Below are 288,358 nucleotides of genomic sequence, written 5' to 3' on the forward strand. Positions count from 1 at the left end.
AACAGGAAAGCAGGCGGGGAGAAGCGTGTGAGAGGACACTGTTGAAAGGGGAAATCCATGTGCAGCACAGAAACAATAGCAAAGAGGAAAGCAATTTGCCAGAGAGACTCCTTGGGAAGGCAGGCTCTGTGTGCGTCGATATAAAATCTCAGCGCAGAACTCCAAAACTTTAATAAAACAACCAGGGGGAAATCAAGAGGCCGTATCTGGAATACTCTGTCCAGTTTTGGTCACTACTTTATACAAAAGATGTTGAGGCTTTGGAAAGAGTACAGAGCAGAGGGGGTACTCGTTTACCTTCACTACCGGTTTGCAAATGTGAGTGTATGGATCACCTTCGCACATGCACAGGGCCTTCCGTGCACGCACAGAGTGTCGTGTCCCACTCCTCCGCTGACGGCCGGGTCAGGGAAATCCGAATCAGGTGTGCCTCTGCAGCTCTGCCAAAGTCCTAGCAAAGTCCTCAGGGCAGGCAGGAGACCAGAAAGTGACTTCAGCAAGATATGTTTAGACTTTGCCTGACTCAGAGAATGCCAGAAAGCAGATCCTTTATATAGGCCATGGGGTGTGGCTCCATGACTCAGCACTTATCCAGGCCTGCCCCTCCCTTCCTTCTGTTGCCTCCGCCTATCAAGTCTTCTGACGCGAGGGTCACTCCAGTCTGCAGCTATTGGTAATTGACCTTCCTCAGGCTCACATGCTGTGGAGGAGGGGGAGGGGTCTAGTTGCTCCGTTTGCCTGGGCATGGAGCCAGAGCTGGGGGCTGGAGATATTTCCTCCCCTTCAGCCTGCCTGGGCATGGAGCCAGGGCTGGGGCCGGGAGGCATATTAGAACATTCCTCCGTGTTCGGAAGCAGATAAGCAGGCCCCGGCTGTGGTGAGATTGGGCGAGACACAACACAGAGCGTCAAAAATGTGGACAAATGGGATGTGATTACATCCAGAGAGGTGGGCGGAGCCTCCCACAGCCGCCGCTGCCAGTTCGCCCGAACTGGATAAAACCGGCTGAATACCACCACTGGTGTAGAGAAGAGCAACAAAGATTATTAGGGGACTGGAGGATAAAACATACAAAGAATGGTTGCAGGAATTGGGTATGTCTAGTCTAGTGAAACGAAGGACACATAATAGCAGTGTTCAAATTACTGAGGGGCTGCCACAAACAAGTAGGGGTCAACCCAGGGGAAATGTTACTGGTTTAGACCGGTTCGGGCAAACTGAGAGTGATGGCAGCAGGTGGTTAGGAGAACCAGTAGTGACAGCAGCGAGGGAGGCTCCTTCCTCCCGCCCGGTTGTCGTTACTTCCTGGTTTTAACAGGAAGTAACCTATTTCTTACCCTCTGCGCATGGGCAGAAGGGTTTTGCGCATGTGCAGAAGGTCCACGTGCATGGTGCATGCCCTTCCAAACCGGTAGGGAAGGTAAGTAGATTTCACCCCTGGGTCAACCTATTCTCCAAAGCACCCAGAGGCAGGACAAGAAGCAATGGGTGGAAACTGATCAAGGAGAGAAGCAACCTAGAACTAAGGAGGAATTTCCTGACAGTGAGAACAACTTGCCTTCAGACGTTGTGGGTGCTCCATCACTGGAGGCTTTTAAGAAGAGATTGGGCAGCCAGTTGTCTGAAATGGTGTAGGGTCTCTTGCTTGAGCAGGGTGGTTGGGCTAGAAGATCTCCAAGGTTCTTGATAACTCTGTTATGTTGAGAGAAATTGAGATTTTTTTTAAAAAAAATGAAAATTTCCTTTTTGTTTGTGATGGTGGGAGTGTACCGTATTTTTTGGAGTATAAGACGCATCTTTTTCTCCCAAAAAAGAGGGTGAAAATCTGGGTGCGCCTTATACTCTGAATGTAGCCCCACTGTCGTGTCCCACTCCTCCGCTGACGGCTGGGTCCGGAAATCCGAATCAGGCTTGCCTCTGCAGCTCTGCCCAAAGTCCTAGCAAAGTCCTCAGAGCAGGCAGGAGACCAGTAAGTGACTTCAGCAAGATAAGTTTGACTTTTGCCTGACTCAGAGACTGCCAGAAAGTAGCTCCTTTATATAGGCCATGGGGTGTGGCTCCATGACTCAGCACTCATTAAGGCCTGCCCCTCCCTTCCTTCTGTTGCCTCCGCCTCTCCAATCTTCTGATGCGAGGGTCACTCCAATCAGCTGTTCTTGGGAGTAAACCCTCCTCAGGCTCACCTGCTGTGGAGGAGGGGGAGGGGTCTAGCTGCTCCGTTTGCCTGGGCATGGAGTCAGGGCTGGGGCAGGGAGATGCTCCTTCTTCTGCAGTTTGTGGGGGCATGGAGCCAGGACTTGGGCCGGAAGGCATACATTCCTCAGTGTTGGGGAGCAGGTAAGAAGGCCCCGGCTGCTCTGAGGGCGGGCAAGACACAACACCCACCCAGCTTCTCAAATGGAGGTTTCAGAGGCTGAAAGAAGCTTCAGAAAAGAAGCTGCGCACAGTCATCCGTGCCCCCGTTCCATCTTGCCTGGACTACTGTAACGCTCTTTACATGGGGCTCCCCTTGAAGAGCACCCGGAAGCTCCAACTGGTCCAGAATGCAGCCACGCGGGTGATAGAGGGAGCACCTCGTGGCTCCCATATAATACCTCTCCTGCGTGGGCTGCACTGGCTTCCGGTAGTCTTTCGGGTGCAATTCAAGGTGTTGGTTACCACCTTTAAAGCGCTCCATGGCTTAGGACCGGGCTATTTACGGGACCGCCTACTGCCATAAACAGCCTCCCATCGACCTGTGCGCTCCCACAGGGAGGGCCTCCTTGGGGTGCCGTTGGTGAAACAATGTTGACTGGCGACCCCCAGGGGTAGGGCCTTCTCTGTGGGGGCTCCTGCCCTCTGGAATGAGCTGCCTCCGGGGCTTCGCCAACTCCCCGACCTTCGGACCTTCTGCCGTGAGCTGAAGACTCTTTTTATTCCATCGAGCTAGGCTAGCCTGATTAAGTAATTTTAAATGGGGTTTTAGTTTTTGTATTAGTTAGTTTTTAATATTTTTGGCCACTATTTATATAAATTTTTAGTCTGTTTTTTAATGTGTATTTATTGTATCTTTTAAATTGGCTGTTAACCGCCCTGAGTCCTTCGGGAGAAGGGCGGTATACAAATGAAATAAATAAATAAATAAATAAATAAATAAATAAATAAATAAATAAATAAATAAATAAGCCCCCAAACAGAGCTTCAGAGGCTTTTTTTCTGAAGTTCTGTTTTGGAGGCTTTCAGAGGCAGAAAAAACAGCCAGGCACAGAGCTCACAACCAAGGTACCTGTTGCTAAAATTCAGCTCTGGGAACAGCTGATAGGGGGTATTCCGGGAAGCCAATCCACCTGCCAATCCACCTGCCAATTTTTCTTATTTTCCTCCCAAAAGTAAGGTGCGTCTTATACTGCGGTGCATCTTATACTCTGAAAAATATGGTAATTGTGGTCATTTTTGCAGCTAATGGTGTTCCCAAGGGATAAGAAGAAGGACACTATTAAGCTCAGAATGGGGATGGTGACCACTGGAGGTGGTTGATGGGATAAGAAGACTTTATCCCCATGTTGTCTGTCTCATTGGTTCTGGTTTTTGATGTAGTTTTAAATTTTTAATGTGCATTAAAATCTTCAAATCCCACTGTTAACCATACTTTTAAATTTTTAACTGCTTCTCTGTTTATCTTTTTAAGCTCTGTAAGCCACCCAAATTTGCTCTATCGAGGAAATGGGTGACGTCTGAATGAATGAATGAATGAATGAATGAATGAATGAATGAATGAATGAATGAATTAAAAAATTAATTAGTTAAAAAATATGGTTAATCCAGCTCCAAAAACCAAGAAAGACACTCTGAGTTTCTTCCTTTCGTTTATTCTTCCTCCCCTGTAGCAAAGCAAATAAGCGCATCACTTAAACATATATTTATGGGGTCCTTCATGCTCCCTGAGCTTGGTGGCTTTTTTGCAAATGTTTCATTACTGAATTGACGAAACCTCCCATCACAAATAAGGCTCCAGGACAGAGAAGATCCCATGACAATATTGCTCTTTTAGCTTCAGATTTTTCCTTAATTATTTCTTAGCAACTTCCTTTCACTCTCCTGCCCGTTTTAGGGAGATCGCTATGGAACACATTACCCTAAACCCCCATCAAAAATCCTTCCCTAACAACTCACAATCTGTTGTGACCCAGGCCCAAGTAGGTAGCAGTAAACTCAGTCAGTTTAAAAACAAACAAACTTTATTAGAATAGCTGAGAATTAAACTCATTCTCAGCATAGTCCAAACTAAATCAAAGGAAATTCTTCCAAACATAATTCTTCAGTTTTATCACCAACCTTGGTCTAATTAGGCAAACTGCCAAAGGCCTTTCTTGGCAAAAGTTCAAAAGCAGAAGACGCTGATAAGAAATAAAAGCGATCAATGTTGTTTTCTGGCAAAGAGCCCAAATGCTGTTGCTGGTCTTTTAAACCTTATGGGAGGGGCCAATCATCTCTTGGCCCTACTCCCGAGTTGTCCTTTTTGCTTTTTTTTTTAATTATTTGAATTTATATCCCGCCCTTCTCCGAAGACTCAGTGTGGCTTACATTGTGTTAAGCAATAGTCTTCATCCATTTGTATATTATATACAAAGTCAACTTTTATTGCCCCCAACAATCTGGGTCCTCATTTTACCTACCTCATTTTACCTACCTTATAAAGGATTGCTTGAGCTTCTCTTGCCTTCTGGCAGCTTTTTCATGTGTGCATTAGGAACAGGCTCCTCCTGTTCCTGTGCCTCACTTCTGTCAGCCTCTGGAGGCTCTGGAGTCTGCACATCACTCCCAGATGACTCTGGCCCCATCTCTTCCTCTGACGCAGAGCCCTCATCCGGGCCTTCCCCAGCCTCCAGGACTGGCCCATGTTCTTCTTCAGCCTCATCACTGTCTGACTCCATTGCCAGCTCCGCAGGCTGCTGTTGGACCACAATACAATCAGGTGAGGGCTACAGACTCCAGCCACTCATAATAAAGATGCTAATAATTGCCAGTAACCGTGTAGTAATTGCATGTTTTGTATGCTCCACAGGGTGACTCCTGGGCCTGCCTTGAATTAATGGAGTTCAATTAGAGGGCAGAGATTCCATGATTTCTTGTAATTGTTTGCCTTGGGACTCCCTCATCAAGTCTAAAGAGGCAGCGATGCCCCAACATGGCCCAAATTAGATGCAAAATGAGCACTGTTTTGCTCAGTTCAGTGGATTACAGCCATTTACATCATAACCGGGAAGGTAAATTCTAGAGGGAGAATAGATCACATCAACTCCCGTCGACTGTCCTCCAAGGGATCCTTACAATAAAACTGAGCATCTACAATATGTGTTTTTTCTGATCTAGTCACGTGCTCGCATTTACGAACTGGTAGGGAAGGTGAGTGAATCCCACCTCTGGACTGGAGGCTAAAACATATAAAAGCAGTTACAAGAATTGGGTATGTCTATCTGGTGAAAAAAAGGATGAGAAGTAATACGATAGCTGTGTTCCAATATCTCAGGGGCTGCCACAAAGAAGAGGGAGTCAAGCTATTCTCCAAAGCACCAGAAGGCAGGAGAAGAAGCAATGGATGGAAACTAATCAAGGAGAGAACCAGCCTAGATCTAAGGAGAAATTTCCAGACAGTTAGAAGCAGTGGTGGTATTCAGCTAATTTCGGACTGGTTCGGGCGAACCAGTAGTGGCGACCTGCAGGTGGGCCCGCCTGCCCGCCCCAGCGCTATGCCATCCTATTTAACCACATTTTCTAAGCCGCGCGCATACGGTGCAAGCTGTGCACACTCACATTTTTGGTGCACGGCGAACCGGTTATAAAATTATGTGAAACCCACCTCTGGTTAGAACAACCCATCAGTGGAACGACTTGCCTCCAGAAGTTGTGAGTGCGCCAACATTGGAGGTTTTTAAGAAGAGATTGGATAACCATTTGTCTGAAATCAGGGGTGAAATGCTCCCGGTTCAGACCAGATTGCCCGATCTGGTAGTGATGATGACAGCTGGTTCAGAGAACCGTTAGCAAAAATCCCTACCCCCCCATGCCCAGCTGAGCCACACAATCATCAAAGATTTTTTTTTTACTTTTAAAAGCATTTTTTCTTCAGCCTAAAAAATGCTTTTAAAAGTAAAAAAAAAGCCACTGATGTTCACGCGGCTCAGCTGGGATCATCAGAACCTTTTAAAAGCATTTTTTCTACAACCTCTTCGGCTGAAGAGGTTGTAAAAAAATGCTTTTAAAAGGCTCTGGTGATCCCAGCTGGGTTGCCTGATTGTCAAATGCTATTTTTTCCTTTTAAAGGCAACAAAAAATGCTTTTAAAAGAAAACAAAAGCCTCTGACGATCAGGCAACTCAGCTGGGATCGTCAGAGCCTTTTAAAAGCATTTTTAATGTAGAAAAATGCTTTTAAAAGTAAAAAAAAAAAGTTGGCCGCGCCCACCTAGTCTCATTACCCACCACCACCAAACCATGCCCACAGAACTGATAGTAACAAATTTTAAATTTCACCACTGTCTGAAATGGTTTAGAGTTTCCTACCTGAGCAAAAGGTTGGAATAGAAGACTTCCAGAGTCCCTTCCAACTCTGTTATTCTGATTTTTGTGAAAACGAAATGTAAAATACACTGAGTATTTTGCAAGAGAAGTGAGATCAGATATAGTGTATAAATACATACCAAACCAATAGATCCTGCCTTCATTTTCATCAGTATTTTTAAACCTCTTTTGTTGCAAATGGCTGTGTTAAGAGCAGGAAGAGACAGCTGCTCACTCTGGGTTCCAATCTATATCTTAAGCTGACAATCAAGGATTTATTGGAAGCTAATTGTGGGATCATAAGAACTCTAGAAGTGTTGAAGATTCGTATTGATTTATGTAAGGAGATTTAGAGTGTCTTTTTTTATTATTATTATTCCAGACGTTGATAATTTAAGCAGCAGTGACAGACATGGATGTAAATCTTGGTTTTCCAGACACTGAGTCTCAACTTCTGCACTTGGTTTACTCAGCAGAAGATCCGCAGGAGTGTCATGACAAGATCAGTCACTATTACAGACAAGGAGGAAGGCAGGGGTGAAACGCTCCCGGTTCGGACCAGATTGGCCAATCCAGTAGCGATGGCAGCAGGTGGTTCAGAGAACAGATAGCAAAAATCCCTGCACCCCTGCCCATGCCCACCCAGTGCCTGGTCGCCCACTTCCCCGCTTGCTGCTTCTTTTAAAAAATGCTTTTAAAAGATAAAAAAAGAGAGGCTGTGACGATCACAGCTGAGATGCCTGATCGCAGACCTTTTTTTTTACTTTTAAAAGCATTTTTAAAAGTCGGGACTGCTCGGTAACCACCCCCGAAGGGAAAGGGTAAGGAAAGAGGAGTAAAGAAGGAAGAAAGTAGGTAGGTAGGTGGGTAGGTAGGAAAGAAGGGAGGGAGAAGAAAGGATAGGAGGAGAAGAAGAAGGAGAAGATAGAGGGTTAGAAAGGATGGTAGTGAGAAGTGGGAAAGAGGTGGGGAAGTAGGAAAGCGAGGAGAAGATGGTGGGGAAAGTTGAAGAAGGATGAGAAGGGAAGAAAGGATTAAGGGAGGGAGTGGCGGTCAAGCAGCCCTGATTGAGTATAATTTGAGTATAGGATTGATTGTTGGATAAGTGATTGTATTGTACACTGATCAAATTGTGGGAATTATTATGGAAAATAAAAATTTTGATTTAAAAAAAATAAATAAATAAAAGCATTTTTTTTACAATCTATTCAGCCAAATAGGTTGTAAGAAAATGCTTTTAAAAGTGGGGGGAAAAGGCTGTGACGATCACAGCTGAGCTGCCCGATCGCAGAAACATTTTTTTACCTTTTAAAAGCATTTTTTTACAATCTATTCAGCCGAATAGGTTGTAAAAAAAATGCTTTTAAAAGGTTAAAAAAAGGCTCTGAGGATCACAGCTCAGCCGCACGATCGTCAGAGCCTTTTTTTTTTTTTTACCTCAGTCATCCAGGTCGTAGTTGTCTCAAAGAGTCTTTTTCAAAAGGTAACTGGACTCTTTTTTTTTTCTTCCCCTGAGGAAGAAGAAAACATTTCGCTTCTCATTCCAGAAGCAATTTGTCATTTCAAATCATTACAGATTTTTACTTTATTCAAATCTGTTCATTTATTTATTCAAAAAAACCAAACAAACCCGATCAAATAATTTATTCAAATTATTACAAATTTGTAATTACAAATGTGTGATTTGCGATTTTGAACAGTCCTTAAATGAATGGTTGTAATTCAAGGACTATCTGTAGAGATTGAACCAATAAGAGGATTGTATGCAAGTACTCCTGGACTCACAATAGTTCATTTAGCGACCATTCGAAGTTACGACGGCACTGAGAAAAAGTGACTTACGACTGTTTTTCACACTGACGACCAATAAGGGCATCTTGATGGTCACGTGACCCAAATTCAGATGCTTTGACAACTGGCTCACATTTATGAAGGTTGCAGTGTCCTGGGGTCATGCGATCTCCTTTTTTGCGAACTTCCGATAAGCAAAGTCACCGGGGAAGCCAAATTCACTTTAACACTGTCTTACTAATTTAACAACCGCAGTGATTCATTTAACAACTAAGGCAAAAAATGTCATCAAATGAGACAGAGTTCCCTGGACCACTGTCTTGCTTAGCCACAGAAATTTTGGGCTCTATTGTGATCATACACAATAGACTAGCTGCCTGATATTTTGCAAATGTCTTGGCCAGTTTACTCCTCATGCTCCATCTATACCAGGGGTCTCCAACTTTGGCAACTTTAAGCCTGGTGGACTTCAATTTTGGGAGTTGAAGTCCTCCAGGCTTAAAGTTGCCAAGGTTGGAGACCCCTGGTCTATACCAATAGTGATATTGAGCCGGTTCTATCCAGTTCGGGCGGCGGCGGCGGCGGGAGGCTATGCCCACTCACCCAGACGTCATCACATCCCATTTTTGATGCTCTGCGCATGCGCAGAAGGTCCTATGAGTGCATGGAGGTGGCACGAGCAAGCACAATGGGCGCGCGCATGCACAATGCTCACATTTGCGAACCGCTAGTGAAGGTAAGCGAATACCACTCCTGGTCTGCACTGTGACCTAATCAAAATATTCACACCAGTAACCAATCTTTTCTGTAGGCCATTTCCCCTCTATTTATTAATTTAGCCTTCTTTCTCCCTCTACTTCTGAAAGTCAAAGAATAAAGACAGAAATGTGCAGGCCTGACTTATTAAAGGTGCTTTTAATAAAGGTGTATCCCCCCTACCCCTTTCTTAAATGTTTCGGGAAAATTCATTCTGAGCTAAAAGTTTTCATCGGTGAATGAGAATTACAGCAGCTTAATCGATTCTGATATAATCACATTTCTTTTGAGGCCTTCCTCCCCTCACCCTTTTTCTTTCTTTCTTTCTAATCCTTCCAGGCTTCTGTTTTGGGAGAATAGATGTGGGGGGGGGGAACCCTTTTTTCAGTGCTGAAAGCAGAAGGTATCTTGTGGTGACTATAGCAGCAAATGAGAAACTTTATCTTGAAAACTCCCATTGTCTACAAACCTCTTGAGGGAAGCGGGAGTCATTGGTGGTGGCAGCTGGGGAAAAATATATATTGTTCCCAGATGAATATTTCCTTCACCTTCACATTTATCAGCCTAGGAAATGCCACATTTCACAAACAGGGAAATAATAAGGCCACACTTGGAATACTGCATTCAGTTTTGGTCGCCACGATGTAAAAAGGATGTTGAGACTCTAGAAAGAGTGCAGAGAAGAGCAACGAAGATGATTAGGGGACTGGAGGCTAGAACATATGAAGAACTGTTGCAGGAACTCGGTATGCCTAGTTTAATGAAAAGAAGGACTGGGGGAGACATGATAGCAGTCTTCCAATATCTCAGGGGTTGCCACAAAGAAGAGGGAGTCAAACTATTCTCCAAAGCACCTGAAGGTAGAACAAGAAGCAATGGGTGGAAGCTAATCAAGGAGAGAAGCAACTTAGAACTAAGGAGAAATTTCCTGACAGTTAGAACAATCAATAAGTGGAACAACTTGCCTGCAGAAGTTGTGAATGCTCCAACACTGGAATTTTTAAAGAAAATGTTGGATAGCCATTTGTCTGAAATGGTGTAGGGTTTCCTTCCTGGGCAGTGGGTTGGACTACGAGACCTCCAAGGTCTCTTCCAACTCTGTTATTATGTTTGTGGTCCCACATACGATAGTTTGTGACCCCATGGTCACATGATCAGATTTCTAGACAGTTGGCCACTGACTCAGATTTAACATAACATAACATAACATCAGAGTTGGAAGGGACCTTGGAGGCCTTCTAGTCCAACCCCCTGCCCAGGCAGGAAACCCTACACCATCTCAGTCAGATGGTTATCCAACATTTTCTTAAAAATTTCCAGTGTTGGAGCATTCACAACTTCTGAAGGCAAGTCGTTCCACTTATTGATTGTTCTAACTGTCAGGAAATTTCTCCTTAGTTCTAAGTTGCTTCTTTCTTTGCTCAGTTTCCACCCATTGCTTCTTGTTCTACCCTCAGGTGCTCTGGAGAACAGCCCGACTCCCTCTTCTTTGTGGCAGCCCCTGAGATATTGGAACACAGCTATCATGTCTCCCCTAGTCCTTCTTTTTGTTAAACTAGACATACCCAGTTCCTGCAACCGTTCTTCATATGTTTTATCCTCCAGTCCCCTAATCATCTTGGTTGCTCTTCTCTGCACTCTTTCTAGAGTCTCAACATCTTTTTTACATCGTGGCGACCAAAACTGGATGCAATATTCCAAGTGTGGCCTTACCAAGGCATTATAAAGTGGCACTAACACTTCACGTGATCTTGATTCTATCCCTCTGTTTATGCAGCCCAGAACTGTGTTGGCTTTTTTAACAGCTGCTGCACACTGCTGGCTCATATCTAGATGGTTATCCACTAGGACTCCAAGATCCCTCTCACAGGTACTACTATGTAGTATGTAGTATTTATGACGGTTACAGTGCTCCAGGGGTCATACTGATCGCTTTTTGCAACCGTCTGACGAGCGAAGTCAATGGGGAAGCTAAATTCACTTAATGGCCCTGTAACTAACTTAACCGCTGCAGTGATTCGCTTAACAACTGTGGCAAGCAAGATCGTAAAATGCGGTGAAACTCACTTAACAAATGTCTCACTTAGCAACATAAATTTGGAACTCCATTGTGGTCGTAAGTCAACCGTTCTCTGTAAATATTTTTCCCAGTATAACAGACAATTTTTAGTAATTTTTGGGAAGATGAAGCTGGCTTCCAAAGATAGGGAAAACTGTCTTAATTTAAACCTCTTTTTTATTTTAAGCACACTTTAGGTAAAGATAAAGGTTCCCCTCGCATGTATGTGCTAGTCGTTCCCGACTCTAGGGGGCTGTGCTCATCTCCGTTTCAAAGCCGAAGAGCCAGCGCTGTCCGAAGACGTCTCTGTGGTCATGTGGCCGGCATGACTCAATGCCAGAGGCTCACGGAACGCTGTTCCCTTCCCACCAAAGGTGGTCCCTATTTTTCTACTTGCATTTTTTACATGCTTTCGAACTGCTAGGTTGGCAGAAGCTAGGACAAGTTACGGGAGCTCACCCCGTTATGTGGCACTAGGGATTCAAACCGCTGAACTGCCGACCTTTCGATCAACAAGCTCAGCGTCTTACCCACTAAGCCACCACACTTTAATAGGTCATAAATAACCATATTCCCATTGCTGCTCACTCCAACGAGATATTTAGATTCTGGCTTTTACCTATTTACCGAACGGATAAAGCAAAAACGTTTTCCATTCACAAATCGAAGATGAATGGACGTGACCATTGAACATTTTGTGGATTATATACAAAATGAGCAATAAATTGGTAAGACTCTTGGATGAAAGGAAGTAGCTCTTTTGAGTACCGTAGATCATGAGATCTATTGATAATTAGTAGTGCCAAGTCCACTTGCTTTCAGCCATTTCTGACCCTATAGAGCAGTGGTGGTACTCAGTTGGTTCTATCCGGTTCGGGTGAACCAGTAGCGGTGGCTGCAGGAGACTCCACCCACTTGGCCAGACGTTATCGCATCTTGTTTTTGATGCTCTGCACATGCATGGAAGGCCCTGTGCACATGCTCACATTTGTGAACCGGTAGCGAAGGTACGTGAATACCACCCCCGCTACAGAGTTACTTCCTATATCTCGGGGCTCCATAGCTCTCCCTCAGGACAACATATTATAAGGTAATTTGAAGGATCTTTTCTACCTACAGGCCATCATAAAAGACATCTCACTGAGCGTTGTTCTGAGGACTGAGTCAAATATGATATTGAGAGCCAGTTTGGTCTAGTGACTAAGGCACCAAGCTAGAAATGAGGAGACTGTGAGTTCTAGTCCCACCTTAGGCATGGAAAGTGGATGAGGGACCTTGGGCCAATCACCAGGAGATTTTGAGTTCTAGTCTCACCTTAGGAATGAAACCCAACTGGTTAACCTTGACCAGGAAACTTTGAGTTCTAGTCCCACCTTAGGCATGAAAAACTGAATGGATAACTCTGGACCAATTACCAGAAGACTGAGTTCTAGACATGGAAAGAGTGATGGGCCAATCATCAGGAGTTCTAGTTTTGCCTTAGGAATGAAAGCCAGCTGATTGACCCTGGGCCAGTCACCAGAAGACTTAGAGTTCTAGTCCTGCCTCAGGCATGAAAAGCTGGATGGATGACTCTGGAACAAACACCAGAAGACCAGAAGTGAGTTCTAGTCACATCTCAGGCATGAAAGCTGGCTGGGTGACTCTGGACCAGTCTCTTTTGTTCAGCCCAACCCACCTCACAGGGTTGCTGTTACGGGGGGAAATAGGAAAAGGAAGGACTATTGGATACGTTTGTCTCCTTGAGTTATTTATAAAAATAATAATAAAGACAGGAAATAAATAAATGAATAATCTAGCCAGTCTAATAATGATGTTCTTATCGCCATGAAAAAGGGAAATGGAAGGAAACAGAGAGTGGGGATGAAACAAGATTAACAAATTATTTTTCCATCCATCATAACTTCTCCCAAACTCAGGCTGGCCTTTCTAGTTTTCACTGCAAGAAAATGAAAAAGTTATCTGGAACTGAAGTGTTCCAATTCTCTAACTGTCATCAAAGAGATGCATTATGTACTTATTTATTCATTTATTCATTTATTATTTAAATTTGTTAGAGCGCCCAATTCCAAGGCGGTGACTTTCCCATCATCCTTACTGTACTAAGAGGAAAACATATTTAAAATTTTCTCCTTTGTGGCTAAGCCGCCCCCCTTCCCTCCCCACCCCCCACCCCCAATTTCAGGCCAAATTGGACATGGTTTAAGTATTCGAGTTTAGATTGGATTCACTACATTGGATATAGTTTAAGTATTTGAGATTATATGTTTACAGCTTCTCCCCAGGTTGAATCCCCTATGGAAAGAAAAGGTTCACCAATCACATAAATGTCTCAGGATATAAGCAGTCATGCTGGTTATCTACCACTCAGAAATTTGGAGCCAATGGACCATGAGGTTAATTCAGACAAGTAAATCTTTATGCTTTTATCCTGGGCAGCCAGAAACTGGCAGGACGCAGGACTATATATATATATATTTGTTTGTTTTCTGAGGTTTTCGCAGGTGTTTGTATGTAGGTCTTTGGTTATTCGGGTTTTCTCCCGCGTAAAATTGGAAGTGTCTTGGCGACGTTTCGACGAAGTCTCATTCATCATCTTCAGGCTTCAGCTTCGTGCTTCTGGGAGCAATGTGTGATCGCAGCTGTTTCTTCCTTTTAACTGCTAGTGGGGGTTTGAACTGATTGGGTGGGAGCCCAACCCCCCATCCAATCAGAGCACAATCAGAGCACAGCCAAGCTCCCACCCAATCGCCAAGACACTTCCAATTTTACGCGGGAGAAAACCCGAATAACCAAAGACCTACATAGATAGATAGATAGATAGATAGATAGATAGATAGATAGATAGATAGATAGATAGATAGATAGATGAAATGTCAAATGCTTCCCTTCCCACACAGCTACAATAGTGGCCAAAATTGTGGAAACTTTTTGGGAAAAGTGTATTTTCTAAAACTAGTTAATTACACCACTTTTTTTGGGAGTAGTACCATAAAATTATATATATCAATGGAAAGATAATTGAATCAAGAATGTAATGCAATAACTTTTATGAAGGATTTGCTATTAGAATAGCAGCTACAGTAGAAAAAAAGAAAAGTGAAACACGTAGAAAAAACGACATATTCAAAAATGATCACCATAGAAAAAACAAGATATACAAAAATGATCACCATAGAAAAAACAAGATATACAAAAATGATCACCGTGTCAGTTAATACTTAGTTGGGTCACCTTTAGCATGAATTACGGCCTTAACCACGTCTTCCCATGAAGTGAACCAAGCCCTTTAGTTCTGTAGCTGTTACAATGTCAAACCAAGATGGAAGGATTGCTTCTATTAACTGGGTTTTATTGCTGGGTCACTTCTGACTAACAAGTTTCTTTAGTCGGCTCCATAGATTTTCAATTGGGTTAAGGTCTGGGCTATTCCCAGGCCATTCCAGCAGTGGGATGTGATTATCTTGAAACTCCCCCCCAAAAAGTTGTGCTATTAGCCATCAAACCTCAAAAATACATTTTTCCCAAAAGATTTCCACAATTTTGGCCACTATTATAAGTCACACATCATCTTGATAGGATCTGTAGAAAGGAACCTCTGGGGCCATGTAATCAGTGTGGTCCTTCTGACACGTGTGTGCTCAGTGACACGGTCATGGGATAGACCAGGAGTCTCCAACCTTAGCAACTTTAAGACTTGTGGACTTCAACTCCCAGAGTTCCTCAGCTAGCAAAGCTGGCTGAGGAATTCTGGGAGTTGAAGTCCACAAGTCTTAAAGTTGTTAAGGTTGGAGACCCCTGGGATAGACTATCTGTACTTAAGGGTCTCTCCTAACTAGACATCTGGGCCATAGGAAGTTGGAAGACGTAAAATATAAGCATAAATGAGTTCTTGGACAAATATTTCTATATATTTAAAACATGAGAGTAGAAATACAGATAGTGCTTGATTTACAAGCATAATGGGGCTTGCCTATTACACTTGTAAGTGGTGATGGCCATTAAGTGGGACAGCCTCACTGAACGAATCTCCATCCCCTGCTCTCTGTGGTGCAGCTGCTAAATGAATGTGTGGGTCATTAAGTGGAACACTGGGTGCCACATAGGTGGGGGAGACCCTAGTGGAGTGTAATAGGGGGAGAGCAGGGGTGAAATGCTTCCGGTTCAGACCGGATTGCCTGATTCAGTAGCGATGGCGGCGGATGGTTTGGAGAACCGGTAGCAAAAATTCCTTCCCCCATCCACCATGCCCAGCCAAGCCACCCGATCATCAGAGGTTTTTTTTTTTTTACTTTTAAAAGCATTTTTTTCTTCGGCCGAAAAAATGCTTTTAAAAGTAAAAAAAAAGAAAGCCTCTGATGATCGCATGACTCAGCTGGGATCATCAGAGGCTTTTAAAAGCATTTTTTTACAACCTCTTCGACCGAAGGCAAAAAAAATGCTTTTCAAAGAAAAGAAAAGCCTCTGACGATCAGGCAACTCAGCTGGGATCGTCAGAGGAGGCTTTTTACAAGCATTTTTTTACGACCTCTTCGACGGAAGAGGTTGTAGAAAAAATCCTTTTAAAAGTAAAAAAAAAAAAGTTGGCCACACCCACCCAGTCACATTACCCCCCTCGACCAAGCCACAGAACCAGTAGTAACAAATTTTACATTTTACCCCTGGGGAAAGGTGGGCGCCCACTGTAGCATGCCTGAGGTCAGCCATAAGGGTGAATGATCATGGGGGCACTTCAGTGGCTGTAACTTCAAAACAGAGTTGTAAGTAAGCTTGGGAACTCTATCATAATTTTGAATGGTTGCTAAGTGACCAATCATTAAGTGAAGACTAGCGATAGGTATATTTTGTCTATGTATACTGAAGAGATATAGATACAGGTAGTCTTCGACTTACAACCACAATTAGGCCCCAATTCACTCCTGCGGCTAAGTGGAACATTTGTTAAATCAGTTTTGCTCCCTTTTACGAATTTGTCGTTAAGTGAATCTCTGCAGTTCTTAACTTAGTAGCAGGCTGTTAAATGAATCTGGCTTCCCCATTGACTTTGTTTGTCAGAAGGTCACAAAAGGTGATCGCATGACCCCGGGACACTACAACCCGTCATAAATATGAGTCAGTCTGGATTTTGATCATGTGACCATGGGGATGTTGCAACGGTCGTAAGTGTGAAAAACCATCCTGAGTCATGTTTTTTGGTGCAGTTGTAACTTCGAACAGCCCTTAAATGAACTGCTGTGTCTTGGCCGCTCTCACAGCAGCCGGGGCCTTCTTATCTGCTCCCGAACACGGAGGAATGCATGCCTCCCGGCCCCAGTCCTGGCTCCAGGCCCAGACAAGCTGAAGAGGAGGGGGCACCTCCCGGTCCCAGCCCTGGCTCCATGCCCAAGCAGGCTGCAGAGGAGGGAGCATCCCCCGGCCCCAGCCCTGGCTCCATGCCCAGGCAAACGGAGCAGCTAGACCCCTCCCCCTCCTCCACAGCATGTGAGCCTGAGGAAAGTTTATTTCCAACAGCTGCTGATTGGAGTGACCCTCGCATCAGAAGACTGGATAGGCAGAGGCAACAGAAGGAAAGGAGAGGCAGGCCTTAATGAGTGCTGAGTCATGGAGCCACGCCCCATGGCCTATATAAAGGATCTGCTTTCTGGCAGTCTCTGAGTCAGGCAAAGTCGAACTTATCTTGCTGAAGTCACTTTCTGGTCTCCTGCCTGCTCTGAGGACTTTGCTAGGACTTTGGGCAGAGCTGCGACACCCATGTTGCAAGAGGTAAGCAGATATGGCATAAGTAGATATGGTAGATACCTTCCACAAATCTTCCCCAGATTTGTAATCTAGGGCAGGGGTCTCCAACCTTGGCAACTTTAAGCCTGGCGGACTTCAACTCCCAGAACCCTCCAGCCAGCAAAGCTGGCTGGGAAATTCTGGGAGTTGAAGTCCTCCAGGCTTAAAGTTGCCAAGGTTGGAGACTACTGATCTGGGGTATGGATTTTTTTAAAAAAAATGTCTGCAGACTATTCACCACACTGATTAAGGATTTGGGGGGAGAAATAATGCAAGGATTAATACAAAGGATTTCTTCCAATGTTGTTAAACCCTTTAAAAGCTTAGCATGCTTAGAGGGATGTAGAAATTCTTTGAAGAATAGCATTTCCAACCCAACGTTGAATCCAAGCAAGAGGCTTGATTTTTATTCATGTGTTTATTATTAACTTTATTTGTCACCTGTCAGATCTGCAAATAACACCACTTCAGCTATGATTTATTTTGATGGCCGTGTGCCAAAAAGTATGGGGAGGGGGAGAAATTGAGGGATATAGAGAGGGGGGATGACAGGAACCAGAGAGACAACAGTTGAATGATCCAAGGAAAGAGGCGTTGGAATGGAATACGAATGCTCATCAAGGAGGTGCCAAACTTTGGGAACTGTTACCAAAACAACTAATTTGAACTTGATTGGACACTAACAAGATGACTCGGTAGGAGGATCTGGGAAAAGGGAAAATTAGCAGGTTTATGTGGGAATCCCTAGATCTGGCTTTGCTTATGCTGTAAGCACTTGGCTTTTAGTAAAAGCAGAGGTGGGCAGTATATGAATTAACAGCCAGTTTGCCCCAGCACCGAAAATGTGAGAGTACACGCGCGTCCTTCTGCGTATGTACTTTGCTCACGCTGTGTGCGGCTTAAAAAACACAGCTAAATAGAAAGGCATAGTGTCAGGGTGGGTGGACGGGCCCACTTGCAAGTCACAACTACCAGTTCACCCAAACCTGTTGTGACTCCGGCCCCCGAGCCTGTCCTCATGGAGGAGGATGACTCGGTGAGTGAGAGAGAGGAGCCGACAAGGCCTCCCTCTCCAGGTCCCTCCTTTCTGGCAACACCTCAAGTGCCGGCGGAAGGCCAGGAAGAAGGCATGTCAGACCGCCACAGATAGAGGATGAGGAGGATCAATCCTGGATTGACCCTAGACAGCGTCGGAAAGAGAGGCGTGTGCAGCAGAGGAAGAGGTGTGGCAGGCCCAGGGAGTGCTATATCACTGAGCCACACCCCACAGGGGATAAAAGCGGGTGGGGTTGCCATCAGGCCCTTGTGACGGACAAAAGCTACTAAGTGTGAACTGCATCCTGTGAGCTTCAGACAGTTTTTGGATTTAAGGCTTGGATTTTCGTGAGTAACTCTAACCATTCTTTAGACTCCTGGTTGCTCCGGCAATGGACTGTAAACACGCTGACACTTGATAAGAAACTTGGCTGGCACTTGGAGAGCAGCTGCCAGAACTTTCCTCTGCCAAAGGAAACCAGGCCAACTTGTAAATAAATTGCTGGCAGATATCCTTTGGTGCTTGTGTTTTCTTAGGTGAGGTGGGGGGGACAGAACAAAACCGGTCAGAACTGGCTGAATCCCACCCCTGAGTAAAAGTATATCTTTCACTACAAATGGAGTCGAGGGTTTTTCTTTCCTAAATGCCCAAGCTGGGACAGGCCTGACACCATCCATCTCACGGTTCGAGGCAGCTCTGAGCGGCTTACAATAAGACTTTTAATAAGATTCATGAGAAGTCGGGCAAAGCATAAAGATATGGAAGATATTTGCTACAGATTTCTTTGGCAAACAATTTGAGTGATCCGTTTACTGGATCCTTCTCACTACCGGGAAGAGATCCACCTTTTTTTTATTATTGATTGTAGATTTTCTTCGAATTAAGTAGGGTAGCTAAGACAACATTTTTCAAGATTTCCCACATACCCAGAGGAACTGCTGAGAGCCCACAGCATTAACCCGGTGGAATAGGGGGATATTAAAGACTTTAAATAAAGATTTGCACATTTAAATTGAACTGTGCATATATAGCCGTGTTTCATTCATAATTTGATTTAAAAAAATAATGAATGTCTATGTACAAACAGCCTCCTCCATCAACTCGGCAGTGCTGACCAATGCAAAATGTGACATGCTGAAGCCATTTACAGCAATCAATGCTTAATGGATATATATTCCTTCTTGACCTGCCTTTTTATATATACTATATATACAAATTTTCCTACATTGAATGTTGGAAGCTCAATTCGTCCCCACTGTTGTCAGCTAAACTGTCAGCTATTTATTCTTGTTATAAAAAAAAAAATTGAGGCAAAACCAAAATGAAAGCCCCATCAAGCTTTCTATTATACCAAATGGTGTTGGTTTAATCTTATCAGAAATCAAATTGCTAGGTTTACAGTAGTGGCCAAAATTGTGGAAACCTTTTGGGAAAAGTGTATTTTTGAGATTTGATGGCTAATAACACCACTTTTTTTTTTTTTTTTGGAGTTTCAGGATAATCCTATTCCACTGCTGGAATGGCCTGGGAATAGCCCAGACTTGAACCCAATTGAAAATCTATGGAGCCGACTAAAGAAACTTGTTAGTCAGAAACGATCCAGCAATAAAACCCAGTTAATAGAAGCCATCCTTCAATCTTGGTTTGACATTATAACAGCTACAGAACTAAAGGGCTTGGTTCACTTCATGGGAAGACGTGGTTAAGAGGTCCACACAGGATGTCACCACCACACATCCACCCAGAAAGCAGACCCAAACCCACACTGATCATGAAGCACGACCAAGGACCAGAAGCCAGACCGCAGCTGCAACATTAGCCATTTCAAACCCCTCCAATCTATACATGCAGCAGACTGACACCCACCATGAAGATGTAGCACGACCATGAACACGAAGCCAAACAAAAGCAATGCAGCTCACCAATTCAAATCCCCCTGCATCTCAGTCCAACCTGAGCACAACCAAGCCCCCCCCAACAGAACACACCCCCAGCCAATCAGAGCACAGCCAAACCCCCAACCAATCAAAACACACCTCCACCCAATCATACATTTCTCCTAGAAATACGAAATTGTAAGCACCTAGCCTAATGATGACGAATGGGATTTCGTCAAAACGTTGCCGAGACACTTCCAATTTTACACGGGAGAAAACCCGAATAACCGAAGACCTACATACAAACACCCGCAAAAACCTCAGAAAACAAATATATATATATATATAACCAAAGACCTACATATGTGTGTGTGTGTGTGTGTGTGTGTGTGTGTGTAGGTCTTTGGTTATTCGGGTTTCTCCCGCATAAAATTGGAAGTGTCTTGGCAACGTTTCGACGAAGTCTCATTCGTCATTTTCAGGCTTCAGCTTCGTGCTTCTGGGAGCAATGTGTGATTGCAGCTGTTTCTTCCTTTTTAACTGCTAGTGGGGGTTTGAACTGATTGGGTGGGAGCTTGGCTGTGCTCTGATTGGATGGGGGTTTTTTTGTGTTCTGATTGGCTGGGTGTGTGTCCTGTTTGGGTGGGGGCTTGGTTGTGCTCAGATTAGTCTGAGTTGCAGGGGGATTTGAGCTGGTGAGCTGCATTGCTGTTGTTTGGCTTCGTGTTCATGGTCGTGCTACATCTTCATGGTGGGTGTCAGTCTGCTGCATGTATGGATTGGAGGGGTTTGAAATGGCTAATGTTGCAGCTGCGGTCTGGCTTCTGGTCCTTGGTCGTGCTTCATGATCAGTGTGGGTTTGGGTCTGCTTTCTGGGTGGATGTGTGGTGGTGACATCCTGTGTGGACCTCATATATGCAGTCATATATATATTCATTTGTCAAATGAATCATGTGGTTGATAAATGAGCCCACCTTCTCCCACTTATGACCACAACTGAGCCCCAAATTTATCTTGTTAAGTGAGACCTTTAAGTGAGTTTTGGCCCATGTACGACCTTTCTTGCCTCAATTATTAAGCGAATCACTGCAATTGATAAGTTAGTCTTTTGGTTGTTAAGTGAATCTGGCTTCCACATGGACTTTGCTCATTGGAAGGTCCCAAAAGGGGATCGCATGACCTTGGGACACAACAACGGTCGTAAGTGTGTGAACCACTTGCCAAGCCTCTGAATTTTGAGCATGTGAGCATGGGGATGCTACAAAGGTTGGGAAAAATGATCATAAGTCATTTTTTTCGCCCCCGCCGTTGTAACTTTGAATGAACTGTTGTAAATCCAGGACTATCTGGGCCTGGATCAGGGCCTCTGGTGGCTCAGACTGCTAAGACAGTCTGTTATTAACAGCAGCTGCTTGCAATTACTGCAGGTTCAAGTCCCACCAGGCCCAAGGTTGACTCAGCCTTCCATCCTTTATAAGGTAGGTAAAATGAGGATCCAGATTGTTGGGGGCAATAAAAGCTGACTTTGTATATAATATACAAATGGATGAAGACTATTGCTTGACATAGTGTAAGCCGCCCTGAGTCTTCGGAGAAGGGCGGGATATAAATTCAAATTAAAAAAAAACCTATCTGTATCCTATTTCTCGTCACCAACTTGACACCAACTATTTCTCATCAACCAGCTGTCCTCAACCATGTGAACAATAAAGCAGGTCAAAAACAGTTGCAGAAAAATTTGGATGCTTGGCAACTGGCTTGTACTTAGGATTGTTGCAGTGTCCTGAGGTCACGTCATCAGCTTCTGTGACCTTCTGCTGAGCAAAGTCAACAGGGAAGCGAGATTCACTTAACAACCGTGTTACTAATTCAACAACGGCAGAGATTCCCTTAACAAATGTGGCAGGAAACTTCATAAAATGGGGCAAAACAACCCATTTTTTCACTTAGCCACATAAATTCTGGGCTCAAATAGGGCTGTAAATTGAGGACCACTTTGTGCAAATGTGAGCATGCACGTGCTCCTTTCGCTCGCCTGTTCCACTATCATGCATGCACAGGGCCTTCTACACATGTGTAGAGCAGGGGTCTCCAACTTTGGCAACTTTAAGACTTGTGGACTTCAACTCCCAGAGTTCCTCAGTCAGCTTTGTTGGCTGAGGAATTCTGGGAGTTGAAGTCCACAATTCTTAAAGTTGCCAAGGTTGGAGACCCCTGGTGTAGAGTGTCAAAAATGGGGCGTGATCATGTCCAGGTGGGTGGGAGGAGCCTCCTGCAGCCGCCACTACTGGTTCACCCGAATCAGAGAGAACTACCTAAATACCACCACCGTACCTGTACTTATCTCAGTAATTTGGTTATTTTTTAAAAAAATGCAAATGCTGGCACCCTTCTATATTACAGCTCTGCTGGTTTATTCTTGAACGTAATGTGCTGTTTATTGAACAGCACCAACAGCTAGTGAAACGCTCGCTGATAAATCAATCTTGAGTTGTACCTAGGTCTAAAAAAATGCTTCCGGTTTTTAATTGCAAAGGTTTTGATTTGTATCTCACCTTGCTCCCTAGAAGGCATTTCCCCCACCTCCCCATCAAAAGTTACTGGGTAACTACTCCGCCTCGCTCCTGTTCTTAAAAAAAAATCCTCTGTAGTGATCATACCTGAAACTTATAATAGAGAACTGAGATATTTGATTGTGAACGTAGTAACAGAAGCTAGAATTGTGTTTGCAAAAAATTGGAAAAATGAGAAAATACCAATGCAAGGTGAAATTATCAAGAAAATAATGGAATGTGCAGAAATGAGTAAACTGGCATTTGAAATCAGAGAACAGGAAGATAAACAATATTATAAGATATGGGATTTGTTTTATCCATGGCTAGATAAAAAAATATGTTAATGAAGTTTGATAGAGACACTTATAATGTAAGAATTGTTGAAATATACAAAATATAACGTAATATTATTGGTTTGAATTAAGATGAGGAAATGAATGGTGTAAATATAATTAACGTAAAATCTAGAACATTTTATATGAAGTTAGGGAAGAAATATTTATAGTTAAACAAAAGATTAATTGATTAAAATGTATGGATATATATTAGATTGGTAAAATGCAAAATAAGATAAATTACACATTATGTCTATGGTGAAATTGCACAAAAGTTTTGTAATCAACCAACCGACACGCTGTTTGTATTTGTATTGAAGATGCTTTTATGTATATTTGTTTAGAAAAATAAAAACATTTTCAAAAAAAAATCGCCTATAGTAAGGAAAGAAGTAGAGGGAGAAGGAACAGCAATCGCAAAAGGCTCAAAACTTACGCAGAATCTTATGAGACATGTTTAAAAGTTCGAATCGACATCTGTGCCGTCGTTTGAAATGTAATTGATTTCCTTGTTCCTTTTTCGTGCATAAACATAAAACATATTGGACACCAAATAGTGGAAGAAGCAATGTTGGAGACATTGGCTTTGTCGTGTCCCACTCCTCCGCTGATGGCCGGGTCAGGGAAATCTGAATCAGGCATGCCTCCGCAGCTCTGCCAAAGTCCTAGCAAAGTCCTCAGGGCAGGCAGGAAACCAGAAAGTGACTTCAGCAAGATATGTTTAGACTTTGCCTGACTCAGAGAATGCCAGAAAGCAGATCCTTTATATAGGCCATGGGGTGTGGCTCCATGACTCAGCACTTATCCAGGCCTGCCCCTCTCTTCCTTCTGTTGCCTCCGTCTATCAAGTCTTCTGACGCGTGGGTCACTCCAGTCTGCAGCTGTTGGCAATTGACCTCCCTCAGGCTCACATGCTGTGGAGGAGGGGGAGGGGTCTAGTTGCTCCGTTTGCCTGGGCATGGAGCCAGAGCTGGGGGCTGGAGATACTTCCTCCTCTTCAGCCTGTCTGGGCATGGAGCCAGGGCTGGGGCCGGGAGGCATATCAGGACATTCCTCCATGTTCGGAAGCAGATAAGAAGGCCCCGGCTGTGGTGAGATCGGACGAGACACAACAGGCTTTGAGGATTTGACCTAGCTTGGATTGTTCAACTAAGAACCTCTTTAATCCACGCTAGCTCACTACAAGAATCTGAACTACTAATGGTAAAGGCAAATTGGTGGTCGATAAGAGTCACATGGAACATAGAATAACAGAGTTGGAAGGGACCTTGGAGATCATCTAGTCCAACTCCCTGCTTCAGCAGGGAGTGAGTTACGTTGAGTTGGCAGGCATGACTGGGTGGGAATGAGTTACGTTGAGTTGGCCACACCCATCCAGGTTTTGTGGCTCCCGTTTTTTTCTTTTTCTGTGGGAAATGGGTCCAAATTTGAGTAATGATTCACACTATCCAAATAAATGCTGAGGTTATGATTAAAATTGAATTCTGCTCATTTTAATGGCTCTACTTCAAGGGTGGCCTTATCTAAATCCGGTCTAATACTATTAATTCTGGAAAGATCTGGTAATGTATTTTTAGGGCACAGAAGAAGCGAATGAGAGATCTGAGGGACATAGGAGGACATTAGAAAGAATAGAGCGACATGCGATCTTTAATCTGGGTTGCTGAATTTCACAGGAAAGACTTTCACAGCACTCATTAAGGAATTGCATTGCTTACATAATAATATTGGTGGACTGAAAAAGTAATTGCTTCTTCTAGAATATAGTACTTTAGCTGGGCTTCCGTGCATCAGCTGCAGACACAGATTAGACAGTAATGCAGTCACTTTTAATGCTCCCCAATTGATGCACAACATCTTCCATTTGCTAAATGGTTCATACATTCAGAACCAATCTCTGGAAACTATTAAACTTCCCAACGATGCAGCAGTTCAAACTCTCCTAATACTACCAGTAGTATATTTGAATATTAACACTTCATCTTGATAACATTTGATGGTTTTAATCATAGTTTTAAAAGGAGGAGGAGGAGGGAGAGGAAGGGAGAAGAAGGAGAAGGAGAAGGAGAGGGAGAGGGAGAAGGAGAAGGAGAAGATCCTTTTCAATGAAGCTATAATTGCAAATGGTCACTAAATGAATGGTTCTAAGTCAAGGACTATTTGCATTAGCCACCCCTCCCAGATTTGTTTCAAAAGTAGAAAGAAGAAGAAAGAAGAAGAAAGGGGAAGAAGAAAGAAGGGGCAGATGAAGAAGATGAAGAAGAAAGGAGGAGAAGGAGCAGGAGAAGGGGAAGAAAAGGAAAGAACAAAAGAAGGAAGAGGGAAAGGGGAAGGGGAAGAAAAAGAAGAGGAGGAGGAGGAAATTATTATTATTGGGAGAAATTATTTTATTTTGGAACAGAATAGCAATAGCACTTATATACCGCTTCACAGTGCTTCACAGCCCTCTCTAAGCGGTTTTACAGAGTCAGTATCTTTCCCCCAACAATCTGGGTCCTCATTTTACCCACCTCAGAAGGATGGAAGGAAGGATGAATCAACCTTGAGCCTGGTGGGATTTGAACTGCCAAATTGCAGGCAGCCGGCAGTCAGCAGAAGTAGCCTCTAACCATTACACCACCGAGAAGGAGGATTGTAACTGATCAGATGTTGAGCTATACAGTCGAGCTATGCCAAAAAGCATATCTAAACTCAACATTTACTCTCAGCAAATGGTTTTCACCCACATTGCTGGATTGATTGACTGACTGACTATGTGATATCATTTTCACTTCTAGTGATTCCATAATTTCCCCCCTTGATGTTGTATCCCTAACTTGCTCTTTCTGGTTTTCCAAAGACTCACTCATCAACCCTGTCACTTTGTCCCTCTCCTTTATTCCTGCCATCCTCTTCTTCTTTTTCCTTCCACCCTTTCTAGCCGTAGACTTTTTCCTAGGGACTCCACTTCAAACAACTCGACTTTTTCTTACACACAGAATATTGAACTAACCGCTGGAGCTTCTTGCAGTATCAGACCTGAAAGCAAGAAGGGTGTGAGGGAAACTGACATCTCTCTGATGAAAGAACCAAGGACACAAAAATGAAGGTTTGAGGAAAGGAGGCTGCTGCGACTAACAAGAAAGAAGATATTCAAGACTGCATCATTATTTTTACAACATCATTTCTGTTATTCAGCAGGTTATAATCAGCCTTCCACAGAAGGAGCCCAGTGGCAGGATCAATAAATAAATGAGAGATACTCCTTGATATTTTTTATGGAATTCAAGCCAATAAATGCACACACACACACACATATCATATATAACTCAGATTTACTGACAGAGGGGGGGGGGAAACGGAACAGACAAAATAACAGAGTTGGAAGAGACCTGGGAGCTCATCTAGTCCAACCCGCTGCACAAGCAAGAGACCCTGTAGCATTTCAGACAAGTGGCTGTCCGGTCTCTTCTTAAAAGACTCCAATGATGGAGCATTCACAATTTCAAAGGGTTAATTGTCCTCACTGTTAGGAAATTTATCCTGAGTTCTAGGTTGCCTCTCTCTTTGATTAGTTTCCATCCATTGTTTCTTATCTTGCCTTCTGGTACTTTGGAAAAATAGGTTGACCCCCCCCCCTTCTTCTTCATGGCAGCCCCTCAAATATTGGAACACTGTTATCATCTCACCCTTAGTCCTTCTCTTCATTAAATGTTGTAAATGTAAAAGTCCTTCTCTTCATTAAATGTTCAGTAAATGTTGTACCTTGATGAAGGTATCTTTTCTTTTATGTACACTGAGAGCATATGCACCAAGACAAAATCCTTGTGTGTCCAATCACACTTGGCCAATAAACAATTCTATTCTATTCTATTCTATTCTATTCTATTCTATTCTATTCTATTTATTCTAACTAGACATACCCAATTCCTGCAACTGTTCTTTATATGTTTTAGTCTCCCGCTCCTTGTTCTTTTCTGTACTCTTTCCAGAGTCTCACCATCTTTTTTTTTATAATATGGTGATCAAAACGAAAAGAGTACTTCAGTCCTCTACTTCTCTACTCCACTCCTCTACTCACAATAGAATTCCCTATGCCACCAGACTTGAAATTTTGGGCTTGGACAATCTGGAACTGCACTGCCTGAGGTCCAATCTAAGCACAGTACCCAAAATTGTCTGCTACAAATTTTTTCTGTCAATAACTTCTTCAGCTTCAACCACAATAAAACATGGGCAAGCAAGCAATACAAATTCAAGGTAAACCGCTCCACACTCGATTGCAGAAAATATGACTTCAGCAACCGAGTGGTCAACGCCTGGAATGCTCTACCTGACTCCGTTGTTACAGCCTCAAACCTTCACAGCTTCAACCTCAAACTGTCTACCGTGGACCTCACCCCATTCCTAAGAAGTCCATAAAGGGGGCGTGCATAAGCGCACCAGCGTGCCTACCGTCCAGTGGTGGATTCTAACCAACCAGTTTTACCACCGGTTTGCATCACACACACGCTTTGCACATGATCGCCGCGCACATGGTAGCTTCGGTCACACGTGCGTCAAACTTCCGTTTCGCGCAAGCGCATTGAGTAAAAAAAACAGCTGAGCAATCCATTCTGACGCACCTTACAGCTGAGCTAAAAACAGAGGAATAAAGGTAGGTATAGCGCGGGGGCAGGCGGGAGGGCCCAGATGATGTTAGAAGCGAACCGATTCGCTCTCATATCAAGATTTGCGCTACAGGCTCTGTTGTGACTCCAGCCCCCGAACCTGGCCCCATGCCCAAAAGTGACTCAGGAAGTGAGGGGGAAGGGCCAGTAAGGTTTACCTCGGGAGCACCGATTCCTGTGGCTCAGCTCCAGGAGCCAGAACCAGACCAGTCGGAGGACGTAATGAGGCCGTCATCCTCTGATTCTTCCCTTCCCCAGACTACACCTTCAGATCCAGCTGATAATAATAATCAAGTTTTGCTTGACCCTCTTCAGAAGATTAGCGAGGTGACGTCATCAAAAGAAAGGGTGGGGTAGGAGCCGCATCCCACAGGATATATAAGGAGCTTTGGGACTGCTCTCACTCCACGGGAAGCAAAAGTTTAGCTGAACCATTTCAAAAAGAGCTGAAAGTCTTGCTACATGAGTCATTTGTTTGAACTTTGGCAGGCAGCTGTGATTTCTCTGCCAGGACTGATAAGAGCTGTGAATCCGCTGGCTCAAGGCCAGCACATGGATCTGAAGTGGGGAAGGAGACAGAACAGGCTCTCCCGAACTGGGGAGAACCAGTTGCAACCCACCACTGCCATCGTTCCTGTCTTACTGTCCCCATTTATCTGTACTTACTTCCTTGGTGTATGTTTATGTTCATACTTGTTGTCTTGTACATGTTTGACAAACAAACAAAAACAAACAAATAAATAAATAACTGGATGCCAACCAAAAAGTTTTGGATTTGGGGATCCAAAACTAGATTCCAGCCAAAAAATTGGAAACTTTTCAATGAGATAAACCTAGTCTATCAAAACCAGTTAAGATACTGGAGAAGAAGGCGATGTGGCATCCATTTTAGAAATTGGGTAGCAAATTCAGCAGTTTTGCTTTAGGTTTCCTTTCAATCGGCTTAAAGAAAAGGAGATCAAAGCAATTGGGTTGTGACTGCTCCCTTCGCCACTCTGAACTGGCCTAAAAATAACTCTAGAACATGAAATATTGGATGGGCTGTCCAATTCAAGCCTGATTTTAGGATCAATAAATACCCTTAGCGTCCATCATTACATGCTCTAAAGAGGGCTGATTAGGGAAAAATGGGTGTTCATTTATTGAAAGGTAAGCTAAGCTGCAATTGATAGCTGTTGTTAAATTTACAATGCTGCAAATTCCATTTGTATGTATGAATATATGTAGAATAAATGTGTTCTCCAGACTTTTCTATTAATAAAAGGAATAAAAGAAGAGAGAAAGAAAAATCCCACCATAAAATGCTCGTACGGACCAGAAACCAGCAATCCTCAGGTGTTCATTTTCTAATGATTTTTGCACAGCATACTCTACGACATAGCAATACTATTTGGAGATATAAATTGCACAACTCTCCCTTTCTCTACCTTGCTTCACACGTACAGAGAGACACATAGAGACACACCAAAGTATGTGCAACAATTTGGGGTATTCAAGAGTGCGCTAGGAGTATCTGTCAATCGCTACTTAATTTCTTTGCCAGGGCCATACAGATTTCCCCCAGAGTTGCAATTCATTGCCAGAAAAATTGGATGTCAACAGGGACACTACATCAAAAGAGACGGTTATCTCATTAGGAGCCATATTTAAGCCTTGTAGTTTAGTCAAAAATCAAGCTGTAGACCAGGGGTGTTCAACAACACGGTTTAACCTAAAAATAAGGAATATTTTCTGACAGTGAGAACAATCAATGGAACAGCTTGCTTTCAGAAGTTGTCGGTGCTTCATCACTGGAGGTTTTTAAGAAGTGATTGGACAGCCACTTGTCAGAAATGGTAGAGGGTCCCCTGCTTGAAAGGGGATTGGACTAGAAGACCTCCGAGGTCTCTTCTGACCCTGTTATTCAGTTCTATTTTATGGACTTCAGCTCCCAGAATTCCCATGCCAGCATGAAAAACAGCCAGACATACATTAGTTTTCAAATTGGCCAGGCTTGATAATCTGAAATAAAGTCCTCTCAAAATTGCATTGCATTGTTTCTAAACAGGAATGCCTGGAATCAGGTCTCAACTCAGCACCCTATGGGATCTCAGCCCACACACTTGGAATACTGCATCCAATTTTGGTCTCCACAATGTAAAAAAATGATGCTGAGATTCTAGAAAGAGCGCAAGAAAAGCAACAAAAATGATCACGGGATTGGAGGCTAAAACATATGAAGAACGGTTGCAGGAATTGGGCATGTCTAGTTTAATAAAAAGAAGGACCAGGGGAGACATGATAGCAGTCTTCCAATATCCAATCTTCCAATATCAGGGGCTGCCACAGAGAAGAGGGAGTCAGGCTATTCTCCAAGGCACCTGAAGGTAGGACAAGAAGCAATGGATGGAAACTAATCAAGGAGAGAAGCAACTTAGAACTGAGGAGAAATTTCCTGACAGTGAGAACAATTAATCAGTGGAACAACTTACCTCCAGAAGTTGTGGATGCTCCAACACTGGAAGTTTTTAAGAAGAGATTGGACAACCATTTGTCTAAAATGGTACAGGGTTAGGGTTAGGGTTAGGGTTTGGGAATCAGATTTAGGAGAAATAAATGATAATGATTGGAAAAATATTTGGACTAGAAGAGTATATAAGAATATGCCAGTTAGCGTTAAGGAAAATGGATATAAAGTGATATGGAGGTGGTATTTAACACCGCGTAAACTAAAGGCTTAGAAAATTTGGAACTCCGTCGCCTTCGACAAGACCTAAGCTTAACTCACAGAATCATCTATTGTAATGTCCTTCCTGTTAAAGACTACTTCAGCTTTAATTGCAATAAAACTAGAGCAACTAATAGATTTAAACTCAATGTCAACCGCTTTAATCTAGATTGCAGAAAATATGACTTCTGTAACAGAATCATCAGTGCTTGGAATACTTTACCTGACTCTGTTGTCTCTTCCCACAATCCTAAAAGTTTTATCCAAAAACTTTCTACTATTGACCTCACCCCATTCCTAAGAGGACCATAAGGGGCGTGCATAAGCGCACAAACGTGCCTACCGTTCCTGTCCTATTGTTTTTCTTTTCTTCTTTCTATATATATGCTTATACCTCCTTATATTTACTCATATATGTTTATATACTATATAATCTTTTGTATGATTCCTAATATATTGTTGTGACAAAATAAAATAAATAAAAAAATAAAATAAATCAAATAGATGGTAAATATACAAATATTTGTTGGAGGTGCAAGGAAGAGGTCCGAACATATAAACAGATGTGGTGGGATTGTGATACTACACAAAAAATATGGGACGTTTAGAGAAATTAGAGCACTTTTGAATGTAAATTTAGATATGTCACTGATAATTTGCATTATTGTTGCTGGTGGAACAACGGGATATAAATGAAACCAAAAAAAAAAGGAAATGATTGTAAATTTGATAATGGCAGCTAGATTAGTGATGGCTAAATATTGGGGACAAAATTGGAATATTCAAAGAAATGAATGGTATAATGGAATTTCGAATATGGCAACAAATGATAAATTAACAACAGAAATTAAATTTTAAAAAGGGATGATTAAAGCAAACAGTTATAATGAAGTATGGTGGGTTTTTTTTATATATATATATATAAAATCAGTGTTGGTAGAAAGCAAAGGGAATAAACCTGCTCAAGAATATATGTTGTTTTGGAAGGGATAAGGGCACAATTAGAATATATTGTGTATCTTTTAGCTGTTATAGAAGATATATAAGGGGGTTGGGATGCACTGTATTATTTGTATTTTTTTTCTTTTTTCTTTTTTTGTATTTAGATGTGTATATAGTGGTGGGATTCAAATAATTTAACAACCAGTTCTCTGCCATAATGATTTCTTCCAACAACCAATTTGCCAAACTGCTCAGAAAGTTAACAACCGGTTCTTCCGAAGTGGTGCGAACTGGCTGAATCCCACCACTGTGTGTATGTATATGTGTGTATTGCTTGCATTACTTGTATTTAAAATAAATTAATATTTTAAATAAAAAATAGTGCAGGGTTTGCTGCCTGCCTGAGCAGGAGGTTGGACTAGAAGACCTCCAAGGTCCCTTTGAACTCTGTTATTCTGCTGCTATCGTAATCTCAAATGGTCCATCACCATCCTTTCAAACGAAGAAGATTAAAAGATCTGCTGCATTTTCCTATGCTGTGTTGGAAGAAATGTCCATCTGGGTTCAGTTCCAAGTGGGGAAAAAGACACTGGAAACATGGAGACTGCTTGGAAAGATGGTTTAATGGTGGACAGGTTCACATGGCTTGAGTTTCTGAACAGAAAAAAGGGATGAGATACTGAGCGTGCCTTGGTTTTATTCTTTCTCTGAGCTTTGAACTTCCTGGGGCACAGGAAGAGTATCCTGATTGGTTGTCAGACTCCCAGGGGGTGGGGGTCTTAGCTAGCCTTGCTGGCTGATGTAATCTTCCCAGGTGCCATGCGGTGAGTTTCTGTTGCTAGATGGGTCCTATTGTGTTCCAGATGATGGTCCATTGACAAAGGTTGGGGAGACAGGAAGCTGCAGGGAACTGCTTTGTCCTTAAAACATGTTTCTCCATTTCTCATCCGGGGAAATATAATATTCTGCCCTTTTTAATATTTTCTAAACTATTTCATTCTTCCAGGAGAGGGGTGGGTGCTAACTTCCTACAGCTGCCAACCCTGAACTTCAAGGCCCGAAGCAATTACCCCCTCCTCACCAGATATGCTCAATTATATTACCTTCGATATGTCCCTTTACTCACTGGGGCAAATGCAATTAGCTTTACCTTCCAGTAATTAACCAGAAAATGGTTATGGGGCAGCTTTAAGAGAGGAGTCTCAAGATTCTCTCGAGTCCAATTGAGACCCGTGATAACAATCTCTGCACCAGCAGCATAAAGTAATTAATGACAAGCTATATCTAAACAAGGCACGTTGAGGCAGGTACCTGACTAAAGAGTCAAAAATGAAATTTGGGAGAGGGGACAAACAGTAAACCGGTCTCCTTAACTGCTTCCTGAGTTGGGACTAGAATTAGAGATTTGGCCCTGAGCGCTGCATCTTCTATGTCTTCAAAGGGAGCTTGGAGATGAGTAGACGTTTCCTTATAAGAGAAAGCTCAGTTTTTTCCCCTATAATATTTATCTAGAGGTGGACTTTAAAGTTCATTTAAAGAAAGGTATGTAAATGCAGAACCACCTTGATGTATTAGGATGTGGTCTAATATATCCTAGACCTGGGTTTACTAATTTTTGAGTTCCTATGGTAGGTTCTTTAACAGATACAGTAGAAAAGGAGGAGGAGGAAGGGGAGGAAGGAGGAGGAAGAGGAGGAGAAAGAGGGGGAGGGGGAGGAGGAGGAGGAGGAGGAGAGGAGGAAGACAGGGAGGAGGGGGAGGAGAAGGAGGAGGAGGAGGAGAAGAAGAAGAAGGAGGACAAGGAGGAGGAAGAGGACGAGGATGAGGAGGAGGAGGAGGAATCTTAGTCAAAATTGCAGAAAATATATTTAAATTCCCCAATATCACTGCGGGTTCTTTTTTTCCTGTGATTAGTAAATTATGCCGAGTCCTTTAAAAAAAAAACTTATGCAAAATAATGTTATGCACATGAAAGGGTTGTGTTTAATTAGAATAATTTCTAAGGCTAGTTGTTTAGAAAATAAAATTCGGTTCCCTGCAGATTAACAACGCCACCAGAGAGCCATTAAAGCAGCAGTCGCATAAAGCAAAAGAGCGCCGAGTGTTTCGTTGACAAAATGACTCTTTCTCTGCCTTCCTTCATTTTTACTGCCTGAAACGCTGGGCTGCTTGGCCTGCTGTCTCGAGAAGCATCGCCTCGATTAGGCGCCAGACATTCACTATATTAATCATAATCCAGAACACCTTTCAGAGAGCAACCAACGTATTTTAGAGGATCAGATTCGGTTTTAAACGACATTTTTTCTCATTTGAGCAACTCGGTGCAGAGGGAAGTGGAGGGAAATCAAGAGGGGAGGGTTGTGGTTGTGTTGAGGGGAGAAGGCATCTGTCCTTCCCTGAGTTCCCTCGCAGGGAAGAGGGACCGAACGGCCTCCTTGATGGGCAAATGGAAAGTAGTGGAGCCCAGCTTCCTGGTTATTGGCCTGTGGGTACTAAAAAATACAAGAAGCGTGGGGTTCTTTTTTTACCCACTTCTGATAAAGGCTGCCAAATGGGTAGTATTTCAAACTGAATTGCAAGCAGTGGTGTGCGTGTGTTTGTCACTGTGTCTTGTGTTTGTGATATAGCTTTTTTTTTCCCCCATGCTGTATTTTCTGGCTGTTGCCCAACCAGCATCAAAGGAATCGAGAGAAAATCCATTGAGGAGGTACTAGTCTGTCTGTCTGTCGATCGATCTCTCTATCTCTATCTCAGTCCATCCATCTCTATCTCTGTTTATCTCTCTTTCTCTCTCTCTTTCTCCATCCATCCATCCATCCATCCATCCATCCATCCATCCATCCCTCTATCTCTATCTCTATCTCTATCTCCATCCATCCCTCTATCTTTGTCTATCTGTGTCTGTTCATCCATCCATCTCTCTACTTCTCTATCTCAGTCCATCCATCCATCCATCCATCCATCCATCCATCCATCCATCCATCCATCCATCCATATCTATCATCTCTCTCTTATCTATCCTCTCTCTCTCATCTATATCCTATCTATCTATCTATCTATCTATCTATCTATCTATCTATCTATCTATCTATCTATCTATCTATCTATCTATCTATCTATCTATCTATCTATCTATCTATCTCTATCTCAATCCATCCATCTCTATCTCTGTTTCTCTCTCTCTCTCTCTTTTTCCATCCATCCGTCCCTCTATCTCTGTCTCTATCTCTATCCATCCTCTATCTTTGTCTATCTGTATCGGTTCATCCATCCATCTCTCTTCTACTCTATCCCAGTCCATCCATCTATCCATCCATATCTCTCTCTCTCTTCTCTCTCTCTCTCTATCTCTCGTATCTATCTATCTATCTATCTATCTATCTATCTATCATCTATCTATCTATCTATCTATCTATCTATCATCTATCTCTAGTCCCTGACTTACGACCACAACTGAACCCAAATTTTTTGTTGCTAAGTGGACAGTTGTTAAGTGAGTTTTGCCCCATTTTACAACCTTACTTGCAACAGTTGTTCAGTTAGCTTAGAGAGGGCTGTAGAGCACCGTGAAGCGAAATATAAGTCTAAGTGCTGTTGTTATTCTCCAGCTGGACTCAACCCATTCCAGAAGATGCTTTGGGTGATTTTCAGTGTGAGGATTGCTGATGACTGGTGACGTTCTTTTCTCTGACTTTGTTGGATACTGTCCCATTTGAACATAGATGTACTCCATCTTTTATAACTTTCTGGAACTCAGTGAAGATAGTCTTGTCCTGGAAGACTTTTGATGTTAATTAGATGATGTTCTCTGTCTTTGGAATGAAGCTTTGGAATTGTATATGTGGTTCAGTAGTGAATTCTACTTATCTTCGCTACCAGTTCGGAACTGGGAGTGCGTGCGTGCGCAGACCGTCCATGATGACGTCTGGGCGGCGGGTGGAGCCTCCCGCTGCCATCACTATCAGTTCGGCAGAACTGGGGCAAACCAGTAGAAACCCACTGCTGATATGTTTCTGTTGTGACCTAGAGGCAAGTAGGTAGTAATAAACTTAGTCCGTGGAAAAACAAACTTTATTCAAACAAACGTCGTTCAACTCAAAGTAAAACAAATACCTCCCAACACAAATTCCTCAGTTATCTCACAAACCTTAGTCCAATTAGGCAAACTGCCAAAGGCCCTTCCTGGCAAACGTCCAGAAGCCACAAAAACAAAGACGTACACGAAACAGAAGATGGAACAGAAGACGTAGCTACAATGTTGTTTTCCGGCAAAACTGAAACACTGGTGCTGGTCTGGTTTAAGCCTTATGGGAGAGTCCAATCATCTCTTGGCCCTACTCCCGAGTTGTCCTCTTTGCTTGAGCTGCTCTTGCCTTCTGGCAGCTCTTCTCATGTGTGCACTAAGAACAGGCTCCTCCTGTTCCTCTGCCTTACTACTATCAGTCTCTGGAGGCTCTGGAGTCCACACCTCACTTTCCAATGGCCTTGGCCTCACCTCAGCCTCATCGCTGTCCAACTTCGTTGCCAGCTCTGTAGGCTGCTGATGGACCACAACAGTTTCCACATCCTCCTCCTCCTCCTCCTCCTCCTCCTCCTCCTCCTCCTCCTCTATAGCCCCCAGACTTCGTAACTCTTCATGCAGAGATCCTTAAATATCCTTCCTTCGTGATTCTTAGAAGATCTTGAAAGTTTTATCTCATCAGGCTTCCAATTCTAATTAAAGTTCAGCCACATCCAGCTTGCAAGAAGGCTGATTTCTTATTAGGGTTGCTTTTTTTCAGAATTTGGATTGATTTCTATTGTTGCTTTTACCATTTTAACTTGTTGGATTTCTCACAGAATCTTTTTGGCCTACAAAAACAGTAAAATCCATCTATCAATTGTTTTTGTTACCGTTGCTGGGAAGGTTTTAATTTAATTTGATTTCTTTCTTTCTTTAAATAATTGCTTACTTTGGTTTACCCTGGATATATTTTATGTGCATTTGTTTTGTTAACTATTGGAGAAGTAGTGGAACACGGCATCAGAAACCAAGAAGGAAAATAAATACGCTGGCATTTTCCCTGTTGTCCGTGTTTTACAACTAGCCAATTGATTGTGGTATAGGGTAGTGTGATGTGATTGCTTTGTGTGAATAGACGTGTGAGGAAGCTTATTCGTTTAAAGGCTACATCAAGATGAAATGCACTCTGGAATGTACAGGAAGTAAATGAAAACTTCATTTGGCAAGGAATGATCTGCCCCACCTCCCCTTTTAATACCAAACAATAAAAAAGAAAAACACCCTAATTGAAATATAAATATGAACTTTTCAGGCAAATCAGTAAGAGAGCCAACAACCAACAATGACAATTAATTAGTCTGCCTTTTTACTACTTACTCCTTCTCCTTCTCTTTTACCTCTTCAGGTGTTGAGGAAGATACAAAATTGTGTCTCAACACCCAAATTGGTAAGAGAGGAAATAAAGAAGAAGAAAAAGTAGACTAATCTTGGCCATGGATATGGTGTCAATCAGCCATCAATCCATGTTAATGGCATAGCAAATCAAAAACATTACAAATTTCAACCAGTCACTCAATCACTCAATCAATCACCCAGCAGCTTCCCCTAGAACAGCGGTTCTCAACCTGTGGGTCAGGACCCCGTTGGGGGTCGAATGACGATTTGCCAGGGGTCGCCTAAGAACATCAGAAATATGGGAAGTATACTTGCGAGTCGAAGAATCTCGCTCCAATGGTTGACTCCACAAGCCAGCTGCAGGCTCTTCAAATCGCTAGCCGAATTTGGCTTCAGGTGCGATGAATTAAAAAAGAGAGAAATCTTTGCTCTGATGTCTCCCTCTCAAGCCAGCTGCAATCACTCCCAATCGCTAGCCTAATCTGGCTTCAGGCGTGATAAACTTAATAGGGGAGGAGTCTCCGCTTTAATGCCTCCGTCCTCAAGGCAATCGCAAGCAGTTCAGATCGCTAGTTAATACGGCTTCAGGCGCAATAAATTCAAAACCAAAATAATTTTATGGTTGGGGTTGCCACATCGTGGGGAATTGTATTAAAGGGGTTGCAGCACTATAAAGGTTGAGAACCACTGCCCTAGAAACATATTCTCCTATTTTAGAATTTTAGGCAGAATAAGACCCCAAGATTTTTTTCTTTGCTACAAATGTTATTAAAAATAAATAAAAAATAAAAAAAAGAACCCCAAAGGGAAACAGTTCGTTTAGATAAGGGAAATCATTTTCACTATTTAAATGTTTGCTTGACTTCTTAAAAAGAGTTAATTGTAGGGATTTTGTTTCCCCCGGGAAAATGGCAACTTCATCTTAGAGAGAAAGGAAAGGATTCAAGTTGGGGTCCCTAAGTCCCGTCTCATCTCCTCAAGGCTTTCGAGCATGAGATGGAGGAAGACTTAAGACTCTCCAATTCTCATCCATCTTTTCAAGGGGATGATGTGCTTTGGCAAAACCAGGTCAGAATCAGAGTAAAAATAGAAGCTATGAGTAAGCAGGCAGATGTCAGTGACAATAATGTGACAAGTCTCCTTTTGTCCATTTCTATGATAAGCTGGCTGTCACCAACTGAAGCTCCAGATAGGCTGCAAAGCTTCAGAAGGGGACAGACGTTCAGAAAGGGACAGTCGAATAACAGAGTTGGAAGGGACCTTGGGGGTCTTCTAGTTCGACCCCTGGCTCAAGCAGGAGAACCTATACCAGTGTTGGTGAACCTTTTCGGCATCGAGTGCCAAAACAGGAGGGCATACGCGCACGGGGGGGGTGGAGAGCGCCGGAAACTGGAAGAGCAGTTCCCTGGCGCGCATGTGTCACCCGGTTTTCCGGTTTCTCCCGCGTGCGCTAAGACCAGCTGACTGGCATGCATGTGTGTGCCATTGGAAGAGCAACGGAGGATGGCTGGCATGCCCAGAGAGATGGCTCTATGTGCCATTTCCGGCACGCCTGCCCTAGGTTTGCCATCACAGCCCTCTACCATTCCAGACAATTGATTCTCCAATTGCTTCTTAAAAATCTCCAGTGATGGTTCGTGGGAGTGTGGACTAAGAAAACTTTTTTGAAACAGCTTTGTCACCTCGTTTCCACATTTATAGAATTTTTATTGGCCAAGTGTGATTGGACACACAAGGAATTTGTCTTGATGCATATGCTTTCAGTGTACATAAAAGAAAAGATACGTTCATCAAGGTACAACACTTACAACACTTAATGATAGTCATAGGCTACAATTAAGCAATCAGGAAACAATATCAGTATAAATCGTAAGCAACATCAGTATAAATACAAGCAACATAGTTACAGTCATGAGTGGAAGGAGATGGATGATGGGAATGATGAGAAGATTAATAGTAGTGCAGATTTAGTCAATAGTTCGACTGTGTTGAGGGAATTATTTGTTTAGCAGAGTGATGGCATTTGGGAAAAAACTGTTCTTGTATCTAGTTGTTCTGGTGTGCAGTGCTCTGTAGCATCGTTTTGAGGGTAGGAGTTGAAGCAGTTTATGTCCAGGATGTGAGGAGTCTATAAATATTTTCACAGCCCTGTTTTTGGCTCGTGCAGGATACAGGTCCTCAGTGGAAGGCATTAGCCATTGTTTTTTCTGCAGTTCTAATGATCCTCTGAAGTCTGTGTCTGCCTTGTTGAGTTGCAGAACCAAACCAGACAGTTGTAGAGGTGCAGATGACAGATTCAATAATTCCTCTGTAGAACTGGATCAGCAGCTCCTTGGGCAGTTTGAGCTTTCTGAGTAAATTGCAAAACCAGGTTTGCATTGAAAATAAACCCAGTCCTACTATTAATTTTATTTATTAATTTTATGGGCAGTCCTTGGAATTCCATCACTGAATGGTGCATTTGTAAGCTGGGGCAGCACACGACTTGGTATCGCTTAGTAACGCCAGCTCCAGTTCTGGTAGTTAGCCGTGATGTCACGTGATTGCAATTTGCGTTTTCCTGCTGGCTTCCCCATTGATTTTTGCTTTTTGGGAGTTGGCTGTGAAGGTTACAGATTACAATCTTGGTACCACTAGGATGCTGGGATAGTCTCAGTTTCATATATCTTGCAGTCATTGAAAGAGAGGCCAGTAAGCGAGGGCTACCTATAAAAATATTTATTTAGCTGATAGTATTTGGGGAAAAAATAGGGGATGCTTGATGTTTTTCTCTTACAGACACAAACATTTTATTCTCTTTTCCTTTTAATTGTTTTTAATTCCCATATGAAAGCTCATCTTTGGAATCCACCTTTCAAAAGAAATAATGTTAATTTAAAAAAGGTAAAAGGCCAGTGACAACATATATAAATTGGGGATTAGATTGCCATGTATGCAATTATATTATCCGTATTCTATTTCTTCCCCTCTCTGCGTTCAGTTTTTATGATTGTTTTTTTTTTCTTAATGAATAAAAATAAAATTGTACCAAAAGAGAGAGAAAGAAAGATGGAGAAAGTGGGATCCTTTAGACTTCCCTTAGTTTTTAAACTAAAGGAAGAGAAACTTCTGTTTTTCTATATTGTCCTGCAAAATGCTCGGGGATTTTTCTAAGTATTTTGGAGTTTTTTCAATGATAGTGGCTGGATGGAAAGGACTGTTTTCTGCACCTATACAGGTTGACCTCAAGAGGTCTTCTAGTGACCGAAGTTACAAGGAGCACTGAAAAAAAGTGACTTATGACCGCTTTTCACACTTACAACAATTGCAGCATCCCCCAAGGTCACGTGATCAAAATTTGGACGCTTGGCAATGGGCTCATATTTATGATGATTGCAGCGTCCCAAGAGTTTTGTGACCTTCTGACAAGCAAAGTCCATTGGGAACCCAGATTCACTTAACAACCGTGTTACTAACTTAACAGTTTCAGGGATTTGCTTAACAACCATAGCAAGAAAGGTTGTAGAACGGGGTGAAAACTCACTTAAGAAATGTCTTACTTAGCAATAGGAATGTTGGGGCTCAACTGTAGTCATAACTTGAGGACTAGCTGTATATCTCTATCTCTATCTATCACTATTTATTTATTTATTTATTTATTTATTTATTTATTTATTTATTTATTTATTTATTTATTTATTTATTTATTTATAATTTAATTTTTATACCGCCCTTCTCCCGAAGGACTCAGGGCGGTGTACAGCCATCTTAAAATACAGTGAATAAATAACAAATTTAAAAAGAATTTAAAACAAATATTTAACAAGGCAATAAACTAAAACGGTCTAAGACCGACTTAAAACCCCTTAAAATTACAATTAAAATACACTTAAAATACACTTAAGCTAGTCCTGCCCGGTGAAATAATAAAGTCTTCAATTCCCGCTTGAAGGTCCGGAGGTCGGGAAGTTGGCGTAAACCTGGAGGCAACTCATTCCAAAGGGCCGGTGCTGCCACAGAGAAGGCTCTCCCCCTGGGGGCCGCCGACCGACATTGTTTGGTCGATGGCACCCTGAGAAGGCCCACTCTGTGGGAGTGCACAGATAGTTGGGAGGCTATAGGTGGCAGAAGGCGGTCTCGTAAATATCCCGGTCCTAAGCCATGGAGCACTTTAAAGGTGGTCACTAACACCTTGAAGTGCATCCGGAAGGCTACCGGCAGCCAGTGCAGGCCACGCAGGATAGGTGTTATATGGGAGCAACACAAAACTCCATCACCCACGCAGCCGCATTCTGGACTAGCTGGAGCCTCCTGGTGCTCTTCAAGGGGAGCCCCATGTAGAGAGCATTGCAATAGTCCAGGCTGGAAGTGACAAGGGTGTGAGTGACCGTGCGTAAGGAGTCCCGGTCAAGGAAAGAGCGCAACTGGTGAATCAGGCGAACCTGAAAAAATGCTCCCCTAGCGACGACCGTCAAATGTTCTTCTAAAGACAGCCAGTCATCCAGGAGAACACCCAAGTTGCGCACCCTGCCCCTGGGGGCCAATACTTCACCCCCAACAGTCAGCGAAGGCGTAAGCTGACTGTACCAGGACGCCGGAACCCACAGCCACTCTGTCTTGGAGGGGTTGAGCTGGAGCCTGTTCCTCCCCATCCAGACCCGCACGGCCTCAAGACACCGGACCATCATCTTGACGGCTTCATTGGGGTGGTTCGGAGTGGAAATGTACAGCTGAGTATCATCAGCGTACAGATGATATTCCACTCCGAAACCACGGATAACCTCATCCAGCGGCTTCATATAGATGTTGAACAGGAGAGGCGAGAGAACCGACCCCTGAGGCACCCCACTATCTCTAACTCAGTGGTGGGTTTCAAAAAAATTTAGTACTGGTTCTGTGGGTGTGACTTGGTGGGCATGGCATGGCTTGGTGGGTGTGGCTTGGTGGGCAGGGCAGGGAAAGGATACTGTAAAATCTTCATTCCCTCCCCACTCCAGGGGAAGGATACTGCAAAATCCCCATTTCCTTCTGATCAGCTGGGACTCAGGAGGCAGAGAATAGATGGGGGCAGGGTCAGTCAGGGGTGGTATTTACCGGTTCTCCGAACTACTCAAAATTTCCACTACCGGTTCTCCAGAACTGGTCAGAACCTGCTGAAACCCATCTCTGATAGATAGATATATTATTGCACTGAAGAAAGTCGGAAGTCACCACTCTTTATTTTCTCTTTGCACTTTTGTCTTTTTTTCTCCTTAGTTGCCTAACTCTTGTTTTTTCCTCTGCTTTTTATTTGATAAGGAAGCTTAATTTAAAAAAGAAAGGAAAGAAATGAATCTTTGTATTTATTAGTCTCCAGATTACAGGAGGGAACAGTTTATAGCTCTGTTATTCCCAAGGCTTGTTTCAGAAATCTAGCAAATGAAAAAAAATGAAAGTTCTGGAGGGATTCAAAATGGGGATTATGGACCACCCCAAACACCCCCAGATTTCATCAATAATCTCCTAATCCCCAGATTTCAAGCACAGTTTGTTCAGCTCTTTGTTTGTTTTGGATTAAAAAAATATAATCAAACTGGAACTGGTTATCCTTGCATCCGTTTTGATAACAGCTCAATAGATTAGTTTTTATATCCTGGCATTGATTTTATTGATTTTACTATTTTAATTTAGTTTAATTTATTTTTCGCATTTAATGGTTTGTGTGTATTTGATCCCACCTCTTTATCTAACATCTGAGGGTGTGTCCCTAGTTTAACAACTTTCTGTGCTTTCTGCACCAGTAGCATTCTTGAATAACACACCTACACATTCCTGGCCTCCTCTGACTTCTTTGAGATTAGAATACATATTAAAGCAAATATTACCTTTTGTTAATGCTAATTATATCTCAGCTAAGACATTTTGCTTCTTTCTGTAAATTAAATATGTCCCTCCAGTTAGAAAGGCAGCATATAAGGGGACAAACTTTCTTACTTAGTCCTTGCAGGAGTCTTTTTAATAGAATAGAATTTTTTTATTGGCCAAGTGTGATTGGACACACAAGGAATTTGTCTTGGTGCATATGCTCTCAGTGTACATAAAAGAAAAGATACGTTCATCAAGGTACGACATTTACAACACAATTGATGATCAATATATCAATATAAATCATAAGGATTGCCAGCAACAAGTTATAGTCATACAGTCATAAGTGGAAAGAGATTGGTGATGGGAACTATGAGACGATTAATAGTAGTGCAGATTCAGTAAATAGTCTGACAGTGTTGAGGGAATTATTTGTTTAGCAGAGTGATGGCCTTCGGGAAAAAACTGTTCTTATGTCTAGTTGTTCTGGTGTGCAGTGCTCTATAGCGTCGTTTTGAGGGTAGGAGTTGAAACATTAATATTATATCCCTTCTCAGTAACCTTAAATGGTACTTCTATCTGCATGTGTAGGTACCTCTATAGCAGGGGTAAAATGGATCGGACCAGATAGCATTACCGGTAGCGATCGTGACCGTTAGTTCGGTGATCCGGTAGCGATGGCGGAGCGAAGCTCTGCCCACCCACCCAGGTGTCATTACTTTCTGGTTTTAACCAGGAAGTAATGTGCTTTTTACCTTCTGGGCATGCGCAGAAGGTTTTGCACATGCGCAGAAGGTCTGTGCGTGTATGTGACGTGGCGCATGCACTTCCAAGCCGGTAAGGAAGGTAAGTAGATTTCACCGCTGCTCTATAAATCTAGGACAGTAGGTTATTCTTTTAAAATGTGCATCACTGTTTTGAAATGTGACTTTGGAAGCTGACCTAGCAAAGATTTCTTGACTGTAGAATTTCATGCCAGAATGAATCCGTTCTTGCTGTTTGAAGTCATTAACATCAGATTTCCTGGGTTTCTTTTACACGATCCCCCCTATGCACTCCCAACCCTCCGAATCTCATTTGATGGAACCATTTCCTACCAGGGCTAAGCAAACGGTGCTTGCTACAAACTGGAGCATAAGGTAAAGGTAAAGGTTCCCCTCGCACATATGTGCTAGTCGTTCCCAACTCTAGGGGGCGGTGCTCATCTCAGTTTCAAAGCCGAAGAGCCAGCGCTGTCCAAAGACGTCTCCATGGTCATTTGGCTGGCATGACTCAATGCCAAAGGCGCATGGAACTCTTTTACCTTCCCACCAAAGGTGTTCCCTATTTTGCTACTTGCATTTTTTACGTGCTTTTGAACTGCTAGGTTGGCAGAAGCTGGAACAAGTAACGAGAGCTCACCCCACTACACGGCACAAGGGATTCGAACCGCTGAACTGCCGACCTTTCGATTGACAAGCTCAGTGTCTTACCCACTAAGCCACCGTGTCCCTTCAACTGGAGCATACCAGGCAGGAAAAGATCCTTGCCAATCGTGGGCAGCTAGCTTTCTAATTGCAGAAGCCTTCTTACGCATTTATGACCAATTGTTTCTGCACTTTAACATAAAATAGGCCAGAATTCCCTTCAAAGATCTCTGCGGTTCAATGATTTAAAAAGGAAGGTTCTACATTTAGGCAAGAAAAACCAAATGCACAGATACAGATGTTGTGACCGAGGGCCAAGTAGCGATTGCCAAACACAATTAGTCCTGAACAAACCTATTTTATTAAAACAGCTGAGAATTAATTCATTCTCAGCTTAGTCCAAAACAAATTCTTCATAAACAGTCCTTCGGCCTTATCACCAACCTTTGTTGTCTTTGGCAACCTGCCAAAGGCTTTTCTTGGCAAAAACCCCACACCGTTCAAGAGATACTGAGAAGAAGCACTGGAATTCAATGTTGCTTTTCTACAAAGAACCCAACGGCTTGTTGCTGCTCTTTTAAGCCTTATGGGAGTGGCCAATCATCTTCTGGCCTTACTTCCGAGTGGTACTTTTTGCTTCAGCTGTTCTTGCCTTCTGGCAGCTCTTCTCATGCATGCATTAGGAACAGGCTCCCCCTGTTCCTTTGCCTCTCTGCAGTCTGCCTCTGGAGGCTACGGAGTCCACGCATCGCTCCCAGATGGCCCTGGCCCCATCTCTGCCTCTGATGCAGAGCCTTCATCCGGGCCTTCCCCTAAGTCCAGGACTGGCCCATGGTCATCCCCAGTCTCCTTACTGTCCGACTCTGCTGCCAGGTCCATAGGCTGCTGGCCAGTGGTGGGTTTTAAATATTTTTACTACTGTTTCTGTGGGTGTGGCTTGGTGGGCATGGCATGGCTTGGTGGGCGTGGCAGGGGAAGGTTACTGCAAAATACCCATTTCCTCCCGATCAGCTGGGACTTGGGAGGCAGAGAATAGATGGGGGCAGGGCCAATCAAAATTTTTACTACGGTTCTACAAACTACTCAAAATTTCCGCTACTGATTCTCCAGAACTGCTCAGAACCTGCTGGAACCCACCTCTGCTTCTGGTGGATCATAACAACAGAATAGGTGGGGTTTGGTTCAATAGTAGTACCTGTGAGAGGGAACTTGGAGTCCTAGTGGATAACCATTTAGATATGAGCCAGCAGTGTGCAGCAGCTGCTAAAAAAGCCAAGACAGTTCTGGGCTGCCTTAACAGAGGGATCGAATCAAGATCACATGTAGTGTTAATACCACGTTTTAGTGCCTTGGTAAGACCACACTTGGAATATTGCATCCAGTTTTGGTTACCACGATATATATATATATATAAATGTGGAGACTCCAGAAAGAGTGCAGAGAAGAGCAACAAAGATAATTAGGGGGCTGGAGGCTAAAACATGTGAAGAACGGTTGCAGGAATTGTGTATGTCTAGTTTAATAGGGGATTTCTAAATTTCTAGTTTAATTTTATAGGGACACGGTGGCTCAGGGGCTAGGACGTTGAGCTTGTCGATTGAAAGGTCGGCAGCTCAGCGGTTCGAATCCCTGGTGCTGCCATGTAATGGGGTGAGCTCCCATTACTTGTCCCAGCTTCTGCCAACCTAGCAGTTTCGAAAGCACATAAAAATGCAAGTAGAAAAAATAGGGACCACCTTTGGTGGGAAGGTAACAGCGTTCCGTGCACCTTTGGCATTGAGTCATGCCGGCCACATGACCACGGAGACGTCTTCGGACAGCGCTGGCTCTTCGGCTTTGAAACGGAGATGAGCACCGCCCCCTAGAGTCGGCAACGACTAGCACGTGTGTGCGAGGGGAACCTTTACCCTTACCTTTAGTTTAATAGAAAAAGAATGACTAGTGATGGAGAACCGTTTTGGCACCAAGTGCCAAAAAGGTTGCGTGGAAGCGTCGCGTGCTCGCACTCACCGGGATTGCGCTCTGGAAAAGCCAAACTTCTGGGTTCTAGCGCACATGCACACCCGCCAATCAGCTGGCTGGCACGCATGCACATACCGGTTTTCAGCACTGCAGCGCGAGAAGGACAGCTGATCATCACGCACACATGTGCACCAGAAACCTGGGAGACAAACAGGCAAAGCCGTGCATGCTGGGTAACATGGCTTCACTTGCCACTTTGGGTACACATGCCATAGGTTCGCCATCACGGATCTAAGGGGTCGCCACAAAGAAGAAGGGGTCAACCTATTCTCCAAAGCACCAGAAGGTAAGATAAGAAACAGCGGATGGAAACTAATCAAGGAGAGAACCAATCTAAAATTAAGGAGAAATTTCATGCCACCGAGGATTTTTGGATAAAAATTTGGTGGATTTTACAAAATGTTTTGAAAAAGAAGATAAAGTTCCTGCCGCAATTTTTTTTGTTGGGAATTATTACGGACTGTACAGTAATTGAGACTAAATTGATTTTAAATCTAATAACAGCAGCAAGATTATTAATAGGACAATACTGGAAGAAAAAAGAAGTACCTACAATAGAAGAATGGATATTGAAAGTTGCCAATTGGGCTGAGATGGCGAAGATATCAGCCTTTTTGAAAGAGAATACGCAAGAAAGATATTTAAAGGAATGGAAAAAATGGATTGACTATATTCAAAGTAGATATCAGACTAAGAGTTATCAGACTGTTTTTGAATGATTATGATGTATTATTTTTGTTTGTTTTCGGGGGAAGTTAGGAATTGATGATTGTAGGGGTATAATTAAGTTGGGACGAAATTTTTTTAGCATATGTTTGTTTTATTTTTAACTATACCTTGTGTTCGTTCCGGGAAGTCAGGGGGGAGGGGGGTTGTGAAGGGAGGGGGGAGGGGAGGTGGGGGGAAAGGGGAAAAAAATTTTCTGTAAAACTTTTTGAATAAAAAAAAAAAGAAACAGCGGATGGAAACTAATCAAGGAGAGAACCAATCTAAAATTAAGGAGAAATTTCATGCCACCGAGGACAATCAACAGGTGGAACAACTTGGCTCCAGAAGTTGTGGGTGCTCCAACACTTGTGGGGGTTTTTGAGAAGAGATTGGACAACCATTTGTCTGAAATGGTATAGGGCAGGGGTCTCCAGTCTTGGCAACAGCAGCAAAGCTGGCTGGGGAATTCTGGGAGTTGAAGTCCACCAGGCTTAAAGTTGCCAAGGTTGGAGACCCCTGGTATAGGATCTCCTGTCTGAACAGGGGGTTGGACTAGAAGACCTCCAAGGTCCCTTCCAACTCTGTTATTCTGTTAGCTTGTAAAACCCTTTTCCTGGAAGGACTTAAAAGCAGCTGAAAAGGGTGGGGGAAAAAACTCAAAGGAGAGAATTCTTTCATTTGTCTGAAAAAGGCAAGATCTGATCCAGGCCTCTCCAGAACCTTCAGCAAAGGAATATATTCTCTTCGAGAGTAAATTAAGTCAGCCCCCTCTTTTTTTTAATTGCTCAGAAAGAAAAAAGTACTTTGGGAGAAGAGATGCTTTGAAGTTACCATGGGGGGAAAAATAAAAGAAGAAGAAGAAGCCGATTGAAAGTAATTTGACTCTTCCGGCCATCAAAACATCAGCTGATTTGCCCTGAATTCAGTTCTCAAGCATCCATTAAATAATGTTTTATTATATTACGAACCGGAGAAGGGGGGGGGGAGAAGGGGCAGACCGCATCTTAGTTACCTTCCTACCATTAGCGGTTTCTCCACCTTCCTGCTTTCAATCTCTTTGCTTTTATAAGGAATTAAAAGCTCTTTGCCCAACCTAAAGGGGAAAAAAAATACGTTTAACCTTCTGTCATAATTGTCTTCTGTTGATACCGCTTGCAAATGTAGGCAGGAGGGGGGGGGGAAAGGGTTTAAATCTTCCCTTTTATCAAAAGCAGAATCCTTTTGCCCTACTCGAGCTTGAAGGAAGGAAGGAGTGACAGTCAGTTTGTATTTATTAATTTGTTGGGCTTATTTCTTTCAGGCCAGGAAGGATGATAGCCCCACCGTGGTTCTATTTATTTAATTTTATTTATTTAAAATTGTGCGGGTCAGAAAGAGGGCTGAGAAAATATCTGCAGACCCCTCACATCCTGGACATAAACTGATTCAATTCCTCCCTTCAGGACAACCATCGTATAACTAGATACAGAGGCAGTTTTTTCCCCCTCATGTCATCACTCTGCCGAACATCTAATCCTCACAGTATTGCTTTATGTTTAAGTATATTTAGCCATGTGGTGTGGCTATGGTTTTATTATTATTATCTTTCTTATTATTTCCTTTACTACTCCCTCTTATTGGTATTATTAATATTATAATTATTATTACTCTCTTCCTTTGCATGTACACTGAGAGCTTCTGTACGGGGGACAAATTCCTTGTGTGTCTAATCACATTTGGCCAAATAAAGTTCTCTTCTCTTCTCTTCTCTTCTCTTCTCTTCTCTTCTCTTCTCTTCTCTTCTCTTCTCTTCTCTTCTATGCCACGCCACGCCACGCCATGCCACGCCATGCCATTCCACTCTACTCCACTCTAGGTAGTTCTCAACTTACACTCATTCGTTTAGTGACTTATGATAAATTTTTCACACTTACTATCCTTGTAGCATCCCCCATGATCAAGTGATCAAAATTTGGAGGCTTGACAACTGGCTCAGGTTTATGATGGTTGCAGTGTCCTCTTTTGTGACCTTCAGACAAGCAAAGTCAGAATTAACAGATTAACAGAGTTGGATGGGACCTTGCAGGTCATCTAGTCCAACCCCCTGCTCAAGCAGGAGACCCTGTACCATTTCTGACAAATGGCAATCCAATCTTTTCTTGAAAGTCTCCAGTGATGAAGCTCCCACAACTTCCGAAGGCAACTTCTGTTCCATGGGTTGATTGTTCTCACTGTCGGAAAGTTCCTCCTCATTTCTAGGTTGAATCTCTCCTTGGTCAGTTTCCATCCATTATTCCTTGTCTGGCCTTCGGGTTCTTTGGAAAATAGGTTGACCTCCATCCTCTCTGTGGCAGCCCCTCAAATATTGGAATACTGTTATCATGTCTCCCTTAGTCCTTCTCTTCACTAGACTAGCCATGCCCAGTTCCTGTAACTGTTCTTCATATGTTTTAGTCTCCAGTCCCCTAATCATCCTGGTTGCTCTTCTCTGCACTTTTTCTAGAGTCTCAACATCTTTTTTATAGTGTGGTGACCAAAACGGGATGCAGTACTCTAGGTGTGGTCTTACTAGGGCTTTATTATTTATTAGTCAATGGGAAAGCCAGATTCACTTACCAACCGGGTTACTAATTTAACAACTGCAGTGGTTTATTTAAGAACTGTGGCAAGAAAAGTCAAAAAATGGGTTAAAATTCACTCAAGAGCTGTCTTGCTTAGCAATGGAAATTTTGGGTACAGTTGTGGCTGTAAGTCGAGGTATACTTGTACCTTTTTATTTGAAATGTACTTTTTAAAATGCTTTGATTTCCCCCCCCCCAAAGGCAACAGTAGAAGTTGAGATTTTAAGCAAGCTTTTTCCCCCAGTGCGCCAAGCAAACCTGCATGGATACGCAGCAGGGAAGCACCAACATGGAGTAGCTGGTGAAAAACAGCATCAGTGATAATAAATGTGACAGGTTTGAATTTTTCTTTTTCTCAGTGCACAAAGACAGCCTCTGCTAAACAATTATTGTACATATTCTCCAAAGCAGGGGTCTCCAACCTTGGCAACTTTAAGATTTGTGGACTTCAACTCCCAAAGCTCTGGGAATTGAAGTCCACAAGTCTTAAAGTTGCCAAGGTTTAGAGACCCCTGCTCCAAAGTACCTGAGGGCAAGACAAGAAGTAAAGGGATAGATAGAAGATCATTATGGAGAGATCTAACTTCGAATTAAGGGGGGATTTCCTGACAGTGAGAACAATTTATCAGTGGAACAGCTTGCCTCTGGAAGATGTGGGTGCTCCATCGCTGGAGGTTTTTAAGAAGAGATTAGGCTGTCTAGTTTCTGGACTAGAAGACCTCTAAGGTCCATTCCAACTCTGTAATTCTGTACTCTATAATTACAAATGCACTCTTATGTTTGTGTTTTGGAACTTGGAAATTGAAAACTTAATAATGGAATGGAATGGAATGGACTGGACTAGACTGGAATAGAATAGAATAGAATAGAATAGAATAGAATAGAATAGAATATCGAATATAGAATAGAATATTATATTATAGAATAGAATTATATATAATTCTATATATTATATTATATTTTATAATTATAATAATTATATATTATAATTATATTATATATAATTATATTTAATTATATATAATTATATAATTATATATAATTCTATTCTATTCTATAAGGGGCGTGCATAAGAGCACAAAAGTGCCTACCGTTCCTGTCCTATTGTTCCCTTCATTATATCAAATTAATATAGCTGATGCATATTCTTTACTATATATATATATATATATATATATATATATATATATATATATATATATATATATATATATATATATATATATTCTTCATAATATGCTTTTTTTTATGACAATGTTTGTGTATACTGTTGTGACAAAATGAAATTAAAAAAAAATTCTTTATTGTCCAAGTGTGATTGCACACACAAGGAATTTGTCTTCGGTGCATAAGCTCTTAGTGTACAAAAAAAAATGCATTCATCACGAATCATAAGATACAACACTTAGTGATCGTCATAGGATAGTAAATAAGCAATCAAATCATACTAGGAAACTAAATAAAGCAATATAAATCTTAAAGATAGAAGCAACAAGGTTATAGTCATAAGTAGGGGGAGATAGGTAATAGGAAGGACGAGAAGAATAATAGTAATACAGTAAATAGTTTGACAGTCTGTGGGAATTAAAAAATGTGTTCGACATTTGCCCCAAGAGCAGTCTTCGTCTGTTTTGCATTTTGGGGATCAGCTGGCCAGAATAGCCTCTGAATGGAAACAGGACAACCAGTCTCATCCAATCAAATCAGTTATATAAGTAATCCCAAAGATGCTTTTTCAAGAGGCAACTGGAATTCCTGGGTTTTTTTTTCTTCTTCTTATCCAAGAAGCTTCTTCACAGGTGAAGAACACAGGCCAGCTAGGTGGTTGTGCTTTGTATGCTGTTACTCACATTTTATATTCACACACATACACACACACTCTCTCTCACTCACTCACACACACACACACACACACACCCACACACCTATCCCCATGCATTTTCAGAAATCTGCCCTGGTTTGAAGATCTTTCTTCCTGGATATCTTCCCTCTGCCTTCCTCCCAGCCCCTTCCCCAGCTATTTGCCTCCCCTAGAAGGACCACACCCTCAGTCACTTTATCCCATCTGAGCCTTCCTTGCAGTCCACCCAATAACTCCCATCTAACACAGTTCCCCTTAGACCAGTATTTCTCAGCCCTTGGCAGCTTGAAGACGCGTGGACTTCAACTCCCAGAATTCCCCAGTCAGCTATGAATTCTGGGAGTTGAAGTCCACGCATCTTCAAGCGACTAAGGTTGCAAAACTCTGCTGTAGGCCATCTGAAAAGTCAGTGGTGCTCCAGATAAAAGGCTTTTGGGAAGAGAGAGGACTAGGCCCATTGGATAAATTTGTCTATTTATTCACTTTATTTTTAAAAAAAGATTTACCTCTTTGCCTCGGGTCCTCTTGTGATTCCATATATACCTATGGAGCCACAGGGAGACTGAAGGCAAATAGGTCAACCGTTAAAATAGATCGTATATGTGTATGAATATTTGGAGGAATGTATATTTTTTTCTGGATTTTGAAACTGCAGGCCTCCACATTGCCAAGAGGCCTTTCTCAATGGCCTGACTAATTCCAGTTAGGAGGGGGCGTGGCCTTCTTTTGCAGGAAGAGTTCAAAGACCCTCCACCTCAGTGGCTCCGCCCCTTTTTTCCCTCCTGCTCTTCCTGGAGGAACAAAAATAGCTGGACATCTGCTAGCTGGCCAAGGCGGTTGGTCATCCTTCTCCATCCAGCCTTGGGTCATCCTTTCGGGATTACTGAAGTACTTTTGGGGATTCAGGCTGCACCATGAGCATACCATCCAAAGTTTTCTGGTCCGGCCTGGCTTTCTTCCTGGTGCTGCTCTGCTTTGGGGCCTGTCTGCTGGTTTACCTCAAACCTACCCAACTTTGGTTTTACCTCAAACAAAGCCAGGATGATTCTGCATCAATGCCAGATGTGTCCTTCAGTCAGGATGAACTTCAAATTTACAAAGGCAACGTCACTCTCGTTCTGCTCTGGCTGCGTCCTTTTGGGGGCAGATTTCGGCCGTTAAATTGTCTGGACTTAAACATCTCCAACTGCCACATCACCATAGATCGGAGCATGTACAATCAGTCCCACGCGGTCGTCTTTCACCACCGAGACATTTGGTGGGATCTCAGAAACCTCCCTAAGCAGCCCAGGCCTTTGTTTCAGAAGTGGATCTGGATGAACATGGAGTCACCCAGCCATTCGCCCCCCAAATCTAGATTGAATCACATCTTCAACCTAACTCTCAATTACCGCCGAGATGCAGATATTCACGTACCTTACGGCTTGCTCACCTTTAGCCCAAAGGCCTCTCGGGCAGAAGTGCCCCCAAAAGACAAACTCGTATGTTGGGTAGTCAGTAACCGGTATCCCCAGGGGAGAATTAGATATTACAACGAATTAAAGAAATATATTAAAATTCATACTTATGGGAGATTGTTTGGGCGCCGTCTGAGCTGGAAAGAATTCATCTCCATCATTTCCTCTTGCAAGTTTTATCTGGCCTTTGAAAATTCCATCTTTAAAGATTATATTACCGAGAAAATTTACCACACGTTTTTGGCTCGATCTGTCCCTGTGGTTCTGGGTCCTCCCAGAGAAAATTATGAGGATTACGTCCTACCGGAGTCTTTCATCCATGTGGACGATTTTGAGTCACCTAGGCATCTCTCAGAGTACCTTCTGATGCTCGACCAAAATGATACGCTGTACCTAAGTTACTTTAAGTGGAAGAAGGATTATTCGGTCTACTGTCCTAAATTCTGGAAATCACACTTATGTTTGGCTTGTGACTATATCAAGAAACATCCAGAATACAAGTCTGTTGGAAATCTACAAAAATGGTTTTGGGATAATAGCTGTGATGATTTTTTTGCTGAACGTTACAAAAAGAAAAATCTGTCAAGATCACCAACCTGAAATTGAGCAGGTTATATAAAGAAATACAAATTCTGAGTATGGAGTATTTGCAATCTTTTCTTTCTTCTGAATATGGGAATTTATTTTCCTTAAGGCTTGGCCATGTTAATACAGATAGTACGTGGATAACATTATCTTAGATGTTATCTTTTTTAAAAAAATGTTATTAGATAATTTCTGCAGTTTTTGCTCGAAGGAATGATCCCCAGCTCTCGACTTTGGCTTTCAAACCCATTTTGCTGTGATTTTAAACAGGAATTAAAAGCTGCTAAAATGGCTCTATGTTGTGTTCCCTCATTTGAACATTCTGCACCCCATCTTGTGCTATGGTAGCATTTTAATCACACATTTCCTCTTCAGGGTTGCAATTTTTGCAACGTGTACAGGTGGTCCTTAACTTACGACCAGAATTGCGCCCAAAATTTATGTTGCTAAGCGAGACATTTGTTAAGTGAATTTTTCTCCATTGTATGACATTTCTTGCCACAGTTGTTCAGTGAATCGCTGCAGTTGTTAGGTTAGCAACACAGTTGTTATGCAAATCTGGCTCTCCCACTGACATTACTGGTCAGAAGGTCGCAAAAGGTGACCACATGACTCTGTGACTCTGTAACCGTCAGAAATACATGCAAGTTGCAGACATCCGAATTCTGATCATGTGGCCATGAGGATGCTGTAACATTCGTAAAAATGGTTATAAGTCACTTTGTAACTTTCTGACATAATTTTGAACAGTCACTAAATGAACTGTTGTAAGTTGGGAACTACCTTTACTTCATGGACGAAATGCTCCCGGTTTGGACCGGATCACGCGATCCGGTAGCGATCTTGGTGGCGGGTTCGGTAGCGATGGTAGCCTGGTTTTAACCAGGAAGTAATGTGTTTTTATTACCTTCTGCGCATGCGCAGGTGGTTTTGCGCATGCACAGAAGGTTTCTGCGTGCATGTGACGCACTTCTGAATTGGTAAGGAAGGTAAGTAGATTTCACCCCTGCTTTACTTAGATGGAATATGAGCAGTAACTCACTCACCTGGGTGCATTTAAAAGTCACAAGCTAAACGCAACATTATTTCATCCTGCATCTCTGGCATGGCATCATTTTATGCTGCTCTTCTCTGTCAATATTCGCCATCTTACGACACCTGATTGCCTTTTCAATCTGGTTTCATCATTTTTGCAATGCATCGCGAGCCAATTACACAGCACAATTGTGTTTATATTGATTGGGGGTTTTGTCCTCCCAGAGCCACAAAAAGAAAATGAGAGGGAAACATAGGCAGCAGAGATCATGCAATGAGCTCAACGCTGTTTATGACACTTTAACCACAATTTACAAAATAGGATGTATTCAAGGGAACTTCCATGCTGTCATATAAACTGCTTTCTAGATTGTCTTCTATTGCAGGAGCTGCTGAAGGCTACGTGGGAAGAAGAACATCTATCTATGCCCTAGTTACTGGCTTCAGAATGGTATGGATACATGATCAACACTATGTCCCTTTTTATGCGCAGGCAATGCACAGCCAGTTTGGCGCAATGATAAAGGTGCTGGCTTAGAAACCAGGAGACCGTGAGTTCTAGTTCCACCTTAGGCATGAAAGTTAGCTGGGTGACGTTGGGCCAATCAACAGGAGGCCATGAGTTCTGGTCCTGCCTCAGGAATGAAGACAGCTGGGTGACTTTGGGCCAATCACCAGGAGACTGTGAGTTCTAGTCCCACCTTAGGCATAACAACTGGCTGGGTGATACTAGGTGAATCTCCAGTGGACTGTGAGTTCTAGTCCCCGTCCTTAGGCATAAAAGCTGGTTGAGTAACTTTGGGCTCTCAGCCCAACCCACCTCAGAGGGTTGTTGTTGCTGGGAAAATAGTAGGAAATACTATTAAAAATGTTCACCACCTTGAGTCACTTAGAAAGTAATAAGCGCAGGATAAAAATCAACTAAAGGCGTACAATGCACAAAGGAGGGGAGTGGGCTTTGATAGCCAAGATTGTCAAGAAACTTGTGACTGTCATTGTGGGTGCCCCAACAGGAAAAAGGCAGTTCGTTTCCCATTTTAGGTAAATTCTTGGTTTTTAATCGCTTGGACGTAAACCATTTTTAAACGGTTATCTTTCCCCTCGTTTGAACGGCTGGCGAAGTGAGTGGCAAAGTAGGACATAGTAAAAACATAGTAAAATTTCAGGGGTTGAAAAAAGGACACAATTAAACTTATATTGTGGATCAAAGTCTTTTATCGGTTTGGGACGGAGGAAATAGTCTATTTGTCTGCTTAACCTATAAATGCAGAATTTGTGCTTTCAAGCAGGAGAGTTGTTTTGGCCTTTGATGTGCTGGTTTTGTAAAAAAAAAAATGGGTCAGTCCAGGATAAAAGCTATATTTCATTGGTTTTTTTAAAAAAATTAGTCCAATTAACTAGCTATTAGAATTTCTCTGCATGCCTTTAACCATTTCCCCTTATTGCCACATTAAAAATGGTACAATAGTCGTTTGGGGACTGTTCAGTTACCACAGCACTGGACAAAAAAGTGATTTACGATGAAATGTTTCACACTTATGACCGTCGCATCCCCATGGTCACACGATTTACAGTCAGATGTTTGACAATTGGCTCATATTTATGACGGTTGCAGTGTCCCACGCTAATCTTTTGCGACCTCCTGACGAGCAAAATCAATGGGGCAGCCAGTTTCAAGTAATGACGTCATTACAAATTTAACGACTGCTGCGATTCACTTTACAAATGCGGCAAGAGAAGTCGTAAAATGGGACGAAACTCGCTTCACAGATGTCTCACTTAACAACATAAATTCGGGGGTCAACTGGGGGTCAAAAGTCGAGGACTACCTGTACTTGGATGACGCTTTTGGAAGCGCTGTCAAGTTTTTATCCAGGATTTTCAGGGGTCATCTACACCAATTTGGTGTTGTGGGGAAGGCCTCAGGCTAGAAACTGGGAGACTGTAAGTTCTAATCCGGCTTTAGACTGAAGCCCAGGTGGATCACATTAGGCCAATCACACTCTCTCAGCCCTAGGAAGAAGACAATGGCAAGCCAAAAACCTTGCCAAGTAAACTGCAGGAACCTGTCCAGCCAGGAATCAACACCAACCCAAGATACAAACATACACACACACACCTCTTAGGGTCATTGGTCCCCAACTTTGTGGCTTGGCAGCCCGGCTGGAGTGGGGGGAGAAAGCCACTGGGCCGCACAAATGGCAGCCCGTCTCTCTCACACACACAGGTCAACTCCCACAAGCAGTGTGTTGGCACGCACACACATGCACTTGACTGCAAGCCTAGTTGCACATAAATGCGCGCACACATGGGCTGTTGCTCACACGAGAATTGTGCAAGCGCACACACATGCGCCAACCCGCAGCCCCGTTGAGAATAGACCATGGCCCAGTAGTGGGACGCAGCCCGGGGGTTGGGGACCCCTGCCTTAGGTCTTAAGGGGATGCCCTCCTCACCTGCCATAGTCACACTTCTGTTCTGATTTGGTTCTTTAAGTCAGGAGTTTTCAAACTTGGCAACTCGTAAGGCTCGTGGAATTTCACTCCCTGATTTGAATTCTGGTTGAAATTGCCAAGTTTGGATACCCTTGTTCTAAGGCAAACTCAATTTCATTGAGGGCCGCATCAGGGTTGTGTTTGATCTTGGGGGGAGTGGTGGGCGTGGCCAGGATGGGCGTGGCCAGGTCAATGTCACTCATGTCAGGAGCACCTGTGGTTGCCAAGTGCTAAGGCACGTGTTGTGTCTGCGCCCCCCGAGCTGGGCCTGCTGCCAGAAAGTGACTTGGAAAGTGAGGGGGAAGGGTCGTCAGGACTTATCTCGGGAGCACCGGCTTCCCTGGCTCAGCTCCAGGAGCCAGAAGCAGGCCAGGTGGAAGAGATAACAAGGCCTCCGTCCCCTGACTCTTTCCCCCCCACCCAGGCCACGCCTTCAAACCCAGCTGATAGCAATCAGGCTTGGTTGGATCCTAGGTTTTGTAGGCAGGAGAGGAGGGAACAATAGAAGCAGGGGTGGGGCAGGCCTTGGAAGTGCTGAGTCATGGATATAAAGGCAGTGAGCACTGCTGTGTCTCTTCGAAGCCGGCAAATCAACTGATTAACTAAGAGCTGAAGTGACTCACCAGCGTCGAGGGAGATATCAAAGACCTTGGCAGACGTTCGCTATTCCGCTGCCAGAGCTGATAGTGCCGGCTAATTAAGCCATCACTCGGATAGAGGCGAAGGAGGATAGAACAGCACGACTTCCCTCAAACCCTCCTTCACTTTCATTATAATCTTCCTTTCTTCCTTCCTTCCCTTTTCCTCCCCTCTTCATTCTTTCTTCTTCCTTCCCCTTTCCTTATTTTTCCTTCCTTTCTCTCTTCCCATCTTCTTTCTTTTTCCTCTATCCCTTTCTCCTTTCCTGTCCCTTCTTGCACGCTCAAATGCAAAATGGGAAACATTTCTCCATTTTGTTTTGTCGTTAAGTTTGTTTTGCTAGCCCTCTGCCAGCAAAAACGGAGCTCGGGAGGGTTGTGCGCGGCCCGCCGAAGCTCCATTTTTGCTGGCAGAGGCACCGGGGGCCAGTTTTTTGCTGTTTCCAGGGCACTCCCGTGGGCCAGATCAAAGCATCCCATGGGCAGGATCCGGCCCGCAGGCCTTGAGTTTGACACCCCTGCTCCAAGGCAACGCTGCTACTATTGTGGAATTGCAGATAGCGGCAAGGAACAGAAGTACCGAAAGCTTAAAAAAAAAAAACAGCCTTCAAAAAAAAAAGTTATTTTTCGCGGTTCACAATTCTTTCTAAATTAAAAAACACAAACCACTTTCCCTTCTCTTGTGTTTTGAGCATGGATTCAAACGTTTCTTTCTTCTTTTTTTTTTAACCAAAACACAAAGTTGCATCCCCTAAATCAAATGAACTGCGGGTTGCTACAACTACTGACCAAACTGTTTTTCTCCTGGGGACAGAAGAGGGGAAGATGAATCTAGCTACAGACCGAGAGACCGGGTCTATTTCCCCTTCCCAATTATCTTAGCTCTCCCCGGGCTATAGACCATTTTAATTCTCTCCTAATGACATTTATTAGCGCAACACAACCATACTCAACGCCTGGCGCAGCTTTTAAATTACAGAACCACCATTGTATTCAGCATTTTAGAGCAATGGTTCTAAGGAGGAAGATGAGTATTTAAAAATACGTATCCGGGAAGCAGAACTCGTCTTTCGGTTTCCAAAGACCATTCTTTGGCTCCGCGTTTCATAGCTTAATCTTCTAAAAATATTTATTTAATATTATGTAAATATAGAGCGGGGGAGGGGGGGAAAGGAACTTCTTTTGGGCAAAGCGAGCTGCAGTATTGAAGAGGGTTTTATATAATCTTTTCTTCCATCTGGTTTTACTGCACTCAACTGAGGACATGAGAGTGCCCTTAAAGGTTTTTTTTTTTTTTTAATAATTTCTAGAATCAAACTGTCTCGTTTAAATATAGCCGAAATTTAACCTGCTATACAAACTTAAAAAGACTTAAGATCCCCCTTAGGAATACTGCTTGATGCATTTTATGGGGTGTCACTGTGAATAACGGTGCACAGTTTAAATCTGACACAAATGCAAGAAACAGACGAAATAGAAGAATGATTAGACTCAAAATGTAGAAATAGCAATCGCATTCAGACTTATATACTGCTTTACAGCGCTTTGCAGCCCTAAGTTTGTGCCAGCTTCTGCCCACAACAATCTGGGTCCTTATTTTACTTGGAAGGATGGAAGGCTGAGTCAACTTTGTGTTGATGAGGATCAAACTTCTGGCGAGTTCAGTTAGTAGTAACAATAGCAATAGCACTTAAAACTTACATATCGCTTCACAGTGCTTTACAGTTCTCTCTGAGTGGGTTTCCAGAGTCAGCGTATTGTCCACAAAAATCTGGATTTTTACCGACTTCCGAAGGATGGAAGGCTGAGTCAACCTTGAGCCAGTGAGAATCAAACTCCTGGCAGTGGGCAGAGTTAACCTGCAATACTGCTTTCTAATCACTGTGCCACACCGGCTCCTAATTTTTGTGTATATGGATTTTGTGTGTGTGTGTGTGTGTGTGTTTAAAATATGGCGTCTCCTGCACTGTCAAATCTTTGGGAAACCAGCAAGTTGGATCTTAACACAAAATACTTGTTTTTAAAATCCTTTTTCCAGCAAAAAAAAAAAAAAGTTGAAATAAATAATACAATTACTCTCTTTAATTGTTCCATCAACACTGTCAAACTAAACTTCAGTACTACAGCACTGTAGTACTAATTCTGCACTACTATTATTTTTCTCATCATTCCCATCACCCATCTCTTTCCACTTATGACTGTAACTTTGTTGCTGGCAATCCTTATGATTTATATTGATATATTGACCATCATTTGTGCTGTAAATGTTGTACCTTGATGAACGTATCTTTTCTTTTATGTACACTGAGAGCGTATGCACCAAGACAAATTCCTTGTGTGTCCAATCACACTTGGCCAATAAAAAATTCTATTCTATTCTATTCTATTCTATTCTATTCTATTCTATTCTATTCTATTCTATTCTATTCTATTCTATTCTATTCTATTCTATTAATCATATTCCACAATGACATGGAGAAAGAGGTTAAATCCGGGGGTCCCCAGTCCATTTCAGCAGTAGGCTGGACTCGGGTGTCTTACAAGACAGGGAAGAGCAGCAAAGTCTAGAACACTGGCGGCGCACTTATGGCATGCAGAGCCCTCTCTGTGGGCAAATGCGCATGTGCCTCCTGCCGGCCAGCGGGGGGGGGGACACAACAGGGTGCATGCATGGGCACGGGGTGCGGGCGCGGGGACGCATGCTCATGCGCAGGGGTGGAGTGCATGCACGGGAGGTGGAGCACATTGTATTCTGGGGATTTGCGTGCAGGCACGCTTTGGGCACTTGGAGCCGAAAAGGTTAGCAATCACTGGTCTAGCAGAAGGAACCCAAAAAATACAGATCAGGCATCTGTCTTTAGAGAAACTTCTCACCAAGTGGAAACTGTGTCCATTAGGGCAGGAGTCTCCAATCTTGGCAACTTTAAGACTTGTGGACTTCAACTCCCAATTCTGGGAGTTGAAGTCCACAAGTCTTAAAGTTGCCAAGGTTGAAGACCCCTGAATTAGGCCACAGTATGCAAGGCAGAACCCAAATATTCATTCAAGTAATACAAGATAATATTGGTAGCTCAGGGTTGAGAAATGGGGTAAAGGATGCTCTCAGAGCTAGGCTGTTTTCCTGCAGACATTTCATTACCCAGTTAGGTAACAACATCAGTGCTACAAAGAAGTGGGGCCTGGCAAAGCCTATTCCCTTCTAGCACTGATAATTCTTATCCAGTTGGGTAATGAAACATTTGCAGGGAAACAACCAAGTCCAGAGAGAATACCAAAGTCCCCACAATTCATTCAACCATATTTTTATCAGCTCCTCTGAGATGGCCAATTCAGTTCTCCATATACTTGGTTCATGTTTAATTTTCCTTTATCCCCTGACATATGAAACATATGAAGAACGATTGCTGGAACTGGGTATGTCTAGTCTTATGAAAAGCGGGACCAGGGCAGAAGGTGGGTTTCAGCAGGTTCTGACCAGTTCTGGAGAACCGGTAGCAGAAAGTTTGAGTAGTTTGGAGAACCGGTAGTAAAAATTTGACTGGCCCCACCCCCATCTCTTCTCTGCCTCCCAAGTCCCAGCTGATCGGGAAGAAATGGGGATTTTGCAATATCCTTCCCCTGGATTGGGGTGGGAATGGAGGTTTTGCAGTATCCTTTCCTTGCCATGCCCACCAAGCCACACCTGCAGAACAGGTAGTAAAAATTTTTGAAACCCACCACTGGATCAGGGGACACATGATAGCAGCGTTCCAATATCTCAGGGAATACGACAAAGAGGGAGTCAAGCTATTCTTCAAAGCCCCTGGAGGGCAGGACAAGAAGCAATGGATGGAAACTAATCAAGGAGAGAAGCAACCTAGAACTAAGGAGAAACTTCATGACTGTGAGAATAACTAATCAGTGGAATGGCTTGTCCAAAAGGAAGCTCCAGCTCTCAAATGTAGGCTATCTTAACTGCTGCTATCACCACGCAGGAAAAGAAAATCTGATGCTGCCCAGATAGAATTACCTTAGAGCAGGGGTGTCCAAACTTGGTCCCTTTAAGACTTGTGGACTTCAACTCTGGGTGTTGAAGTCCACAAGTCTTAAAGGAGCCAAGTTTGCAGACCCCAGCCTTAGAGGGATTCAGAATTTGGGACCAAGAGAATTTAACTGGTTATTTAATGGAAGGACTCTGTTCTGACCTGGCTCCCAACCCTCTGCAGTTAACTAAATGTTTCCTTTATTAGGAGTGCCAGCAGCCTCAGCAGGCTAACAAGTCTGTCTGGCAGGGAGCTGAATAGTTGTCTACCACAACTGTTCATCTCTGCCCCCTGCCTTTTATCCCCAGAGCTAGGGTGGGGCTACGCTAGCTGGGGTGACTCTTCCGTCCCAAGGACCGGCCCATATTTTTCCACAGCTCTCCTCTCCTCTGCGTCAGGCACTGGACCCAGCTGTTTCTCCTCTTTCTCATCAGCCACCTGGGAGCTGTTGACTCTCCATCTGGGGGCTGATGGACGGCCTAGGCTCCACCTCTGCCTCTATGTCAAACAGCTCCATTCCCTCTTCCCCCTCGGAGCTCTGAGATTGCCTCAATGCTGGCCTCGGCTCTCACTCCACCCTCCTCATCTGATTTGGCTGCCGGAGGGGCCGGCGGCCGACAAGCCACAATACGGAAAGCAACAGAAGATCCAATAAAGGGTCCAAGCAAACTAGGCCAACAAATATGGAGAACAACACAATGGCTGACAGAAGAGGCCAATCTACCTATCAAAACCGAAGAAAGACGACTTAAGAGAATGCATTGTACAATTCTTAATTTCACTTGCTAGCAAAATAATGCTTGGGATCATCTGATGGCAGGTTAAGAGTCCTACACGGAATGGGAGATGCCACATGTTCAGGCCAGTTTTAGAAAAGGCCAAGGAACAAGACACAACGTTGAGGATCCCTGCTGCCTGACTGAGAAAACCTGAAGAGTACCAAAGAGGAACCTGCATGATTAAAAAAATAAATCTTTATTCGTATCAATCAGGACAAGTTGTAGAAGGTCCTTAGGAAACCAGGAATTCCAGAGCACCTTATTGTCCTCTGAGGAGAAACCTTTGCAACAGGACAGAAAGTTAAAGTCCAGATGGACATGGCCAAAACAGACTGAGCTCCAGATTGGCAAAGGAGTGTGAGGAGGGTGTTTATTTCCCCCCCCCCTTTTTTTATCCTGGGTATAGTTTGTGGTAAGCCAGGTTGAAAGAAGGTGGAGGTGGTTTTGAAATTGTGATTAGACACTTTGTGCTGGCGACAGCTCAACACAAGCGAGTAGGATTTTTGCTTAACTGAATTTTTATCAACAGGATGGCATTCAAAGTTGGGTTCCCCATCCTTTCTCTCCGTGTGATTTTGTTATCTAGAAAGCCTGTTGACATTTAATCAAAGTATTTGCTGCCTCTTGTTTACTTTCTCTGATTGCACCCACCGTAGATAACCACCTTTCTACCATAGGCAAGCTTGAAAGAAACTATATCCCAAGTTACTCTTAAAGAGTCGTTGAGTTGAGTGATGTGATAATTGAAGCCATCCATCTACGAAAAAGTTTCTGAAGTAGATTCTTTTGCGCAGGACAAATTTATTATTATTATTTTTTTAAAAAAGCCTGTTTATTTACATCTCTACAAAGGTACAATAATAAGTGATGAAACACTTTGGAGTTAAAACAAAAATCCAGAAAATCTATTTTATGTTACAAAGTTTCGGGGGGGAAATGGAAGAAAAAGGGGAGAGGTAACATAAAAATCGTACTGGCGTTTTCATCTACGAACTGGCTATAGTTTTGGAGGCACGTTGGTGAAGGAAGGATTTTGAAGCTGTCCGTATCCATGACCAAAATCCCTGGAAAACAGCAGAACAAAAGACACACAGTTGTTTTTTATATATATACACACATAGAAATTAATAACGATGGTTCTCTTGGGACGTTCATGTTGCAAGGATGGAAAATAGCAATTAGAAAGAGTAATAATTTGTTTGAGGAAACTGAGAAAGAACAGCAAATTAACACGGGCTTGGCTTTACCGTTTGGCAGAAATGATCTACGACGGAAAGCTTAAAACAGCAGGCTACGCGTTAAAAGAAACCTTTTAATATTTCATGCTTCAAATGTAAACAAACGGGGATATGTCAAGAATAGGGCTGCCATTATTTTGACTGCCTGCGACTTGAACTGTATCGTAACACAGCGGTCCCCAGCCTTCTTGACTCCGTGAAGTGGCAGGAACGGCAGCAGCGGAGAGGGGAAGAGGGATGGTTTCATGGGCGGGTCTGCCACTTACACGAATGGAGCTTCGCGCATGCATGTATTTGCCCGCCACTTTTGCGGCCCAGTTCTCAATTATCCAGTACCGAGCCATGGACTGGAGACCCCTGATGTAACAAAATCAGTAACTTGATTTTGACTGGAACTTACAAAGCTGTATGTAAGCATGAGCTACCTATATGTGCAAAAATCAAATTGAAGAGGTACCTTGGTACTCATCGTTAATTGGTTCCTGGAGGCACGATGAGTACCAAACAAATTTTTCCCATAGGGAATAATGTAGTGAGTCACAAGGCAGCTGAGACTGACAAGTTTTAGCTTGTTCATTGATTACCAAACAAACAATGAGTACCGGGATAAAATGTTCACACTGAAATGGGCTGAGTACCAAATTTGTTTGGTATTGAGTTTCAAAGCAGTTCAGTACCCAAGTACCACTGTACTTCAGGTTTTATAAAAATACTTTTATTTTTATAAAAGTGGGTGAAATCCAGCAGGTTCTGACAGGTTCTGAAGAACTGGTAGTGGAAATTTTGAGTAGTTTGGAGAACCGGCAAAAACTACCTCTGGCTGGCCCCAGAGTGGGGTGTGAATGGAGATTTTGCAATATCTTTTCCCCAGGAGTGGGGATTTTGCAGTATCCTTCCCCTGCCACAACCTCCAAGCCATGCCATGCCCACCAAGCCACGCTCACAGAACCGTAGTAAAAAAAAATTGGATTTCACCACTGGTATGTATGTATGTTTTCAGAACAATTTCATTGAAGCCAATTTCTAGAAATTAAAAGCCCAATATTTTTTCAGAACAATTTCACTGAAGGCCATTTCTAGAACATTTAAAACATGATAGACCTCATGAATTGACCAATTGCTTAACTTCTTCTATGTTTTACCTTACAATTCATTTTATCACATTGTTTCGTCCAAAGTATTTGGTTCAATTGGTTAATACTTTTAAAATATATGCAAGGGAACTCGGTCAATAGGTTAGCCGATCCCCAATTTGATATTTTTCCGGCTTTAAGCTCTATATTCTGTTGCTACCATCTATTAATCAAAATAGTGAATGAACTACATCATTAATCAGAATAGTGAATGGATTTTTCCTCTTCTAGTTGTAACATTCAGACATGAAGAAATGTAAACTCTTAAATTCAAGCTAAGCCATCTATTGCTTGCAATCTGGACTGTAAACAAACGAACATTTTCAGATTCCATCCCCTGCCCCCCTTCCGTATATCAGGTGTATCCAACTTTGGCAACTTTTAAAACAGGTAGACTTCAACTCCCAGAATTCCCCAGCCAGCCATCCCTGCTCTAAGACTTCTAAATTATACTTCCTTTAAAAAAAAGAGAGAGACAGACAGATAATTTCTTCGGAAGATCATGCATTTGGAAAGAAATATTGCCTAGGCAGAGATTTAACTTTTAATGAACACAAGAAAAAAATAAAAATAAAGCTATTGTCATTATGAAACAGTATGTATAAAAAATGCATTATTTTCAAGAATCATAAAAACAGAATGCTTTTTCTCGTAAACCTAGACCAATATTGAATAGTTTGGATCTGAGCATATTAGATGTACAGATAATTGGTAAACTAAATCAATATCTCTACTTAAATGCATTAAATTAAAATGAAGAATCAATTGGTTCATTTCTAAAACACCAGTACCTCTATTCTGTACATTAGACAGCCATTTTATTCCCATCTCAAGGGGAAAAAGACCATTCTAGACTGCACAGTAATTACGAGTGCTTAATTAACTGACAGACCAAGACAGAAAATATTAACTTTGGAAAGAGAAGGACCCCAAAAAAACAACTCAACACAACCTTCTGAAACCTCATACTTAATTAACTTTTATCTATGCGAAATAATTCAGAAACCTTTGGTCTAGATAGAACAACAACAAAAAAACAGATGCAAATTCTGGAATTTTTTTTTTTTTTAAATGATGATGTTCAGCTGCCAAATTAGCACAATTATGTTGAGAGGTGGCAGCTGCCAGCAGATGATGAGGAGGTTGGGGAGGAACTTGGGCCAGTCCTGGAGTCTAGGGAAGGCTCTGATGGATGCTCTGCGTCAGGAACAGAGATAGAGCCAGGGCCGTCCGACATTTCCCAGCTGCCGTCGGAGATAAGTGGGGAAGAAGAACAGCTGCGGCCTGTTCCAGATGCGCGTATGCCAGGAGAGAACAACTGAGGAACTGAGGGGCCGACTCGGGAAGAAAGGCATACGCGGATGCTGAATGGCCCCTCCGTGGCTGGGGAATAAATAGAAGCAAAAGGGGAGTAGTGGTTGCAGGAGACAACCGTTCGTATTTCTTTCGGAAGATTTGCTTATCGTGATTTGTGCCTCACAGACTTCTTGCCAGGCATTACTTTACAGCTTTGCGACTGGAAGCTCTCAGCCTGGCAATTATCCAAGGACTGATAAGATCTGTTATTGCAATTAACCCTTGGAAGGATTATTGCCTGGACTTTTGTGTGTGTGAATGCCAGGAGCTAAATAAAGAGGGGTTTTTTTTGGGGACAAGGAGTCTGTTTCTTGGTCCTGTTAAGGCTGGGTCAGAACAAATTAACTTGTCAAATCTCCACAACTGTTTTGAGAAATATACAAAATAGCACAAAAAAATGACATTTTTTAAACCAATTTAAAATGGGCCAATCCGAATCAGTGTCTATGGAGATCTTCCATCATCCAGGTCATGGTTGTCCCAAAGGTGCTTTTTCAAGAGGCGACTGGACTTTACGTTTTTTTTTTCTTTGAAGATGTTTCCCTTCTTATCCAAGAAGCTTCTTCAGCTCTTCGGCTGAAAAAATACATTTGGGACAATCTGAATCAGTGGACCCACTCTGCTTTTATCAATTGCTTACTCATGACATTATAAGCAGTACAGGTAGCGTTCAAGTTATGATGGCAACTTCTCAAGGTCCACAGCATATAAAGAAAATCGATATAAAATGTTTTATAGATGGCATATGCCCCCTGAGAAACTGGCAAAAAGGTTTAAAGATAAATCAACTAAATGTTGGAAATGTCACCAGTTACCAGGATCTTACTATCATATGTGGAGGACATGCCCAGAAGCGAAAAACTATTGGAATAAAATTAAGATATGGTTAGAAGAAATGACACAACAACATATTGATTTAAAACCGGAGCTGTTCCTATTGGGTGTCTCCCAGAAAAAAATAGTAAAGAAAATATTTATTTGATTATACATGTTATAATAGCTGCAAGGATTGTTTTTGCGCAAAATTGAAAAGCAGAGTAAATACCTTTAGAAGAAGAAAATTTTAAAAAAATTAGAATGCGCAGAAATGAATATATTAACTTTGATAATTAAAGAGAGGATTCAGAATATTTTAAGGTATAGGATCAATTTTACCATTGGCTGGAAAAGAGATATAAACAAATTAATAGTTATGTAAGGGAATGGTATAATTAGAATAAGGTGTTTTTGGAGAAATGGTTGTAATAGATTAAACATGAATGAAGACAGAAGAAACAACAAAAAGTTGAAGATACGGAGAAAACACTGAGATGTCACATAGAAGGAATGACTGATGTGATTATGTGTTTGTGTATAAAATAAAAAATAAAAAAAAAAGTTATGATGGCAACTTCCGTTGGTAAGCAAGTCAGGTGGCGAGACACATCTGATGTCAAGGTTCCGACTGACAAACCAACCAAAAGCAAGCAATTCCGAGACAAACCGATCTCTTAATGCTTCATTCATGAGGAAATGATGTACTCAACAAAGTTTTGCATTAAGAGATTGGATCGTCTCGGAATTGCTTGCTTTTAGTTGGGTTCGTCAGTTGGAACCTTGACACTTGATTTTACTATTTGGCCCTGGTTGTTGAGTGAATCACATGGCCATTAAGCGGATCAGGCTTTCTCCACTGAGTTTACTTGTCAGAAGCACATGAACAGTCGCAAATGACAATTATGACAGCCCAGCAGGCTGCAACTCTCATAAATTACACACTGGCTGACAAGCACCTGTATTTTGATAATGCAACTATGGGGAGGCTGCGATGATTATAACTGCAAGAACTAATAAGTGACTTATTCCAGCGCTGTTTGCAACTTCCAGTGGTCATAAACAATTCGTTGTAAGTCAAGAACTACCAGATCGTTAAGGGAATTAATGAGAGTTTGAACTTTTTGTACATGAATGAGCGATCTGCTCTTTATATTTCAAGTCATGCATTCGTTCCATGCGGACTTATTAAAGAACGTTTATGAAATTTTATTAAGTACATTTATACAGGGGCCCAACTGACACACAACTGGCTCTGGGAGGCTTATAAAGCGTTCAATCAAATGAACAGATTTGTTCGTTATCTGATTCAAAGATGCATTCGGCCACAGCATTATTCCTGCTGCCTTAACCTCTAGAAAAACAGAGGCCGAAACTGTTGTTGTGTTAAAACACTTTAACTACTAGCCTGGCAGTTTTACTTTCTGAGATTTTTGTACTTTTTGGAATGACTTTTATTTCTGGAAATTCTGCAATAGGTTTCGATAAAAACAATAAAAGATTCTATGGTGCTCTTAAGGAGCAACAGTACAACAGTTCTCATAAAATGTGCAGCATTTCATACTTTGAAAACACCTGCCATTATGTGAATAGGCTTTTAATGGGGGGTGGGGAGGAGAGAGGAAGCTATTGAAGAACGAGCTATCACACTACTATGCCATGGTTAAACACCAGAGGTGGGTTTCAGCAGGTTCTGACCAGTTCTGGAGAACCAGTGACGGAAATTTTGAGTAGTTCGGAGAACTGGTAGTAAAAATCCTGACTGGCCCCACCCCCATCTATTCTCTGCCTCCCAAGTCCCAGTGTTGTGACTCGTCCTCCCTCCTCTCTTCAGCCAGGCCCCTCCCGTCTCCAACCAGGCCTTTTATCAGACTCCGAGTCTGATAATGAAGATGAACGGCCTGTCATGACTCCAGCCCCTGGCCCTGGACCTATGCCAGGAGAGGATTCAAGGAGTGAAAGGAGAAGCCCAATAAACCTCACTCATACAGCGTGTGTTCCTTTGGCTCAGCCTTCAGAGCAGGAAGCCAGCCAGGTGGTGGAATTACCTGGGCCTACTCCCTCTGACCCCTCCCTTTCCCAGATGCTGACAGCAGATCCAGCTGAAAACAATTCAGAGTGGGTGGACCCTCGCTTCCGGAGAGCTGAGAGGCGACATCAGCAGAAGGAAGGGTGGGGCAGGCCTGGATAAATGCTGAGTCATGGAGCCACACCCCACAGCCTATATAAAGAAACTGCTTTTGGCATTCCAACCTTGAGTCAAGCAAAGTCTTAGCTAGTTTGCTGATATCGGACCCTACGCTGAAGTCACAACTTGGACTCCTGCCTGCCCTGATAAACTTCGAAGGAACTTGGCAAGCTGCAGAGGCTTTGTTGCCAAGTTTGTTACGGACTTCCTTGACACGTTCGTTGGAGTGGGGGTGGGACACGACACCCAGCTGATCGGGAAGAAATGGGAATTTTGCAGTAACCTTCCCCTGGAGTGGGTGGGAATGGAGATTTTACAGTATCCTTCCCCTGCCACGCCCATGAAGCCAAGCCACACCCACAGAACTGGTAGTAAAAAAATTTTTTAAACCCACCACTGTTAAACACATAGTATTTTCCACATACTATTTTCCCAAATGGTGTAAGAGTGATATCACCAAATGCCAAGTAAACAAGCTTTAGCAGATCGAGATTGAAAAGACATAAGGAACTGATGCTCAAAGTTTTATATAATTGGCTATTATTGAAATCTCATAAATTGATTCTTTAATGTAACTTTGGAAGAGGCATGAGAGGAAGGGGAGGGAAAGGGGTTTTTTTGGGGGAGGCACAAAAATACTGATCTTTCTAAATATAGACCTTAAATTGAATGTCTATGGAGATTCTCAGTCATGGTTGTCCCAAAGGTGCTTTTTCAAGGTGCTTCTCATCCAAGAGTAGAGTAGAATAGAATAGAATAGAATCAGGAATAGAATAGAATAGAATCAGGAATAGAATAGAATCAGGAATAGAATAGAATAGAATAGAATCAGGAATAGAATAGAATAGAATAGAATAGAATAGAATAGAATAGAATAGAATCAGGAATAGAATAGAATAGAATCAGGAATAGAATAGAATAGAATCGAATAGAATAGAATCAGGAATAGAATCAGGAATAGAATAGAATAGAATAGAATAACAGAGTTGGAAGAGACCTTGGAGGCAGGGGTGAAATCCAGCAAGTTCTGGAGAACTGGTAGCGGACATTTTGAGCAGTTCGGAGAACCGGCAAATGCCACCCCTGGCTGTTCTCCAGAGTGGGGTGGGAATGGAGATTTTGCAGTATAGCCTTCCCCTGCAGTGGGGAGGGAATGGAGATTTTGCAATATATCCTTCCCCTGGAGTGGGGAGGGAATGGAGATTATGCAGTATCCTTCCCCTGGAGTGGGGTGGGAATAGAGATTTTGCAATATCCTTCCCCTGGAGTGGGGAGGGAATGGAGATTATGCAGTATCCTTCCCCTGGAGTGGGGAGGGAATGGAGATTATGCAGTATCCTTCCCCTGGAGTGGGGAGGGAATGGAGATTATGCAGTATCCTTCCCCTAGAGTGGGGAGGGAATGGAGATTTTGCAGTATATCCTTCCCCTGGAGTGGGGTGGGAATGGAGATTTTGCAGTATCCTTCCCCTGGAGTGGGGAGGGAATGGAGATTTTGCAGTATATCCTTCCCCTGGAGTGGGGTGGGAATGGAGATTTTGCAATATCCTTCCCCCAGGAGTGGGGAGGGAATGGAGATTTTGCAGTATATCCTTCCCCTGGAGTGGGGAGGGAATGGAGATTTTGCAGTATATCCTTCCCCTGGAGTGGGGTGGGAATGGAGATTTTGCAGTATCCTTCCCCTGCCACATCCATAGAACCGGTAGTAAAAAAAAAAAAGATTTAACCACTGCTTGGAGGTCTACTAGTCCAACCCCCTGCCCAGGCAGGAAACCCTACAGCATCTCAGTCAGATGGTTATCCAATATTTTCTTTAAAATTTCCAGTGTTGGAGCATTCACAACTTCTGCAGGCAAGTCGTTCCACTTATTAATTGTTCTAAGTGTCAGGAAAGTTCTCCTTAGTTCTAAGTTGCTTCTTTCCTTGATCAGTTTCCACCCATTGCTTCTTGTTCTACCCTCAGGTGCTTTGGAGAACAGCCCCGACTCCCTCTTCTTTAGGGCAGACCCTGAGATTTTGGAACACGGCTATCGTGTTTCCCCTAGTCCTTCTTTTCATCGAGGAAGCTATTCAAGACTGACTGAATGGTGGAGAATGGAAGGATTTATATTAACTGCAGTTATCTGGTTGTTAGTACTCTGAGAGACATTGAGGCCACTCGGAGGTTTATCTGTGCCCTCAGAGTCACCTGAATAGTGCAAACGGGTGTGGAACCTTCTCGGAACTGTGTTGTACACAAAGAGGCCACCTACGCTAACACTGAACAGACCCACTCTCAACAGAGGGGGACGAATACGACACCAACCTGTCTCCTGTTTACAACACAGTTGTTCCAGCAGATCCAACCTCCAAGTGGCCTCAATGCCTCTCAGGAAAAGGGCTAACGACCAGATGGCTGCAAGGAATATAAAACCTTCCATTCTCCACCGTTCAGTTAGAACCGAAGAAGCGTCTTGGAATGAGAAGCGACACGTCCTCAAGAAAATAAAAAATTCCAGTTGCCTTTTGAAAAAGCACCTTTGGGACATACCTTAAACCAGGGGTCTCCAACCTTGGTCCCCTTAAGACTTGTGGACTTCAACTCCCAGAGTTCCTCAGCCAGCTTTGCTGGCTGAGGGACTCTGGGAGTTGAAGTCCACAAGTCTTAAAGGGACCAAGGTTGGAGACCCCTACCTTAAACTGTTTCTACCTGCAGTTGCGCCAAACTCTTACGGAGCAAAAAGGGCCAGCTGAAAGGAGAGTGGCAAGGCTGTGTTTTGGGGTCAGTTGTTAAGCAACGCAATATAAATCATGCGACCATGGGGACGCTGAAAGGGTCAAGTGTGAACAATGATAAGTCACTTTTTTCAGTGCCGTTGTAACTTCGAACGGTCACTAAGCAAACTGTTATAAGTCGAGGACCTGCTGATTGCCGAATGGCCCAATTTTGGTCACGTGACCATGGGAGGCCATGACAGTTGTTAAGTCTGAGGACAGATTTTTTCAAGTCACATTTTTTGCAGTGTCATTTGTTAAGTTTAAGCAGTCACTAAAATGGTGGCAATTCGTAGGAATATTTATGATAACAGGTCACAAAAAGACTGAGTAGGTTATCTGATCAGGACAGTTACAGCCTAGCATCCCCCCTGTTCGAAGTACACCTCAAAGCCACGCGTCCATGTTAAAAGGGTGCAAAGTCACTGAAATTTGGATGGCAACACAGGATTCGCACTGGGCTCTTGAGTTTCCAGATCTACCGCAAACATAATCTCTTGCATCCTTGATTTTTTCCCCCCATCTACCCCATAAAAATACCTCCCACCACAAAAATGGAACCACACCTTGAGGTTGGACCAATGCCATAACTGCACCGACGTCAACCATTTCTGAATTCAGAAGCAGTAAGAAGCATCAACCATAGCTTCCGAGTCACCGTTAATGGTGCAATGGAACGCTCTGGAAGCGGAGAAAAATTTGGTTAGAAATCTCCCATTTCCTTCCTGGTGGGTAGGAAAACGTCAAACAGTCCGAAACACGGGTTATTTGAAAGCAATTCTCTGGTGCATTATTAACTAAAGGTTAAAATAATATATAGATAGATAGATAGATACCTACCAAATTATCAAGAGAAAAAGGTCTCTTTGGCCTCCATGCATTCCATGTGACTCCTAATAAAAAGAAGAAAATGGTTTTTGGTTTTTTTACTAATTCAAGAAACTCCACTTTTCTAAAAATCTAAAAATCAACAGAACAAATCGTAAACCATGAACATCACAATTAAGACACCAAGCCAACAAAAAAAAGGAATAAGGTTTAAGGGGCAAAAAACATCTCTTCATGTTTTGAGTTCTTAGTTACATTATTTTGTCCATAAATTCTAGGATTTACAAGTTACTAGTTATGATGTTTTACATTGGTTTAATCATGAAGACTTGGCTCCAATTAAACTGACTAAGGCTTTTTCTTTTTCTTTTCTTTTTTTTAGGTACTAGCACAAATTAAACTTTTTAAGATGAAATTTTAGGTGGTTGATCTTAAAAGCCTCTCTCTGTAATCTAAAATAAAACTGTGGTAATTGGTAACGTTTCCCTGCTTTTATGGGTTATATTAAGATAAATTAAGTGAGATTAAAATCTTATTTGATTTATTTACCTTTTGCAAATGAAGACCGTTTTAAGGGTTACATCCTCAGCCTCTGACGAAAAGCGACCGCAATTAGTCATGTCAGAAAGTCTTTAAAAGCTTTGAGTTTATTGCTTCCGGCACGGAGTGAGGTTGTCATTAAGGTATCAAAACTCTCAGAAAACAACAACAACAAAAAAATATTCCAAAGTTGCACTAAGGAAGAAATTGCTCAACAAGATGAAAAACTAAGCCACAGGTTAATTTTTTGATTCTCTGCGTTGTTTGATTTTTTTTTTTATTTATCTGATTCAGAAATACATTAGCTATTTTAAAACAAGAATATTGTTTTAAATATTGAATATGCTCAATACCGTTTGGATACTTCCTTTAACAACTCTTTAAATCTATATTGTGTGCATAAATGGAAAACAAAAGAGAGATAGCTACAGTAAATGTAAGGCACCTTTAGGTTTTTACCATTTTTTAAAAAAAAAAAACAAAAATAGCTGAAACAGATATTTTAAGAGGAACCATTTTATGCTGATCGTGATTAAAAAAAAAATCACTCCTTCCCTGTTTACAACTATTTATTAAGGTTTTTAAATAAATAATGCATACTCTCACACACACTGATTTTTCTTTCAAAAGTTTATTTAGTATCAAGCAAGAATAAACTTTGCTTAACACTACAGAACATTTCAAGACTCAAATTACAAAATACCACATTATTTGCATTTGTGATCTCTTTCCCTTTTTTTTTTACGCATGTTTGCAAGAGAAAAAACTAGCAAAATAGTTGAAAGGTAAAACTAGAGAAGAACTTAATTGTTGAAAACCTTTAAAATAAAAGGTTACGCTTAGGTTAAAATAATAGATTAACATGTTTAGTAAACCTAGCTGTTTTTAACACTAGTTAAAAGTTTTTTTTTTCCTTTTTGTATTTTTTTGATCACCTATTTTCCATTTTTCCCCCCTTCCTCCCACCCCTCTCTCCCAAATACAATCCAGAAATAAGAAAGCTCATTTCACTTGTCTTCCTTCCTGTACAGGTTTTTTTTTCGGTCAGCAAAAAATAGATTAAGCTCAGTCCGTCCATTCAGATTAAGCACTTTGATTTTAATAAAAAGGGATTGTTCATAGAAAAAAATTACTTTGAACAGTTTACAGGACTGGTGGAGATTGGGCAATTCACAACATCGGACAGAATAATCAGTATCTTGCATATGGCTGCTCTCTGTAGCTTCCTTTTGTTGACCTGGCCGAAGGAGCCTTGTGTCTTGAGTTGGTCCAGTCTTCCTGTCCTGAAATCACAAAGTTTGAAAAAAGCGGGTAAGACGTCTTCTACCAATCTTCAAGGTGAACATCTACTTTATTTTTTCAACATAGAGGAAAAATGGGGGGGGGGGACCATCCAAAAAGAAAGATTTTTCACCCTTCCATGATACCTTTGCCTCTGTCCTCGGCAGCCCCCAAAATACAAAGCACATGGAATTTCTGAACAAAAATTCACACCTGGCTGGCCCAGAATGAGGATGCAGAGCTCAACCTGAAGTCTTGGAAAAAGCTAGGCCCAAGCTTAATTCTTCAGTCGCAGCCAAGTTCTAGGCCACAGAATTACACCGGTACTCCTTTCCCTCCTTAGCAACAGATAAAAGCTGCCCTATTTCCTGCTATAGGGTTGCAAGTTACATCTGTCTAATCGCAGGAGAGCAGCATGCCTGCCAGTCCTCCTTTCCTTCCCCCGTCCCTCCCACCTTTCTTTCTTCCCCTTCCTCTCATCTTTTCTCCCCCTTCCTCTCTCTCTCCTTCCTTCCTCCTTCTCCTCCCATCTTCCTTCCTGTCCCTCTCACCTTTCTTCCCCTTCCCCTTCCTCTCATCTTTTCTTCCCCTTCCTCTCTCTCTCCTTCCTTCCCTCTTCTCCTCCCATCTTCCTTCCTGTCCCTCTCACCTTCCTCTCATCCTCCTTCCTTTCTTCCCCTCTCCTCCCTCCCTCTCTCCTCTTCCTTCCTGTCCCTCTCCCCTTACTTTCTTCCCCTTCCTCTCATCTTTTCTTCCTTCCTTCCCCTCCCATCCTTCCCTCCCTCCCTCCCTCCCAAGAAAAGAATAGGAAAAAAAACACCCCATAATGGTACCCTTCCACTCATCTAAACCACTTTTAGCAATGTAAGACATCGACAATAAAATCCTTAATGAGATGGCCCATTTTTTGCTCATCGTCCAAAAGGAAACAAAGATGGATGTAGGTGTATCCCCTACCCCCGGAGAAATCATTTCTGACGGGGGTATCCCAGCCTCAAATGATTCTTCCTGTAACTATGAGAGTGCAAAGATCTATAATGTAAGTGCATAACAGGAGTCTTGATAGCGCAGTGGTTAAACTGCAGTATTGCAAGCTAACTCTGCCCCACAGCCTGGAGTTCGAATTTTGACGGTGTTGTGTCTGCTGCACCCCCCTGAGCCCGGCCTCCTGGCTGAGGGTGATTCAGAGAGTGAGGGGGAAGAGCCGACAGGGTTTCCCTCTGCAGAATCTTCCTCTCTGGCTCCGCTCCGGATTCCAGAAGCAGGCCAAGTGGAGGAGGAGAAGCTGACACGGCCTCTTTCCCCCGACCTCTCCTCCTCCTCCCTGGCAGAGCTGCAAGAGCCAGCTGAGGAGAATCAATTGTGGTTAGACGCAAGGCAGCGACGCCGAGTGAAGCGTGCGCAGCAAAAGGAAAGGAGGGAGTGCTGAGTCACGGAGCCACACCCCACAGGGTATAAAAGTGGGCGGAGCTGCCTTTGGGCTCCGTGACGGACAAAAACAGACTTTTGGGAGCTTTGGTTGTGCTATTTTGTGATTCAGACTTTGGCTTCTGTTTATTCCTGCACTGCAATTACGCTGGTCTGAGGAAAACTTGGCAGGCAATCGCAGGTTCGTTGCCAGAACTGTTATTTGCCGTCGGAGTAAATTGCTGGCAAAGATAGTCAGCTCACGTGTCGTGTTGGTTGTGGTTGGGAGGAGACAGAACAGACGGAGCTCGAGGTTTACTTAGCTTTCCATCCTTCCGAGGTTGGCAAAATGAGGACCCAGAATGTTGGGGTCAATATGCCAACTCTGTAAACTGCTCAGAGAGGGCTGCAAAGCATTATGGACTGGTATGTAAGTCCGAATGCTATTGCAATAAATGATTACTGACTCTTTTCTTTACAGGATTCTTTGCTATTCCCCACTCAGTCCCCATACTTTAGGTGGGAGAAGAACAGAATAATTGATACTGGAGATGGTGTCAGCAAAGGTAGGGGAAGATAGCAATGACTCACTCCCTGTTTGCACCAAACACACCATGAGCTCAGGGCTAAAATCTTCTCCTGCAAGAAGCAAACAGGAGACAACCCATACTGATGTCGGAGCATGGAACAATCAAAGCTCTGAAGTCCACGGAGACCAATTTAGCATGTTGCAAGGGGGGAAAGAAGAGGAAGCTTTTCAGAGTGACTTTTCAGAGAATCATGTAGTCAGCTGCTTCCCCTCAAGGTAACTTAAGAGTCATTTAAACCTGTGAAACAGCTTGCACAGTAGAATAATTTACTGCATCACGACAAACTCCCAAGTTAAAGAAGATGGGTGCTTCAGTTGAGAAATGCTGTTTAATCCCCTTCTGCCTACAAAGAGCCCCAAGGAAACAGGAATTCAGTCTTGTTTTCCCCCAAGGTCTAGCAATTAGCAGGGAAATCTGCAGTAACTCCCTCTGACAAGCAAAATGTGTGTGCGTGTGTCTTCATGGGTGTGAAGGTGTCACGCTCAGTCCTGGTTGAAATTTCGAGTCTCAAATATCTAGCCACAATTTTAACTTTTTATCCCTTTCCCCATAACCTCTTGGAATATCCTTAATCCAATACCTCTAGTCAGGGGTGAAATGCTATGGGTTTGGGCACGTTCGGCCGAACTGGTAGTAAAAAATGTAAAAAAAAAGAGGAAGAAGAAGAAGGTTCCGACGATCAGCTGAACAAGGCGTGATCAGTGGAACTTTTTAAGCATTTTTTAACTACAGGTTCTCTGGAACCGGTAGTTAAAAATGCTTTAAAAAGTGAGAAAAAAAAAAAAAGTTCCGACGATCACGTGACATTCAGCTCATCATCGGAACTGTTTTTTGTTTTTTTTTACTTTTTAGGCATTTTTTTGCAACCTATTTGCCCGAGCTGGTAGTAAAAAAATCCTTTTAAAAGGTTAAAAAAAAAAAGGTTCCAATGATCATGTAGCACAGCTGTGATCGTCGGAGCCTTTTTTTAACTTTTTAAAAGCATTTTTTACTATCTATTCGCCCCGAGCCAGTAATAAAAAATGCTTTAAAAAGGTTTTTAAAAAGGTTCCCATGTGCACCACAGCTGATCAACCCCCCTGCGCTGTTCTACTTACCTTCCCAAGCCTCCTTTTGGCACGCACTGCGCATGCGCATATTGCTCATGCACAGTGCGTGTTTGGCGCATGGCGTGCATGCGCAGCCAACGAACCGGTAGTAAACCGGTTCAGATTTCACCACTGCCTCTAGTCCAGGAATCTGCAAACTTGGCTCCTTTAAGACTTGTGGACTTAGTTAAGCTTTGCTGGCTGAGGAACTCTGGGAGTTGAAGTCCACAAGTCTTAAAGGAGCCAAGTTTGCAGACCCCTGCTGTAGTCTATTACAGTCTTTAAAAATTCAGCGTTGGGCTTCAAACCGTTGCTTTTGTTTCATTCCATTTCATGGCTGGCTGGGGAATTCTGGGACTTGAAGCCCACACAGCTTAAAATGGCGGAGGTTGAGAAACATTGCTAGAGATGAAGAGGAGTTGTTCCGTAGTCCGTCGTGCCTACGCCATCCAATCTAGTGGAATGGGCAAAATACCTTGACCAAAGTTCCTTACATGGTCAGCCATTTTGGTATCCACCCCCCCCCCCCACTCTCCAGTTTGGCTGGTGAAATGGTAAATTTAACTTCCTAATCGCTCCACTTTGGGCCTGACCCCCCAGTCCTCTGCTGTATAAAATGGCAAATTGAAAGGATCACAAAGCAGTGTCACAGAGGCTAATCCAACCACAGCTCAATGCAGGAATTTTAAATCCAGAAAGCCTCAATTGGAGCAATCTAACCTTTACAATAACTATATAGGATAAAAATAAGTCCCACTCACTCCCATATCTGTGTTGGAAAGTAACATAGCTAACTTTAACTCAGAATCTGCCTTCGTGTAATTTCAAACTCTCGTGTGTATACCGCATTCCGGGGGGGGGGGGGAAGAGAGAGAGGGGGGGGGAGGGAGGGAGAGAGAGAATGAACATGCCTTGAATAATTTCATCTCCATGCATAATTAATTCCTATTTTCAATAATCATGACAACATGGGGCGTTATTACTCTGGGAAACATACAGTAGCCATCACCTCTTTTTCCACATCAAAGTGTATTCCAGAGTATTAAAGGTACTCACTGTAAGAATCGTACGTCTCATCGTTCAAGCCATGGGCATAGTCATAGTAATCGCCACTGTTCGAAAGAAAAAGAAAATATATTCATCTGGTTAACAAGACAGAATGAAGCTGACCTTACTTAGCAGCTAGGCTTTTTGAAAATCTTTCAAAAGCAGCAAGAAGGCATTGATGAGCATTGCATATTGACACACTGAACTCTGAGCATGCCGAAAATAAGTTCCTGTCTTAATATTTTTTTGAACCTTGAAATAAGCGCTTGGGCTTATTGCCATGTGGTCAAAAGCTTGATTGGACTTATTATCAGGGGATGTCTTATTTTGAGGAAAGTGTGTGTGTATATGTAGGTCTTGGCGTATTCAGGTCTCTTCCCGTGTAAGGTTGAGAGTATCTTGGCGACGTTTCGACAAGGTCTCACTCCTCATCTTCAGGCTGGTGTACCAGCCTGAAGATGAGGAGTGAGACCTTGTCAAAACGTCGCCAAGATACTCTCAACCTTACATGGGAAAGGACCCGAATACGCCAAGACCTACATACCTATACCCATGAAAACCTATATATATATTACACACACACACACACCTTTTGAAGGTAGACCATGATGTATAGGCAGACCTATTGCTTGAACTTGCAGTCCTCCAGATGTTTCTTCATAGTTGCTCCCAAAACTTCACTACACAGGCCAAAGGGTAGGGAAACTTGGGAGGTTTGCCCAGGTAGTATTAAAGAGCTCCAAATTCAGATAGCTAAATGTATTCATTTTAAATACATATAACAGTTCTTTGGTTTTGATTCCAAGGAGAAGCACAACACCATAAGAGAAGTCAAGTCAAGTGAAGGGGCCTCTGGTGGCTCAACAGACTAAGTCTGTCTATTAATAACAGCAGCTGCTTGCAATTACTGCAGGTTCAAGTCCCACCAGGCCCAAGGTTGACTCAGCCTTCCATCCTTTATAAGGTAGGTAAAATGAGGATCCAGATTGTTGGGGGCAATAAAAGTTGACTTTGTATATAATATACAAATGGATGAAGACTATTGCTTGACATAGTGTAAGCCGCCCTGAGTCTTTGGAGAAAGGCGGGATATAAATTCAAATTAAAAAAAAAATTATGATAAAAACATAAATAAAAATCACGTAAAAAAATGTGATGACTTGGTAATGCTTTAAAATGGCCACGGGGTTCAAATAAAGATAGAATTGCCTTCCTTTTAAAAAATAAATAAATAAAATAAAATAAAATAATAAATAAAGGAACTCTAGTCCACAGAAAGATTCCTTAGTGAGCGAGCAAGCAAGCAAGCAAGCAAGCGAATGAGCAGTTTGTTGCCTGCTTCTTCTCCAAGTAGAGAGGAAGAATGAAGAGTTTTGGCGGTTAATGTTATGGGGCTTAGTGGTTCACAAAGAGGAGTGTCAGGTTGCTGATCATCATCTCAGAGGAGGCACTAATGGCTCCTCAACTAACTGCAGGTCTACTTTAGGCCAACCTGGTCCTTGATACCCGATAGCGCTTTCCTCTACTGAATCTTTAGATTCTTTTCAGCAATTAAAAAAAAATTGAATAGGAAGCTATCAAGACTGATCTGTTGTGACTGGTCCCGTCCATCACAGCAACGGCTTTGCTAGAGTCCCCAACATTTGCTGTCCGGTCATATGTGTCCTCCGACTTAAAGAGGATGGGCCCTCCCTGCTCTACACATCTGCCTTGTTAACCGAGGCAAATGTTAATAAGTCTTGCAGATGGAAACTTTTGAAACTAAGGTATGCCTTTGATATAAGCTCCTGGATTGAAATGGTCTTGGACCCCAAGAAGAGCAAGAGGCTCATATCACACATACAAAAGGATGGGGGGAGGGGAAGGATCTTTTGGGGAGGGGAAGGATCTGGTTATAAGGGTTTCTTTGTTTTATTTATTTATTTATTTATTTATTTATTTATTTATTTATTTATTTATTTATTTATTCACATTTTTATACCGCCCTATCTCCCAAGGGACTCAGGGCGGTTTACAGCCTGATAAAAAACATACATATAGATACAGAATAAAACATCAATTAAAAAACTTAGTAAATAAGGCCAAATATTTAAAATAGCAATAAAAGTAATAAAACCCCAATTAAAACCAAATTCAAAATTTAAAATTCTAGTCCAGTCCTGCGCAAATAAACAGATGTGTTTTAAGCTCGCGGCGAAAGGTTCGAAGGTCAGGAAGTTGGCGAAGTCCTGGGGGAAGTTCGTTCCAGAGGGCGGGGCCCCCCACAGAAAAGGCCCTTCCCCTGGGTGTCGCCAGTCAGCACTGCCTGGCCGACGGCACCCTGAGGAGTCCTTCCCTGTGAGAGCGCACGGGTCGGTAAGAGGCAATCGGTGGCAGCAGATGGTCCCGTAAGTAACCCGGCCCTATGCCATGGAGCGCTTTGAAGATAGTTACCAAAACCTTGAAGCGCACCCGGAAGGCCACAGGTAGCCAGTGCAGTCTGCGCAGGAGAGGTGTCACATGGGAGCCACGAGGGGCTCCCTCTATCACCGGCGCAGCCGCATTCTGGACCAACTGGAGCCTCCGGGTGCTCCTCAAGGGGAGCCCCATGTAGAGAGCATTGCAGTAATCCAGACTACTATCTTTTACTAGATTAAGCTAATTTTAAGGGTTTTATGATGCAGCTTTCAGGTGGTTCGCCATCAGAAAACGGGAGGAAATCAAGCCACTATGCTCAGCAATTAGTTTGGGGTAGTCGTAAAGGGGCTGGCTTTGAAAGCAGGAGGTGGTGAGTTGTAATCCCGCCTTAGGTTTGAAAGCCGGGTTGGGTGACTTTGAGCCAATCGCTAGGAGAAACTGAGTTCGAGTCCTGCCTTAGGCACGAAAGCCAGTTGGGTCACTCTGAGACAATCACCAGGAGAAGCTGAGTTCTAGTCCCACTTTAGGCATGAATGCCAGCTGTGCGACTCTGAGCTAGTCACTCACTCTCAACCTAACTTGCTGTGGGGAAAATAGGAAAAAGAAGGAATATTTTGTTTGTGTGCATTATTTATAACAGAAAGGAAGGAAAGAAAGAAAGGGAAATAAAAGGAAGGAAGGAAGGAAGGAAGGAAGGAAGGAAGGAAGGAAGGAAGGAAGGAAGGAAAGAAAGAAAGAGAAAGAAAGGGTCACCTCTGCCTTAACTTTCTCTAGGAAGGAAGGAAGGGAGGGAGGAAGGAAAGAAGGAAGGGAGGGAGGGAAGGACGGAGGAAAGACTGCAGGTGGCTGGATGCTTGCAGGTTGCTAAATCCTGCCTTGGCCCATGAGCTCTAAATTAAAGGTAGGATTCCCAAATGTCACTTTGCTCCTCAGGAATGTTCCAGATATTCTCCAGCAGGCTCCTGCCAGATAAATCAGCCCTGCATATTTGGAATTTAGAATTTCTAGTCAGCAAAGTCCACCATTTTCTCTCTGCTGCAGGAGTTGTGGGTTTTTTTGAGCAGAGAAGCAACATTTATGGCCCGGGCCATGAACTGGACGCTTCATTATCTCGCTAAATGCAACCATTCCTGCTCTGCATGGTAGCCGCCCTCCCACTGGTGTGTTTTGCCCCCGGTTCGGACCGGTTCTATAGAACCGGTAGTAAAACTGGTGGGAGGCTCCGCCCACTGACCCAAACGTCATCAAAACTCTTCCGTGCATGCGCAGAAGCTTCTGCGCATGCATAGAAGAGCATGCGTGTGTGCGAGCGAAACAAGTAGTAAAGGTAACTGGTAGTAAAGATAAGTAGAACCCACTCCTGCGCTCTCCCCTATGGAAAGCACACGAGATAACTATTAGTACTACAAAAGGGTGGGAGCACAAGAGACACGGATGCCAAGATATTCCACAAAGAACTCCCAACCAGAATTATGGAACTCAGTCTGAACGGGCTTTGCAGGAGAAGAAAACGCAGCACTGTTTTTGACTCACAAAAACTTTACATACCCACCCCCCACCTCCTTCCCACCATACCAAGAGGCTCATATCTTGACGGAGACCTTTGAAATGACAGTTGCTATTCCTTCCCTACAGTATCTTGATTACTTATTTGGAAGAGCCATCAAGGCTGGCAGCGTCGAGCAGCTGAGCCCCTCTTCCACTCCTTGTCAATCCTGTCAGAATTACTTTGGCCGGGCTTCATTTCACAAACCCAAACGCCTGTTAAAGCAAACATGACTCGCCTCTCGTGGGCATGTAAACAGCAAAACCAATAATCCTTGGAAAGGAAGAAAAAATCACTTATTTACATTGAAGGTGTATGGGGAAAAAAGCCCATAAATGTTATTAGCTGACAGACCCTTCACCCACGGTAATCGTATCAAAAAAAGAAGTGGTAACGCAAAGCGATCGCTGAGACTACATTTTGGTGGGTTCACCTCGGCCTGAAGGGGAGCAGCATCTTGCTTGGGTAACCCTTAGCAGACCGAAGACAACCCGCCTTCCATTGAGGACCTGTATCCTGCACGAGTCAAAAAGAAAGCTGTGAAAATATTTACAGATCCCTCACATCCCGGACATAAACTGTTTCAACTCTTACCCTCAAAACGACGCTATAGAGCACTGCACACTAGAACAACTAGACACAAGAACAGTTTTTTCCCCGAACACCATCACTCTGCTAAACAAATAATTCCCTCAACACTGTCAAACTATTTACTAAATCTGCTCTACTATTAATCTTCTCATCGTTCCCATCACCCATCTCCTTCCACTTATGACTGTAACTTTGTTGCCTGTATCCTAAACTATTGATTGTTTCCTGATTGCTTATTTGTACAGTATGACTACAGTATCATTAAGTGTTGTAAGTGTTGTACTTTGATGAAGGTATCTTTTCTTTTATGTACACTGAGAGCATATGCACCAAGACAAATTCCTTGTGTGTCCAATCACACTTGGCTAATAAAAATTGCTATTCTATTCTATTCTATTCTATTCTATTCTATTCTATTCTATTCTATTCTATTCTATTCTATTTCTTTTATGTACACTGAGAGCGTATGCACCAAGACAAATTCCTTGTGTGTCCAATCACACTTGGCCAATAAATTTCTATTCTATTCTGTTTAAAATATAAAACCACTTTTATTAAATAGTCTGCAGAGATTCTCAGTCATCCACGTTATGGTTGTCCCCAAGGTGCTTTTTCAAGAAGCAACTGGACTTTCTGGTTTTTCTTTGAAGACATTTCACCTCTGATTCAAGAAGCTTCTTCATTTCTGACTGGATGGTGGGGGAATGGAAGGATTTCTATTCCTTGCAGACAGCTGGTCATTTGCATCCTTTTAGAGGGTTGTTGAAGCTCCTGAGTAGGAATATAAATGCAAGGAATATAAATCCTTCCATTCCCCACTATCTTGTCAGAGATGAAGAAGCTTTTTGGATGAAAAGTGAAACGCCTTCAAAAGAAAAAAACAAGAGAGTCCAGTTGCCTCCTGAAAAAGCACTTTTAGGACTCTTTTGCTAAATATTAAGTTATTTAGGAAGCTGCAACCCACATAGGAAACTATAGCTAGGTGACTGATTACTGGGATCAATCTGACCTTGGTTCAATGTCCAGGTGAGAATTCTCTTCTTACCTAACAGCAGTCTCACACAACGTATTTGTGTGTCAGAGCCCCCTGAAATCATATTTTCAAGGAAGGGCCTATTGCAGAATAAAGCTCTTTGAACCCTGCTCAGCGAAATTGTGACGTGCCCACCTGTGAGTACAAGGGCTGTTATCATCTTTCTCGATAAAATACCATATTTTCTGGTGTGTAAGATGCACCTTTTTACCCCCAAAAAGAGGGTGAAAATCTGTGTGCGTCTTATACACTGAATGTAGCCCCCCCACCTGCCGCCCCCCCCCCACTCTTCGGAGGTTTTCGGCCTCTGTGCATTGCACAGCCGCGCGTCCTCATGAAAACAGTCTTGCATCTGCCGCGGTGCTTCAAAGGGCCTCACTACAGCTGATCAGCGATGTAGGCGGCTAGTAGACCGGTGTCTCTATTTTCAAAGAAGGTAGACCGGTGTGCTCCCAAAAAAGGCAATGGGTAGACTGGTGCCTCTATTTTTAAAGAAGGTAGACCGCTGCGCTCCAAAAAAAAAAAAAAAAAAAAAAAAAGGCAAGTAGTATGGTTCTGCTAGGCAGAATTCTTTGTTTCTTGTTTTCCTCTCCCAAAATTAAGGTGCGTCTTATACTCCGGTGCATGCGTCTTATACACTGAAAAATACGGTAATTTTGGTCAGAGGGGAAAAAAAAATACTAGGAAGGTAGTTCTGCAGTTTTCGTTGGGCACTGTTGTGTCTTGTCCGCTCTCACCGCAGCCGGGGTCTGCTTATCTGCTCCCGAACACGGAGGAATGTATGCCTCCCGGCCCCAGTTCTGGCTCCATGCCCAGACAAGCTGCAGAGGAGGGGGCACCTCCCGGTCCCAGCCCTGGCTCCATGCCCAAGCAGGCTGCAGAGGAGGGAGCATCCCCCGGCCCCAGCCCTGGCTCCATGCCCAGGCAAACGGAGCAGCTAGACCCCTCCCCCTCCTCCACAGCATGTGAGCCTGAGGAGGGTTTATTCCCAACAGCTGATTGGAGTGATCCTCGCATCAGAAGATTGGATAGGCGGAGGCAACAGAAGGAAGGGAGGGGCAGGCCTTAATGAGTGCTGAGTCATGGAGCCACACCCCATGGCCTATATAAAGGATCTGCTTTCTGGCAGTCTCTGAGTCAGGCAAAGTCGAACTTATCTTGCTGAAGTCACTTACTGGTCTCCTGCCTGCTCTGAGGACTTTGCTAGGACTTTGGGCAGAGCTGCAGAGGCAAGCCTGATTCGGATTTCCCTGACCCGGCCGTCAGCGGAGGAGTGGGACACGACAGGCACGGTCGAAAGACTGACATGAGATGCCAAAAGGCGTAAGCAGAAAGGCTGTTGGAAATGGACAGAATCTGCAAATCCGGAAAGCAGCATGGTTGGAAGACGTTCCTCTTAACATGTTGTTTTAGTTTCATTTCAGAAAAAAAGAAGAAGTTAAAGTTGCTGCCACCCTCAGTGGGGAAAAAAAACTAGGACAGAGAACTTACAGAAAGACCTTGACTTATGACGATAGAGCCCAAAATGTTAAGTTGCTAAGTGGAACATTTCTTAAGCGAGTTTGCTCCGTTTTAGGACTTTGCTTGCCATGGTTGTTAAGTAAATCATTGCATTCGTTAAGTCAGTGACATGATTGTTAAGTGAATCTGAATTTGACTTTGTTTGTCAGAAGGTCGCCAAAGTTGGTCACGTGACCCCAAGACATTACAATCGTCATAAATATGAGCCAATTGGCAAGCGTGTGAATGTTGATCATTTGACCATCGGGATGGTATGTGGTGGTAAGTTGTGAAAAATGGTCACATAACTTTTTTCAGTGCTGCTATAACTTTGAATGGATAGTAAACAAATTGTTGTGAGTCAAAAATTATCTGTATTTATTTACCTGGAAGATTTTTGCAACCAGCCTGTAGACCTTTTGACTTCAAAGTTATCAAAAATCTATAAGGTGTTTATAGTGTTATCTTGGGAAGCAGTTGTGCTTATTCCTAAACAGGAGGCCCTTTTAAACTGTCATTCATGCCCCGAGTCGATTCTAAGTGCGATAAAGAAATAAATACATTTTAACCGTGTTCTTTATAGATGATCGAACGAAATGAATCCCAACCTGGCTCAAAACAGAACCACTAAATCAAAGTCATCCCTAAGTGCCAGAAATATCACAGGTGGAAACCGACCAGCAAGTGATGAATTCATTTAATTGTCCTAAAACAAGCCAGTAGACCAAACAAAAACCTGTTTTGGACCTGCACAAAAATGGAAAAATGACCGTGTGGCTCAAAGGGTTGGATAGATTTCTCCAACTGGGTTCGTAATAAAGTTGATCTGAAAGCCAGCACACGTTGGACTTTCCAGATTTCAACTGCCACAAATCAGGGGACTCTCAATGGAAGAGGGACACCTTGGTCCCTTGTCTCTATCCTCCTCTGTGTGGCTATGTAGGATGCAGGGGTGAAATCCAGCAGGTTCTGACAGGTTCTGGAGAACCGGTAGCGGAAATTTTGAGCAGTTCGGAGAACCGGCAAACTCTACCTCTGGCTGGCCCCAGAGGGAGGTGGGAATGGGGATTTTGCATTTTCCTTCCACTGGAATGGGGTGGGAATGGAGACTTTGCAATATCCTTCCCATGCCACGCCCACAGAACCGGTAGTAAAAAAAAAATGGATTTCATCACTGGTACGATGGGAATTATGGGAGTTGAGCTCTCCACATCTTTCAGCTGCCATGGTGGAGAAACGGTAACCTAAAGCAACAGCTCGCTTCCATCTTCCGGTTTATCCTATCTTTCCAATATACCAGAGGATTGTAAATCAAATTAATCGACATGCCCCACTAAGCGAGAGAAGACACGCTAAAGCACCACGGCCTCCCAGGGAGCAAAGTTTCCCAGATCAGCTCTACCATCTCTTCGCGTCTACAAGTCTGCTACTTGCTTGACCTTTTGCAGAGGCTTCAACGCCAAGTTTCTGGCATGGTTCACTTACATGGAGTAACTAGGATGCCCAAAGTGAAACCTTTCGTCTTCTGCATGAATAGCACTTCAGGTTCAAAGCCTCCGGTCAGCTGGAAAGAGACCTGCCTAATCGTGTTAGATCAACAGCCGTGGAGATCCATATCAGGTTAAACCTTGGGCAAGTCTGGCTGCTCGGTGTAGCGCTATGAATTATGAAATCCTTCTACCTTCCCCTGGCTGAGTAAAAGGTCTTCTCCTCCATCTATGCAGCAGCTCCTTAGCAAACGAAAGCTTCTTTTTCTTTTTTTTATAGTAAAGATGCTAAGATGTTTCTCGTGCAAGCTTTATGCTTTCCGAAAAGCACTGCCAGTCCTCAACTTGTAACCGTTCATTTGGGGACCGTTCAAAGTGGCTTGTGACCATTTTTCACACTTGTGAGAATCTGTTGTAACTCCAGCCCCCGAACCTGGCCCCATGCCCGGAAGTGACTTGGAGCCGGGCCTGCTGCCAGAAAGTGACTTGGACTGTGAGGGAGAAGGGCCGTCAGGACTTACCTCGGGAGCACCAGCTTCCCTGGCTCAGTTCCAGGAGCCAGAGGCAGGCCAGGTGGAGGAGATAACAAGGTCTCCGTCCCCTGACTCTTTCCCCCCCCAGGCCACGCCTCCAGACCTGGCTGATGGCAATCAGGCCTGACTGGACCCTAGGTTTCGTAAGCAGGAGAGGAGGGAACAACAGAAGCAAGGGTGGGGCAGGCCTAGGACGTGCTGAGTCATGGAGCCACACCCCACAGGATATAAAAGGCAGCGAGAGCTGGTGTGTCTCTTTGTAACAGGCAAATCCACTGATTGACTAGAGCTGAAGTTTGTGACTCACCAGTGTCGTGGAAAATAACGAGGGCTCTTGGCAGATGCTGGCTCTTTTGCCGCCAGAGCTGATAGTGCCGGCTAATTAAGCCATCATTCGGATGGAGGCGGAGGAGGACAGAACAGAATCGCAGCATCCCCATGATCATTCCAAAGGTGCTTTTCTCTCTCTCTCTCTCTCTCGTAAGACGTGACTGGACTTTCTGGTTTTTCTTTGAAGACGTTTCGGTTCTCATCCAAGAAGCTTCTTCACCCTCTGACTGGATTGTACGGTGGAGAATGGAAGGATTTATAGTCCTTGCAGACAGCTGATCATTTGCATTATTTTAGAGCAGGGGTGTCAAACTCAAGGCCCGGAGGCCAGATCCAGCCCGCAAGGTGTTTAGATCTAGCCCCTGGGGCCGGCCTGGAAACGATGAAGGACTCGCCCGCAGTGCCTCTGCCAGAGAAAACGGAGCTCGGGAGGGCCGCGCGCAGCCCTCCCGAGCTCCGTTTTCACTGGCAGAGGATTGCAGGAGGCTGACCCAGCTGAAAACGGAGTTTGGGAACCTGTTTTGGCTGGCAGAGCACTCGGGCCACCACAGGCCACCCCCAACATGAGTGACAGCGAGCTGGCCACATCCCCCTGGCCCAGTGGTGAAATCTAATTTTTTTTTTACTACCGGTTCTGTGGGGCATGGCTTGGTGGGCATGGTGTGCTTGGTGGGTATGGCAGGGGAAGGACACTGCAAAGTCTCCATTCCCACCCCACTCCAGGGGAAGGATATTGCAAGATCTCCATTCCCACCCCACTCTGGGGCCAGCCAGTGGTGGTATTTGCTGGTTCTCCAAACTACTCAAAATTTCCGCTACCGGTTCTCCAGAAAATCTCCTGCTGGATTTCACCCCTGCCCTGTCCCCCCCCCACAGGTCAAACATAACCCCGATGCGGCCCTCAATGAAAACGAGTTTGACACCCCTGTTTTAGAGAGTCACTGAGGTCACCTGGAGGTTTATCTGTGTCCTCAGGGTCACCTGAGTGGTGCAAATGGGTGTGGAGCCTTCTTGGAACTGTTGAAAGGATTGTGTTGTAGACTGGAGATAGATGATGTCGTATCCCTCCCCCTCTGTTGAGAGAGGATTGTTCAATTTTGACATAATGGCCTCTTCAGCAGTTCCAAGAAGGCTCCACAACCATTTGCAACACTCAGGTGACCCTGCCGATAAAGATAAACTTCCAGGGGGCCTCAATGACTCACTTAAAGAATGCAAATGGCCAGCTGTCTGCAAGGAGTATACATCCTTGTATTCCCTACCGTCCAGTCAGAGCTGAAGAAGCTTCGTAGACGAGAAGTGAAACGTCTTCAAAGAAAAACCAGAAAGTCCAGTTGCCTCTTGAAAAAAAAAACACCTTTGGGACAACCATGACCTGGATGACTGAGAATCCTCACAGACATCTCCTCGGTCACACGATCAAAATTCAGACCCTTGGCAAATGACTCATATTTATGACGGTTGCAGTGTCCCTGGAGTCATATGATCCCCTTTTGCGACCTTCTGACAAGCAAAGTCAATGGGGAAGCCCGACTCACCTAACAACCGTGTCACTAACTCGACAACTGCAGTGATTCATTTAACAAGTGTGGTAACGAAGGTCATAAAATGGGGCAAAACTCACTTCACCGCTATCTCCCTTAGCAAAAGAAATTCTGAGGCTCAACTGAGGTTGTAAGTTGAGGAGCACCTGTAGTTTCTAACCTCTCAAGGCCATTTCCAAGGATGACAGGTAAGGCAGCTTGGGTTTTTCTAGATCTTTCCACGTCTCTCCTGTTGTTTGAGATTAGCACGACAGTATCTAATCGATAGCAACCCCCGTTTCTTCGGCTGTGGCTTTTATGCTTTGCTCATTTGTGCATTTTTTGTGTGTGTGGTGAGGTAGCTTAACATCAGCAAGAACATCAATTCTGATTTTCATCCTTTATTCCAGTCTGGCACTTGTAGCCAGCTTTCATCCCCTACAGCTAATAGCTGCTTGGTTGTCTCCCAAGCAATTAAAACAAATATAAGCAGGATAATCTCCAGCTGTAGCATAATCTTAAAATGTCTTTTATCTCTGAGAATAGCATGTCACAGGCCTCACCATACAAAACACTCTCGGGCTCCCAAAGAATAAGCCTTCAGATGATCCCTTTTAAAGTCCTAATTTTTCCTTGGCTTTTTTCACCCCAAGCTGGGCGCGTCTCCAAACGTATTTATTTTTATTGACTGATGGTTATTTTTTAGGCCACTCATCATCTTAATCCCTGGGTGTTGTACAAAAGGCAAGGTTGGGAGTGGAGTTAATGAGCTGGCTGGAACGCTGGAAGATATTCTACACATCTTGAATTTATTTATTTATCCAATTTCTCTAGCTGCCCATCTCAATCCAATTGATCGCAGAGTAATACCACAGCAATTAAAACCACAAAAAAACAATTATATATTGTCTAAATGACCAGATTTGGCTAGAGCAAGTAAATACAGTACCCTATATCGGGGGTCTCCAACCTTGGCAACTTTAAGACTTGTGGACTTCAACTCCCAGAATTCCTCAAGCAGCTTTGCTGGCTGAGATATTCTGGGAGTTGAAGTCCACAAGTCTTAAAGTTGCCAAGGTTGGAGACCCCTGCCCTATATCCAATATTTTTAATTTTCAGGCACTTCCATGCCTAAACTGTTTGTACCTTCTACAAATTGCTGCAGATTTGCTAGATGGGGAATTCTGGGAGTTGAAGTCCAGCTTGGAAAAACTCTCTTTTATACACTCTTCTTTAGTTGTGCCATTTCTGAACATTTTCATTCCCTGCCGAAGAATGAAACTGGTTGCAGGAATTGGGTATGTCTAGTTAAATGAAAAGAAGGGCTAGGGATGACACGATAGCAGTGTTCCAATATTTGAGGGGTTCCACAAAGAAGAGGGAGTCAAGCTATTCTCCAAGGCACCTGAAGGTAGGACAAGAAGCAATGGGTGGAAACTAATCAAGGAGAGAAGCAACTTAGAACTAAGGACAAATTTCCTGACAGTTAAAACAATTAATCATTGGAACAACTTTGTTGTGTCTCGTCCAATCTCACCTCAGCCGGGGTCTTCTTATCTGCTTCCGAACACGGAAGAAGAAATACCTCCAGCCCCCAGCCCTGGCTCCATGCCCAGACAGGCTGAAGAAGAAGAAATACCTCCAGCCCCCAGCTCTGGCTCCATGCCCAGGCAAACGGAGCAACTCGACCCCTCCCCCTCCTCCACAGCATGTGAGCCTGAGGGAGGTCTATTGCCAACAGCTGGAGCCTGGAGTGACCCTTGCGTCAGAAGACTTGATAGGCGGAGGCAACAGAAGGAAGGGAGGGGCAGGCCTGGATAAGTGCTGAGTCATGGAGCCACACCCCATGGCCTATATAAAGGATCTGCTTTCTGGCATTCTCTGAGTCAGGCAAAGTCTAAACATATCTTGCTGAAGTCACTTTCTGGTCTCCTGCCTGTCTTGAGGACTTTGCTAGGACTTTGGCAGAGCTGCAGAGGCACGCCTGATTCGGATTTCCCTGACCTGGCCGTCAGCGGAGGAGTGGGACACGACAAACTTGCCTCCAGAAGTTGTGAATGCTCCAACACTGGAAGTTTTTAAGAAGAGATTGGACAACCCTTTGGTTGGACTAGAAGACCTCCAAGGTTCCTTCCAACTTTATTATTTTGTTAATCTGTTAATCCTTACAAAGCAGAGTGAAGTTGACTTGACCTCATCCTCAATGTTGCTTCTGAAACACTGGAAGTACACAGGGGACACCAAGAGTTTTATTTTTTATTTATTTATTTATTTTATTTTATTTGCATTTATATCCCGCCCTTCTCCGAAGACTCAGGGCGGCTTACACTGTGTTAAGCAATAACAATAAGTTAGTCAGGGCTGTCTCCACAAATTCCTTCCTACTCCCCCAAAAATAAATTAGCTAATTATTAGCGCCACTGCCTTCAGCTAGGATGGGAAAGTGATGATTTTTTCCCCTCCTTTTTAAAAAAGGAAACATCCTCAACTTAAGACAATTGAGGCCCCAAATTTCTACAGCTAATTATAACAACTGTGAAGTGACTTTTACCCCATTCTACCACCTTTCTTCCCCTCCCTTCTTAAGTTATCCACTACAGTTGTTAAATTAGGAACATGGCTGTTAAGTGAATCCAGCTTCCCCCATTGGACTTTCCTTGTCAGAAGGTTGCAAAAGGTGACCACGTGATCCTGGGACACCGCATCCATCATAAATACATGCCAGTGACCAATTTGAATTTTGATCATGTGAGTATGGAGATGCTGCAACAATTGTCAAGTGTGAAAAATGCAAGAACGCATGGTTTCTATAAAGAACCAACAGAACTAGACCAGACATTACTAAAGGTAAAGATAAAGGTTCCCCTCGCACATATGTGCTAGTCGTTCCCGACTCTAGGGGGCGGTGCTCATCTCTGTTTCAAAGCCAAAGAGCCAGCGCTGTCCGAAGACATCTCTGTGGTCATGTGGCCGGCATGACTCAACACCAAAGGCGCACGGAACGCTGTTACCTTCCCACCAAAGGTGGTCCCTATTTTTCTACTTGCATTTCTTACATGCTTTCGAACTGCTAGGTTGGCAGAAGCTGGGACAAGTAACGGGAGCTTATCCTGTTACGCGGCACTAAGGATTTGAAGCCCCTGTTTCAAAGTCCCTGAGCCACCACGTCTTTTATTATTACTAGGGACAGATTAATTGTGAAATTAATTAATTATAAAATTATAAAAATTAATATTCAAAATATTAAAAATTAAAAATTAATTAAAAAATTTACAGCCACTTCTTGAGTATTAAACTGGAAGAAGAGCAAGTGAAAAAAACGATCAGTTTCTTTCCCATAGTTTCTAAAACATCTTATCATAACCAAAGCTAAAAACTTTGGTTATTCAATAGAACTAGACAAATCGCAGAAATTGTGGGATAGAAATTGTAAATTAACAAAGTCAACGGCCTATAAGGAAAACCTATACAATTTTTTTTACAGATGGCATTTACCACCAGCGACGTTAGCAAAGATGTTTGAAAACTTGTCAGCTAAACGTTGGAAGTGTAACCAGACACCAGGTTCATTTTATCATATATGGTGGACATGCCCAAAGAAAAAAAAATACTAGACTAAAATACGTACTTGGTTAGAAAAAATGATAAAACAGATTTGAAACCAGAAATATTTCTGCTGGGGATACTAACAGAACAATATAATAAAGGGAATACATATTTAATTCTGCATGTAGCAACGGCAGCAAGAATAGTGTTTGCAAAACAATGGAATAATGACGACGTCCCCATAGATGAAAGTGCAATAAAAAATATTAGAATCTGCTGAGATGGATACTGTCTTTCTCCAAAAATAAGACCCTGTCTTATATTTCTTTGAACCCTGAAATAAGCGCTTGGCCTTATTGCCATGCGCTCAAAAGCCCGATTGGGCTTATTATCAGAGGATATCTTATTTTGGGGAAAACATGGTAAATTGACACTTAAAAGAAAAGGAAGAAACAGAATACTTAACATGGGAGATATCTTACCAATGATTAACTAACAAAAACAGAAGTTAGTATTTAAAAAGAATTCAAAGAGATAATAAAAATTTGTATTGAAAATGTAAGATGGACAAACTGTTTTATTTTTATGATTAATATTGGTATATTTATTAAGATTACTAGTATAATTACGGCTATTGTACTTTTACTCAAAATTAATTATGCCCAGAAAACATATTATTAATTAATTATACAAAATTAATTATGCCCAGACAACAGGTCAATAGTAGCAACTGTGAGAGGCATTTTGGAGTCCTAATGGACAACCATTTAGATATGAGCCAGCAGTGTGCAGCAGCTGCCAAAAAAGCCAACACAGTTCTGGGCTGCATAAACAGAGGGATAGAATCAAGATCACATAAAATGTTAATACCACTTTATAATGCCTTGGTAAGGCCACACTTGGAATATTGCATTCAATTTTGGTCGCCACGATTAAAAAAGATGTAGAGTCTAGAAAGAGTGCAGAGAAGAGCAACAAAGATGATTACGGGACTGGAGGCTAAAACATATGAAGAACGGCTGCAGGAACTGGGTATGTCTAGTTTAATGAAAAGAAGGACTAGGGATGACATGATAGCAGTGTTCCAATATCTCAGGGGTTGCCACAAAGAAGAGGGAGTCAAACTATTCTCCAAAGCACCTGAGGGTAGAAGAAGCAGCAATGGGTGGAAACTAATCAAGGAGAGAAGCAACCCAGAACTAAGAAGAAATTTCCTGACAGTGAGAACAATTAACCACTGGAACAGCTTGCCTCCAGAAGTTGTGAATGCTCCAACATTGGAAATTTTTAAGATGATGTTGGATAACCATTTCTCTGAAGTGGTGCAGGGTCTCCTGCCTGAGTAGGGGGTTGGACTAGAAGACCTCCAAGGTCCCTTCCAACTGTTGTTGCTGTTATTATTATTATTACACGCGGTTCGGATACACATGGCTTTTTTTTTTTTTTGTTTCTAAAGACAAAATGTACTACAGGTATCTGAAATTTCCAGAGGTTTCTTGCTTGGAACTTTTTAAAACAGCAAATTTCCTTTCTCAGTTCACACTCCACAAAAGGCTTCAATGCAGAAGACGCACAAAAGCCAAAGCTAATTAAAACTCCTTTCCTGGGGAGCCATTTCGACGGAGGCCCACAATTTCCACGTCTGAACTGAACAACTTTCTGGGAACAAAGCTCGGCTGCTTTGCACACAGAAACCTTGCAGTGCCAGAAGGGGGATGAGATCTCAGGCTCATTCTCTCCCCCCACCCCCTTTGCTTTCTCAACTAGAGCACGCAAAAACTTGGAACGTTTCCCCTGAGCCTTCTGTGATCAGGAAAACAAAGTTGCCTGCTTAAAAATTCAAACATATTTTGTAATTGATGCTGAAGAAGCCTTCCAGATTTGACGCCGTTCACAGGACATCATCTGCCATGTGGAGCTGAGAAAAAAAATAAAAATAAAAAAAAATGTGCCTCTCACTTTTAACATAACACGGCTTTATTGGGGAACAGACCTGCTTTCAAAGGAGAGAAAGCAGATGCCTCATTAAAATTCACTCTTACCTCCATCATAGTTACTTTTCCTTGTGAAAGTCAAGCAATCCCGTAGTTCCGAGCAGTAGATTTTAAAAGACGTCTTCACGTCTGTTCGCAGGCCGACAGGAATACATTTTTATGACCTCAACGTGATGGATATCCTTGAGACAGATATATTACAGCTGGAAGCAGCTTCACTTACATAGTGCAATGTTTCAAATGGGAGGCTTTCTCTTTTTTTTTTTGTTCTTTCCAAGAATAATGAATGTAGAGCTGCAGTTGGTTTTCAGTCCTTCAATGTCGTAGCTCATTCCCCGCTCCAGTGTTTCATATCAACTCCCAGAATTCCCCAGCCAGGATCCACCCACCTTAAAGGTATCAAGGTTGGGAAACACTGCTACATGCAATCTCTTCCTCCTCTTCCTTGTGTGTCTAACCACACTTGGCCAAATAAACTAGGAGGAGACTCTCTACCATTCCAGGTAAGCAGCTGTCCAAAATCTCTTCTTAAAAACCAACTGTCAGGGCTCCGACGTATGCCCTAATTAACTCATGAACCTCAAGCAAGTTTCAAAAGAAATCCTGTTGTTTATTAGGAGAAAAATGTCGGCAGCTTTCCAAGTGTAGTCAATTCTGCCTCAGGTAATTTACCGCTCAACTATGACCCTATCTCCCGCCCCCCTCAGGCTGTGTCATAAATCACATTCTCCAAGGAGGCACTTTCCCAGGCTGTAGAAACCACGCCTCACAAACTGGCTCTGGTAATTTGAGATCCAACTTTTGAGGAAGGTATGTGTGGAATGTGGCTGCTGAATTGTTCCTTCAGTTCTCTCCCCCCTCCTTCTACCCATGGCAACTTGAGAGCAGACTAAAAATGCTTTGCGAGTTGACACCAAAAACATCCCCAACTTCTGAAGGCAAGTCATCCCACTGGTTAATTGTTCTCACTGTCAGGAGATTTCTCCATAGTTCCAGGTTGCTTGTCTCCTTGGTTAGTTTTCATCCATTGTTTCTTGTCCGCCCTCAGGTGCTTTGGAGAATAGATTGACTCCCTCCCACATCTTTGTAGGAGCCCCTCAAATATCGGAAAACTGCTATCATGTCTACTCTAGTCCTTCCTTTCACTAGATGTACCCAATTCCTGAAACCATTCTTCATACATTTTATCTTCCAGTCCCTTAATTATCTTTGTTGCTCTTCTCTGCACTCTTTCTGGAGTCTCAACATCTTTTTACAATATGGTGCCCAAAACTGGATGCGGTATTCTAGGTGTGGTCTTACTAAGGTTTTATAAAGTCTTATATATAAATACTGTATACCATATATAGTATGTAACTTCTTTCTCAGATTTGTGAGTCGAAGAGATATTTCTGATGGTCAACAATAAGCAAAATTGGATTAGGACATGTTGGGATGGTCCTAAACTCAAACATGCCATGTCCAAGTCCAAATCTCTCTGTGTGTGTGTATAGAGGTGGGGGGGGGGAGAGGGAGAGCGAGTGCACACTGTGGTTGGAATGCAGTATTGCAGGCAAACTCACTGTCAGGAGTTCGATCCTGACCAACTCAAAGTTGACTCAGCCTTCCATCCATGGATAAAGCGAGGACCCAGATTGTTGGAGGTGATATGCTGACTCTGTAAATTGCTTAAAGAGGGCTGTAAAGCATTGTGAAGCTAATCCAGTTTTGCCCTCTGCTGACCTTCAGAAATATCTCTTCGACTTACAAATCTGAGAAAAAAGTTACATACTATGGCTCACCTTTAAGCACTCAATCTTCCCCTTAGCAGAAACAAGAGAAAATTGAGTAGTATTCAATTGATATAGCACTTAAGGCTGCATTGAAAAATGGCATCAAATAATTAGTTGTGAAATTTTTATTCCATTTCCTGCCGAGTTGGAAGGCTACTCCTAACTTGTAAATTCAGGATACATCCATAGAGAGAAAAGGTTGCCTTTACCAGCAACAATAGCTCGGCATACGTGAGAGTGCTTAAAACGTATTTATTTGGGTGTGACTGGCAATGTACTGCTGATTCATATAAAATTCAGAGAAACGGAAGCCCGACGGTTAATAACAGAGTACAAGTTTTTGAAATCTCAATGCTACCGTTTCAAGATGCAATGCGGGGCCTTCAGACTTCAATGATCCAATTACATCCACTTTAAAGATCCAAGAAGAATGTTGCTGCGTGCCTTCGCAACAATGCAGCATCATTTGTCCTGTGATTGATAACTGCAGAGCACCACAAGCACAGCTTGGGTGCTTTCAAGCTCTGGAAAGAGGCGCTACAGCTTTCCCTAAGCAAAAAAGAATTTCTCGGCAATACACTTTTTTAGTCGTTGCCGTTTCCTTTCTTATTGGACTCAGGAGTTCAATTCAGTCCGTGGCTTGAGAACATCGTCAGAATTCGAGCGTTTCAAGTCAAGGCACTCCTGCCAGAAAAGTCATAACAAGCCACTCAATTTTGGGAGGAAGAGGGGGAGGTAGGCTGTAACAACAGTAAAAGAGAAATGGCAACCCCACCCCCCCAAAAAAAGGACAAATGATGAAAATAATGTGTAGGAACTCTGGAGATTTGACCAATGACGTCATGCATTCCAAAAGCAAAGGGCATTCTTTGCACGTAAAATTCAGAAGTCTTACTTTAGGTGCCTTTCTTTTAATTTTGATTCACAACCACATTGGATCTGACCCCCTAAACTCCTCAAATTATCTCCGGCGGTGGGGAGGGGGAGAATGAGTCTGCCTATCAAGATCAGGTGGACCGGTTGCTTTCGTGGTGTGGAGACAATAACTTGGTCCTTAACACCAGTAAGACCAAGGAGCTTATAGTGGACTATAGAAGGAATAGCTCAGACATCGAGCCCTTGCTTATCAATGGAGACTGAGTGGAGAAAGTGGCTAGTTTTAAGTTTCTGGGTGTTATCATAAAAGAGGATCTGAGCTGGGGCGCTCACATTGCAGCCCTGGTCAGAAGGACCCAGCAGAGATTACACTACCTGAGACTTCTCAGGAAACAACAACTGAATGAAAAACTGCTGGTGACCTTCTATCGCTGCACCATAGAGAGTATTTTAACTTACTGCACCTGTGCATGGTTTGCCAATTGCACAGTGGCAGATGGGACAGCGCTCCAGAGGGTTAATGTCACTGCCCAGAGGATCATTGGTTGCCTTCTCCCCTCTTTGGAAGAGCTTTATAGTTCCCGCTGCCTTAAGAAAGTTAAAAACATTCCTAAAGATCCATCTCATCCTGGGCACCCTTTTTTTTTTGAACTATTACCATCTGGCAGACGGTACAGGATAATAAAAACAAGACCAAATAGGCTGAAAAACAGCTTCGTGCCCGGGGCAGTAACTATATTGAATTCTACGGTGTAGTGCAATATTAATGCAATGTCGGTTTTCAATTCAATTGTATAGAATGTGAACGATGTGTGTTTGTGTTTTATTTTTATAATTATAATGTACACTGAAGATGGCATTTAATTTCGTTGTACAAGGTGCAATGACAATAAAGTAAACTAAATTAAATTAGCTGGCAGCTTCATTCAAAGATGTGGTGGCAAACCTACCCATAATTAGTAAGTGCGCTACCGTGGGAACATAAAATTTCCTTGAGGTATTGATAAGAAGAGAATATTTGTAGCTCAGGGTTCTGCAAGAAACGTCTGCAAGAAACTGTGGGGGTCCTTCGTTCTCTTTCATCTTGTTTTCTTGCAGACATTTCATTACCTAACCAGTTACCGTCATCAGTGCTAGAAAGGAGTGGGGTTTGTTCTCTGTTTATATACGAGTGACTTGCCCTGACAGTGTTGGTGAACCTAGTGTGGCTGAATCACAAAAACTCCCAGACAGGGCAAGTTGCTTGTATATAAACAGAAAGCAACCCCTTCCTTTCTAACACTGATGATGTTGTGACCCAGGTTCCTGGACTCGGACTCCTGGACTCGGATGATTCAGAAAGTGAGGGAGAAGACCTGGCAAGGCCTGCTTCTCCTGGGCCCTCTCGCTCCCTGGCACCCACCCAAAGGGAGGAGGAGGGGCCGGCAAGGCCTGATTCTCCTGGGCCTTCTTCTGATTTGGCAATGCCCCAAGAACAGTTTTGGCTTGATGCAAGACTGCGCAGACGTGACCAGCGCGCGCAGCAGAGGAGGCGTTGGGACAAAGCCAATGAATGATGAGTCATGCAGTGACATCTACAGACACTATAAAAGCAGTAGGCGGAACTTCCTGGCTTTTTGTCTTGGACAAAGCAGTGAATTTGCGCGGGCAAACTGTATCAATGGAGGGAAGAATATATTTGTGAGTAACTCTGGCCTTATCTATAATTTCCTAGTTATCTCCAGAGATTTGGCAGGCCCGTGGGTAGACGTGGCCAGAACATTTATCTATGTAAATAAATTAGAAAAGAAGGCCTTTGACTGACTCTTTGTTGGGAGTATTGGGGGAGGGAAACAGAACAGATGATGTTACCTAGTTGGGTAATGAAACATCTGCAAGAAAACAACCAAGCTACTGAAACATCTCCAAAGCTCACTCAGGGAGCATCAAGGACCCTTGAGGATCACATGTTGTAGTTTTCTCAGTTTTTCTTCCCATCCTTCTCTCCTCAACCTTACGCCGAAGTGGGTCTGTCTTGATAATTCCAAAACTATAATGTTTGCTTTAGAGAGACGGATAAGAAATGGGGATAAAAGCGATCTTTCCTGGGAAACAAAATCCTTTCTCTTTCTGGTCACATCTTCTTGAGTTTTAGTAACAAACTTCATTCTCTGCCATGTTAACTCTCTCTGCAGCATCTGTCACTGCCATGAATGGCTGATCATAAGTATCTTGGTAGTGATCTGAGCGCTATTAAGCAGATGGTAGCGCTAAATCCAAATGATGTAGTATATCTCCCTGGTGGACTCTGTTTCTATACTCCGCCATTATTCCATAATTCCTCTGTGATGAATCTTATGTATGCTAGAGAACATTAAATAGTGGGCTGACATCAGCAACAGAATTATCAGCAATGGTTTGCATTTGGCCCTATTCTTGCCTCTGCAAAGGCCAGTATGGGAGATGGCAAAAAAACCCACAAGGCTCGCAGCCCAGTGGCCTAATTTTGTGCACAGCAAGGCTACACATACTAGGACTGCTTATATGTACTGTGTGACAAAAATAAATAAATAAAATAAAAAATAAATAAACTGTTTACAAAATGCATTTAAAACAGAATTTGTGAGCTATGCCTGTTACAATTCCAGTTTTCCATTTGTTTCTCTGTTCAAAAAGAGGCCTGTGAAAATATTTGCAGATCCCTCGCATCCTGGACATAAACTGTTTCAACTCCTACCCTCAAAACGACGCTGTAGAGCACTGCACACCAGAACAACTAGACACAAGAACAGTTTTTTCTCGAAGGCCATCACTCTGCCAAACAAATAATTCCCTCAACACTGTCAAACTATTTACTAAATCTGCACTACTATTAATCTTCTCATCGTTCCCATCATCAATCTCCTTCCATTTATGACTGTATAACTGTAACTTTGTTGCTTGTATCTCTACAATTTATCTTTATATTGATTGTTTCCTGATTGCTTATTTGTAGCCTATGACTATCATTAAGTGTTGTACCTTATGATTCTTGATGAACGTATCTTTTCTTTTATGTACATTGAGAGCATATACACCAAGGCAAATTCCTTGTATGTCCAATCACACTTGGCCAATAAAAAAATTCCATTCCATTCCATTCTATACACAGAAAGATTTTATAATGGAATTGTTCTGGACCAATCAAAATAACAAATTCTTCAGTCTTTGACACTAAAATTAGTGGGATGGTAGTTCAAGACGACTTATAATGGAGTTCCCACAATGCTATCTTACATCATGTGTAGCCCAAAGATTAACATTAAAGAGTTACATGGAAGAAGTGCAAAGATCAACCAGCCGGTTCCTTTAAAACAGGGGTCTCCAACCTTAACAACTTTAAGACTTGTGGACTTCAACTCCCAGAGTTCCTCAGCCAGCTTTTAAAGAATAAAAACGCAGCAAGTTACAAAGGGAAGCTTTCAAGAAATGATAGTTTAAAGCAGGGGTATCAAACTCACGTCGTCACATGATGTATCACAACTCTCCCCTCTTTGCTAAACCGGGCATGGGCGTGGCTACTGCGTGACGCATCTGCAAGATTGACAGCCCTGGTTTAAAACATCTAGCTACCTTCATTTACAAATATCCAGCCGTTTTATGTCTTTAATTTGAGGGATCAACATATATAGTTTGAGTATTAAACAGGTTCTCCCAAAACAAATTAAGTTCAGAGTTGTACAGTCTTCAACATCTACACCACTATTTTTGGGGATCTAGTTAATTGTGGCTTTCTTTTTGTGCATTGACTGGTCTCAATTAAAGTTATGCAAACTGATGTTAGTTTCCTCTGAGCACTTCTGCCCACGTCATAGTTCTCTATAGTCAGTGGAATTGAGTGAATTTTGCCAGCACAAACACCAGTAGATCTTATATCCCTGCAGTCAGTTGTCAAAAGTAATTCCTATAAATAAATAAATCCATTTATTTATCCAGCCATCTCTCTATCCTGCTACAGTATCTGTGAATTACAATGCATTGAATTCACTTCAGAAGAACAAGAAGAATGGTTAGGCAGTACCTGCTGAAATTTGCTTCCACTTTGTAAGATAATCCCCTAAATCATTTTAAGTCTTCACAATTACATTTTAGCTCAGCATTTTAAAGAAATTCCTTCAATGGCATTTAAAAGCTTACCACACCTGAAATACTGTTCTACTGCTTCAATGCATATGCGTATAAAACCTATATACTGCCTGGCACAAACTGTATGCAAAGATAGCAATAAATAAAAAATATGTAATTGTCGAGGGCATTTTGAAAGAGGGTAGCACTATTTTGTTATTAGTAAAAGTGCTTCTATGCCATTTCTCACATGAGAAAACCCCCGAAGTCATTTTCAATCACCATAAAATTATCCCAAAATAAAACCAAGGGAAGTAGAAGGAAAATAAGGTAAACGTTAAATAAAAACAAGGCACGAGGACAGCAGTAAAAATATAGAATTGAAATCGTTAATAATTAATCATTAGAGGAGCAATGAGAGGCGGGGTTATAATTAAGACATCCATGTGCTGAGTTAGCCCCACACGGAGGTGAGGTCAACCGTGAATATCGGCATTATTGCAAGAAAGCTCATATCGCTAGCAGGTCAGAGGAAAGGAGAGCAGAACCTCTTCTAAGACCACAGGCACTGTAGGCCAACATAATTGGACTTTCTGAGGGCACAAAGCCATCATACCCAGATACCTACACGCTATTTTACTCCAACGTGAACATGGCCCTTCATTTCTACAATTTAAGAGTTGACATCATGAAAAGGCAAAGGATGCCCTTTGGATAGGCACCGTGTCCTGAACTCTCCCCAAATGCTTTGGAGCAGGGGTTTCAAACTCAATTTCACTGAGGGCTGCATCAGGGTTGTGTTTAACCGTGGTGGGGGGGTCAATGTCACTCGTGTCGGGGGGGGGGGCGTGCCTGTGGTGGCCCGAGCACTTTGCCAGTGATAATGGGATCCTGAGCTCGCTTTTCGGCTGCCACGGCCTCCTGCAACCCTCTGCCAGTGAAAATGGAGCTTGGGAGGACCGCCCATGGCCCTTCCAAGCTCCATTTTTGCTGGCAGAGGCACTATGGGCCGGTTGTTCGCTCTTTACAGGGTGGTCCCGCGGGCCAGATCTAAGTCCGGATCCAGCCTCCGGGCCTTGAGTTTGACACCCCTGCTTTGGAGGGATCATGTTTTTTCCCTACCCCAAAAACACCATTAGCTCTCTTGACCTCTTCAACGGAAGAAACGATCTTTCAACCCAGCCACCTACAGCTGAAACTTCTAACCCTGTTAATTCTAGCTAAGGGCCTGAGATGCATTGTTTTCCTTACCTTTGTGCCGAAGTGTTATAGCTGTTATCATAGGAATCGTAGCTCTGTTCATCATACGAAGTGCCGTATCCATCATCATATTCCTGTAAAGAAACGCCCACATAAAGGCAGCATTACAATTCAAGAGTTATACCAGAACATCACTTTGTCTTTCTGAAAAAAATAAAAATAAATCACTCTTTCCTTGAAACCTAAATTCACAGAGAGATGCTGGCGAGACTGATTAACTACTCAGTAAAAGTCAGCCCATGTTTAATTCAGTGGTCTCAAAAGAAAGAAAATGGAACGGCTGATCCCATGGCAAGCAAAGTCTTAAGAACATCTGATAGGGGAACATGGGAAGCTATGAATCAAAGAATTACTTCATCTTTACTAATGGTCAAATTAACGGCACTGGACAAGGGAAAATAAACAAGAAGAGGGAGAAAAATTAAGCTAAACGGATGTCTATGGACATTCTCAGTCCTCCCAGTAATGGCTGCCCCAAAGGTGCTTTTTTCTAGAGACAACTGGACTTTCTGGTTTTTCCTTGAAGACGTTCCGCTTCTCATCCAAGAAGCTTCTTCAGTTCTGAACTGAAGAAGCTTCTTCAATGAGAAGTGAAACATCTCCAAGGAAAAACCAGAAAGTCCAGTTGCAACACTGCAAGATTTTAAATCCAGATCAATTCCTTTTCTTCAGGATGATAGAATGAGCAAAGAAACAACCGAGTCACCAATCAAGATCCATTTTAGCCAGCATTTTGAATGGCAAAATAGCATCCAAGCCACTAAATAAATTAAACCAGAAACCAAAGTTAAGGCTTGGAGATTCACCAAGACACTCAAAACATGCTCTAAAAATAATTGGACTGGACTTTTTCTAGAAGGACGAATCTGCGACCTGTGTAAGGGACAAATAACTTCTGTTCTGACTTTTTTACAGTGGTGGAGATCGGGGTAAAATTCTACCGGTTCGAACCAGTTCGGGCGAACCGCTAGGGATTATGGGCATCAGTTCGCCGAACCGATAGTAATTACCTCTCCTTGGCCCCACCCACGCCCAGCCGGTTGCTGCTCACCTCTTCTGGCCACTCGATATTCCACAGAATTCAGCGCTAAATGCAGCAGAGAGAATGCTAACTTTTCTCCCTCCATTCAGAACGGAGCTGCTACAGCCTGTCCCTTTAATGTAGTCCCCAAGAGGGAGCGGGATGGGGGTGGGCAGCTGGAATGGAGCCGTTTTTGTGAAAGGCGGGAAAATGGGGAAGGGGATTTTCCTGCCTGTCATCCATTCCTCAATCTCAGCACAGACTGAGGGAAGGATGGTAGGCAGGAATATTCCCCTCCCCATTTTCCTGCCATTCGCGACAAGGAGTGGCTGGGAGGGGAGGGGTCGGTGAGGAGCTCCTCAATGTGAGTGATGTCAAGTTGGCCATGCCCACCGAGTCACATGATCTCCCCCCCCAACAAGCCACGCCCACAGAACCAGTAGGGGAAATTTTTTTGCTAAAATTTGAAGCCCAACTTCAAACGTAAGCAACTCTATTGGCCAACACAATGACCTCTTCTCCAGACAAGTCAAGAATAAAATCCTGGATGTTCAGTTTGTGCTCTGCAGAAGTCATTAAAGTTTCAGCAATGCCTGCAGCTGGCCAGTCTCTTGGTAACCAGGATTGTGTGTGTTTTATCATAGTTGATGGCCAGCTTTCCCTCGCTGCAATCCAAGGCAAGGCCTTGGAGCCTCTGCCTTAAATCCATTTGTGTGCTCAAAAGGACTGCGTAAAGAAGATTGAGACACAGCTGTTGGCTGACTCTGGAAAATTCGGGTTTTGCTGAAATGATGGAAGGAATATGGAAATGAAAAGAAGGGGGTGTATTTTTGCATGGGAGAAGAATGGGAAAGGCAACATCAACAAATTGCATTGAATCTGCCTTGAGTATTTTATGTAACAGAATTAACGGAACAGTAGAGTTGGAAGGGACCTTGGAGGTCTTCTAGACTATTTCAGACAAATGACTGTCCAATCTCTTCTCAAATACTTCCAGTATTGGAGGACCCACAACTTCTGGAGGCAAGTCATTCCACTGATTAATTATTCTAACCATCAAGAAATGTATCCTTAGTTGTAGGTTGGTTCTCTCAGTTTCCATCTATTGTTTCTTGTCCTGCCCTTTGGTGCTTTGGAAAATAGTTTGACCCTCTCTTCTTTGGGGCAGCCCCTCAAATACGGGAACAACTGCTATCGTGCCAATGATTAGTTTCCATCCATTGCTTCTTGTCCTGCCTTCAGGACAAGAAGCAGTATTCAGGACAGTAGCTATTAGAGATACCCTCATTCATTCTTTCATTATATTTTGCTAAACTAGCTTTCTCTCTCCTTCCCTTCCTCCCAGTCCAAATATCCTAATCCAAACTGAGCATGCTTTTATTTTTATGAAACCATCAATGGCTCAAATGAGTGGAAGATATTTGTCTGTGATGTGTAGGTGGGCTCTGATCACGATCTATAACTGTAGAACATCAAGTTGGAAGGGACCTTGGAGGTCTTCTAGTTCAAGGATGTCAAACTCAATTTCATCAGGGTTGTGTTTGACCTCGGGGGGGGGGGGGTAGGATGGGCAGGCAGCTCGATGACACTTGTGTTGGGGGTCCCTGTGGTGGCCAACTGCTAAGGCAGGACTTCCCTCAGACTCTCCCTCCTTCTCATTATAATCTCCTTCCTTCCTTCCTTCCTTCTCCTTCCCTCTTCATACTCCTTTCTTCTTCCTTCCCCTCTTTCCTTCGTTTTCCATTTTTGCTCTCTTCTCATCTTTATCTTTCCTCTTTCCCTTTCTCCTTTCCTGTCCCTTCTTGGATGCTCAAATGCAAAAGGGGAAACATTTCTCCTTTTGTTTTGCTAGCCATCTGCCAGCAAAAACGGAGCCGGGGTGTGTGTGTGAGGGAAGGGGCATGCACGGCCCTCCTAAACTCTGTTTTCGCAGGCCGAGGGCTGCAGGAGGCCATCGCGGCTGGAAACTGGGCCTGGGAGGGCTGTGCGTGGTCTTCCCAAACAGTTATCCAATCTCTTCTTAAAAGCCTCCAATGATGGAGCACCCATAACTTCTGAAGGCAAGCCATTCCACTGGTTAATTGTCCTCACTGTCAGGAAATTTCTAAGTTGCTTCTCTCCTTGATTCTTGTTCTGCCTTTAGGTGCTTTACAATTCTATTATTTTTCTAAGGATGTAGAAAATGTTTCTATTGTTTTACCTTTTCCCTCTGTGTCCTAAAAGAGGTGCACAACTTCTACCAGACCCACAGCAAAGGGAGAAGATGGTAATTTCCGCAGGAAGCTCCCAGTTTTGCCCAAAGCTTGTTAAAGGGATGGAATTGATTGCTCCCCTTAAATCTATGACTAGTGCTAAGAGACAGCATTCTTTAAAGGAGGTTGGAACACTTTTCTATCAGGTGTTGTAAGTGATTGCCAAGTGTTGGCTGATACCTCTTGAATCCAGCTCTGCCAAAACAGCCTCCCAAGACAACCAGTTGACTAATCTCCCAAACAGATGCCTGGTTTACACTTCACTAATTGGATTTAAAGGGGTAATTGGGAAGAGGATTGCTGGATTTCTCCTTTTCCCTTTCTAATAAATTGGCATTCGAATTGATCATTCAGCGCTTGGAAATCGATTTGGAATTACAGTTTAAACCGAACTCCTTTGGCCCAGTAACCTGTATTAGTCTTGGCCACAGTTGGCCAGGGATCAACACTCCCCTAAAGAGGAATTGTACTTTTTTCAGTCGTAAAATGAGTTGCGAGGTCATAAAGAAAGACAAAGCCCCTCAAAGAAACGGAAAGGGGGAAAAAAAGAACATCTCACCAACTCTGGCTAGTACAAACAAGTAACTTTCTGGATCCTCGCTCAACAATAGAGGACAAATCTGAACAATTGATGAAACTGACAGTGATCCAAAAATTTATTTACTATCGGTTGTGAGTAACCATATCCTATAATTTGTTGAATACCTATTATATAAATGAAAAGATGCTTACTGTTGTGTCCTTCAATAAATAAGGAAAGAGGGTGCCAATCATATCCACAGTATTTTCGTGACCTAAATTTAGCATATTTACTTCTTCTCTTAACAGCCAATAAATCCTGTTCATTTTGAAAGGCTATAAATTTAAAGTTATTGTCAAAAGATATATTCTTTTAATAAAACAGTTCTAGGCTGTAGAAACAGAGGGATAGAATCAAGATCACGTGAAGTGTTAATATCACTTTATAATGGCTTGGTAAGGCCACACTTGGAATACTGCATCCAGTTTTGGTCGCCATGATGTAAAAAAAGATGTTGAGACTCTAGAAAGAGTGCAGAGAAGAGCAACCTCCAAGGTCCCTTCCAACTCTGTTATTCTATATTTTAAAACGCTACTGTACTGTAATCGTCATAACTACAAGGATCCGAATTTTAATCATAGAATCAGGGGGATGCTGCAATTGGTTTCAACTGTGCAAAATGGTCGTACGACACATTTTTTAATGCCTCTGTAACTTTCAACGGTCACTAGGATACTAACACATCAGCTTGTCTGATTTTACTGAATCCATTTTTTGGAGACTTCAAGTTAGGAATGTGGAAAGAAATGTTCTCCTGGACACTTATTGGGTTAGGGATTTTCTGTCTTCACTGCCAGTCGTTTTGTGTTGGGGTGGGGTGCAACTGAGGGAGCTCAACCAATCTCACTGTACATATGTTGTGCACTGACAATAAAGGATGGAATTGAATTTTGAATTTGACACTCTGTCTTCTGCTCAAGTGAAACTCAACAATACTTTGGGCTTTAATTAGGACCAGCAACTTCATATTAATATCACTGGGTGTTTGAAGTGGCCTCTAGACAAGATGGACAGCAAAACAAATCCAAAAACAGTGCTGCACAAATTGGGCACCTGGGACATAGAATAATAAGAGTTGGAAGGGAACCTGGAGGTCTTCTAGTCCAACCCCCAGCTTGAGCAGGAAACCTTATACCATTTCAGACAAATGGCTGTCCAGTCTCTTCTTGAAAGCCTCCAGTGATGGAGCACCCACAACTTCCAGAGGCAAGCTGTTCCATTGGTTGTCTGCTCTCACCATTAGGAAATTTCTCCTTAGTCCTAGGTTGCTTATCTCCTTGGTTGGTTTCCATCCGTTGGTTCTTCTTGTCTTGCCTTTTGGTGATTTGGAAAATAATTTGACTCCATCTTTGTAGGAACCCTTCAAATATCGGAATCTTATCTCCCCTAGTCCTTCTTTTCATTAGACTAGACCTACCCAATTCCTGTGACCGTTCTTCATATGTTTTAGCCTCCAGCCTCCTAATAATTTCTGTTGCTCTTCTCTGCACTCTTTCCAAAATCTAAACATCTTTTTTATATTGTGGTGACCAGAAGTGAATGCAATATTCAAAATGTGCTTTTACTAAGGCTTTGTAAACTGGTACTAGAACTTCATAGGATCTTGATTTTATCCCTCTATTAATGTGGCCTAGGATTGTATTGGCTTTTTTGGCTGCCGCCACATATTGTTACCTCATATTTAAGGGATTGTCTACTAGGACCCCAAGATCCCTCTCACAATTACTGGCATTAAGCCAAGTTTCCCCCTAGCCTGTACCTTTAGCGTTGGTTTTTCTTGCCTAAGTGTAAAACCTTACTTTTATCTATATTGAATTTCATTTTTTTGTTAGATAGGGCCCATTTTTCAAGTCCTTCAAGATCTTTCTGGATCTTGAGCTTGTCTTCTGGGGTGTTAGAAATGCCTGCCAGCTTAGTGTTGTCTGCAAATTTGATGAGTTCCCCTTCTAAGCCTTCATCTAAGTCATTTATGAAGATATTGAAGAGTACTGGACCCAAAACAAAACCTTGGGGTATTCCTACTGCTTACTTTCCTCCATGTAGATGTAGTTTTGTTGAGGACAACACGTTCTAGAAGGAACTCTCAACATGTATACCAGTGGATATTCTTTGAATTTTAAATAACTTTCAGGAGAGTGCATTTGAAGAAAAATGAGATTCTGCAGCAGAGTTTTTGGAAAGGCAAAATAATCTGCCACAGGAGCTCAATCTGTTCATGTTTTAGATTGGGCTTTATTTGAGTTTTCTGTCCTTGAACCTTTGATGCCTGAATTAAAGTGCCTGTGAAAAGCTAGGCGAGCCTTCAATTTTAGTGACAGCCAGTGGGAGAGTGTTTAAGATTGTGGAAAGAATTACAGAGACCCAGGTTTATCTTTAGCCTCCTTTGAAGAAACTCAGCAGGCTATTTGGTCCAATCTCTCTCTTTTTTGTTGCAGCACAACAGAGCTCAAAAAATTGTCGCTGTAGGGGGAAAAGGGATGAGAGATGCATGAAGGCTGATCTGAACTCTTGGAGGGAAGGGAGCATATAACCATCCAGCAAATAAAATGTCTGCATCACATAATCCTTTAAAATGCCACTGCAACTCTGGGTAATACCTCAAATTACAGTATATTAAAAAAAAATCCTGCTAATAAGAGCTTCTTAGGTGTTGCCTGAGAATTAAATTATTTACCCAATACAGTATTCTTAAAAACAATTTCTGGATTTATTTATTAAACAAATTTATAAAGCCACCCATCTTGTGAAAAATTAGCCAAAAAAGCTAATACAATCCTTGGTTGTATAAGAGACACAGAATCAAAATCACGTGAAATATTAGTACCACTTTATAATGCCTTAGTAAGGCAGGACCTGGAATACTGCATCTATTTTGGTCACCACATTACAAAAAAGATGTTGAGATTTTAGAAAAAGTGCAAAGAAGAGCAACTAAGACAATTAAAGGCCTGGAGACAAAAATATATGAAGAACGGTTGCAGGAATTGGGTATGGCCAGTCTAGAGGGGAAAAAAAAGGAACTAGGCGTGACATGACAGCAGTATTCCAGTATTTGAGGGGTTGCCACAAAGAGGAGGGGGTCAACTTATTTTCCAAAACATCAGAAGGCAAGACAAGAAACTATGGATGGAAATTAATGAAGGAGAGAAGCAACCTGGAATTAAGGAGAAACTTCCTAACAGTGAGGACAATTAACCAGTTAGAAGTTGTGAGCGCTTCATGCTGATTCAGTTCTATAGAGGAACTATTGAGTCTGTCATTTGCACCTCTATAACTGTCTGGTTCGGTTCTGCAACCCAACAAGAAAAACACAGACTTCAGAGGATAATTAGAACTGCAGAAAAAATAATTGCTACCAACCTGCCTTCCATTGAGGACCTGTATACTGCACGAATCAAGAAGAGGGCCGTGAAAATATTTACAGACCCCTCACATCCTGGACATAAACTGTTTCAACTCCTACCCTCAAAACGACGCTATAGAGCACTGCACATCAGAACAACTAGACACAAGAACAGTTTTCCCCCCAATGCCATCACTCTGCTAAACAAATAATTCCCTCAACACTGTCAAACTATTTACTGAATCTGCACTACTATTAATCTTCTCATAGTTCCCATCACCAATCTCTTTCCATTTATGACTGTATGACTATAACTTGTTGCTGGCAATCCTTATGATTTATATTGATATATTGACCATCAATTGTGTTGTAAATGTTGTACCTTGATGAAGGTATCTTTTCTTTTATGTACACTGAGAGCAGATGCACCAAGACAAATTCCTTGTGTGTCCAATCACACTTGGCCAATAAAAATTCTATTCTATTCTATTCTATTCTATTCTATTCTATTCTATTCTATTCTATTCTATTCTATTCTATCACTGGACACTTTTAAGGGACTAGTCAGCCACTTGTCTGAAATGATATAGAGTTTCCTGCTTAAGAAAGCTGTTGGGCTAGGGGACCTCCAAGGTCCCTTCTAGCTCCAGCTCTATTCTGATTGATATTATCCCCAAAGTCATGTGATTAAAATTTGGGTGCTTGGCAACAGGCTCACATTTACAAGTGGTTGCAGCGACCTGACCTGCGGTCACAATTCACAACCTTCCCAGCCAGTTTCTGACAACCAACATCAATTGGGGAAGCCAGATATGCTTAATGACTGTGATAAAAATTGTCATATAAATGGGTCCAGTCATGGAATGACTCGCTTAAACCAATCCATCACTTAATCCTTTAAAATGCCACTGCAACTCTGGGTAATACCTCAAATTACAGTATATTAAAAAAAAATCCTGCTAATAAGAGCTTCTTAGGTGTTGCCTGAGAATTAAATTATTTACCCAATACAGTATTCTTAAAAACAATTTCTGGATTTATTTATTAAACAAATTTATACAGCCACCCATCTTGTGAAAAATTAGCCAAAAAAGCTAATACAATCCTTGGTTGTATAAGAGACACAGAATCAAAATCACGTGAAATATTAGTACCACTTTATAATGCCTTAGTAAGGCAGGACCGGGAATACTGCATCTATTTTGGTCACCACATTACAAAAAAGATGTTGAGATTTTAGAAAAAGTGCAAAGAAGAGCAACTAAGACAATTAAAGGCCTGGAGACAAAAATATATGAAGAACGGTTGCAGGAATTGGGTATGGCCAGTCTAGAGGGGAAAAAAAAGGAACTAGGCGTGACATGACAGCAGTATTCCAGTATTTGAGGGGTTGCCACAAAGAGGAGGGGGTCAACTTATTTTCCAAAACATCAGAAGGCAAGACAAGAAACTATGGATGGAAATTAATGAAGGAGAGAAGCAACCTGGAATTAAGGAGAAACTTCCTAACAGTGAGGACAATTAACCAGTTAGAAGTTGTGAGCGCTTCATGCTGATTCAGTTCTATAGAGGAACTATTGAGTCTGTCATTTGCACCTCTATAACTGTCTGGTTCGGTTCTGCAACCCAACAAGAAAAACACAGACTTCAGAGGATAATTAGAACTGCAGAAAAAATAATTGCTACCAACCTGCCTTCCATTGAGGACCTGTATACTGCACGAATCAAGAAGAGGGCCGTGAAAATATTTACAGACCCCTCACATCCTGGACATAAACTGTTTCAACTCCTACCCTCAAAACGACGCTATAGAGCACTGCACATCAGAACAACTAGACACAAGAACAGTTTCTTCCCAAATTCCATCACTCCGCTAAACAAATAATTCCCTCAACACTGTCAAACTATTCACTAAATCTGCAGTATATTAATCTTCTCATCGTTCCCATCACCCATCTCCTTCCACTTACGACTGTATGACTGTAACTTGTTGCTGGCAATCCTTATGATTTATATTGATATATTGACCATCAATTGTGTTGTAAATGTTGTACCTTGATGAAGGTATCTTTTCTTTTATGTACACTGAGAGCAGATGCACCAAGACAAATTCCTTGTGTGTCCAATCACACTTGGCCAATAAAATTCTATTCTATTCTATTCTATTCTATTCTATTCTATTCTATTCTATTCTATTCTATTCTATTCTATCACTGGACACTTTTAAGGGACTAGTCAGCCACTTGTCTGAAATGATATAGAGTTTCCTGCTTAAGAAAGCTGTTGGGCTAGGGGACCTCCAAGGTCCCTTCTAGCTCCAGCTCTATTCTGATTGATATTATCCCCAAAGTCATGTGATTAAAATTTGGGTGCTTGGCAACAGGCTCACATTTACAAGTGGTTGCAGCGACCTGACCTGCGGTCACAATTCACAACCTTCCCAGCCAGTTTCTGACAACCAACATCAATTGGGGAAGCCAGATATGCTTAATGACTGTGATAAAAATTGTCATATAAATGGGTCCAGTCATGGAATGACTCGCTTAAACCAATCCATCACTTAGCATCCAATACTCCAGGGCTCAACTGTGGTCTCTACTTAAGAACTACCTGTACAAAAACAGGCATTTTAACATTTTAATTTATTAGAAAATCTCTGTTGCAGTGCATTTCAAACATTATCCAAGCAGAAAACCTGTGGGATAAATCTATGGGCACCCCTTTCTGATACTTATGAGGGGTTAAAATTTATCTGAAAAATATGCATCTGTTTAGAAAAAAAGCTCTTTCGTTCTGCTATGTTAGAAGTACTTCTTTCACAGAATTTGCAGGCCCCTTATTGGGTTTTTTTTTAAGTTAATTTGTACTTGCTAATTTGATTATTTTCTGGTGAAATCTTCCAAGGAAACAATGCAAGATAAATCGGTTACTTTTTTATTATTAAAGATTTTACCGTCCGCTCAAAAATAACAGTGTTAGGCCTGTAAATTCATAAACCTGCCTCTACGTTAAGTTTTCTCTTGCACATAGAAACCCACAGTCAACAAAGCTGTTAAAATTCACATGGAACTCTTAATATTTATTTACTGCGGACTTAACTTATTTTTCTCTGCTAAGAATTCAGATAGAGACTGTGCCCAAATATCTCCCCTAGAAGCTCAACTTCTAAGTTTAATGACCTCATGATTTTTTGACGTAAGCCATCCTTTAAATATAAAAGTATCTCATTGAGTTAATTTTGCTCATTTCAGACATGAGGGGAAACATGGAACTACCGGTAATATTTAGGAAAACATGATACAAATATTACCCTTTGGAGATTCAGCCAGACAGCTCAATGTATGATGCTCAATTATCTCCAGACTTGGAAAATTTCACTTACCAACTTTTAATCATTTTTAAAAGATGTTCCTGAGATTGCCTTTCTCTTTTATAAATCTAATGTTAAGATCATTTCCTTGCTTATCTAAGACATTCTTCATCTGGCTAGCAGTACAATAGGGTATAGCTCTAACGTTTTAATTCTTGCAATCTGTTTTCCAACAGATGCTGCTGTCAACAAGTCAAAATGTGCCACGAGAAGCGGCGTTCTCGCCTCCACCCTCATTGCGCCGGCAGATAACCGCCCGGCCGCCCTGTTTGGTCACCCGCTCTCTCCTACATCAGGAGGTGCGGGATGACCCTTGCAGGGACGAGCCGAGGAGTTTAGCGGTTATCTATACGATAAAATCGCTCAGCTGAGGGACGGTCTGGATCGAATTTGGGATGATCCAAGCGAGGAGAGGAGGCACGTCTTGTTGAGTCCATTTGGGATGAGTTCGACCCTGTGGCTCCGAGGGCGTGGACAGGTTGTTGGGGAGGCTTCACGGCACGACATGTTTACTGGACCCGTGCCCTTCCTGGCTGGTACTGGCCACTCAGGAGGTGACACGAGGCTGGCTCCAGAGGATTATCAACGCTTCTTTGTTGGAAGGGTTTTCCCTGCCGCCTTGAAAGAGGCGGTGGTGAGACCCCTCCTTAAGAAGCCCTCCCTGGACCCAGCTGTTTTGGGTAATTATCGTCCAGTCTCCAACCTTCCCTTTGTTGCGAAGGTTGGAGAGGGTGCCGTGGCGGGGCAGCTACCCCAATACCTGGATGAAGACGTCTATCTAGACCCGTTCCAGTCCGGCTTCCGACCCGGATACAGCACGGAGACAGCTTTGGTCGCATTGGTGGATGATCTCTGGAGGGCTCGGGACAGGGGTTATTCCTCTGCCCTGGTCCTATTAGACCTCTCAGCGGCGTTCGATACCATCGACCATGGTATCTTGCTGCGCCGGTTGGGGGGATTGGGAGTGGGAGGCACCGTATATGGGTGGTTCCCCTCCTATCTCTCTGACCGGTCGCAGACGGTGTTGACAGGGGGGCAGAGGTCGACCGCGAGGGGCCTCACTTGTGGGGTCCTCAGGGTCGATTCTCTCGCCTTCTGTTCAACATCTACATGAAACCGTTGGGTGAGATCATCAGTGGTTTCGGGGTGAGATACCAGCAGTACGCTGATGACACTCAGCTGTACTTTTCCACCCCGGACCACCCCAATGAAGTTGTTGAAGTGCTGTCCCGGTGTTTGGAAGCCGGACGGGGCTGGGTGGGGAGAAACAGGCTCAAGCTTAATCCTCCAAGACGGAGTGGCTGTGGATGCGGCACCCGATTCAGACAGCTCCAGCCGCGGCTGGCTGTTGGTGGCGAGTTATTGGCCCCAAAGGATAGGGTGCGCAACTTAGGTGTCCTCCTGGACGATCGGCTGTCGTTTGAAGATCATTTGACGGCCGTCTCCAGGGGGGCCTTCCACCAGGTTCGCCTGGTTCGCAGTTGCGCCTTCCTTGATCGGGATGCCTTATGCACGGTCACTCATGCGCCTGTTACCTCTCGCTTGGATTACTGTAATGCTCTCTACATGGGGCTCCCCTTGAAGTGCGCTCGGAGGCTTCAGTTAGTCCAGAATGCAGCCGCGCGTGTTATAGAGGAGCTACGTAGCTCCCATGTAACACCGATCCTGCGCAGGCTGCACTGGCTGCCTGTGGCTTTCGAGTGCACTTTAAGGTGTTGGTAATGACCTTTAAAGCGCTCCATGGCTTAGGACCTGGGTACTTACGGGACCGCCTGCTGCTACCACATGCCTCCCACCGACCCGTCGCTCCCATAGAGAGGGACTTCTCAGGGTGCCGTCCGCCAAACAATGCCGGCTGGCGGCCCCAGGAAGGGCCTTCTCTGTGGGGCACCCACACTCTGGAATGAGCTTCCCCGGGTTTCGTCAAATACCTGACCTCCGGACATTTCGTCATGAACTAAAACACATCTTTTATTCGCGCGGGGCTGGCTTAAATTAGTTTTAAGGGGAAATTTTATTAATTTTAAATGGGGTTTTTAGTATGGAAAATTTTAATTTCAGGCTAATTTAATAAGTTTTTAAAAGGTATTTTAATTTGTATATTGTGTTGTTTTTACTTTTGCCTGTACACCGCCCTGAGTCCTTCGGGAGAAGGGCGGTATAAAAATTAAATAAAATAATAAATAAATAAAATAAAATATTCCAGTATTTGAGGGGTTGCCACAAAGAGGAGGGGGTCAACTTATTTTCCAAAACATCAGAAGGCAAGACAAGAAACTATGGATGGAAATTAATGAAGGAGAGAAGCAACCTGGAATTAAGAAGAAATATTATCCCCAAACTCATGTGATTAAAATTTGGGTGCTTGGCAACAGGCTCACATATACAAGTGGTTGCAGCGACCTGACCTGCGGTCACAATTCACAACCTTCCCAGCCAGTTTCTGACAACCAACATCAATTGGGGAAGCTAGATATGCTTAATGACTGTGATAAAAATTGTCATATAAATGGGTCCAGTCATGGAATGGCTCGCTTAAACCAATCCATCACTCAGCCTCCAATACTCCAGGGCTCAACTGTGGTCTCTACTTAAGAACTACCTGTACAAAAACAGGCATTTTAACATTTTAATTTATTAGAAAATCTCTGTTGCAGTGCATTTCAAACATTATCCAAGCAGAAAACCTGTGGGATAAATCTATGGGCACCCCTTTCTGATACTTATGAGGGGTTAAAATTTATCTGAAAAATATGCATCTGTTTAGAAAAAAAGCTCTTTCGTTCTGCTATGTTAGAAGTACTTCTTTCACAGAATTTGCAGGCCCCTTAGTGGGTTTTTTTTTAAGTTAATTTGTACTTGCTAATTTGATTATTTTCTGGTGAAATCTTCCAAGGAAACAATGCAAGATAAATCGGTTACTTTTTTATTATTAAAGATTTTACCGTCCGCTCAAAAATAACAGTGTTAGACCTGTAAATTCATAAACCTGCCTCTACGTTAAGTTTTCTCTTGCACATAGAAACCCACAGCCAACAAAGCTGTTAAAATTCACATGGAATTCTTAATATTTATTTACTGCGGACTTAACTTATTTTTCTCTGCTAAGAATTCAGATAGAGACTGTGCCCAAATATCTCCCTTAGAAGCTCAACTTCTAAGTTTAACGACTTCATGATTTTTTGACGTAAGCCATCCTTTAAATATAGAAATATCTCATTGAGTTAATTTTGCTCATTTCAGACATGAGGGGAAACATGGAACTACCGGTAATATTTAGGAAAACATGATACAAATATTACCCTTTGGAGATTCAGCCAGACAGCTCAATGTATGATGCTCAATTATCTCCAGACTTGGAAAATTTCACTTACCAACTTTTAATCATTTTTAAAAGACGTTCCTGAGATTGCCTTTCTCTTTTATAAATCTAATGTTAAGATCATTTCCTTGCTTATCTAAGACATTCTTCATCTGGCTAGCAGTACAATAGGGTATAGCTCTAACGTTTTAATTCTTGCAATCTGTTTTCCAACAGATGCTGCTGTCAACAAGTCAAAATGTGCCACGAGACCACTTTGCAAAAACGGATCTAATGAGAAACAGTTGGTTTGAAGGTTATTAACTAACAACCGCCTGCATTTCATTCATTGATCGGTTTGATGTAGTAATTATTCAGTTTAGAGTTATGATCTGGTGGCATTTCTTGAAAATCCCTGCTGCTAGCTATATTTCAAAAAGTTTACTGGGGATTAAGCCAACGGTTTTGTAATCAGAATGGCTGGCAGTCCCTGCAAAAGGAAGAAAAGGGAGTAAGAGTCAATTCTTGGAAGTTCCTGCATGAACTGATAGTATCAGATCCGGTAGTAACAAATTTTACATTTCACCACTGGTTTTGCCATAGTTGTTAGGCGAATGGCTGCAGTTGTAAAGTTAGTAACACAGTTGTTAAGTGACTCTTTGGCTTCCCCATTGACTTTGCTCGTCAGAAGGTCTCAAAAGGTTATCGTCACCTGGCCTCAGGACACTCCAAATACCTGCCAGTTACTAAGCATCTGAATTTCGGTCATGTGACTGTGGGGAACGCTGGAATGGTTTGTTAAGTGTGAAAAATGGTCATAGGTCACATTTTCTCCGTGCTGTCGTAACTTTGAACCGTCATTAAACCCATGGTTGTTCAGTCAATGTCCACCTACATCAAGGCGGGCATGTAAAGGTGAGCCAGTTGCCGTAGGAACCCAGTCGCACATCCTGTCAGGCCTGGAAACCATACTAGGCCGTAGGTTTCCAGACGCTGCCACATTTCTCCCCTGAGGGGAAAAAGGGGGGTTGAGGGGTATGGTAACATTCTTCAAGCGGTCAAGGTCGGATTGTGTTCACATCTGCAGAAGGAGTGGCAAAAAGAGGTTTCGAATAAAGTGGAAGAACATTGGACCATGTGACCGGCAAAGGGGTTAGTGGGGTGGGACTCTTGGGGTTTGTATAACTGGGAAAAGAATCGGGAAGTTTCAGTTTTGGAATTTCACTCATTGTGTGCCAGTTTCCTTATGCTAGTAAAGAACTTTGAAAGACACATCCATCATTTTGGGAGGACAGTACTCACGTATTCCCCATAGGTATCTTGTACCGGGAGTGGCGGGAGAGGTCGGTAACCTGCCGATGGCAGAACTCCTCTTGCTCTGGGAGTGATAAGGCTACGACCACGGCTGACGGGACCTCTGCCGGAGGGGACTCCCCGGGGCGCCGGTGCCCCTCGTGGAATGCTGGAGGGTGGCGGCAGGACACCCCCACGGGCCCTACAGGGAAGGAAAGAGCGAATCACCATGAAAAGTGCACCTTCTGAGTTTTAGAACCTCCCACAAACTCTTCCAAGCTGGACAAAGATATCAGTGAGGAATTACCTAGGAATCATTTCACTTGGCCCCGTTTTTAATCCCAAGTGAGAACAATTAACCAGTGGCTTGCCTTCAGATGTTGTGAGTGCTTCATCACTTGAGGGTTTTTAAAAAGAGGCTGGCCACTTCTCTGAAATTGTATAGGGTCTCTGGACAAGGATCTCCGACGTCCCTTCTATCTCTATTCTGACTGAATTAATAAGAGCAACAAAATAACAAGTAGCAATCGCACTTAGACTTATCTACCACTTCCCAGTGCTTTTACAGCCCTCTCTAAGCGGCTTACAGAGTCAGCCTCTTGCCCCCAACAATCTGGGTCCTCATTGTAGCGATCTCAGAAGGATGAAAGCTGAGTCAACCTGGAGCCAGTCGGGATTGAACTCCCGGCAGTGAGCAGAGCCAGCCTGCAAGACTGCATTGTAACCACTGCACCCCCACAGCATGTATATACAGTATTATCACAGAAGTGAGTACACCCCTTCACATTTTGTAAATGTTTAAGTATATCTTTTCATGTGACAACAGTGAAGAAATGACACTTGGGTACAATGTAAAGTAGCGAGTATACAGCTTGCATAACAGTGTAAATGTGCTGTCCCCTCAAAATAACATAACACACAGCCATTAATGTCTAAATTGGTGGCAACAAAAGTGAGTACACCCCTAAGTGATAATGTCCAAATGGTGTGTGTGTGTATGTATTTATATGTATATGTATATGTATAGGCATAGAACATGTTCCACAACTAGGGATGAATGGATATAATGGTCAGGAGTTTATTCTCTTTGAAATTTTTTTTTCCCATAAAAAAGTTTTATTTTTACAATCATGTCAAACAACTCATTCAATGTACAGTTATATACAATTAGTCGGGCCTGCCCAGTCACCACCCCCCTTTTTAACACTCTTCCCTCTTCTACCTTCTTTTACTTTCCTAACCTTCCTCTCCTTCTCTTATCTACATCCTCTCCTCCCTCCACCCTACACCTTCCTTCTCCCTCTTCTACCCCTCTTCCTTCCTCTTCTCCTCTTTCCTACCTCCTACTCTCTTTTCTCCTCCCCACCGTTCTAAAATAGTAACTGGGCAGACCCGACCCTACATTAATTATATTTATACATCTTCAATAATCCCTGTACATTAACCATCACTCCATCTCTAGCCTCAACCCCCCAATTCCCCTCCCCCTTACCCCGACTTCCCAGAACAAAATGCAGGGTATCAAAACTAACAATCATAATCTAAAATAATTCCTAAATTATAATCTCTAGTCTCTCCACACTTAATCACACTCTCAATTCCCCTCTCCTTCAGAAATATATCTAATACAAAATATTTCCTAAATTTACTCATATGCTATTCGATATTTTTTTATCTGATACTTATTTTGAATATAATCAATCCACATTTTCCATTCTAAAATATATTTTTCTTGTGTATAGTCTTTCAAGTAAGCAGAGATTTTTGCCATTTCTGCCAGATTTGATACTTTAAGTGTCCATTCTTCAATTGTAGGTAATTCTTCTTTCTTCCAATATTGAGCAATCAAAAGTCTTGCGGCTGTTATTAAGTTCAAAATCAATTTAGTCTCTATAGCTGTACAATCCATAATTATTCCTAGTAAAAAGAACTGCGGGGTAAACTTAATCTTCTTTTTCAAAATATTCTGCATGATCCACCATACTTTAATTCAAAATGCTTTAACTTTTTTACAAGTCCATCTCTTTGAAATTTTTATATATCTCATTTTTTCTACGTGTTTCACTTTTCTTCTTTATACTGTAACTGCTATTCTAATAGCAACTCCTTCATAAAAGTTATTGCATTTACATTCTTGATTCAATTATCTTTCCATTGATATATAATTTTATGGTACTACTCCCCCCAAAAAGTGGTGTTACTAGCTAGTTTTAGAAAATACACTTTTCCCAAACGGTTTCCACAATTTTGGCCACTACTGTACATCTCATCTGCGGTGGGCTTCTACCCAAACCTGGCTGAGATGAGAGATGATGCAAACTGCCATACAAAATGCTTTAATAAAGATAGAACCTGGCCTTGTGCACTTATTAGACAAAAAGGATGAAAGGCATTAGAGAAAGATGCAATCATCTGCAACTATCCTTCGGATGAAAAAAAAAAATCCCTGCGAAAATATTTATTTCATTCGTCTCTTCAAAAGGAGTCTCAACGTACAGACATACAGTCGCACAAACATGGATATAGAGATTACGTCACTAAGAAGTGCTACTTTTCTTGCCTGCTTTTGGGAACAGAAGCATTAAAAAAACAGAAACCCTCCACAAGCTTATTTTAATGCTCCAGAAACAAAACTTCATGGATTTTAACCAAAGCAAAGGGTGGAGGGATATCTGGTTTTGAAAAAAAGAAAAATAGGAGGCTAGTAGCAGCTCTGTTCTTGAGTAGCAGGTCAAGGGCCCACAGCCTATCTAATTCAAGGAACGGGCTTAAAAGAAGAAGAAGAAGAAATACATTAAAAGGCAAACGGAAGACATAGAAGAATCTGCAGGTTTTTTCTCGTTTTTCTTTTCCTTTGCAGAAAGTAGCAACAGATAAAGAAGACAAGAGGCTTGAAGATGACTTCAGCGATCAAGGCTTCAAATCTGAACCTTTTGTTTCACGTAACCGCAGCTCAGCTTTTTGTGTTGCACAGATGGCTAGACAAGGATAGTAGTTCATAATCTATAACACGCGTATGCCCCTATCACCCCTAGATGCGATCTCTCCCAACAAATCAGAGGGAGTAGAAAAACAATCACATTTTCCCCTCCGAAAAGCTCCCGGTCTTCTTTTTCAACCAGCCATTATTTTGCCAGTCGCTACATGGCTACGTGCAAAAACTTTTGAGGTATTTGCAGGAAGATTTGTCAGCAGCACTTTGTGTGCCTAATGTCTTAATTTATTTCATCTAAAGGATTCATGCGATGGCCCAAATTGAACAATGGGACTGATGGCAGCTTGTAGGAAAACAAAAACCCAAGATAAAAAACAAGCCATCGATAAGTAACAGTGTTGGAGGTCGTCTAGTCCAACCCCCTGCTCACGCAGGAGATCTGTACTAGAGATTCGAACTGCCGACCTTTCTGATCTACAAGCTCAGTGTCTTAGCCACTGAGCCACCAACAGTGCAATGAGCCGCCTACAGTGATCAATAACAGGCCACCAGGCACACAGGTGACAGCTGAGAGAAAATTCTTAAAAAATGATGACTATTGTTGTGACTCCGGCCCCCGAGCCTGTCCTCATGAAGGAAGATGACTCTGAAAGTGATGGGGAGGAGCTGGCAAGGCCTCCCTCTCCAGGACCCTCCTTTCTGGCAACGCCTCAGGTTCCAGCTGAAAAGCTGGCAAGGCCTCCCTCTCCAGGACCCTCCTTTCTGGCAACGCCTCAGGTTCCAGCTGAAGGCCAGGAGGAAGGCGTGTTGGAGCACCCACTAATAGGGAGTGATGAGGATCAATCTTGGATTGATCCCAGGCAGCGTCGGAGGGAGAGGCGTGCGCAGCAAAGGAAGAGGTGTGGCAGGGCCAGAGATTGCTGAGTCACTGAGCCACGTCCCACAGGGGATAAAAGTGGGTGGGGTTGCTCTGCAGGCTCTGTGACGGACAAAAACTACACATTGTAAGCTTCGGATATTTCTCGGACTTAAGGCTTGAACTTCCGACTATTCTTGGAACTCTTGGTTGCCCCAGCAACGGACTGCAGCTACGCTGACTCCTGGAGGTGATAAGAAACTTGGCAGGCATTTGGAGAGTAGCTGCCAGAACTTTTATCTGCCAAAGGAAACCAGGTCGGCTTGTAAGAATAAATTACTGGCATATATCATTCATTCATGTGTTTTTCCTGGGTGAGGTGGGGGGACAGAACAACTATAAGGACTGATGCAGAGTTTCTGAGTGGGAGGCTTGAAGCGGGAGGGAGGGGGAAAGGAGGGATGATTTGGTGCATGCATGAGCATTCGTGATGATGCTCGCATGAGTAGGGCCATGAGTGCCTGCAACGGTTGCGTGAGTGGAGCCACAGGTGCCCATGATGCTCAAACCAGTGGGACTACAATCGGTGTAAGAGGGGCTGTGCATGCGGACTGGCCGCCCTCTCACGTGGCCCAGTGGTGATTAGCTCCTGTTTCAGTAGTGGGCCGTGGACCACAGATTAGGGTTATGGTCCGCCAGCAGCCTGCGGAGCTGGCAACGGAGTTGGACAGCGATGAGGCTGAGAAAGAGCATGGGCCAGTCCTGGAGGCTGGGGAAGACCCAGATGAGGGCTCTGTGTTGGAGGCTGAGGTGGGGCCAGGGGCATCGGGGAGTGAGGTGCGGACTCCAGAGCCTGACAGTAGTGAGGCACAGGAACAGGAGGAGCCTGTTCCTAATGCACACATGAGAAGAGCTGCCAGAAGGCAAGAGCAGCTCAAGCAAAGAGGACAACTTGGGAGTAGGGCCAAGAGATGATTGGCCCCTCCCATAAGGCTTAAAAGACCAGCAACAGCGTTTGGGCTCTTTGCTGGAAAAAAACGTCGATAGCTTTGTCTTGTTGCATTTGTTTCCTATCGGTGTCTTCTGAACTTTTGCCAAGAAAGGCCTTTGGCAGTTTCGTGATAGGACTGAGGAATCTGTGTTGGGAGGAATTTGCTTTAATGTAGTTGAACTATGCTGAGAATGAAGTAATTCTCAGCTGTTCGAATAAAGTTTGTTTTTACATTGACTGAGTTTCCTACTACCTACTGGGGCCTGGGTCACAACAATTAGGGACCCCTGGACTAATGTTTCTATACTCTTCACTGTTGATACTCTGTTTCCTCTCTATTTTACATTTGAACTATTTTGTCTTCTGGGTTAATAAATTATACATATAAAGATAAAACAGTGGTACCTTGGTACTCAACTGCTTTGAAATCCATCAAATATGGGACTCAGTGCAAATGTCCCGGTTCTCATTGCTTGTTTGGTACTCAATGCAAAAACTAGAACTTGTCATTGTCGGCTGCCTTGTGACTCACAATATTATTCCTTATGGGAAACATTTGTTGGGACTCATTATTTTGGGGACTCATTGTGGCTCTCGGAACTAATTAACGATGAGTACCGAGGTATCACTGTATATATTTGCCTAGCAATCTTGGAAGAGGTTTTTTGCTGCTTTGAAAAACTACACCATGGCTTCGGACGACAATATTGGCAGGATCTAATCTGGGTCGGTCAGCAGGACCAGAGGATTAGTGTTTCTGAGCTTTGGACTTGTGCTGGAGCCCACCCTCAGGCAACTTCTTAAAAATCTCCTTCCTAATTAATTCTTCTTACTTTAGACCAGGGTCTCCAACCTTGGTCCCTTTAAGACTTGTGGACTTCAACTCCCAGAGTCCCTCAGCCAGCTAAGCTGGCTGAGGAACTCTGGGAGTTGAAATCCACAAGTCTTAAAGGGACCAAGGTTGGACACCCCTACTTTAGACAGCAGAAGTATGTTAAGTAATGCTAGGATTTCTATTTATTGATTTATTTTGTCCTCATTGCCTCATTCTACGATTGCTTTGATTCTTTTCGTCATCTCTTTCTTCTGGCTAAATATCCTTTCCGAGACCAGAGCAAAATCCCTTTTCATTTTCAACTTCTTGAAAATTTTCCCCATTCCCCATTTAGAGTCCCCATCTATAGTGCTGGAGCATTTGTGAATTTAATAAATGGTTATCTCAACACCATAAGATACATCCGAGAGGAACTCTTTTATTATGAGCCACGGTGGCGCAGTGGTTAGAGTGCAGTACTGCAGGCTACTTCTGCTGACTGCCGGCTGCCTGCAGTTCGGCAGTTCGAATCTCACTGGCTCAAGGTTGACTTAGCCTTCCATTCTTCCGAGGTGGGTAAAATGAGAACTCAGATTGTTGGGGGCAATATGCTGACTCTATAGACCGCTTAGAGGGCTGTAAAGCACTGTAAAGCGGAATATAAATGTAAATGCTAATGCTGCTAAATTTTGATAGCTCGTTAGCCCACGTGATATGAAGGCAAAAGTGGTAAATAGTCTTCAAGTTACGACCATAGCTTGGAATTATTGGTGTAAACTATGGCGTCATTAAGTGGCTCACTCATTTTATGACTGCCCCCCCTTTTTGCCATGATCGTTAAACAAATATTCCTATCATTAAGCCAGCCTGTTTCACGGAATAGGCAGGGTTTTTGGGTTTTGTTTTGTTTTGTCAGAAGTAGACTGGAAACTGGAAAAGGAAGCTGAAAATTGCAGTCACGTGACCACAGGATGCTGCAAAAAAAACTGTAAAGTGAGCTTATCTCATCCTGGGCATCCTTTTTTGGAACTATTACCATCTGGCAGACGGTACAGGATAATAAAAACAAGGGCAAATAGGCTGAAAAACAGTTTCTATCCCAGGGCAATAGCCATATTGAAATCAACGGTATACTGCAATATTAGGTTTTCAATTTCAATTATACAGAATGTAAAGGATGTATGTTTGTGTTTTTATAGTTTGGTTCTGCAACCCAACAAGACAGTCACAGACCAGAGGATAATTGCAGAAAAAGCAATTGCTACCAACCTGCCTTCCATTGAGGACCTGTATACTGCATGAGTCAAAAAGAGGCCTGTGAAAATATTTACAGACCCCTCACATCCTGGACATAAACGGTTTCAACTCCTATCCACAAAACGACTCTACAGAGCACTGCACAGCAGAATAACTAGACACAAGAACAGTTTCTTCCCGAAAGCCATCAGCCATCAGTCATAAATAATTCCCTCAACACTGTCGAACTATTTACTAAATCTGCACTACTATTAATCTTCTCATCGTTCCCATCACCCATCTCCTTCCACTTATGACTGTATAACTGTAACTTTGTTGCTTGTATCCCTACAATTTATCTTTATATTGATTGTTTCCTGATTGCTTATTTGTACCCTATGACTATTATTAAGTGATGTACCTTAGGATTCTTGATGAACGTATTTTCTTTTATGTACACTGAGAGCATATGCACCAAGACAAATTCCTTGTGTGTCCAATCACACTTGGCCAATAAAAAATACTATTCTATTCTATTCATTATAATGTACACCGAAGACGGCATTTAATTTTGTTGTACCATGTGCAATAACAATAAACTAAAATAAAGTAAACTAAAACAAACTGAAACTAAAACTAAAACTAAACTAAACGTATTGCCGACAGCCCACTGCCCATCCACACTGCATACCTTGCCAAAGCAGGAGATAGGCCTCCCCGTGCCCTTAAGGGAGGCTTTCCACGGACTACCGGAACTTCGGTATTTTCTGAGCCGCCATTCAAGTAAGTTAATTCCTGCAACTGTGCTTGTCGGATTTCGTCGTTGTAGTCCTGAACAGAAAAAGAAAAAAAAAAAAAAAAAAAAGGGGGGGGGGGAAGAAAAAGACATAATGCTGTTCAAGATGCACTCGTGTCAAAGCCTTAAAAGCATTTATTTATTTTTTTTACTTCATGGTTCTATGGTTATAAGAACTGGTGGAGGCTTATTTTTATTATTTTTTTGGCAAAGGGCCGATTCAACTCTTTGATAAAACAAAAACGGTGCAAAACAAACATCTGAAAGAAAGAATTCCGTGGGATTTAAGAAATCCAAGCTTGAAAGTCTCTTTTTTTTTCCTTTAAGCTTACTTTAAGCTGGTGAGAAGGTGGGGAAAGAGGAAAAAAGTGTCTCGCTGGATCAAGCAGGCTTTGAAAATGTTTCCCCCCCCCCCACCTCCTGTTCGTCCTCCGAATCTTGTGGGAAAAGATTTAATGTTTCTGTATCTACAGACTTTATTATTTGCCATGGTCAACAGCCCTTTACAGTCAGACCAGCTTTCTTTAAACTGCCTGCTGTCAACTTGTCTGTAACTTCCACCCTGCAGAAATCCCAGAAATGCAGTCCTCAATCGAATGAAGTCTTAAGAATTGCAGTTGCCAAGGCATAGTCCAGAAGTATTTAAGCGTACCCTGAGAAGACAGGTTGCAATCATCCGGGTCGTGCATTTGCTCTGTACAGTCAAGGAGACGGACCTTCTCACAACCCAGCAAACAAGTGTGTTCTACCTTATGCATCCCACGTACAGCTTTCTTACTGAACCCTCCACATAGTACAGATAGAGAAGGTCCAGTGTAAGCAGTAGCATCCGTAAGGAGTGCTTAATGGATGCGCGATACTGTGAGGTCCTTGGTGTTCTCTGAGGTTGGTTCTGTTGTGGTCTGTCAGCAGCCTGCAGAGCTGGCAGCGGAGTTGGACAGTGAGGAGGCTGAGGAGGACGATGGGCCAGTCCTGGAGTCAGGGGAAGGCCGAACGAGGGCTCTGCATTGGAGGCAGAGATGGGGCCAGGGCCAACTGGGAGCGATGTGCGGACTCTGGAGCCTCCAGAGGTGGACAGCAGAGAGGCGGAGAAATAGGAGGAGCCTGTTCATAGTGCATGCACGCGAAGTGCTGCCAGAAGGCAAGAGCAGCTAAAGCAAAAAGGACAACACGGGAGTAAGGCCAGGAGATGATTGGCCCTTCCCATAAGGCTTAAAAGAGCAGCAACAGTGCTTGGGTTCTATGTAGGAAAGCAACGTTGCTACAATTGTTCCTTGTCTCCTGTTTCTAAACTTTGTGGATATTTGCCAAGAAAAACCTTTGGCAGGGTGCCAAAGAAGACTTTTTCTGAAGGATTTATTTTGGACTTAATTTGGACTAAACTGAGAATGAAGTAATTCTCAGCTGTTCTAATAAAATATGTTTGTTTAGGACTTTTTGTGTCACAACAGGTTCTTTTCTTGCAAACGTTTCGTTATCCAATTAAGTAGCATCATCGGCGCATTGATAACGTTACCTAGTTGGGTAACAAATTGTCAACCAAAACAGTCAAGCTCAGAGAACAATAAGGACCCTATAGTTCAATCCCGATTTACAAAATACTTTATCGAATGTCTAAGGTTTACTGAGCGTTGATTGTGGAAGACAAATGCATCAGAACCCAAGATACTCCATATCACGTAAGGTTCTACTCTCTGTGGCTTATCTCAGCCTAGTTGTTTTTTTTTTTTTTTTAATGCAGAACCGTATTTCACAACCTGAGCATCCTTAAAACAGGTGGACCTCACTTGTTGGCTGGGGAATTCTGAGAGCTGAAGTCCAGCCATCTTAAAGTTGGTCTGGTTGAGAAACATTTATGTAGAGTGAAGAAGAAAAATCTGAAGATGGGTCAAGAGCTTTTAGACTGGTCTGGTGGGAACCATCTGTTAGATAATACAAAGGCCACAAACACAAGAGTTGTTTGAAAACAAGTTTCCAAATGCAGGTAGGAGGTATAACAATAGTCCTCTATTTACAACAGTTTGCTTAGTGACCGTTTGAAGTTACAACTGCACTGAAAAAAAGTGACTTGATTACTGTTTTTCACAATGACGACCACCGCAGCATCCCGAAGGTCATGTGATTTACATTTGGATGCTTGGCGAGTGGTTTATATTTATGACGGTCAGAGCATCCGGGGGTCACATGAGCCCTTTTTGTGACTGTCTGACAAGCAAAGTCAATGGGGAAGCCAGGTTCAGTTTACAACCAGGTTGCTAATTTAACAGATGCAGAGATTCACTTAACAAACATGACAAGAAAAGTCGTACAATAGGGCAAACTTCGCTTAACAAATTTCTCACTTAGCAACATCAATTTGGGGTTCAATTGTGGTCACAAGTTGAGGACTTCCTGTACTTAATATAAGCCGTTGATGTGTAGCACAAGGCTGAATTCTTCAATTGTATTCAGACTGAGGTCTATAGTTTTGCTGACAGGTTGACTTTAAGAACCTTGAAAAACCTCCAAGCAGAAGCCGCCAGGCCACAAACAAGAGGCAAGCAATACACTTTGCCATTCTCCGTTGATGGCCTTTTCAAGAGAACTGCTGGAATTCTTTCAGTTCCCAGAATGCCTGCCTGTTCTAGAAAAAGATAGTTTAATAATCTTGCATATTAAAAGATACGTTCTTCCTCGTGCAGGATGGAGGGGGGGGGAAAACCCGAAATCAATAAATGAACTGAAGTTCGCTCTTCAGAGCTCCATTTCTCTGGCAGAATATTCTATAATTGAGTTAGAGAACGTTGCATAAAGGAGGATGAAGGAAGCCAATATGGTTTCTTTCATCTTACTCCCACAGGGACTCTAGATAGGTTTCCTTTCCCACTGAAGAAATGGTACCCTGAATGCTAAGTTCATAAATCCTGTCAGGATTGCTAAACACTTCATTAACTAAGCAACTGGAAGAACAGATTGAAAACATTTGTCTATAAAAATCCAAAAGACTATGGGGGGGAGGGGAAGGGAGGGAGAAAGAGAGGCATGTCAACTTTCATATAAAAGCTCATGCCTTTGTTGTGGGTCTGGAAATGCACAAAAAACATAGAACGAGTTGCATTTCTATTCTGTTTTTTTTATATACATTTCTCCGCTGAAAACATCAGAATTTTTAGCTGTTTTTTAGCAGAATTTTTTAATTTTTAGCAGAATTTTCACAAATTTCTAAGGCAGTGATGGAGAACCTTTTCGGCACTGAGTGCCCAAACTGGAACGCGAACGCATGTGCGCGCATGTGCTGGAGCACCACAAATATTGAAAACCAGCTCGTGTTTGGGTTTCCAGTGCTCCGGCATGCACGAAGACCAGCTGGACAACATGCTTGCATGCGCTGGAAACCCAAAGACCAGGTGGACAGCATGTGCATGTACACTGGCCAGCTGGTCTTTGGGTTTCCGGCGCTCTGGCACACGCGAAAACCAGCTGGCTGGCACATATGTGCGTGCCAGAAGCCAAGGGGCAGCTGGTGAGGGCTCACGTGCCCACAGAGAAGGCTCTGCGTGCCACTTCTGGCACATGTGCCATAGGTTCGTCATCATGGCTCTAAGGGAAGATCTTGAAGCCCGGATTTTAAGGTAATGAAAGAATACATGCATCCATAGGTTAATGATAATCTGTAGTTATGCTTCATTAGGTCTATATTTTAAGAAGAAGCAAAGCTTTTAAGTCATAGAAGAATGAATGAAACAACAGCAACAAAGAAGATTAGGCTAAAGCATATGAAGAACGGTTGCAGGAACTGGGTATATCTAGTTTGATGAAAAGAAGGACTAGGGGAGACATGATAGCAGTGTTCCAATATCTCAGGGGCTGCCACAGAGAAGAGGGAGTCGGGCTGTTCTCCAAAGCACCTGAGGGCAGGACAAGAAGCAATGGGTGGAAACTAATCAAGGAGAGAAGCAATTTAGAACTAAGGAGAAATTTCCTGACAATTATTCAGTGGAACAACTTGCCTCCAGATGTTGCAAATGCTCTGACACTGGAAGTTTTTAAGAAGAGGTTGGATAACCATTTGTCTGAAGTGGTGTAGGATTTCCTGCCTAAGCAGGGGGTTGGACTAGAAAACTTCCAAGATCTTCTATAACAGCTCTGTTTGTCTATGTCTATGTCTATGTCTATTCTATTCTATTCCCCATCCCATCCCATCCCATCCCATCCCATCCCATCTACCTATCCCGATCTGAAATTTCTGTGCTGAGTGCCTTGGTCTCTAGTTCTGATATTTATTTCACAGGAAGCGGGGAGGTGATTTTTTTGTGCTTACTGAGATTTAAAAACACACAACCTGGTTTCCAAACAAATATTGAAGATTGTTTACAAGGAGGTTTTACTACAAAACACTGAACAAGCACTGAAACACCAATGAAATATTAGTCTAGAGTAGGGGTCTCCAACCTTGGCAACTTTAAGACTTGTGGACTTCAACTCCCAGAATTCCTCAGCCAGCTTTGCTGAAGTCCACAACTCTTAAAGTTGCCAAGGTTGGGGTCCCCTGGTCTAGAGATTAGTCCATATAGATAATCCTCAATTTACAACACTTTATTCAGTGACCTTTCAAAGTTATAACAGCACTGGGGAAAAAAGTAACCAACAAACTTTTTTCTCACTTACAACCACTGCAGCATCCCCACGGTCACATCATTAAAATTCAGATGCTTGGAAACTGACTCATATTTATGATGATTGACGTTCCTGGGGTCATGTGATCATCTTTTGCAAAGTCAATGGGGAAGCCAGATTCACTTAACAACCGTGTTACTAAAGAACCACAATGATTCATTTAACAACTATGGCACGAAAAGTCATAAAATGGGGACAAAACTCACGTAACAAATGTCTCACTTAGCAACAGAAATCTGGGGCTCAATTGTGATCATAAATCACAGGCTACTTGTATTATTATCATCCTGGAAAATGTAGGTTGGTAGAAAGGATCTTCAAGCCAGCTACAGTCCTGGCACTATTTCATCTTCCTCCACAATTTTAACGTAGTAACGCACCGCCTAGCCAATGTGCTAAAAGTGTTATATAACAAGCAACTTACATATTTTCAGCCCCCAAACAGCATACTTGGGTTTCAGGCTTCGTTACAACATTGTCATTTTATTGCAAAAGTACAAGAGTTAGCTAATGTTCAGAAGATTTAGGAATGCATTCATTTCTCATGACTAAAATACATAATTTATCATGTCCTCATAAGGATAAGTTCTATTAGTGTTTAGGGAATTACAAAATGTATAGAATTTTGAAATGATTGTATAGATTTATGTATAAGCCCATCAACGGATAAGCTGACCCCCTTTTAATTTAAAAACCATGAAAAAGTGCCACCCCCAGATAACTCAACCCTCAAAATGTTCATATGTTTTAATTTTTAATAATTGGCTTATCCGTGGATAATCCATGGATTATCCATTTTTCATGGCATTGTAGTTAAAAATTGGAGGGTCAGCTTACCTCTGGATGGGCTTTTATGTGAGTATATACAGAATATATGGGTATTTTAAAAATATTATTGTGTATGCATAAGAAAGCCCATCTGTGCATAAACTGAACTCAATTTTGGGGGAAAATTCTCACCTTATTTGCAGGTATATATATGATAGATACATTGCATGCCAAATGATTTGTGACATACAACAAAACTCAATTTAACATATTCCTGGGTAGAAGGTAACAGTTAAAATTTAAATGACCATTAGATTCAATACAAATGTACACCATCTGCATAATTTATGTCATGGAAATAAATTGGCAGAATTAATGTAAAGCTCAGTGAACCATTTAAACTAATACTGATACAATGAGTGAAACCCATTATTTTAGAGAAAATGTCCAAATACGTTTATTGTCTATTGAAGCCAAAATAAATTGTGAGTCTAATCAAGGGTTTCCGGTACATGCAAATATTTCAATCCTTGAGATAAGTATAAAATGCTATTTCATTTAGTATTTCCTTCTCTTTTTTGCATGGTTAGGCAAAAACTTCTATGCTAGGCCATTAAAATATTTTAATTTTTAAGTATTTTAATGCTTCTGTTCTGTAGGCTGCTGTTGATCATCTTAATGTTTTCCACTTTTATGGTGTTTTGAAATTGGCTTTTTTAAAAAAAATTATCAGCAGTGGGAAAGTAATCAAGAAGTATTTGTCCTAATAATCTACAACATTAACATACCACACTCAACTGGATTACCTGCTGCTACAGACTCATTAATTGCAAAGAAAATTACCATGCAGGTATTTGGAGAAAACTAACTGCCTGATTAAAGTGATGGTCAGATCAGTGTCTAATAATCAAATCTACTTGTAAGTAGCAGGTTGGGAAAATTGTCCAAATCATCTGCAAAACAACAGAGTACCACTTTTGAATAATCATGACCAAAGTACATTAGAAAGTAAAGACATGGGTTAAAATCATGGACTTCATATGCCTGCATTAACTTAGATCACTGAATTATCGTATTTTTTGGAGTATAAGACACACTTTAGTTTTTGGGGAGGAAAATAGGAAAAAAAAAAATCTGCAGACCAGGTATTCACCTGGCTACCGTCCTTAGCCTGGTCAGCTTCAGCACATTAGTTCGCTTGCTGGTTTTGAGGTTGGGGCTGGTTGGGGCTAAAAAACAGCTTCTAAAGCACAGCTGATCGTCAGAGCAAGCAGCAATTAGAAAAGCAGGCAAAGCACGGAAGATTCTTTCACTCCCATTGGGGCTGAAAAACAGCTTTAAAAGCACATCTGATCATCGGAGGGAGCTCCAGTGACTAAAACAGGCGAAGCGCAGAAGGGGTATAAGACAACAGCTGTTCCGGGTAGCCATTTTGGCTACCGCAAGTCACGTTTTCAGCCTCCAAACTTGTTGTGGTTTCAGGTGGCGATATGCTTTCGCGATCCCCGCAGCCTTGAAGGGCTCTCAAATGGAGTATTTGGAGGCTGAAAACGCGATGTGCGGAACCCAAAAACACAAGCCATTGTCAGTAGTAATCTCTGCAGCCATGAAGAGAAAACACGGAGGCTAAAGGGTGGGGGCCGACGGGTGGGTGGGGTTACATTCGGAGTATAAGACACACCCAAATTTTCAGCCTCTTTTAGGAGGGATGGCTAAGGGTCATTTAGGATCACAGTGGCTCAGTGGCTAAGCTTGTCGATTGAAAGGTCAGCACTTCAGCAGTTTGAATCACTAGTGCCGCGTAACGGGGTGAGCTCCCATTACTTGTCCCAGCTTCTGTCAACCTAGCAGTTTGAAAGGACGTAAAAAATGCAAGTAGAAAAATAGGGACCAATTTTGGTGGGAAGGTAACAGTGTTCCGTGCGCCTTTGGTGTTTAGTCATGCTGGCCACATGACCACAAAGACGTGTTCGGACAGTGCTGGCTCTTCGACTTTGAAATGGAGATGAGCACTGCCCCCTAGAGTCGGAAACGACTAGCACATATGTGCGAGGGGAACCTTTACTTTATACTCCGAAAAATATGGTAATAATGCCTAACAACGTGAGGTATGAATGGTAACACTCAATTTAAGTACAAGGGACCATATTGTACTTTTTAATCTACGGCTAATTCATGCATTACAGGTAGTCCTTGATTTATTACTGTTGAGCTCCCGAAATTTCCATTGCTAAGCAAGACAGTTGTTAAGTGAGCTTTGTCCCATTTTATGACCTTCCTTGCCACAGTTGTTAAGCGAACCACTGCACTTCTTCTTTTAACGGCCACATAATCCCTTGCAGTTGCTAAGTATAATTTAGTTATTAAGTGAATCTGGTTTCCCCATTGATTTTGTTTGTCAGGAAGTGGCAAAAGATGATAACATAACCCCGGAACACTGCAACAGCACAAGTACATGCCAGTTGCCAAGCATCCAAATTTTGGTCCTGTGACCATGGGGATGCTGCAACAGTCGTAAGTGTGAAAAATGGTCATGTTACCTTTTTCAGTACCATTTTGGTCTCAAGACAGTCATTAAAGTTGTAAGTAGAGGGCTACCTGTATACAGTAGTGGCCAAAATTGTGGAAACCTTTTGGGAAAAGTGTATTTTCTAAAACTAGTTAATTACACCACTTTTTTTTGGAGTAATACCATAAAATTATATATCAATGGAAAGATAATTTAATCAAGAATGTAATGCAATAACGTTTCTGAAGGATTTGCTATTAGAATAGTAGTTACAGTATAAAGAAGAAAAGTGAAACACGTAGAAAAAATGAGATATACAAAAATGATCCCCATGTCAGTTAATATTTTGTTGGGTAACCTTTTGCATGAATTACGGCCTTCCAATGTCTTCCCATGGAGTGAACCAAGTCTTTTAGTTCTGCAGTTGTTGTCATGTGAAACCAAGATTGAAGAATTGGTTCTATTAACTGGGTTTTATTGCTGGGTCGCTTCTGACTAACAAGTTTCTTTAGTCGGCTCCATAGATTTTCCATTGGGTGAAGGCCTGGGCTATTCCCAGGCCATTCCAGCAGTGGAATATGATTATCTTGAAACCCCCTCCCCCCAAAAAAGTGGTGTTATTAGCCATCAAAACTCAAAAATACACCTTTCCCAAAAGGTTTCCACAATTTTGGCCACTACTGTATCTTCCCACATCACGGGTAGAAAATGCTGCCACGAAATGAGAACAGGTAACTATTACAATGGTTACTTAGATCCCCTTGCTATATGGAAGTCTCTCCTGGACAGTTAGTCCTTGATTCACGACCATAACTGACCCCTCTGTTATGGTCCTAAATCATGATGGTCATTTAAGCAATTCAACATGTCCCTGCACCTAATCTCACATCCTATTTTGTTTGCTATGGTTAAGCAAACAATGCAGCTATTTAGTGAACCCATTGTTTGCTATGGAGTGGGGGTTTTTTTTTGCCGGAAACTGGAACTCAACATTGGTTTCTGGCAAAAATGCTGAAAATCATGGTCACATGACTGTGGGACGCTGCAAATGTGGTTGTCAAGGTTCCAGAAAAAAAACTCAGAAGCCATTGTCTTTCAGAGTTCTTTACTGGCATGAGGAAACTGGCACACGATGAGTGAAATTCCAAAACTGAACTTCCGGATTCTTTTCCCAGTTATACAAACCCCAAGAGTCCCACCCCCCTGACCCCTTTGATGGTCACATGGTCCCACGTTCTCCCAGTTCATTCGAATATCTTCTCGCCACTCTTCCTGCAGATATGAACACCATCCAACCTTGACCGCTTGAAGAATGTTACCATACCCCTCAACCCCCCTTCTTCCCCTCAGGGGAAAAATGTGGCAGCATCTGGAACCCTAAAGTCTAGTATGGTTTCCAGGCCTGACAGTGGGCCAGTTGTTAAGCATCCAAAATAGTCATGTGACAGGGGGTGGAGTGACCTTCCGTACTTCAGATACAAGCCATACTTTTTGTCTGAGTTCCCCATGACTTGGAACGATCATTAAGTGACCGGTCATACGTCAAAGCGCTTTCTGTATAGCCTTCTTCAACAATGGTGGAATGGCCACAACCGACATTTTCTATGACGTTTCGCACAGCTGGTCTTTGCAAGACAAAAGTCATGGACAAATGGATATGCTAAAGATATATCACAGCATTCTTATGAGAAAATAAAGGTTAAGGCCTTTTGAAAAAACAAAATCCAAATGTACAAATGCTTTCAAATAAAAACCTTGGTTGTCTTAGGGCAGGGGTGTCAAATTCAAGGCCCGCGGGCCAGATCCAGCTTGCATGATGCTTAGATCTTGCCTGCGGGGCTGACCTGGAAACAGCGAAGGACCAACCTGGGATGCCTCTGCCAATGAAAAGGGGGCTTGGGAGGGGGTGGCCAGAGTGGGCGTGGCCTGCTTGGTGTCACTCATGTCAGGGGCGCTTGTGGCTGCCCGATTACTCTGCCAGCAAAAACAGGCTCCCGAGCTCCATTTCCGGCTGCGAAGGCCTCCTGCAATCCTCTGCCAGCGAAAACAGAACTTGGGAGGGCCTCCTCTTGGGCTCCATTTTTGTTGGCAGAGGGTTGCAGGAGGCAGTCGCAGCCGAAAATGGAGCTCAGGAGCCCATTTTTGCTGACAGAGCACTTGGGCCTCCACAGCACCCCCGGCCACGAGTGACGTCGAGCTGGCCACGCCCCCCCAGCCACGTCCTCCCCGGTCCCCCGAGGTCAAACACAACCCTGATGTGGCCATCAATAAAATCGAGTGTGACACCCCCGGTGTTAGGGATTTTATTTTTTCATAGCTGTTTTGCATTTTTAACTTTTGTAACATTTTGTCATTCTTCTTATTTCGTTTTAATTCTGTCTGCTGCCCAGAGTCACTTGATGAGGTGGGTGGCCATAGAAACTGAAGAATGAACGAATGAATGAATGAATGAATGAATGAATGAACGAACGAACGAACAAGAACTATGGCAGTGATCGATACTTACAGGAATGAGAAATTTCTTAATTTCTTCCAGCGCGTGTCCCATTCTGGCATAGGCTTCGGCTGGTGGGGCAAACACTTCAATGAGAACATGCAGATCATCGTTTAGATGGAAATACTTTGCTTCTCCGCTTTTCCTCAATTCTTCTTCCTGGGAAGATGGAAAAATGTCACTTGAAATCATTGCATGAAGAAACGCATGAAGTCAGACAACGATCATGTGATATTTTACACACTGCTAGGGGACGAGGGGGGTGGGGAAAGGAATAATTAACCAAAATGAATCTGGAAATAAATATACCATATGGATTCCCCATGTTATCACTCAAGTAAATAATTCCAAGATACCATGGGCCCCACTCTGCTAATCTTCTATGGTATACAGGTAGTCCTTGAAGTATGACCGCAATTGAGCCCCTTATAATCTGCAACCAAGCCAATTTTATGAGTAGAAACTAGGTCTCATGTCTTATAGATAACAAGTATCTATACCAGGAGTCTCCAACCATGGCAACTTTAAGACTTGTGGACTTCAACTCCTAGAGTTCCTCAGCCAGTAAAGCAAAGCTGGCTGAGGAACTCTGGGAGTTGAAGTCCACAAGTCTTGAAAGTTGCCAAGGTTGGAGACCCCTGATCTATACAGCAGTATTTCTCAACCTTAGGCACTAACATCTTTAGACTTCAACTCCCAGAATTCCCCAGCAAGCAATTCTGGGAGTTGGAAGTCCAGAGGTGACCGAGACTGAGAAACAATATTATGTGGTACCAGAGAGAGAATTCCGAATTATATTGAACTTTGCCAACAATGCTATTCATGGTTGCATCCCATAGCTATTCAACAAATCTACAATGGTCTGCCTCTTAATCAAAAATATGCTGGATTTTATACCACCGCTTTTGTAACCAGGGTGTAACAAGATGGAGTTACACATCTTCTAAAAAACTTCCAGCCTTATGGGAATTCTCAAAATCGTCGGAAAAAGGTATAGTTTGGATACTCCATCCATTCCTCATGGATCCACCCACCACCAAGGCCTAAATACCAGGAAAGAACTTGGAAACCTGAAGAAAAATAATAACTATCTCCAAAGCTCTCTGGAAATGAAAGCTAAACAGGTCCATTACCCTCTAGAGCAGGGGTGTCCAAACTTGGTCCCTTTAAGACTTTTGGACTTCAACTCCCAGAGTCCCTCAGCCAGCAAAGCTGGCTGAGGAACTCTGGGAGTTGAAGTCCAAAAGTCTTAAAGGGACCAAGTTTGGACACCCCTGCTCTAGAGCTATCAATCAGCTAAGTATTTTAAAGCTGGCTTTAATATAGTTAACCTCCATCCTCATTCACCCCACTTGATCACAACAAAAGAGGCACCCAACGAGTAAATGGCGTCACTTGATCATTTTTTTCCTTTCCCCAACTACAAAATCCCACCAACCTCTAGCACATAACTTAAGTCTGCTTTACGTTTTTGTCTTTGTCACAACACTTTTCCCTCACCAAGTGTTCTATTTCTGCTCTACTTCCTCTGTTTTGCCATTCTATCTTATCTCTGTTGCCTGGCAACCGAAATATTGCGATGCTGAGCAGATGCCGCTGACCCTTTCAACACATATAGGTAATCACGGATGAACCACAGAGATGGGATAAAAGAGGGGAGGTGGTAAAGGAAGGTCTGGAACAAATATGCCTTTTGGTATTTCGACCCCCATCTACTTACAACCTAGTTGATAAATCTGGATTCTTTCTACCTACATACCTACCGAGAGCATTTATTAAAATAAGGACAGTGGCCCACCCCAGGTGTAGTGGAAAATGGAATGTGTATGTGTTAGTGTGTATATCTACACACACAAATTTTCCACTGCACTTAGGTGGGCCATTGCATTTATTTCATTAAAGGCTTGGGCATATAGCATTATAGTAGATAAAAGGCTGCTTGTAAAATAAGATAAATGGGTGCTGATTGGGGAAAAACAAAACTAGAAGTACAGAGCAATATTAGTAATGATTTGAAGAGGGGCATTTAAGGACATTCCTTACCCTCAAGTACATCAGAAGCTCCTGATATCCTGAATAGTCAGAAATCCACGATGGCCTCTTTTATGTTTCTAGTCTATGTATGTTCTGAAGTGCTTCTATATTATTGTTCTAGCTAGGGTCAATGTTGGGTTTCAACCGGTGTTACCACGGGTTCACTTCATGCACACGCTTAGCTCCGCGCAAGTGCAGCGTATTAAGGAACAGCTGAGACATGGCAATCCGCTCTGCTGCGTCTTTCAGCTGGGCTAAAAACTACCGAGTATAAGGTATGTATAACGCAGAGGCGGGCGGGAGGGCCAAGCTAACTGACAGAGAACCAGTTTGCTCTCACCTCACCGTCTCCGCTATCGGCTCACCTGAACCGGGGAGAACAACCCACCACTGGGTAGGGTGTATTAAAAAATACTCTATGCTACACTGTTTTTCAAACAAGGACCTCAGATGCACATTTGACTGCTCTTGTTAAAAGTTCTTGCATCTGGTTTGTGTCATTAATTATGAGCTACTTAGGTTTGAGTCGCTCCGAAACTTACTTCTGGGTAACAATCTTTTTATTCTGAAATTTACAGCAAAAATAATGGGATCGGTTAACAGGCCTGCGTAAATCGGGGACGCTAACACATGTCAAAAGTACTGGGTAGTTTGAGACTTGTAAGAAAAAACGGGTAGAAAAAAAGTTATATAAGGTCTCTGTTCTTATTAGCCTCTCCATTTCTTTATTTGTGGCAACGAGATGAACTGTGTTCGGTCCCCTGTCTGCATTCCAGTGCTGTCTTACTTGTAACCTAACGAAGGCGGCTTTCGAAAGATGAAGAGACTTCTTTACTTTTTTAAGCAATTTAGCAAAGTCCACAAACAGAACCGAGTAGGAGCTGCAAGTAATAAATTTAATCTGGGGAAAAAAAAAAAGCTAAGCCAGCTTTCAAGAAAATCCTTTTTAACAGTGAGAGCTATTAGGCTCTAACAGTCTCCCGTGGGAAACAATGCAAGCCCCGATATCCTGAATAATTTAAGAGTGAACAAAGCAGAGAGAGAGAGAGATACACAAACAAACAAAACACCTGGTAAACAACCCTTCGCAGGCTCTAATAAGATGGTCTAAAGAGCATGCAGGATTCAAAGATAAAAGCGCATATTAAAACTGTAATAAAGATATTGTATGGTAATGACGGGGAGGGGGGATGCTGTCTAGCAAAGTGAGCAAGAGGATTACGGATGTTCCTTGCTGGTTCAGACAACAGAAAAGAGCAAAGGTTACTGAAATAGCAATAGTACTTAAGACTTATATACCACTTCACAGTGCTTTACAACACTCTCTAAGTCAGGGGCGTCAAGCTCGATTTCAAAGCAAGCAAAGCTGGCTGAGGAATTCTGGGAGTTGAAGTCCATAAGTCTTAAAGTTGCCAAGGTTGGAGACCCCTGGTTTACAGAGTTAACCTATCGCCCCCAACAATCGAAGTCCTCATTTATCGGACCCCAGAAGGATGGAATGCTGAGTCAACCTTGCAATGCATTTTAGCTGAACTGCCCAGCAACCTTAAGAGGAATAGGCAATCCTGGCCCAATTTGCTCACAATTTTTAATCTACATAATAAAAGACGTAGGAGAGCAGAGAGTATCAAGAGCTGTGCTAGACAGTTTGATTAATCGTAATTTTTCTTTTTCTTTTCTTTTCTGTACACTGAGAGCATATGCACCAAGACAAATTCCTTGTGTATCCAATCACACTTGGCCAATAAAAAATTCTATTCTATTCTATTCTAATCTAAATGGAACTCTTGACAAAGAGAGAGGCAAATGTGGGTTGTTGTTTTTTATTTCCTCGTTTTACATACAGAAGTATAAGGGAAACAAATAGAAAAACAGAAAGGGAAAAAACACATTAGAGCTCAGTTTTTAAAGACAGTATTAAGTCCTGACCTCACTGAATGTAATTGATGAGACTGCCCACTGTGTAGGCAGAATATTGATTCATTGAATGAAAACACAACACATATTATCCATTCCAGTGTTGTTGTTTTTCTACTTCAAATTTGGCAACTTTACCATGTGTGGGCCTTACTTCCCAGCAAGCTGCTTGGAGAATTCTGGGAGCTGAAGTCCAATTGCCAAGGTTAAGAAATACTGCATCAGTCCAAGACTAAGTCTGGGGCAAGCCATATTTCAACTGTCACAAAATGGGTATCTTTGTTACGCCACATGCTTCTTAAATCCTAAATTCTTTATATATTGGTTCCAAATGACAGTGGGTGACTGGTCCAAGGTCACCCAGCCAGCTGTTGTGCCTAAGGTGAGACTAGAATTCACCATCTCCTGGTTATTGGACCAAGGTCACCCAGAGGCTTTCAGGCCTACGCCAGGACTAGAACTCACCATCTCCTGGTGATTGGACCAAGCTCACTCAAAGGTTTTCAGGCATAAGATGGGACTAGAACTCACCATCTCCTGGTGATTGGACCAAGGTCACCCAGAGGCTTTCAGGCCTAAGGCAGGACTAGAACTCACCATCTCCTGGTGATTGGACCAAGGTCACCCAGAGGCTTTCAGGCCTAAGTCGGGACTAGAACTCACCATCTCCTGGTGATTGGACCAAGCTCACTCAGAGGCTTTCAGGCCTAAGGCAGGACTAGAACTCACCATCTCCTGGTGATTGGCCCAAAGTCACCCAGCTGGCTTTCATGCTTAAAATGGACTACAGCTCACTACCCCCTGGTTTCTAACCTACCTTAACCACTAAACCAAGCTGGCTCCCTAAGTGAAATAAAGATTTAAGGGCCTGTATCTTGGTGGTGTTCATGAGGAGGAATTTGGAGGCTAGTTTGGGCAGTCAACAGTCCTTTCCAACTATCCTCAAAAGGCATGCAAAAAACCCCTGAATTTTCTCCGAGGCAAGGAATGCATGGTGGGTAGCGCAAAATGCATGCAGAATGCAAATTGGGATAGGTCATTATGTACACCTTGACTTGTGTTTGTTTTAATTCTCCCCAGGCTACCCTAGGATTGGTGAGGAAAGACACACACAGCAGTACAGTGCACGCTAATGATCTTCAGCCAGCAATTTTACCTTTGTTTTATCCCTCATGGATCCTTTTCCCAATATTGACATTTTTGTCAATGTCTCCTCTTGTAAGCGCTTCAGAGAATTGCCGCGCGGGCCCAAAAGTTTCCCCACAAAGTTGAACTGAAAGACAAAATAAGCAACAATAAAAACCAATAAAGTATCTACCCACAGTGCTGAGATGCTGTAAGCTTGACTTAAGATTCGTGCCGGGAATAAAATAAAATAAAAAAAAATGCTGCTGAAAACAGCACTTGTCTATTTCTGGGAAATAAAGAAACACATTAAGCTGTAAATTTTTGCTGCTGCTGAGGACGAGTGAAAGGAGGAAGAGAGGAAAAAATTATTACCATAATGCTAGCACTTTTTGCTACTGGCAGCTTTCTCTACATTAAAAAAAAGTTCCAGAGTAACACAAAAGGGACCTAAGAAGTGAAAAAGGCACAAAATATTTTGTAGGGATCTGAAAACAAAAATCTGGAGCTACAATTCAGTCGAAGATAATAAAATGATACCCATCGGGTGAATCCATTTCAGTGAAAAACAGTTACAGGGAAACTCATCTTAGACCACAACTGAGCCCAAAGTTTAAGTCGCTAAGGAAGACAGCTGTTGAGCTTTGCCCCATTTTATGACTTTTCTTGCCACACTCGTTAAGTGAAACACTGCAGTTGTGAAGGAAATAACAATTATTAAGTAAGTCTGCCTCTTTCATTGACTTTCCTTGTCAGACGGTTCCAAAAAAGTGATCACTAGCTGGAGGCTCCAGCTAGTCCAGAATGCGGCCGCGCGGGTGATAGAGGGGGCACCGCGTTGCTCCCATATAACACCCATCCTGCGTGGCCTGCACTGGCTGCCGGTAGCCTTCCGGGTGCAATTCAAGGTGCTGGTTACCATCTTTAAAGCACTCCATGGCTTAGGAGCGGGGTATTTGCGAGACCGCCTTCTGCCACCGATTGCCTCCCAACGACCTGTGCGCTCCCACAGAGCGGGCCTCCTCAGGGTGCCGTTGACCAAACAATGTAGGTTGGTGGCCCCCAGGGGGAGGGCCTTCTCTGTGGCGGCACCAGCCCTATGGAACGAGCTACCTCCGGGGTTACGCCAACTCCCTGACCTCCGGACCTTCAGACGTGAATTGAAGACTTTATTATTTCACCGAGCGGGACTAGCCTAAGACATATTTTAGTGAAATTTTAATGGGTTTTAATCGGTCTTTGACCGTTTTAGTGATTCGGCCACTAAATATTTGTTTTTAATTGTTTTCAAATAGTGTTATTTATTGTATGTATATTGTAGTGGTGTGTGTATTTTAATATTGGCTGTACACCGCCCTGAGTCCTTCGGGAGATGGTGCGGTATAGAAATGTAATTATTAATAAATAAATAAATAAATAAAAATCACATGATCCCTGGACACTGCAACCATCATAAATGTTATGACAGTTGCTGAGCATCCAAATTTTGATCACGTGACAACAGGGATGTTGCAACGGTCATTAAGTGTGAAAAATTGTCATAAGTCACTTTTTAGTGCTGTTGTATCTACAAACGGTCATTAAACGAATGGTTGTAGGTCACGGGCTACCTGCAAAGGATTAGATTGCGTGAATGGTGAGCTCAAAGATTTTAAAAAAGCAGATTTTTTTCTATCTCTTCCGTCTCCATTCTCTAGGGTGTGTAAGGTGTTCATGAAGTGTGGCCAAAATGGTTGCGTCAACTGGAAGAAATGCTCAACCAGTAATCCTTCTAAACAAAAGTGTGGTAGTTGCCAGACATATTAAACCATTTTTTTGTAAAAAATAAAATAAAAATCCTCCACATTGGAAAGACCAATTCTAAAAGTGGAGAATAGCACAGTCCTTGAGGTAGGACCGTAATAGACTGCTGCTCATTATAGCTGTAAGCCAGGGGTAGTCAACCTTTTCATACCTACCGCCCACTTTTGTATCTCTGTTAGTAGTAAAATTTTCTAACCGCCCACCGGTTCGTGCTGACTCTCACAACTCTAACTGCGTACTGACCAGTGTGACCGTAAACAAAAGAGCCTGCGCCGTGTATCGTCATCTGCGCATGCCTCTCACGCATCATGGATTGGGTTGTGTGTGTGTGTGGGGGGGGCTGGCTACCAGCTCTTCTTGTCTGTTACAGCTGGGTGGTGTGGGGGGAGATGCGCGAGATATTCTGGGACGAGGCTCTTTTGTTTGCGGTCGCACTATAGTGCCATTTAGTTTCACTTATGTAACGTGAACTAAACTTATGCGTGGGCGATACAAATAGAATATTTTCAGAAATTTAAATTGTCACGGGGAATTTTATGAAAACCTAATGAAAATGTTTTTAAATAATGCTATGAAATTTTTTTAAAAAGTCAATTAAATTAAAAAAAAAAAAGAAAGTGCTTCAGTATCGGACAGAACCCCTAAGGCCCACCATGAAAGCTGGAACGCCCACTAGTGGGCGGTAGGGACCAGGTTGACTACCACTACTGTAAGATGTAATGCTCGTAAAATGGTCATGTGACTGAGACAGTTTTATGACGACTGTTGCAGGTGTCGGTGACTGAACTCAGGTTTTCTATGGCCACAGTACTGCCAAAATCCAGAGGTGCCGGTTTCCACCAAAACTGTTGTGAAATATGGTCACGTAACCATGGTGGCAGTCTCCCATGGTGGTGGGGGAAGAGATGGATGGAACTTTGCATCTGGATCATAAGTCCCCCCTTTTCAGAGAGACCGTAACTTTCAATGGTTGCTAAGGAACCAGTTGTGAGTCGAGGACCATTTATAAGGCCACATGGAATCAGGCCACTGCAGCTTATGAATGCTCAAGTGATGGAAATCTTCTCAAGTAAAGCTCATCTGGATTCAAATGGTCTTTGTTTTCTGGGGCAGACAAGAAGCCATGACTTAGAATAACTTCATTGTCATTTTGAATGTACAGTAACTGACATACATTAAAATGAAATTTTGTTGCATACCGCTCTCGAGGGTCACCACCTCCAATATACACTACATAAACATGAATGACTGAATAATAAATAAATACAAAATTATAAAAAGGTAAAGGTAAAGGTTCCCCTCGCACATATGTGCTAGTCATTCCCAACTCTAGAGTGCAGTGCTCATCTCCATTTCAAACCCGAAGAGGCAGTGCTATCCAAAGACGTCTCCGTGGTCATGTGGCCGGTATGACTTAACGCCAAAGGCGCACGGAACGCTGTTACCTTCCCACCAAAGGTGGTCCCTATTTTTCTACTTGCATTTTTTACGTGCTTTCAAACTGCTAGGTTGGCAGAAACTGAGACAAGTAACAGGAGCTCACTCCGTTATGCGGCACTAGGGATTTGAACCGCTGAACTGATGACTTTTTGATTGGCAAGCTCAGCATCTTAGCCACTGAGACACTGCCAATATATTTATATTATATTTTATACATACATACATACATACATACATACATACATACATACATCTGAGCCAATATATGTGGGTATATAATCATATACCCACATACAGTGGGGTAAAAAAGTATTTAGTCAGCCACCAGTTGTGCAAGTTCTCCCACTGAAAAAGATGAGAGGGGCCTGTAATTGTTATCATAGGTATACCTCAACTAGGAGAGACAACATGAGAAAACACATCCAGAAAATCACATTGTCTGATTTGTAACGAATTTATTTGCAAATTATGGTGGAAAATAAGTATTTGGTCACCAACAAACAAGCAAGATTTCTGGCTCTCACAGACCTGTAACTTCTACTTTAAGAGGCTCCTCTGTTCTCCACTCATTACCTGTATTAATGGTACCTGTTTGAACTTGTTATCAGTATAAAAGACACCTGTCCACAACCTCAAACAGTCACACTCCAAACTCCATTATGGTGAAGACCAAAGAGCTGTTAAAGGACACCAGAAACAAAATTGTAGACCTGCACCAGGCTGGGAAGACTGAATCTGCAATAGGCAAGCAGCTTGGTGTGAAGAAATCAACTGTGGGAGGAATAATTAGAAAATGGAAGACATACAAGACCACTGATAATCTCCCTCGATCTGGGGCTCCATGCAAGATCTCACCCCGTGGGGTCAAAATGATCACAAGAACGGTGAGCAAATATCCCAGAACCACACAGGGGGACCTAGTGAATGACCTGCAGAGAGCTGGGACCAACGTAACAAAGGCTACCATCAGTAACACACTACACCGCCAGGGACTCAGATCCTGCAGTGCCAGACGTGTCCCCCTGCTTAAGCCAGTACATGTCCGGGCCCATCTGAAGTTTGCTAGAGAGCATTTGGATGATGCAGAAGAGGATTGGGAGAATGTCATATGGTCAGATGAAACCAAAGTAGAACTGTTTGGTAGAAACTCAACTCGTCGTGTTTGGAGGAGAGAGTTGCATCCAAAGAACACCATACCTACTGTGAAGCATGGGGGTGGCAACATCATGCTGTGGGGCTGTTTCTCTGCAAAGGGACCAGGACGACTGATCCGTGTAAAGGAAAGAATGAATGGGGCCATGTATCGTGAGATTTTGAGTGCAAACCTCCTTCCATCAGCAAGGGCATTGAAGATGAAACGTGGCTGGGTCTTTCAGCATGACAATGATCCTAAACACACCACCCGGGCAACGAAGGAGTGGCTCCGTAAGAAGCATTTCAAGGTCCTGGAGTGGCCTAGCCAGTCACCAGATCTCAAACCCACAGAAAACCTTTGGAGGGAGTTGAAAGTCCGTGTTGCCCAGCGACAGCCCCAAAACATCACTGCTCTCGAGGAGATCTGCATGGAGGAATGGGCCAACATACCAGCAACAGTGTGTGAAAACCAACGTTTGACCTCTGTCATTGCCAACAAAGGATATATAACAAAGTATTGAGATGAACTTTTGATATTGACCAAATACTTATTTTCCACCATAATTTGCAAATAAATTCGTTACAAATCAGACAATGTGATTTTCTGGATGTGTTTTCTCATGTTGTCTCTCCTAGTTGAGGTATACCTATGATAACAATTACAGGCCCCTCTCATCTTTTTCAGTGGGAGAACTTGCACAACTGATGGCTGACTAAATACTTCTTTACCCCACTGTATATTACATGGCATGGAGCAGGGGTGTCAAACTCAAGGCCTGGGAGCGGGATCCAGTCCACGGGGTGCTTAGATCTGGCCCACAGGACCACCCTGGAAACAGCAAAGGACCGACTCACAGTGCCTCTACCAGATAAAATGGAACTCAGGAGGGCCACATGCAGCCCTCCTAACCTCCGTTTTAGCTGGCAGAGGGTTGCCAAAAGCAGTCGCAGCCAAAAATGGAGCTTGGGAGGCCATTTTTGCTGGCAGAGTGGTGCTTGGACCACCCCAGCCCCCCCCCCCCGGAAATGAGTGTTGTCGAGCTGGACACACCTATCCTGCCCCCCTGATGTCAAACACAACCCTAATGTGGCCCTCCATGAAATTGAGTTTGACACTCCTCTGACATGGAGAAACGACACCGTCTAGTTTGGGTGTATATGGTGAGTAAAACAAATCTTGCGAGTTTACCAGACGGATGGTATAGAGAACAAAGCTGTTCCAGAATCTGGTATTCCTGCTAGAAATACTTTGAAACCTCCTCCCAGAGGGGAGCAACAGAAACAGATTGTAAAGTGGATGTGTGGGGTCTCTCACAATGCTTCGAGCTCTAAGTGCATAGTGCTTATAAGCAGTATAAGCTTCCTGAATAACGGGAAGTCAGCTTCCTATGATCTTCTCATCTGTCCTTACCACTCTCTGTAGGGACTTTCTATCTGAGGCACTGCTGTCACCAAACCAAACAGTGATGCAGTTTCTTAAAATGCTCTCAATTATGCCTATGTAAAAAGTGGCCAGGACAGAAGGAGTAAGATGTGCTTTTCTCATCAGGCGCAGGAAATGCAGGTATAGTTTGCACGCTTCACTAAGGATGACGTGTGGATGACACCATAAGGCATGGATGAAATTTCCACTGATCCATTTTCTTCCTTTATCTCACAAAACATCCGATGACAAGACAGAGAAAGGCAAGGTCTAGATCAGGGTCATTCACAGGCGGTTGGGGAATTCTGGGAGTTCAAGTCCACAAGTCTTAAAAGTTGTCAAGAGTGGACATCTCTAGTTTAAACACTGAAAAAGCTCATCTCTACTGGGAACGGACAGAGATTGACAAGAGACGACACTAACATTCTAGGGCAAAGCAAGACAAGACTTGACAGAACCAGCCGAGATGGTTTCCAGCAGTGAGAAGGCAATCTGTCTCTGATCTGACCCTCAAGAGATAAAACCTAAAAATAAGCACTCTCTTGAGGAGAAAAAAATAGTCCCCTTGAGGACTTAGTGGCCTTTTGATGAATGGAAGATGGCAAAAGTACCAACGATGCAGGGATATAAGCTGTAGCATTCATGTTCTTTGGACAGATTATTTCAGCTCTTTTGGGCTGCCTCAAAAGGAGCCCCGGAGATTACTCAGAGCTGCGGAATTTATTGTTCTTTTTTGCCTTTCGAACGCCTGCAGAATTTCTATTGGATTGACTGTCACGGAGTTAGAGAAACCTGTCCAGTTAAGATTCTTCAGATGGCAATCATTGCATCCAAGTTTGCCTTACCATTTTGTAGATTTTCTGTTGTTCTTGGTCCCTTAGCCCGTAACTGGAAAGATGTTTAAATGTAGGAAACTCTGTGTTAGACTGTACCTTAGCATGAGGTACAACTGCTGTAATGCATTTGTATTTGGAAGAGCCATGGTGGCACAGTGGTTAGAATGCAGTATTGCAGGCTAATTCTGCCGACTGCCAGCAGTTTGAGTCCCATCAGGCTCAAGGTTGATTCAGCTTTCCATCCTTCCAAGGTCAGTAAAATGAGGACCCAGATTGTTAGGGGCAATATGCTGACTCTGTAAACTGCTTACAGAGGGCTGTAAAAGCACTGTGAAGCAGTATGTAAGTCTTATTGCTATTGCTATTAGATATATGTACAGGTAGTCCTCAATTTATGACAATGGAGGTCCAAATTGTTTGCCACAGTTGTTAAGTAAATCACTGCAGTTGTTAAGTGGGTACTGTGGTTAAGTGAATTGGATTTCCCCATTGATTTTGCTTATGAGGAGGTTGAGATGTCAAGCCTGAATTTGATTGGGGTGTGGGATTGTTTGTATCACTGGGTATTCTGAGATGAATTCAGTTTGAAGCTGAAGGAGGAGGGAGCCTTCAGTCAAAACATCATTCCTAGCTGATGAGCCAACCACATTCCAACAGCTGGTTGACTGAAGGAGGAGAGAAGTCGCCAAGCAATCAGGTCCCGTCTTGGTTGGACAATGTGACCGTTTGTTTTGGGAACTTGAGAAACTGAAATTTATATTGGGGTGACAAGCCTGGGAACTTCAGTAGTGGGTTTTCACCAGTGATGCCAAGATGATGTTATCTGAATAAATTTGTTCTTTGCGGAAAATCAATGCCTCGGAGTTCGATTTGTGATGGGTGCATTATTGGAGCCCGACAAGGGGAACATGTGACTCCAGGACACTGCAACTGTCATACATGAGTCAGTTGGCCAAGCGTTTGAATTTTGATCACGTGACCATGGGGTTGGCTTGCAACAGTCACAAGTGTGAAAAATGGTTGTAAGTCATTTTTTTTCAGTGTTGTTGTAACTTTGAACGGCCTCTAAATGAAGTGTTGTCAACCAAGGATTACGTGTATTTGTATGGTTTTATTGCATTAAATGCTGTAAGCCACCCAGACTCAGCTTGTGGAGAGAGAGAAAAAGAGGGAGGGAGGGAGGGAGGGAGGGAGGGAGGAAGGAAGGAAGGATTTTATAGCGTCATGGTGATCCTTCTTTCTCTGTGCTAATTAATATTATTAATTCCCCTCTGCCTCAAGATAGCCATATTTTTTTGTAGCTAGCGTAGCACAGAAACAGCAACTTTTCTCAGGAACGCTGACTAGGGAGCTATCAGGATGGAGAGACGAAGTTAAAACAATTCTGACTCAGGGAAGTTCTGCAGAAAGACATGTTAAAGCATCTCCCCCCACCCCACCCATACCGATTTTTTTTAAAAATTTGCATTTATATCCCGCCCGTCTCCGAAGACTCAGGGCGGCTTACACTATGTCAAACAATAGTCTTCATCCATTTGTATATTATATACAAAGTCAACTTATTGCCCCCAACAATCTGGGTCCTCATTTTACCTACCTTATAAAGGATGGAAGGCTGAGCCAACCTTGGGCCTGGTGGGGCTTGAACCTGCAGTAATTGCAAGCAGCTGCTGTTAATAACAGACTGTCTTACCAGTCTGAGCCACAGAGGCCTTGGCTCTGATTGGGGGATTCTCTGTTGATTGGGGGAATTCTCGACAGACCACAGTAAAAGTGGCGAAAAAATAGATTCTCTTCCCCTCAGATCAGCCTACAGTCAGCTTGCTCTTTTTTTTTATCCTGGCTTTTTTCCAATGTATTCTGCCAATTGCAGTCCAACAACTCATTTGGAGGGAACTAGGTTAGGGATGAATGAGCCGCCCAAAAAACTCAGTAGTGTCTTTGCTGTCAAAGTTGGGAAGGGAAAGCCAGAAAAGAATGAGCAGCAGTCAAGCACTTAATGAGAGGAAGTGAAATTAAAGAGTTATTCCACTTGCTTTTCCTGGGTGTTGTTTCCAACACATTCGTCCAGTCTGAAGGACTGAGTCAAAAGCTGGGAACCCCTAGCGGCAGGGGCGGGACTTAACAACTTTGACAGACTCAATTCTTCATCTGAACAGACGAGTACAACCAATGCTTGGCTGCTGTCTCCACCACTATGGAGAAGAGCTGCGGTGGCACAGTGGATAGAGTGCAGTACTGCAGGCTACTTCTGCTGACTGCCGGCTGCCTGCAGTTTGGCAGATCGAATCTCACCAGGCTCAAGGTTGACTCAGCCTTCCATCCTTCCGGAGGTGGGTAAAATGAGAATCCAGACTGTTGGGAGCAATATGCTGACTCTGTAAACCGCTTAGAGAGGGCTGTAAAGCGGGATATAAGTCTAAGTGCTATTGCTATTTTTCAGATTGTGTTGGTAGGTAGGTAGAACTCCCAACAGATACAAAAGATTATGTGAGATGCTACGACGGATTTGAATGGCTTATTTTTGAGACAGATCATTGAGAGGCCTCTGGATTTTAGAAATCCATACAGATCGTCCTCTTACTTACAAGAATTTGCTCAATGACCGTTTGAATTTACAATGGCGCTGAAAAATGTGACTTATGACTGTTTTCCACACTTTTGACCACTGCAGCCTCCCCATGGTCAGATGATCAAAATTCAGATGCATGGCAACTGACTCATATTTATGACAATTACGGTGTCCCGGGGTCATGTGATCACCTGTTGCAACCTTCTGTCAAGCCAGATTCACTTAAGAACTGCATTACTAACTTCAAGAACGGCAGTGGTTCACTTTACAAGTGTGGCAAGAAATGTTGTAAAAGGGGGCAAAACTTACTTAACTGTCTCACTTAGCAACAGAAATCTGGGGCTGAATTGTGGCCATAAGTCAAGGATTATCTCTAATGAAATATTGTTGAAGGCACTGTAGATTTTATTGTAAAAACCTATAAAGAAAGACCTCTTGCGCCGAGAGGCTCTGTCTCCTTCTCTCTATATAAAGTGACTTGCCTTATTTAGGTGTGATTCATTATTCTCTAGTACACCTTAAAATTATCTCTGCACTTCCAACCAGACGGGCTGCTGAGTTGATCTCTCCCTTCTGCTGTTATTCACAGAGGCTGAAGACTTTATCAGATGAATTTTACATTTTCAGAAAACGAGGTAGAATGCAGACTATTACATTTCCTCTATAGTGCAACTAAATATGACAATCGTATCTAAAGTTACATTGTTGTATTTGGAAATTCAAAGATGTAACTGCAAATCTGGAAATTATCTAACATTTCACCCAAGAATATTACATCCTGAGCAGAATGTGAACTCTTTTTTTCTTTCCTGTCTTCTGCCTTTCTTTTCTTGGAACTCAATCAATTCCCTTGTTTGATACAGAATTCTTAGAAACTCAAATGCTTGCAAGTATTATATAATGTTTCATACTGGTTTATAGTCATGTTTAGCTAAAGTTTCAAAGAAACCTTTGACAGTCACATAATGTAGACATTCTGAGCAGGCTTAGCTGTCACTGCAGAAGACTAATTCCTTCTTCCGGAATAAATCAGGGGATTTTTTTAAAAGACAGTGGTGATAAATGAATCAGGAACATGCATTTACAACAACACTGAAGAAATGATCCAATGACACATTTGATAGGCATGGCAATAATATACAAAAAACAAGATTATATGACAGATGTGAAAATTCCAGAAATATTCATTGTATCCTTATAGCCGTTTGCTTTACCCTTTGGTCAAATCTAAACCTAATACCTACTAATTGTTGTAAATCCATTTCTTCCAATCATCATCATCATAATTTAACGAACCCATAATCCCTTGCGGGGTGGATTCTGGGCAACTGAATGGAGCTAGCAGAGCGTTTATGGCCGGATGCCCTTTCTGTTGCCAATGTGGAGTTTTGTTCAGCAGATATATTCTCAGTGTGCCCAGAGAGAGAAATATCTGCCTCTACCTAGGATCGAGTTGCAATGTATGGCTGTGAAAGCTGGACCATAAGAAAGGCTGAGAGCCAAAGAATTGAGGCCTTTGAACTCTAGTGCTGGAGAAGACTCCTGCGAGTCCCTTGGACTGCAAGGCGATCCAACCGGTCAGTCCTAGAGGAGATCAACCCTGACTGCTCTTTAGAAGGCCAGATCCTGAAGATGAAACTCAAATCCTTTGGCCACCTAATGAGAAGGAAGGACTCCCTGGAGAAGAGCCTGATGCTGGGAAAGATTGAGGGCAAAAGAAGAAGGGGACAACAGAGAACGAGGTGGCTGGATGGCGTCCCTGAAGCAGTCGGCGTGAGCTTAAATGGACTCCAGGGGATGGTAGAGGACAGGAAGGCCTGGAAGAATGTTGTCCATGGGGTCGCGATCGGTTGGACATGACTTTGCAACTAACAACAACAACCTAGGATTGAACTCACAGCCTCCTGATTGTGAGATGAGAGCTCCACCTCTAGGCCACCGCACCACTCTAAATCCATTTCTTCCAATGTATTGTGTAGTGTGATATTTCTATGATCACCTTCTGTGACCCTCTAACAAGCCAAGTCAATGAGGAAGCTTGGTTTGCTTCACAACCATGATAATAACTTACCAACTGCAGGGATGGCCCTTAAGCACTGTGACAAGAAAGGTCATTAAAATGGGGCAAAACTCACTTAACAACTCTCTTGCTTAGCAACAGAAATGTTGAACTCAATTGTGGTCATAACTCTACCTGTTATTTGTTTATTTCAAGGGGCTACTTGAGGAGCCTTAGCAGTTCCACCTAAGACATCAATCTAGTCCACATCTAGACAGGAACAGTTATTCCAAACTGTCAAAAGGACACAGTAACTAAGCGTTATAAAGAGCAAGTTCAGAGGGATGCTTTAACTTTTCCATGAAGCATCGGTCCCAATGTTTTAGACAACCCAACAAACAATAATTTAATTAGTATTAAATTGAGACTCAGGTAAGGCAGATTGGAACTCAGCACTAGGTGTATAAATACAACATCCCTTCCCTTCTAGGAAGATTCTCAATTATCCACGTCCTGGGTGTCCCAAAGTTGCTTTTCCAAAAGGCAATTGGACTTTGTTGGTGGCTCCTTGGATGAGAAGCGAGACATTTTCAAGGGGGAAAAAAACCCCCAAGAAAATCCAGCTGCCTTTTGGAAAAGCACCTTTGGGATGAACATCTCTTCTCAATTTTCTCTCATTGGCAAGTTTAGTAAATCAGGACTGGTTAACCCTTGAGTGAAACATCCCTAGGGAATTCGAGGGGCAAGATATTCTTAGTGACTTAACAGAAGCCCAATGGGCGACAACATATTGAAGGACAATCTCCGATACATAAGAAATACTGTTTACCACAATTGTTCCTGCTGTATAATAAACGTATTGGTAAAGCGGCCACATTTTCCGGACTTATAAAAAGAGTATGGCTTAATAAGAAGCTGACAGAACATACAAAGATCCAGGTCTATAGAGACTGCATCCTCAGCACACTCTTGTACTGCAGTGGGTCTTGGACCCTTTAGGCACGGCAGGAGAGAAAGTTGAACACCTTTCTTCTGGAGGGACAGGGACAGGGGTTGTTCCTCTGCCCTGATCATATTAGACCTCTCAGCGGCTTTTGATACCATCGACCATGGTATCTTGCTGCACCAGTTAGGGAGTTTGGGAGTGGGAGGCACCGTTTACCGGTGGTTCTCCTCCTATCTCTCTGACCAGTCGCAGACGGTGTTGGCAGGAGGGCAGAGATCAACCGCGAGGCCCCTCACATGTGGGGTGCCGCAGGGGTCAATTCTCTCGCCTCTCCTGTTCAACATCTATATGAAGCCACTGGGTGAGATCATCAATGGTTTTGGGGTAAGGTACCATCTGTACGCTGACGACACGCAGCTGTACTTTTCCACCCCAGGCCATCCCAACGAAGCCATCGACGTACTGTCCCGGTGTTTGGAAGCTGTACGGGTCTGGATGGGGAGGAACAGGCTCAGACTCAATCCCTCCAAGACGGAGTGGCTGTGGATGCCGGCACCCCGGTACAGTCAGCTGCAGCTGCGGCTGACTGTTGGGGGCGAATCATTGGCCGCAGTGGAAAGGGTGCGCAACTTGGGCGTCCTCCTGGATGGATGGTTGTCTTTTGAAGATCATTTGACGACCGTCTCCAGGAGAGCTTTTTACCAGGTTCGCCTGGTTCGCCAGTTGCGCCCTTTCCTCGACCGGGATGCCTTATGCACGGTCACTCATGCTCTGGTTACCTCGCGCTTGGACTACTGTAATGCTCTCTACATGGGGCTCCCCTTGAAGAGTACCCGGAGGCTCCAGTTGGTTCAGAATACAGCTGCGCGGGTGATAATGGGAGCCACACGTTGCTCCCATGTAACACCCCTCCTGCGCAGTCTGCACTGGCTACCTGTGGTCTTTCAGGTGCACTTCAAGGTGTTGGTGACTACCTTTAAAGCGCTCCATGGCTTAGGGCGAGGGTACTTACGGGACCGCCTGCTGTTACTGAATGTCTCCCACCGACCTGTACGCTCGCAGAGAGGGACTCCTTAGGGTGCCGTCCGCCAAGCAATGTCGGCTGGCGGCCCCCAGGGGGAGGGCCTTTTCTGTGGGGGCTCCCACCCTTTGGAACGAACTTCCCCCCAGACTTCGGCAACTGCCGGACCTTCGGACTTTCCGCCGAGAGCTGAAGACCTATTTGTTTCTTCGCGCAGGACTGGCATAGGATTTTAATGGGATTTTAATTAGTTTAGTATTTTAACATTTTAAAATTTGGGATTTTATTCTAAATGTTTTAATTCGGCCATTTTATAATAAGTTTTTTAATTATGGTTTTATGTGTATATTGCTGTTGTTTTTATCATAAATAAATAAATAAATAAATAAATAAATAAATAAATAAATAAATAAATAAATAAATAAATAAATAAAGAAAGAAAGAAAGAAAGAAAGAAAGAAAGAAAGAAAGAAAGAAAGAAAGAAATTATGCACTGTCTCCAATGTATTTTTGGCATCACCTGGCAGGACAAAGCTCCAAATAGCACAGTCTTGGAACGTGCTGGAATTTCTAGCATGTATACGCTACTGAAACAGCGACGCTGTCTTGGGCATGTCGTGAGAATGGCTGATGGTCGGATTCCGAAAGATCTCCTGTATGGAGAATTAGTACAGGGAAAGCGCCTCAGAGGGAGACCACAGTTGTGATATAAGGATATCTGCAAGAGGGACCTAAAGGCCCTGGAAAAGGACATTAACAACTGGGAAACCTTGACCTCCGATCGTTCAGCTTGGAGGCTAAAGACGCAGCGTGGCCTTCTCCAATTCGAAGAGACATTTGTTCAGAAGGCTGAGGCAAAGAGGCAGTCCGGAACCAGTGAAATCTGGGGGCTGGGCAGGGGACAGAATGTTATCTGCCCTCAGTGTGGAAGGGATTGCCACTCTCAAATTGGCCATTTTAGCCACACCAGATGCTGTTTCCAGAGCACGATACCATAGTCTTTTGAGACTGAAGGATGCCAATGTGTATGCCCTACTATAAATATTGTGACCTACAGTTGTACACGCCTCTTCAAAGTTTTATAGAACCAGACGTGGCAGAGGGAAGATGCAGTCATCAACTAGCTATCTTCCCTCTGATTTGTATGCAAAGTTTCATTGCGAGAGATCAATTTCCATAAATTTGTTTATTCTGAGGCCATTTCTCCCGCTATCGTGACTAATAACTTCTTCACGGCATCATTCAGATCTCGCTAAAATGATTGCAAAGCCCCGAATTCATTGTTATTACTTCGGCGCGTTGTTATTACTTTGGTTGGATGACTTAAGACGTTACAAACTGCTATTTGGAGAAATGCATTTGCTCCTTAGACCCTGGATTTGATTTAGTTTGTTTTAACAAAAAGAGAAGATGCTTATCGACATTTAACCAGCTAAGGAACAAACAGGATGGAGACAATACGAAGAGCTCACAATGGAGGAAATAAAGCTATGGACCCTTCACCCAAAACTGGTCTATATTACTGGTCTACAAATTCTGGAAAATTATTGACCTCCGAGATAAAATGTGTTAATTGTCCATATTTTGATTAGGTGAATTAGAAAACAGGTGATGAAGGTGCTGGTTGGTTAAAATTTTCAACGTATTTCACAATAAAGATTTATACTCAAGCGGGTATATTTGCCCACGAGAGAGAGAGAGAGAGTTGTCAAATGACCACGATGCCGCGTAACTTCTCGACAAAGTACAGTAGAACAATGAAAACGGTACCACATGGAAGTGTATCAATTTATCTTCACTTTGGGGACAGCAAGGCAGATGGCTATGAAAAACACATGGAAAATTTACTTAGGTCCTATAAAGCAGGGGTCTCCAACCTTGGCAACTTTAAGCCTGAAGGACTTCAACTCCCAGAATACCCCAGCCAGCAAAGCTGGCTGGGGAATTCTGGGAGTTGAAGTCCACCAGGCTTAAAGTTGTCAAGGTTGGAGACCCCTGCTATAAAGCACCTGGTGCAAACATGCCACTGAGAATTCACACCTTACACTCGAATTTAGACTATTGCCCTTTCAACTGAAGGGACGCGGTGGCTCAGGGGCTAGGACGTTGAGCTTGTCGATCGAAAGTTCAGCAGCTCAGCGGTTCGAATCCCTAGTGCTGCCACGTAACGGGGTGAGCTCCCGTTACTTGTCCCAGCTTCTGTCATCCTAGAAGTTTCGAAAGCACGTAAAAATGCAAGTAGAAAAAATAGGGACCACCTTTGGTGGGAAGGGAACAGCGTTCCGTGCGCCTTTGGCATTGAGTCATGCCGGCCACATGACCACGGAGATGTCTTCGGACACTGCTGGCTCTTCGGCTTTGAAACGGAGATGAGCACCGTCCCCTGGAGTTGGCAACGACTAGCACATATGTGCGAGGGGAACCTTTACCTTTACCTTTGAACTGTAGGGCAGTGAGTGAGGAGCATGGGGAGAGATTCCACCAGAATATTGTAGGCATGGAGAAAAGAAAAGAAATGGAGTTGTGCATGCTTGCCGCTTACTGCTGGAATCTCCACAGGGATATTGCAGTCCGCAAGAGGAAAGCCAAAAAGCCCAGTTTAGATACCGAATAAAGATGGAACCTGGTCGTTTAATCTGATGTTAGAGCTTGCCAATTTTCATTCAAAAATCACGAAAATGTTACATGAAAAACCAGTAAATGCATGGAAAGTTATGTTATTGGAATCAATAAAAAGATACATTTATAATGATTGGTGTGGCACCATTCTCATTGCCATATTACATTTTGCAGAAAAATTATGGAGCACAATAGCACACACCCCTCATAATTTTGAATTATTTGGATGCAAGTTTGACCTGAAGCTCTTATCTTGGAAATTGGAGCCAATTAATACTCAGGACTTAAGTTTCCTTTATTAGTGACCCAATTCTGGTCAAGCTAAGCAACTTTTATTTCTGAGGCTTTCATTTCCGGTGTATTCATCAATGATTTAAACTCTGAATTTGTCACAAAAACTTAATCTGTAGCCTCCCCCAATCTGGGACTAACTAGGGTTGGCTGAGAATTGTAGTCTCAAAGACTACTCTAGCTGGGAATTATGGGAGAAAAAGCCCAAGCAAACTGAAGGAGGCCAAATTCACTGAAGTGGCCTCTTAATTGAAGATCTGGGCTGTGCTTTTCAACCTGTGGCCCATGGATCTCAGTGGGAGGGAAGGGCGTGATGTGGTCACAGGGCTCCCACAAAGGCTTGAAGAAATGTTACGATTTAAATCTTGAGTTAAGTCTTGGTTGTCGATAGCCACAAAAAATATTTGCAGATCCCTCGCATCCTGGATATAAACTGTTTCAACTCCTACCCTCAAAACGACACTATAGAGCACTGCACACCAGAACAACTAGACACAAGAACAGTTTTTTCCCGAAGGCCATCACTCTGCTAAACAAATAATTCCCTCAACACTGTCAGACTATTTACTGAATCTGCACTACTATTAATCGTTTCACAGTTCCCATCACCAATCTCTTTCCACTTATGACTGTATGACTATAACTTGTTGCTGGCAATCCTTATGATTTATATTGATATATTGACCATCAATTGTGTTGTAAATGTTGTACCTTGATGAACGTATCTTTTCTTTTCTTTTATGTACACTGAGAGCATATGCACCAAGACAAATTCCTTGTGTGTCCAATCACACTTGGCCAATAAAAATTCTATTCTATTCTATTCTATTCAAGGTGGTTTATGGTAAAGAAAATGTTGAGAACTGCTGATCTAGATATTCATAATTGGAGCTAACATGGCTTCTCCATGGGACTTGGACAATTTATAGGGGGGAAGAGCAAAAATTCAGCAGCATTTGCAAACTTTTAATCTTTGAGAAAGCCATGACGGTTACTGGGAAGGGAGTAGGGGAACTGCTATTAAACTTTATTGTATAGATTCAGCCTCATTTAGTAAGAATACTTAAAAAAAAACACAAAAAAACCTCCAGACATCCGTAATGCCTTGTCAACAATTCCCTCACTTTATTAGAAACAATCATTGCTTGAAATGTGCTCCGTAGTTAACATACATAAAGATCTAGTTTTCCGTTTAATGGAACAGTGGTCAATACCATCCAAATCCTGTCATGATTTAATGATTGCACGGCTTTCTTTTTGCAGTAACCGAAGGCTCTGAAATACTCGGCTAGATACGCTATTAAGGGAAAGCAGGATAAATAAATCTGCAGCGCATTTGTAAAACGAGGAAACACTCCTTTACAGTAAACCATGCAAGAAATCTATTTCGCGATGTCAAGCAGCTACTTTAAGATATAAATCTGAAGACTGAGCATGGCAGACCAACCCAAAGTATCAATTAGGAAATATTAAGCTCTAATTTTGTTACTTGATGCAAGCAATTTAGAAAGCCGTTTCCGCGTGCGTCCCCCCCCCCGCCCCGTATTTTGAAGTTAACACAGCAACTGATGCTGCTCCCTTGAGTCCTCCCGAAGAACAGCAGCATTGTGGCTAGTGTGTCAAGGTGCAATTAATTGTTGTGACGGAACCAGCCTTTCCTTTGCTATTGGTAAAATAAATTGTGATCGTTGGCAATTTGACTAGGGGGCTGGACTATAAGACCTTCCAAGATCCCTTCCAGCCCTATTCTGAATTGAATAGGTGTCGTGTCCCACTCCTCCGCTGACGGCCGGGTCAGGGAAATCCGAATCAGGCGTGCCTCTGCAGCTCTGCCAAAGTCCTAGCAAAGTCCTCAGGGCAGGCAGGAGACCAGAAAGTGACTTCAGCAAGATATGTTTAGACTTTGCCTGACTCAGAGAATGCCAGAAAGCAGATCCCTTATATAGGCCATGGGGTGTGGTTCCATGACTCAGCACTTATCCAGGCCTGCCCCTCCCTTCCTTCTGTTGCCTCCGCCTATCAAGTCTTCTGACGCGAGGGTCACTCCAATCGGCAGCTGTTGGCAATTGACCTCCCTCAGGCTCACATGCTGTGGAGGAGGGGGAGGGGTCTAGTTGCTCCATTTGCCTGGGCATGGAGCCAGAGCTGGGGGCTGGAGATATTTCCTCCTCTTCAGCCAGGGCTGGGGCCGGGAGGCATACTAGAACATTCCTCCGTGTTCGGAAGCAGATAAGAAGGCCCCGGCTATGGTGAGATCGGACGAGACACAACAATAGGATTCCTATTCCTACAAGGCAACAAATTCTTTAAAAAATCTCGAAGTCTTTCTTTTATTAAAAGGCATACACACAGACACACACATACACACGATTCAGCCATCTTCAGCCGTTTGGTTACATTTAAACTAGAAGAGAAAATGTAATTAAGGGCATTCTGAGGTATGGCTGGAAACATCTGTCAGAAGTGTCAAAAGCCGTGCTACTGCATACATAACCATCAGGATTAAATACCTGTCTACATGCTTAATTCAAGTCACCGTTTTAATTTATTTTCTAGCCGAGGGATGTGCAGGATCGACCATCCTATGCTGATGACAATGTTCTGAAGGATTTCTTATACAGGTAGCCTTTGATTCATAATTGTAATGCAGACCCAGATTTCTGTCAATTAAGTTATGAAGGTCGTAAATTAAAGCCCCCACGTAACCAGATCCAATGTTATGACTTTTTATTTTTGCAATGGTCATTAAGCGAATCCGTGTATTCCCATGGACCTTTTTTGGGCCAGAAACCAGCTGCAAAGAGCGGAATCCAGCAAAAAAGCGTAATAAATTACAGCAACATGACCATGGAATGCTTCGACCACCTGTAAAGTTGAGCTACTAGCCAAGCTCCCCCAAAATAGTCCTATGACCAACAGTGGGGTATGCAACTATTGGAACTTCAGAACCGGATTGTAAGTAACTTCTGGAGGCGTCCTTCATAACATCAAATGGTTGCTAAGCAACCGGTCAGAAATCAAGAACCACCTGTTGTTTTTCTGGATTTAATCCGCCAAACCAGAAGCAACCCACATTCTGAAATGGCACGGATGCTTTCTGTTTTCCAAAAATCCTGGAAATTCAGATTTCCCCAAATGGTCAGATCAGCTTTCTGCAACATTCAATTCTCAGAAGATTAAGTTTTGCACATACCTATTAATCCTGCTTCAGGTACTGTTATCACCTGTTCAAAAAAATAATAACTAATACCACAACTTTAGTTAGAAGATCTCTCTCTCTCTCTCTCCTTCTCTCTCTCTCCCCTTCTCTCTCTCGCCTCTCTCTCTCTTACTCTCCCCTCCTCTCTCTCTCTCCTTCTCACTCACTCTCTCTCCCCTCCTCTCTCTCTCTCCTTCTCACTCACTCTCTCTCCCCTTCTCTCTTTCTCTCCTTTTCTCTCTCTCTCTCCCTCTCCATTGAAATACCAATACATGTAACATCTTATGGAAGTCAAGGTACATTGAAGAGCCCAACAACTGTACTGATCAGTAAAATAAAACTGTATTTACTTTAGACGTTTCGATTGTTTTTATCATTTTAAAATGTTTCTAGTACAGGGAATCCTTGACATACGGCCACAATTGAGCCCAGAATTTATGCTGCAAAGTGAGAAATTTGCTAAACGAGTTTTGCCCATTTTCCCAACTTTTCTTGCCACGGTTGTTAAGTGAATCACCACAGTTACTAAGTTAGTTACATGGTTGTTAAGGGAATCTGGCTTCCCCATTAACTCTGCTTGTCAGAAGGTCACCAAAGAGGATCCCATAAAACTGGGACATGGCAACCGTCATAGATATGAACCACTTGTCAAAGTATCTGAATGTAAATCATGTGACCATGGAAATGCTGCAACAGTCGTAAGTGTGAAAAATAGTCGCTTTTCCCAGTGCTATTGTAACTTCAAACAGTCACTAAACGAACTGTTATACGTTGAAGACCACCTATATTTTGACTGTACTATATATTTTTCTGAATTGAGAATCCTTGACTGAGATGGACAGCCACAGAAATTGAATAAATAAATGACAAAAATTAAATCGTTTAGTTTGCTCATTACAATTACATTTGACTTACAAAAGGGAATACCAAAAACCGAAACAGAGTCTGAACAGCTCTTGGAATGACACTTAATAATGCCTTGGTAAGGCCACACTTGGAATACTGCATTCAGTTTTGGTCGCCACGATGTAAAAAAGATATTGAGACTCTAGAGAGAGTGCAGAGAAGAGCAACAAAGATGATTAGGGGACTGGAGGCTAAAACATATGAAGAACGGTTGCAGGAACTGGGTATGTCTAGTTTAATGAAAAGAAGGACTAGGGGAGACATGATAGCAGTGTTCCAATATCTCAGGGGTTGCCACAAAGAAGAGGGAGTCAAGCTATTCTCCAAAGCACTTGAAGGCAGGACAAGAAGCAATGGATGGAAACTAGTCAAGGAGAGAAGCAACTTAGAACTAAGGAGAAATTTCCTGACAGTTAGAACAATTAATGTGGAACAACTTGCCTGCAGAAGCTGTGAATGCTCCAAGTTTTGAAAAAGAGATTGGACAACCATTTGTCTGAAGTGGTGTAGGGTTTCCTGCCTAAGCTGGGGGTTGGACTAGAAGACCTCCAACGTCCCTTCCAACTCTGTTATTCTATTGTCTACTGTTCAACTATTTTAATGATTTTTAAGAATGAATTCATTTTATTGATCAAGCATTGGGACTTTGGTGAGAGAAGTTACTCATTCAGGTATATTTGTTATTTTACAAATCATCTATGCCTAAAGTAGTAAAAACTGATCTAAAAAAGGGGGAGGGATTCACAAAACACACAGATTCAAAAAACTATTCAGAATTTCACTCTTCTTATGCTGTTACAGTGCTTTTTCAACAATGTTTCCTGCAACCAGAAAAAGTGTTCATTTGCATTGGTTTGTGATGCAACCTGCAGGAGTTGTAAATGCTCCAACACTGGAAATTTTTAAGAAAATGTTGGATAGCCATTTGTCTGAAATGGTGTTGGGTTTCCTGCCTGGGCAGGGGGTTGGACTAGAAGACCTCCAAGGTCCCTTCCAACTCTGATATTATTATTATTGTAACATGAACATTTTATAACTATATAGTTAAATCAAATAATAATTGATAATTAGTACTAATTAATGAATATACCTAGGTAATAATTTATAAATAAATAAAACAATCTATCTTTCCTAACGTTGTGGAAAGATTGCATGATTCTTTCGAGGTACACTGTCAAATCTGAAAATCTGTACAGTTGCAGCGTGCTGTATCAAACACGACAAACCTGAACCAACAGCAAATCTGTTTGTGTATGCATTGAACTCACCTTAGGAAATTGCTTTACTGGAATTAATACTTTTTGTCCCAGTTTCATATTTTTGTTAATCACTACATCGATGTACTTTTCTTCTTCTTTGCCTTCTCCTTTCTGGAACTTATCGATTTCTGTAATAGGAAATGCAAAACTTGTTTTAGAATGAGCTTTCCTAAACCGCAGCAAATATATCTTCATTTAAAACAGCCTTCATTAGGGCAATTTATCTCCCACCCAAAGCTCCCACTTCCAAAACCATCAGATCCAGCCCAAGAAACATACCGTGTTTCCCCGAAAATAAGACCCTGTCTTATAGATTTTTGAACTGCGAAATAAGCGCTTGGCCTTATTTTCGGGGAGGTCTTATTATTTTGGGGTACGTAGAGCAAGACGGGACTCCTCTTGCCGTCTTACCTGATTTCCAGCTCTGTCTCCTTAACTCTAACCAGAGGAAATGGCAGGGACCAGCTGCACTTGCGTTTAAATATTTTCGGGGAGGACTTATTTTCAGGGAGGGCTTATTTTCGGTGGGGGCGGTATTTTAACGCATGCACTCAAAACCATGATTGGGCTTATTATCAGGGGATGTCTTATTTTCAGGGAAACACGGTATTGGCAACTCGAGAGCTTGGCTTGAGGCTCCTGATTTAATTAGGGCATCGGTCGGAACTCTGAGACATATTGGGTAGTGAGTCCTGCATTCTAAAGTTTATGCTGTATGACAGGGGGCCAGAGCCCCCAGGGCTGTGGCCGGGAACTGGGCCACGACCCTTTTGAAACCGAGCCGCACAAGTGCCAGGCGAGCGTGCGCATCTCCATTTGCACAAGGGGCGGACACAGCAAATGTAAGCTTCCGTCGCTCAAACAAGTAGAGCTGTACACCTGCCACTCACACAGATCGATTCCCCACCCCCGGTCTGCAAAGCTGGAAAAGTTAGGGAAAGTTTTTGCTTTGCCCAGTTCTATTTTTCCCTCCTCTTCTACTCTAGGAAATGGAGCATTTTTTAAATAGAGCATAATTAAAACTTGCCTAAAGATATACCCAGTGGGGGGAATCAAATAATTTAACAACCGGTTCGCCCACAGTCAGGTTGGCTGTCCGGGGAGGCGTGGCTCACCCCCGTCCTCAAGCTCCAACATACATGTGGGATGAGCCTCCTGTGACGGCTAACCTGGCCCTGGGTGAACCGGTTGTTACAATACTCCCTCCCACCCACGACTATCAAAGTGGATCCTCTGCACTGCACTCGAGAAACAGGCAACAGAGCGGCTGGCGTGAGGGAAGGAGGAGGAGCAGAGAGAAGAAAGAGGGAAAACGGTCTTTCTCCTTCCCTCATGCCGGCTGCTTCGTTGCTCGTTTCTCCATTGCAGCATAGCACACGATCCACTTTGATTGGGGGGGGGGATTTAACAACCAGTTCACTCGAGCCTTATTCCAGGGGTGTCAAACTCAGTTACATTGAGGCCCACATCAGGATTGTGTTTGACCTCAGGGGGCCAAGTGGGCATGGCCAGGGTGGGTGTGGCCAGCTCAACCTCACTCATGTCAGGGGCGCTTGTGGTGGCCCGAGCCTTCACGGCCCTCCTGAGCTCCGTTTTTGATGGCAAAGGCACCGTGGGCTGGTCTTTCGCTGTTTCCAGGACGGCCCCACAGGCCAAATCTAAGTACCTCACGGGCCAGATCCAGCCCGCAGGCCTTGAGTTTGACACCCCTGCCTTATTGCACTTATTCCCTATTCTTTATTGAAACTCAAAAGTCTTGTAGGATCCAATCGGGGTCGGATACCAGGACCAGAAGTTTTGTCTTCTGAGCTTTCAGACTTGTGCTGATGCCCATCTTCAAGAAACTTCTCTCTCAAGATGGGCTCCAGCACAAGTCCAAAAGCTCGGAAGACAAAATCTCTGGTCCCAGGTAACTGACCAAGATTGGATCCTGCAATATTATCCCAGGACATATATATGCACCTTCATTCTCAAACGTCTATAGCTAAGCTCTTCCTTTAATGCTACAGACTGCCATATATATTCAGCTTGGAATGATCATACAAGTTTTAAAGTGTTACGTGCTTTTATGCAAATATTTTTTTGCAAACATTCTATAAAACAGCCGGGCAGAAAAACCTTTGGAGTGGTTTAAAAATACGCAGCTAAAAAAATAATCACAGGATAAAATTTTATCAGCTACTTGTTTCAAGCTTTGAATTTGTTGGCATAACAGCCTTGTTCTCCTAAAATTAAGTCGCACACCTCTAATATATTTAATAAAGAGCCATACTTTAAAAATAGAACAGGCGTGTATACAAATAAAAATAAAGTGACAAGCCAGAAATGCAAACTCCAGCTGTTCCGACTCATTATCAAGTTAATTTTTGTGGAACTAAAAAAGAAACATGGAGAAACAAAGAGACCAGAAATCTCTTTGCCAACAATCAACACCTAGATAAGCAAGTATTAACACCAGGATTAACACCAGACAAGGAATCAAACAGTAAACAACGCCCTAATCCATGAACTAACGAGCAGGAAACAATATCCTAATCAAGCTACAGACAAGCTAAAGTTATTCCTTGAGTAGGAATTTATTGAGTATTCCTTGAGTAGTGGGAGTAAAATCTCCATTGCTTAGCAAGCAATAGCAATAGCACTTAGACTTATATACCGCTTCATAGTGCTTTACAGACCTCTCTAAATTGTTCCCAACAGTCTGGGTCCTCATTTTACCGACCTCGAAAAGATGGAAGGCTGAGCCAACCTTGAGCCTGGTAAGATTCGATCTGCCAAACTGCTGGCAGCCGGTGATCAGATGTAGCCTGTAGTATCAGTGCCACTGCGGCTCGCATAATATCAATAGCTGATATTATGCAAGTCACACCACATTTTACTTTTGTTTTGCCATGGTCGTTAAGTGAAACACTATAGGTTTTAAGTGATATTATGTGGACGTTAAGCAAGTCCTGCTTTGCCCATTGCTTGCTTACCAGAGGTTTGTGAGAAAAGTCACAAATGGTGATCGCATGGACCCAAAAAATGCTGCAATCATCATAAAGGCGTGCTTGTTGAATTTTGATCATGTGACCAGGTGGAATGCTGCAATGATTGTAAGTCCGAGGACCAATCACACATCACATATTTCAGTACCAATGTATCTTTGAGGTATCTGTCACTAACACTAACAAACACTAACACTAACAAATGGTTTTAAGTCGAGGACTACTTATAGGCCAGAAAAGGAACAATGGATGGAAAGTGGTCAAGGAGAGATTCAGCCAAGAAATAAGGAGAAATTTTCTGACAGTGAGAACAATCTACCAATGGAACAGCTCACTTTCAGAAGTTGTGCGAGCTTCATCGCTGGAAGCTTTGAAGAAGAGAGTGGACTGCGATTTGTCAGAAATGGTGTAGGGTCTCCTGCTTGGGTGGGGGGTTGGACCGGATGACTTACCAGATCCTGTCCAACTCTGTTATTCTGTTTTGTTCTAAATACAATCCCCCCCCCCCGGACTTTCCTTCATGGGAGCCCGTAGGAAGGTCACAAACAAGGATCACATGACCCCAAGATGCTTCAACCATTGTTAATTGCAGGCTAATTGGCAAGTGCCTGAATGTTTTGTTGTTTTTTAAATTTATTTTTTAATAACAAACAAACATAAAAAACTCATCAAACCAGTTACAATGTGCTGGTGGGGTGTTTACATCTCTTCTTGTGCAATCTCAAAATAGACATCTCTTTCGTACATATATCTTATATTATCTAGGTCTCTTATTTAATCTAGGTCTTTTCTAACATATCTTTCCTTCTAACCAGTAATAAAATAAATCCCATATTTTGTAATATTGCTTATCTTCTTGTTCTCTAATTTCAAATGTGAATTTACTCATCTCTGCACATTCCATCATCTTCCTAATAATTTCGTCTTGCAAAGGTTATTTCTCGTCTTTCCAATTTTTAGCAAACACAATGCTGGCTGCTGTAATGATATTCACAACCACGTATTTTATATCTCTAGTATATATTTCAGGTATAATTCCCAACAAAAAAACTTCTGGCTTAAAGTCAACATGTTTTTTGATCATTTTCTCCAACCACCTGTGTATTTTAGTCCATTCGTGCCTGAATGTTTGATCATGCGCTCATGGGGATGCTGTAATGGCCATAAGCTTAATTGTGGCATATATTTTTTTTATGCTAGCACAATTAAAAGACATGGAGTTTGGGGAGAGATTTATTAATATGATTAAGGTGATATATTACAAGCAAAGGTGATGGCAAATGGAGATATGACTGAGAAGGTCAGCTATTAAGAAAGACACAAGACAAGGATGTCCCTTGTCTTCCCTATTATTTGTATTGATACTGGAAGTATTAAATAGAAATCTTAGACAAGATACAGAGATAAAAGGTCTGGAAATAAAAAAGGAAAAGTATAAACTACAGGCATTTGCAGATGAACTTAGTTTTTCTTTTGAAAGATCCACAAGAAACGGGGCCTAAATTAATAAAAAAAAATAGGAGAATATAGAGAAGTGGCAGGACTGAAAATAAATAGAGAGAAAACTAAGATTTTAGTGAAAAATCTTACAGATAAATAGAATAAGACTACTAGGTAACTTTTATCAGTGCCATTATCATTTTGAATGGTCACTAATTGAATGGGCTACCTGTGAGCTTTTCCAAGGTTTATTTATTTTATTTATTTATTTATTTGCATTTATACCCCGCCCTTCTCCGAAGACTCAGGGCGGCTTACACTATGTCAAGCAATAGTCTTCATCCATTTGTATATTATATACAAAGTCAACTTTATTGCCCCCAACAATCTGGGTCCTCATTTTACCTACCTTATAAAGGATGGAAGGCTGAGTCAGCCTTGGGCCTGGTGGGACTTGAACCTGCAATAATTGCAGGCAGCTGTTGTTAATAACAGGCTGTTTAGCAGCCTGCGCCACTCAAGGACCCATGTTTCATCCCACGAAAACATTTGAACCGTTTTAAGTTGGCTCGTGAATCCCAAACTACACCAAGTTGCTCTAAACGGCCATAAAGAGCACCTACCGTTTTTGTTGACACAGTAGTCAACAGTTAAATCCTAAAAAAGAAGAGAATTGCAACCTGAAAGTTACGAACTACAGGTAGTCCTCGACTTAACAACAGTTCACTTAGTGACAGTTCGAAGTTACAACTGCACTGAAAAAAATGACTTCATGACCATTTTTCGCTGGTGACCGCTGCAGCATCTCCATGGTCACATGATTAAAATTTGGATGCTTGGCAACTGATTCACCTTTATGACCATTGCAGCATCCGGGTGTGTGTGTGTGTGTGTGTGTGTGTGTGTGTGTGTGTGTGTGTGTGTGTGTCATGCGAGCCCCTTCTGTGACCTTTTGACAAGCCGAGTCAATGGGAAAACCTGTTTCACTTAACAACTGAATTACTAATTTAACAACTGCAGCGATTTGCTTAACAAATGTGGCAAGAAGAGTTGTAAAATGAGGCAAGACTCATTTAACACATTTCTCTCTTAACAACCTAAATTTAGGGCTCAATTTAGGGCTCAATTTAGGGGCCGGGATAGCTCAGGCAATAGAGAAGCCTGTTATTAGAACACAAAGCCTGCAATTACTGCAGGTTCGAGCCCGGCCCAAGGTTGACTCAGCCTTCCACCCTTTATAAGGTAGGTAAAATGAGGACCCAGATTGTTGGGGGGGCAATGTTGACTTTGTAAAAAATATACAAATAGAATGAGACTATTGCCTTATACATTGTAAGCCGCCCTGAGTCTTCGGAGAAGGGTGGGGTATAAATGTAAACAAAACAAAAAAATTGTGGTCGTACGTCGAGGAAAGGACTACCTGTACTCAAGTTAAAATTGCAAAGTATAGTTGAAACGTATAGCTCATCAACGCCTCCTTTTCACTACCTGGAGAATCCAGACACACAGGTTGGCTCTTTACTATCACAAAATCAACGTAAGAACGCATTGTACCTTTCACATTCATTCCTGCTTTAAGAAAAACCGGATGATACCAATGCAACACCCCAAGTCCCCGTTGGGCTATTTTCATGTGCAGCACACCGATTGAGTTGTAGATAGAAGAGGGCTAGACCAGCGAGCGGGATCTAATCAGATTTCCAAAGTCGAATGAGTAGGATTTGCCTTCTTTAATCGCTAGATTACATCCTGCACTACTAGTAAGCTTTGTGTTCCGATGTAGTCTCCTAGCTCAGAAATAATAGAGGAGTGTGTGATTAAGGTCTTTTTATAATGCTAAAGGATTAAAATCCCATGTTCCCAGATCATGGACACGATACTTCAAAATTCAGGTCAAATAAAGGAATTACCGAATTTTACGCAGAGCACAATAGGCTAAGCCAGGATTGTTTCTTTAATAAACCCCTATTGCGGACCGCAGTATCGCCGAGCGCATTTGGATAATGGATCAAAAAAGATGACTTCTTTTGATAACCTCAAAGAATTAATCTTCTTGTGAGAGGCCCATCAACGTGAGCCTTGCTATCTTTATTAATGCTCGATGCGAGAGAGCTTTGCCCGCATTAAAGTGATGCCTTTCAAGAGATTGTTTCCATCAATAACTAAGATAAAACACGCGGAACCACTGATTTTAGTAAACATTTAAGTAGAGTAACCGCAAGCCCTTTAGTGGTTAGCTTTATCACATGGACTTGGCAAAGAACGGAAGACCAGAGCCATAATATTCAAACTATGCACAGTCCTTTCTATAGCTTCTATAGGCCCTTTCTGTTAATATAGTAAATGCAAACCCAGTGTTTCCCTTAATCTGGAAAGCATTTTACTCTAATGAAAGTTTTGCTTAAGACATTAATTTCCACATCCCAAATGATTCGTAAAGCTACTTTCCCCCCCCCTCTTGTTGCAAGGATTTGTTGTGGATAAGATAAACATCTGCTTAAAGTTCATACAAAGAGCTTTCATAGTGCATTAACCTGCCCCCAACCCTTTTCTATCTAACAAATATCTCTTGAGTCTTTAATCCAATTCAAACGCAATTACGTGTACATGGGGGGGGGAAAGATCGGTTTATATGGGGAAATCGTCTTGGGATTCTAGGTACTTTATACAAATAAATATTGAAGGAACTGAAAATATAAATGCTAAATCTGGACCATACAATCTATAATGAAGAAAAAAAAATAAGTTTGGAAGTATCTGAATTCAGCTCCAAGAAGCTACAACGATGAAACTCTTATTATGAGATATTGTTTATTGAGGACAGTTATGAAAAATCTCAATGAGTTACTCAATGAGTAACCAGAAGCTTTGAACCACTTAAGGTGAGCGAGGCTGACTCTCCGTTGTGCATAGAAACATGTTCATATAGTTTTCTCTACAGCAATACAGATTCTTCTTCTGAGATTCTTTTAATCTTTTCAGTTAACTTCTCCCACCCTATCAGATCCAATCAGGTCTTCCACCTTCATCTTATGAAGATGCTCTTCATGCTCTTTCGGTTTGTCCCAAAGGTGCTTTTTCAGGAGGCAACTGGCCTTTTTTCTTCTTCTTCTTCTTTTGAAGACATTTCGCTTCTCTTCCAAGAAGCTTCTTCATCTCTGATAGTGGGGAATGGAAGGATTTATATTTCTTGCAGACAGCTGGTCATTTGCATCCTTTTAGAGGGTCGTTGAAGCACTTGGAGGTTTATCTGTGTCCTCGGGGTCACCTGAGTGGTGTTCCTGGTTCCTGTAGTCTGCAATTTTTTTCCTCTGGAAATCCATTCCTAGTCCCACATCATTCACCCCAAATTTTATAGCTTAAAGTCTGTAGAGATTCTCAGTCATCCAGGTCATGGTTGTCCCAAAGGGGCTTTTTCATGAGGCAACTGGACTTTCTTGTTGTTGTTTTCTTTTGAAGACCTTCCACACATCCAAGAAGCTTCTTCAGTTCTGACAAGATAATAGGGAACAGAAGGATATTCCTTGCAGACAGATGGTCATTTGCATCCTTTCAAAGAGTCGTTGAAGCACTTGGAGGTTTATCTCTGTCCTCTTTCAGTTTGGTTTCCCTGCTGCCTGATCCATATCCTTTCCACAAAGTCTTCTCCAGCCGGTCAACCTTTCTATTGAGTAAGTCTCAACCTTAGCTACATTGAGTGCAAGTTGAAGAAGCTGGAAATTCACACACCAGAAAGATGATTTATGCCACTAATTAATCTTAATTACAATATATAAGCTCCCTTATTTCTCTGGGAAGCTTAAGAAATTGGTCCTATCAAGTTATTTGTAAATAGAATAACAAAGTTGGAGGGGGCCTTGGAGGTCTACTAGTCTAATCCTTGGTTCATGCAGAAGACCTATACCATTCCAGACAAATAGCTGTCCAGTCTCTTCTTTAAAAGCATCCAGGGATGGAGCACCGACAACTTCCGAAGGCAAGTCGTTCCACTGGTTCATTTTTCTGTTAGGAAATTTCTCCTTTAGGTTGTCTCTCTCCTTGATAAGTTTCTTTTTTTTTTAATTAAAAAATTTTGCAAAAAAATTCCCCCCCATATCCCCCCTCCCCCTCCCCCCCCAGAACCGAATGCAGGGTATAAAATTAACAATCATAAATTAAAATACAACATAAATCATAATCCATAGTCACTCCTTTCTCTAAAAACCTTAACTCCCCTTCCAGAAACAAGAAAGTACATTCTTCTTCCAGTCCATTATATATCAGTCCATTCCACTCCTAAAATCTTCAGAATCTTCCGATTAAATTGGTATTTCCAGTTCTTCGATAAAGTACATAATTTTTAGTATCCAATCTTCATCGATCACCGCCAAAACAACGTTCCGTCTTCCAAAATTCATCAGGAATTCTTCTGTAATATCTTTCTTCCTTAAACAGTCTCAATCTTGATTAGTTTCCATCCATTGTTTCTTGTCTTCTGGTACTTTGGAGAACAGCCTCTTCTTTGTGGTAGCCCCTCAAAGATTGGAACACTGCTATATCATGTCACTCCAGGTTTTTTTTTCACTAGACTAGACAAACCCATTACCTACAACCATTCTTCACATGTTTTAGTCTCCTATTTGTTGCTTTCTCCTTCCAGTCTCAACATCTTTGTTATAATATGGTGGCCAAAACTGGATGCAGTATTCTAAGTGTTCTTACTACACTTAAACATTATTAACTACACGTACTGCATTTAACTTACTACACTTAAAGATTACTCCCAGAAAGATTATGGTACCATTCTAGACATCTACAAACCATATTTGCTGTTCTCACCTTTATTATCCTTTACTTTTATCTGGCTTCCATTCTGTAGAAATCATCTCAGCGCTCGTTAAATGTTCTGACCGAGGAAGCTTCTAATTTAGATGGGAATATTAGGGAATGTCTCGATTCTCTGTTCCTTTCCAGTCATTGGCCAATGACATTAAAATGACTCTGGGAAGAAATTGATCTCTATTTCAACAGAAAACAACATTCAGCAGAACCTCTGGTCACGACCATAATTCATTCCATAACTTTGATCGCAACCCGATTTGGTCGTGACCTGAAATTTGGCCCTTACAAAAAAAATGGCGCGGAAGGGGAAATCAGCCGTGTTTGATCGCCACCCGAGTATGTGTTTGTGACCAGATTCAAAAATTTTGTGAATTTTATGGTTGGAACCAGATTTGGTCAGAACCAGATTTGGTCGTTGTCAGAAGCTTTGGTGACCAGAGGTTCTACTGCACAACCTTTACTCCAATTCTGACCCCGGTATCTGGTGATTTTATCAATGGACAGGGAAGAGAATAAAATAAGAGAAATTAAATTGCAATTTCTTGATTATCTGGTAAGCAAAGAGATGAAAAAGAACATGAATATTGTTCCAGATACTTGGAGAGTATTATTTTACCTATATACATCTGATGTATGAGAAAATACCTTGACAAATGTCCAAAATAAGAATATGATATCTGGAACAGAAGATATAGCTTTAATTTTACTGGTCATGAGTATTTCTCAAGTATGAGATGTGAACTTCTGTCATCAGGTTAAGAAGAGTATAAAAGGGGCCTTGTGCTGAATCCTTTTTATCTTCCAGAAATGAATGCATAATTAATTTTTTCCATAATTCATAATTCCTCCGTAATCGTATGATATTTAGTTTGACCAAGCAGTAAATGCTTTAAAAATGTAAACTAGAAAATAGTTGATAATGTGAATGCTCTCCCTTATTAATCAACCAGGTAAACATTGGATAATAATTTTGCATATTTAATCTGCAGCAGAATTGTAGCTAAATACTTAGGAAGGAGGGAGCGGGAAAGACAAAAGGACAAGACCACTGGCACACAGGTAATCCTCAATTTTATGTCCCAGATTCAAAGTTCCCATAGATGCCCCCCTCCCACGCAGTCACATGATTGCATTTCAGGTGCTATGCATTTATGGCCTTCTGCAGCGTCCTGCGGTCACAAGACCACAATTTACAATGTTTTGCTGGAAACCAGCATTTACTGCTGGTTTCCTGCAAAAGACACCCCTCATTCAGGGCAATGGGTTTGCTTCAATGACTGCCACAAAAAATTCACACGGTGACCTGCTTTATGACCAGCGCAACTTACAATTGTCACTCCGGGCTCTATGGTTGTAGAGGACTATCGCTTTCAAGCACTTGACCTTGGAATTAGGGGCAAAAATATCTCTTCTCTTGTAGGCTCATGTTATTACAAGTCAGAAAATATTGTGTGTGGGAGGGGATAGGATATTGGTTATCCTAAATATTTCATTGGAACCCCTTTATTTTTTCTTCACTTTCAATTTAAAGAAACAAGCAGAGGCCTAGAGGAAAACTAGGAAAATGTCAATTTTCCCAAAGGTCTGGTTCCCCTCCCACCAAATTTCTACATTTCCACTGAGTATTTGTAGCCTTGAATTCCCACCAGTTTTTTTTTTTAAAGGGGTGGTGGTGGATTATAATCAAATAAATTCTGTAATTCCAAACATTTCTCACTCTGACACCTCACCTTATCTCAACCTTACAAGGCACACGCAGACCTCAAAAGCCAAGCTGAGCCAAAGAAACAGGCTTTTTAAAAATCATCTTAATTTTCTACTCTTAGAGGAGACATTGCAATGTGGAGAAAGTGTGATGCGCACCATTCTGGAAGTAAGATTACCTGCCATTTCTTGGCTCTAACAATTCAGAGAAGGTAGACCAGGGGAATCAAACTCAATGCCCGTGGGCCAGATGCAGCCCGCTGGGTGTTTAGATTTGGCTTGCGGAGCTGCCCTGGAAACAACTAAGGACTGGCCCATGGTGCCTCTGCCAGCGAAAACATCCCTGGCAGAGGGATGCAGGAGGCCGTCCCAGCCGAAAACGGATCTTGCGAGCCCGTTTTCGCTGGCAGAGCGCTCGGGTCACCTCAGGTGCCTCCGACACGAGTGATGTCAAGCTGCCCATGCCCACACCCTCCCGAGATCAAACACAATCCTGATGTGGCCCACAATGCAACTGAGTTGTATTGGGGTACCCCTGTGGTAGACTACAGAACATCAAAAATATACAACACAAAGAACAGTGCAGCCAATTTCGCTACCTATCCATGCACCTAATCAACTGCTTCCCCCCCACCCACGTCTTATTTTTGCACAGTGTGCAAAATGTGGTCACAATGAAGAAAAGATCAGGAATGGAATAATTTCAGCCTCCTGCTTGTCACTGTCAGCATCATCATCATTAGGTTATCAATATTCCAGTGTGGATTCACGCAAAAAGCTACACTGCACACTTGGGAAATTTTTTAACAGTAGTTAAGCACCGTTTGTGATCTTGAATAATAACTTGCCAGATGAGACATCTTTGCTGAGCCTAAGATGGGAGTCCTTCCATTCTATGCAGTAATACTTTTCCTTTTTTGGGTCAACGGCTTAATTCAACAATGGTAATCAGCTTCTGATTGAGATGAAATGTGGAAATATGAATAACTAGCTCACACAACAGGAGAAGAAGCTGTGCATGCAGCTCTAAACAGAGAGATAATCAAGAATCACCAGTCCCTTCATCAAGGTTTTGATTTTTTTTGGGGGGGGGGTCTGTGTATGTTAGCAAATGCTATTTTTTTAAAAAAACCTGAGCTTCTACTTACAGGTAACTCTCAATTTGTTCAAAGTTGTGACTGACCTGCCCTAAAGATGACCTGTTCCAAAATTCTAAGGGACAACTCTCCTTGGACATGCAAACACATTTTGGATGCTTAGCAAGTGGTCCATATTTGTGGCCGTTTGTAGCATCCTGTGGTCACATGACTGTGATTTATTTATTAAATTTACATCCCACTATTTTTTATTTTTTTTTTGCATTTATATCCCGCCCTTCTCCGAAGACTCAGGGCGGCTTACACTATGTTAAGCAATAGTCTTCATCCATTTCTATATTATATACAAAGTCAACTTATTGCCCCCAACAATCTGGGTCCTCATTTTACCTACCTTATAAAGGATGGAAGGCTGAGTCAACCTTGGGCCTGGTGGGACTTGAACCTGCAGTAATTGCAAGCAGCTGTGTTAATAACAGACTGTCTTAGTCTGTTGAGCCACCAGAGGCCCTTGAGGCAATTCTGGGCATTTACTTCCGACTTCTGGCAAAAGCACCAGATGGTGAACAATGGGTTCATTTAACACCTGCAGATTCACGTAATGGCCATTGTGATTTATTTAACAACTGTCACAAAAAAAAAAAAAGATTTTAAAATCAGGTTGGTCATGTGATCACCCACTTTATGGCTGTCGTAACTTACAAATGTAATGGGCAGGTTCCATTAACTCAGGAACGAGTTGTACTGTAATAAAATGACTGAAACATTTCTATACCTATATCAAACATAGCATACATTGAGCAAAAAAGGAATAACAGAGTAACAGAACAATAGAGTTGGAAGAGACCATGGAGGTCTTCTAGTCCAGCCCCCTGCTCAAGCAAGACACCCTATACCAGGGGTCTCCAACATTGGCAACTTTATGACTGGCTGAGGAATTCTGGGAGTTGAAGTCCACAAGTCTTAAAGTTGCCAAGGTTGAAGACCCCTGCCCTATAACATTTCAGACAAGTGACTGTCCAGTCTCTTCTTGAAAGTCTTCAGTAATGGAGCCCCCACAAGTTCCAGAGGCAAGCCTTTCCACTGATTAATTCCACTGTCAAGAAATGTCTCTTTAATTCTAGGTTGGATCTCTCTTAGATAAACTTCTATCTGTTACATTCTTGTCATGCCCTCTGACGCATTGGAAAACATAATCATCCAATTAAACTCATCTAGGTATTCTTTTATTGCCTCTGAACAGGTAGTCCTCAACTTACAACAGTTCATTACTATGGCACTGAAAAAAGTGACTTATGATCGTTGTTCACTCTTATGACCATTATGGCAGCCCCATGGTCATGTGATCAAAATGTAGATGCTTGGCACATGGCTCATAACTGTTGCCGTGTTCCAGGGTCATGGGATCACGTTTGTGAACTTCTAACAAGGCCAATGGGGAAGCCAGATTGACTTAACAACTGCGTTGTTAACTGAACAACTGCAGTGAAATGTTGGGCTCAATTACGATTGTAACTTGAGGAGTATCTGTACTGTGGTGCTTCCTCCACAGTCCACACAATTCATTTTCAATTTTATCTTCCTTCCTTTGACTTCTGAGGAAAATCAGAAACTGACTTCAGGCCCTTCGATGCATTAACTGTATCCCATCCAATAACTAGTAAGGGAAGATCATGCCAGACAATTTGAGATCCTCGCTGAAGCTCCAAGAACCTAGCCCATAAATCTGAACCATTAAACAAAGATGCTACACAAAGACTCTTTTCAAGGTTGTTGCATCCTCTTCACTACCAGTTCACTGGTAGGCTGCTAGAAATTATATAACTGTGAACTTGGAAAGGACTACAAAGATGACTTACTCCAAGTAGTATCAAGTGCAGGACAGTCAATTCAACCATCCTCAAAAGCCATCTGCCAGCCTTTTCTTCAAAATTTTCAGAACTTTACATTTAAATAAAATATAGCTCTTGGCTTCAACACAACAGAGTAGGGGGTCAATACGGACAGCGTGTGTCTTTGATACAATTTCTCTTCTTATGATGGAGTCCCATAATGTGTTAACCCTTCCAGCAACTGTCACTCATTATTGGCTCAGGTTAGCTTGTCATGACTTCCAACTTAGGAATCTACCATCCTGTATATGTGCTCTATATCAGGGGTCTCCAACCACGGCAACTTTATGACTTGTGGACTTCAACTCCCAGAATTCCTCTGCCAGCATGCGCTGGCTGAGAAATTCTGGGAATTGAAGTCCACAAATCATAAAGTTGCCAAGGTTGGAGACCCCTGGTCTATATTTTCCCTCCTGTAAGAATTTACAATGATCCCTACTAAAGAACATCTTCTTAGACACATCTTTTAACTTGTTAAAATTAGATTACTTGTCCTGTCATATTATGGATGTTGGTCAGACTTCCCAATTGTGTCATCTATGAATCTATCAAGTAGTCCTCCAATTCCATTACGTAAGACAACAATAAAAAATTTCAGATAATACTTATCCCAGCATCAATCTCTGATAAACCCTACTGGTTAAAGGTAAAGAGGTTCCCCTGGCACATATGTGTTAGTCGTTCCTGACTCCAGGGGACGGTGCTCATCTCCGTTTCAAAGCTGAAGAGCCAGCGCTGTCTGAAGACGTCTCCATGGTCATGTGGCCAGCATGGCTAAACGTCAAAGGCGCACAGAACACTGTTACCTTCCCACCAAAAGTGGTCCCTATTTTTCTACTTGCATTTTTTATGTGCTTTCGAACTGCTAGGTTGGCAGAAGCTTGGACAAGCAACAGGAGCTCACCCCGTTACGCGACACTAGGGATTCACACCACCGAACTGCTGCCCTTTCGATCAACAAGCTCGGCGTCTTAGCCACTGAGCCACCATGTCCCTTTTCCCTACTGGCTACTGCCACCTAATTTAATGTACAAGTTATCCTCAACTTCCAAGAGTTCTGACTGTTTCAAGTTACAACGGCACTGAAAAAAATGACTTATGACCATTTTTCACATTTACAACCGCTGTAGTTTCCCCAGTCATGTGATCAAAATTCAGATGCTTGGTAACAGACTCATATTTATGACAGTTGCAGGGTCCCGGGTTCATGCGATTCCCCTTTTGCAACCTTCTGACAAGCAAAGTCAAAGCCAAATTCACTTAATAACCATGTTGCTAACTTAACAATGCAGTCATTCACTTAACAGCTGCGGCAAGGAATGTTGTAAAATGGAACAAAATTCACTTAACAAGTCTCACTCAGGAACAGAAATTGGCTCCATTGTGGTCGTAAGTCGAGAACTATCTGTAGAATAGTGTTTTTCAACCTTGGCAACTTTAAGATATGGTGTCGTGTCCCCCTCCCCCTCTGACGACCGGGTCTAGGAAGTCCGTATCAAGCGTGGCAACGAAGTCTCTGCAGCTTTGCCAAATTCCTTTCAGATTTCTCAGGGCAGGCAGGAATCCAAGCTGTGACTTCAGCAAACTAAAGGAGACTTTGCTTGACTCAAGGTTGCTTGACTCAAGCAGGTCCTTTATGTAGGCTGTGGGGTGTGGTTCCATGACTCAGCATTTATCCAGGCCTGCCCCTCCCTTCCTTCTGCTGGCGTCGCCTCTCAGATCTCCGGAAGCGAGGATCCTTCCACTTTGAATTGTCTTCTGCTGTTTGAGAAAGGGAGGGGTCAGAAGGAGTAGGCCCGAGTAATTCCAATCGGTGGCTGACTTCCTCTGATGGCTGAGCCAAAGGAACACACGCCGTATGAGCGAGGTTTGTTTGTTCATTCCTGACATCCTGTCCAGGCATGGGGCCAGGGCCGGGGGCTGGAGGCATGGCAGGCCATTCATCTTCATTATCAGGCTCGGAGTCTGATAGCAGGCCCGGGAGGAGACGGGAGGGGCCCGGCTGAGGAGAAGAGGGAGGATGAGGCACAACATATGGCTGTCCTTCACTTCCAATATACCAACTCTTAATTGACAATTATCACAAACTCAGAGTCCCAAATCAGATTACTATGACCCCCCAAACACCTTTGTGCTTTTGATCTTCACAACCCTTTGCCATGTAAATGCTGATCAGGGTAAATGTTCAAGTATTTTTTTGTTTCGAATCTCTGACTTTCATTCTAGCAATTTTTCCCCCAAACCTCAAAGCAAACTTCTGGGAACACCCAACCTTCTATATTCTGCAGAAAAGAAATATTATAGTTCATCATTTTAGGAATATATCCTCCTCTCCCCACAGCCATATCGTAAATTATTACTCAAAGGAAAGTTGATGGAATTCTTTAGTGTAGCTGCTGGGCTTTTCCCATTCATTAATGGGGAATAAAAGGCATGGATGGGTTTGACTTCAATGTGAATTCTCCCACCCTATTCTGGCTACTATGGAAACTAGCCTTCTCTGAGACATATGAAGAACTGTTGCAGTGTAGTCTACTCTAAGTCTAGTCTAGTGACAAGATAGCAGTCTTCCAATATTTGAGGGACTGCTACAAAGAAGTGGGGGGTGTCAATCCATTTATACCAAAGCATCTGAAGACAAGACAAGAAACAATGGGTGGACACTAATCAAGGAGAGAAGTAACCTGTAATTAAGGATAAATTTCCTATCGGTGAGAACAATTAACCAGCGGAACAGCTTGCCTTCAGAAGTTGTAGGTGGTCCATCACTGGGGGTGTGCAGTTTCCAAAAGATGCCTTAATTAATTCATGAGCCTCGAGCCAAGTTTCAAAAGAAATCCAGGCATTTATTAAAAGCAGGTTTAAGAAGAACTTGGAGAGGTATATTCTATGGTATAGAACAGGGGTCACCAACCTGTGGCTCGGAGCTGCATGCAGATCTTTGGGCCGTCTGCTGTGGCTCCCTGTCAGGTGATCCCACCACTGGTTGGCCCCGCCCCTCACCCTCCCCTCCCAGTCACTCCTCACCTGGCCCTGGAAGGTAATGGCGACGGTGGGGGGTGGAGAAGCGGCCAGGGCAGAGACAGAGAGAGGGAGAAAGACATAGAGAAATACAAAGGGGGGAAGAGGGGGGGAGGGGGTAGAGAGATATGTCAAAAGGATTTAGTGGTTCCCGGTGTTTTTTAACAACTGGTTCACTGCCCTAATGACTGGCTGGGTAGGCATGGCTAGGGGGTCATGTAGAAGTGAGTGACATTGAGTTGGCTATGCCCACCCAGGTTTCGTGTTTCCCAGTGTTTTCTTTTCTGTGGGAAATGGGTCCAAATGGCTTTTTGAGTATTTAAGGTTGTGGACCCCTCGTATAGATTACAGAATAGAATAATAGTGTTGGAAGGGACCTTGGAGGTCTTCTAAGTCCAACCTCCTGCTCAAACCCTAGACCACTTCAGACAAATGGTTATCCAACATCATCTTAAAAATCTCCAGTGTTGGAGCATTCACAACTTCTGGAGGCAAGTTGTTCCACTGATTAATTGTTCTAACTGTCGGGAAGTTTCTCCTTAGTTCTAGGTTGCTTCTCTTCTCAAATCGTTTCTACCCATTGCTTCTTGTCCTGCCCTCTAAGGTCTCCTTGTTTGTACAGGGGGGGTTGGACTAGAAGACCTCCGACATCTCTTCCAACTCTGTTATTGCGCAACTTGTGCATCCGTTCCGTTGCAGTTTCCGGAACTGGCAAAAAGAAGAGAAAAAAAAAACAAGAAGCAGCAGCAGCAACAAAATCAAGCAAAAAAAACAACAACAAGAAGGGGATTTTAAGCAACTCCATCCAGTGAAGAGAAGCAGCTTAGATTTCATGGGCCAGTTTGAAATACTCCTTGCCTCCTGCTGTCTTCTCTGTGCCTGCATGCATTTCATTTCCATTGCTAGGCTCTGCTTGGCCTCCCCTCCACCCCTCATGTCCTCTCGTTCACCTCTGAAAGTTTATTTGCCTTTCTCGCACTTAACAGCCTTTGGCCTTTCCAGAAACTATTTTTTTTTCTTTTTTACTGCTTCAGCAACTCAGTACAGATCAGTGCTTGCAAACTTCCTGCTCAGAAGGCTGTTGTGCTGACTTGTAAGGAGGCCGGAAGCAAATCAACTCAACGGGATTTGAGTTTAGGAATGTCAGGTTTAAAATCTACAGGTTTCCCCTATTATCTTTTCTAGCCATCTGTGTATTTTTGCCCATATTTTTTTTGTTTTGCTTTAGCACAAGTCCACTACATATGATAAAATGTGCCCGTCTTTTGATTACATTTCCAACATTTGCTAGACATATTTTTAAATGTTTTAGCTACCCTAGCAGATGGTAAATGCCATCAATAAAACATTTTATTTATTTATTTATTTTATTTATAATTTAATTTCTATACCGCCCTTCTCCCGAAGGATTTAGGGCGGTTTACAGCCATATTAAAACACAAAATACAAATAACAAACTTAAAACAGAATTAAAAACAAATATTTAGTAGGCCGAATCAATTAAAACGGTCATAGATCGACATAAAACCCCTATTAAAATTACAATTAAAAAATTACACTTTGGCTAGTCCCGCACGATGAAATAGTAAGGTCTTCAGTTCACGTTATTAAGTTTTCTTTATAAGAAGTTGCCATTGTTAATCTATAGTTCCTTTCGCATAAATTTTGCCATTTCTCTAATTCTGTTAGTTTTTTTCTCATTGTACCATTGTGTCTTTTATTTGTTCTCCTTCCATTTTTAAATTTATTTATTATTTATTTATTTATTTCGATTTTTATACCGCCCTTCTCCCGAAGGACTCAGGGCGGTGTACAGCCAAGTAAAAATACACTGTATACAAATTAAAAGAAATTTAAAAGGAAACATATTATGATGTGGCCGAAAAATTTAAAACAATTTAAAATCTTAAAATATAAATAACCCCAATAAAATTTTAATCCAGTCCCGCTTGAATAAATAGGTGCGTTTTCAGCTCACGGCGAAAAGTCCGAAGATCAGGCACTTGACGTAAACCAGGGGGAAGTTCATTCCAAAGCGTAGGAGCTCCAACAGAGAAGGCCCTTTCCCTGGGGGCCGCCAACCGACATTGCTTGGCGGATGGCACCCTGAGAAGGCCCTCTCTGTGTGAGCGTACGGGTCGGTGGGAGGCAAAAGGTAACAGCAGGCGGTCCCGTAAGTACCCGGGTCCTAAGCCATGGAGCGCTTTAAAGGTGGTAACCAAAATCTTGAAGCGCACCCGGAAGACCACAGGAAGCCAGTGCAAACTGCGCAGGAGTGGTGTTACATGGGAGCAACGAGTGGCTCCCGTTACTACCCGCGCAGCTGCATTCTGGACTAGCTGCAGCCTCCGGGTGCACTTCAAGGGCAGCCCCATGTAGAGAGCATTGCAATAATCCAAACGGGAAGTGACAAGAGCACAAAACTTTTTAGCACAAAGTTATATACCTTTGCCCATTTTACGACAGTTATTACGTGAATCGCTGCACTTGTTAAGTTAGTCACCTGGTTGTTAAGTGAATATGGCTTCCCCATTTAATTAGCTTGTCAGAAGGTCCGAAACGGGGATTGCATGACCCTTGGACAATTCAAACCGTCATAAATATTTGTCAGTTACCAAGCGTCTGAATTTTGATCATGTGACCCTGGGGATGCTGCAACGGTTGTAAGTGTGAAAAACGGTCACTAGTCACTTTTTTTCAGCACCGTTGTAACTTCGCTCACTAAATGAACTGTTGTAAGTCAAGGACTATCTGTATTCCTTGTTCTGAACAATCCCAATGCTTTCCATTTGATTGTAAGGTAATGTATGAAGAGGAAGTGTGGAAATTGTTGCCTAGGCAAAAGGAGATACAGGTAGTCCTCACTTAACAACCGTCACCGAGCCCAGAATTTTGGTCATAAGTTGTGGATGTTAAGCGGGTCAGGTGACCTGACTCAATTTTACAAAGGGAAGAGCGCAGTGATGCGCTGTGGCAAACTCGAGCTGGCGAACGTTCGGATGACATGCCGGCGGCTCAATGAGTTAAACGGAGTGTGTGGCAACAAGCCGCAGCTTTTTTGCAATTCTGCAATTCAAAAACCCCCGCAACGTAAAAAAAAACCTGTTGTGAGAATCCAAGAATGCTAGTTGACACATCTCTTCAAGGCTGAGACTGAGCCGAAACTGGGCCAGAGAGGAGGACGACAGGTGCATGGCTACAAAGTTGACAGCTCAGTCTCTGGTGGAACAGATGAGTGAACCCATTCTTGGACTCTCCTGGGAGCTCTCAGGAGAATATAAAGGAGGGTGCAGGTAGTCCTCGACTTACAACAGTTCATTTAGTGATTGTTTGAAGTTACAATGGCACTGAAAAATGTGAATTATGACCATTTTTCACAGTTACGACCTTTGTAGCATCACCATGATCACGTGATCAGAATTTGGTTGCTTGGCAACTGATTCATCTTTATGACTGTTGCTGTGTCCCAAGATCATATGATCACTTTTTGTGACCTTCTGACAAGCAGTCAACGGGGAAGCCAGATTTACAACCGTGTTACTTTTAACAAATGCAGTGATTCATTTAACAAATGTAGCAAGAAAGGTTGTAAAACTGTGCAAAACTCACTTAACAAATGTCTCACTTTAGAACAGAAATTTTGGCTCAATGGTGATCGTAAGTCAAAGACTGGTGGCTCAGGGGCCTCTGGTGGCTCAGCAGACTAAGTCTGTCTGCTATTAACACAGATGCTTGCAATTACTGCAAGTTCAAGTCCCACCAGGCCCAAGGTTGACTCAGCCTTCCATCCTTTATAAGGTAGGTAAAATGAGGACCCAGATTGTTGGGGGCAATAAAAGTTAACTTTGTATATAATATACAAATGGATGAAGACAATTGCTTAACACTGTGTAAGCCACCCTGAGTCTTCGGAGAAGGGTGGGATATAAATTCAAATTAAAAAAAAAAAGACTACCTGAAAAAAAGTGATTTATGACAATTTTTCACAACCGTGTTACTAACTTAACAACCACAGTGAATCACTTATCAAACATGGCAAGAAAAATTGCAAAATGGGCCTAAACTGACTTAATAAATGTCTCGCTTGAACAACATAAATTTGGGGGTGGTCGTAACTTGAGGACTACTTGGAAGTAAGAGTTCATCTGTGCTACTGACAACTCTTTTCCCCCTTAAAGTAACAACAACCGCAAGAAAAGTAATCTAGTCCATTGCAAAAGATACACAAAAGTGTTTTCTCCTCATGGCTGCATTTGGAAAGCCGCACTTCCCATTTCTAAAGCTATTTCTGCGTGTCAGCACATCTTGCAAAAAATTGATAAAAATGAAACCAAAGGACTTGAAAAGAAAGAGGCTTAAGGCTTAGCTAGAAAAGTTGCCAAAGAGAGGGAGAGAGAGAGAAAGAAGTATCTTGTTCCCTATAGAGAATGTACAGAAAAAGCTGCTGTCTATCAAAATAAAAAGAACCTCAGAGAGAAATCCCGACGGATGTCTAAATCTTGTTCCGTTGTTCAACTCTATATAATGCTGATTTCATATCCTTTGAATGCAATCCCACAATTACGATCTAAAGACAGATCTGCTGAGGAACAGAGAGCGGAAAGAGGCACTCGGCTCCAGTTAACGTACCCAGGATGCTACATCCATGAATATGACAAAAGAAAATGGAATCTATATTTTTATGTGCACATCATACACAATGAGGTTTTAGGATGGCTTTCCTGCACTGGTACCGCCAATTTAGGATAGCTGGAGATGATGTCAATTATGATCCAATTATGAACCGGAGGTGTTTTCCCAGAGCTTCATAGTCTGAACAAGCAAAGACAAAATTGTCCCAAATTCAAATTTCAAACCAAACAGCCCAATCTTTCCAGAAAACGCTTACTGGTACACATGGATTTTTGTATTTTAAACCTGTGCAGTTACTCCTCAATTTATGACCACAATGAGTCACAATTTCTACTGCTAAGTAAGGGGGTTAAGTGAGTTACACCCAATTTTACCTTTTTTTTTCCGTGGTTGTTTATTTAAGAAAATTTATATGGCTGTCCACTCACTCTCAGTGACTCTGGGAAGCTTAGAAAAATAAAAATCCAACATACAAACGACAGGAGCCGTGGTGGCACAGTGGTTAGAATCAGGTGAAATTCAGCCGGTTTTATCCAAATCGCGCGATCTGGTAGGGCCAACTGCGCGAAGCCACCCCCCACCTGTGCAGATGTCATGACGTCCCTTTTTTGTGATGGTGTGCACACATTTGCAAACTGGTAGGGAAGGTAAGTGAATTTCACCCCTGGTTAGAATGCAGTATTGCAATCTGACTCTGCCGACTGCCAGGGGTTCGATCCTGACGGGCTCAAGGTTGACTCAGCCTTCCATCCTTCCGAGGTAGATAAAATGAGGACCCAGATAAACTGTTTAGAGAGTCCTATTAAGCACTATGAAGCAGTATATAATTCTAAGGTCTAAGTACTATAAAAATAGTGATTCCCTACCCCCTATTGTTAAACGAATCACTGTAATTGTTAATCAAATCATGCAGTTGTTAAACAAATCAGGCTTCCCCCCTTGTGTAAGAAGGGCACAAATGACGATCACATGATCCAGGGATGCTGCAACCTTCATAAGGATATGTCAGTTGCCAAGTGACCCAATTTTGATCACGGGACTTAAGGGAATCCTATGACGGTCAGTCACTATTTTCAATACTGTTATAACTTCAAACAATTACTGAACAAATGATCTTAAGGCAAGAACACCTCGACTTTTGCCTTGCATCTTTGCCAGCTTAAGATACAGAAGGATCTTGACAGATCTGAACACTGGGCGCTATTTAACAAAATGAAATTCAATGGTGAAAAAAGTACATTTAGGCAAGGAAAAACAAAATGCACAGGTACAGTCTAGGTGGTACCTTGCTCAATAGTAGTAACTGCGTGAGGGATCTTGGAGTCCTAGTGGACAACCATTTAGATATGAGCCAGCAGTGTGCAGCAGCTGCTAAAAAAGCCAACACAGTTCTAGGCTGCATAAACAGAGGGATAGAATCAAGATCGCGTGAAATGTTAATACTATTTTATAATGCCTTGGTAAGGCCATACTTGGAATACTGAATTCAGTTTTGGTCGCCACGATGTAAAAAAGATGTTGAGACTCTAGAAAGAGTGAAGAGAAGAGCAACAAAGATGATTAAGGAACTGGAGACTAAAACATATAAAGAACGGTGGCTGGAACTGGATATGTCTAGTCTTATGAAAAGGAGGACTAGGGATGACATGATAGCAGTGTTCCAATATCTCAGGGGTTGACACAAAGAAGAGGGAGTCAAGCTATTCTCCAAAGCACCTGAGGGTAGAACAAGAAGCAATGGGTGGAAACTAATCAAGTTTCCAAGGGAGAAGCAACTTAGAACTAAAGAGAAATTTCCTGACAGTTAGAACAATTAATCAGTGGAACAACTTGCCTCCAGAAGTTGTGAATGCTCCAACACTAGAAGTTTTTAAGAGGAGGTTGAATAACCATTTGTTTGAAGTGGTGAAGGGTTTCCTGCCTGGGCAGGGGGTTGGACTAGAAGACCTCCAAGGTCCTTTCCAACTCTGTTATTCTAAATTTCTAAATGTCTTACCCATGCCATTAAACCCTATTCTTCCTGAGAAATATTTGTTCTATTGTTTGGCAGATTCAGCTTTTCATTCTAAGAAATATTTTGCCTCACTATGTTTTAGTTCATCTAAAGAATAAACCCATTACCATTTTTTCCTAGTGTTAATGTGTCATTTCCCACCAAATCACTGCTCAGTCTCTTTGCTCACTTTTGCCTGCAATCTTATTGTTTTGTTATGAAAATATTCTAACTGCAGTCACGTTCAAAAAAGGAGCAACTAGAAAGGAGTGGACTGCACACCAAAAAAGGTCCTACACAAACCCTTATTACAGTAATAGTTTCAATTGTGAAATTCAGTGATCCACATTTTCGAGTTCAAAGTGTGTTACTGTTATTGAAATGAATAGTTTCTCTTTTGGAATGTGAAGCATATATATTGATGATTTGGATCAACAAGGCTATTCAAGGCTGTTCTTCGTAGTAAGATCAGAAGTTTAACAACAACAGAGTTGGAAGGGACCTTGGAGGCCTTCTAGTCCAACCCCCTGCTCAGGCAGGAAACCCTACACCATCTCAGACAAATGGCTATCTAACATTTTCTTTAAAATTTTCATTGTTGGAGCATTTACAACTTCTGGAGGCAAGTTGTTCCACTGATTAATTGTTCTAACTGTCAGGAAATTTCTCCTTAGTTCTAAGTTGCCTCTTTCCTTGATCAGTTTCCACCCATTGCTTCTTGTTCTACCCTCAGGTGCTTTGGAGAATAGTTTGACTCCCTCTTCTTTGTGGCAGCCCCTGAGATATTGGAACACTGCTATCATGTCTCCCCTAGTCCTTCTTTTTATTAAACTAGGCATCCCCAGTTCCTGCAACCGTTCTTGGGATCCATGGGTGGAGCTTTGGGAGGCCAAAAATGGCTGTATTCGGTGTATAAGACACATCAACATTTCCACCCTCTTTTAGGAGGAGAAAAAGTGTGTCTTATACTCTGAAAAGTATGGTATGATAGACTTTACCCATCAATGCTCTGATCAAGAATTAGGTTCCTGGTCACATGGAAGAGCCACGGTGGTGCAGTGGCTAGAGTGCAATACTGCAGGCTACTTTTGCTGACTGCCGGCTCCCAGCAGTTTGGCAGATTGAATCACAGCAGGCTCAAAGTTGACTCAGCCTTCCATCCTTCCGAGGTCGATAAAATGAGGATTAGGATTGTTGGGGGCAATAGGCTGACTCTGTAAACCACTTAGAGAGGGCTGTAAAAGCACTGTGAAGTGATATAGAAGTCTATTGCTATTGTAGACCAGCCTGTCTGAAGATACTTACTAGCTTCTGTTCCTGATGAATGTGAAGGACCAGCTTACTATAAATAAAATATCCTCACCAAATGTCTTCCAAATGACAACATCTGGAAAGAACTAAGTAGAAATCTAAAGCAGTCGTCACCAACCAGTGGTCCGTGGACCACCGGTGGTCCGCGGAAAAATTTTGGTGGTCCATAGAAAAATTATATGATTTTTTTATATTGCACTAAATACTATTTATCTTTTTAAAACATTCATATCAGTGGTCCTCTGGATTTAAAATTATGAATTTAGTGGTCCCTGTGGTCCGAAAGGTTGGAGACCCCTGATCTAAAGGATATCTGAGAATAACACCACAACAGCAAATTGGACCATTCCAGTGTTCCGGGTTGTACTGAAAGATGGTCTATAAAGGAGAATATTTGTAGCTCAAGGTTGACATGAGGACTCCTTGGTGCTATCTGAGCTTGGTTGTTTTCTTGCAGGCATTTAGTTACCCAAATTAGGTAACATCATCAGTGTAACGGCTAGCACTGATAATGTTAGCTAGTTTGGATAATAAAACTCTGCTAGAAAATAAAGAGAGCATCAAGGAGCCCTCAGAGTTGGTCAACTCTCTGCGCTGGAAAACAAAGGGGCTTTTGCATGTGTTTTGACATGTGCGGCTGGCAAGGGAAGCCATTAAGAGTCAACCTTCCGCTGTTCTTCAAAAGGACATCATCCATCAATGGAGCTCTGCAACACAAGTTATACAAATCAACGCAACATGGAAGATTTATAGGCCCCACGGGGGAAGCAAGATGAAGAACCCCAAAGCAGAAATCTCGTAAGAGGAAGAAAGCATGAGCAAGTAAATTATAAAACAGCAGGTTGAGCGTTATTATTTTTCACACTATTTTAATTCTAAAATCACCTTGAGCTCCCTGAATCAATATCGGAACACAGCTAGGCGATACACAACATCGTTTTTCTTTTAATCCTGACAAAATATCTTTTTTATTCCCCTGGTATTTCGGAAACCTTTGCTTGCCAAGGTAGAAGGAACAAGCCCCAAATACAATATTTACTTTTGTTTATCATAGTGGCTTTTATACTGTGTTAAGGTAGCAATTAGAATTATCGAAAGTACTATGTTTAAACCTTTCCAGATCTGAAAAGCAACAAAAGGCCACTCGATTTGAAAAAACATTATGAAGGCAAAGATATCGCAGCCTCGGGGAGGACGGGAAATTGTTTCTACTCTTGTATTCACATTATTGTTTTTATTATTATATTGTGAATTTCATAGCTGAATATCAATCCTTATCACTGACCCACAACAAAACACAAAAACTAAAGAAAACCTCCCCTTTTCAGAAGGATTTGCCCTGCCTAAAATGGAGGCAATGTGCATGAAATTAGAAGAACGGCGATGTTCCTAATTGAAATTACAAGTTAGCAATAGCAATAGCACTTAGACTTATATACCGCTTTACAGTGCTTTACAGACCCCTCTAAGCGGTTTACAAAAGTCAGCATCTTGCTCCCAACAATCTGAGTCCACTTTTTACTTACCCACCTCAGAAGGACAGAAGGCTGAATCTGCCTTGAGACGGTCAGGATCAAACTCCAAGCTGTGGGAAGAGTATGGCCTGCAACCCTTGCTCTTTAACCACAACACCATCAAGACACAATAAATTGACTTTGCTATACAACTGGCACCAGACTGCTCCCTGTGGGTCATCTACAGAAGTGGCACCAGTTCAGTCCCTTAATAGCAATCGCACTTACTTATATACCGCTTCACAGTGCTTTACAGCCCTTTCTAAGCGGTTTACAGAGTCAGCATCTTGCTCCAATACTCTGGGTCATCAGAAGGATGGAAGACTGAGTCAATCAATTTGGAAGGCTGAGTCAACCTTTTCTTTCTATAATCTATTGCAGGGAGTTTCCAACCTTGGCAACTTTAAGACTTGTGGACTTCAACTCCCAGAGTTCCTCAGCCAGCTTTGCCAGCTCCTCAGGCAGCAATTTGGAATTTGCCAGTTCCTCAGCCAGCAATTGAGACTAGCAAAGCTGGCTGAGGAACTCTGGGAGTTGAAGTCCACAAGTCTTAATATTGCCAAGGTTGGAGACCCCTGATCTATTCTGCATAGTGATCAAAGCCATAAATAAAAAAGCTCTTTTTAAAATGTAGATAATGTATTTTCTCTAATCAAAGAAATTAATTTATACCTAGCATATAGCAATAGCACTTAGACTTATATACCGCTTCACAGTGCTTTACAGCCCTCTCTAAGCGGTTTACAGAGTTAGCCTATTGCCCCCAACAATCTGGGCTCTCATTTTACCCACCTCGGAAAAATGGAAGGCTGAATCAACCTTGGGCCTGGTGAGATTCGAACTGCCAAATTGCAGGCAGCCGGCAGTCAGCAGAAGTAGCCTGCAGTACTGCACTCTAACCACTGCGCCACCATGGCTCAAATTAGTTGACTTACGATTGCAATTGAGACCAGAATTTCTGTTATTAAGCAAGGATGGGTGTTAAGAGAGTCGCCCCCAATTTTATGAACTTTTTTTTAACCGTGGTTGTTAGGCGAATAAACTGTGGTTGTTAAGTGAACCATCTGGGCAATTAAGCAAATATGGTTTTTCCCAATGACTTTGCTTGCCAAAAGCTGGGCAGGGAACATCCTAAATGGAGACCACGTGGCCCCAGGCCGCTGGAGATGCTGCACTGGATGGAAGCCCGAGGACTGGGTTGTAAATCACAAATTTCAGTGCGGCTGTAACTTTCAACGGCCACTAAAATGAATGGTTCTAAGTCGAGGACTGTCTATACTCCAATGAAAACAGCTGAAAAATGATGACGTTCTGCCCACACGAAACCAATTGTTTCTGGGACACGAAATCCAAACTCAAGAGCTGATATCACCTCAAACTACCTTCATACCCCATATGGATCAAGAATAACAGAATAACTGTGTTAGCAACTTATCAAGTGTAGTGATTCACTTAACAACTGTGACAAGGAATGTCGTAAAAGGGAGCAAAATTCACTTAACAGATGCTTCACTTAAAAAACAGAATTTTGGAGCTCCATTGTGGTCGTAAGTCGAGGACTGCCTGTATTCCAACTGACACACTACGCTCAACATTTTTTTTCCTTCCCAACCCATCTCTTACACATTCCTCATCAAGGTTGTAACTTTTAGCTCCGACTCTCCCAGTGAACTGTATTTTTCTCCTGCCTCCTTCATCCAGAAACACCTATTTACCCCTAACTGTTAAAAGAAATGTATATTTAACCTTGTGTTGGAAGACTAATTCGCTGTCCCCATTCTGCCTTAACTAGCCACACAACATTTATGGAGCAGAAACATAGCCTCACTTTTCAAAGGCAAAAGAAACAAAAATCAACCCTGAAAGTCAAAGGGATAACGCACATTTTTTTTAATAACCTGGTTTCTTTGAGACACATTTAAAAACAAAAAATTAAAGCTGTTCTGAACACAAAGAATGGCGGTCAGGCGATTGTAAAGACTGCTATTATCTCCATTTTGTTTAGATAGATAGAATTCTTTATTGGCCAAGTGTGACTGGACACACAAGGAATTTGTCTTGGTGCATATGCTCTCAGTGTGCATAAAAGAAAAGATACATTCGTCAAGAATCATAAGGTACAACACTTAATGATAGTCATAAGCTACAAATAAACAATCAGGAAACAATCAAGATCAATATAAATCGTAAGGATACAAGAAACAAAGTTACAGTCATGCCGTCATAAGTGGAAGGAGTCCACAATAAAAGGCAAAACCTCCAGTGTTATCTTACTACAAGGCATATGGGTATGATTTCATCTTCAAGTGACTTTAATACTGAATCTGGCAACTGCACACTTTTTAGAAAGCAGTGCTTCGAAAGGAAAAAGTCAAGGCTCACTTTTCCAGTTGGGAAAATGGATGCAAAAATGAGCACCAAAGGCAGCTACTAGGAAGGAGGTCCTTTTAATTGAGTTCAGAAGCTAAGTGATATTCAGCAATTGGTTCTGGGGCAGCTAACAAAAGAGTCTGATGAGTGGATGGGTTTTTATGTGGTTTTAGCTGCCCAGGTTCCTTGTGAAATGTACAGGTAAGTCCTCAACTTACAACAATTCACTTAATGGCCATTTCAAGTCACAACGGTACTGAAAAAAGTGTCTTATGACAGTTTTCCAAACTTATGATCGTTGTAGCATCCCCATGATCAAAACTTCAGACGCCTGGCAACTGGCTCTGTTGTGGCTCCCGCCCCCGAATCTGGCCCCATGCCCGAAAGTGACTCGGGGCCGGGCCTGCTGCCAGAAAGCGACTTGGACAGTGAGGGGGGAGGGCTGTCAGGACTTACCTCGGGAGCACCGGCCTCCCTGGCTCAGCTCCAAAAGCCAGAGGCAGGAGATAGTGAGGCCTCCGTCCCCTGACTTTTCCCCCCCAGGCCACGCCTGCAGACCCAGCTGACAGCAATCAGGCTTGGCTGAATCCTAGGTTTCGTAGGCAGGAGAGAAGAGAACAACAGAAGCAAGGGAGGGGCAGGCCTAGGAAGTGCTGAGTCATGGAGCCACACCCCACAGGATATAAAAGGCAGCAAGAGCTGGTGTGTCTTTTTGTATCAGGCAAATCCACGGATAGAGCTGAAGGTTGTGACTCACCAGCGTCTTGGCAGCTATCGAGGGCTCTTGGCAGACGCTGATTCTTTTGCTGCCAGAGCTGATAAGAGCCGGCTAATTAAGCCATCGTTCGGACGGAAGCGAGGAGGACACAACAGGCTCATTCTTATGACCTCTGCAGTGTCCCAAGGTCATGTGATCCCTTTTTGCAACCTTCTGACAAGTCAATGGGGAAGCCAGATTCACTTAGCAACCAGGGTCCTAACTAATTCACTTAACAACTGTGACATGGAAGGTCATAAAAAGGGGGCAAAACTCATTTAACAAATATCTCACAACAACAGAAATTCTGGGCTCAATTGTGGTCATAAGTTGAGGACTACCTGTACTTTGACCTGTGCTTCAGTGTGCCCTTTTAATATTCTAATCGTTGCCTGACCGCCATTGTGGCTGGGAGGTCGTGCCGTGTCCTTGGAGCTGGTTGGGGGGATGTAGATTTTAGGTGGCTTTTTAAACTGATCAATGCCAGCCTTCTGTGGAGGTTGTAGCTGAAATAGTTAGTCTTAGTGAATAGGAACTACCTATTCACAGGGTGTTGTGACCTAGGCGTTGTTACGCAAACAGCAAGAAAACTGTGCCTTCTCCAGATCTTTTATTGCTTCATTCTGACAATTTCCTTCTTGAAGCTGGAAGAGCACAACTGCCTCTGAATCGCCCAGGGGTCAAGCAAGGTTTTAAACCTCATCTCAAAACAAGTCTGGGAATGCACTCCCTAAAACTGATCTTGACTCACCCTTTTACGGGGGGGATGAACCTAGGCCCCAAGTAGAGATGGATGAACTCAGGTTTAACTAAGGCCAGTACAAGGACATAAGACTGTGACGGCAAACCTATAGCACATGTGCCAGAAGTAGGACACAGAGCCATCTCTCCTGGCATGCGAGCTGTCGCCCGTTGCTCACTCAGCTGGTCTTCACCCATCTGGGAGCAGCAGAAACTGGAAAAGCAGCCACCCAGTACGCATTTATGCACCAGGAAGATGATCTTCTGGCTTCTAGGGCACACATGCGCTCCAGCCACCTGGTCTTCTGCTTTCTGGCGTGCATGCATGTGTGAAGGCGTGCGTGAAGCCCAGCTGTCTGTATGCATGCGCGTGCCAGAAACCGGAAGATCATCTTCTCAGCGTGTGCATGCATACCAGGTGGCTGCTCTTCTGGTGTCCGGTACACGCACGTACACATGCGCTCCTGTTTTGGCACTCGGTGCTGAAAAGGTTCGCCAACATTGACCTAAGAGGAAGCATATTATTTTATTTAAAGAAAACCTATAAAAGAAAAACCAAGACGAACTGTGCAATCACGATCTATTCAATTCAAACAAGATTACACAAATCGAAGCACAGGTACTCCTCGGCTTACGACCGCAATAGAGCCTAAAATTGCTGCTTTAACCCACTGCATGACCTTTCTTGCCGCAGTTGTTAAGTGAATCGCTGCAGCTGTTAGTAACAAGAGTTAAGCGAAGCTGGCTTTCCCCATTGGCTTTGCTTGTCAGAAGGAAGTGATCACATGACTCCAGGCCACTGCAACCGTCATAAATATGAGTCAGTTGCCAAGCATTTTGAATTTTGAACACGTGACTGTGGGGATGCTGCAATAGGCAGAAGTGTTAAAAACCGTCTTTTTTTTTCCAGGGCGGATATAACTTTGTCATTTTATTTATTTATTTATTTATTTATCATATTTATATACCGCCCTATCTCCCTAGGGACTCAGGGCGGTTTACAGGCAAGTAAAACATATAAATACAGACTAAAAAACAATTAAAAAACTTATTCTAATAAGCCAAATTGTTAAAAACAATGTAAATGATAAAAACCCATTACAAACCCACAAATTTAAAATCTAATCCAGTCCTGCGCAGATGAATAAGTGTGTTTTAAGCTCGCGACGAAAGGTTCGGAGGTCCGGAAGTTGACGGAGTCCTGGAGGGAGTTCGTTCCAGAGGGCGGGAGCCCCCACAGAGAAGGCCCTTCCTCTGGGTGTCGCCAGACGACACTGTCTCGCTGACGGCACCCTGAGGAGTCCCTCTCTGTGAGAGTGCACGGGTCGGTGAGAGGTATTCGGTAGCAGTAGGCGGTCCCGTAAATTAAATGAACTGTCATAAATCGAGGGCTATCGGTATTGCTACCTGAACAAGCTGTAAGCATGATGCATAGGGATGTTTGGGAGATTCCCAGTGCACACAGGGGATTATGAACCAAAGGCACCCAGACTAGGGCCCTGCATTTTACAATAAGATTTATTTAGACTGCATCCCTGTTTGGTTTGGTGGCAGCAGTGCCTCAAATAGAAAGTCCATACAGAGAGTGGTGAGGACAGTCAAGATGATTATAGGAAGCTTGCTTCCCGTCATTCGGGATACTGATTATAAGCGCTGTGTGCTTAGAGCTCAAAGCATTGTTAGAGACCCCATGAAGCTTTTTTCAGTGCTGTTGCAACTTTGAAGTCACTAAGTGTACTGTTGTAAGTTGAGGTAGTGTACTACCTGTATACCATTTCATAGATGCTTTACAGCCCTCTCTATGCAGTTTATAGAAGTCAGCCTATTGCCCCCAACAATCTGGGTCCTCATTTAACCAACCTCAGAAGGATGGAAGTCAGCCTTGAGGATCGAACTCTGGACTGTGGACAGAGTTGGCCTGCAATACTGCATTCTAAGCAGTCTCCACCAAAGTTCAAAGCATTCTGCCCAGACCGATGTATGTTAATCAGTAGACTCAGGCCTTAGGCAGGTTTTCCTCTTTCCAAGAGAAAGAACTATTGTCATATTTTGAATAACGTGTCCTACCTATTATTATTCTTGCCTAGGATCTTTTCAATTGTGAAACAGCTGTTGGATTGACCAATCTGTTTGTATCAATTACTCGTTATAAAGATGGTTGACACGGGAAGTGCTGTATGCTAACTTTGCAATAGGCAGGTAATTATTTTATGAAACATTTTCTTGATGCCAAAAGATAAGATAGAACACAAAATGCAAATTGAAAAAACCAAGAACAAAGGGTAACAAAAACTACAAACGAGACAGGAACAAAAAAAATTAACAGCCCTGTTTTAAAAAAATAAAAATAAAAAAGGTGTATATAACAAATAAAAAGGTAAAGGTTCCCCTCGCACATATATTCTAGTCGTTCCCATCTCTAGGGGGCGGTGCTCATATCCGTTTCAAAGCCGAAGAGCCAGCGCTGTCTGAAGACATCACCGTGGTCATGTGGCCGGCATAACTAAACGCCAAAGGCGCATGGAACGCTGTTACCTTCCCACCAAAGGTGGTCCCTATTTTTCTACTTGCATTTTTTACCTGCTTTCGAACTGCTAGGTTGGGAGAAGCTGAGACAAGTAACGGGAGCTCACCCCGTTATTCACTAGGGACTTGAACCACTGAGCTGCCGACCTTTTGATCGACAAGCTCAGCATCTTAGCCACTGAGCCACCGTGTCCTTTTATATATAACAAATATACAACATTATATTTGTATAATATAATGGACTTCGACAATTGTCTGACCTTAGGACCTTTCACCGCGAACTTAAAACCTATTTGTTCCGTCTCGCTGGACTGGCTTGATCTTTTAAAAAATTTTAATCTGATTAATTGGGGTTTTAAAATTTTTAATAATTTATAGGGGGTAATTGTGTTTTAGTCTTGGCCAATTGAATGAGTTTTTTAAGGGTTGTTTTAATATTGTCTGTTTTTCTGTATTTTAACTGGCTGTTCACTGCCCTGAGTCCTTCGGGAGAAGGGCGGTCTATAAATTAAATTATTATTATTATTATTATTATTATTATTATTATTATTATTATTATTATTATTATTATTATTATTATTATTATTATCATCATCATCATCATCATCATCATTATTATATGTCCAACCTGCCTGAATGTTCATAAATATAATTCGAACAAATCTAATAGATTTACTTTCTTGCTCAACAGGTCTACAAATGCAGGTAGTCCTTGACTTACAACAGTTTGTTTAGTGACCGTTCAAAATTACGTCATTCCAAGAGTGACTTATGACCGTTTTTCACATAACTATTGTGGCATCCCCCATGGTCACATGATCAAAATTCAGATGCTTGGTAACTGGTTCATATTTATGACAGTTGCAGCGTCTCTGGGTCAGGTGATCCCCTTTTGTGACCAAAGTGAATGGGGAAGTCAGATTCACTTAACAACCATGTTACTAGCATAACAAATACAATGATTCACTTAACAACTGGGGCAAAGAAAAGTCGTAAAATGGGACAAAGCTCACTTAACGAATGTTTCAGCATTTGTCAGCTGAACAGAAATTTTGGGCTGGATTGTGGTCGTAAATCGAGGACTATCTTGGCCATGGCAAATTTTCCCATCTATACTTACTAAATTAGTATTTTAAATCGCAGTCTCTTTAACAAATACCTCAAATATAAAATTCTATTGTCTAATAATCAAATCGACCCAATCTCTGCACTGTAAAAAGCTGTTAATCCAAAAAGTTGAACTAATCGTTAAAACTCTGTTAACTCTTGAATTGAACACGCAAGAACTCCACTAACAGCCTCCAATCTCTTATAAACTTGCCCAAACCACCGACTCTAAATTATGCAGGCAATTGTAACACTTATATGCAATAGGTGGCAAGCCACATTCTGCAACCATTACGAATCTCAAAGCGACAAGCTTGCATAGCCCCAAACTCCCAATTTTCACACTGCTACACACTTTTTATAGCTATTTTTTTTGGACCTCAGCAGATACAATTTCTACCTACAGGAAAGGCTCTTTGAAAACCTGTTTTGCAGATGTATCAATCATATCTTGCAAAGCCTCTGAGGTCAGAGATTGGCTTCTAGCAAATCCATGGAGGGGTTGCTCAATATCTTAAAAGAGCATTGCAGTTACTCTTCTGGGCACCATCATTCTCATGGTTTTTATAGTCTTTTTCATTTGGGAAGTCAATGAAATTCAGCAGCGGAACATGGAATGATCTCTGAATGCATGGACTACTCTTATTTATTTATTTGCACTAAGAATTTTTACATTCAGTAAAAGGCAAATCAGAAGGAAAAAAATGTAAAGTGATGAAATATGACTCCTGACCCTTTCTTCAACAGATAATTACAACCTTATCATCCTTTCCTCCTTCTTAGATGTTATAAAAATCCCTTCAGCTCTTCATTTAATCCACCTTCTTTTTTTAATCTTCAAAGCCATAAATGATTTTATCATTTAATTTTTTTGCAGAGTCTATCTAGGGTGGTGATGGCAAACCTTTTTGGCACTGAGTGCAGAAAAGCGAGTGCACGCTCGTCGGGACCACAACCCAGAAGAGGAGCTGCCCAGGGGGCATGTGCATGCCAGAAAATGAACTTCCAGTTTCCAGCGCGCGCATGTGCGCCAGCCTGCTACTATTCTGGTTACTGATGCACATTGTTGTGACCCAGGCCCAAGCAGGTAGTAATAAACTTAGTCCGTGGAAAAATAAACTTTATTCGAACAGCTGGGAATTACTTAATTCCCAGCGTCGTTCAACTCAAAGTAAAACAAATGCCTCCCAACACAAATTCCTCAGTTATCTCCCAAACCTTAGTCCAATTAGGCAAGTTGCCAAAGGCCCTTCCTGGCAAACGTCCAGAAGCCACAAAAACAAAGACATACACGAAGCAGAGGACAAAGTAGAGGACGCAGCTACAACGTTGTTTTCCAGCAAAGCTGAAACGCCGGTGCCGGTTTGTTTTAAGCCTTATGGGAGGGGCCAATCATCTCTTGGCCCTACTCCCAAGTTGTCCTTTTTGCTTGAGCTGCTCTTGCCTTCTGGCAACTCTTCTCATGTGTGCATTAGGAACAGGGTCCTCCTCTTCCTCTGCCTCACTACTATCAGTCTCTGGAGGCTCTGGGGTCCGCACCTCACTTCCTGATGGTCCTGGCCTCATCTCAGCCTCATCGCTGTCCGACTCCATTGCCAGCTCCATAGGCTGCTAACAGACCACAACACACGTGCGTGTGATGATCAGCTGACTGGCATGCATGCTCTTGCTGGAAAATGGAAGACCAGCTTCCATTTTCTGCACAAAGGGCAGCTGATCATCAAGTGCGCATGTGCGCCAGAAACCCAGAAGAGGCACCAACATGTGTGCCATTGGTTCGCCATCACGGATCTAGGGTTTTCAAGCCTTTCATTGCATAGGCTACCAACACACATTCACAGTCCTTCACTCAAGCCCAAACTTAGGCATTGTATTATAACTGCGCAAAAAATGCAAGAGAAATTTTAAAAAACTGAAAACAAGGAAATCAAGGCTATTAGTTTCTACTTTCAAAGAGGCAGCTGCTATGATGGAGCAATTCCTACTTGTTCCATCACTCTCTTTATCAAGGGAAACAGTATCTTCTTTCAAAAATGTGGTTCTAGCAGTTTGGGGTTCTGATTTATTTACAATTTCAGCCGCAGACGGATTATTGAATCAACTTTTTTCACTGTGCCATTGTTCACATATTTTCCTTTAAAAAAATTACTGGAAAAAACATGTTGGTAATTTACCAACACTTGCAGCTGTCTTAGTTCACAAGTGACATAAAATACCTCAACAAATGACAGCATAATTATAGCAGTTTCCAGCTTCTCCCCTTTAATTTTATGACTCAATAGGATGTAGGCAAACATAGAATTGGCATTATACAATTTGAAGCAGGGAATTGGGGTAAGTTGGAGAATACCTGTATTTAGATTGACTAGGAATTTTCCAGCAATTTTTTAGAGGAAAATATTTTAATGATATTAAAATGTGAATAAAGTGAAAACAGTGAAAAAAATGGATTTGATGACCTGTCTGGTGCAGAAATTTTAGTGCCCATTTATTGACCGAAGTTACAATGGCATTAAAAAAATATGACCGTTTTTCACACTTATGACTGCTACAGCAAACTCCATGGTCACGTGATTTACATTTGGAATGCCTGACAACTAGTTCATATTTATGATGGGGTCATGTGACCATTTTTTTGCAGCCTCCTGACAAGCAAAGTCAATGGGGAAGCCATTAACTTAACCACCGTGTTACTAATTTAACAAAGGCAGCGATTCACTTAACAAAGGTGGCGAGAAGAAATGTACAGTAAGACAAAACTCACTTCACAAATTTCTCACTTAGTAGATTCTGGGCTCAATTGTGGTCATAGGTCGAGGGCTATCTTCATTGCATAAAGCAACAGGTTACCCATTAGAAGAATCTAGAATACAGATTAAATTAGCGTAATACATCCACTCAAGAGTCAGATGCAAGTTCACGCTTAGTTCAACCTTCTGGATAATTTCCATTTATGGAGAACTGGGCAGAGCCCACAGCACAATGCTTCACCCATTGCGTGTTTTCATCTCTTTTCTGGTAAACATCTATATTCCCACGATGCCACGTCATTCCACGTTCTGTATTAACATCTGCTGCTCATAATAATAATAGGCATTACGAGCCTAAACTTGGGACATTGCCTGAGATGGCAAACATCAACAGCTGCCCAAAGCGACATACGTCATTCGGCCTCCAGATGAGTTACAGCTGTTAGGCACAATGAGGTTATTTTGAGCTTCAGCGTCCACCGTTTTTCACCCTGGACCTGTTGCGGTAGAAAGAAGCAGAAATCCAGAATGTAGTCCTCGATTTAAGATTGTAATGGAACCTCATAAGTCCTAATAGTTGTAGAATGGATTGGTCACGTGATCAACCCAATCTTAGGACTTTTGTGCTAAGTCATTAAGCCAACTTGGTAGGTGTAAAGGTGCAGTCTTGCCGAAAATTGAAATTGCTCCTTTTCATCAAAACTATCGTAAACACAATAGTGTGACGCTCATAACAGCTGTAAAGGCAGCCTGATTGCTGTGCGCCTGAAATTTGGTCATTGGTGGGTGCAGACTGTCATAACTTTGAGTGGTAAGTAGCTCCAAGATTGGTTTGTCTTAACTTCAAACGGTTGCTAATCAAAAGTTGAGGACTGCTAGAATGCCTGAGGATGAAGCAATCTGTTAGAAGTAGCACTATCATTTCAATTCTTTTTAACATCTATGGGAAAGCCTTACAAATCTGTTCAGCACTTCCTACTTTTTAAAAAAAAGAAAAATACATAATGCAGTGACACAATTACTTTAAGATTCACAGGTAAGGTCTTCTCACAAAAACTCAACAAAGCGGCAAATGGGAGCTATTTTTCAGGGACATCATTTTGTGTCGACTGGAGCTCCATGATCAAAGCAATCCAGCTGTCTTCGACTTACAATCCTTCATTTAGCAACCAAACTTACAACACCACCACCACAAGTGACTTAGGACCATTTTTTCACACTTTCAACCATTGCAAACCTCACCAGGGACACTTGATCAAAATTCAGACACTTGGCAACTGGCATGTACCTGTGACGGTTGCAGTGTCCTGGGGTCATGTGATCCCCCTTTTGTGATTTTCTCTCGAGCAAAGACAATGGGTAGCCAGGCTCACTTAACAACCGTGTTACTAACGGCAGTGATTCACTTAACAATTGTGGCAAGGCAGGTCGTAAAATGGAACAAAACCCTGTTTAGCAACAGAAATTTGGGGCTCAATTGTGGTCATAACTCAAGGACTATCTGTATTCTGAAAACGGCTATAGCGGCTAAGTACCAGGCTACAGAAAAACCACAGGTTGGAGCAGCCTCAAGCTTATAGGCACTGTCAAGCTGCCAACTTCCATCTGAAATAGATCATCTTAACAGCACAATGGCTTTACTCCATATAATTAAGCTTAATCCGTCCCTCCTAAGTTCTTCTTAGGCTTTGCTGATAACATATAAATTCACGACAGTCTAAAGAGAGGTTAATTCAGTGTCAAGATGAGTTAGAGCAGCCAGGCACCATATTCAGGGGTTGTTCGCTGTGCCCAGTGTGGTGGTAAGAGTCTTCTGCAGGGGACCAAAAAAATAATTGCAAAGGAGGCTCCTTCATGAGGACAGCTGGCATGCAAAAAGAATCACTACTAGTTAAGCTGAAAAAACTCATTATCCTTAAAAGGGCTGGGTTACCACCCCATATCTTTAACATGGAAATAAAAGAACCATTTTCCCCATCGTGGTTTCTTTTTGTGTGGGATTGCTTTTGTCGGTTTGCATTCTTCTTGGTTTTACATGTTTTAATAACGGTAAACTGCCCAGAATTGCTGGAAGTCGGGCGGCATATAAATTTAACATCTGAAGTGAAGATTGTATCTGTATCTCAAGAACTGTTCCCCAGAAGCTTAGTAAGACCACCTGTATTTTGTTGCTGTGTGCAACGAAATTTCATTTACACGTATGCCAATTAGTGTACATTTAAAGTGACAATAAACTCCATTCCAATTCCAATTCCATTCCTATTATTCTATTCCTATTCTATTCGGCCCAGACAATAACTACAGGAAAAAAAATATCAACTTTTATTGTTCTTCTGTAAGATGCTGGAAGGGAATGAGTATGAGATTGGATTTACAGATAGAAACAATGCAGACAAAGGTCAGATAGTGCACTCAATCAATCGGAATAGAGCTGGAAGGGATTGTGGAGCAGGGGTGAAATCTATTTACCTTCCCTACCGGTTTGGAAGTGCAGGCATCGTGCGTGCGTGGACCCCCTGCGCATGCACAAACCCTTCTGCGCATGCGCAGAGGGTAAAAAACAGGTTACTTCCTGGTTAAAACCAGAAAGTAACGACAACCGGGCGGGTGGGCGGAGCCTTGCGCTGCCATCGCTACCGGTTCTCCGAACCACCCACCGCTATCGCTAACGGTTCAGCCAAACCGGTCCAAACCGGTAGCATTTTACTTCTGCCGTAGAAGTCTTCTAGTCCAACACTCACCTATTCAAGCAGGAGACCCTATGCCAGTGACAGGTAACCTTTTCGGCAATGAGTCCCAAAACTGGAGCATGGGTGCACACGTGCGCCAGAAGAGAAGAGCTGGCTGGTGCGCATGTGCACAGCAGCCAGTCACTCTTCCGGGTTCCATCGCACACATGGCGTGCTGGACAGCTGGTCAGCTGCTCTCTTGTGGGTTCTGGAGGGCGCATAGGTTCACCATCGTCATAGTGAACCATCATGGCCCTTTCAGACAAGTGATTGTCCACTCTCTTTTTAAAAACCTCCAGTGATGAAGCGCCCACAACTTCTGACGCCAAGCTCTTCCATTCTGTTTGACCTGCAATTCCTTTTCTGGATGCTTGCTTCTAGCAGGTGTGTGTTATGTGCACACTTTTATTGTAAAGAGGCGGCTCTTCAATGCTGGTGTCTGTTCGATGTGGCAACCCCCAGATTAACAAGCGAGGGAGCTTTGGCCCTGCTCATAATTTTTCTACTTCTTGTGGTGGCAAAGGGTGTGTTGTGGTTCTCAGAACTTCACAAAATGTCCCGTATAACCATCAAGCTGCTTTACTTCTAGCTCTTCCATCCTTGGCAATGTTGTGAAATTATGACTCTGTATTCCGGGAAATGTCTTTTTAAAGCTTCTTTTTATTTTAGTTCTTCTTATGATATATTTCTCTTATGACATACCATTACAAATTTTATATCCCCCTTCAGATCCATCAAATTTATTTTTCTCCCATGATTGGCCTTTAGGAATGCAGGCAGTCCTTGACTTAGCACCCCGGCTAAGGCCAAAATTTCTGGTTGCTAAGCAAGACAGTGGTAAAGTGGGTCGCACCCCATTTTATGATTTTTTTGCCACATACATTTAAGGGAATCATGATGTGGTTAAGCAAATCTGGCTTCCCTTATTGACTTAGCCCAGGGGTCTGCAAACTTGGCTCTTTTAAGACTTGTGGACTTTAACTCCCAGAATTCCTCAGCCAGCTTTGAAGTCCACAAGTCTTAAAAGAGCCAAGTTTGCAGACCCCCGATAGCCTATCAGAGCCATCTAGGAAGGTTACAAAAGGGGATCACATGATCCCAGGTTAGTGCAATTGTCATAAATATATGCCATTTGCCAAGTGCCTGAATTTTTATCATGTGACCATGGGAATGCTGCAACGGTCATAAGTGCGAAGACCAGTCATAAGTCACTTTTTCAGTGTCATTCTAACTTTGAATGGTTACTAAATGAATGGTTGTAAACCAAGGACTATCTTTAAGAAATGGCTTCAGGTCATCCTTCTTCTAGAAGATGCTGTCACAGAACAGAGCAGAGTTGGAAGCAGCGGTGAAATCCAAATTGTTTTACTACCAGTTCTGTGGGCGTGGCTTGGTGGGTGTGGTGGGCATGGCTTGGTGGGCACGGCAGGGGAAAGATACTGCAAAATCTGCATTCCCATCCCATTCCAGGGGAAGGACACTGCAAAATCTCCATTCCCACCCCACTCCAGGGGAAGGATACTGTTGCAAAATCCCCATTCCCTCCCCACTTCTGGGGGAAGGACATTGCAAAATCTCAATTCCCACCCCGCTCTGCGGCCAGCCAGAGGTGGCATTTGCCAGTTCTCCAAACTACTCAAAATTTCCACTACCGGTTCTCCGAACTGCTCAAAATTTCCGCTACCGGTTCTCCAGAACCTGTCATAACCTGCTGGATTTCACCCCTGGTTAGAAGGGACCTTGGAAGTCTTGAAGTCCAACTGCCTGCTTAGGCACAAAACCCTATACTATCTCAGACAAATGACTGTCAAATCTCTTCTTAAAAACTCCCAGTGTTGGAGGCATTCACAACTTCTGAAGACAAGTTGTTCTATCCCTCTGTTTATGCAGCCTAGAACTGTGTTGGCTTTTTTGGCAGCTGCAGCTCATACTGAAGTGATTGTCCACCAGGACTCCAAGACCCCTCCCATAGTTACTGCTATTGAACCAAACACCAGCCATTTCGGGTGCGCTTCAAGGTGTTGGTTACCACCTTTAAAGCGCTCCATGGCTTAGGGCCCGGGTACTTATGGGACCGCCTGCTGTTACCTTATGCCTCCCACCGACCCATACGCTCACACAGAGAGGGTCTTCTCAGGGTGCCGTCCGCCAAGCAATGTCGGCTGGCGGCCCCCAGGGGAAGGTCCTTTTCTGTTGGATCACCTACCCTCTGGAACGAACTTCCCCCTGGTTTGCGTCAATTACCTGACCTTCGGACCTTTCGCCGTGAATTGAAAACGCATTTGTTTATCCAAGCGGGACTGGCTTAATTTTTAAATTTTTTGAATTTTAATAATTTTAATTGGGGTATTTTAATCATGGGTCAAATTTGACGGTTTTAAATCTCTCGGCCACTAATATAATATGTTATTTTAATTGTTGTTTTAATCTGTATATTGTATTGTTTTAAATCTGGCTGTACACCGCCCTGAGTCCTTCGGGTGGTATAAAAATCTAAATAATAAATAAATAAATAAATAAAATTCTACATCTCTGCATTATTATTATTTTTTGCCTAAATGTAAAGCCTTACTTTTTTCACCTTCAAATTTCACTTTGTTAGATAGCACCCAATATTCAAGAACACCCCTTCCCATTACTAGCCTAGCAAATCTAGGGGCAGGTATGCGTATGTGGGTGGTGCCATAATATCTTGGTACTCAACTACTCATTGAATTTGGTACTCAATGTATTTTGACGTGAATATATTGTACTGGTAGCCTTCATTTGGTTGGTATACAACGCACAAGAACATTATTGTTCCTTATGGAAAAAATCCACATCGCATTATGTGGAACCAATTAACTATGAGTACCGAGGTCCCAGTGTACAGGTAGTCCTCAGCTTACGGCCACAACTGAGCCCAAAATGTATGCTAAGTGAGAAACTTGTTAAGTTTGTCCCATTTACGTCCTTTCTCGCCACATCTGTAAAGTGAATTGCTACAGTTCTTAAAATTAGTAGAAACGGTTGTTTAAGTGAATCTGGCTTCCCCATTGACTTTGCTTGTCAAAAGGTCGATCACCTGAACCCGGGAGATGGCAATGGTCATAAATGTGAGGTACGACCATTTTTCACACTTAATGTTGCAGCGTCCCCATATAGTCACATGATTTACATTCGGATGTAAATCATGTGACTATATGGGGGACGCTGCAACATTAAGTGTGAAAAATGGTCATACCTCACCTTTTTCAGTGCCCTTGTAACTTTGAACGGTTACCAAATGAACTGTTGTAAGTCGAGGACTACCTCAGAGATGGTATTCAGCAGGTTCTGACCAGTTCTGGAGAACCGGAAGCAGAAATTTTGAGTAGTTCAGAGAACCGGTAAATACCACCTCTGACTGGCCCCGCCCCCATCTCTTTTCTGCCTCCCGAGTCCCAGCTGATCGGGAGGAAATGGGGATTTTGCAGTCACCTTCCCCTGCCACGCCCACCAAGCCACCCCGACAGAACTGGTAAGTATTCAATGGATTCCACCACTGAACTACCTGTATTAGGATGAAAAGGCTATTCCTATCAGAGTTCAAGAGTTAGGATTGCCTTGCCTGCTATTAACAGTTGGAGGCGTTCCAATCCTCCACCCCACCAGGCTGTAAACTACCGCAGCTCAACTTCCACATCTTGTATATCAGGCCTGCTCAATAATACCAAAATGACCTTTATATATATTTATATCCTTCCACCGAGATCTTTTACTCTTAAATACCACCATGCATTTTCTTTGAGAAGAAGCCGACCCAGAATCATTTAGAAGGTTACAAATTGATGGAAATCGTTCTGGTCAGCAGCCAAGGTCTGGTGTTTTTTTTTCTTCTTCTTTTTTTTTTTTCCCTTTGACGAGTCACTCTATAATTACAACAAATAAATACTCCCCGAAGACAATAATGTTGAATGTTTGCCGCATAAGCTATTAGCGTTAAGTGCCATCTTTAAAACAAAAAAAGCATTTGCCCGCCCGCTGGACATTTAAGCTGCACTCTTTGGTTCCCGTTCTTGGCTTACAGCTTAGAAAAACGCAACGCCTTTTGTTTCTCTCCTCTGGAAAGAGACTCTCATGTCACTGTTTGTTTTATTTTCAAACGCTTGCTATAATTTATAGCCAAGACCTTGAATTTGCAAAGTGCAGTAGCTAAAAAAAAATATATATCTGTATTTACTCTCCATCCTCATTACAGGTAGTCCTCAACTTACGACCGCAACTGAGCTACACAATATCTCCCTTTTACGACCTTTCATGCCACAGTTGTGACGTGAATCGCTACACTTGTTAAATTAGTAACACAGTTGTTAGGTGAATCTGGCTTCCCCGTTTAGTCTGCTTGTCGGAAGGTCGCCAAAGGGGATCACGTGACCCTCGAACACAACAACCATCATAAATATGAGGCAGTTGCCAAGCATCTGAATTTTGATCAGATGGTGCTGTAACCATGATAAGTGTAAAAAACGGTCACTTTTCTGAGTGGTGTTGTAGCTTCAAACAGTCACTAAACGAAACTGTTGCTAAGTCCTGGACTATCTGGAATTATATTTCTCATGATGATACGTAACCGTGAAGGGTCCATGAACAGCCCAAAGTAGCTCATCCTTTTCCTGCAGGTACGACAAGCTCCTTAGTTTTAATTTCACAGGTCAACGTTTCTTCCGGTTCAATCGGCTCAGTTTTAGGACATAACCTAACTTGAGTTGGTACAGGCATGCCTTTCCAAATCAGTCCCAAGTCCTTTCAAAAATACAAGCAAATAGTAAAGGTAAAGGTTCCCCTCGCACATATGTGCTAGTCGTTCCAGACTCAAGGAGGTGGTGCCCATCTCTGTTTCAAAGCCGAAGAGCCAGCGCTGTCTGAAGAAGTCTCCGTGGTCATGTGGCCAGCATGACTAAACGCCAAAGGGGCACGGAACGCTGTTCCCTTCCCACCAAAGATGGTCCCTATTTTTCTACTTGCATTTTTTATCTGCTTTCGAACTGCTAAGTTGGCAGAAGCTGGGACAAGTAACAGGAGCTCACCCTGTTACGCAGCACTAGGGATTCGAACGACTGAACTGCCCCCACCTTTTGATCAACAAGCTCAGTGGCTAAGCAAGTAGTACGATGGGTCAATTTTCTACCCCAAGTTTAAGGCAGGAGCACCAAGGTTTTGGCAGAAAACAAAAGAGCATGCTAACATAAATGTAGGACAATGACTTATTCAGAATCGATCATTGTATACCTGCTCTTTCTAAAGGATTTCAAAGTGCCCAACCTGGACTCCCTCCTCCTCTTCCCAAGAACTCGCACTGTGACAAAGCTTGAGTCCCAAGTCAGTGACTGGCCCACAACAGCCAGTGAGTTTCTGTAGTTGAACGTGAACCGCCTAAAAATAACTACAGTGCCTATCTTTAGCCACTACAGTAGTCCCTGACTTATGATCATAATTGAACCTGGAATTGCAACTGTAAGGCGTGCTGGTTGTTAAGCAGGTCACCGTGTTATGACCAGATCCCACACAATCTTTCTTCCTACAGCAATTGAAAAGCAAATGCCATGATTGTAAAGCAAATCCACTGTCCGCGATGGGCAGTTTTTATTGGAAAACAGAAATAAATGCTTGTTTCCAGCAAAAAGAAAACCTTTGTCAATTGCGGTCATGTCACTGCAGGCCAATAGAAATGTCCATAAATGCAGGCTAGTTGCTAAATGGGATAAACATCACGCCAATTAAAAACCAGGATCCACGAACACCAGTTGACAGTCCAACGCCATGATCCCAAATCCTTAATCTCTACCCACACCGACATCAAATAGCACCACTTCGATTGGAGCAACACAAAAACCATGTGCCACGCTATGCCAACCCTCAACCACACTTAGCCCACCCACCAGCAGTTCACCTCCCAATGACCCTCACCTGGTGTAATCTCCCTATCACAAGATGTCTCACAACCTCTCACCGATGACTCACACTTGATCCATCATAAGACCCTCACTTGACACACCCACACCGAAGCCCTTGTAAACCGAACAACACCAACACGGACATCCCCTAAACCAGGGGTCTCCAACCTTGGCAATTTTAAGACTTGTGGGATTTCAACTCCCAGAGTTCCTAAGCCAGCTTTGCCCTAAACTCTGCTGAAGATGTTACCTAGCCTGGTAATGAAATGTTCAGAAACCAACCCACAAGCTCTGAGAACAAATCTTCACCCTCATAGTTGAAATGGAACCACATATGATGACGTAGGAGTGTTCAGGATTTTGAATAGCCCTTGAGTGGCTGATCGTAATTTTGATAGGTCTTTAAGCAACCGGCCATAAATGAAGGGCTACCAGTATATCTCACCAATGTTCTGACCTAGGCTCCCCAAGAGCATGAATCATATTCCTTGTCCCCACAAAAATCCCTTTTTATTAAGTTACTGTGAATTCCTCTCATTCACATCCAGCAAACTATTTCAAGGGAGAATTTACAGTCATGGACCTTATCTGGCTTGGACAGCTGCCAGGCCAATACCTTCAAAACTTGGCAAGGAGTCTCTAAGAGTCACGAATCAATTAAGTGAACTAATTGCCTCCTGCAAACACCCCTCCCCTTTCACTCCTCTTTATTCCCTATGGGAGGGGGCCATTCACCATCTACCTGTGGCTTTACTCCTGAGTTGACCCTTGTTCCTTAGCTGTTCCCTTCTTCTGGCAGCTCTGCACATGCGCACACTGGGAACAGGCTCCAGCTGTTCTTCTGCCCCACTGATGTCCGACTCCGAAGGCAGCTGACAACTGTCAGACAGCCCTGGCCCCATCTCTGCCTCCAACACAGAGTACTCATCCCTACTCCAAGACTGGCCCATGTTTCTCCCCAACCTCCTCACTGAGTCTGCCGCCAAATCCACTGGCAGGCCACAACAACCACCTCTAAGTATGGGCAAAATAAGCTGAAATTAGCTTGAAATCATTTAAGATGAAACTGTTCTAATACCTTCACCCCACCAGGAAGCAGTTACCGAAAAGCATGAAAAACGGCAATTTTCTGATACTACGATCTAAGAATATAGTGTAAACATTTATGTAAGCTAAAGTCAGGGCTGTATAAGCAGAAGTAAGTGACAAACTACATTTCCTGTAAGGATCTCTTTTCAGTAAGTGCAACGCAAGCCTAACTATTAAAGAGTGTAATTCTAACACATGTTCTACAGTGAGTGTTTTTCTGGGACACCAAGAGTAAGAAGCCCGTAACTGCTGTTGTTTCTGCCTGTCTGGCAGATCGCTAACATTTGCAAAGCCAAACAGAAGCACCCTATCGGAAAACAAACTCCTTAATTTTTTGAGTCATTCAGCACATGGTCAAGGAAACTTCAATAGAACTCCATTTCCACCCAAGCCGGCTGCCCAGAAAGATTGGTGTAAAATCTTAATGAACTTAAAAACTATACGGCTCAGCATCTTTATTGGCTAGCTCAGTGATTCCCAAACTGTGAGCCGCGGCCCCCCAGGGAGCCGCGCTATCGTCATGGGGGCGCCGCGGAATATCTGCGCCCGCTGGGTCCGGCGCTGATGCGCCATTTCTGGGGCGTCTGGTGCGCATGCGCAGTTGCAGGTCGGATTTCCGGGGAGCCGCGGGCGCGTCTGGTGCGCATGCGCAGTTGCAGGTCGGATTTCCGGGGGAGCCGCGGGCGAAAAAGATTGGGAACCTCTGGGCTAGCTTCATTTACTGTATTAGCATTCTCTTCTTAAAACTTCACGCCAGCCTGTTTTTCATACTCCAGCAGGAGTCTGGCCTTATAAAGAGCCACGGATGGGTCAAATCCCAAACTTGAAGGCCATGGTGGGAGGCCCTCATCCGTAAAGGATCTTTTCTGCCATAATGAAAGGAGATTGATGGTTTTGTTCCCAGCAACCCCCTTAGGCTATTTCCAGGATCTCGGTTCTTTTCTCAACAACTTTTAAGACCCTGCATGGCTTATTTATGCAGTTTCGGAGAAGCAAAAATAATTGACACTATCTTGGGCAACTGTTGTCTGCTCAGCATATATCTAAGTGAGGTCTATTAGCTAAGGACATCCAAGGTTCAGGGCCTCTTTTGCTCTAACTGGAGAGCCATGATTAGCTTTGTCTTGAATGCCTCCTTAAATTCTCCACCTTGTACAAATACGATGGCAGTTTCTATTCTGCTCTGCCAGCAGACTAATTCATGTAGAACAGGTTTTTTTCCTGACAGTAGGATGGCTGAAAGACAATGAGGGGAGTTTAAAGCGTTTAAGTCATGCTTGGGGGTCAAATCTAACATGGGGTTGTGTTTCTGAGACTTTTTTTTAAAAAAAAGGTTCTGCAAAGGAAATGTACTTTTACTATTTATAGAAAAAACTCAATTTCCTTCATTTTTGTGCAACTATTTATACACGGTTTCCATTAAGTTTTAGTTTGAAATATTTGCTTATGAATCTATCTCCAGATAAAGTTCTTAATGGAAACAAAATGGCCCCCACCCCTGCCTGATTATTTTAAACCATGTATGAGGCAGAGATTAAAATGTCGGTTCTAGGTTTTAGGGTACGTTGTTTCAGGTTGCGAAATTAATTTGAACAAGGAATGCAATCAATACACGTGATGTACTACTTTGGAACCTCTATATCAGGGGTGTCAAATCAAGACCCGCCCGTGGGGTGCTTAGATCTTGACCTGCAGGGCTGAGCTGGAAACAGCAAAGGACGGCCCATAGCCCGCGGTGCCTCTGCCAGCGTGTGGTCCTCCCGAACTCAGTTTTCGCTGGCAGAGGATTGCAGGAGGCTGTTTTCACTGGCAGAGAGCTCGGGCCGCCATAGGTGCGCCCGACACAAGTGACATCGAGCTTGTCACGCCCACCCTGGCCCTCCAAGGTCAAACACAATCCTGATGCAGCCCGCAATGAAATAGAGTTTGACACTACGGTTCGACATCAATCTCAGAAATAATTAAAAATAAAATAGGGTGAAGGGCCTACTTCAAACAAAGAATGAAAAAAAAAGAATAACAGAGTTGGAAGGGACCTTGGAGGTCTTCTAGTCCAACCCCCTGCTTAGGCAGGAAACCCTACACCACTTCAGACAAATGGTTATCCAACATCTTCTTAAAAACTTCCAGTGTTGGAGCATTCACAACTTCTGCAGGCAAGTCATTCCACTGATTAATTGTTCTAACTGTCAGGAAATTTCTCCTTAGTTCTAAGTTGCTTCTCTCCTTGGTTAGTTTCTACCTGTTGCTTCTTGTCCTGCCCTCAGGTGCTTTGGAGAATAACTTGACTCCTTCTTTGTGGCAACCCCTGAGATATAAGAAGACTGCTATCATGTCTCCACTAGTCCTTCTTTTCATTAAATGTGATTAAGGATTCTCCAGTGCAGTTAGTTCTCAACTTACCACAATTGAGCCAAATTTCCATTGCTAAGCGAGACAGGTGTGAAGTGACTGTTGCCCCTTTCTACCTTCCTTGCCCTGGATGTTAAGGGAATCCCTGCAGTTAAGTTAGCAGCATAGTTATTGAGTGAATCTGGCTTCCCCCGTTGACTTTGCTTGTCAAAAAGTCACAAAAGGTGATCACATGACCCTGAGTCTGCAACCATCATACATACATGCCGGTTGCCAAGCATTCACATTTTGATCATGTGACCACAGTGATGCTGCAATGTTCTTAAGTCACTTTTTTTCAGTGCTGTTGTAAGGTCAACCGGTCCCTAAATCAATGGTTGTTAAGTCGATTAATTGCATTTAGAAATTCAGCACTCTGCCATCGAATAAGACCTGCGACATCTCCCCAATGAGGATTGCTGCCAGGTTACCTACCCCCATCCTCTGTTTTCCCTTCCTTACATAAAGGAATAAAGTATAGTCAGTCCTCAGCTTATGACTAGTCCATTATAGTTACAACAGACCCAACTAAAAGCTGATCACAACCCGTTTCTGAAATTACAACAGCTGCAGTCACATTATTGCATTTGGGGCACATGGCAATCGGTTCAACCCAGTGTCATGGGTTTTTTTATCAGTTTCTAGAACTAATGCTTTGTTTCCAGCAAAAAAGAAAAAATCTTATTGGGGAAAATTGATTTGCTTAACCACCATAAAAAAATTCAAAAAATCCTATTCTTTCACAGAATGCCTTGACTTACCAACACAACTTTCAACCATAATTCCAATTTGATGGAATAAGTTGGGGAATACCTATACATTAATGCAAACCTCAGCTGTAGTGCCATAAATGCTATGTGGAAAATTCTGAGAGTTGAAGTCTACGGTTTGGACTTGAAAAGTATTTTTAAGAAGAGTCTAGACAGTCACTTTTCTGAAATGGTATAGGTTCTCCTGTTTCAGCAGGGGGCTGGAGTAGAAGACCTCCAAGGTCCCTTCCTGCTCCTTCTATTCTAAGTTTGAATTTGTCAAGGTTGAACAATTCTAACATGTTTGTATGATTCTGTGCAGACAGAGACTGATAAAAAAAAATTGTTTTACCTTTTCCTTTCTGTCTATTACCCCCTAGTGGTTTTTGAATTCAGAAAGCCAGCAGTTTAACATTTCAATCATAGACATTTTTCATAAAAGTTTTATTTTTACAATCATATCAAACAGCTCATCCAATGTACAGTTATATACAATTAGTCAGGCTTGCCCAGTCACCACCCCCCTTTTTAACACTCTTCCCTCTTCTACCTTCTTCTACTTCCAGACCTTCCTCTCCTTCTCTTATCTACATCCTCTCCTCCCTCCACCCTACACCTTCCTTCTCCCTCTTCTACCCCTCTTCCTTCCTCTTCTCCTCTTTCCTACCTCCTACTCTCTCCTCTTTTCTCCCTCCCCACCGTTCTAAAATGGTAACTGGGCAGACCCGACTCTACATTAATTATATTTATACATCTTCAATAATCCCTGTACATTAACCATCACTCCATCCTCTACCCTCAACCCACCAATTCCCTCCCCTTACCCCCACCCCGACTTCCCAGAACAAAATGCAGGGTATCAAAACTAACAATCGTAATCCAAAATAATTCCTAAATTATAATCTCTAGTCACTCCACACATAATCACACTCTCAATTCCCCTCTCCTTCAGAATCAATCATAGACATTTTATCGTTTTAGGGTTGTGCTAAGCAAATGCATCTTTTGCAATGTTTACACTGTAACTAGCAAAATAAAATTGGATATTTCCTACGTATAATTGGTTCATGCTTGCTTTCTCCAATAATATTTACTGCTTAATATACTCAGTCCTACAACCAAACTCATTACAGTATTTGTGGGGATTACTAACAAAAATGATAGTAAAGCAAGTTGTATTCAATACTGTCTTCCTCCAAGAACACGTTGTAGAAAAATGAAGCTGTATTCAAGTATCAATCAATGCTTAAGAAAATATGAATGCCCTATGTCTCTCACCCATTTATGGTAATGCATACCATGTTTCCCTGAAAATAAGACCCAACTGGAAAATAAGTCCTAGCATGATTATTCCAGGATGCTCGTAATATAGAATAGAATAGAATAGAATAGAATTTTTTATTGGCAAAGTGTGATTGGACACACAAGGAATTTGTCTTGGTGCCTATGCTCTCAGTGTAAGCCCTACCCTCAAAATAAGCCCATTAAGATTGTCAGCCACACACACACATTTAGTACAGTATTTTCTCAAAAATAAGACCTAACCGGAAAATATAAGCCCTAATGAGTCTTTTGGAACAAAAACTAATATAAGACCTGGTCTTATTTCCAGGGAAACACAGTAACTATATCAGATGAAGTTCTTAAATTTACAGGGGACCTCTCGAATCACACGATAGTGTGTAGTTGATGACTAAAGTATCAAAGAACCAATTACTATCTCAATCCATCTCAATCTTGTGAGATAGATTACTAATCTATGAGAAATGCAGCCAGATAAGCGAATTCTACTTTAAGGTTACATTAACGGAATCTTCAGAGTCTGAAAGTACAATCCCCCCTCCTCCAAAACACAACTTACAGTCCAAGACAATAGAGAGGGGAGGGGGGGGGTCCCTTCCAATCTGCTTGCCCATCCACCCATATACCTGCTGCAGGCTCAGCTAACGGGTAGGTTTTGATATATTTGTTTCTTCACTTTGGCATCTTTAAAAGGTGTGGCCTTCAACTCCCAGAATTCTCCAGGCTGCCTGTCCAAGTTGAGAAACAATAGTCTTGCGGTCAGGTTATATGGAGTCCTTGGTGTCCTCAGAGCTTGGTTGCATGCCTGTTGCAGATGTTTCATTACCCAACTAGGGTAGGTCATCAGTGCCTTCAAGGGTGGGGTTTGCTCCTCATTTATATACAGTAGCCTGCCCTGCCACAGTTGATGGGAGTGTGGTTTTCTTGATGGCATCTAGATTAGAATATTATTTTCTGGCAGATTGTTTGCTTTGTGTTAATTCAGGTTTATCTGACTATTGGTTGCTGGAGATCTGTTCGGATATTTTTGTTTCCTTAACCTTAATTTCCTTAGCACTTAAATTAATTTTATTTCTATCTATTAATGGACGATTTGTCTAATCCCAAGCTTCCAGGAATTCCCTGGTACCTGGCTTGGTCCAGGAGCTCATAATTTTCTAGTTGAAACTATGGTGACGTCTATCCATATGCTGTGAGATTGAGGAGTTCTCATCATCCCTTTTGACTGCTAGTTCATAGATGTGCTCTGCTAGTCTTCTGCCCATTTGTCCTATATAGTGGCTGTTATAGTCCTTACCCTGATCAGATTCTAGCCTAACTTGCTGAAATTGGTCCATGTTTCTATAGAAGTGACTACAATGAAAACAGATGTTTTTAAGACCGGTTGCTGCATCATTTCAGACAAATCACTTGCCCAGAGGATTCACATGGAATGATTAAAATCAGAATTATTTGCTCTGCTATGGAACGTTTCTAGGAAAAGTGTATTCTTTAGGTAGTAACCTTAAATGTAAATTTCATTCCCAAAACATTAATTTTCCATATAAGTTGTCTGAACTTTTTTTTCGGATTTCCCATTTAAAAACACTTTTTTAATAGCAGGTACTTTCTATAACTTCTCAAATTTATCTAAACCAGAGGATATTTTTGCCCTGATGGAAAGCATCCACATTTCTAATACAATTTTGCTTGTCTTGAATATTGGTTTAATAAGTAAGAAGTATAATTACTTAAAACCAACCACCTATTTTAAAAATCAGTTATGTCCGTGATTTTTTTTTTAAAAAAAATGGGACAATTCAGTAAAGACAGCATAGCAGGATGATTGTACTTCATTCATGCGCATCTTTATTCTATACTTGGAATAATTTTCCTAACCTTCCAATATGCACATTATTTCTCAATTTAAAATGCATTACTCAAAATGAAGAAAACACTTTCCAAGAGCTTCACTGCTCTTCCCTCACCTGAACTTTTCATTCAGATAGCTAAATTTCACAAATTTATCAAAAGCCATCTCATAGAGGGCACAGTTTTAAAGATAATGTGCACCCCATTCTTTTTGATTCTGTATGTTAATATTAGGTTAGGGTTCTGCAGGTTAATCTTTAATATACGATTCAGGAATACTATGGAGCTGGACAGCCTTAGAAGCCTTATAATACAAAAATTGAGACTACAAGGGCTTCCTTACATTAGGCGAAACCTCAGCAATTTATCATAGCAAACCTGTTCCTGCAGACACTTAAGACAAATTAACACTGCAGAGCTTTCTATGGTTTAAGATTATCTACAGTATAAAGATACATAACCTTTGACAGCAGTTTAAATGCTGGCTATCAGCCCATTCCCAAAGAGGCCGTTCTCAATTTGAATTAATAAGCATCTCACCAAAGATGAACGTTAAGCCTCGAGATTGATGTTCAGGCATGCATCACTTAAAATCAAAGTGGTCTGGGAACTTAAGCGTGGAATGCAAATTATGAACCATAGCATACAGTGTACAGTCTTGTCCAACTCATTCAGCAATAGGATATGGCACTGCTAAAATCTGTAATTAAAAAGTGGTTTTATGGTAATGTATTTTTTAAGACAAATATTCAAACTGTACCTTCTAATGTACATCTCTTCTATCTGGAAACATTAACCTGATTATACTTATTTCATCATTCAGATTACAAAAACCAAATTTCATGGCACCAAATTCCAAAATCTGAACGCTCCCATCTGCTGCAAGACTTAAACAAAATTGAGCCAGCAAACGCCCCAACAGAAGGTAGAGACTAACCTTTTCTCATTGTTTACTTCCCAAATTAAATTACCCAGGAATCTTGCTTCTGAACATTTAAGGATTCTCTAATGATGATTGCTAGTACCCCATACTGATTTACAAAAAGTGAGGATTTCTGGCTATTTATTACTTATTCATCACTTGGAGGGGAGGTTGTTTAATATTTCCTTCTAGTATTTTTTTCACACTCTACACAAACAAGAAACTTAGCCAAAAGATCCTGGTTTGTGCTTCTTTAAATATTCTCTTGTGCAAGAAAAGCCTGTTTTATCACTGCATTCTTCAATGAGCAGAATTAAAGTTGTAGCAATCAATATTAGGCAAGCTGGGTTGTCAGAAGTAAAGTTGCAGGGCTGTGTTACCTTTTAAGAAAACAATTCAACAAGTTCTTTACCCCTAAAATATACCAATAATGTCCATTCAAAGTCCAGAGTATTTAAGCAGCAGTCTCTTAGAAAATTCACTCCGATGTTTCCTTTGCATCTAAAGCTGTGATTAAAGTACCCTAGATTGAACAGGAGGCTCCCTCTGCAGTGTCAAAATAGGACTACGAAGGCAAACAGCCTTCGGGTTTTAGCTGCCCATGGTGGTTTCTGAAGTTTAACTCTGTAAATAAGCTATTCTGAAATAAGAATACTTCCATATCACACCGTTGATCCACCTACCAAGTTCTGTTGTGATGCAAACTACATTGAACCCCCAACCCCACCAAAAAAAATGTTCAATGATTTATGGTTCCAAATATGTAGCAAGTGGCAGCCCACAGACCCAATTTCAATAATACTCAAGTATTTGCTACTAACGCTTAAGGTATCAGATTGCGTAAGAGGACTCTTGTACGTTTAAAAGCTCCTATTCAAACACCCAAAAATATACAAAAGCATTCCACTAATAGTGACACTGAATTTTGTTTAGTGCTGAACTGTTCTTAGAATTCCTCCAACTATAACTAGATTGAAAAGGAGCTGCCCCAAATAAAAATACTGGGGAGGGGGAAGCTTATAACATGGATGCCATCTCGTATTAAAGATGCCATAACAAATGTTTCTAAGATTGCTAGAGGGTAAAATTAGTATTTCTCACCTGTTAAGTCAGTAAGCCAAATTTGTTTTAATGGGACCATGGAAACAGGACACCACCTATACCAGACTCCCTGGTCTAACTGCAACCCTACCTGCAGATTATTAAAAGCACCATCTGTTGTTTTCAGTTTTCCAGATAGCAAAAGCCAGGTTAACCTGACAGTACAACCGCAGAGAGAAGATTGTCATCTTTTCTCATGATCGCTCTCAAAGAACATCAAGTTCTCCAAGAAGGAAATAAATTTTGCAGGGCAGCCAGAAATGAGAACACAAAATCCCATTGTTTGGGGGGAAATAAAACAAGCCATTTACAAGAGGAACGTTTTCAGAGAGCGGCCCTTCTAGGCTGCAGAAGATGCCACAATGATTAACTTGAAGCAGAGGAGACTGGATTCGTGGAATACAGACAACCACAAAACAAGAGCTATTAACAGGGGAGCCAGTCAATACCATAGATTCTTTACTCGTCCTTGCTGAGAACAGGAGGTCTTTTTTCCCCTCCAACTTCCTGCCCTGAAGGGAAGACAGGCTTCCTTTTAGTATTAACAATCCATAACAAAAAAGACATTCACTCAAGTTGTGTAATTACAACACCTACATTTCTACACACCTACAGCGTTAGAACTTCCACTCCACAGAAATTAGAATTGTCTCAGACATATACGGCAGCCACTAGGAAGGAAGAATTCCTGTGGAGCAGCTTTTGATTCCTTCTGGGGATCAGCTGAATTTTAAGGACAACTGCTCATTTGGCCTTTGCTTCCAGATTCACACAACACCCTTTTCTATACACATTCCAGACTCGTTTTCCAAAAGAAACCTTTGCGTGCCCCCCAATTTTCCTTCCAAGTCTCCGATTTCCATACAGCCCTCCATGCATCAAATCCCACCTACATCCCAAAAAAAAAAAAATCCATCCTCTGAGTAAACCCACAATCTGCATCTCCTTCATAGGACTATCACTTGTAGCCAGAAGGGAACTTCTCAAAAGCTGAAGGCAAAGTCCCAAATGAGGAATCCTTGGTGCTCAAATCAAATCCCACCTTTGTCAATGCACAACATGTGTACAATGAGACTGAATGAGCCTCCCTTGGTGCAGCCCACGAAACACACAATACATCTCAATAACTCAAAATAAACTCAGAAGAAAATCCCTAAACCCAAATAAGTAATAACACATTCCCATATAAATTTACTCTGTGCACTTGCTTGTTTTTCTTGTGGACATTTCATTACCCAAACTAGGCATCACAATCAGTGCTAGTCAAAGCAAGCTCAAAGTCCCCTCATGTCAAACCCTGAGCTACAAATATTCTCCTTTTATTAATAAAGTCCAGAATGTCTTTCCTTATCATCCCTCCACCTGATTTAAAGGGCTCTAAGGAACCTCATGTGATCTTCTCCCCCCCACCCATTATAGTGCAGCCTCAAATGAGAGAATAACTCTGACCCTCTTCTATGAACCACTTTTCCTTAGAATCCATTCTCCTTTAGCAGCTGGAGGTTAGCAAAGGTCACCTTTCTGAGCCCAAAGTGGCCTTGGGGTGGAGTGAAAGGGGGGCTACAATCTTCAACCCTGCAAGGCAACTTTCCAACCTGAAAGCCTTTCTTTTCTCCTAACTCCAGCATTGGAAAACAAGCAGCCCTCCCCCCCAAAAAAAGGAGGCGGCTCGGTTTAACAGAGACCCCCCCCATTCTGTTTTTTCCACCTAAGCCGGTCAAGACAAAGCCGAGAGACAGGAGGACCCCAAATTCACTCTATACCATCACCCCTCTTGTTGGAAGAAAAAAAAATACGATTAAAAGAGGGGGGGGCAACGTTGAACAGCCCCGATCCGTCTCCAGCGATTTCACCCTTAGGGTCCCCATCTGCTGTCGGGTGGATTTTGGGAAGGGGGGGAGGTCGGCTAATCCCCTAAATTTTTCAGCAAGCACCATTTAGAAAAAAACTGCCACGCCAGCCATCCCGGAGGGATCTCCAGTTTTTTTAAGCCGATCGGGGCTTCAAAGGGCGAGAGACTTGAATGCAAGCGCCCGGACCGAGCAACCGGAGACGACGCGTGTTTTGCACCCCACCCCAGCCTGCGTTCACACGCGCTAAGAAGACCCGGGCAAGGCGTGCAACCCCAGTTAATATCACCTCCCTCCCTCCCCCCCCCCCATCTGCTTTCCGCTTCCTTGGCAAGAGCTGCCGTACAAGGCAATGCAAAGCGGCGCCTCCGCCCCGCAGGACCGGCCTCGGTTTGCGCCCCCCATCCAGCTCCCCCACCCCCTCCGGGCCGGGAAGAGCCACGCGGACCGCCTCCCTCTCCCCACCCCGCACCTTGGTTGACCAGTCGCAGCGCGTGGGTGAAGGAAGGATCCAGGGAGTCCTTCTCCGCCATCAGCTCGGGCAGGTACTTTTCCTCCATGGCCCGCCGCCCGCCTGCCCTGCTGGGGGGGACCACCGGACTACTCGCTTCGACACGCCGGGAAGGGAAGAAAGCCAAAGCAGGACGGTTGCCGGCTACGGAAGGTAAATCCTCCTTTGGGGCGAGAGCCGAGTTTGCGCCCTTTCCCGGACCAAAAACACAAGCGCTCGTTTGTCCCCCGAGGCCACGGATCCAAAGGAACAGCAGCAGCGCAGCAAAGCCACCGGCGATACCACGCTACCGCCCCCTCCGGCGGCAAACCGCGACTGAGCGTGCCAACGGCGGAACTCGCCTTAAATAGTCGGCTCTCCGGCCACGCCCACCCACCCCTCCTCGCGCGCCCGCGCCACGCCCCCCTCCCTCCCTCCCTTCCAACGCCCGGCGACGAAAAGCCGAGCCGTCCCCTTCCGCCCGCCTCCCTTTGTTTGCCATTGGGTACGGAAGAGCGTTGTGACGCCAGGAGGCATAGCACCCCCCCTCCCCCGCAACCTACCCACACCCAGTGAGATTGGCAGCTTTTCTCCCCGCCTTCCTATTAGCGAATGTTAAAAAGGGGGTGGGTGTCGCGGCCCCGCCCCGCTCGCCGGAGACCAGCGCGCCAAAAAAAAGCTAGCACGCGCCCCGAAGAAGCCGTTAGGGGGCGCGTGGCCGGCAGACGGGCGCGCGCTGAACGGTTTGGACGCCCTGAGGCGGATGGCGGCACCCGCGGGGCGTTCAAACACACCCGTCGGGAGCGCGCCTGGTTGATGATCCTACAAAACCCGTCAGACAATAATAATAATAATAAAGAAGATTACAGAACGATATCATATTTCTGTCCCTAAGGGCTTCTTGGTATATGAATGAGTTCTCCCAGACTGGGGCTGTAAGACTCCAAATGGCCGCTAGGGGGCAGCAATGCTAGGTTTTGTTTTCCTTTCTGCTGCCCCCTGGTGGATGCTTCAGGTTTTGTTTTGTTTTTTGTTTTTTTACATTTATATCCCGCCCTTCTCCGAAGACTCAGGGCGGCTTACATTGTGTAAGGCTTACATTGTGTAAGGTTTTGCATTCCACACAGCTTCCCCAATGATTTGAGCTGAATCCAGAGTTTTTCAATAACAATTCCTATAATTCCCAAGGTAGACTATTGTGGTTTAGGGCCATCTTTGGGAAGAAATGATTGAGGATCTGATATCTGAAAGTTTCTTCCAGCAATTGCAGAAGGAAGTGGAGAAGGACATTAAAGGGAGCAGATGGAAATAAAGATATACAAAAACAAGTTGTGTTACATTTTTTGAAAGCAAGCATGCATTTCCCCCCCCCCCTTTCTGTAAAGGAGAAGAAGTTGAAAGCTTTTCCCCCCCACAACTTATACCTGTGGTGTCCACGTTTTCTTGAAAAAAAATAAAAGAAAAAACTTTAAAAAGAGGCAAATCTGAAAGATTTGAATATTAGAATAGAATAGAATTTTTTATTGGCCAAGTGTGATTGGACACACAAGGAATTTGTCTTGGTGCATATGCTCTCAGTGTACATAAAAGAAAAGATACCGTCATCAAGGTACAACAATTACAACACTTAATGATAGTCATAGGGTACAAATTTAATACTTAATGATACAACACAATGATAGTCGTGGGCTACAAATAAGTATAAAAGAAATGTTCAACCAGATATTTAAACTGGATTTTATAAGCTGAGTAGTAACGGTTGGTCTACTTCTATTTGCAGGTTTTTGTATTTTGTGATTTTTTTTTCCAGGATGTGTTTTTTGTTTGTTTGATTTCTGCTTCCTCCAGGTGCAACCTCCACTTTCCAGATTCTTTCTCTTTCTCATCCACAATTGTTAAGTCTGGGGTGTTGTGTGGCAATTGTTTGCTTGAATTCTAAAATCCTAGCACATCTTAGCTTCTTCATTTTCCGACACTTTGTCTATTTTCTGATACTACCAGTTCTTTCAAGGGGTATTTCTTGCAGATATGCCAACGCACATTGTTGCTACTATTGTTGTTAGTAGTCGATCTTCTTGCAGCAACTAACTAGGTGGCTTACTGTTTCTTCAGTTTATTATTTACGTATTAGAATAGAATAGAATAGAATTTTTTATTGGCCAAGTGTGATTGGACACACAGGGAATTTGTCTTGGTGCATATGCTCTCAGTGTACATAAAGGAAAAGATACGTTCATCAAGATACAACATTTACAACACAATTGATGGTCAATATATCAATATAAATCATAAGGATTGCCAGCAACAAAGTTACAGTCATACAGTCATAAGTGGAAAGAGATTGGTGATGAGAACGATGAGAAGATTAATAGTAGTGCAGATTTAGTAAATAGTTTGACAGTGTTGAGGGAATTATTTGTTTAGCAGAGTGATGGCCTTCGGGGAAAAACTGTTCTTGTGTCTAGTTGTTCTGTTGTGCAGTGCTCTATAGCGTCGTTTTGAGGGTAGGAGTTGAAACAGTTTATGTCCTTATGGATATGAGGGATCTGTAAATATTTTCATGGCCCTCTTCTTGATTCATGCAGTATACAGGTTCTCAATGGAAAGCAGGTTGGTAGCAATTATTTTTTTCTGCAGTTCTAATTATCCTCTGAAGTCTGTGTCTTTCTTGTTGGGTTGCAGAACCCAAATTACTGTTCACTATTAATAATAAATACTATTTACTATTAATAAATTGATAGTTAATAGTAATCACTAATTACTATTGTTACATTGTTTATGTTTATAATTTTAATAAAGGAAAATTTGAGAGCAAAGCCAAGAAAATAAGTAATCAACTAATTCTAAAGGCCAGCATTCTATGATAAAAGCTGTATGGTCATTAGAGGTTAAAACCTAGTTGAATGTGTCATTTAGGAACAATATAGATACCCATTTTCTTGGCAGTTATCCTGAAACTGATTTGTGTCGCCTTCTTTCAGGGTATTTGTCAAGTTCCCAAACCATTCTGTAGCCCTAGATTGCTTAGTGGTCTCCCATCCAAGCACTAGTCACCTCTGTTTAAGGGGCCAAGATCAACTAAGATTCACTAGACTCTGCCAGATGCCTCCTCTCCATTGCATGAGATGTTTAGACAGTCCTGACTTGATAAACAAAGCTAAACCTCCATTTGTAATCAAGTTATATACTTTTGTTATTTTAATGCCATACTTTTTTCAAATGTTCAGTTCCTGAAGTCGCTAATCTACAAATTAAAACCTCCGTTCTGTGTCTGTGGGTATGGTAAGTTTAATTGAACTGGTCTGTAAACCGGTTAGTTAGATTGAACTAACTTTTTCTCACTTGAGCAATTGGGCTGAACTCCAAAGAGTTTTAGGGCAATGCAGCCACAAATTTATACATACAATGCTAAGATATAATTCCTTGTCTTAATATGTTGAGTAAACAAAGTCCTTGAAGGGATCTTAATAATCATTCTCAAAAAGATGGCAGTACCTAAATTAGCTTAGTAAATAACTAAATAACTATTTTAGCTGGAAATGGCAATAGAAGAAAATATCTGTAATTCAGGGCTGAACTGTGGAGCCCTAGGTGATTTCTGAGCTTGATTGTTTGCTTGCAGACATTTCATGACCCAACTAGGTAACATCATCAAGGCCAGTGAGTGCAGGTTTGCTCCTTATTTATATACTTTGTTTCTCCTTCCAGTATTTTTTTCTCCTTAATAATTTCTTGGTTAGGATATTGTCTTCTTTTGAATGGTGTTCAACTGTGCTTTATCTCTCTGGGAGATTTGTAGCCGGAGAAAAAAAGGAAGGCCAAAGAAAAAGAAAAAAAAACAAAAAACCTGGCGCCGAACATTTCAGGAAGATCTGAAAAACATTCATCTTAAGTGGAAGGATGCGAAGGCTGTAGCTGCAGACCGAAAACTGTGGAGTACGCTTTTGTACTTGGCACTAGACATGATGAAGTTCCTTGATTAAGTTATTGCTTTCTGCTTGGTGGTTTGTCTGGTGTTAATCCTTGCTGCCGGGAAAGAGGGGTTTTGATCTCTGTTTTCTTCTTGGCTTGGTTTCCCTTTTAAGAAAGAAAAAACTAACCTAAGGAAAGCTTGAAGCTAAGTTTAGCAAAGAAGGAGTCAAACTAAGCTAAGCTAAACTGAAAAGGAAATAAAAAGACCAAAACAAATCCACATAGGCAGGCCACACCCGGATAAGCACCAATTAAAATGAAATGCGAAGTAATCAGTAGTAGGGACTTTATAGCACTTAGTGATACTCCGCATCCATAAAAATTGAGTTGAACATTATATGTTCATATATTTAGACTAAACTACGGTGATGCACACTGTAGAAGAGGCTGCCTCCAAAACCAGCCAGAAGCTTCAGTCGGTGCATATATTGCAAGCCCTATAGCACAAAGCTGGATTAATATGCCCACCAATGACATATCCTTCACTAGCTTCCTATCTGTTGTGTCTTGTCCGCTCTCACCGCAGCCGGGGTCTGCTTATCTGCTCCCGAACACGGAGGAATGTATGCCTCCTGGCCCCAGTCCTGGCTCCATGCCCAGACAAGCTGCAGAGGAGGGAGCATCCCCCGGCCCCAGCCCTGGCTCCATGCCCAGGCAAACGGAGCAGCTAGACCCCTCCCCCTCCTCCACAGCATGTGAGCCTGAGGAAAGTTTACTTCCAACAGCTGATTGGAGTGACCCTCGCATCAGAAGATTGGATAGGCGGAGGCAACAGAAGGAAGGGAGGGGCAGGCCTTAATGAGTGCTGAGTCATGGAGCCACACCCCATGGCCTATATAAAGGATCTGCTTTCTGGCAGTCTCTGAGTCAGGCAAAGTCGAACTTATCTTGCTGAAGTCACTTACTGGTCTCCTGCCTGCTCTGAGGACTTTGCTAGGACTTTGGGCAGAGCTGCAGAGGCAAGCCTGATTCGGATTTCCCTGACCCGGCCATCAGCGGAGGAGTGGGACACGACACTATCAGCTTCTGTATCAAGCACAAGAAATCAGGAAATCCAGGCAGTTCAAATGAAACTTTATCGCAGATAAAGATTTATCGCAAGCTTAAATTCTCTACAATAATCGGAACTACTAACCGTCAAAGGAAATTGGTGGTAGATAAGAGTCAACAGAAGCTGAACTTAGATCTCTTGTGGGTGCAAAGCAGGGGTGAAATGCTACCGGTTCGCTCTGGTTCGAATGAACCGGTAGTGATAAAAACTACTGGATGAACCGGTAGTAAAAAAAAAAGCTACCGGTTCTGGCAAACCAGTAGTTAGCTACCGGTTTGGGCGAATTGGTAGTTAAAAAAGGCTACTGGTTCCTCCAAACCAGTATTTCCGACGATCAGCTATGCAGCGGGGTTTAGCTTTGGTAGAAAGCAGGAAATCCTGCTTTCTAGCAAAGCTAAATTGTGCACCACAGCTGTTCCTCCCCTTGCTTCTACTTACCTTCCCAAGCCTCCTTTTGGCGCATACTGTGCATGCACATGCACAAAGTGCAGATTTGGTGTGCACTGTGCATGCGCACACAGCACACATTTGGCGCACAGCGCACATGCGCGGCTAGCGAACCGGTAGAAAACCTGTTTGGATTTCACCACTGACGCAAAGGGACTTGAGACTGATGATGCATTTGATCCCTTCCTCAGGCTCAGCCTGGTCATCTCCTACATTCTGGATGCAATTTGAACTGCTAGTCTTAACTTATTTTTATTTATTCATTAATTTACATCCCGTCTTTGTTATTTGTCACAAATAATTCCAGGTGGCAACCATATCCAACCTGCCTTCCTCTTCCTAGTTTCTGCACAACAGCCCTGCGAGGTGAGTTAGGCTGAGAGAATGTCTGGTCCAAGGTCATCCAGCTGGCTTTCATGGCTAAGGCAGGACTTGAACTCATGGGTCTTTTGATTTCTAGCCTGGTGCCTTAACCAATAAACCAAACTGGTTCTTATCACTTATTAAGCCTTTATGGTTGGTAAAGGATTACCCACAGGACAATATCTTTCTCACCAGAGCAGACCCCTGGTCTAGAATGATGAGATGAAGTGGCATCTTGCGTATTATTTGGGATATTTTACAATCTGAGTAGCTGCAAGAAGCAGTTGAATACTTTTCTTGGGAAGGGCATGGTTTCCAAGGTTTAGTTGAAAGGTTTGCCCTTTCTTGAAAAAGAGCTCAGCGGATCTGGCTGTATTTCATAACTTTTGCCTAGTTGCCAACCTTCCTTAGAGAAAACTGATTATCTGGAAATTTTTCAGTCCAGATTCAAACCTAATCAGAGAAAAGAAATTGCACAGGTTTCCTTTGGTATACGACCTACACTTGAAGCCAGATTGACAGGTGATATTCTCTTCTTAGTCCTTTGAGACCCTTCAAGGGCATTGAGGGTTAGTGACACTCATGTCCTTCTGATCCATTTAAAAAAAAACACTTCTCTGTTTGCAATATGCGCATGGTATTTTACCTTACAGGTTAAGAATGAGTTCCATTTGCTAACTGTCTTTAACCTGAATTTGTATTGAAGTCAGAATTCATGCTTACGAATAGACTGCCTGTTAGTAAAATGGCAGCCGGCATTCTCCTTCCCCCTGCTGACGAAGCACTGAAGTCGCACAATGCTTTCAGGAACTGCTATAAACAGACTGTACATTCAAAATGAAAGCACTGCGTGGCTTTGGTGCTCTGCCAGCTTAAGGAAGGACAATGTTGTCTGCCATTTTTACTAATAAGCAGTCCATGTGTATATTCTCTGTGGCAAATCTAGACAGCATACTAAAAAGCAGAGACATCACCCTGCCAACAAAAGTGCATATAGTCAAGGCTATGGTTTTCCCAGTTGCAATGTACGGCTGTGAAAGTTGGACCATAAGAAAGTCTGAGTGCCGAAGAATTGAGGCCTTTGAACTCTGGTGCTGGAGAAGACTCCCGCGAGTCCCTTGGACTGCAAGGTGATCCAACCGGTCAGTCCTAGAGGAGATCAACTCTGACTGCTCTTTAGAAGGCCAGATCCTGAAGATGAAACTCAAATCCTTTGGCCACCTCATGAGAAGGAAGGACTCACTGGAGAAGAGCCTGATGCTGGGAAAGATTGAGGGCAAAAGAAGAAGGCGATGGCAGAGAATGAGGTGGCTGGATGGAGTCACTGAAGCAGTCGGCGTGAGCTTAAATGGACTCCAGAGGATGGTAGAGGACAGTAAGGCCTGGACGAACGTTGTCCATGGGGTCACGATGGGTCGGACACGACTTTGCAACTAACAACAACATGTATCTCCTTAAGTTGGACATTCATACCTCAGGATAATCCAGTGTTTCTCAATTGTGACAACTTGAAGAGGTATGGACTTCAATTCCCAGAATTCCCCAGCCAGCACAGCTGGCTGGGGAATTCTGGGAGTTGAAGTCCATACCACTTCAAGTTGTCACAATTGAGAAACTCTGGGATAATCCAAGATAATTATTGGCCAAGTTAGACCTATAGTCCTAAAGTAGTTCATAAGAATGTGTCTAAAAGAAAGAGCATCTATGTTATTTATTTATTTAATTTGTCAAACACAACAGTATATATAAGTATAAGCATGAAATAACCACACGAATTGGATACAATCAAAGGGAACATTAGGACAGGAACGGTAGGCACACTGGTGCTCTTATGCACGCCCCTTACAGACCTCTTAGGAATGGGGTGAGGTCAATATTAGATAGTCTTTGGTTAAAGCTTTGGGGATTTTGGGAAGAGACCACAGAGTCAGGTAGCGCATTCCAGGCATTAACAACTCTGTTACTGAAGTCATATTTTCTACAGTCAAGATTGGAGCGGTTCACATTAAGTTTAAATCTATTGTGTGCTCGTGTATTGTTGCAATTGAAGCTGAGGTAGTCTTCGACAGGAAGGACATTGTAACAGATGATTTTATGAGTTATCCTCAGGTCATGCCGAAGGCGTCGGAGTTCTAAATTTTCTAAACCCAGGATTTCAAGTCTGGCGGCATAAGGTATTTTGTTGTGATCAGAGGAGTGGAGAACTCTTCTTGTGAAATATTTCTGGACACGCTCAATTGTATTAATGTCTGAAATGAGGTGTGGGTTCCAGACTGGCAAACTGTATTCGAGAATTGGTCTAGCAAATGTTTTGTATGCTCTGGTTAGTAGTGTAATCTTTCTGAAGAAGCTACGCAAGATTAAATTTACAATTCTTAAAGCCTTTTTTGCGATGTAGTTGCAGTGGGCTTCGGCACTTAGATTGTTTGATATGAAAATTCCAAGGTCTTTGACGGGATGAGGATCATCTACAAGGTCACGTCCATCAAGCTTGTATTTAGTGTTCTGATTCTTTTTTCCAATGTGTAAGACAGAGCATTTGCTGGTTGAGATTTGGAGTTGCCAAATTTTTGACCATTCCAACACAAAGTCAAGGTCTTTTTGAAGGGTAACCGCATTGTTGGTAGTGTTAAATAGTTTAACATCAAATGAACACAATTAAAATTAACAGAAAATGAGGTCCACAAATGGGATCATAGGAGTGGTATAGAAAGAATAGGATTTCCCCCCACTTTCCTTTTACTTCTCCAGAGGTGAAAAGAAATCCCAGTGGAATGTCCCTTGCAACATGCCTAGCATAAGCAAAAGAGACTGAGGACTTTATAGGTCCATAAGTGCCTGTAGGGAGTTTGCTAATGGCCATTAAGGAAAAAGCTAAGTATCTCATCCTTCTATCAACCATCTAGAAACAGTTATTTTCTTCAGAAAGCTCAGGAGACTTCCAAAAGAGCTTAGAAACATCAACCGTAACACTATCCTTGTCCTTAGGGTTATTTTTTCTGAAACATTGACCCAGATAGGAAATTATTACAGTTCTGGGACAGTTGGAATTATGGGATGGCTATGATGGTGAGAAGGTCATATCTGGCTGAGATCTCAGCAGAAGTGATGGAACAGCCTGCCTGCATCACAACTAACTGAAGTAGCTGCTAGGAGATTCTAACTTCCATTTGGAGAGTCAACTTTGACCTGAGCAGTACCGACTTGTACATTTTCTGTGAACTTCAAGAGGAAACTCCTAGTACCTCCCTGATATAAGAAAGGGGGAGGGGGATAGCATAATGTTGAGAAGAAAAATGCATGGATGAAAGCTTGAGCCTTTGCTTTTTCAGTACGATAGAATAGGAGCTAATCATCCACGTGGTGATTAGCTCCAGCAGGGAAGATGGATATTGAATATTCCATAGCAATATTGCTAATCCCCAGCTGATTTCCGTCAAAAACTTAGTAAACTGGTCACTGAAGGCAGATAACAGTGTGATTAATAGTTGATTTGCACAAACGAACACTTCATGTGAGGCACCCACAGGAAGAATGTTAATAACAGAAGAGGTTGTGGGGAATCTCCATATCACAATCCTTTGGAAATCTCTGCTACACACAAGCATTTCTTCTGTTTTTCATGAGCACATTTCTCCCACCAGCTCAACTGACATTGTTGGTCATGAGCAAAAGCAGAACAGATCAAGCTGGACGTTTGGGTTACCTTCCATGGAGCTCCCTGTAGCTTCCATGGAGATGAAAGGCCAAATGCCATGGTCTACCCTGGAGGCTGATCATCCAAGTGGAGATTTTCCTACAGATTTATCTGCTGCTTGTGTCAAAGCCTTAGTATTTATTTAAAATAATGTTCTTTCTGCGCCAACTCAGAAAGCTCAAACTGCCCAAGGAGCTGCTGATCCAGTCCTACAGAGGAATTATTGAGTCTGTCATCAGCACCTCTATAACTCTCTGGTTTGGTTCTGCAACCCAACAAGACAGACACAGACTTCAGAGGATAATTAGAACTCCAGAAAAAACAATGGCTACCAACCTGCCTTCCATTGAAGACCTGTATACTGCACAAATCAAGAAGTGGGCCGTGAAAATATTTACAGATCCCTCACATCCTGGACATAAACTGTTTCAACTCCTACACTCAAAACGATGCTATAGAGCACTGCACATCAGAACAACTAGACACAAGAACAGTTTTTCCCCAAACACCATGACTCTGCTAAACAAATAATTCCCTCAACACTGTCAAACTATTTACTAAGTCTGCACTATTAATCTTCTCATCGTTCCCATCACCCATCTCCTTCCACTTATGACTGTATGACTGTCACTTTCCTGCTTGTATCCTTACGATTTATACTGATATTGATTGTTTCCTGATTGCTTATTGGTAGCCTATGACTATCATTAAGTGTTGCATCATTAAGTGTTAAATTTGTACCCTATGACTATCATTAACTGTTGTAAGTGTTGTACCTTGATGAAGGCATCTTTTCTTTTATGTACACTGAGAGTATATGCACCAAGACAAATTCCTTGTGGGTCCAATTACACTTGGCCAATAAAACATTCTATTCTATTCTAGCTCAGTGTGGATATGTACTTAACCCAGCCTAGTAGTACAATACCCTTGCAAGTTTCCACTCATTTCCTCTTATAGTAGAGGGCTTTTGAGGAATCCCCTCCCCAAACATCAATAAGAATGCATATTTGAGTTTTACTTTATGGCCACGATCCTATGTTTCCACCACTATTAGGGCATCTGCCTCGCTGGCATGCAACTGAGGCTTTGCAGATCGCCAAAAATTGTGTAAGAGCTGGAAATCCCACTGAGCAAGAAATTGTAGGGAGGGAGTGAAGTGATAGCAAGTCATTTGACAGCTTATCACATCAACTTCAGCTCAGCCCAGGTGGGGAGAAACCTGGCGAAAAAAAATGTCTCAAAATATTCAGAGACACTCTGCCTTAATTAACTGACTCTAAATTTCTCCCTCGGGCCCTGCTGGTTCCTGCTGAGTCTTCGAGCTGCAGATTTCTCCTCCATCTGCAGCCGGATGCACTCAGTACAGCTAGAACTCGACATACAACAGTTTGTTTAGCGACCGTTAGAAGTTACAATGACAGTGGGGGGGGGGAGTGACTCGTGACCATTTTTCACACTTACGACCTGTTGCCTCATTCCCCCCATGGTCAGGTGATTTACATTCGGATGCTTTGACAACGGGTTCATTTTTATGACGGTTGCAGAGTCATAAAAAGGGGTCATGGTGATCCCCTTTTGCAATCTTCCGATTCACTTAACAACCGTGATTAGAATTTAACAACTGCAGCGATGCACTTAACGCATATGGCAAGAAACGTCGTCAAATAGGGCAAAACTCCCTTAACAAAAGTCTCGCTAAGCAATGTAAATTTTGGGCTCAATTGTGGTCGTACATCGAGGACTATCTGTGTGCAGACCTGACTGTACATTAAATATGTTGTCCTTTGAAGACCATTTGACGACCGTCTCCAGGAGAGCTTTTTATCTGGTTCGCCTGATCCGCCAGTTGCGCCCCTTCCTGGACCGGGATGCCCTATGCACGGTCACTCATGCTCTCGTTACTTCTCGCTTGGACTACTGCAATGCTCTCCACATGGGGCTCCCCTTGAAAAGTACCCGGAGACTCCAGTTAGTCCAGAATGCGGCTGCACGGGTTATTGAGGGAGCAGTTCGAAGCTCCCACGTAACACCTATCCTGCGCAGACTGCACTGGCTACCTGTCATCTTCCGGGTGCGCTTCAAGGTATTGGTTACTACCTTTAAAGCGCTCCATGGCTTAGGACCGGGATACTTACGGGACCGTCTATTGCCGTCCTCTATCTCCCAACGACCGGTGCGTTCTCACAGAGAGGGACTCCTCAGGGTGCCGTCAGCCAAACAATGTCGACTGGCGGCCCCCAGGGGGAGGGCCTTCTCTGTGGGGGCTCCTACCCTGTGGAACGAACTTCCCCTCGGACTTCGACAACTATCTGACCTTAGGACCTTTCGCCGCGAACTTAAAACCTATTTATTCCACCTTGCTGGACTGGCTTGATTTTTAAAACTTTTAATTTGATTTTATGGGTTTGAAATTTCTGTCAATTTTATAGGGCGTTATTACATTTTAAATTTGGCCATTTGAATACGTTTTTTAAGGGTTGTTTTTTAGTATTGTATGTATTGTTTCTTTTGTATTTTATTTTGGCTGTTCACCGCCCTGAGTCCTTCGGAAGAAGGGCGGTATACAAATTAAATTATTATTATTATTATTATTATTATTATTATTATTATTATTATTATTATTATTATTATTATTATTATTATTATTATTATTATTTAGGCGTAAAAGTGGAGATGTAAGACTTTATTGGCTAGTTCAGGGGTAGTCAAGCTTTTTATACCTACCGCCCACTTTTGTATCTCTGTTAGTAGTAAAATTTTCTAACCGCCCACCGGTTCCACAGTAATGCGCCGTGTATTGTTGCCTGTGCATGCTTCTTGCGCATTATGGATTGGGTTTGGGGGGGGGGGACCCAGCTACCCGCTCTGCTTGTCTGTTACAGCTGGGTGGTGTGGGGGGAGATGCACGAACTATTATGGAACGAGGCGGTTGCCCACCGGTTCTTGCTCACTCTCACAACTCTAACTGCGTACTGACCAGTGTGACCGCAAACAAAAGAGCCTGCACCGTGTATCGTCGTCTGCGCATGCTTCTCACGCATCGTAGATTGGGTTGAGGGGAGGTGCTGGCTACCAGCTCTGCTTGTCTGTTAGAGCTGGGTGGTGTGGGGAGATGCACGAACTATTATGGGCCAGTTGCCCACCGTTCTTGCTCACTCTAACAAATCTAACTGCGTACTGACCAGTGTGACCACAAACAAAAGAGCCTGCACCGTGTATCATCGTCTGCGCATGCCTCTAATGCATCATGGATTGGGTTTGGGGAGTGGGGGTGCTGGCTACCAGCTCTGCTTGTCTGTTACAGCTGGGTGGTGTGGGGGGAGATGCACGAGCTATTATGGGACAAGGCAGTTGCACTATAGCGCCATTTAGTTTCACTTATGTAACATGAACTAAACTTATGCGCATGCGATACAAATAGTATATTTTCAGAAATTTAAATTGTCATGGGGAATTTTATGAAAACCTAATGAAAATGTTTTTAAATAATGCTATGAATTTTTTTAAAAAAGTCAATTAAATTAAAAAAAAGGAAAGTGCTTCAGTATCGGACAAAACCCCTACCGCCCACCATGAAAGCTGGAACACCCACTAGTGGGTGGTAGGGTCCAGGTTGACTACCACTGGGCTAGTTCCTCCAGCTTGTATAATGTGTAGAAGGCCTCACATACCAGCCCTGTTCCCGGCATCACCCTCAATGCTCATCCTCCAGGGAGAGCAACAGAAAATTCAGACCCATCTGACAAAGCTACGTACCCACTGGGCCAAAGATGTTTACAACTGTGGTGCAAGTTGGTGCAAAAAGTTTAGAGATTTTCAACGAGCTTCACGCCCTGATCTAAATCACTTTGATTTTAAAGTAAGGTAAGCCTGCCTTTTTACAAGGGTGCCACTGAAAAAGAAACACACCACAAGCGAATCAGTACCTTGATCTGACATCACGTCTTTGAATCAGGGCAGTTCGAATAATTCCACTGAACTGGCTGTACCTGAATTTCTGCCCAAGTGACTTTTGAAAAACTGTTTTTGTTCCTTAGATTCATGTCGTGCTTTTCTTCCAGGACTTCGAGATGAAGTGGGGGGGGGGGAGAAAGAGAGAAGGAGAGAGAGAGAGAGAGAGAGAGAGAGAGAGAGAGAAAGTGGGCAAGAGACTGGTTCCAATCACTGCACATGGCCTTTGATTCCCAAATTAACCACTACGTTACCCTAGCATTTTTTCATCTGTTGTTATCTCCAAGTAGAAAGGAAGATACGTAATGATTAGGCCTATGCAGCAATTGAGATTCAAAAAGCAAAGATCTAGTTTAGTGTATGCAGTTATATAGCTTTTGACAGTAAGCACTGATGTGGGGAATAGCTTTTACCCTTTAGGATCAACTGTCAAGAGAAAAATCATGCCCTTGTCATGCCCTTGTCACTTCCCGCTTGGACTATTGCAATGCTCTCTACATGGGGCTGCCCTTGAGGTGCACCCGGAGGCTGCAGTTAGTCCAGAATGCAGCTGCGCGGGTAATAGTGGGAGCAACTCGTTGCTCCCATATAACACCAATCCTGCGCAGTTTGCACTGGCTTCCTGTGGTCTTTCGGGTGCGCTTCAAGATTCTGGTTACCACCTTTAAAGCGCTCCATGGCTTAGGACCCGGCTACTTACGGGACCGCCTGCTGTTACCTTTTGCCTCCCACCGACCCGTACGCTCACACAGAGAGGGCCTTCTCAGGGTGCCATCCGCCAAGCAATGTCGGCTGGCGGCCCCCAGGGGAAGGGCCTTCTCTGTTGGAGCTCCTACGCTTTGGAATGAACTTCCCCCTGGTTTACGTCAAGTGCCTGATCTTCGGACTTTTCGCCGTGAGCTGAAAACGCACCTATTTATTCAAGCGGGACTGGATTGAAATTTTATTGGGGTTATTTATATTTTAAGATTTTAAATTGTTTTAATATTTCGGCCACATTATAATATGTTTTTTAATTTCTTTTAATGTTTATATAGTATTTTTACTTGGCTGTACACTGCCCTGAGTCCTTCAGGAGAAGGGTGGTATAAAAATCGAAATAAATAAATAAATAAATAAATAAATAAATAAATAAATAAATAAATAAATAAATAAATAAATAAATAAATAAATAAATAAATAAAAGGAAGCAGCAGTCAGAAATGTGTTGCAGATTAGCATTCAAGGGCAGAGAGAGAGAGATGATAGATAGATAGATAGATAGATAGATAGATAGATAGATAGATAGATAGATAGATAGACAGACAGACAGACAGACAGACAGACAGACAGACAGACAGCTGATGAATAGATAGATAGATAGATAGATAGATAGATAGATAGATAGACAGACAGACAGACAGACAGACAGACAGACATCTCAGCTTGATTCAGGGAATGGTTTTCCTTGTGACACTCTATAGAAGCAAAAGTTGGACTTTGAAAAGCAGAATAGGAAGAGTATTCATGCTTTTGGAGTTTGATATTGGCGAAGACTCCAGAGAATACCTTGGACAACCAAGAAAACAAACCAATGGACCATTGAACAAATCAACACATGTTCTCACCCAAGGCGCAAGTGACCAAGCTCAAATTGTTATACTTTGGACACCTAACTCAAAAGATCTAACTCTGCTGAAAGGTGCAGAATCCTAGGAAAGATAGAAGGGAAGAGAAGAAGACAACCAACCAATAGCAAAACGAATGGATTTGATTATAGCATCAGTGGGTGTCTATTGGAAGACCAGGCTGGGGACACGCCATCCTCCAAATTGTCTATCTATATGGTCACAAAGAGTTATGTTGGTACAAAATCAATCAGTCAATCAAATACAGTATATATCACTTGTCTGCAACACCCAAAAGCAATTACATATTTTGCAAGGATCACATGACTGCTGTTTAAAATTGTAACTGGAAAAATGTGTTTGGTTTTAAGGGTCAAAGATAAGTGCTAGTTTTGTACTCTTGTATTTTCAGAAGACTTTTGTTGTTGCTGCTGAACTCCACATAATGACCTAGTCTTGGGCTAATGCATCTGGTTATGGCTTATTTATTTGTTTGCATATTTACTCTGAAAGTAACCACTGATTTCTCGTGGAAATATTTTTAAACAACTTAGCCAATAACCGTATATGAGAGTAAACATCCAAAAACAGCTTCAGACATCCAGCCTTTCAAGTTACCTCATGGAATCTCCTTGGATCAAGGGTGTAACACGTACTCCAGATCATAGCAGATAGCAAATAACCTGCAGACATCCACTAATATTAAGTCAACTTCATTTGTTTAACTTCTGCAGTCCCAAGAATTATTTTCACTGGGCACTGGTCTAAATAGCAATAGCAATAGAGTCTGCATATTTCCCCCAACAATCTGGCTCCTTATTTTACCCACCTCGGAAGGATGAAAGACTGAGTCAACCTTGAACCTGGTGAGATTTGAGCTGCCAAATTGCAGGTAGCCGGCAGGCAGCAGAAGGAGCCTGCAGTACTGTACTCTAACCACTGTGCCACCTCGGCTCAGTGGTGCATCGTCGAAGTCACCACAATGCATCATTGAAGTCACCACAATAATTTTCTCCATTCAAATTCAACCACAGGAAGGGTTAGATGTCAGGGTTCCAAGTAACACCCCCAATGAAAGAAGACTCTGAGGCCAGACCTTCCTCAAAGTTCAATTTTATTAGAGATGTCATATTGGCACATCTGGGAAAACCCAAATCTGAAAGCTTCCAGGTTTTCCCCAACCAAAAGAAAGTCCAAGTCCCTTCCAACTGCATCCACATGTCCATCACATGGTCTAATCAATGCACCATTCTAACTGGAGATACCTCCCAGTCATGCCACTCCAGGTGCAGGCTGGATGTCTTTGACTCTCAGAGAAACGATGTTGTAACCTAGGCCTAAGTAGTTATTACCAGACACAATCATCCTAAACAAACATATTTTATTAAAACAGCTGAGAATTACTTCATTCTCAGCTTAGTCCAAATTAAATCCAAAACAAAGTCCTTCAGAAAAAGTCCTTCGGCCTTATCACAAACCTTTGTCTTCTTTGGCACCCTACCAAAGGCTTTTCTTGGCAAGAACCCAACAAAGTTCAGAAACAGGAGATGCCAACAAGAAACAATTGTAGCAATGTTGCTTTCCTACAAAGAGCCCAAAAGCCCTTGCTGCTCTTTTAAGCCTTATGGGAGGGGCCTGGTCTTACTCCCGAGTCATCCTTTTTGCTTTAGCTGCTCTTGCCTTCTGGCAGCTCTTCACATGTATGCACTAGGAACAGGCTCCTCCTGTTCCTCTGTCTCTCTGCTGTCCGTCTCTGGAGGCTCTGGAGTCCGGGCATCGGGGTGAAATCAACTTACCTTCCTTACCTGCTCAAAAGTCCAAACACCCTGCCCACGCGCACAGACCTTCTGAGCATGTGCAAAACCTACACATGTGCAGAAGGTAAAAACACATTAGGTAAAGGTAAAGGTTCCCCTCGCACATACCTGCAAGTCATTGCCAACTCTAGGGGGCGGTGCTCATCTCCGTTTCAAAGCCGAAGAGCCAGCGCTGTCCGAAGGTCTCCGTGGTCATGTGGCCGGCATGACTCAATGCCAAAGGAGCACAGAATGCTGTTACCTTCCCACCAAAGATGGTCCCTATTTTTTCTACTTGCATTTTTATGTGCTTTCGAAACTGCTAGGTTGGCAGAAGCTGGGACAAGTAACAGGAGCTCACCCCATTACACGGCTGCACTAGGGATTCTAACCGCTGAGCTGCCGACCTTTCGATCAACGAGCTCAACGTCCTAGCCCCTGAGCCACCGCATCGCTTTACTTCGTGTCATTACTTCCTGGTTAAAACAAAGAAGTAATGACACCCGGGTGGCGGGTGTCGCTAGTGATTCAGTGATTGCTACTGGATTACCAAACCACTGGCCACAATTGCTACCAGATCATGAGATCCAATCAGAACCGGGAGCATTTCACCCCAGCCCTGGCCCCATCTCTGCCTCCAATGCAGAGCCCTCGTCCGGGCCTTCCCCTGACTCCAGGCCTGACCCATGGTCCTCCCCAGCCTCCTCACTGTCTGACTCCGACAGCTGCTGGCGGACCACAACAGAAGCATATTATTATGGCTAGATATCCCTGAAACTCCATGCAATCCCCCCTCCCAATTTACCACAGCTCTAAGTGTGGCATCCCTGAAGATCCAAAGCAAATGATGGCCTCCAGGGCTGACGTTAGATCTCCTGGGTGGAGTTTTTGAGCATTTGAACTTGCCCTGACATTTCAGGGAGATGCCAACTGGATGTGGCTATCAATTCCCAGTAGTCTGTGTTAGAAAATGATAATTGATAATTTCCAATTGAGTTGCACCTGCTCGCTGAATCCAAATCAGAGCCAGTAGATGGCCCACTCAATTCATCCAGCAGAAATATAGCTTGATGATTGTTGATTAAGTATCAGCAAACATTAAAAAACTACCTAAAAGCAAACATTAACAGAAGGTATGAAAGATAAGCAAAAGGAAGGTGATATAGAGGTATGAACAATGGCCAACAAAGTCACATTCACTGCTTCTCTCTGTCTCTCACGGCATGGAATTTTACACAGCCTTTTGAAGTATCGTAACACAGATGATAATTAGCATGGAAACTAATGTGATTATTCCAGCTTAAACATTTTTATATAATATAATGTAACAACAGAGTTGGAAGGGACCTTGGAGGCCTTCTAGTCCAACCCACTGCCCAGGCAGGAAACCCTACACCATCTCAGTCAGATGGTTATCCAACATTTTCTTAAAAATTTCCAGTGTTGGAGCATTCACAACTTCTGGAGGCAAGTTGTTCCACTGATTAATTGTTCTGTCAGGAAATTTGTTTTAAATTTAAAATTTAAAATTTAAACTTTTAAATTTGTTTAAAATTGTTCTAACTGTCAGGAAATTCATATGCATAAGACAATAATAATAATAATAATAATAATAATAATAATAATAATAATAATAATAATAATAATAATAATAATAATAATAATAATAATAATAATATCAGAGTTGGAAGGGACCTTGGAGGTTTTCTAGTCCAACCCCTGCCCAGGCAGGAAACCCTACACCATCTCAGTCAGATGGTTATCCAACATTTTCTTAAAAATTTCCAGTGTTGGAGCATTCACAACTTCTGGAGGCAAGTTGTTCCACTGATTAATTGTTCTGTCAGGAAATTTGTTTTAAATTTAAAATTTAAAATTTAAACTTTTAAATTTGTTTAAAATTGTTCTAACTGTCAGGAAATTCATATGCATAAGACAATAATAATAATAATAATAATAATAATAATAATAATAATAATAATAATAATAATAATAATAATAATAATAATAATAATAATATCAGAGTTGGAAGGGACCTTGGAGGTTTTCTAGTCCAACCCCCTGCCCAGGCAAGAAACCCTACACCATTTCAGATAAATGGCTATCCAACATTTTCTTAAAAATTTCCAGTATTGGAGCATTTACAACTTCTGGAGGCAAGTCGTTCCACTTATTAATTGTTCTAACTGTCAGGAAATTTCTCCTTAGTTCTAGGTTGCTTCTCTCCTTAATTAGTTTCCACCCATTGCTTCTTGTTCTACCCTCAGGTGCATTGGAGAATAGTTTGACTCCCTCTTCTTTGTGGCAGCCCCTGAGATACTGGAAGACTGCTATCATGTCTCCCCTAGTCCTTCTTTTCATTAAACTAGGCATACCGAGTTCCTGCAACCGTTCTTCATATGTTTTAGCCTCCAGTCCCCTAATCATATTTGTTGCTCTTCTCTGCACTCTTTCTAGAGTCTCCACATCCTTTTTACTAGTAGAATAGAGAAGGTGATTGCGCTTCTGTTCTACACCATAAAAGCAGCACTTTGATGGATGAGGATGATGGATTCAACAGTTGGACGTAGTTGATCAGTCTTGCCCGGCTCTTCCTAAAGTAGCCGACAGTAGAATGAAATTGCTCTAGACTTAAGATTACAGAATCATAAAACTTATTAAACCTGAAATTAAATATGTATGACCTAAATTAGCCCAAACAGTGCAGACTGGAAGTCTTTATTTATTCAAAGTTTTTGATCTCAACTTTATGGTCAGTTAATTACCTCTTGAGTTTCCTGTCTATATTACCAGATGGCTCTTCGTACATTGGAATTTACACATCGAACTCGGAGATCTGCAATCTTAAAATACAAAATTAAATTTAAAAACCTCTGAAATTTATTCCAGCCTCCTTACAATTTAACCATGCACCATAATTAATTCAATCTCTCTCATTCCAAGCAATAAAAGCCAATAATTATTATTCTCCCCCTCCCCCAAGCTGCTTCAAATGGTGTTTGCAATGTACCCTGTTAAGCGGCTCATAGGTTACAGTTGCTTATAAATATTTCAATAAGGAAAATAAATCAGTCTGAATTCCTGTCTCTTTATCCTGATCGCTTTGTGCACAGGAAACGCTTCAGCTAGTAACAAGGAATGTTTGGCTGACCTGTCCGTCAGCTAAGAGACTTTGGATTAAGTTCGAAGTCTTTGAATCATTTATATGTAGAGCTGGAAAACATGTTTGCTTCATGCTTGGATAATTTTTGGGTGCTTCAGAAGAGTATCTCCTTAAACTATGGAATTCTTAGCACAATATGGATTGATTGATTGATTGATTGATTGATTGATTCATTCATTCATTCATTCAAACAGGGGTGAAATGTAAAATCTGTACTACCGGTGTGGCTTGGTAGGGGGGAGGTAATGTGACTGGGTGGGTGTGGCCAACTTTTTTTTTAACTTTTAAAAGCATTTTTTTCTATAACCTCTTTGTCTGAAGTGGTTGTTTAAAAATGCTTTTAAAAGGCTCTGACGATCCCAGCTGAGTTGCCTGATCGTCAGAGGCTTTTGTTTTCTTTTAAAAGCATTTTTTTGCCTTTAAAAGAAAAAAAAAAGCCTCTGGTTATCAGGCAACTCAGCTGGGATCATCAGAGGAGCCTTTTAAAAGCATTTTTTCTACAACTTCTTTGGCCAGAGAGGTTGTAAAAAAAATGCTTTTAAAAGCCTCTGATGATCCCAGCTGAGCCGCGCGATCACCAGAGGCTTTTTTTTTACTTTTAAAAGCATTTTTTTGGCCAAAAAATGTTTTTAAAATAATAAAAAAAAAACTCTGATGATTGCGCAGCTCAGCTTGGCGGGGGTGGGGGGGAAGGGATTTTTGCTACCGGTTCTCTGAACCACCTGCTGCCATCGCTACCAGATCAGGCGATTCGGATCGAACCGGGAGCATTTCACCCCTGCATTCGAAGGACTAGAGGTGACATGATAGCAGTGTTCCAATATCTCAGGGGTTGCCACAAAAAAGAGGGAGTCAAGCTTTTCTCCAAAGCACCTGAGGGCAGAACAAGAAGTAATGAATGGAAACTGATCAAGGAGAGAACCAACCTAGAACTAAGGAGAAATTTCCTGATAGTTAAAACAATCAGTGGAATGACTTGCCTCTAGAAGTTGTGGGTGCTCCGACACTGGAGTTTTTAAAGAAGAAGTTGGACTATACCTTGTTCGGTATAAGGCCTCCTGCCTAATCAGGGGGTTGGACTAGAAGACCTCACTTCCAACTCTGTTAATCTTGGCAACTTGAAGATGGCTGGACTTCAACTCCCAGAATTTCCCAGATGCATGGACTTCAACTCCCAAATTCTGAGACCTGAGGTTCACCCATCTTCAAGTTGCCAAGGTTCAGAAGGGAATATGTTCAGAAGAACTAGAGAATATATTTCTAGGTTCAAAGGACATCCTACATATGATATCAGCAATGATAGTAGCCAGGAACAATTTAAACCTCAGTAGGATTGAAACCAGGAACAAAGCAAGCCTGATTGTGAACATATAAATATTCCTCCATTGTTGTGTCTGCGCTCCCCAAGCCGGGGCCCCTGCCAGAAAGTGACTCGGAAAGTGAGGGGGAAGGGCCATCAGGACTTATCTCGGGAGCACCGGCTTCCCTGGCTCAGCTCCAGGAGCCAGAGGCAGGCGAGGTGGAGGAGATAATGAGGCCTGCCTCTAGCTCCTGGAGCTGAGCCAGGGAAGCCCCCAGGCCACACCTCCAGACCCGGCTGATAGCAATCCCCGGCTGGACCCAAGGTTTCGTAGGCAGGAGAGGCGGGAACAACAGAAGCAAGGGTGGGGCAGGCCTAGGAAGTGCTGAGTCATGGAACCACACCCCACAGGATATAAAAGCAGCAAGGGCTGCTATACCCCTTCGTGGCAAGCAAATCAACTGCTTAACTAGAGCTTAAGTACTGTTTGTTCCTGGATGACTCATTGGCAGCAAGAGAGATAACAGAGACACTTGGCAGACACTCGCTAGTTTGCTGCCAGAAGCTGATAGTTGCCGGCCAATTAAGTCATCGCTTGGACTGAGGCGAGGGGGACAGAACATCCATAAATAGAGAGATATGGATCAATATCTGGTTCGTTTATTTAACATCTATATTAGAAAGAATTCCCTCTTTTCTCAGATAAAAACCCCTACTGCTTTTCATTCATGAAGAACTCCTATATTTAGTGCACTCTAATTACTTCACATTTCAACTTGGCCTTTTGCATAAATTAGCATTTTTTATCATGTATGTTCTAAAAATTCTTTTTTAAAAAAAAAAAAGCATAACCTTTACCAATGTAACGCTATCTTGTTCGGATGATATTGCATACCATGTGTCGGATTCCAATGCTACGTTGAAAAATAAGGTCTTCTTTTTAACCATAAAATGGCACAGGAATTGGGTATGTCTAGTTTATTGAAAAGAAGGACTAGGGGAGACATGATAGCATGTTCCAATATCTCAGGTGCTGCCACAAAGAAGAGAAAGTCAAGCTATTCTCCAAAGCACCTGAAGACAGGACAAGAAGCAATGGATGGAAACCAGTCAAGGAGAGAAGCAACATAGAACTAAGGAGAAACTATTTATTTATTTGTTTGTTTGTTTGTTTGTTTGTTTGTTTATTTATTTATTTATTTATTTATTTATTTATTTTTGTCACAACATTATATACAAGCACATATAATGAAAGAAAACAATAGGACAGGAACGGTAGGCACTTTTGTGCACTTATGCACGCCCCTTAGGAATGGGGTGAGGTCAATCGTAGATAGTTTTTGGTTAAAGCTTTTGGGAGTTTGAGAAGAGACCACAGAGTCAGGTAGTGTGTTCCAAGCGTTAAAAACTCTGTTACAAAAGTCATATTTTCTGCAATCAAGATTGAAGCGGTTAACATTAAGTTTGAATCTATTGTTTGCTCTTGTATTATTGTGATTGAAGCTGAGGTAGTCTTCCTGACTACTTCAGCTTTAATTCCTGACTTCACCTTCCTGACAATGAAATACAATGAAGGTGAAGTATCTCATTGACAACGAGATACTTCACCTTCCTGACAATGAAAACAGTTAATCAATGGCACAGCTTACCTTCAGAAGTTGTGGGTGCTCCAAACTGGAGGCTTTTAAGAAGAGATTGGACAACCACTTGTCTGAGATAGGATAGGGTTTCCTGCTTCAACAGGGTGTAGGACTAGAAGACCCCCAAGGTCCCTTCCAACTCTGTTCATCTGTATCTCTGTGTCTCCTGACATCCACTTCCTTCAAAACCCATAAGGAGCTTTAGTATTTATCTTTAATCACAACTTTAAAAATGTTTACCCAGGTAAGATGTGGTAAACCACCGATATGCCTTACAGCAGGGGTCTCCAACCTTGACAACGTTAAGCCTGGAGGACTTCTGGGAGAATTCTGGGAGTTGAAGTCCTCCAGGCTTAACGTTGCCAAGGTTGGAGACCCCTGCCTTACACACACACACACACACACACACACACACACACCATCCTGTGATATGAAACGAGAACAGTTTCCTCTCTTCAATTTTATAGCCTCATCCCAGCCCAAGCATGGATAGAATAACAGAGTTGGAAGGGACTTTGGAGGTCTTCTAGTCCAACCCCCTGCTTAGGCAGGAAACCCTACACCACTTCAGACAAATGGTTATCTAATGTCTTCTTAAAAAAAATATTTATTTTATTTATTTATTTATTTATTTCATCAAGCATGTATTTTAAGACAGATACAAGTGTAAACATAATTATAAATACATGTAAACGCTATGAATAAAAGAAAACACTAGGACAGGGACGATAGGCGCGCAGGCGCACTTATGCACATCCCTTATAGACCTCTTAGGAATGGGGTGAGATCTACAGTAGACAGTCTAAGGTTAACATTTTGGGGGTTTGTGGGGAAGAAACTACAGTCAGGTAGTGCATTCCAGGCATTGACAACTCTGTTACTGAAGTCCTATTTTCTGCAGTCTAGTCTGGAAAAACTTTCACTGTTGAAGCATTTATAACTTCTGGAGGCAAGTTGTTCCACTGATGAATTGTTCTAACTGTCAGGAAATTTCTCCTTAGCTCTAAGTTGCTTCTCTCCTTGATTAGTTTCCACCCATTGCTTCTTATCCTGCCCTCAGGTGCTTTGGAGAATAGTTTGACTCCCTCTTCTTTGGGGCAGCCCCTGAGATATCGGAAGACTGCTATCATGTCTCCCCTAATCCTTCTTTTCATTAAACTACACATAATGAGTTACTGTAGCCGTTCTTTATATGTTTTAGCTCCAGTCTCCTAATCATATTTGTGACTCTTTTCTGCACTCTTTCTAGAGTCTCCACATCTTTTTTTAACCTTGTGGTGACCAAAACTGGATGCAGTATTCCAAGTGTCCATTCCAAGTTTATCAGGAAATGACTTCTTGATCAAAATGTACCCTCCCTTGCACCAACACAGAGAATCCTGCAGTAGGTTTTCTTTCCTGCAAATTCGGATGGCTGTACTTGGAATGCAATAGATTCAATAGAACAATTCAATGTAATAGATTCAATAGAACAATATGAATGCAATATGAATGCAATAGATTCAATAGAACAACAGATTCAAACTTAATGTCAACCGCTTCAATCTTGATTGCAGAAAATATGACTTCAGTAACAGAGTTGTTAATGCTTGGAACACACTACCTGATTCTGTGGTCTCTTCTCAAACTCCCCAAAGCTTTAACCAAAAACTGTCTACCATTGACCTCACCCCATTCCTAAGAAGTCTGTAAGGGGCGTGCATAAGTGCACAAAAGTGCCTACCATTCCTGTCCTATTGTTTCCTTTCGTTGTATGTGCTTGTATATAATGTTGTGACAAAAAAAACAACATGTTTGCTCCGCGCCTAGCCAGGGGCAGCAGCACAGAGGCCGTATGCTTTTAAAAATGCGATAAATAGATACCTCATTCACCATGGAAAAGTGAAGAGTGAGGCTGGGCCTCCTTTCACGGTCAGAAGACAGCCCAAAGAAAGTACAACCAGGTCTTCCTGTGTAAAGAGGTGACGTAACTTTTTTTTTTTTTTTTTAGTATCGCCTTGACCTGATTTAAGTTTTAAATTGAGAGTTGTGGAATTTGGGCTTTGCAATATTCATTTCCCACATCTACCCCGATCATCAAAAATAAAACCACTCTCTCTGAAATCTCTCCGTGGGATCTGAAAGAGTCAAAGTCCTTTAAATCATGGAATATTCACAGAAGGAGAGCAGGTCCCTGCAGGAACTGAAGAAACACACTGCAAAGGAAGAAATCTAGTTATCAATCAACAAGGGGAGGACAAAGCGGATTTTAATACATTCGTATCTTTTTCTTCTTCTTCTTCTTCTCGCTCTCTCTCCCTCCTTCTTTCTCTCTCTCTTTTTAAGCCTCCTTAAAACATAAATATGAATATTAAACCTTAATAGTGTTACCATTGAGCAAATAGGTATTTTTGCTAACATTTCATCTCCAGGTAATAGCTGGCCTCCATTACCACAAAGGTGTCCAGCCTTGGCCATTTTTGTGGACTTCAACTCCCAGAATCCCCAAGCCAGCCTGGGCAGCTTCTTCTTCTTCTTCTTCTTCTTCTTCTTCTTCTTCTTCTTCTTCTTCTTCTTCTTCTTCTCCTCCTCTCCTTCTCCTTCTCTCTCTCCTCCTCCATCATCTCTGAGTTTCTTCTTCTTCTTCTCCTGCTCCTCCTTCTCCTCCTCCTCAATCTCTGAGTATCTCCTCCTCCTCCTCCTCCTCCTCCTCCTCCTCCTCCTCCTCCTCCTCCTCCTTCTCCTGCTCCTCCTCAATCTCTGGGTATCTCCTCCTCCTCCTCCTCCTCCTCCTCCTCCTCCTCCTCCTCCTCCTCCTCCTCCTCCTCCTCCTCCTTCTTCTTCTCCTTCTTCTCTTCCTCCTCCTCCTCCTCCTCCTCCTCCTCCTCCTCCTCCTCCTCAATCTCTGCATCTCCTCCTCCTCCTCCTCCTCCTCCTCCTCCTCCTCCTCCTCCTCCTCCTCCTGCTCCTCCTCCTCAATCCTCCTCCTCCTCCTCCTTCTTCTCCTGCTCCTCCTTCTCCTCCTCCTCAATCTCTGAGTATCTCCTCCTCCTCCTCCTCCTCAATCTCTGGGTAGCTTCTTCTTCTCCTCCTTCTCCTTCTCCTCCTCCTCCTCCTCCTCCTCCTTCTCTCCTCCTCAATCTCTGGGTATCTTCTCCTTCTTCTTCTTCTTCTTCTTCTTCTCCTCCTCGTGCTCCTCCTTCTCCTCCTCCTCAATCTCTGGGTAGCTTCTTCTTCTTCTTCTCCTTCTCCTTCTCCTTCTCCTCCTCCTCCACCACCACCACCACCTACACCTACACCTACCTACACCTCGTCCTTACTCTCTGGGTACATTGCAAGCATAAGCACCAAAGCCCAACATGATTGCATGGGCATTGCAGAGGAATGGCAGGGAAATGGTGGTCTGGGCCTCTTTTTCTCTTTGCAGACATAAAATAGATTTGTGTAGAAAGGGTTATCTAATTGCTGAACCTGTCTGTTTGCCCCTCAACAAGCTTTGTTTTATAAATTTCTCCACACAAACACTTAGCCAGCTTTGTAAATTGCATCATTGCCTTGTAAATCACTCCTTTGGGCCTTTTGCCTTTCTCCCTATCTGTAACAATTAAGATAAAGAGGAAAACACTAGCTTCATAATCTAAGGAATGCCAAGGACTGGATGAGCAGGAAAAATATTACCCAAGAAAATATTCTCAGCCAAGAGTCACTTCTTTCCGTTCCCAAGTTATTGGCTAAATATAACATCAGACCTATCTCCAAATCTGATCTGCTGTGGATCCATCTTACTTCAAAATATTCTTGGCAGAAGGTCCAGTTTCTGAAGATAAGATAAGATAAGATCTTATCTTATAATATATTAAAATATATTATATTATATTTATTATATATATTATATTATCTTATTAGATAAGATAAGATAAGATCTTGTGAAAAGTAAATCCGGTTTGTTCCAAGATGGGACAAGAAAAGAAATCAGAAGATGGGAGGTGGCCACCTTGATCTCTCTCTCTCTCTCTCTCTCTCTCTCTCTCTCTCTCTCTCTCTCTCCCTCCCTCTCCCTCCCTCCCTCCCTCTCCCCCCCACCCTCTCTCTCTCTCTCTCTCTCTCTCTTTCTCGTGAGTTCCTTACATAGGAAATCCTTACTTTTCTTTGTTCTTCGAAGTTCTTTGACTCTTTATGCACCAAGACAAATTCCTTGTGTGTCCAATCACACTTGGCCAATAAAAAATTCTATTCTGTTCTATTCTATTCTATTCTATTCTATTCTATTCTTTAGGAATCCTTAGAAAGTGTAATTAGTTCTTGCCACCTTCAAGAGCGCCATCTGACTGGAAGGATGTGATTGAAAGTTGATCTTTATTAGCGAGCTTCCAATGAATTACACTTGTACAATAGGCGTCTGCACCATATGTAATGCTCAAGCATGTCTTGCACAAACCTGGTGTGGTAGTCATTTTAGCATGAAATAGTAGGACATAGACAGGTTTTAGCAAAGACAGACTTAGGGTCCATAGCATTTAGATTTAGGAGAGTCAGTGTCTTTTGTTGCTCAAGTGTGAGGTGGGTCACACTAAATACTTGTAACTTTAGCCTATGGAAACTGTTTCTTTTTGCTTTTCCCTGCTTTTGAATACTGAATATAAATTTCCTGCATTTTCTGGTTGCAATAAGGAGGCCCTTATATAATTATATATGGTCATTATACCTTTGCTGGGGTGACATAATGGCTCAGCAGTTAAGACCCTGGGTTGTCAGCTGGAAAGTCGGCACCCCAGGTTTGGGATCTGAGCGTTTGGGATCTGAGCTCCCGTCCCAGCTCCTGCCAACGTAGCAGTTCGAAAGCATGAAAATGGGAGTAGATGAATAGGCACCACTTTGCTGGGAAGGTAATGGTGCTCTGTGATGTCATGCTGGCTACAGGACAGCAGAAATGTCTTTGGACAGCACTGCCTGAATGGCCTTGAAATGGAGATGAACACCTCCCCCCTAGAGTTGGCAATGATTAGAGTAATAAAATCTGCAGGGACTCCTTTACCTTTTTATACTATTGCTATACAACAAATCTAATAGTAGCTTAAGACTTTTGCACAGAACTGTATGTATGTACTGTGTATAGATATAGATATAGATATATAGAGACAGTGACACAACAGAGAGTGAGAGAGAGTGAGAGAGAGATGCAGTGGTGGGATTCAGCCAGTTCGCACCTATTCGGGAGAACCGGTTGTTGGAAGAAATCTTATTTTGTTTTTTTCCACTTTCCAGGGCTAATCCTGTAAGGAAGGCAGGAAGGAAACATTCTGGTGTTGTTTCTAGCCTAATCTTTATTGCCATGCTTACAGAAACTGCCTCTCCTTAACCCTTATTACATTGTAACAGCTAAGGTGAAGCGCCCATCGACGTGAATGACATTGAGTTGGTCACATCCACATGGTCACATGACCACCGAACCATGCCTACCCAGCTGGTCATTAGGGCAGAGAACCAGTTGTTAAATTATTTGAATCCCACCACTGGATAGATGATAGGTGGATTATAGATAGATAGATAGATAGATAGATAGATAGATAGATAGATAGATAGATAGATAGATAGATAGATAGATAGATAGATGATAGATAGATAGATAGATAGATAGATAGATAGATAGATAGATAGATAGATAGATATAAACACACATACACAGCCATGTAAAGAGGAAGAAAGATACAGTAGGAAGACATGAGAAGTTCACAAATCAGAAATGCCTTTATCCAGCCCAAAGGCAAAATCTGCGATGGAAGGAGAACGACTGAATAATAAAAAGCTTTCCCCCAAAATGTATTCATTTATTTATTTTGTCAATCATATATAAGATAACAGGTAAAAGTATAAACATAATTTGGATACATGAAAACAGTAAGTAAAAAGGAGTATTAGGACAGGGACGCTAGGCACTCAGGTGCACTTATACACGCCCCTTACAGACCTCTTAGGAATGGGGTGAGGTCAACAGCAAACAGTTTAAGTTAAAGTTTTGGGGGTTTGGGGAAGAAACTACAGAGTCAGGTAGTGCATTCCAGGCATTGACCACTCTGTTACAGAAGTCATATTTTCTGCAATCAAGTTTGGAGCAGTTTACCTATTATTTGCTCGTGTATTATTGTGGTTGAAGCTGAACTAGTCATTGACAGGTAGGACATAGTGGCAGATAATTTTATGTACTATGCTTAGGTCAGATTGAAGTCTGCGTAGTTCTAAATTGTCCAAGCCCAAAATTTGGAGTCTGGTGGCATAATGCCTTACACACTGTAAGCCGCCCTGAGTCTTCGGAGAAGGGCGGGATATAAATGTAAATAAAAATAAAATAAAATAAGGTATTTTATTGCGGGTACAGGAGTAGAGGACATGTAGAGGAATTAATGGACACATCCGATTAACATCCCTCTCCCCTAAACATGTCGAAGTTCTATTCCTTCATCTTCACGATTCCATTGGGGCCCTTTCTGGTAGCGATCGTAAAAAAAAGAAGAAGCAGAAACTTTCATCTCATTGATAAACCCTTTGTCAACCTTTTTCCTAACGTTCTGTAGGAATTTAGTACCCACCCCCCTCCTAGAAGAATGAAATATTTTAGAAAATATTTAAAATGATCCTGACCACCATTAAACCATCTTTCCAAGCAGTCTCCATGTTTCCAGTGTCTTTGTCCCCACTTGGAACTGAACCCAGATGGATATTTCTTCCAACAGTTCCCCAGGAAGCTCTCGGAGAAGAAATCATTGGCGACTCTTTGGGGAAAAAAAAAACAACGGCCCATTCTATCGACTTTCCCAACTATTTCCCATTTCGCACCATGCCAGCGGATGTAGGCGGCCGGTGAAAAATCGGATCTAAGCGAGCCTTTTAAATTAGCCGAAAGAGCTAAGGATATCTTTATAGCATCTGGTAGTTAGCGGTTGATACCTTCCTCTTAAATCTCAACTTTGCTGCTGTTGCAAGTTGCCTAAATTAGCATAACAATCCTTGGGTAAAAAAAAAAAAAAAACCAAGGGAAAAAAAATGAATCCCAAGCTGCAAGCTTGGTGGCAAGCAGAAGATCCTTTTCGCACCCATTACACGGATGCCTGCTTGGGATTTCCCATAAATGTTCTGTTCACAAGATAAAAGGCAACACTTAACATCTTTCTTCCCCTCCCCCACCCCACTCTCATCCCCCCCTCCTCCAATTTTCCTTCTCCCCAAACTTCATCCTGGCACACTAATGCACTCCGATGCCAACAAAGCTATAAAGCCAATAAGGACTCTATAAATGACACGTCCCATTATGCTGGGTTTTTTTTATATGTATACGCTTTTTCAGCTCCTACCCTTTGAAGCAGTCCTTTTCAGATCGCGAGAGAAGGATAATTTTGCAGTCATTCAATTCACTTTTCCGAAGCATTTATTATGGGAGCAATTTCCACCCTGGATTATGAAACAACTGCGTAAAAAACCTGCCACCATTTTGTCTTGATTTATTTGGCTGCTTTAGCGCAAATATAATTTTATAGGCACAAGTCAAGGCTGAAAAATGTGTGATTACCGTCACTGCTTTGGCACAATTTCAGGAGGAGATAGAGACGCATATCAGATATTGGGCCTTGTCTCTATTAATCCTTTCGTCCTCTAAATTTCTCCATTGTCCCTGTATCCACACCCTCATTCTTACTAGCAAACCAATTATCATACCAAGTTAACTATTAAAGAATTAAACAATGGCTATCAACCTGCCTTCCACTGAGGACCTGTATACTGCACGAATCAAAAAGAGGGCTGTGAAAATATTTACAGACCCTTCGATTCCTGGACATAAACTGTTTCAACTCCTACCCTCAAAACGATGCTATAGAGCACTGCACCCCAGAACAACTAGACACAAGAATAGTTTTTTCCCGAACGCCATCACTCTGCTAAACAGATAATTCCATCAACACTGTCAAACTATTTACTGAATCTGCACTACTATTAATCTTCTCATCGTTCCCATCACCCATCTCCTCCCACTTATGACTGTATGGCTGTAACTTTGTTGCTTGTATCCTTACGATTTATATTGATATTGTTTCCTGATTGCTTATTTGTACCCTATGACTGTCATTACGTGTTGTACCTTATTCTTTTTTTGTGTGTGTGAATTTTTTTTTTATTTTTTAGAACAAACCACATACAACATCTTTTGGAACAAGATATCAATCAAGTACATAGTCAAACCCAATTCAAATTTCCACCACCCTCATTGTATAGTTTATCAAATCTATTTCCCTTCCCCTCTTTAAATTTCATTGTTTGCATATCTCTAACATAAAATTCAATCTAACCCTCTGTCCTGAATTTAAATCTTTAAACAAGTGGGCCTCTGTGGCTCAGACTGCTAATGCAGTCTGTTATTAGCAGCAGCTGCTTGCAATTACTGCAGGTTCTAGTCCCACCAGGCCCAAGGTTGACTCAGCCTTCCATCCTTTATAAGGTAGGTAAAATGAGGACCCAGATTGTTGGGGGCAATAAGTTGACTTTGTATATAAATATACAAATAGGATGAAGACTATTGCTAACATAGTGTAAGCCGCCCTGAGTCTTCGGAGAAGGGCAGGATATAAATGCAAATTAAAAAAAAAAGTCTAGGCTGCCCCTTTTGCCCCCCTCCTTATCCCTCCCATCTAAAGTCAAACCCTGTATTCACCCTGTGACCACATCTCAAGTAATTGTGTTCTCTTTGCTGACAATGTCAAACTATTTAACACCACAGACAAAACATCTATCATTCAAAAAGACCTTGATCACCTAACCGCTTGGTCTAAAACTTGGCAACTCCAAATCTCAAGCAGCAAATGCTCAGTCTTACATATAGGAAAAAAGAACCCAAACACTAAGTACATACTAGATGGACATTACCTTACAGATGACTCCATTCCCGTTAAAGACCTCGGAGTTTTCATGTCAAATGATCTAAGTGCCAAAGCCCACTGCAACTACATAGCAAAAAAAGCTCTAAGAGTTGTAAACCTAATCTTGCGTAGCTTCTTTTCCAAAAACACCACACTACTAACCAGAGCATATAAAACATTTGCTAGACCAATTCTAGAATACAGCTCGCCTGTTTGGAACCCTCACCACATCTCTGACATCAATACAATTGAACGTGTCCAGAAATATTTTACAAGAAGAGTTCTCCATTCCTCTGAAAACAACAAAATACCTTATCCCACCAGACTTGAAATCCTAGGCTTAGAAAACTTGGAACTCCGTCGCCTTCGACAAGACCTAAGCTTAACTCACAGAATCATCTATTGTAATGTCCTTCCTGTTAAAGACTACTTCAGCTTTAATTGCAATAATACAAGGGCAACTAATAGATTTAAACTTAATGTCAACCGCTTTAATCTAGATTGCAGAAAATATGACTTCTGTAACAGAATCATCAGTGCTTGGAATACTTTACCTGACTCTGTGGTCTCTTCCCATAATCCTAAAAGTTTTATCCAAAAACTTTCTACTATTGACCTCACCCCATTCCTAAGAGGACCATAAGGGGTGTGCATAAGCGCACAAACGTGCCTACCATTCCTGTCCTATTGTTTTTCTTTTCTTCTTCCTATATATATGCTTATACCTCCTTATATTTACTCATATATGTGTTTATATACTATATAATCTTTTGTATGATACCTACATATATTGTTATGACAAAATAAATAAATAAATAAAATAAATAAATAAATAAATAAATTCCCAGTTACATTTTTCAACATAAAAATCACTATTGTTATTTTTATCAAAAAAAGAAAAAAACAGTAGTAAGAAATAAAAAAACCGAAAGAAAGTAGGACCAATTAACAATCCTTATTTCAAAAAATCCCTTGTACATAATTCTCAAAAAAAAAAAAGACTTATAGCTTAAAATCTCATTCCTATCTTACTCTGTATTAATCCCTTCTTATTTTCATTTAAAATCTCTTATTTCAAATGTTACAATAAAATCTGCTCATTTCTCTAATTTCAACAACAATCATTTCTTTAACAGTATAATGAAAAAGTAAAAATGAAAAGGAGCAAACATTTCTCTTGTTTCAAAAAGTTTCATGCTTATATTTATATATTCTCATCTTTTAGAAGTTTTAATCTTAAACTATTTCAATTCAATTATTATTCGCTTAAAATTCAGTATCTTCTTAGCTTATATTTCTGTACCTTATGGTTCTTGATGAATGTATCTTTTCTTTTATGTACACTGAGAGCTTATGCACCGTAGATGAATTCCTTGTGTGTCTAATCACACTTGGCCAATAAAAAATTCTATTCTATTCTATTCTATTCTATTTTATTCTATTCTATTCTATTCTATTCTATTCTATTCTATTCTATTCTATTCTATTCTATTTTTATTTGTTCATCGGATACAAAATGATCCAATAGCAGGAACACGCAGACGGATGAAGGATTCCATCATTAATTTACTGATCCAGGGCCCTCTGTTGGTTAGGAAATCTTGAGATGGGATCACAGGAAGCTTTAAAAAATTAAACCCTGGCCTTGGCTGTTCTCATAGTGCTTTGCTTAGCCATATGTTTTCTCAATTTGGTACTGGTTCAGAAAGCAGGTTGGGTAGAAGGGAAGGTGTCTGAGAATGCTTCCCATATACGAAATTTAGCCAATCTGGTTTAGGCATTTTTGGTCAAATGGTGCTTTTCAAGGGAACCAAAGCTGACCCATCTATTACATAAATAGTTACTTCTTGTCATTGGAAGTTGGGTGGTCTATAAACTGCAGGAAGGGGAGGAAGAGGAGTGGAATGGAATGGAAGAGAGGAGAGGAGAGGAGAGGAGAGGAGAGGAGAGGAGAGGAGAGGAAGGGGAGGGAGAGATGCAGGTCAGCCTCAACTTACAATTCTAATTATGCATAGAAATATGGTCATAAGTCATGTCAGTCATTAAATGGGTCATCACGTGGCTGCACTCAATTTAATGACATTTTTTTGTAGCAGACATTAAATACTAATAGACGTAAACATGAAAAACTGAGGGAAAATTCACACAAAAAGAGTAGTAATATTCAAACACCTCTAAAAAATTAATTGCATTCATTGGATTCGTACAGTTTTGGGATGTGTACAGCTAGTCCTCGACTTACGACCAAAGTGGGAGCTGGAATTCTGGTCATTAATCATTGAAGGCATAACTTGAGACACCACATCACCAAACCCAACTTTTCTCAACCATTTTTAATGGCAGTTGTTAAGCGAATCTCTTGTAAATTCAAATGCACTCTCCCAAATGGACACTATTTTGCCATTAAACAACTGGTCATAAATCAAGGGCTACCTGTATTCTGCCTTCTACCCAGAGGACAGTCAAGACAACTAACAATAGCAATGTCTTTATTTCAAGGTCCACAGCCTACACTCCTCCAGGAGCTCAAAGTGACAGACTTAAAAAATAGACCTTTAATGACCCTGAAGGAATCGCAGAGATCAGAGAACAAATAAACTTCTTTTGACTAAGATTCCTGAGGTTTGCAACAGGGACAGCAAACTAAAAGGAAAGAACAGAAACCTGGAAAAATTCTTGATTTAGAACAGGGGTATCCTGCAGTGGTGGGATTCAGCCGGTTCTATCCGGTTTGGGTGAACCGGTAGCTGCGGTTGCAGGAGGCTCGCCCACCTGCCCAGATGTCATCACGTCCCATTTTTGATGCTCTGCGCATGCGCGGAGGTGGCGCGTGTGCTCACATTTGCAAACCAGTAGCAAAGGTAAGTGAGTACCACCCCTGGACAACTCGGGAGTAAGGCCAGGAGATGCTCTTGCCTTCTGGCAGCTCTTCACATGCGTGTACTAGGAACAGGCTCCTTCTGTTCGTCTCTCCTACAGGGATTAATGTTCTTCTGCTCCATTTGAGCAATGCCCCGTAACTGAATTGAATAGATGGAAAGACTATTTCGTGGAGCGATGAAAATGTTCCATTTTATCAATGAAGCCCTTTAATGGACTAGCCTGGGAGACGCTGAGATTTTGTTTGTTTCCTTGTGTCTGCTTCCTTCACTCTTCTCTTCTGTTAACACCAACTCTCCTTTCAGCAAGGGCTCCTTCCTATGAGTGAAATCCAGACTGACTGAAAATAAGATTAATTCTAACCACCTTTTGCCATTAACGGAGGATGGACTGTACCTTATCGCTGTACCTTATGATGATATGTAATGACTTCAATCACACTGTCATGCCTCAGCATATAGTTCCCATCACCAATCTCTTTCCACTTATGACTGTATGACTATAACTTGTTGCTGGCAATCCTTATGATTTATATTGATATATTGACCATCAATTGTGTTGTAAATGTTGTACCTTGATGAAGGTATCTTTTCTTTTATGTACACTGAGAGCATATGCACCAAGACTTGTGTGTCCAATCACACTTGGCCAATAAAATTCTATTCTATTCTAATTGTAGTAGTGAATTGTAGTAGTGATTACTGAATCTGCACTACTATTAATCTTCTCATCGTTCCCATCGCCAATCTCTTTCCATTTATGACTGTATGACTATAACTTGTTGCTGGCAATCCTTATGATTTATATTGATATATTGACCATCAATTGTGTTGTAAATGTTGTACCTTGATGAACGTATCTTTTCTTTTATGTACACTGAGAGCATATGCACCAAGACAAATTCCTTGTGTGTCCAATCACACTTGGCCAATAAAAAAAAAATTCTATTCTATTCTAATTTGAATATATATTTTGTTCTCTTGCCCCATCTAGTGGCTGGGGCCAAATACCAATCTGTATTGTCTGGAAACTGACCCAGCCCTTTAAAAGTCATCTGTGATGACAGTGGGCAAGGCATGGAGGCAACATAGCCAGCTGATAGTTCAAACTCCCCTTTATTGTGCCAACTTTCCCCCAAACGCTCCCATGTTTATGGCATGGGACCGCCTTCTGCCACCGTTTGCCTCCCACCAACCCGTGCGCTCTCACAGAGAGGGACTCCTCAGGGTGCCGTCAGCCAAGCAATGCTGGCTGGCGACCCCCAGGGGAAGGGCCTTCTCTGTGGGGGCTCCCACCCTCTGGAACGAACTTCCCCCTGGACTTCGTCAACTTCCTGACCTTCGGACCTTTCGCCGCGAGCTGAAGACGTACCTATTTCTTCGCGCGGGACTGGCATAGAATTTTAGAATTTTAATATTTTATTATTGGGGTAGTAAATTTTAACGGGGTTTTATTGTTTTATATGTATTTTAAATTGGGCCATATTTGATAGGTTTTTTTTAATTATTGTTCTTATTATATTTATTATTGTATTTTATCTGGCTGTGAACCGCCCTGAGTCCTTCGGGAGAAGGGTGGTATAAAAATTTAAATAAATAAATAAATAAATAAATGTATGTCCTGGAGCAAAACGCTCACACACAGACACCTCCAGCAGCCTCTGGCTTGAGTAGTACAGCAAAACGCTGTTACAACAATGGCTTCAAGGCAAGAAATCCAGCAAGGCAAAGGAACAAGGCAGTAATAAAGCAAGAAGTCCAACGAACTCCAGACGTCAGCAACGGCACACAAAACTCCATGAATTCAGCACTTGTTCCCGACAAGCGCCCCTCCCCAAAGCATCTCCTTAAGTCTCAGTCCCCAGGTGTGCCTTGTGAAGAGGGGCAGGGCACTCTCCTCCCGAGTCATCAGGTCAGCCTGCGCTGTTCCCACCTCCTCTCCACCCTCCATGCTTGGGGATCAGGAGCGGGGAGTCCTTGCTTGTCACCTGAGCTCCGTTGCTCCTCATCTCCACTACCTGCCCTCTTTCCCCACACTCTCGGTCGTCCTGCCCCTGTTGTTCCCTGCTGGCAAGCTGTCCCATGCCCGAGGGACTCGGGGCTACCTCGTCCTGCTCCTTCCTGCATTCCTCAGAAGCCAACGAGGCCACACCCCCTCGACCTTTGTCGGCCCCAGCTCTGGTTTGTCCTCTTCCACGGACTCAGGCTCCAATAGAGCCACAATATCATCTAGCCATAAACACTCACTCCCCAAACATATGCAGACTCCATTTCCTTTAGAATTCTTGTTTAGCAAGGAAATAGAAGCACCTGGAAGAATGCAGTCTAATCTGTGGCACATGTTCATCTGAGGCAGCGGTGAAATGTAAAATTTGTTACTACCGGTTCTGTGGGTGTGGCTTGATGGGGATGTGTGTGATGTGACTGGGTGAGTGTCGCCAACTTTTTTTTTACTTTTAAAAGCATTTTTTCTACCACCTCTTTGGTCAAAGAGGTTATAGAAAATGCTTTTAAAAGGCTCCGACGATTCCAGCTAAGTTGCCTGATCGTCAGAGGATTTTCTTTTCTTTTAAAAGCATTTTTTTTTGCCTTTAAAAGAAAAAAAAAGCCTTTGATGATCAGGCAACTCAGCTGGGATCATCAAAGCCTTTTAAAAGCATTTTTTACAACTTCGGCCAAAGAGGTTGTAGAAAAAATGCTTGTAAAAGGCTCTGACGATCCCAGCTGAGCTGCGCGATCATCAGAGGCTTTTTTTTTTACTTTTAAAAGCATTTTTTCGGCCAAAGAAAAAATGCTCCTAAAAGTAAAAAAAAAAAAAACCTCTGATGATCGCGCTGGGCATGGGGGGGGGGGCAGGGATTTTTGCTAGTGGTTCTCCGAACCACCCGCTGCCATCGCTACTGGATCGGGTGATCAGGTCCAAATCCGGAGCATTTCACCCCTGATCTAAGGACAAAAATCCACATCCCACACACACAGCATCGCTGGTGAGATTTACATTTATCTGTATTTGTTCATTCTTATGTTCACCAGCAACTCAACACTGCTTAGTTTGTATGCAATCTAACTGCCAATGCAATCCTAAATTGCATTAATAGACGGATACAATCAAGATCATGTGAGGTACTAATACCACAGCCTTAGTAAAGGCTGTGAAGCCTTAGTAAGACTACAGCTAGAATATTGCATCCAGTTTTGGTCAGCACACTATAAAAAAACATGTTGAGACTCTAGAAAGGCTACAGAGAAGAGCAACAAAGACAATAAGGGGACTGGAGGCTAAAACATACAATGAACGGTTGCAGGAACGGGGCATGGCTGGTCTAGTGAAGAGAAGCACCAGGGGAGACATGATAGCAGTCTTCCAATATTTGAGGGGCTGCCACAGAAAGGAAGGGGTCAAGCTATTTTGCAAGGCACCTGGACAAAGAATAATGGATGGAAACTGATCAAGGAGAGATTCAATCTGGAAATAAGGAGAAATTTTCTGACAGTGAGAACAAGCAACCAATGGAACAGAAGTTGCCTTCGGAAGTTGTGGGAGCTTCATCACTGGAAGCTTTCAAGAAGAGATTGGACTGCCATTTGTCAGAAATGGTGTAGAGTCTCCTGTGGGGATTGAACTAGATCAGAGGTGGGTTTCAGCAGGTTCTGACCAGTTCTGGAGAACCGGTAGCAGAAATTTTGAGTAGTTCGGAGAACCAGTAGTAAAAATTCCGACTGGCCCCACCCACATCTATTCTCCGCCTCCCAAGTCCCAGCTGATTGGGAGGAAATGGGGATTTTGCAGTAACCTTCCCCTGGAGTGGGGTGAGAATGGAGCTTTTACAGTATCCTTCCCCTGCCACGCCCACCAAGCCACACACACAGAACCGGTAGTAAAAAAATTTGAAACCCACCACTGGACTAGATGACCTACAAAATCCCTTCCAACTCTGTTAATCTAATCTATTTCTATTTTTCCAGGTTCAGCTATCCTGTTCCTTTAATAAAGCATCCAGTTCTATGCACTCCATCTGTTTTATTGGAAGATAGGTGGGTTTAGCTGCATGTCAGGCTACACACAGAGTAATGTGTAGTGAGGGCAGAACACACTGTACTTTAAATGATGTTTACCCCTTGCACACAATAGTTAACAAAGGTGTCATTATTTGACTAGCAGGGCGGCCTGCCAAAGTATTATATGTAGCAAATCTGGGCACCTTTTGTGTTTAAAGAGGAAAGGCATTCTGCAGTGCTTGGCATTCTCACAGCTATTTGCAAAAATTCTTACTAATTCTCAGGACTAACCATAGTATCCTTGTAGAAGAAGATTGCAACGACAAGGAGAAATAGATGGTCTTCCATTCCTCTTCTCTTGAAAAGAGAGGCTTCTCTGTGGACTTAATAGAGGAGAATAACAATGTTGAAAGGGACCTTGGAGGTCTTCTAGTCCAAACCAGAGGTGAAATCCAGCAGGTTCTGACAGGTTCTGGAGAACTGGTAGTTATGAGTAGTTCGGAGAACCGGCAGTGGAAATTTTGAGTAGTTTGGAGAACCGGTGAATACCACCTCTGACTTGTAACACAAAAAGTTGTGGGGTTCCCCCCCTTTAACAATCAAGTTTCATCAACCACTAAGAAGAGCACACAGCAACTGAAAACACCAGCAGATCTCAGCACCAATGACGAGCACGAGTGTCTAATTAAATGGCTACCAGCCAAAAGCAACAGAAGTGGAGAGCTGCATTTTTGGTTTTTAGCTTCTGCATATCGTAGCGTAATAAGCTTTAGATAAATGTCAAGGCCAACCCAAGACAATATACGGAAGCCCGCATAAGGCGGGCTTTTTAGAGCAAGCTGAATCTGTTGAATGGCCAGCTCAACATTACTACATTATTTTACTTAAGGATCTATTGTGAAAGTACAGCTACTCATTTCTCACATGAGGCATCGTGGAACACAGTTGTCAGAAACAAGACTTACCCACCTGGGGCTCCAAAGGAAGACCCACCATAAGAATTGCCTTTTTTGCTCTTTTTCTTTTGAGAGAAACTAAGAAACAGATGTCATATTTCAACAAATTTATTTTAAATTTTATATTTATCTATATCTATATCTATATCTATATCTATATCTATATCTATCTATCTATCTATCTATCTATCTATCTATCTATCTATATAGAGAGAGGAATAGAGGGAGAGAGAGAATAGATGATAGGTAGATAGATGATAGATAGATAGATAGATAGATAGATAGATAGATAGATAGATAGATAGATAGATAGATAGGTAGATAGATGATAGATAGATAGATAGATAGATAGATAGATAGATAGATAGATAGATAGATAGATAGGCAGGCAGGCAGGCAGGCAGGCAGAGATAGATAGATAGATAGAGAGAGAGAGAGAGATGATATATCTAGAGAGATGATAGAGATAGATGATAGATAGATAGATAGATAGATAGATAGATAGATAGATAGATAGATAGATAGATAGATAGATAGATAGATAGATAGATAGATAGATAGATAGATAGATAGATAGATAGGCAGGCAGGCAGGCAGAGATAGAGAGAGAGAGAGAGAGAGAGAGAGAGATGATAGAGAGATAGGATAGAGAGATAGATGATATATATATAGAGAGATGATAGAGATAGATAGATAGATGATAGATAGATAGATGATAGAGAGATAGGATAGAGAGAGAGAGATAGAGATAGATGATATATCTAGAGAGATGATAGAGATAGATGATAGATAGATAGATAGATAGATAGATAGATAGATAGATAGATAGATAGATAGATAGATAGATAGATAGATAGATACAGATAGATGCTAGACAAAGGCAGATTGGTAGATTATAGTTATTATTGAGCCCTTTTAAATAATAGGAGCTCTATTACCTGCTGCAAAAATATTTTTCACTGGAAAAGTGGGGGGGGGGGAAATCAGCACTAGCATTTTAGTCTTTTAAAACAGCTGTTTCTCACAACAACTGATACATCCCATCAAAATTCCACCCATTTTAACACCTCCACTGACCTGGGTATATATGCAAAATGGTCTGTGAGATGAGCACACCATGCAAATAATGTCAGTTGAAGCCATTCACATGCACTGTTAAAAACATTGTTGGATAGCATCTGCTGAGGTCCTGCTGAATCTGGAATTGGCTTAATTTTTATTTATTTTTTGCTCCCTTCCCACCTACATCTGGAAAACTAGGCTTTTAATAACATTGCAAATCACTAGATTACTATGAGAAAACATGAAACACAAACAAGGAGATGTTAGGTCTCCAGGCAATGAAGAGCACAGCTTAATTGCAAACAGGATTATAATTTTTATTTGTGTCCGCAAACCCTTGAGTAAAATTAATACAAATTCCAACGCAAAGTGAGGTTTTCAATAATTATGGCAAACACTACATCACTTGTCTCTGAAGTGCTGTGGGAGCAGACTAAGCCGAAAAGTAAATCCGAAGGTTATTTGTACGGGTTGTGCGTGATACAAACAACAAAACTGAACACTGAAGGACGGGGATGAGGAATTTCTAGACTGGGAATGTCAACTTAATCTTGAAGAATGGCTCAGCGTGGCTATTTCAATTCTGTCGTGACCTATCACAATTTTATGCACGGGTGTAATATTACGTAAGGATTATATTCATAATACTCACTTTGCACAACTCTAAATGATCTTATTTCTTCAATTTGAGACACCTCACCAGCTTTCTAGTTCATAGTTTATCCTCCAAGACCAGCCAATATTTTGTTTTTAATCTCTGGAATCCTACGTTCGTTTTGAATCATTCGTCACTAGTTTCGAAAGGCATGAATGGTGATATGATTATGTGGGATCCTTGGTGCTTTGAACTTGGTCGTTTTCGTGCAGACTTTTCATTACCCAGCTAAGTGACATTATCAATGCACTGATGATGTTACCTATTTTGGGTAATGAAATGACTGCTGGAAAACCGCCAAGCTCAGAGAGCACCCAGGACTCCGTAGTTCAACCCTGAGCTACAAATTATCCGACCCTTTTATTGGATTGGATAATGTTAACAGACATTTAAGGAGACAGAACATAAAATAACAAGGCTGGAAGGGACCTTGTGTTGTGCCTCGCCCGCCCGCCCTCCTCTCCGCAGCCGGGCCCCTCCCATCTCCTGCTATCTGAGCCAGAGACTGATAGTGAAGAAGAATGGCCTGGCATGCCTCCAGCCCCCAGCCCTGGCACCATGCCCAGACAGACTGAGCAAACAAACTTCCCTCCTACAGCGTGTGAGAACGAAGCCAGCCACGAGCTAGAATTGCCGGCAGCTGAAGACGATAAGACACAGTGGATGGATCCCCGCTTCCGGAGAATGGAGAGGCGACGTCAGCAAAAGGAAGGGAGGGGCAGGCCTGAATAAGTGCTGAGTCATGGAGTCACACCCCATGGCCTATATAAAGGATCTGCTTTTTGGCATTCCTTGAGTCAGGCAAAGTCTCATCTGGTTGCTGAAGTCACATCTTGGATTCCTGCCTGCCCTGAGAACTCTGACAGGAATTTGGCAAAGCTGCAGAGGCATGATACAGACTTCCCAGACCCGGCCGTCAGAGGAGGAATGGGACACGACACCTTGGAGGTTAGTAACAGAGTTGGAAAGGACCTTGGAGATCATCAGGTCCAACCCCCTGCTCACGCAGGAGTTCAGTACTAGGGATTCGAACCGCCAAACTGCCGGCCTTTCTGATGGATAAGCTCAGTGTCTTAGCCACCTGAGCACCTAGTCAGGTCTTTTAGTCCTGCTCAAACAGGAGACCCTGTATCAGTCCAGACAAATGGCTCTGTATTTTGGTTGATTGACTGGTTATGTACCCTCAAGTCAATGTCACTGGTAAGTAATAATATAGATAGACCTTCTCCAAGTGAAGATTAGGGCAAGTAACAGGTATCGTGCAGTGGTGGAATTCAATTATTTTTTTACTACCAGTTCTGTGGGCGTGACTTGATGGGTGTGGCAGGGGAAGGATACTGCAAAATCTCCATTCCCACCCCACTCCAGGGGAAGGATACTGCAAAATCCCCATTCCCTCCCCACTCCTGGGGGTAGGATATTGCAAAATCTCCATTCCAACCTCATTCTGGGGCCAGCCAGAGGTGGTATTTGCTGGTTCTCCGAACTACTCAAAATTTCCGCTACCGGTTCTCTAGAACCTGTCAGAACCTGCTGAATTTCACCCCTGATAGTTGCCCATCTCATTGAAAGAGACTCTGGGAAGCCTATAGGTAATCCTTGACTTATGATTGATCGCTTATGGCTGGCTGGGGAATTCTGGGGGTTGAAGTCCACAGGCCTTAAAGTTGCCAGAGTTGGACACCTGGGACGTAGTAGAAAAATTTGCCCAACTTGTGAAGGTAAGGTTGGGATTTAGATGTTGGGACGACTTATTTTGAAAGCCTACCATGGGTTGGGTGTGGTTTGACAAGCTGCCACTATGACACCAGAACCTCACTGCTTTGGAAGCTGATTGGGCTGTTCCATCTGAATTGCTACCTGATGGTTTTTAAGTGCTGTTGGGACCTCTGAAACTTTCAAGCAACCCCTGCCTACTTGCCAGAACCATCAAGACCTACAGAGCCATTAAGGTGATGTTGGAAGAAATATCCATTAGGGTTCAGTTCCGAGTGGGGGAAAAGACACTGGATTCATGGAAGTTGCTTGGAAAGAAGCAGTGGTGGGATTCAGCCAGTTCGCACCACTTCGGTAGAACCGGTTGTTAAATTTCTGAGCAGTTTGGCAAACTGGTTGTTGGAAGAAATCATTAGGGCAGAGAACCGGTTGTTAAATTACTTTGAATCCCACCACTGGAAAGAAGGTTTATTGATGAACGGGATCAGATGCCTTGAGATCCTGGGCAGAAAAAGGGAAGAGATGCTGGGAGTCCCTGGGTTTTATACCCTCTCTTGCTTTGAACTTCCTGGGGCACAGGAAGAGTATCCTGACTGGTTGCTGTCAGAGGTCATAGCTAGCTTTTTAGGTTGTCTCTGTGTTAAGTTTAGTTTTTATTATTATTATTTATTTGCATTTATATCCCGCCCTTCTCCGAAGACTCAGGGCGGCTTACAGTGTGTTAAGCAATAGTCTTCATCCATTTGTATATTATATACAAAGTCAACTTTTTATAGCCCCCAACAATCTGGGTCTTCATTTTACCTACCTTATAAAGGATGGAAGGCTGAGTCAACCTTGGGCCTGGTGGGACTTGAACCTGCAGTAACTGCAAGCAGCTGCTGTTAATAACAGACTGCATTAGCCTGTTGAGCCACCAGAGGCCCTAGTTGACTCTTGCTCAGTGGTCGGTTGCCCCCGGTTCGGACCGGTTCTATAGAACTTGTCGTAAAACTGGCAGGAGGCTCCGCCCACTGACCCAAACTTCATCAAATCTCTTCCGCGCATGTGCAGAAGAGCACGTGTGGGCACGATGCAAACCGGTAGTAAAGGTAAGTAGAACCCACCCCTGCACTTGCTGGGTGATGATGTCATGAAAGGGGCTTTGGGCAATTCCTACTATGGCTCTGCCTGCAGGAGGTAGATCTTTGTTATGTAGAATAGACTGGCGCAGGCCTTAATGGCCCATTGACAAAGGTGGAGGGGAAGGCTGAGTTTCTGCTTCCCTTTTAGGGGAAATATTCTGCCCTTTTAATATTTCCTAAAATATCTCATCTTCCTAGGAGTGTGATGGGTGCTAACTTCCTACAGTGACTTGAATGACTGCTTGCTGGCTCTCTGGAACTGCTGGGCAAGTCCGTGCTTTTCTCAGAGTTATCAGAATACTGTTAAACCAACCATGAGATGTTCCTGACCTCTAGGAAATTGATTCACGGAAGGGGAAAAAAAAATCGCTTGGAATTGCCAGCTAATTGCAGCAGGAGTGACAGTAATCAGTATAATTGCCATTATTTATGGCTAGGTAAATAGAGTAAAATATAGCTATGTGTCCCTTTGCCTATTTTCAGCAGAATAAGTTGCAGTTCTTGGCCGATCTTGTTTGGAGACAGGGGCTAAGGAGGTTCAGATCTTGTTAGTGCTTGGAGATCATCCAGCAACCTCCGGCTCGTGAGGCAGAAACTGCACAAAATCTGTACAGATTCTCCATCATCCAGGTCATGGTTGTCCCAAAGGTGCTTTTTCAGGAGGCAACTGGACTTTCTTATTTTTTTTCTTTTGAAGACGTTTCGCTTCTCAACCAAAAAGCTTCTTCAGCTCTGACAGGATAGTGGGGAATGGAAGGATTTATTCTTTCATTCACCTACTAAGGTGACCCTGAGGACACAGATAAACCTCCAAGTGACCTCAACGACTCTCTAAAAGGATGCAAATGACCAGCTGTCTTCAAGGAACATCAATCCTTCCATTCCCCCACTATCCTGTCAGAGCTGAAGAAGCTTCTTGGATGAGAAGTGAAACGTCTTCAAAGAAAAAAATAAGAAAGTCCAGTTGCCTTCTGAAAAAGCACCTGTTGTGACTCGTCCGCCCTCCTCTTCTCAGCCGGGCCCCTCCCATCTCCAACTGGGCCTTTTATCAGACTCCGAGTCTGATAATGAAGATGAACGGCCTGTCATGCCTCCAGCCCCCGGCCCTGGCCCCATGCCCAGAGAGGATTCCAGAAGTGGAAGGACAAGCCCGATAAACCTCACTCATACAGCATGTGTTCCTTTGGCTCAGCCTTCAGAGCAGGAAGCCAGCCAGGTGCTGGAATTACTCGGCCCTACTCCCTCTGACCCCTCCCTTTCCCAGAAACTGACAGCAGATCCAGAATTCAGAGTGGGTGGACCCTCGCTTCCGGAGATCTGAGAGGCGATGCCAGCAGAAGGAGGGGTGGGGCACGCCTGGATAAATGCTGAGTCATGGAGCCACAACCCCACAGCCTATATAAAGGACCTGCTTTTGGCATTCCAACCTTGAGTCAAGCAAAGTCTTATCTAGTTTGCTGATATCGGACTCTATTGCTGAAGTCACAACTTGGACTCCTGCCTTCCCTGATAAACCTCGAAGGAACTTGGCAAGCTGCAAAGGCTTCATTGCCAAGTTTGTTATGGACTTCTTTGACTCGTTCATCGGAGTGGGAGTGGGACACGACATCACCTTTGGAACACAATTACTGGTAGTCTTCAACTTACAGCTACAATTGAGTCCCAGAATTTCTGTTGCTAAGCGAGACAGTGGTTCAGTGAGTTTTGCCCCATGTTGCGACCTTTCTTGCCCCCGTTGTTAAATGAATCCTTGCAGGTGTTAAGTCGGTAACAAGGTTGGTAAATAAATCCGGCTTCCCATCATTGACTTTGCTTGTTAGAAAGGTCGCAAAAGGGGATCATAAGACCCCCCCCCTCCCCGGGACACTGTAACGGTCATAAATATGAACCAGTGGCCAAACAGCTGAATTCTGATCACGTGACCATGAGGATGCTGCAATAGTTATAAGAGGGAAAAACCATTATAAGTTACTTTTTTCAGTGCTGTTGCAACTTTGAGTGGTCACTAAATGAATGGTTGCAAATTGAGGACTATCTGTTTTTTTTCTGAAGCCACTAAGAGTACACTTAAACTCAGAGGATTCTGTTTCTTCTTTCTTTCTTTCTTTCTTTCTTTCTTTCTTTCTTTCTTTCTTTCTTTTCCTTCCTTCCTTCCTTCCTTCCTTCCTTTCTCCCTCCCTCCTTTCTCTCTCTCTCTTCTTTCTTTCTCCCTCTTTCTTTCTATCTCTTGCTCTCTTTTCCTCCCCCTCCCTCCCTCCCTCCCTCTTTCTTTCTTTTTCTCTCTCTTTCTTTCTTTCTTTCTTTTCCTTCCTTCCTTCCTTCCCCCCTCCCTCCTTTCTCTCTCTCTCTTCTTTCTTTCTCTCTTTCTTTCCTTCTTTTCCTCCCCCTCCCTTCCTCCCTCCTTCCCTCTTTCTTTCTTTCTCTCGCTCCCTTTTCCTCCCTCCCTCTTTCTTTCTTTCTTTCTTTCTCTCTCTCTCTCTCTCTTTCTTTCTTTCCTTCTTTTCCTTCCTTCCTTCCTTCCTCCCTCCCTCCCTCCTTTCTCTCTCTCTCTTCTTTCTTTCTCTCTTTCTTTCCTTCTTTTCCTCCCCCTCTCTTCCTCCCTCCCTCCCTCTTTCTTTCTTTCCCTCGCTCTCTTTTCCTCCCTCCCTCTTTCTTTCTTTCTTTCTTTCTTTCTTTCTTTCTTTCTTTCTTTCTTTCTTTCTTTCTTTCTTTCTTTCTTTCGTTAACTTAGTGTCCAGACCTTTGATTTCATTTCTAACCCTATCATCTTTTTGCTTGCTTTCATGTCCACCTTCTTTCAGGTAGACTAATCTGCATATTCCTAGCCTCTAATATGCTTCTGGTGTTATGTTCCCTGTTACTTTTGAACTGAACTGGAATGTTTCACAAAATGAAATATTTCAGCTACAGTAGATGGTTGAGAATTATTTCCACTGAAATAATAGATAAGCATATATGAGCTGCGTGAGGCATGGCTGCATTGGTCCCAAGGTAAGCATTTTTTCTACAAGCTCTTCGGCCAAAAAGGCTGTAAAAAAAAAAAGCTTTTAAAGGGTTCTGGCCATCAGGCAACTCACCTGGGATCATCATAACCCTTTGAAAGAATTTTTTCTACAAGCTCTTCGGCCGAAGAGCTTGTAGAAAAAATGCTTTTAAAAGTAAAAAAAAAAAAAGTTGGCCACGCCCACCCAGTCATATTACCCCTCCCACCAAGCCACGCCCACAGAACCGGTCGTAACAAATATTACATTTCACCCCGAACCAGAACCACCATCAGTGCCATGATAAGTGGTATTGTGTTCATGTACATCTACCTCATTTAGTGATAGACAGTACTGATTACTGTCATTAACCAAGGACTACCTGTCCTTTCTCCTTGACAAGCAAACAGCCCTGAGCTTCAGCAAGGATAAAAAAGCCCTTTTCCAAAAAAGGGATTGATTAGATTAATCCTATACTATGAGATACAGCTTTAACTTTGCACCATTCTCCAATGGCATTGTAGTTTGCTTCTGGAACCGAAAAGCAAAGCACGAGAACAGTTAAATGTTTAATGCGTTGTCTGTTTTTTTTTTAATGCCTTTTTTTACTAGTTATGCTATAAACCACCAGAAGTCTTTGGGAGTGTGGTGGGCCATAAAAACCATAAATAAATAAATAAACAACATGCAATGAGCTCCTAAAATAAGGAAAGTTTCATCGTGTGATATTCATCCCCTTGCAGCATGAAATTTAAATTATCTAATCCAGTACGGTATGTACTTGTGGGAGGGAGCCTGCATCCTTTCCTTTCGGCTGTAGCTCTTTGTAAAGAAGAAAGAAAGAAATAAAGAGAGAGAGAGAGGGAAAGAAAGAAAGAAAGAAAGAAAGAAAGAAAGAAAGAAAGAAAGAAAGAAAGAGAAAAGATAGCTAGAAAGATGGGTGGAAACTAATCTTATCAATGGAACTAATTAAATTTATGGGTGGAAACTAATCAAGGAGAGAAGCAACTTAGAACTAAGGAGAAATTTCCTGACAGAACAATTAATCAGTGGAACAACTTGCCTCCAGAAGTTGTGAATGCTCCAACACTGGAAATTTTTAAGAAGATGGTGGATAACCATTTGTCTGAAGTGGTGTAGGGTTTTCTGCCTAAGCAGGGGTTGAACTAGAAGACCTCCAAGGTCCCTTCCAACTCCTATTCTATTCTATTCTAGTCTAGTCTAGTCTAGTCTAGTCTAAAGGAAGGAAGGAAGGAAGGAAGGAAGGAAGGAAGGAAGGAAGGAAGGAAGGAAGGAGAGAGAGAGAGAGAGAGAGAGAGAGAGAGAGAAAGAAAGAAAGAAAGAAAGAAAGAAAGAAAGAAAGAAAGAAAGAAAGAAAGAAAGAAAGAAAGATAGCTAGAAAGATGGGTGGAAACTAATCTTATTAGTAGAACTAACTAAACTTATGGGTGGAAACTAATCAAGGAGAGAAGCAACTTAGAACTAAGAAGAAATTTCCTGACAGAACAATTCATCAGTGGAACAACTTGCCTCCAGAAGTTGTGAATGCTCCAACACTGGAAGTTTTTAAGAAGATGTTGAATAACCATTTGTCTGAAGTGATGTTGGGTTTCCTGTCTGGGCAGGGGGTTGGACTAGATGACCTCCAAGGTCCCTTCCAACTCTGTTATTCTATTCTATTCTATTCTATTCTATTCTAAAGGAAGGAAGGAAGGAAGGAAGGAAGGAAGGAAGGAAGGAAGGAAGGAAGGAAGGAAGGAAGGAAGGAGAGAGAGAGAGAGAGAGAGAGAGAGAGAGAGAGAGAGAGAGAGAGAAAGAAAGAAAGAAAGAAAGAAAGAAAGAAAGAAAGAGAAATAATACTGTGCACCCTTGTAAAATTATTTATTAATCTGACTTTCTCTTTCCATCACATCAAGGCTGCATTTAAATCAGATCCAACAGCAAAGAAGAGTTATTCTGCATAGATCGGAGGAGTGGGGGTGGGGGGCTCCAAACTTGGCAACTTTAAGACTTCTGGATTTTAGCACCCAGAATTCCCCAGCCAGCAGTTAAGTTAACTAACTTAACATCTGCGGAGATTCACTTAACAACCATGGCAAAAAAGGTCGTAAAACAGGGCAAAACTCACTGAACCACTGTCTCACTTAGCAAAATCAAGACCCCTGGCATAGACAGAGAGAGAAAAAAAATGGAGAAATGGGGATCCTTGATTCAATTCATTTGATTCAGTGCAATGATCCATCACTTTTGTTAGAAATGTTTCTGTGACAGTCCAGTGAGATCCGGCTACAACAGCTTAAACAGAGCTCAGTGCTGTATAACAGAGTAGTGGCCAAAATTGTGGAAACCTTTTGGGGAAAGTGTATTTTTGTTGTTTGATGGTTAGTAACACCACTTTTTGGGGGAGTTTCAAGACAATCCTATTCCACTGCTGGAATGGCTTGGGAATAGCCCAGACCTTAACCAAACTGAAAATCTATGGAGCTGACTAAAGAAACTTGTTAGTCAGAAGCGACCCAGCAATAAAACCTAGTTAATAGAAGCAATCCTTCAATCTTGGTTTCACATTGTAACAGCTGCAGAACTAAAGGGCTTGGTTCACTCCATGGGAAGACGTTGTAAGGCCATAATTCATGCTAAAAGTTACCCAACTAAGGATTAACTAACATGGTGATAATTTTTGTATATCTCGCTTTTTCTATGTGTTTCACTTTTCTTCTTTATACTGTAACTGCTATTCTAATAGCAAATCCTTCATAAAAGTTATTGCTTTTAAGTTCCTGATTAAATTATCTTTCCATTGAGATATATAATTTTATGGTACTACTCCCCCAAAACAGTGGCGTTATTAGCTAGTTTTAGAAAATATTCTTTTCCCAAAAGGTTTCCACAATTTTGGCCACTACTGTAGAATATTTTCTACAGGCTGGATAATTGCCTGTTTGGTATTTAACCTTCTCACTGTCGGACTGCAGCTCTTCATTCCCTTCTCCAGGAAGTCTCACAACCCCTTTTGAGGATAGGAGAAGATATACAACGAGACAACCATGCCTCCTAGTGGATTTTCACCCCATCCAAATAATCAATTAATTATAAGGTACACACAATATTTACATTTAAAAAGACATCCCCCCCACACACGCAGGTATACAATTCCTGAAACTGATTGTGGTAATGTAGTCTTTCACCCTAGGTCAGGGGTCTCCAACCTTGGCAACTTTAAGACTTGTGGACTTCAACTCCCAGAGTTCCTCAGCCAGCAAAGCTGGCTGAGGAACTCTGGGAGTTGAAGTCCACAAGTCTTAAAGGGACCAAGGTTGGAGACCCCTGACCTAGGTAGTCTTTGAATTATGACTGTTCATTGTCAGCGTTCCAGAAAACCCCCTCTTCAAGTAAAGACTCCGAAGCAAGCATCTTTCAAAGTTCTTTTACTAGGATAGGTAAACTGGCACAACTGGGGAAACTCCGAATCTGGGAGATCCGGTTCTTCCCTCAGTGAAACACACTCCAAAACCACCACCTCCGAGTCCTCTGCCAATCATAAGCTCCAATCACCAACTGTCCCATCTCGAGACATCCCTCTGACCACTCCTTCTCCAGATGCAGTCCTGGCCTGACCTTGACCGGCAGGAAGGATGCTATCATGTCTAATGGGCCACTTCTACTAAACTTCCCCTCCTACTTTCCCACAGATGTGAAAGTGGCAGCGCGGAAGCTTCCGGCCTAGTATGGCTTCCAAAGCTGACTGTTGTGACCCAGGTTCCTGGACCCAGACTCCTGGACTCGGATGATTCAGAAAGTGAGGGAGAAGACCTGGCAAGCCCTGCTTCTCTTGAGCCCTCTCCCTCCCTGGCACCCACTCAAAGGGAGGAGGAGGGGCCGGCAAGGCCTGATTCTCTGGAGCCTTCTTCTGATTGTAGCCCCAAGAACAGTTTTGGAGTGATGCAAGGCTGCGGAGGCGTGACCGGTGCGCGCAGCAGAAACAGCGTTGGGAGGAAGCCAAGTCATGATTGTCATGCAGTGACATCTGCAGAGACTATAAATAGGAGGCGGGACTTCCTGGTTTTTTGTCTTGGACAAAGCAATGAATTTGGGCGGGCAAACTGTATCAATGGAGGGAAGAATATATTCGTGAGTAATTCTGGCCTTATCTATAATTTCCTCGTTATCTCCAGAAACTTGGCAGGCCCGTGGGTAGACGTGGCCAGGACATGTATCTATGTAAATAAAAGGAGAAAAGGAGGCCTCTGACTGACTCTTTGCTGGGAGTATTGGGGGAGGGAAACAGAACACTGACGTTCATTCAGTGACCATTTGAAGTCACCGCGGCGCTGAAAAAAAAGGGTCTTCTGAACGTTTTTCACACGACCGCTGTGGCATCCCCATGATTCAAATGCTTGGCAACTGACTCGTATTTATGACGGTTGCAGTTTCCCCAGCGGGGTGGGATGGGGAGGTCACGTGATCCCCTTTTGCAAACCTCTGACCCGCAAAGTCAGCAGGGCAAGCCCGATTCATTGAACAAGTGTGTTGCTAACTTAACAGCTGCCGTGATTCGCTGAACAGCTGTGGCAAGAAAGATTGCACAATGGAGCAAAACTCACTTACCAAACGTTTCGCTGAACGACAGAAATTTTGGACTCAGTTGTCATAAGTCGAGGACTATCTATTATCGCACTATCGCAATACAATAAGATGAAGCATGCGTCCTCTGTATGTTTAGAGCAGAGGTCCTCAAACTACGGCCCGGGGGCCGGATATGGCCCACTGAAGCCATTAATCCAGCCCACGTGAGACCATGAGGCTGTCCCACTGACTTCACCTCACCTACCCACTGGCCCCCACCTGCCTTCTAGAGGCTGAGGAGGCCAAAAACTGGATGCGCAGAGGCCTAGTGAGGCCAAAAATGGGCCCATTTTTTACCTCCCCAGCCGAGAGAGAAAGAGAGAGAGAGAGAGAGAGAGAGAGAGAGAGAGAGAAAGAGAAAGAGAAAGAGAGAAACAGAAGTCCCTCACACAGAGGTAAAATATCCCCAGTTCGGACCAGATCGCCCGATCCGCTAGTAATGGTGGCGGGTGGTTCGGAGAACCGGTAGCAAAAATCCCTGCCTCCCCCCACACCCCACCCATGCCCAGCTGAGCCGCGTGATCATCAGAGGGTTTTTTTTTTACTTTTAAAAGCATTTTTTCTTCCGCCGAAAAAATGTTTTTAAAAGTAAAAAAAACACACCCTCTGATGATTGCGCGGCTCAGCTGGGCATGGGGGAGGCAGGGATTTTTGCTACCAGTTCTCTGAACCAGCCGCCACCATCGTTACCGGATCAGGCGATCCGGTCCGAACCGGGGGTATTTCACCCCTGCCCATGACCCATGGCCACATAGGAGTCTGCAACCAATCAGAATACATGCCTGGAACAGAAAGCAAGGAGAGGCCATAAATGTATCCTTCTTGCTCACCCTTGTGCTTTTTTGCCCAGGACTTCAAGCCGTGTGGACCTGCCCATCAATAAACCATCTGCTGTGTCTGCGCCCCCTGAGCCGGGCCTCCTGCCAGAAAGTGACTTGGAGCCGGGCCTGCTGCCAGAAAGTGACTTAGAAGGTGAGGGGGAAGGGCCGTCAGGACTTACCTCGGGAGCACCGGCTTCCCTGGCTCAGTTCCAGGAGCCAGAAGCAGGCCAGGTGGAAGAGAAAACGAGGCTCCGTCCCCTGACTCTTTCCCCCCCAGGCCACGCCTTCAGACCCAGCTGATGGCAATCAGGCCTGGCTGGACCCTAGGTTTCGTAGGCAGGAGAGGCGGGAACAACAGAAGCAGGGGTGGGGCAGGCCTAGGAAGTGCTGAGTCATGGAGCCACACCCCACAGGATATAAAGGCAGTGAGCACTGCTGTGTCTCTTCGTAGCCGGCAAATCAACTGATTAACTAAGAGCTGAAGTGACTCACCAGCGTCGAGGGAGATATCAGAGAACTTGGCAGACGTTCACTATTCTGCTGCCAGAGCTGATAGTGCCGGCTAATTAAGCCATCACTCGGACGGAGGCGAAGGAGGACAGAACACCATCCATCCAAGCAGTCTCCATGTTTCCAGTGTCTTTCTCCCCACCAGGAACTGAACTCAGGTGGATATTTCTTCCAACATTGGTCTAGTACTAATCTTGGTGCAAATCTCTTTTTATCTGGGTGTTGATTGCTGGTGAGCAGGTGGTTCACTCCAGTGGTGGGATTCAAGTAATTTAGCAACCGGTTCTCTGCCTTAATGATTTCTTCCAACAATCAGTTTGCCAGACTGCTCATAAAGTTAACAACCGGTTCTCCCGAAGTGGTGCGAACTGGCTGAATCCCACCACTGGTTCACTCCCTCTGTCTGATTCAGCTTCCTACACTGTTTTCTATCCTTCCTGATTACATTTTCTCTCTTTCTGGGCAAATGGGAAGACTTCTGAAGACGACAACGAGCTTCAATAACTTTCATTTTGGTTTCTTCTCCTAAAGCCTCTGGGATCTGTTTAACACCACAAGCATTCTGGGAAATGGATGTTGCACGAAGCTTGATAGAGTGCTTGGGCAGAGGGGTTTGATTAGATGACCTCCAAGGTCCCTTCCAACACTGTTATTCTGTTATTCTAAGGTGTAAATAGAGAAAAGGCATACATTTGTACAGGTAGTCCTCAACTTAAAACTGTTTGCTTCCCTTTCTACATAGAATCTGTTTTCCACATTTGGAATTTATTTGGATGGATCGGAGTTTGTTTTTGTTCTTCATACTTTTTTTCTTCCTCAGAAGAAGGAAGTGACATAGAGAACATGGAGCCTTTATAAATGACTGAAAGGGAAAATATTTCTCTAGGGTTCTCATACTGCTTATCAGATCTGCAATTTCTTTTCAAAGTACTTGTGCCTTAAACAAACCGTTTTTATTAGATATAAAACCGGTGTTATAAAACATTTATCTGCCACAAAGGAAATCAAACTAGAACCGAACACTGATCATATTTGAAACACAATGGTATACTCAGGAAACACATCAGCAGTTAAAATGGTGCCTGCAATTGTCCATGTTAAACCTGACTTAGTTTTGTGTGTGTGTGTGTGTGTGTGTGTGTATGTGTGTAAAACACTGTATTCAGTACTGATTAAGCATAAGGACAAAATCAGAGGCATTGTGCATGCATAAACACACATAGTGATAGAAATGAGAGAGAGAGATACATGGAGGGATAGCAAGATAAAAAGAGAGAGACATAGAAAGAGAGATAAAGAGTAGATAGATAGATAGATAGATAGATAGATAGATAGATAGATAGATAGATAGATAGATAGATAGATATAAAGAGAGAGAGATAAAGAGAGAGAGATACATAGAAAGATAATAGAGAAATAAAGAGGGAAAAGAAAGAAAGAGAAAAAGAAGAGGCAAATAAAGATAGTGAAAGAAAGAGAGGTAAAGAGATAGGTAGGTAGAGATAGATAGATAGAAGATAGATAGATAGATAGATAGATAGATAGATAGATAGATAGATAGATAGAGATAGACAAATAATTAACAGAGAGAGTCAATTGTTTATTATACCTATCTCTACATATATTTGTCTTTTTCTTTCTCCTTCTCTCTCTATCTCCTTCTTTCTCTCTCTTTATATTTCTATCTCTGTCTCTGAGTTATCGAAATACATAGATTCAGAAAGAGAGAGGGAGAGAGAAAGAGACAAATAAAGATATGTAAACATAGATATAATCGGTATAGATCAGGGCTCTCCAACCTTAGTAACTTTAAGGTTTGTGGACTTCAACTCCCAGAGTTCCTCAGCCAGTAAAGCTGGCTGAGCAACTCTGGGAGTTGAAGTCCACAAGTCTTAAAGTTGCCAAGGTTGGAGAGCCCTGATATAGATACTGTATAAATCTGTAGATATCAATCATATTATAAATGTGGAAAAAGGAAAAAAAAAAGGATAGATCCCAAACAGGGAGGGCAGCATGGAATTCCATCTGCAGCTGTGAGAGACGGTACCAAGATTGAACAGGGTGCTGGGAGTCTTTTTGGACCCCATCAGCAAATGGGAGAGGCAGTGGTGGGTTGCCACCGGTTCACCTCGGTTCAGGCGAACCAGTAGAAGCGACAGCAGGAAGCTCCATCCACCTGCCTGGATGTCATCAAATACAATCTGCACACATGTGCAGAAGTGGTGTGCGTGTGAATGAAGCAAGTGCGTGCGAGCGAGTGAACCGGTAACAAAGGTACCGTATTTTTCAGAGTATAAGACCCCCAAAAAAGAGGGTGAAAATCTGGGTGCATCTTATACTCCAAATGTAGCCCCGCCCAGCTTCTCAAACGGAGGTTTCAGAGGCTGAAAAAAAGCCTCAAAAACGGAGCTTCAGAAAAAAAGCCCCAAACGGAGTTTCAGAGGCTTTTTTTCTGAAGTTCTGTTTTGGAGGCTTTCAGAGGCAGAAAAAAGTTTTTTTCTGAAACGGAGTTTCAGAGGCAGGAAAAAAAAGCCAAAAAAAGCAAGGTATAGAGCTCACAACCAAGGAATCTGTTGCTAAAATTCACCTCTGGGAACAGCTGATTGGAGGTATTCCGGGAGGCCGATTCACCTGCCAATCAGCTTTTTTCTTATTTTCCTCCCCAAAAACTAAGGTGCATCTTATACTCTGAAAAATATGGTAAGTGAAACTCACCCCTGGCGAAAGGTCATTACTGATTCTTTTCTCAGAGAAATGGGCCATTCGTACACCACGCCAACAGCCGAGATGAAAGAAATGGAAAAGGTCTGAAGAAAATCTGCTTTACGGAAACTCACTAATAAAGAATTCAAATATTGAAAGAGCTGATATCAGGCTGACACACACCAGGAACACATGATAGGACCTCGGACTTGGAGCCAAACCAGGGCCCGGGATGCTGCATTACAGCCATCTGCTCAAGACATCACATCACAGAACTTCAGAGGCCACAACACCAAAGCTCCAAAGCTCAGGAACAAAAGACCAGGACCACACCCACACAGGATGCTATGAAACAGCCGACCAATCTGCAAACACCCACTCCATCTACCAATCAGGATGCAACCACAGAGCCAACCAATCCGCTCACAGCAACCTCACCTCGACCAATCTGCAAACACCCACTCCATCTACCAATCAAGATACAACCACACAGCCAACCAACTCGCTCACCACAACACTCCCCACCTCCCCACCGGTATTTATAGAGAGACGGCAGCTCCAACCACGTTTTGCTCAAGAAGCACGAAGCCGAAGACACCAGCCTGAAGATGATGAGTGAGACCTCGTCGAAACGTCACCAAGATACTCTCAACCTTACACGGGAAAAGACCCGGAAATGCCAAAACCTACATACCTATACCCGTGAAAACCTACAAACACACACACACACACACACACACACACACACACACACACACACACACACACATATATATATATATATATATATATATATATATATATATATATATGTAGATCTTTGGTTATTCGGGTTTTCTCCCGCGTAAAATTGGAAGTGTCTTGGCGACGTTTTGACAAAGTCTCATTCGTCATCTTCAGGCTTCAGCTTCGTGCTTCTGGGAGCAATGTGTGATCGCAGCTGTTTCTTCCTTTTAACTGCTAGTGGGGGTTTGAACTGATTGGGTGGGAGCTTGGCTGTGCTCTGATTGGATGGGGGTTTTTTTGTGCTCTGATTGGCTGGGGGTGTGTCCTGTGTTGGTGGGGGCTTGCTTGTGCTCAGTTTAGTCTGTGTTGCAGGGGGATTTGAGCTGGTGAGCTGCATAGCTGTTGTTTGGCTTTGTGGTCGTGCTACATCTTCATAGTGGGTGTCAGTCTGCTGCATGTATGGATTGGAGGGGTTTGAAATGGCTAATGTTGCAGCTGCGGTCTGGCTTCTGGTCCTTGGTCGTGCTTCATGATCAGTGTGGGTTTGGGTCTGCTTTCTGGGTGGATGTGCGGTGGTGACATCCTGTGTGGACCTCGTGAGTGTGGGTCTGGTGTCATTCCTCGTGTTAGGGACTCGTTTGTCAATAAGGGCGGGTTTCCAAATGGCTGGTAGGGGGGAGGTGTCATCTCGTTTGTTCATGCTGTGTGGGCGTTTTTCTATCTCAATGGCTTCTCTGATTATTCTGTTGTTAAAGTGTTCAGTTTTGGCGATAGTTCTGGTCTTTTTAAAGTCAATATCATGTCCTGTGACTTTAAAGTGTTGGACCAGGGAAGAAGTTGGTTCCTCTTTTTTGAATGAGTTCTTGTGTTCTTCAATGCGTGCACTTATTCTTCTGTTGGTTTGTCCAATGTATGTGGTGGGGCAGGCGGTGCATGGGATTTCATATACTCCTTGATTTTCTAACTCAATTTTGTCTTTGGGGTTTCTTAGGATGGTGGATATTTTTCTGTTTGTGCAGAATGCTGTCTTGATGTTGTGTTTGTGGAGGATCTTGCTGATTCTGTCTGTGGTGCCTTTTATATATGGGAGGAGGGCTGTGCCGTTTTCTTGTTCTCTGTCTTGGATTTTAGTGGGGGGTTCTTTTTGGATTAGCTTGGTAATCTTATTTGTTTGGAATCCATTGGATGTTAGTACGTTAGTGAGAGTGTCTAGTTCGGGTTTTAGGTGTTGTTCATCAGCTAAGCATTTTGTTCTGGAGATGAGTGTCTTGGCTACGGAGTTGATCTGTGCTGGGTGGTGGTGTGAGTGCGTGCAGATAGCGGTTTGTGTGTGTTTTCTTCTGGTAGATGGTGTGTCCTAGGGAGCCATTGGGTTTTCTGTAGACTAAGACATCCAGGAAGGGAAGTTGGTTATTAACTTCTGTTTCCATGGTGAACTGTATTTTGGGGTGTAGTCTATTGAGGTGTGTGAGGAAGTTGTCAAGTTTTTCTTTCCCGTGTGGCCAGATTATGAAGGTGTCGTCTACATATCTGAGCCAGAGTTTGGGTTTGTGATCAGATTTTTCTAGAGCTTGGGTTTCAAAGTGTTCCATGTAGAGATTGGCAATGACAGGTGAGAGGGGTGATCCCATGGGTGCTCCTTCTACTTGTTTGTATTTTTGTCCATTATAGATGAAGTATGTGTTGGATAGGCAGTGGTTGGTCAGATCTAGGATGTGCTTGGGGGGGTTATATTTGTTTTGAATCAGCAAGATCCTCCACAAACACAACATCAAGACAGCATTCTGCACAAACAGAAAAATATCCACCATCCTAAGAAACCCCAAAGACAAAATTGAGTTAGAAAATCAAGGAGTATATGAAATCCCATGCACCGCCTGCCCCACCACATACATTGGACAAACCAACAGAAGAATAAGTGCACGCATTGAAGAACACAAGAACTCATTCAAAAAAGAGGAACCAACTTCTTCCCTGGTCCAACACTTTAAAGTCACAGGACATGATATTGACTTTAAAAAGACCAGAACTATCGCCAAAACTGAACACTTTAACAACAGAATAATCAGAGAAGCCATTGAGATAGAAAAACGCCCACACAGCATGAACAAACGAGATGACACCTCCCGCCTACCAGCCATTTGGAAACCCGCCCTTATTGACAAACGAGTCCCTAACACGAGGAATGACACCAGACCCACACTCACGAGGTCCACACAGGATGTCACCACCGCACATCCACCCAGAAAGCAGACCCAAACCCACACTGATCATGAAGCACGACCAAGGACCAGAAGCCAGACCGCAGCTGCAACATTAGCCATTTCAAACCCCTCCAATCCATACATGCAGCAGACTGACACCCACTATGAAGATGTAGCACGACCACAAAGCCAAACAACAGCTATGCAGCTCACCAGCTCAAATCCCCCTGCAACACAGACTAAACTGAGCACAACCAAGCCCCCACCAACACAGGACACCCCCCCAGCCAATCAGAGCACAAAAAAACCCCCATCCAATCAGAGCACAGCCAAGCTCCCACCCAATCAATTCAAACCCCCACTAGCAGTTAAAAGGAAGAAACAGCTGCGATCACACATTGCTCCCAGAAGCACGGTTGAAGCCTGAAGATGACGAATGAGACTTTGTCGAAACGTCACCAAGACACTTCCAATTTTACGGGAGAAAACCCAATAACCAAAGATCTACATACAAACACCACAAAACCTCAGAAAACATATATATATATATATATATATATATGTATGTATGGTTATTCGGGTTTTCGATAAAATTGGAAGTGTCTTGGCGGCGTTTGATGAAGTCTCATTCGTCATCTTCAGGCTTCAGCTTCGTGCTTCTGGGAGCAATGTGTGATCATAGAAAGAAGCACGAAGCTGAAGCCTGAAGATGACGAATGAGATTTCGTCGAAACGTCACCAAGACACTTCCAATTTTACGCGGGAGAAAACCTGAATAACCAAAGACCTACATGCAAACACCTGCGAAAACCTCAGAAAACATACACACACACACACACACACACACACACACACACACACTGTGTATATATATGTATGTATAATTCCGAATGTTGCAGGTGAACACATTAGCTTTGGCCATTAATTCCCATATCAAATGATCCGCCATAATCTTTGATACAAGGATGTCAGAGCCCTGGAAAAAAATCTGCCTTAAGAAACTCAGTAATAAAGAAGAACTAGAGGGCTCCTATCTCATTTCTTAAGATCCTGCAGTCTAATCCTTAATCCTTGCTCTTAAAACTCATTAAAGAATGTTTGGGTAAATCTCACTTTCTTGATTGTGCTCTGCAGTTAAGGAGCTTACCAGAGTGTACAGATGACATAAGTGTGTCAAGGCTCTTTGTGCAGTTCAATAACTGGGTGGGTGACACGGCACATGGTCCAAAACTGTGAATTCTTTCTGGGCCATCATTCCAGGGGTGGGCTTCAAAAATTTTAGCAACGGGTTCCCTGCCCGATTGCTGGGTTGGCATAGCCATGGTGGGTGTGGCCTAGTCAGCCTCCTGCACCATGGCAGGAGGGGCGTTTTTGCCCTCTACAGGCTCCGGAGGCTTTCCTCAAGTCTCTGGGAGGGCAAAAATAGCCTCCCCCAGGCTCCAGAGGTCATCCGGTAGCCGAAAATGGGCCAATTTCTAGCCTTCCAGAGCCTCTGGGAGGCCTGTTTTTCACCCTCCCTGAGCCTCCGCATGGGCCCTGCACTTACCTGGCATCTAAAACGGGCTGTGTGGAGGCTCCTGGGAGAGATGGGGTGGGTGGGGCTAGCCAGGAGTGGGATTTGGGGGTTTGCTCTTTTCTTCTAATTCAGAGTTCCCCAACCTTTCTGGCTTTGTGAACCAGTGGGGGGGAGGGGAAGGGATGGTTCCACGTGAATGGCAGGCAAGAGTGCATGAATACACATGCTCCATTTGCACGAGCGGTGGATGTGCATGTACTCGCCCACTGCTTCTATGACCTGGTTGCAAAAGGCTCATGGCCTGAGAGTGGGCCGTGGCCTGTGATTGGGGACCCCTGTTCTAATCTGCATTATCAATCCTGAACCAAACCTGGCAGAAGCCATTATCCTGGTTCAACATTGCCACACTGCATGGGAGGGAAGGATGGTTCCACGTGAATGGCAGGCAAGAGTGCATGAATACACATGCTCCATTTGCACGAGCGGTGGATGTGCATGTACTCGCCCACTGCTTCTATGACCTGGTTGCAAAAGGCTCATGGCCTGAGAGTGGGCCGTGGCCTGTGATTGGGGACCCCTGTTCTAATCTGCATTATCAATCCTGAACCAAACCTGGCAGAAGCCATTATCCTGGTTCAACATTGCCACACTGCATGGGAGGGAAGGATGGTTCCACGTGAATGGCAGGCAAGAGTGCATGAATACACATGCTCCATTTGCACGAGCGGTGGATGTGCATGTACTCGCCCACTGCTTCTATGACCTGGTTGCAAAAGGCTCATGGCCTGAGAGTGGGCCGTGGCCTGTGATTGGGGACCCCTGTTCTAATCTGCATTATCAATCCTGAACCAAACCTGGCAGAAGCCATTATCCTGGTTCAACATTGCCACACTGCATGGGAGGGAAGGATGGTTCCACGTGAATGGCAGGAAATGTTGAGAAAGGGCCACAGATCCTTTAAGAGAGAAATATTTTCAGAGGAATAGAATAGAGCTGGAAGGGACCTTGGAGGTTCTCTAGTCCAATGCCCCCGGCTAAAGCAGGAGAACTTGTACTATTTCAGACAAGTGACTGTCCAGTCGCTTCTTAAAAACCTCCCGTGATGGAACACCCACGATTTCTGAAGGCAAAGCTGTTCCACTGGTTAATTGCTCTCACTATTAGGAAGTTTCTCCTTAATTCCAGGTTGCTTCTCTCTGATTAGTTTCCCACCATTGCTTTTTGTCCTGCTCTCGGATGCTTTATAGAATAATTTGACCCCCGCTTTTTTGTGGCAGCCCCTCAAATACTGGAATACCACTATCATATGTCCCCTAATTCTGATCTTCTTTAGACCAGTCAAACCCAAATCCTGCAGCCGAGAAAGTCTCCGGTACTTCCCGATATCTTGTAATTCATCTCCCAGCCATCCACCCTGTAAAAAGTCTTCTACCCTTATGCCCAAATATCAAATAGAATAGAATAGAATAGAATAGAAGAGTTGGAAGGGACCGTGGAGGTCTTCTAGTCCAACCCCCTGCCTAGGCTGAATTTTGCAGTATCCTTCCCCTGGAGTCGGGTGGGAATGGGGATTTTGCAGTATCCTTCCCCTGCTATGCCCACCAAGCCATCCCCACCAAGCCATGTCCACAGAACAGGTAGTTAAAAAATTTGGATTTCATCAGTGGTCCAAACCCTTGCTGAAAAAGCAGACCCTATACCATTTCAGACGAATGGTTATCCAGTCTCTTCTTAAAAACTTCCTGTGTTAGAACATTCGCAACTTTTGGAGGCAAGTTGTTCCACTGATGAATTGTTCTAACTGTCAGGAAATTTCTCCTTAGTTCTAGGTTGCTTGTCTCCTTGATTAGTTTCCACCCATTGCTTCTTGTCCTACCCTCAGGTGCTTTTGAGAATAGCTTGACTCCCTCTTCTTTGTGGCAGCCCCTGAGATATCGGAAGACTGCTATCATGTCTCCCGTAGTTCTTCTTTTCATTAAACTAGACATACTGAGTTCCTGCAACCATTCTTCATATGTTTTAGCCTCCAGTCCCCTAATCATCTTTGTTGCTCTTCTCTGCACTCTTTCTAGAGTCTCAACATCTTTTTTACATCGTGGTGACCAAAACTGAATGCAATATTCCAAGTGTGGCCTTACCAAGGCATTATAAAGTGGTATTAACACTTCACGTGATCTTGATTCTATCCCTCTGTTTATGCTGCTTAGAACTGTGTTGGCTTTTTTGGCAGCTCCTGCATACTGCTGGCTCATATTTAAGCGATTGTCCACTAGGACTCCAAGATCCCACTCTATGAGTTACTACTATAGAGCAAGGTATCACCTAGACTGTACCTGTGCATTTTGTTTTTCTTTCCTGAATGTAGAACCTTCATAGCCCAATTCTCCTTCTGATCTCAAGACCATCCTCTTCTTGTTCAATTGGACGCATAAATTCCCTTTTAAACGTTTCCTCCACTTCTGCCATTAGGGGCCTCTGGGAATTTGTTTATTTGCAAAGAGAAGGTTTATTGGGTAGCAAAACGCGGTCCTATTCGTCTCATGGCTGCTTCATTTTTGTTTTGAAAGATTAACCTGTACAAGAGAAGCACTTTAATGGAACAGTTTTACGAACACAGCCCAAAGAAATCTCTATGCAGTATTTATGTTTATCGAAGTGCAACCGTTTTGATGATTCAGCAGGTAGGAGCAAAAGGATATTTTTCCCCCCCTCCTTACTAACTCCTTGCTCCATTAACATCTGGGCAGGGGAACTCAAATCTTTACTTAGAGCTTAGCCATTTTTTTCTTCCCCTACAGGCTGGTCTCTTTTTCCAGTGCTGGAAACAGTAGAATATGATCTTCCCTAAGGCTGAAAGGCAAAAGGCTAATGAAGCACAGCTGACAACTGCCACGATGATTTGAAAGCTCCTAAATGGTCCTGTCCCATCCGGTACAGCCGATGTATCTTCATGAAATCAATAGCAAAACTACCGGAGAAAGGAGACCTCTTAATTTCTGCCCTAAAGACCCTCGGATGCTGTACATGAATTATGTACAGCTCCTGGCCGGTGTTTTGCTGGATAAATTCTTTCCGAAGAGTAAATGACCAGCCAGGTGAATCTGAAGAGATCCAATGACAGCCTTGCAGGATTTTCCATTAAGTAATACAGAATCAGAATAGAATACAACTGGAAGGGACCTTGGAGGTCTTCTAGTCCAACCCCCTGCTCAAGCAGGAGAGCCTATACCATTTCAGACAAGAGGCTGTCTGGTTTCTCCTTAAAAACCCTCACCCACAACTTCCGAAAGCAAGCTGTTCCACTGTTTAATTGTCCCCACTGTTAGGAAATTTCTCCTTAATCCCAGGCTGCTTCTCTCCTTGATTAGTTTCCATCCATGGTTCCTTGTCTTGCCTTCTGGTGCTTTGGAAAATACGTTGACCTCCTCTTCTTTGTAGCAGCACTGTTGTGCCTCGTCCTCCCTCCTCTTCTCAGCCGGGCCCCTCCCATCTCCTTCCGGGCCTGCTATCAGACTCCGAGTCTGATAATGAAGATGAATGGACTGTCATGCCTCCAGCCCCCGGCCCTGACAGGATGTCAGGAATGAACAAACAAACCTCACTCATACCGCGTGTGTTCCTTTGCCTCAGCCATCAGAGGAAGTCAGCCACGGATTGGAATTACTCGGGCCTACTCCTTCTGACCCCTCCCTTTCTCAAACAGCAGAAGACAATTCAAAGTGGGAGGATCCTCGCTTCTGGAGATCTGAGAGGCGACGCCAGCAGAAGGAAGGGAGGGGCAGGCCTGGATAAATGCTGAGTCATGGAGCCACACCCCACAGCCTATATAAAGGACCTGCTTTTGGCATTCCAACCTTGAGCCAAGCAAAGTCTCATCTAGTTTGCTGAAGTCACACCTTGGACTCCTGCCTGCCCTGAGAAATCTGGAAGGAATTTGGCAAAGCTGCAGAGGCTTCGTTACCACGCTTGATACGGACTTCCTAGACCCGGTCGTCGGAGGGGGAGGGGGACACGACAAGCCCCTAAAATGCTGGAATACTATAATCGTACCTCCCCCCAGTCCAGAGGTGATATTCAGCAAGTTCTGACCACTTCTGGAGAACCAGAACTTCAGCTTCAATCACAACAACACAAGAGCAAAAAATAGATTTAAACTTAATGTTAACCGCTTCAATCTTGATTGCAGAAAATATGACTTCAGTAACAGAGCAAAACAACTGACCTTGCTTGGTTGTGTCTGTGCAGTTCTGTAATAGGTAAGCTTCTGAATATGTATGAGACTGTCTCCGGGGGAGTAAAAATTTATAGTTGTCTCCCTTGTGAAGTCTGATACAACTCACCCATGCTGAAATAGGAGCCCTACCGCTTGTCTATTACACAACGTATTGCGAGGGTACTGCTGGGTTAACTGTAGAGTTGAGCTTTCTGTTTTCTATCTCATTCACCTCCTGTGAGAATCAGAGCAATTTTGAGTTGCCAAAATTATATCGATTGTAATTTTCTCGCTTCTCGGGGCAGGCAAGCTAAGCTAGTCTTGTGCGCTGCTATTTTTCTGTTATTTTTTTCTGTTATATGCCTCTTCAAGGGAACGGAAAGGAAAGTGCTGGCTTCCAAGGCACTGAGAAATTCGGCGAAACCCTACTGAGGAATGTGTCAGGTTCTCGCACATTAGACGAGTTGCAATTCACAGCCGACTCTCTCTTTCGCGTGTCCCCAGGTTGCTGCTGAAGCAGCAGCAGAGGAATAGCGAAATGAAAAGCTGTTCGTTTTGAAGGGAGACCAAATATACCTGACGGTTTTACGAAGGTTACCGTGGTAAGGTTGCTGGTTGGTTTTCATTTTGTTGTGCTTTTACAGGGACAGAAAAAAAAAAAGTCAAAGATTCGGTGTATAACAGGGATTGGAGCCATGACAGAGCCAATTTGTTGTAGAGTAGGGGTGTCAAACTCAAGGCCTGCAGGGTGCTTAGATCGGGCCCGTGGGCCCACCCTGAAAACAGCGAAGGACCAGCCCGCACACTGGCCTCCCAAGCTCCGTTTTTGGCTTTGACGGCCTCCTGCAACTCTCTGCCAGTGAAAACGGAGCTCCGGAGGGCCGCATGCGGCCCTCCCGAGCTCCGTTTTCACTGGCAGAGGGTTGCAGGAGGCCGTCACAGCCAAAAACGGAGCTTCGTTGAGTGACGTCAAGCTGGCCACACACATCCGGCCCTCCGAGATCAAACACAACCCTGATGCGGCCCTCAATTAAATCAATTTTGAACACCAGTGGTGGGTTTCAGCAGGTTCTAACCACTTCTGGAGAAGCAGTAACGGAAATTTTAAGTAGTTCGGAGAACCGGTAGTAAAAATTCTGACTGGCCCCACCCCCCATCTATTCTCTGCCTCCCAAGTCCGAGCTTATTGGGAGGAAATGGGGATTTTTGCACTCCCCTGGAGTGGGTAGGGAATGGAGATTTTACAGTATCCTTCCTCTGCCACACCCACCAAGCCATGCCACGCCCACCAAACCACACCCAGAGAACCCGTAGTAAAAAAAATGTGAAACCCATCACTGTTGAACACCCCTGATCTAGGGGTTAAGGCACCATGTTAGAAACCAGGAGACTGTGAGTTCTAGTTCTGCCTTAACCGTGAAAGCCAGCTGGGGGACTTTGGGCCAGCCCTTCTCTCTCAGGCCAACTCTCCTCACAGGGTCATCGTTCTGGGGAAAATAGGAGGAGGAAGGAGGACAGATAGTCCTCGACTTATGACAACAATAGAAGCCAACATTTCTGTTGCTAAGTGAGACAGCTGTTAAGTGACATTTGCCCTGTTTCTTCTTGCCACAGTTGTTAAGTGAACTCCTGCAGTTGGTGAGGTTAGCAAGACTGTGGTGGAGAGAATCCAGTTTCCCCATCGATTTTGCTCATCACAAGGTTGCAAAAGATATTCACATGACCCTGGGAACACCGCAACCGACATAAATATAAGTCGGTCGCCAAGTCTTTGGGTTTTGATCAAGTGACCCTGGAGGTGCTACAATGGCTGTAAGTGTGAAAGAAGCACATAAGTCGTTTTTTCCCAGTCCCGTTGTAACTTTGAACGGTCACTAAAGGAACTGTTGTAACTCAGGGGCTACCTGTATTAGATATGTCCACTGCCTTGATTTATTTGTAGAAATAATGTAGGTAGGATACAAATAAATAAATAAAATAGATAAGGCAGCTCTCCTCACCCCATAATATATTATTATGATAAAAATCATAATTCTATTCTATTCTGTTCTGTTCTGTTCTGTTCTGTTCTGTTCTGTTCTGTTCTGTTCTGTTCTGTTCTGTTCTATTCTATTCCATTCCATTATTTTCTTCTATTCTATTCTATTCTATTCTATTCTATTCTATTCTATTCTATTCTATTCCATTCCATTCCATTCCATTCTCCATTCCTTTCTATTCCATTCCATTCTATTCTATTCTATTCCATTCTGTTCTATTCTGTTCTGTTCTGTTCTGTTCCGTTCCGTTCCGTTCCATTCCATTCCATTCCATTCCATTATTTTCTCTATTCTATTCTATTCTATTCTATTCTATTCTATTCTATTCTATTCTATTCTATTCTATTCCATTCCATTCCATTCCATTCCATTCCTTTTTCTGTTCTGTTCTGTTCTGTTCTTCTATTCCATTCCATTCCATTCTGTTCTGTTCTATTCTATTCTATTCCATATAATCCTTGAGTTATGACTATAATGGAGCCCGCCCATTACGGTTGCAAGTTATAATGGTCATGAAGCAGGCTGGTCGCATTAATGACCTGAATTTACAACATTTTTTGGAGTGGTATCAAGCAAACATTATAGCTGTAAATGCGAACCCTCATTTACCTGCAGTCATTAAGTGGCTGCGTTAGTTGTTAAATGAACCTTTTTTTTTTTTTGTTATGGTGCAATATTGTCACAAACTGGAAGGTTTTGAGAAAAATACTGTCATATAACATGGTCACATGACTGTGGGATGCTGCAACCAGCCACATATGGGTTGTGTCGCTGAGTGTCTAAAATGTGATCAGGGGATTGTGGAGAAGGAGGAGGGAACCTCAATATTGGAAGTTCAAATCCGGGTTCTAAGACCCCTTTTTCACATAGGTCATAACTTCAAGTAATCGCTAAGTGACTTCTTATAAGTCAACGACTATCTGTAAAAATCAAATACATCTGTTTACTTTTTGTCTCGGCGATACTGAAGTTTATTTCCTATTTTCTATTACAAAGAATACTTTTATGTCATTTTACTCTATTTTATATATTTATGTATTAAATTATATTGTATCTTATCCTACAACTATTGTGTTTTACCCTACTTTTATTTTAAATTGTTTGTATAGGATTTTATTGGTGATATGTGTTTGAACTTTGTGCTTTGATGTGGCCTGTAGGCTAATCAATAAAGCTATCTAATCTACAAAGAATACTTGGGAAACCCAGTTATGGTCTCTCACAAGCAAGGTGGTTTAAAAGTGAAGGAGAATCTTATTAAGGTCCTTCTTCCCATTTAAAATGGCTCTTTAAATGCTTTCTGCTTGTTTATGGGTTTCCAAATTCAAGATGGAAGTTCAACAGAATAACAGAAGATGTTCCTGCAGACAAAACTTACTAAGGTAAGACAAAAAGAGGCAGATGGGTGAAAAATTATCCCTTCCTTCCTTCCTTCCTTCCTTCCTTCCTTCCTTCCTTCCTTTCTTCCTTCCTTCCTTTTTTCCTTCCTTCCCTTCTTGCTAGAAAATGCCCTTGTTCAGGAATATATGGAAAGCTCTGGTGAAGAATATTGTGCCAAGTTGTATGAATCCCCGAGGGATGTTCCCTGGACTTGATCAAGAGTGAAGCAATTGTTTCTTTACTCGTAAAAGTACCTGGCTAGGGAAACGCTGTAAAAGTAATATAAGGAGTGGTTAAAGAGCGGTGTTGTGGAGGCTTCTTCCTTTCCCATTTTCTTCTGAGAGGAGGTTCTTGTAAAAATGCTTTAGGCTGTCAGAAGGAGAACAAGATCAGAATGCAAAGGAGGGCATTTCCTCTTTGATAGTTACTATAGACAGATTGATAGAAGGATGGATGAGAGAAAGAGGGAGGGAGGAGGAGGAGGGGAGAGGAGGGAGGGAGGGAGAGGGGGGGAGAGATAGGGAGGGGAGAGAGAAAGAATGGGTTGGTGAGAGTCAGTTAAATGGATGGGTGGATGGATGGATGGATGGATGGATGGATGGATGGGTGATAGAGAAAAATATAACAATAGTGCTGAGACTTATATACCGCTTCACAGTGCTTTACAGCACTCTCTGAGCAGTTTACAACATCAACATTTTGCCCCCAACAATCTGGGTCCTCATTTTATCAACCTAAGAAGGACGGAAGGCTGAGTCAACCTTGAGCTGATCTGGATTGAACTCCTGGCAGTGAGCAATGAGTTAGCTTCCTAATAGACAGAGATAGAAATAAAATGGACAGATAGATGATAGATAGATAGATAGATAGATAGATAGATAGATAGATAGATAGACACAGAGAGAGACATAGATGATAGATAATGATACATTAGATAGATAGACAGACAGACAGACATAGATGATAGATAGATAAATAGATGAAAGACAGACAGACA

The 288,358-nt window shown here is 42.7% G+C and overlaps 2 protein-coding genes across 2 annotated transcripts; one reads left to right on the plus strand and one right to left on the minus strand.

The window, feature by feature from the left end:
* Positions 1-49,103: 49,103 nt before the first annotated feature.
* Positions 49,104-52,898, plus strand: LOC131194201 (4-galactosyl-N-acetylglucosaminide 3-alpha-L-fucosyltransferase 9-like; the record flags this gene model as incomplete). The annotated part of the gene is made up of 2 exons (XM_058174927.1): positions 49,104-49,140; positions 51,796-52,898. Coding segments are annotated over 2 exons (1,140 nt in total), but the record flags the coding sequence as incomplete, so codon positions are not given.
* A 20,418-nt stretch (positions 52,899-73,316) lies between these two features.
* KHDRBS3 (KH RNA binding domain containing, signal transduction associated 3) lies at positions 73,317-219,698 on the minus strand. The gene is made up of 9 exons (XM_058175601.1): positions 219,359-219,698; positions 162,334-162,452; positions 140,908-141,024; positions 135,813-135,959; positions 125,269-125,408; positions 117,755-117,947; positions 102,577-102,659; positions 78,124-78,179; positions 73,317-73,984 (listed from the first exon to the last, which is right to left on the minus strand). The coding sequence occupies exons 1-9, from the start codon at positions 219,444-219,446 to the stop codon at positions 73,893-73,895; spliced, it is 1,035 nt and encodes a 344-aa protein (XP_058031584.1). The 5' UTR covers positions 219,447-219,698; the 3' UTR covers positions 73,317-73,892.
* Positions 219,699-288,358: the final 68,660 nt, after the last annotated feature.

The sequence above is a fragment of the Ahaetulla prasina genome, chromosome 3 (assembly GCF_028640845.1).
Source record: "Ahaetulla prasina isolate Xishuangbanna chromosome 3, ASM2864084v1, whole genome shotgun sequence".
Classification (NCBI taxonomy): Eukaryota; Metazoa; Chordata; class Lepidosauria; order Squamata; family Colubridae; genus Ahaetulla; species Ahaetulla prasina.

Coding starts and splice junctions, on each gene's coding strand:
- KHDRBS3 (XM_058175601.1), bottom strand. CDS start 219,446: ATGGAGGAAAAGTACCTGCCCGAGCTGATGGCGGAGAAGGACTCCCTG. Junction 162,453..219,358: donor GCTGCGACTGGTCAACCAAG/GTGCGGGGTGGG, acceptor TTCCTATTACAG/AAATCGATAAGTTCCAGAAA. Junction 141,025..162,333: donor CAGTAAAGCAATTTCCTAAG/GTGAGTTCAATG, acceptor TTTGTCTTTCAG/TTCAACTTTGTGGGGAAACT.